The 262,360-nt window shown below is 38.9% G+C and overlaps 6 protein-coding genes and 2 long non-coding RNA genes across 15 annotated transcripts; 5 read left to right on the top strand and 3 right to left on the bottom strand.

Moving 5' to 3' along the window:
• Positions 1-24,457: 24,457 nt before the first annotated feature.
• On the top strand, positions 24,458-52,374 carry slc6a4l.S (solute carrier family 6 (neurotransmitter transporter), member 4 like S homeolog). Its single transcript, XM_018241855.2, has 13 exons — positions 24,458-24,718; positions 35,323-35,457; positions 37,036-37,255; positions 37,720-37,858; positions 38,493-38,627; positions 42,758-42,861; positions 45,032-45,159; positions 45,682-45,794; positions 46,918-47,049; positions 48,402-48,501; positions 49,368-49,468; positions 49,693-49,860; positions 52,007-52,374. Exons 1-13 carry the CDS (start codon positions 24,502-24,504, stop codon positions 52,085-52,087), a joined length of 1,773 nt encoding a protein of 590 aa, XP_018097344.1. The 5' UTR covers positions 24,458-24,501; the 3' UTR covers positions 52,088-52,374.
• Positions 52,375-60,031: 7,657 nt separating this feature from the next.
• On the top strand, positions 60,032-63,170 carry LOC108706439. The gene is made up of 2 exons (XR_001934089.2): positions 60,032-60,314; positions 62,550-63,170. It is a non-coding gene; the product is annotated as an uncharacterized LOC108706439 (long non-coding RNA).
• A 3,493-nt stretch (positions 63,171-66,663) lies between these two features.
• ankrd13a.S (ankyrin repeat domain 13A S homeolog) lies at positions 66,664-91,506 on the bottom strand. Of its 3 annotated transcripts, none has more exons than XM_018244032.2 (15): positions 91,299-91,506; positions 86,263-86,395; positions 85,895-86,019; positions 82,403-82,448; positions 81,094-81,237; positions 79,929-80,118; positions 77,813-77,879; positions 77,645-77,726; positions 77,371-77,432; positions 75,938-76,068; positions 74,556-74,713; positions 72,721-72,831; positions 71,422-71,582; positions 69,656-69,723; positions 66,664-68,282 (listed from the first exon to the last, which is right to left on the bottom strand). In XM_018244032.2, the coding sequence occupies exons 3-15, from the start codon at positions 85,982-85,984 to the stop codon at positions 68,087-68,089; spliced, it is 1,506 nt and encodes a 501-aa protein (XP_018099521.1). In that variant the 5' UTR covers positions 85,985-86,019; positions 86,263-86,395; positions 91,299-91,506; the 3' UTR covers positions 66,664-68,086. The 3 variants fall into 3 exon arrangements, with proteins under 3 accessions (XP_018099521.1, XP_018099519.1, XP_018099520.1); XM_018244030.2 differs by lacking the exon at positions 91,299-91,506 and adding an exon at positions 90,687-91,259; XM_018244031.2 differs by lacking the exon at positions 91,299-91,506 and adding an exon at positions 90,539-90,644.
• Positions 91,507-95,277: 3,771 nt separating this feature from the next.
• Positions 95,278-149,497, top strand: LOC108707080 (ARF GTPase-activating protein GIT2). 6 transcript variants are annotated; one of them, XM_041580256.1, is made up of 22 exons: positions 95,278-95,652; positions 105,809-105,910; positions 106,814-106,947; positions 108,401-108,513; positions 111,704-111,809; positions 112,394-112,480; positions 113,663-113,793; positions 114,291-114,385; positions 114,946-114,991; positions 115,636-115,641; positions 118,725-118,776; positions 120,260-120,332; positions 121,098-121,195; positions 121,926-122,037; positions 123,018-123,160; positions 124,689-124,838; positions 134,012-134,260; positions 139,101-139,190; positions 140,460-140,542; positions 142,219-142,407; positions 147,611-147,674; positions 148,754-149,497. In XM_041580256.1, exons 1-22 carry the CDS (start codon positions 95,601-95,603, stop codon positions 148,964-148,966), a joined length of 2,388 nt encoding a protein of 795 aa, XP_041436190.1. In that variant the 5' UTR covers positions 95,278-95,600; the 3' UTR covers positions 148,967-149,497. The 6 variants fall into 6 exon arrangements, with proteins under 6 accessions (XP_041436190.1, XP_041436192.1, XP_041436191.1 ...); XM_041580261.1 differs by lacking the exon at positions 105,809-105,910 and adding an exon at positions 103,410-103,540 and having other exon boundaries at positions 95,279-95,652; XM_041580258.1 differs by lacking the exon at positions 115,636-115,641 and having other exon boundaries at positions 118,728-118,776.
• LOC108707082 lies at positions 148,273-152,533 on the bottom strand. Its single transcript, XR_001934213.2, has 3 exons — positions 152,400-152,533; positions 149,562-149,649; positions 148,273-149,008 (listed from the first exon to the last, which is right to left on the bottom strand). It is a non-coding gene; the product is annotated as an uncharacterized LOC108707082 (long non-coding RNA).
• On the top strand, positions 152,340-175,129 carry gltp.S (glycolipid transfer protein S homeolog). The gene is given in 5 exon segments (NM_001094592.1): positions 152,340-152,535; positions 167,430-167,488; positions 169,997-170,130; positions 170,352-170,502; positions 173,215-175,129. Coding segments are annotated over 5 exon segments (630 nt in total). The 5' UTR covers positions 152,340-152,432; the 3' UTR covers positions 173,398-175,129.
• Positions 175,130-186,968: 11,839 nt separating this feature from the next.
• LOC108707079 (lysosomal-associated transmembrane protein 4A) lies at positions 186,969-188,485 on the bottom strand. The gene has a single exon (XM_018244028.2). It carries the CDS (start codon positions 188,352-188,354, stop codon positions 187,659-187,661), a length of 696 nt encoding a protein of 231 aa, XP_018099517.1. The 5' UTR covers positions 188,355-188,485; the 3' UTR covers positions 186,969-187,658.
• Positions 188,486-193,595: 5,110 nt separating this feature from the next.
• trpv4.S (transient receptor potential cation channel, subfamily V, member 4 S homeolog) lies at positions 193,596-241,636 on the top strand. The gene is made up of 16 exons (XM_018244027.2): positions 193,596-194,030; positions 207,948-208,333; positions 215,908-216,083; positions 219,371-219,523; positions 220,221-220,361; positions 224,951-225,249; positions 225,940-226,119; positions 226,850-227,008; positions 229,774-229,866; positions 230,202-230,275; positions 230,455-230,620; positions 233,620-233,686; positions 236,339-236,655; positions 238,130-238,257; positions 240,442-240,563; positions 241,414-241,636. The coding sequence occupies exons 2-16, from the start codon at positions 207,963-207,965 to the stop codon at positions 241,572-241,574; spliced, it is 2,607 nt and encodes an 868-aa protein (XP_018099516.1). The 5' UTR covers positions 193,596-194,030; positions 207,948-207,962; the 3' UTR covers positions 241,575-241,636.
• Positions 241,637-262,360: the final 20,724 nt, after the last annotated feature.

Raw genomic sequence — 262,360 nt, 5'->3', positions numbered from 1 at the left:
ATTTCCACGTTGGATAGAAGACCTCATTGACTTGCTCAGACGGCTCATAGTCCTGTTATTGCTTTAGCCCATTATCATCTATCTTAAGTGGAACGATCAGCTCGTTTGGTGACTTCGCGAAATGAGTGGTTCTTATAGTGTAGGGCCAGCTTTACTTTCTTTCCTTTATCATGGTTTTCTTCAAAAAAATATTAGTGAAAGGATCAGACTGGGTAAACTGATACTTTCTGCTGAGAATTTTCATTGCAGTGCAAAAAAAGGATTTACTAAATCTCACGCAATAACAATTACCATTCAATTGTAAAGAAATTTGAGTATTAAATGAATTATTTCTAGTGAGACAAAGGGCAACTTGTTCCCAGCATTTATGGTAGGCATGACTGTGATTAATAGCTTCAAAAGCATTTTAACAATGTGATATGTGTGCAGGTGCAAATCTTTTATTTCTTCCTGCAGATTACTGTAAATATTCTGACATTTAGTTCAAGAAATGTGCAGAAATAGTAATACAGGTATCCAGAATGCTAGGAACCTGGTGTTTTCCAGATAATTAAACCCTAAAAATCAATAAATGTCCAAAAAAAAAAAAAAAAAAAAAAATATATATATATATATATATATATATATATATATATATATATATATATATATATATATATATATATATATATATATATATATCTATAGGGGCAAATTTACTAAAGTACGAAGTGGCTAATGCTAGCGAAAATTCACTTTGCCGATTTAATAACGGGTGCTGGCTGGCACCCTTAAGCCAGACGAAGTAGCGCTCTGGCGGAGGGACGTAACTACGCTAATTAACTAAGTTGCGGATTTTCGTGAACGTTACCTCTTGCGCCAGACTTTACTTCGCAAAGTGCAATAGAGTAGATACAACTTGCTTAAAAAAAAGTTGACATTTTTTCTAAGTCCTAAAAAACGCTGGCGTCTTTTACTTTTTTAAGGGTGATAGGCTGAAAAAGATTGTAACTTTTTTTGGGGGGTACCCTCCTTCCCCCCTACATTCCCTAATGTATGGCACCTAAATTATACAGTGGGCACATGTACAGGGCAAAATAACAACTCTATTTTATTTTATGAAGCTTTCCCAGGCTTGTGTAGTGTAATGTATTTGCTGCTACATATAAGTCCATTGTACTTTAACTTAGCGCTGTATGCAAATTTGCGATCGCTAGTGTAACTTCGAACAGCTGATCATAACATCGCTAGCGCAACTTCGCATCTTGGTGAATTTGCGCAGCTCTGGCGAATCTACGCCTGGCGAAGTGCGGCGAAGTGCGGCGAAGTGCGGCGAAGCCAACGCTGGCGCAACTTCGAAGATGAGTAAATTTGCCCAATAGAGTTTTCAGAGCAACAATTTGAAAAAGTTGCACATTCGAATTGACCCTCAATTTTGTCGCAATGGTTTTTTTGAGAAGTTTTATAGGTAAATTAAGGGGATTCGGGTTTTGGATTTTGCCCAATGGATTGTCAATAATTAAAAAAGTATAAATATTTTTTGTTATTCTAGTAAGATATTGTAATTCAGTGGAACAATTGTTTATCACTGTATCACTGAAATTTGCAATTTCAGCAGTCTGGTTGCTAAGGTCCAACTGACCCTACCAACCATGCAGTGACTACAATTAGAGACTGGAATATGAATAGCAGAGGCCCTGAATAAAAAGATGAGTAATAAAAAATAAATTTGTAGCCTTACAGAGCATTTGTTTTTAGTTGGGGTCAGTGACCCCCATTTGAAAGCTGGAAAGAGTTAGAAGTAAAAGGCAAATAATTATAAAACAATACATAATGAAGACTAATTGAAAAATTGCTTAAACTACCCCTTTATAGTGGACCAGTCACCCAGACACAAAAAGCTGTATAATGAAAGTCCTTTTCAAATTAAATATGAAATCCAATTTCTTTTTTTTATTAAAGCATTCATAGCTGTTGTAAACTCATTTAAAAATCCCAGCTGTCAATCAAATACTGTCTGCCCCTCAGCGCCGATTCTGGGGCTGCTGCCGCCTGAGGCAGCAGCCCAGATGCCGCCCCCCTCCTCTCCCGCTCCACGCTTAAAAATTAGCGTCGGAGCGGGTTTCAGGGGGCAGTATCGCTAGTGCATTGAGCGCAATAGCGCTCTTTGCATTAGCGGAGCCGAATTTCCGGGTTAAAACCCGGAAGTTCGGCTCTTAAAGTTACAAGAGGCTGCTTTTTGCCGCCCCTTGTAACTGGACGCTCGCTGCCGCCTGAGGCAAGGGATTCACCTTGCCTCATGGCAGAAGCGGCCCTGCTGCCCCTCCTTAGGCATAGAGGCAGGGCAAACAATTACTTACACTTTCCATTCAGCACTTCCTACATGTCACTGCTTCCCACACATTCCTCTGTTCTCTTCACCGTTTAATTGTGTAACCAGGGCATGGGGACATCAGGTCCCCCATTCTGGTGCACAAACACGATTATGAGATGATGCAAGGCTTGCCTTAATAACAGTGTCTACAAAATGGCTCCTGCCTGCTTGCTATCATTATGAATTCCCAGACTGAAGGAAACAAGATTCAAATAATTTATATAGTGCCATTAAGGTTCATTTTGCTTGAATAATGTGATAAAATAGGATTTGGAATATTTTTTTGGGCCCCTTTAAGGTATTATTTTAAAGCCTATTGGAGGCTCTATTTCCTGAAACTTCCTTGTCCTTTAAGATAGAGATTGCAATACATAACAAAGCAAAGCTCTATACAATAATAACTAGTCCATGTATAAAGTGTGAATAAAAGTGCATAAGGTTGTCCATTGCTCTCAGTGGCTTAAATACTGGGGGAGGGAGGGGGGTAGGATGTCACTGCACCTGACAAAGTCATCAGAGCATAACAAAAAGTCATGCCCCCAGTAGCATAACAAAAAGTCATGCCCCCAGTAGCATAAAAATAAAGTTGTGTCCATAAGGGAATGGCACATTTTGGTGCCTTCACAAAGAAGTCCTAACTTACAGGAGGCATAAAAAGTCAGGTAAATACCCATCCATAGACATGATGGTAATCACACTGACCCTGCAAACACAGGTCAAGCAATTAGCACTCAAAATAACTCAATTTGTGTATATATTTGTGTAGTAATAGCAAAGGAAGAGAACTTAAGAGTTTATGGAGCTGTATTTAATATGGTTATGGAATTTTAGTAATGTCCCGATATACCATCTTTGTCCTGTCCATGTCCCCTTTCAGCATGCTACAATGTAAAGGTCTTCAAGCTATGAATAGCCATATACTTTTTGATCACAAGAGGGAGCATGAATCTCTATAATCATCAATGCTACTCACTGACTGACTACATTTACATCATACAGTAGAACCAGAAAAAATGGTGTAAATGGGAACCAGAAAAAATGGTGTAAAATCCAGGAAAATGTAAAATCAGGGACATGTATTATGTATAATATATAGGTGAGACCAAAAAACAACAATGTAAAATGAGGGGAAACTGAAAATCAGGGGATGTAAAATTGAGGTTCTAATGTATATTGCAGTATATATATAAAATGAATTAATGACCGGCCCTAGATTCAGATAAGTTGTAAAAATGCCAATAACTATGAAATATGCATAATTATGTAAATATGCATACATTAATTTAATATTATGCAATTTATTCGTTAAAAAAAGAAATCTACTAATCTTATTTTTTTCCATTTTAAACTGTTGAGTATAATATTTCTATATAGTAGATAAATGCCTTATTGCCACTGCTAGTTTCAGGACATATTAACACCATTTACCAGAGGATGTGGGATGGACTCAGCACAAATTTGTAGAAGTACAAGGAGCAGGTTTGGCCCCAAGTACTTTTAATAAAGAGCTCCAAGAAGCGAATGACCCGCATATTTTTGAATATATCTGTACATATGGTTTGGTTAGAAAATTAGTCTTTATTTTACTAGCACAGAAGTAGCTGAAAGTGTGGCATCCCTCCTGTCCCTCATAATATTATACAGCTTTCAGTAGACTCCTGAACAATTTTTAAATTTGCTACTATTGTTATACCATACTCTATAGCTGGCCTAGAGTTTGCTCTTTTATGGGGAGTACAAAAAACTGCTTGTCCAGTCTGCTGGAAATGGTGCTATCAATGTATATACTGTATATTTACATTATATACATTTGTGTGTGTTAAGAACTATAAATCTGTTGCATTAGATTTGCAAAATGTATTTATTTCAAATACCACTTGTATCCCCCCCCCCATTTCGGTCTACATTGGGAACTTTAGCCTCAACAGATCATTTGGAGACGACACACAATTACTTTGATATATGTACACTGTATATATCTAGAAATGTTTGACTGTGTTCATCTATATGTAGTGTGCTCTAGCTCTTCTATGCTAAGTATACATATAAATATATACGTGTGTCTCAGATTGTGTAGTACAATATTATTATTATAATTTTTATACAGTTCAGGGTTGTCACAGAAAGAATTGTACAATGCTTTTAATGGCACAGGAAGCAGCAAAGGTAATTCAGATAGAAAACAATTTAACGGTCATTTTATGTTTAGGGTGTTACCAGGCCCCATTGTTATCATTGTTTCAAATATAGTTCCTAATGCCCTTTTTAGTGTAGGAAAAATCATGAAATATGCATGAGATATTACCAGGATCAATGGGAAAAGTACTCAGAAGACCAACACACATATCAGGGAATTAGATGAGGTTCAGTAACTAGGTGACAGGTCAGTGTCACATTTCTCAGCCAATAAACACAAAACGTGCAATGAGGCAGAAAAACACACGTGAGTTCTTTGTGGCAGAACTTGTGATATTCTATTATAGTAAAATATAATTATTATTTTCCTTATACATAATATAGTATGGTTACATTCACAAGTGGTTGTAAGTGCAAGTCAGATGTGCTGTATTCCTTTTCCCTCTCCATAATTCTGATAGACGCATACCTACCATAAATCACAGTTTATCAACAATTGCTGGTTTTGCACATAGTACAGTTACACTATTGCAAATGTACTGTTTTGTATTAGTTATTATAGAAATACAGAGGCAAAAATACCATCCTCAATGTGTGTACTTTTTTTTTCATTATGTTAAAGGTTATTGTATCCATTACACTGAACCTACACATGGAATGGGGCACTAGATTTAGTAGAATTGGTCTTTTTTTGGAGACTCCACTCATGTGATTTGTGGTTGGTTCTTTTTCCTTTAAAGGGGATGTAAAGGCAAAAAAAATAAAATCCCATTTTTACAGTATCTCCAATATACTTTAATTAAAAAATGGGTACCATTATTATAAGAAACCTGACTGTATGCAGTGGGCAGTGTCGAGGCTGCTGTCTCAGGCAGGTAGGAATACGCCACCATTGTTGTTGCACCACCTTTTTGCCCCTATACATATATACATTTACCCTCTATTATATGCTACTAAAATGTAAAATTCTGTAACTCATTGGTTTTGAAGAATTTTCTATTTTAACCAGTGCTAAACTGCATGCACAAAGCGACAAAGGCTGTTCATATTGATTTATTACATATATGATAGGATAAAAAAATAATAATGTGGTATTCCACTCAATGATATTATGTAAAAAGTTCAATACACAAAAGAACTGACATCACTGATTTCTTATTTGCATAGCAATGGAGGCGTCCCACTAATGGATGTGCCAGTATTTTTTATTATTCATTATATAGCAGTAACATAGTCCACAGCCCTATACAGAAATAATACAGCATTGAGTGCTGCCCCCAGTAAAGCTTACACTCTCTCTATCACACACTGGGCCAGATTCAGTGAGAAAAAGATTTATCACATGAAAACTTGTGAACGAGATTCCATTTGAGATGTAATTCAATTCAGAAAAACTTATCTCATGGTTTACCATGAAAAATCTAGCACTGAATTTGAAGAAAAAATTTTCTCCTAGAACTGTATCTTGTCCATGAGTTTTCTCATGATAAACCATGAGATAACTTTTTCTCACTGAATCGAATCTGGCACATTATGTTCAATATTATCAGGAGGCAATTAATCTTTTCTATGGTTTTTAGAGTTCCTCCCAGGCATTTTGGCTTAATGGTTAGCACTGATGCTAGCTCTGAGTTCGTAAGTTTGTTACCAGGGCACTGTCTGCAAGGAGCTTGTATCAGTTTTGTGTAAATTTAAAGGAGAATTCAACCATAAATTAAAAAAACCCTACCTCCCCCCCCCACCTAGCTGCTACCCCGGGCTTTACTTACCCCTCAGTGCAGATTTTATCCAGCGGAGTTCAGGGCAGCCATCTTCCGGCTCTTTGGTAATCTTCGGAATGAGAGCAATGTATCGACACATGCGCAGTTGAAGCAATCTTCCGCGATAACTGTGCATGTGATGAAAGTCACGGAAATTGCAGATACGCCGATCTCATGCCGAAGATTACCGAAGAACCAGAAGATAGCTGCCCTGAACTCCGCTGGACAGAATCTGCATGGAGGGGTAAGTAAAGAGTTAGGGACATTCGCCGGGGTAGCAGCTAGGCTTGGGGGGGGAGGGGTAGTCTATGTAAAGTAGGTGTCATGGTCGGCACCCTACACCAGAACAGAAACCAAGCACCCTGGTCTCGGCTCGACTTCACTGACCGCCTTTGGCCTCGGGAGGAGCCCTCAGCTTACTCAGATGCCACCTGGACTTAACGAGAGGTGCAAGGTGTAAGTTCTGGCAGGCAATGGGGCACGACTGTTTACAAGGATACTGGAAGATAGGAAGCCACCAGGAACCGGCAGGCCGGGCCAGCACAAGCAGGTAGAATAATCAGACAGGCCAAAATCAGGATAGAGATAGCGTAGAATGGTCCATGGACAGGCAGAGGTCAGGATTGGAGATGTCAGAATAGTCACAGACTAGCAGGATCAAGATTGGAGAGTTCGGAGTTAACAGACAGGCAAAGGTCAGGATTAGAGAGATCAGCGTAGTAAATCAGGCAGGCAAGGGTCAAACACGGTAGATAAATCAGGAATCACAAATAACACCCAGGAACAAGCTAATTTGAACCTAACAACGGGCAACTTGCTGAAACCTAATTGCTGAAACCTAAATTCCCCTTAAATACATTTGAATTTGGCGCCATTGCGCGCTGACGTCACACGCCAGCGTCACTGCGCCTTTAAGAACCGAGCGCGCGGCGCGCCTTAGGGGAAACCGGCACCAGGAAGAGAGCAGGAGCTATGCAGCGGGCGTCCACGCCGAAGGAGCGGCGGTGGACCCCGCTGCCCACTAGACCACCAGGGTAAGTCCTGACAGTAGGGGTGTTGGGTTTTTTTTTACTTTAGGGTTGAATTCTCCTTTAAGACTTATGAACAACATTTTTCTTCTCTTCTCCAGAGCTCAACGTGTTCTACCCTTTACCAAAGGCTTCTATGCATATGCTCCAAACCTGGCTTCCTTGCTGGATGGTTCCATGCAGTAAAGGGCAATTTAGAATAAATAGCAAAGCTGGGTGAGTAGCAGAGAATATCTATGACAATTACATCTCCATATGAACTGTAGATCAGTGGTGTTTAGATGAATTACATAACTGTTACTTTGAACATCTCAGAAACAATAATAGAGATAAGGCTGTTAGAAACTTTGTATATCGGTAGTTAGTATTTCTACCTGAGGATGTTGACAAACCTATGTGATGTATATTTGGTTCTGTAGGAGCATAAATTTAATTGAGAATCACAGATCCATCTATCCTTCAATTTATTATGACATTGCTAATATACTGATGTCTTGTACATTCTCATGACATATATTATATTATATATCTGTAGTCTCCACAGCATGCGGTATAAGTTTCTAGTATGCTTCATTACAGTTAGATTAGAAATAGCTTGGGGCTTTCTTTGAAATACGATACAAATGACATCAATGGTGGAAAGCCGTCCAGGCCCACCACCTTGGTTTTTGTCAGATGATATAAGGTTCTTATGCTGGAATGCAGTGTTTTTTCTCTCCAAATGTAATGCTCCTCATTTAAAGGGGTGTTCACCTTTAAGGTAACTTTTATTATGTTATAGATCGGCCAATGCTAAGAAACTTTTCAATTTGTTTTCATTATTTATTTTATATAGTTTTTTGCCTTTTTCTTTGCAGCTTTCAAATGGACGTCGCTGACTCCCTTAAAGGAGAAGGAAAGCTACAGAGGCATTTTATTGCCAATAGATTAGCTGCAATAGTGCAAGCTAGAATGCTATATTTATTCTGTAGAATAAATAGTAAAAAGCTTTAGAAACTCTCTGTTTGTTTAGGATAGGAGCTGCAGTATTAACATGGTGTGACATCACTTCCTGCCTGAGTCTCTCCCTGCTCTGGGCTCAGATTACAGTAGAAAAGGGAGGGGGTGGGGAAGAGGAGCAAACTGAGCATGCTCTTGCCCAGGGCAATGAGGTTTAAGCTGAAGGCAGGAAGTCTGATACAGAAGCCCATGAGTACACAATAGAAGGAAAGAAATGCTGTGTTTCTTTTGACAGGGGACTCAGAGCAGCACTACTTTGGTGGTTTACTGGTATATTTAGATGGACCTTTCTGATAAGGCTTACTTAGTTTTAACCTTTCCTTCCAACAAATGCTCGGAAGGCTACAAATGTATTGTTATTGTTACTTTTTATTACGGATCCTTCTATTCAGGCCTCTCCAATTCATATTCCAGTCAAATCAGTGCATGGTTGTTAGGGTAATTTGGACCCTAGTGACTAGATTGGTTAATATGCAAATTGAAGAGCTGCTGAATAAAAAGCTAAATAACTCAAAAACCTTCAATAATAAAAAATTAAAACAAATTGCAAATTGTCTAACTCTCTACATCATACTAAAAGTTATCTCAAAGGTGAACAACCCCTGTAAGCCAAAAAATTATATTTTGGCTTCATCCGTCCACAAAACATTCTTCAAGTATCCGTCTGGTTTGTCCACACGAGCAAACTGTAGATGGTCAGCAATATTTTTTTTTGGGGGGGGGGGAGAGCCTTGTCATAGTCATACCCAGCATTGCTGTTCTATGTTCTGATGGTGGACTTGTGAACATCAACATTTGCCAATGTCAAAAGTCAAAGTAAACTTTATTGTCATCTCAGCAGTATACAAATACACAGTGAGACAAGACGACGAGGCTCCAGCTAGTACATCACAAAAAGGCACTTAGAATACACAATAAATATGTAAACATTTGAAATGTGCAATATATAGGCAGAAATTGGATATATACATGTGTAAACCTTTAGAATTGTGCAAATAAATTAACAGTTCACTGTTCAGGTGTGTCTAGAATGTAGTGGGAGGATAGGCAGTGAGTTGAGGAGTCTGATAGCTTGTGGAAAAAAGCTTTTGCACAGCCTGGTTGTTCGGGCTTTAATGCTGCGAAAGCGGTTGCTGGATGGGAGCAGCGTAAACAGTCCATGTGATGGGTGTGTGGAGTCCAGTGCAATGCAGGAGGCCTTTCTTGGAAGATGATTGTGGAAGATGTCCTGCAGTGATGAAAGAGCCACTCCAATGATGTTGCCAGCTCCAATCACTCACACCTGATTGTCATCCTATATCCTATCCTATATCCTCTATCCTATATATTTGCAGAATATATATAAACATAAACACAACACATAACACTGGCCAGTAAGATATACTCTAAAATCAATTTTAGCCAAGTTTTCCATAATATACTCCACTCACCCATAACAATAAGTTTAATTCTGTTACCTTTTTGGATCATACTGCTTAAACCATCTAGTTTATTTTCTGCCTCAGGTACTGTCACCCATATTGCATTCTTATATGGAAAGCCATACATTATTTATTTATATATATATATATATATATATATATATATATATATATATATATATATATATATATATATATATATATATAGATATATATATATATATATAGACACAGCAAAATGTCAGGGGGCATGGAACATCTACAATTTACTTTGCTGCCATTTATTTTATGAAAATTCATATTTCCGGTTGCAAGTTCACACAGTGTTGATATGTAACTTTTTGTAGAGATCTGGAAGATCTCTACAATATTGAAGTTTCTATTGGAACAAGCATTCCTAAGAGATCTTTGTAATAAAAAGCAGTATCTTTAGTGGAGATGTTTATTCTTCTTGGTTGCTTTATTGGTTGTCTGCCTTATTATATGCAAGCTCACAAGCTAGAGGTTAGTACTGCCATAGATTTCTTAGGATGGCTGTGGGGACCCACAAACCAGATATTTGCACTGGGTTCACTTTTTTTTAAAGACTTTTTTTTTTTAATCTTTCAAACTACAAACAATTACAAAAGGAAAAAGGAGGCGAAAATAGGAAAAGAGACTGAGGCAAGGAGACAGAGTATGGCTTAAAGATAATTAGTCATTCTGTAATTCAAGTCAGGTACCCCATATAGCATCAAACTTCTCAGGACAACCACTTGCTAAGTGTGTGAGTTTCTGACTCAAGAGGGAGTTATTCATTCGTTTTTGCCAAAATTGTAAGAAGGTTCCTAGGAATTCCCAGTGCTTTAGAATGGCTTTAGCATAATATAGCAATTGCAAATAGCCTGGTTCAGTAGCTTAAAGGGGAAGGAAACCTAGTTGGCGCAAAAACCCTCCCCCCTCCCGTGTGTTGCCCACCCTCCCTCCTCCCCCCTGGCCTACCCGTCCCGCTGGGCAAATGCCCCTAACTTGTTACTTACCCTTTTGCGCAGGTCCAGTCCAGGGAGTTCACAGACGACATCTTCTTCCACGCGATCTTCTTCCTGCTGTTAACAGTGTTTTGGCGCATGCGCAGTAGGAGCATTTCGCCGGTACGGATCTACTGCGCATGCGCCAAAAGTCACGCGCATGCGCAGTAGATCGTACCGACGAAATGATCCTACTGCGCATGCGCCGTTCAAAGCAGGAAGAAGATCGCGTGGAAGAAGATGTCGTCTGTGAACTCCCTGGACTGGACCTGCGCAGAAGGGTAAGTAACAAGTTCGGGGCATTTGCCCAGCGGGACGGGTAGGCCAGGGGGGAGGAGGGAGGGTGGGCAACAAACGGGAGGGGGGTGGGGGGTTTGCGACGACTAGGTTTCCTTCCCCTTTAAGGGTTGGGGCAGACGGGCTGATTCGGGGAGATTTAGTCGCCTGGCGACTAATCGCCTCTTCTGCGTGGCGACAATCTCCCTGAACTGCCTTCCGTCTGCCTTCCGTCTGCTTGAATGAAGAATTGCCTGCGCTAATGCACTCCTCGTGAGGCAACTTCAGAAATCAAAGCGCCGCGAGTGCATTAGCGCAAGCGATTCTTCATTCAAGCAGGCAGAAGCCAGGTGGAAGGCAGTTCGGGGAGATTGTCGCTACGCAGAAGAGGCGATTAGTCGCCAGGCGACTAAATCTCCCCGAATCTGCCAGTATGCCCCAACCCTTAAACTCGGTAAAGAACCACCTATGTATGACTTTCTTTAATCTCTACATTGATCTCTGCACACCATGAAGCCTTTTTAATGGTTGTGCACTTGCAGCCCTGATCAAGACTCTGTAATAGAGCCTTAATGTTATTTATTTTCAATGCATGTTTTTAAATAAATAATGATGTTTGTAAAGTCCTGAATTGTTCTAAAAAGTTGTGAAACTATGACTTATATATAGATTCAAATATCTGTAAATATACATTTAAGTTATCATCTTTGGTTTCAGGCTTTTTCCCCTTTTCATTATAACCAGCTCTGTCTAGCAGGACAAATCTTTAAAAAGTAAAATACTGAGAATTTCAAAGTTGGTATTCTTAAAAATGACGTCAAAGGAGCACCTTTGACTTCTAGAACTTATAGTTCTGTTAGCTATAGATAGGTTACACAAAGTAAAAGTTTCCGTAGGTCTTCCAGATTAATTAATTTAAAAAGGAGTCAAAGGGGGATAGTGAGACTGAGTTGAAAGAGGGAATATTAGGTTTCCCCTTCCTTGAAAGGAACAGATATAACAAATGTCAGCACCTCTGTCAGATTTGAGTTCCTTTTTTGTAAAGTAAAATAAAGCTATATCATGTTGTGGGATGTATTTTACAATTTTCACTCTTGTCAATCTGCCTATGTTCCTCTAGGCAAAGTACTGTTAAATGGACAGGTCATTCCCTACTGACATTGATAGTCTTATATGGACTGTCAGCTTCTATCTTTCATTGGCTGGGAAAAAACAGTCTACCTTGAGGAAGAATTGAACCACTGAACACATTTCACCATATTCATCGTGTTTAAATCCAGGTGTAGTTGCTGGTTATTTCTGTGTAATAATAAAAGAGAATTACATCAGACTAAACATACACTTAACCAAAACAAAGATGTTACTAAATCAAAAAGTTAAAGGTTTTGTTAATCTTTTGAGGATTTATCCACATCTTTAGTCTTAAAGGTCTCATGGCTATCGTGAATTTTTTCTGCGATTATATTTCCCTTTTCCTTTCTTCTTTACATATGCCTCCATAATCAACAGCCTGTAAGCATAGGGATAAACTGTCTGCCTGGCCATACCTTCAGTCCTTCTCATTTTAAGTGTGTAGAGAGACAATCAGGAACTGCTACATTTAGCAAAACAGGTAATACACCAACTAACAGACAGTGTACAAGGACAATTCCCTAGATTCACACAGAAAGATCCAAGGCCTGGGAAAACAACCTTTCAAATATACCAACAAATAAGGACTTCCATAAAGACATAAATACTCCTAACACTAACATAATCAGACAGATGATCCTCATTCCATGTATGCAAACACTATCCTCCAGCACCACTCAAGTATCAGGAAAAAACTATCAGCAAATAAATAATAAGGAATGGCCCTACAAATTCTAAAAAGGACCAGAACTAGGGGTAGGCAGAAGACATGTTTAGGGTGCAGAGGACAGGCCCCCAGGCCCATACTTCTCCAACTAAAGCTGTTTTGCCACAAAAGCTAGGAGTTTTATTCGCACCATATAAAGAGAATTATAAGATGAACAATGTTAGTAAACATTACTTTGGGAAGTTACAATGGTGATTGTAGGAGCACATACAGAATCATAGGGAAGAAGATGCATTATCTTTATTGTCTTACTGTATTAAAGCACCTGGACTAAACTTTGTGTTCCTATATCTTATAATTATACTGGTGTTACTCTCTTGCCAAAATGCTCACTTGACTCTTGTGCCTCTTTCTGGGATTTCCCCCCAAAAATATCTTACCCTATTGAGAGATATACTTTTCACTTGTTAAATAATTTGTATACATTTAGGGCCACAATTGCAATAGTTGGAAAAAGTATGCAGTCATTGAGTGTATCAAAGGTTCTTTTAAGCATGCACTTTGCATGTCGTTGCAGTGACAGTGTATCTGTCTGTATCCGTACCAGTTCATGTGCAAGTACACCTACTGACACAAGGAAACCTTGGAGCTTCTATCTAGCTTCATAAATGACCCTTACTGATTAATATATTTGTAATATTGGCTTTATATCAGAGGTGGCAGTAGCTTCCCAGATTAAATAGTTTCAAAGTTCCACAGTTCTATGATGCTTGGAGTTGCCGTAGCTGGATTGGCAATAAATAGCATTATGTTCTATGGAAGTTTTTTTATATAGCATTTATACAAACACTGGCCCATTAAGTCTGATATATAGAAATTAATACAAATAGAGGCACACAGAGTCAGCAGAGAGAGAAAGGTATTAGGGGTGGGCTGGGCCTGTCAGGGTTTGAAGTCAGCTGAGTAGCTTTATGTGCTGGGGAATCTTTACTGTATACGTGCTGCCCCTGGTGCGGTTCCTCCAGGGGCACAGAGCCCAATTGGCCTATGGCCGGCCCTGACACATTTTCATGTCAGGTCCTTTAAGGAGAGTAGCAGATTTCATAAAAACTAAGTAGTTAAAAGTGGTCAAAGGTATTCAAAAATAGATCAGATAACAATTGGAGGACTTACCTTTCCAAAAGCAACATTTCACTGGCAATTCTGAATAAAAATGCCTTTTTGCATTTACACTAGCTAAGCATCTAATTTCCAAAAGCTCATTATAATTATATTTTTACTGTCCCCCTCTACTAATAAATATGGGAGAGCTCTCAGGGAGACCTATAGATGCACATAATAATGTATTACAAGTCCTATAAAGAAAATATTTTTGTTTGTACATATTTAATATTTTTGCAACCATGTATACAGTAAGTATTTTTGCACTCAGCTTCCAGCAGAAAAAAATGCACAATTGGTGCAGATGATGACAAATAAATAATAATACGCTGGGAAAAGCACATTTTTATTTTAAATCCTGCCATATTTTATTCTATTTCACAATTAGATCTGCATTGAAAATAAGCTGAATAATATTTCTTGAGACTCTGATTAAGCATGAATTCAATGCACTTAAACTGAATAAACATTTATATGTAAATATTTCTTTTAAGGGGAAAGCTAATATGCTCGCTGTTTGATGTGAATTCCCTAATCTATAATGTTTTTTAATTAAATGCATCAATATGCCTTGCTTAGCAGCCTCAAACATCCTGTCCTGTATTTCAGTTTATCTCAGCATTTAATGTCCTCCAGAAATAAACTGGCAAATCATAAGGTAATGTAATCAAGCTGTTTATAAAACTAAGTTTCAATAATATGCATAATTTTAGGTGGCTACACAACAAGTAGAATTAAAATGGTACTTTATTTCAAATGTTTTATGTACATATCTCTTGCAAGTGACATTTTAATAATTGTAAACTCATCAAAGCAGAATGGTTTGAGCTCTTTCATAAAATTGTTAAAGGCAATGTCAATAAGGGCTCTTTCATGTGTTAGACCACAATGGGGATGTATGAGTTAACACAGCCTATGCTTTTTTTATCTGATTTTATTCACTTCTCCACAAGGAAATGGTGAATGAAGGTATAGATCTGCTTAAATAACCAAATTATCATAATACTGGCAGTATTAGAAATAAAAAAATGTAAGGGCTTATTTCCAAGCACAGTGAGCAAAGTGCTATATCAGGCAACAATTGTTATGTTTTTATCCACAATGCAGCTTTTTCCATAATTTTATTATGTGTAATTGTGGCATTAAATGCATTAAAGGAGAAGGAAAGCTACCAAAGCAAATTTTTGCCAATGGATTAGCCACAATAGTGCAAGCTATAACACTATATTTATTTTGCAGAATGCTTTACCATACCTGAGTAAACAGCTCTAGAAGCTATTTCTGTTTGTTTAGGATAGCAGCTGCCATATTAGATTGTTGTGACATCACTTCCTGCCTGAGTATCTCTCTACTCACTCATAGCTCTGGGCTCAGATTACAGCAGGGAGGGGGAGAGGGCGAGGAGCAAACTGAGCATGCTCAAGCCCAAGCCCTGTAGGTTTAAGCTGAAAACAGGAAGTCTGATACAGAAGCTCATGTATACATAATAGAAGGAAAGAAAAGCAGTGTTTCTTTTGACAGAGGACTCAGAGCAGCATTATGTTGAGGATTTACTGGTGTATTTATATAGACCATTCTGATAAAGCTTACTTAGTTGTAGCCTTTCCTTTTCCTTTAAAATGTGCAATTACATATGTGCTTTGATGTAACTTTAAAGTTGCACTGTAAATCTTTGTGGTCTTTTGTAAATCAGATTTTGTTTTATAACTGTTGAAATCAAATTGGTTGCTACTGGCAGCATCACCGGTAATTCTTCACTCCACATTTTGCACAGCGTGATAATTAGGCCCCTTAATAAATAAAACATTTTCACACGACTGTGGCCATATCTGCATGACTACAATTGTAGTAGCACTTTGTAAATATCCCCTTTTGTCAAACCATTTTGCAGCTTCCAGTTGTTTCAGAGATAATTATATTTACCCTATTATGTTTCCAAAACTCACCAAAATGGCTCTTTTATATTAAAATGTATGCAGCTGTAGACCTACTCGTCGTGTATCTCAAATCATCACTGAAAACAAATGGCATTGTGTATAAGAGCATTATTTTCCTGAATCACTGAATTTGGATGCAGCTGGTTTTATATATGGGATTTAGCTATACAAGCCACTAGGGGCTGTCAGATCCTGATCTGTCTTCCCAAGGTATATACAGTAGGTTACTATTCTACCTCCTACGCCTCCCTCGTTAATAACATGTGTAGGCAATTTACAATTTGGCCACTATATAAGCCTGCTGCTTACAACCCATGTTGCTTGATCATTGAGCTCTCTAGCCTGATCCTGCCAGTTTGCTATGGAATCGGTGCCTGCTCCCTTCCTGCCTGTTACTGTTCCTGAGTTCCTAGCCCTTGTCCAGTTCATCACCTTGCTTCATTTAGATCTCCATTACAAGCTTTGGTAGGTGATATAGATTTTTATATGGAACACATCATGCTCTACCCTCAGTATCCCTTGACTCTGCTCCAGGCCCTGACTCCCACCAGGGACTCCATATTTTTTCAAATTTAGGTAAGTTAACTTTGGGTATTGTCTGATTGATTAGGTAAATCCAGGAGTCTCTTGTGAGTGTGTTTGTAAGGTTTACAACGGGGAACCGCTGTAACCGAGGATAGCCACTCCATGGGGAGTGGATATTGTGGGAGCCCAGGGGTGTAGCCATAGGTGATTGGAGACAAAGACATGATGAAAGTAAATAGTAGATTTAATGGCAGCCAGAACACAGAAAACAAAAGGCAGGAACAGGCAAAAAAAGGCTAATCAGAATATCCACAAGGTGAGGGAAAAATTGGGGAACACCGGAACAAAAGGTACTCACTCAGAAACAAAATACAAGGTTTTCCAGGTAACAGGATACAGATAACAGGATACAGATACGATTCAGGAACAAGATTCAGGAACAAGATTCAGTAACGCAGGCAGGCTCGGACTGACAATCTGTGGGTTCTGGCAAATGCCAGAGGGGCTGCTGTATGGTTCCATAGAAAGTTACCATATAGTGGGCTGTTAGGGGGCTATTTGGGCTGTTAGGGGGCTGTTTGGGCCTCTGTGTACTTGGAATGGCAGGGCCTATTTTGCCCCGCAGGTCAGGAACAAACAAATTTCATTCAATGACTCAGCCCTGAGCAAAGCTCAGGGCGGGGTTTATAAAGGGAAGGTGATTAGGAATGGGAAACACATGAGGGTAAACGAGGTGGGTGGAAAACATACTGTGAACAGGCAGATAAACAGAAACATCAAACACAGGAGTTCAGGATCAGCCCCAAGAGCCCCCAGTGGCTCACGAGGCATATGCAACCAGTGTCCAGAACAAAACAAGAGTTCAGGCGTTCAAATCCCGGGCTGATCCTCACAGTGTTAAGCCTCATCCAATGCATTATTACACATTTTTTAGCATAAATAAGCCAGACCCGGAACTTCAATCTTGCATGGATTGTAGGTACCAAGTGGTCCACTATTCCCAATAGACACACCATGGATAAAGTACTTGCTAGTGCATCCATTATTTGCGACCAAAAGTTAGCTATTGCTGGGCATTCCCAGATCATGTGTAAGAAGCTGGCAATTTGTGTCCCACACCTGGGGCAGGCTTCATCTTTTCTCTTACCCATCTTTTTTAGCTTTTGCGGGGGTTATGTAGAGTTGGTGGAAGACCTTGTACTGAATTAATCTGTTCAATATTGCTATTACATTGTTTCATTTCACTGTGTACTGTACAAATGTATATGTATGAAGTGACAATAAACTCACTCTTGACTCTCTCTTGACTCTATTAAGCTAGTGTACATATTTCCAGTGGCCTTGTCCCATTTATCTTGAGCTCAGGAACATTTTCTTGCCATTTCACCTGTGATAAATTGAATGGAGGGGAACAGAGGTGAGCTTGGATACCAGTTTATTGGGTAGTTCGAATTTTGCTTTTATTTCTAAAGTGTTTCATAGAATGCAGTATAAACAACTACTTTCTAAACCAAGGTTTCTTAGTATTGTTAATGTTGTAGAAAACTTGGTAAAGGATGGTATACACAGAATGGTTGATGTTGTGGAACTTCAAGAACCAGAGACCACTTGAGGTGAAAAGATAAAGTTTATTTGGCACGAGCTCCGTGGATTCTGAACAAAGAGTCAGAACCCTGAATACCCTAAACACAGAAAAAACAAAGAACTGAACATATAATTAATCAGATGGTTATTTCTCAATGTCAAGGTGATAATGACCAAGCTAGCTTGAGAACAGAATCCATCAAAGTCAGGGGGCTCCTGGGGAATCTGCATACACATTATTTTATCATTTCTCATTGTCAATGGTACATTTTCTATTTATGGCTTTTAGCATGATTCTGTATGGGGTCCACTAATATTTGGTTTGTGAGCCAGCATTAAAAGTAACGTATTGGCATAAATATATGCAAGCCACTTATTATCTTAATGGGACTGCAATTGAGCGAATCCTTGATGGAGAAGGACCATGGGGTACTTGTAGCAATGCAAGTCATCAGCTGCAAGGGCAAACAGGGTTTGGAGCTGTATGTAAAGGGGGATATATTAACTAGAGGTTACTTCTTCCCCTTTACACATCACCAGTAAGGCCCCATTTAGAATATGTAGTGCAGTTTTAGCCTCCAGTGCTCAGACTGTATATTAGTAAATTAGAGTGAGTCCAAAGATGGCAACTCAGCTGGTTAAGGGTATAAAAACTCCCATTTATGAAGAAAGGCTGGCTAAGATTTTGCTTCCTATGGATAAGAGGCACTTAAAGAAATATATGATAACTGTGGATAAATACTGTATATAAGGGGAACACATAATATTACAATATGATCTTTCAGCAGACACAAGAGCATCATTTTATTATATTATCATAATATTTGAATAATGTTTTTATTCACAGTGAGAGCTACAAAGTTGTGGAACTCTCTCTCTAAAGTGGTTGTAAGGTCAGATGCATTATATTGCTTCAAGAAGGGGGTTGAATGGCTTTTTAGCAAATGTGAATGTACAGGGTTACTGACATTAGCATTTTAAGGAGATCATATTTTATAGACTGAACATATTGTACCAGCCTAAAGTTTCAGCTTCTCGATAGCAGCAATGATCCAGGAAGTCAAACTTGTCACAAGGGGTCAACATCTTGGAAAGTGTCTGTGACACTCACATGCTCAGTGGGTTCTGAGCAGCTGTTTAGAAGCTAAGCTTAGGGGTTGTCACAAATTATCAAGCAGAAAATGAAGTTGGCCTGTAATATAAGATGATGCTACAGGGCTGATTATTAAATTCTGATGTTAATTGCACTGGTTTCTGTGCTGCCATGTAGTAATTATCTGTATTAATTACTAATCATCCTTGTTTAGTGATATTTATATTATATATATATACAGCATATTGTGCGTAACTTAGCAGTAAGTGACAGCAGCACAGAGTATATGCAGTAATTCAGAGGAGAAGAAGATGGGGAGCTACTGGGGCATCTTTGGAGACAAAGATCTTTTCTACTAAAGGGCTGTGGTTGCCTTGGGCTGGTACAAAAGCCCAAAACATAATGTACAACATTTCTAGCTACTTAATCTTTAGTTCTCCTTTAACACAAAGCCGATACAGGGACTGGTCTGATTTTCTTCTTGAATTAAGGAAAACATTCCTCTCCACCCTGAGGCAAACTGAAAAGGCTTCAGATGGGGTTTATCGGGGTGAACTAGCTGTTATGCAAGTTTAATTTAGACTAAGGTTAAACTCAATGGGTGTATGAATTTTTGAACCTAAATTACTATGTTGCTATGTTACTACATTGGATAACCACTTCTGTCAGGACCATGGAGAGCAAACAGGGCTTGGTTAGAAAAAATGTCATCAGCATCTCAAGTAAGGTAACAAGTTCATGTACAAAACTGGGGACTGGAAACTGGAACGCATTTATCAACATTTAAATGCAATCAGGCAGACCAATAGTTTTCATTTATTTGAGGTGCGCCTCTTATAACTCCTATGTTCATGAGTTGTGGTTTGTGCTAGTTTTATTTTTTATATAGAATATGTAGAACAGAGAAGTGTACAACATATACAGTATTAATCTTTTTTTTTACCAAGAGTTGTTACATTGCAAAGCTGATTTAATAATTAACCATTTTATAGTGTAAACGTCCAATATCTTCAAAGCATATGCTGAATAAAAATGATTAACTAATCATATAAGTTAACAGCACTTATGCATGAATCAGTGCAGGAAGGGCACTTCCAGAGGACAGTTTTTAGATGCAAAATATTATCTTTCTATGTATTGTTATTAAAGGTATTCCCCTACTGACCCCTCTTCTTTAGTCAGTAAATAACAATGCAAGCTTCAGGCAAACTGCTTCTCTTCTCTGTTATTTTTCTATTTTTAAACATGTATTTGTCCTTTATACTGAATTATTTAGATTGCTGAAAGCAGAAAAGGGGACCATTTCTTATAAAAGATATACAGCTGTCATTAACGGATCACTTTAATTAGCAACATTTCTTTATTTTTTAGTATATGCTTGTTTTTCAAAAACATTGAACATTAAGAAAACAATAAACAATACTATTACAATCTCGTGTCTCTGCATTTGATTTACATTTTGTCATAGACTTGCTCCCTTACATAGAGGTCAACCGTACATATAAAGTAGTTGCTTGCAACTGGGGTACTTTATTCATTCACCGTGTCATTCCTAAGTTGAGTGCTAGGGCCCGACTCCAGGGGCGTAACTATAGAGGAAGCAGACCCTGCGCCTGCAGGGGGGCCCAGGAGGTATAGGGGGCCCACAAAGCCCTAATTCATATACAGTTTCATTAAATATTGGTAAAACAAGTCAACTGCTAAAAATTTTGGGGGCCTGAAAAATAATTTGCTGTGGGGCCCAGTAATATCTAGTTACGCCACTGCCCGACTCCCACCAGGGATTCCATATCTTATCAAATTTACTGGCTGTACATTTGGGGATACGGGTTAGGGTGTTGTGCAGGTGGTATAGGAATTTGGGGAGGTTTACCATCGTAATGAGATTTATTCTTCCCCACAATGTGAGGGGGAGGTTCACCCAAATTTGACGGTCTGATTCAAGCTTTGATATTGCTTCTGCTTGTTCTACTCTTTCTCTAGCTTGGCAGCAGGCTTGCTGTATTGCTCTGGACAGGACCCCCTGCATTAGCTGATAGCTAAGAAACTATACTGATCCAATGCAATGTACAGATACATCTAATTATTAAAGAGGAGCAGAGAGATATGCTCTTTTTATTCTTATTATGTACCTTTTGTAGGTCCAGCCTTTAATCAGCCTTTTGATCTGTAACCTTGTTCATTCAAACACTACACTTTTGTAGTTCAGTACCTACTTTAGGTCTGGAAACTTGTCATACTACGTTACTAGTTAATAAATCATATCTTTTGTTGGATGGAAGAAACAGTGTAAAATTGCACTCATTTTCTGGTATTGGAAACAGGGATAATTATGTGGTTGGAAACTGGGATCTACTATTGCAGAAACAAACATAACTACTACTCTCACTACTCTTCTTAAGGGTGAGGATTTTTTGAAGCAGAAATTATAAAGGTGAAGGTCAGGGTTAGAAGTTCACAACGTACTGCCTCAGATCCAGTGATGGAGTAATGAACTCATAGCTCAAGTGAAAGTGCACCTTACTTTATACATTACCAGAAAGCTTTCCTGTAGACTAATTTTTTTAAAAAAATAAAAATAAATGAAATTTTAAAATGATTTCCTTTTCTCTGTATTAATTAAACATAAACTTTATCTGGGGCTAAGTTGCAGTGTACAGGTATAGGATCCGTTATCTGGAAATCCATTATCCAAAAAGTTCTGAATTACAGAAAGGCTGTCTCCCATAGACTCCATTTTATCCAAATAATCAAAATTTTTGAATTTTTTTTTCCTTTTTCCTTTTTCTCTGTAATAATACAACAGTACCTTGTAATTGATCCAAGCTAAAATGTAATTAATCCTTATTCAAGCCAAAACCAGCCTATTGGGTTTATTTAATGTTTACATGATTTTCTACTTGACTTAAAGGAGAAACAAACCCTTTATAAAAAAAACCCTACCCTACATAGACCCCCCCTCCCTCCTCCCCACAGCCTAGCTGCCCCCCAGGTAAATGCCCCTAACTCTTTACTTACCCTTCCATACAGATTCTGTACAGCAGAGTTCACAGGCACTATAATTAGGTTAATTTTAAATGTAATATGTTGTAATTGTCTGAAATTTTAAATGTGCACCAACACCAATAAATTAAATATTCAAATTACATATGGAGGATTGTGCAACCATATCCCATGCACATATAGTACATTCAGTACAGGGACTTGCATAAGTAAGTTTGTTGACTATAAGATCTTCCCATAATTGACCTGACAGTACAAGCCATCTTCAGGGCTGAAACTGAGCACCCCACTGACTGATGCAATGTGCACACAGCATAGTCAGATAGGTGGAAACCCTTCTCTCCTCTTTCATTTGTGCCTCCTTGACATGAACAGCTCTAGGGAAAATTCCTTCAAGGATGAAGACTCAGATGATCTGTCAGTTATTCAAAGTGACACACAGAATATGCTCACAACAAGAATGCAACTTCCATGTTTGACCTGGAGCTTTAATAGTAGCACTTGGGTTTATAGGCTGAGGTCAGCAACTGTAAAAGTAACTTTATTTATTTTTATATATTTATTGTATATATATATATATATATATATATATATATATATATATATATATATATATATATATATATATATATATATATATATATATAATTCAATATTAAATCATTCAACATCCAATCTCCTCATATTTAACAATGGTTAAATTATTATGCAAGCACATTCTAACACACCAATGGACCCTTTAAGATGTTATTTACATTTAGGGCCAGATTTATCAAGGGACGAATGTCAATTCAATTCGAATGTGGACTATTCCTTAGTCGAAGTACACTAAAATTACCTCGAAATTAGAATCTAAAAATTCCTGCTGATCTGTCTGACTATTTTAGTTAGCTGGCTGACTACTGTAACTTTGTATCAACAGCCATCTGTCCTTAGACTGCATCCTCCAAACCCCACAATTCCCTGCACATGTGATTTCAATAAGGAAAGGAAAATCACAGTGCAATGCATTGTGGGTTATGTAGTTCCTGCATGATGTCTGTAAGCTGTGGAGTAGTTGTTACAATTTGTAACATCAGTGTTTAGTCCACTTCACTGCCAGGATTTCAAATGATGCAGAAAGAGAAGAACTGTTAAAGAGCTGGATTTCAGCATAGAAAATGGCTTTGAAGAAACAGGTACGGTAACTGTGATGGATATATTAGCGGTTTCTGTGTTATGTGGTCTCTTTATCAAATTTTGGTTTGGAAGCTGGAGTTCCCCTTTACATTTTGCTCCTGATTGGACTGACTCAATGACATTTGGATTCTGTAGAAGAATGTTGAAGACCTTGCTTATTCCACTTCTTCAATTACTGAGCCCTTATATCTGAGTGGCTGTTTCTTTAGTACATCATGGTAGGGGGGCGGAGGGGGCCCTGAACAGTAGTCCCGATATAGATCCCATAACTGAACTGTTCTTTCTACAGGGTGGCTTATTGTGATATTTTGCAATTGGCCCCATTTACCTTAAGACACGTTTTATGCTTTGTTGCGGGCAAATTAATATATGCAATAAAAGTTATTGTATGTGGGTAATTTGCTATGGGGTAATGCAAGTGCTAACATGCTAAAGGACCCAGCATATGGCCCTTAGATCACCATTACAGTAAGCACTTGCACAAAGTGCATACTGCACTGTGCTAAGAGGGCATTGCTCAGTGTTGCAGGGGAGTATTTTACATAGTTCCTAGCAGTGGTAAATACAGGACTTTAGTTGTACTTTTGTTTAACCTGGTGGTCCTTCCCTATGCAAGATGAATGCACAAAGAAATGGCATGTAAGGGGATGCCCAAGTCCTTCCCACATGCTGCTGCTACCATAGCTGGGTAGAATTTTGTGCTAAATATTGGATACATAAAAAAATTATGTCTGTTAAGAAAGAAGGGTATAGCTTGCATTATAGGCAAAAGCCATGTGTTACTCCTTGCGTCCTTTGTAAATAGTCTCTTTTAAGTCTGAAACAAGTCCAATAAAGCATGGATTTTTTATTATTCACACAAAATCTCAAATGTATGTGTCATTCATATGTTGTTATTTAATATTATATTTATGCCCATGGTTTTTTTTTTTCAAACAGAAATAAGCCTTTAGCTTAGAATATAACAGTTAAAAAACAGCTACATATATTATTGCTGCAATAAAAGTTATTCTGCAGTATAGAAGATGCATTGGGCCTGTGTGTCTGTCCTGCAGTCTGTCCTCCAGTACTTCTAATATCATAGCTTTATAGTCTTTTAGTGTATTTGGGGATGTGTAGGTGGAGAGTCCCTCTTGTAGTGAACCCTCCTCCTCTTTTTCTCTTGTCACCAGCATTAAGAAATCTACCATCCACATTCACTAATTCAGCTGAAATCCTGCCTGATCCACAGGAGAGGCAGCATGTCAGAGCTAAACTGCACAGCTCCTGTGGACAAGCTCCCCAAACAAGAGTCCCCTACCCCTAACAATAATGCCATGCCACTATCAATCATAACCCAGACTGACACCCGGGATAAATGGAGCAAAAAGATGGATTTTCTGCTTTCTGTCATTGGATTTGCTGTCGACTTGGGAAATGTGTGGCGCTTTCCTTATATCTGTTATCAGAATGGTGGTGGTAGGTAATTGTTAACTTTACTTGCAAAAACAATTGTTATTTTATATAGTCCGTGATTAAATCATCAAGTTAAAGGAAATATAACACTTAAAAATGTGTTCTTACAGAAAAGGGCATGCGGATACTTAAAAATAAATAGTTGTGGGCATGTAATCAATATTTTAAGTGGCTAGAGGTTGTTTAAATGTAATTATATTTCCTCTGTTGGTATTGTGTGGAGCATAGAGGTATTGCCTTTAAAATAAGAGTACAGTATAGTATATAAAATATATATTTTTTAAATCTCATGCTTTAGAGTAACTAGTTTTTCAGCTTTACTGTTTCTTTAATTTAAGGGTTTCGCAGAATGTTTATGCTCATCACATGTGAGGAGTTATGTACTTTACATCACTGCAAACATTTCCATTTCCAACAGGTCAGTCTTGTGCACTTTAGAATATGCAGCAGTAGCTTTATTCCCCAGCTGTAGAATATTCCAAATACATCTTCTCAAAGCACAAAAATAATATAACAGGCAAATGGTTAGGCTAAGAACAGACACACATTTGAGCTACAGCTGTGAAACTATAACTTGCTGCAAACCCCACCCCTCCAGCTACACACACCTACAGAGACACACATTAGCTTAGCAAGTGGCATGATAGTAACCTTTATGGCATTTATAGTTCTGCAGCAGCTGAAGTGCCAAAGGTTGTTTTTACTGAGTAGTAATAACTTGATTTTTTTGAGAAAAAAAACTCTCCAACTTTACAGGTTGTAGATTTTGAGATATATTTTAATCAGAAACTGAATCTCTTACTTCTTGGTAAAAAGATGGGAGCATCACTGATGGCAACCTACCAATTCATCGTATATTGGTCCCTGACATTGAGCAGTACGTTTCTATATCCAATATTCCACCAACACGATATGCCTGCTAATGAAACACATCGATAAAGTCAGTCATACCAAACTAAGTGACCATCAAGCAGAGGGCACCAGTGATGAGATAAGGTTTGCTACGCCAAATAGGTTTCTCATATCATATATATTAAGTATAGCTTGAAGAAAATAATGAAGAAATAGGAAACATAAAACTCTACGGTGCAAACAGACCAAAAACATTTGCTAAACAAGGCCAGTAAGTCTTGGAACAAATATAGCTGTGCATATTTATGTTAGTGAAATGAATCCAAAAGGTTAGTGGGAAAGAAAAGAGGCAGACGCAAGGAAAGAAGAGAGGCAGAATCGGGGAAAGACTAAACAGGGAAATCTGTTTGAATTAACCCTTGTTACAGTAGAGAGATTTGAAGGCTTGTTGTGTCCGCTGTGTATTTGGAGTCTTATTGCGCCAGCACTGATATTAATAAATGTATTTTACATGGTGATTCTCCCCTTCAAAACAGGTGGAGAGATGGCTTTTCAGTGTAAATGGATAGGTAGTTTTTCAGTATCCGGGAGATTTGGTTCAGTTATTGACAACAATGTTTGAAAGGAATCATCTTAAGCTAATTTATGAAGACTGTGCTTTATTGGGAACAGTATTTTTTCCATGATGAAATCTGACAGCATTGGGCAGTGTTTTTAACCTTTCTCAGGAGACCCAAATTAAGTCAATAAATCAGCATTATGGCTCAATAATAGGTTTAGAAGCAGACCTGCGCCTTTTTATAATTGCTATTTTCTATTGAAAAAAGAAACTTCAGATTATTAAATGGAATTATGGGGATCCACTCTCAACAAAATATGAACCATTTTTGGGGTCCCAACCCAGAATCTTTGGTAAAGGGGCTATGAAGCAAAACAGTTGCAGTTAATTCTGCCTGTCACACATTTAATTATGTAACATATTGTCCATATAAAGCATGCCATCTAACGATTGCCATCTCATAATATAAATATATATACACAGTATGGATACCCCTAAAAAATTCCCTACAGTACCATGTGTTATTTGCTTGACTCTTTCAATACCCTGCTAAATATAGGTTGTGTTCCTGGTATCCTGATTATTATCCAGATGTCATGTAGCAGACTGTTGTGCCATGTAAGTCACACAGTAGCTCAAAACAGGAAAATATAGAGATATAATATAAAATGAAGTGATACCTTTTATTCAGGGGCAATGTGATGAAGTCCCCCTCTTCTGATCCACATTTGAAACTTCAGTGTTGGAGCAGGTCAAAGGGGAGGGGGCCGCATCGCTAGTGCAATAAGCGCAATACCGGTCTCTGCACTAGTGGAGCTAAATTTCCAGGTTAAACCCTGAAAATTTGTCTCTTAAGGTTACAAGAGGTGGCTTTTTTACTTGTGAGCCACATTTAAATATAAAAAAGTTGGGGAGCAACACAAGCATGATCAAGTTCCTAGGGGTGGCCTATAAGGGCTGTAATTGGTTATTTGATATCACCTATATGGACTGACAGACTACAGATGGGTCTTTTTGGCAATACACATGGAATGTATGACTCCAAAACTTGCCTCCAAGTCAGAAATCCAAAAATCAGCACTTGCTTTGAGGCCACTGGGAGCATGATTAAAGGGCTTGGTGAGCAACATGTTGCTTGTGATCTACTGGTTGGGGATCACTGCCATAGACTTTCAGAGGGGCACCAGGTATGTACCTCTAATGATGCCTTCCCCTAGTTTGAACCCATGTGTCCTTAAGCTGTGGCTGCAGTTCTCTCTTAACGGAGTGTGCGCTCTTCTGCACATGCACACTCGCGCTGCCTCGGGTGTTCTGCGCATGTGCACTCGCGCTTCTTCTGCGCAAATGGTGGGGGGCGACGTGTCAGCCGGGTTGCCTAGAGTGCCCAGTCGATTTGGCCTGCCACTGCTTTCAAGCTATGGATAGTTTCCTAAAGAGCCATAAGTTAGTCAAAGAGCCTGAACAAAGATAATGTCAAACAAGCAATAAGACAGTGGTAATGCCAAGCAACCTATAAGGCAGTACAATGGGCACAGAACATCCCAACCCTGTTAGCACTGTGGAAAACCTCATCAATTTACAGTCCTTTTAATTTGTACTCTTAGGGGTTATGTAATAAAAGGCACTAAGTTTGCCCAGGAGAAGTAACCCATAGCAACCAATCAGCAGGTAGCATTTACTGGTCACCTGTTTAAAAGCAAACATCTCATTGGTTGTTATGGGTTACTGCTCCTGGGCAAACTTAGTGACTTTTATAACATATAGGGGTTTCGCTATTAGTTTGGATTATTATTATTGGCGTATTAGATTACTTACAATTGTGTTTGCATTTGTGTGATTAGTAACCCGTATTTTTTTCCTTCAATTTTCCATTGGCAAAACATTTGCTTCTAGTTTTCACTTTTCCTACTACTCTGGTTGTGAAGTTATTAATGTGACAATATTATTCTTGGCATCATTACAAAGCATACAGAAAAAGCCAATGTAAAGTATTGAGATACTGAAAAATGTAATCACAGGTAATCACTTGAATATTTAGGCAACATAGTATGTATACTACCGTAAAGCATTTACATGCAAAATCTGGGTTCTATTGATGCTATGCTACAGCATATACATGAACATTGTTGTTTCTATAGATACAGTGTTACAGCATATACATGAAACTTGTTTCAAGATTAATTCAAGCAATTCATGGTTGTCAGAAAAAATGGAGAGACAAAGCTACTCTGGGTCCGATGGTGGATCTGTCCATGGTACTGAGCAGCTGTACAACTCCTTAAAGGATTTGGAATAGTTTTTTTTTCCTGAAAACTGATTCTTAATAAATACACTAATATGTGTTTATTCTCTAGGAATTGTTACCATGATCTAAATGTACTGGATTGCTACTGCTTGTAACATGCTATTTGTAGATCTGTGTATGTGTATTGCTGGAATTTTACCAAAAGTTGTGCCTGACCTGATAACTTTCTATAGAACTGACAAGGAGTCAGAGATGTGATTTGAGATGCTGGGGTGTTATTTACAAAGTGCCCCCAATAGTCTTGATTTTAGTTGTTTTGTTAAGTAGTTGTTTTTATGGGAAATTGTATGTTGTAATTATTTTCTGACTCATGAAATCAAGAAATATGATTTTAATAAAAAGTGACTGGATTGGGTGAAGAACTGGTGCTTGAATTAATTAAACACATTATGTTTTAAATCATTTTTTACTTGTAAGAAATCTTGAATGGATAATCTCCAATATTTCACAAAATAAAAAACCTGTTTTTTTTTTCTTTACTGCTTTGCAATGTAAGAGTGGCAAACAGCACATTGCTTTGGCAGACAGGCAGGAGGCATTGGTTTTTGAACACAGGAAGGCTCTCTTAGTAATCTTGCAAGTGCAAAATATCAGTGCACTGGCCTTCCCTCTGTTCACAATTTTTACCCAAATTCCAGTAATTGTACTTGTAATATATAGTAGGTTGTAGTAGGCTTTTGTAGGCATAAGCTATGGTGTGATTCAGCTGGCACATTCAATGAAACAAAGTGAAACGGTTTATCACATTATAAAACTCATGAACATGATTCAGCTGGCACAAGTTCAATGAAACAAAGTGAAATGGTTTATCACATTATAAAACTCATGATGAACATGATTCACTTTAAACAGTAAAAACTTTTTCCAATTTCATTTTGTTTTTTTCCAACAGTTTTCACATGATAAATTGTGGGATAAGTACTGTATTTTTTAATTGAATTGCATCTCAAATTGAATCTTGTCCAGGAGCTTTCACATGATAAACCATGACACCATGATCATTGACACCAAGAGCACAGCAAATTTGATTATTGGCCTTTTTATATCACCAATGATCAGCAGATCAATTCTGGTTTGAAAATATAGAATCTAATCTGACTGATTATATTATATATTTTATGTGGGATGACTGTGGGTCTGATTATGTAATACCTATTAACTCACATAATTTCAAAAAGATTCTCCAACTACACTTTTGGGCTGACCCATTTTCACTAAACCACTTGTAAACCACTTTAAAAGAATAGATTTCTGTTATTGCTCATGTACCCTAGGGTCAAATTTGCACCAGATATATAGACAACTTAAATATGCAACTGATTAGTTGCCACTGCCATATATTATAATCTGATCTTGCTAATAAATGCTTAATTATTAATTGTACAACATGCCCTATTAATTATTTACAACACTCTCAGATACAAAGGCAAAGGCAAGAATTTGCTTGCATGTTAAAATTAATTTAAACTCAAATTTCCTAAGGATATTAACCCATTGTGAGTCATTTAATTTTAATTGGGGATAAAGAAATAACTTAAGCAAGTTGACGTAAAAATAGTCCTAACCATAGTTGAGAGACATACTGTTCATCTTTATATTATTGGAGCTGTCAAACTGGAGGCCTGTGGGCTTGATGTGACCTTCTATGGTATTTTTATTACTCACAGACTGCTCAAGAGCTTCACTGAGATGATATAATTATTTTACTATCTAATCTGGCTTCTGAACGTGTATTGCAAAAACATAGACCATTGGACAGAACTGTAACATAGTAACATAGTAAGTAAGGTTGAAAAAAGACACATGTCCATCGAGTTCAATCTTTTTTATTTTTTTTATTTTTTATTAACTACCTATCTGCTAGTTGATCCAGAGGAAGGCAAAAAAAACCCATCTGAAGCCTCTCCAATTTGCATTAGAGGGGGAAAAATTCCTTCCTGACTCCAAAATGGCAATCGGACTAGTCCCTGGATCAACTTGGACTATGAGCTATTTCCCATAACCCTGTATTCCCTTACTTTCTAAAAAGCTATCCAACCCCTTCTTCTTAAATCTATCTAATGTATCAGCCTGTACAACTGATTCAGGGAGAGAATTTCACATCCTCACAGTTCTCACTGTAAAAAACCCCTTCCGAATATTTAGGCGGAACCTCTTTTCTTCTAATCGGAATGGGTGACCTTGTGTCAGTTTGAAAGACCTACTGGTAAATAAAGCATTAGAGAGATTATTATGTGATCCCCTTATATATTTATACATAGTTATCATATTACCCCTTAAGCATCTCTTCTCCAGCGTGAACATCCTACATGTTTAAGGGACAAATAATATTCAAATTATGATGATGTCATAGTCAGATAAATGTGGAAATGTGGAAACATTGAAGGCTATATACATATTCTGTAAGGCTACAACTGGCCTATTTTCCCCCAAGGGCACCTGGAGGCCAGCGTCCTAAGCCCTAGGTCCGGGGCTTTGTGGCCTCACCTCAAATCCAGGCCTGCCTATGGGCTTCCAGTTTTAAGCCCAGTACTAAACTATACTAAACTAAAGCTTGCCAATGGATACTTAGACAATTAAATAAAAGTCTGTGGTTGGTGAATCCAAACGCCTGATGAAATTTCTCTTTAAATATCCCAGCCTGCCTCTTTCATCATTGCTTCTTTCAATTTGCATTTCTTTATCTGTGGATACACACTTTTTTTTATATACAGTTTTTTACTTGCATACACATGAACTAGATTCTACCCCAAACACCCATTCTCAGATTGTCTACATCCTAGAAGCCAAGTGTTATGTTTTGGTAGCTGAGGATGAGTAGAGTATAACAGTGCTTTATTAGCAGACTCATGCAGTTATTACACAACAGTAACTTCCAACTCTATCACTCTTAAGCAGTATTGATAGTACTATGTATACACAGTATAACTCATGTGCACAGTGACACCTGCAGGCTATTTGTATAAACACCACATATTGCCCCTTTAGTAGGAAAGCATTTGGGCAGATGTACTAAACAACAACAGTTAAACAGTATGCATCTCCATGCAGGTAGTTTTCTGATTCTCTCAGTATGCCTTATATGTTCACTTTCTTCAGGCCCATTGCAGTTGGCATCAGGGGTAGGAAAATGTCCTTCATCAAATGGAGCTTCTCCAAAGTCATTCCTAACAGGAGCAAGACGACTTGCATTTCATATGCGTCCATCAGACAGTTCAAATGTGTATGGTACTCGCTGGCGTCTCACTTCAAGTGGTGTGGTAAATTTAAATTGTCCTTGTTTCAGTATTCCTGGTTTCTTAATTCTGACTAAAGTTCCAGGCTGAAAGTGCACTTCTCTTGCACCACATTTTCTGTCCGTATAAGCCTTGCATTTGGCTTGTTGACGTTGACAATGTCAGCAGTAGACGATTTTGTAGGCACAGTATTTTGTGAAATTATATGACCCAGAAATGACAGCTGAGTTTGTCTGAAGTGGCATTTGGAAAGGTTCAGTTTCAGTCCTGCAGAATCAATGCATTTCAGAACATTTTTTAGGTACTTGTCATGAAGATCCATAGTTGCAGCGTAGACAATTAAATCATCCAAGTAGCATTCTACACCAGGTATGCCATGGAGTATAGAAGAAAACAACTCAGTGCTGAAGCCAGTCCATAAGGGTCCATAAGGTACACGCTTCAACCGAAACAAACCATCATGGGTGATAAATGCAATAAGGTTTCTGATTTCCTCATGCAGTAATACTTGATGATAAGATCCATAGTAGAAAAGAATTTTGTTCCTCTGAGTTCTGAAAATATTTCCTCTATGTGTGGCAAGGCATGATTGTCCATAACAACTGCTTTATTAGGTTCACGGAGACCAACACATAATCAAATACCTACAGTTTTCTTCTTTGTTACAACAATTGGTGAAACCCGTTCAGAGGATTCTGATTTTTCAATCACATCTTGCTCTACCAGTTTCTTTAGTTCCTGTGAGACAGTCTCCCTTATAGAGTAGGGCAATCGCCTCAATTTCTGGCATACTGGTTTTTCATCTGGTCTCAACTTAACTTTGTGTACAAAGTTCTTTGCACAACCCAGTGATGTGTTGCTTTGTGGTGAAATTTTAGACACTGGCTGTGTGGCAGGCACTGGTGCTGTAGTAATGAGACCATCAACTAATTGTAGGTTTAATGCAGCAAAGAGATCTCTTCCAAGTATAGCAGTACCCGTATTCACAATGTAATAGTCACATTTTGCAGTATTTGATTCAAATTGTACAGTCACTGGCAAGCAACCAAGCACAGGGATTGGATCCTTTAAGTAACTGACCAGTTTCAGGGCAGGTGCAACAAGCGGATCTTTTGCAAAGTATTTCAAGAAAATATCCTTTGGTAGTATAGAAACTGCTGAACCTGTATCAAGCATCAGGTTAATTGAGTGTCCTTGAGCAGAAGCAGTACCGACAGTGCATATAAACTTGTCTGGAATAAATGTACCAGCTTTATCCACATTTAATACTGTAACATTTGTAGTAGTGACTTCATGAACTTCTTTAGCAGAACAAGCGGCAGATATGGGCAAAATGTCCTACCTTTTTGCATTTGCGGCACTGTACAGCTTTTGCAGGACATGTAACATGATTTGCAGTGTGTAGTGTTGAACCACAGTGAAAGCAGTATTTTTTATTTGTCTTTTTTTTTTTGCATGTTTTTGCAGCGAATCCCTTTCCTTAGCACTGTATTTTGCCTGTGACTGTGCATTATTAGGACACAGTGTTGAATTCACAATCTGTATATTCCCAGCAGTTCCCTGACTGAGAGTTTTAGCCTCTGCCACTGCTGTTTCAATTTGGCTAGCAACTGTAATAGCCTTTGCAAGGGTTAAATCCTGCTCTAGGAGCAGTCTCTCTCTAATGCGAGGTGAGTTTGTTTTTTCCACTATTTGGTCTCTTAGTATTTCATCTGTTAGATTCCCAAACTCACAGGTAACAACCAGCTCTCTCAAAGCTGCTACAAACTGTTCTGTGGATTCGCCATTACGTTATCCACGTTGGTGGAATTTATAACTTTCATCAACCACATTTACTCTTGGCACATAAAAGTTCTTTATAGCAGTAAGAGCAGTTTCATAAGTCTCATCAGGTTATGGTAATGTATAGAATATAAGCTGTCCCTCTGCTCCCAGGCAGTGAATAAGTAAAGCACGCTTTCTAGCAGCAGAAATCTCCCCTTGGCCCTATATATATATATATATATATATATATATATATATATATATATATATATATATATATATATATATATATATATATATATATATATATATATATATATATATATATATAAATGCACAAAGTACAGAAACACTGATGCCCATCAGTTGTCACCATTAAACATTTTAAATATAAAGGCCAATGTTTTGGTCTCTCTCTCAACCTTTATCGGTTGTTATTACTAGTTATGGGCGAATTAATTTGCCAGGCATGGATTTAAGCAGTGTCGGACTGGGATGCCAGGGGCCCACCAGAAAACCTTAGGCTGAGGGCCCACTTTCCAAACTACTATACCTCCTCTCCTCACTCAACCTCTTTATTCTCCTAGTTTCTTTTCTCTACATACTATACTATAATCTTCCGCCTCTTTGTTCTTATAAAGAAATAGGGAATGACCATGTAATAGGCCAAATGGTTAGAAGCAAGAGGCCCACTGACCCCTGGGCCCACCGGGAGTTTTCCTGGTATCCCAGTAGGCCAGTCCGACACTGGATTTAAGGCAAATTTCTACTAAAAATGTGATGCGACAAAAAACAAAAAAAAAATGGTTGCGCGTCATATTTGCCGCACACAGACGCCCAGTGACTTTAATGATTTGGACTTCAATGCGTTTTGCAAATTTTTTGCAGTTTCACAATTTTTTTGTCGAAGCGAATCGGGACAGATTCACACATCACTAGTAATTACAATTAAAAGCTTTGTTTATTCTGTGGAATTACATTTTCTTTTATAATGCAAAAAACTTATCAATTATAATCCTTTATAGTAATTCCAGTAATTTCAAGGAATAAGTACAAAAAGGATAATTTGTATTTATAGTGTCATTTATAATGAAGAAAAAAGCATGGCTTGCAATGGTGTTACAAGGGTTGGAGTTTGCTGTTTTTTATTGTCACTCCAAATAAGATACACAGTGTCATATTGGCCTGTCAGGGGTTAAAAAAATCCCTTACCAATGGAGCACTCTCACTGTCCTCCTTATTTCACTCACCTTTGTTTCTCCTTTTTTACTTTGCCATTACACCAACCACCCTCTGCTTCATTGTTCTCTTTCCCTGTGTAGTATTTCATACATTTTGGGGGGAATTCACAAAAGTGGTGATAATGAAACAAAATAAAAGTGGAGATAAAAGTGCCGGATTTCCCACCAAATTCACAAATCTCTATCTCCAGTTTTGTGAATTTGTCTTTTAAACAGACAGTTTTCAGATTTTGTCTTTTGCATGACATTTTAAAGACATTTTTTCTGAATCAGGTATGGTTAAATAAGACAGCTAAAGCCACAAATGGGGCCCTAGCCTAAAGCCATGTGACATGTATCTTGGTATTTAATAGCAACTATTTCCAGCTTATTATAGCTGCAAAAAGGTTAGGAGTAGGTCATATAAGTTACTTTCTCACTGCAGATTGTCCTTAGTTACCTGTACTTGAGAAAGCAGTTGAGGAGACCAGGTAATGTATCCATTAGCCGGCTAAGAGGAAAAGGTTCCCTTCTTCATGAGATGCAATCCATACACCCATGTCTGTTGTTAACATTCTTACAAACCTCATCAATGTGCAATAAAGTAAAAATATGTGTTGTTTTTCAGACAGACACATACAGTTTGATCAGTGTTCTTTTTTGTACTCCAGGAGCATTCTTGATTCCTTATACTATCATGGCAATTTTTGGAGGGGTCCCTCTCTTCTACATGGAGTTAGCCCTTGGTCAGTTCCACAGAATGGGTGCTATCCCTATATGGAAACGTATCTGCCCGATCTTTAAAGGTAAATTTTGCTACAACTAGTTCTTTGCATAAAGTGATACTTTTGTTAAGTATTCTAATGGTCTACATTCTTTTCATCCCTTTTTGCCTTTTCAACTGTAAGTATCGATTAATTGGGTAATGAAGTCAGTGTATTTATTACAAGTGATCTGACCATATTATCTACAATCAAAACAGAGAGGCGATTTATCAATACATATCCCTGGTCCTGTTTTTTCCAAAAACAAGAATTTTTAGTATTGATGCATCAAATCCACTATTTTGGGATTTGGGTGAACTCCAGAATCCTTCATGAAAAATTTGGCCGAATACCAAACCAAATCCTAATTTGCGTTTGCTGTTGAAACGCAGAATCCTGGACTGAACCGAACCCTGGATTTGGTGCATGATTAGTTTTCAGTTACAAAATAATAATAATAATAATAATAATAATAATAATAAAATTGGTAAGCCACCGAACCACTTCATGGTAATCCCCATATTTTACCCCCTTATAATTAACCAAACTGTGTTATATTATCCTGCACAGAACTATACACTATGTGGTAGATTTATCAAGGGTTGAATTTTGAGTTAATTTAAACCCCCATAAACTCCCATGAACTTGAAATTCGACCAATTACAATTTATTATAAAAATCTAATTTTTCAAACTCTGGTGTATAGGATTGATCCGCAAATTCGAATCAAATTCGATTTGAGTTTTTAAAATTAGATTTAATGTCAAGAAGGCTGCAAACTCCAAATTGATCCCAGGACATCTTTCATAGGCTAGAACAGCAATTTGGCAGGTTTAAGGTGGCGAATAGTCGAATTCGAATTCTTAAAGGGCCAGTGTATGATAAATTTCAAAAATCAAATTCGAATTTTAAAAAAAAACTCAAATCGAATTTTAACAATGCCCTATTCGAATTTGACAGTTTGACCATAAAAAAACTCGAAAACATTCGACCCTTGATAAATCTGCCCCTACTTATATGTGGCCTCCATTTTTCTATTTAGTTTATTAAATAAACAGCAAAGTCTTACAGATAAACTACTGTAACCACAGTTTTTAATACTATAAATTGACAGTGGGATTCTATTTATAAAGAAGAGGCTTGAAAAAGTACTAAAACAAAATGATGGCAATCATGAGTGAAATGAATGAAAATGATTTGCTGTTAAAAAATACATGCTAAGAAAGGGAATGAAGTGCAAATGAGGGACTGTTATTAACTTTCCCCTTGATGCAGTTTCACCAGTGAATCTGCTCATGTAAACACAGATACATAAACACAAATCTGCAGAGACTTTAATACTTTCACCTGTATAGTTATAGTGTATGGCAAATAAACCTTATAAAGTGGGTATAATTTGCCTACTGAGTTACATTTGGGCAAATAAACTTTGAATTTGTTTGTACATGTTGCCCAACAATGGAGAAGAAATTGACATGGTGTTTTCTAGGAACAGTATTCAATTGTAAATGTGACTGTGTATATACTTCATCTGATCCTGCTAGAGCCATTTAAGGCCGAGGTTGAAGATATACGTAACTACTGTAGATAGGAATCATAGCCACTGTTCTTTATTTATAGGTATTGGATTTGCCATTTGCATAATTGCTCTGTATGTCTCATTCTACTACAATACCATCATAGCGTGGGCTTTGTTCTACTTCTATTCCTCTTTCACTGAGACCTTGCCATGGACAAATTGTGATAATCCCTGGAACACTCCCAACTGCACCAACTACTTTGGCAAATCTAACATAACATGGAGCAATTACTCAAAGTCCCCAGCTGAAGAGTTTTATACGTAAGTGCATGTAAGTGGATATAACGAAGACGTTAAGGTGATATTTTTAGACACTGGCAAGTGGGCAAATCAAGTTTACATTTTTCTGCTAATTATCGTCCAATGTCAATTTTACTAAATCATTTTCAGATATCTTATTAATGGGGTGGGTCACCAAGTTAAGTTTTAGTATGCTATAGAATTAATAATTCTAAGCAACTTTTCAACTGGCCTTATTTTTTTTTTATAATAGTCTTTTAAATAGTTATTGAATTACAGGTATGGAATCCAGAATGCTGAGGGTTTGGATCTTGCTGTAATTTGGATCTTCATGCCTTTAGTCAACCAGAAAATCATGTAAACATTAAATGAACCCAACAGACTGGTTTTGCCTCCAATAAGGATTACTTACTATATATCTTAGTTTAGACTAGTTTTATTATTACTATGACTATCCACTGTTTTATTGATAATTGTTGCTGCAGGAGAAAAGTCCTTGGAATTCATGAAGCAGATGGTTTGGATGATGTTGGAGGCCTACGCTGGCAGCTGCTTTTCTGCCTCTTTATTATATTTACCATTGTATACTTCAGTCTTTGGAAAGGAGTGAAAACCTCTGGGAAGGTAATAACAGAACAAAAGCAACCAAATAACACTAGTAGTTTTCTTTAAGTTTGACTAGAATGCAATAGCAGACACATAGGGGCACATTTACTTAGCTCGAGTGAAGGATTAGAAGGAAAAATACTTCGAATTTCAAAGTATTTTCTTGGCTACTTCGACCATCAAATTGGCTACTTCAACCTTCGCCTATGACTTCGACTTCGAATAGAACGATTCAAACTAAAAATCGTTCGACTATTCGACCATTCGATAGTCGAAGTACAGTTTCTTTAAAAAAAACTTCAACCACCAACTTCGCCACCTAAAACCTACCGAGCACCAATGTTAGCCTATGGGGAACCCTCGATATTCGACCCATAGTAATAATATTCATAAAACATAATTGTAATTTCTGTAATAAAATAAAATCATATGCCTCATGATGTTTGTCCAGCTTCTGTCCTGATTGCCAACTATTCTTTTTTTATATGCAACTGTTGTTTAAAATTAAGTTTTACAGGTGCTCAGTATACTGGTTCTGTTCCCTGTTCAGACTGACTGTTAGCTAACTGGGGATTGCTAAACCCACAATGCAGAATTGTAGACTTTGTGAATATTATAATAAGTGATCAAGTTCTTGTTTCTTTCTTTTCAGGTGGTATGGGTGACAGCAACCCTCCCGTATGTCGTACTTCTCATCCTATTGATTCGAGGAGCTACTCTTCCAGGGGCATGGAGGGGGATATTATTTTACTTGAGGCCCAAGTGGGAAAAACTTACAGATACTACAGTATGTATCCATATAAGGCCATTTGTAAAATAGCACTAATCAGCTTCTATTGACATTCTGAGAGTTTAATAATATTTAAATAGTGCTACCCTAGAATAATAAGCAGTATAATTGATAACCTATATCTTGTTGCAGACAGTAAATTGATTTTGTTTGTCTGCCAAAATCATAGTCTATAATCACAGTTTTCATTTATGTTTTTCACTCAAATATAAATACTGTAGATCATTGCACCACAAATAAATGAGTGCAGAAATGTGCAGTGCAAAATAAATGGATAAGGCAGGAATTAAAAAGAGAGCATAGAAGCGAGATGGAGCTTTAGATAGGATAATGAATTATTTAGGTAGGACATCTAACCCCAATCAACATCAATCAATATTTCTTATTTTAGTGGATATTTAACTAAACTCCAGAGAAGGTATTAATGCTAACTTTTGCTTAGCAATAATGAGCAGATTAATATTCACCAGAGAATGATTTTACATTTGCGAGCAGTACAAAACATTTGCAAAGATGCCATTTTAATCTACGCTTGAGATTTTGATTACATTCCCCTTATGTGCCCTATATAAGTACAGAAATGCAAAAATGCAACAAACATGTTCCAAACATTCAGTGCTGAAAAAGGATTGCAGGCATGCCAAATCAACTCTTATATCTGGCATCCCAGAATATTAGGTATGTTACCCACTCTCAGTAATTTGCACCCAAAATCTAATCTTACTCCAGTAGGTACAGTAGATAGATAGATTATAGATTAGATTAGATAGATAGATAGATAGATAGATAGATAGATAGATAGATAGAAGATAGATAGATAGATAGATAGATAGATAGATAGATGATAGATAGATAGATAGATAGATAGATAGATAGATAGAAGATAGATAGATAGATAGATAGATAGATAGATAGATAGATAGATAGATAGATAGATAGATAGATAGATACAGTAGATAGATAGATAGATAGATAGATAGATAGATAGATAGATAGATAGATAGATAGATAGAAGATAGATAGATAGATAGATAGATGATAGATAGATAGATAGATAGATAGATAGATAGATAGATAGATAGATAGATAGATAGATATAGTAGATAGATAGATAGATAGATAGATAGATAGATAGATAGATAGATAGATAGATAGATAGATAGATAGATAGATAGATAGATAGTGATAGATAGACAGACAGATGATAGATAGATAGATGATAGATAGATAGATAGATAGATAGATAGATAGATAGATAGATAGATAGATAGATAGATAGATAATGATAGACAGACAGACAGATAGATGATAGATAGATAGATAGATAGATAGATAGATAGATAGATAGATAGATAGATAGATAGTAGATAGATAGATAGATAGACAGACAGACAGATGATAGATAGATAGATAGATAGATAGATAGATAGATAAATGATAGAGATAGATAGATAGATAGATAGATAGACAAATTTGTGAAAGATAGATAGAAAGACAGACAGACAAAAAGTAGATAGATAGTTAGACAGATGATAGATAGACAGACAGACAAACAGATAGATAGATGACCACCAATAAAATACTTTGCCAACGCAGCTAATACAGTTAATAAAGTGATTGACAAATAAAGGGGCAACCACTGCCCCAATGAGATGCTCTGTGAGGTAGTCCAGTAAAAAGTTTACTCTCTAGTGTGTATAATTGCTTTCTAGCAGGACATTTATGCCTTTATTACAGAGGCCACTGTATTTATAGATGTTTACATGAGTTCAGTGGACTATGCTTAAGTTTATTTACACTGCACTTCATTTTACTATACATATTTGCAAGAAATGGACATTTGAGAACCCCAATAATGTTTAAGAACTGAATGGGTGGAACTGCATGTGGGATAAAGATGTGTACTTCTGTTCTTTACTTTTCACTTAAAAGGGAGCGCAGGAGCATGAAACATGTTGTGTATAAATAATGTTGTTTGCCATTGATCTATTACTGTCTTGCACCCTTCTCAAAATATTTACATTGGTCTGTAGACAACTTTCAATAGAAATGTGCTCAAAACCGAGGTAATACAGAGGTAGTTTAGACAGGAGTTTTATTTGACTTGCTCCAAATCACTGAGCCTACAATAGGAGGAACACTGACCCAGAATGACATAAGCAGAAAAAGTATTTATTAGTCATGGTTTACACAAGGAATGTTTTCTGTTAGATCTCATTTACTGTCAATTTCTGTTTCAATCATTTGTGAGTGTTAATGTACACAGACAATGTAAACAAGCTGAAATGAATATCAACAGCCAACAATATGGGATGTCAGGCCAAACTCAGTATCTGTTAAAGCTGCTAACACAATTTTTAGGTTAGCATTGTTTAGAAATACACTTTCGGCATTAGGCAAAGCAAAGGTTAAGATTTATTTGCATTCTACTTTTTAATAATATATATACCACATACTGGATATATAAACAATTCATTTTCATATGTATATACACACACACACACACCCTGAGGGGGTGCGGGCCCTGGCCCAATCGCACCCCCTGCTCCCCCGGTAGTTACGCCACTGCATTGAGCAAAATAAATAGGGATGCACTGAATCCATTATTTTGGATTCGGCTGAACCACCGAATCCTTCGAGAAAGATTTGGCTGAATACCGAACCAAATCCGAATCCTAATTTGCATATGCAAATCAGGGGCGGGAAGGAAAAACATTTTTAACTTCCTTGTTTTGTTCCTGGATTTGGTGCACCCGTAAAACAACTGTGAAACAACTGCCCATGGTGTGAACCTTATGTCTCTCTCTCTCTCTCTCTCTCTCTCTCTCTCTCTCTCTCTCTCTATATGTATATAAAAATATAGAAAGGAAGTTATCAGCACAACACGGTAATGTACAAAGGTAATGTCTCAGTTGCCTGGGTACAGATCTCAAGGGTTGTAGAACACGATTTGTCGAATGGATGCCGGACTCACAGGACTTATAAAAATATCAAAGAATTTATTGGAAGCATTGGTTAGTTTGTTGCTTCCAATAAATCCTGTGAGTGCAACATCCATCCGTATATATATATATATATATATATATATATATATTGACATTTCATCTGAAAACTATATAATAAAAACAAACAAAAACAAGCAAACAGCTGGGGCATACAGTATCTCTCTGTATGTCTCTATCATCCTCCCCACATCTGTCCTGGCAGCTGGTTTCACATCACAGACATACTCCTGCCACAGGGTCTGGGTAAATCAGAGATCTGAAGAGCATGGATGCCATTATTATTATTATCTCTGCAGAGAAAGGGACTTGCAAACAAACCCTTGGATATGGAAATGATTCATTCAATTACCCATCTAATTTTCTCTTGGTCTGTATTAATGCTGCCTCCTGTGATTTTAAAAGCATTGTTTACAATAATCTTCCTGCTTGTAATTACAGAAGAGTGATTGCTTTACAATGTGAAATTTAATCAGCCTTACACTTTCAAATTAAAATGTTAAATAACACTCAAATCAGTCCAGCTCTAAATGGCAGCTGCCAAGGTGTATACTATCCTTCACAGTGCTGTAATTAAGTATTCATTCCACCCTACAACTAATTACATATATAGCCGCTTCTTAATGGTTTCTATCAAACACAGACCCAAATTCGAGCATTTAGTTTCCAAAACTGCACACAGTATATTGATCCCTTCAAAATGCTTTATTCACCATATATAAGTTCAAATGCAGCCCATTTTCGTGTAATTTTCTGTACACCCTATAAAAGTGGTTTATAGTCACCAATAGTGGCAGGCATATTGTGCTTTAGAGGTTAAAAAGAGAATTAATGCAGGAAAAATGAAAGAACTTTTAAGCAGTAATTCAACTGACATTCTCCTCTCATGCACTAGTATACGGCTGCATCACATACAAATCACATATTTGATTAAGATGAACTATGCATTTGCTGCACCTATAACAGGATGGAAAATCAGTTTTGCGTGTTATATAAGATAAATAGAGTCAGCCCTTGCCCAGCTGAGTTTGCTGTCATAAAAAAGAATTTAATCCTGTGTTTTCTTCTAGTCTCTGCTGATAATGAGATTTAATAAATAGTAAGTAAAATACCTTTTTTTTCTAGGTCTGGGTGGATGCAGCAGCCCAGATTTTTTTCTCTCTGGGGCCTGGATTTGGAGTACTCTTAGCACTATCAAGCTATAACCCATTCCACAACAACTGTTACAGGTAGGTGCCTTCAGTTGGCCCTGTATTACAGTATTACAATCTTATTATCAGACGCTCCACTAAAACTCAGGCATTCAAACAAAAGGGGGAAAGATTTAAATATTCAAATCTTCTTATTCTCCATTTGATCTTTGAACCAGATCTGTTTCTGCGGCTGCAGACTATGGGGCAAACTCACTAAGATTCGTAGTTGCCCCAGCGTCCGCTTCGCCGCACTTCGCCAGGCATATTTTCACAAGCGCTACGCAAATTCACTAAAAACGCTCAGGGGAAGCGTAAGGTTGCGAAGTTGCACTAGCGTTAATTCACCAAGCAAAGCGAAGTTACGCTAGCGATGCTTAATTTGCATACGGCGCCAAATTGAAGTTACAATGGAGATATATGAAGCAGCACTACACCAGCCTGGGAAATCTTCAAAACACCAAATAAAATTTTTATTTTGCCCTATACATGTGCCCACTGTATAGTTAAGGTGCCATGAGTTAGGAAATGTAGGGGGGAAGGAGGGTAACCCCAAAAAAAAATTTTGATCTTTTTCAGCCTATCACCCATAAAAAAGAAAAAACGCCAGAGTTTTTTGGGACTTAGAAAAATTTTTAACTTTTTTTGAAGCAATCCCTATCTACTCTATTGCACTTCGCCTGGCCTGAGGTGGCGAAGGAAGTCTGGCGTAAAAGGTAGCGTTCAGAAAAATTCGGGCATCAGTGAATTTGCGTTGTTACGTCCGTTGCGCAAATTCGCCAGGCGTAAGGGTGCGAAGTAACACTAGCGAATTTATGCCAGCGTCCGTTAGTGAATCGGTGAATTAACGAAATTAACGAATTAACGCTAGCGTTAGGCGCTTTGTCCTTTAGTGAATTTGCCCCTATGGGTCTAAGAAGAATGTTATGGTAGGGGGAAAGGAGCAGGACGTGTTAAATGGTTAATAAATCAAAAGGACCTATGTATGCCCACAACCACAGTTGCAGTTGTGCAAAAATGGACACAGTCATTGTGCAAATTGAGACTATTCATTTTAGGTAATCGTTGTCTAAAGTCACTCCTTGAACTTCCACATAGTTAAACTATCTGTCCCGTAACCTGTATAGATTTGTGTGCAAGCTGCATATTGACATGGAACCCTGGAACTACCTCCATCTCAAAAGTGGTGGTAGCTCCAGGACTCTCACATAGAACTGTGTCAGTATTGATGCAGCATAATTGAGCCTAAAGAATAATAAGCAGCTGTTGTGGTGATGGCAAATGCCAAACATGGTGACTTGCATCTAAAATGCACTTTGCACACTGCACTTGCGCTCGCAAATGTCTGCTCAGAGTAAGTTCCCATTGTGCACAAAATATTAATTAATTGGACTATGTATGATTTGAAGCCATTTTTGGGTGGCATGCTCACTAAGGGAACATTCTGCTGGATAAAATATCCCTTAGGTTAGGGCCAGACAGGGCCAAAATCAGCCTGCTGAAATTCACAGACTGATTTCAGCCCCTGATCGCTAGTAGAATCTGTTTCTGCAGTTGCTCCTGGAAGCCTCGTGTCGGCTCGATGGCTTTCGGCTCGAAATGCAGTCTCATGTTTTTTCACTGAAACCCAGCAAGTGTGTCCACACTGGACCCGACACAAGGCTTCCTGACGTAAACACAGGCTGATTTTGGCCCCGTCTGGCCCTAGCCTTACACCACCTTTGGTTTACTATCACTGGAACATTAACCTCTTAGGAGAGGGAATTAACACTAACCTCTTAGGAGACCGGAGGAATGTGCAGAGGCACCTAAAAGTTGCCCCCTGTAATGTTCTGCCTAATTCAAGGTTATCACCTTCCACTGTCAAGCTCCGCACAAGGACTTTTGGCCAGTGGACTGGGGGAGGGGATTTTGGTTCTTCATGGGTATATTATGCTATATACTGTATATGATATTATTGCCTGACATGTTAGTTTAAGTTATGTTACTACTCTCTTAAAAGAAAAGTTTTCAATAAAAAACATGAAAAGCCCAATGGCAGCAGGGCCTCTGCAAATGTATCCTGCATGTCTGTAGTTAGACATCATGGCTGATACTGTTATTGTACACACACCTTTGTATATATAATTTAGAAAACCTATTGAGAAATCTTTGTCTTTGTTTTTTTTGATTGTATTACTGATCTATTTCTTCATTTTATGCCCTTCAGAGATGCACTTATTACCAGCGCAGTGAACTGTCTGACCAGCTTTGTGTCTGGTTTTGTGATTTTCACAGTACTGGGTTACATGGCTGAAATGAGGGGTGTCGAAGTTGAGGATGTGGCAAAAGACAAAGGTCAGTGCTGTTTTTTCTGTGCATGGGTTTTTTTTTACTTCAATACCAGTAATCAATCCCCACCAAAGGAAGACATTTATAACTTGTTGTACACAGTCCCTCCATAAAGTGTTCATTAATCTGATTTAATCAGAATTATGCTGTTGAATTACGTCTGGATCATAACTGTTCCCTTGTCAGAACTAAGATGTGTTATATCTAACTACCTTCAATTTGTGAGGAGCATAGGAGCGAATTCAGTTTTATTGACAATTGCCAATTAACATCACCCAGATGTCAAGTTTCCTCCATAACATTAGGAGGGTTACACGTTACCTGTACATTATAGACTGAACCAAAGTTACTGTTGCCCTTCAGCTGCCTTGGGGGTATATTCATTTACTTTCATGGAATTTAAACTTATCCTGAACATCTTGTATTATTTATGTCAGCATGAAATCAGAAGGAACCACACGACTCTGAGAGTAAATTTAATCAGCTAGTGATATAATGCTTAATCATGTATCTTTGTTGTTTGGATAGGTCCAAGTCTCCTCTTTATAACGTATCCAGAAGCCATTGCGAATATGATGGGATCTACATTCTTTGCCATAATATTTTTCCTGATGATGATAACCCTTGGTTTAGATAGCACGGTAAGCATGGTTGATTTTCTAAACCAGATACTGGACAAAAATGGATTCCACCCAATGGTTGGGAGATGCTGGGCTCATACCCAGGGGTGCTTCGCCAATGAGGCGAGTTGAGGCTGTCGCCTCAGGCGGCAGCGCCCCACTAGGTATCAGGGGCAGCAAAAATGCTGCTCCTGGTACTTTAAGAGCGAATTTACGGGGGGAGGGGGGGCAGCAGCAACTGCTGCTGCTTCAGGCAGCGGAGGGGCCAGGATCGCCCCTGCTCATACCTCTGCTAGTTCAGACTCTGGAAGATCTTAAATCCCGGAAACAATTTATGTACTTTCCATGTCCCCCCCCACACTCATCAGCCAAATCAACCATTCATTTTGATCAGTTTAAATGTAAATGATATCAAGGACCCTACAGGCTGCTATTGACAAATTCACCTTTTCATAGCATAGCATGTTCATAAATCATTTGTGGCTTAAAATACATAATATTGCAGGTAAAGGTGTGAGTGCAGCAGCACATACAGTATAGAGAGGCCAATTATTTTTTTTGTATTTGTTTTGTATAGAACCATTGTTTTCTCTGTTACTAGCATATTTATAAAAACTTGAATTGGAAAAACGTGTTTATTTAGTTGCAGGGAAAAAACTGTAACCCCCCCCCATGGCATTGTTCCAATTATTTACAATGAGTCTTAAAATTTTACTAAAAAAATGAAAACTCAATAAATAAAATAGCTTTAGTGTTGATATAGAAGCCAGCCAGGTTTTAGCTTTTCATTCTAATCATTTGAGTTTTTAAGATTTCGAGATTGATCTAGAAAATTTAGTCCAGAAAACGTGGATTTGGTTAAATTTGAGATCTCGAATTGCAGAAAAAAATGTAATGCAAATAAATTTGCCCTTAGCCTCTTTGTTAAACAAAATGCCCTTATGCCACAGCCATTCTCATTCGGCTTGGGAAATCACACAGTTGTGCTGTGGTCTGCATTCCCGATATGTACCTGCCGATGCATGTAGGCAAATAATATATTTCACCTTTAAATCAAATGGAAAAAGCTGCCAGAAATTTCTGACAAGCCAGACATTATATACTATATAAATACATAAATACTGACATACTGAATTATTCCCAGTTTGGAGGCCTGGAAGCCATTATCACAGCGGTTATGGATGAATACCCACATATATTGTCCAAGAGGCGAGAGTGGTTTGTCCTTGGATTGGTCATAGTCTGCTTTACTGGATCCCTCAGTACTCTGACACATGTAAGTATTCAGTATGAGTTATGTCATGAAAGAAATCCACTAATCTGCTTAATTTAATAGATTCTTCCTTAAAAGTTTTGTTCACATGGTGTGATATATCAGATGTGTCAAAGGTTCTGCCATTGGGGGAAACATACAGAGAAGTATTATGGCAGCGCTTCAACAGACCTGGAAAACAAACAAACAAAAAAAATAATTGATAGCAGCTTGATTGAAAAGAAGGACCAGGTTGATGTGACCCATGAATCAACCTTTAAAATAAATAAGTATAAGCTAAAGCTGTGACAGCTTTATTCACTTTCCTACAGAGGTGGGCCAAGTATTATTGGCACCTAAGGCAACACTACTTGAACTCGTGCCACCCCTCCAGCCTTCCCGTTTGCTCACTCACCTGTTACCTGACCAGAAATTGCACCCCCACCTCCCCAATTGGGCCCTAGGCACATCCTTCTACTGCCTACCTTTAGTTACGGCCCTGCCTTAAAGGATAAATAAGCATAACTAAAGAAGTAGACTATAAATGCTGTACATTGTTTTGGGTTTCTGTACAAGCTCAAGACACCCACAGCCTTTAGCAGTAAAGATCTGTGTCTCCAAAGATGCCCCAGTAGCTCCCCATGTTCTTTTCTGCTGATTCACTGCACATGCTCTGTGCTGTTACTGAGCTTAGGGGGCGAATCAAAATATACAGTACATATAGAATATAAATGTTAGAATATGAGGCTGATTTGTACTTAGGACAGATTATTACTACATGTCCGCTCAGAAACCAGTGCAACTAGTATCAGAATTTAATAATCAGCCCTGTAGCATCAGCTTATATTACAGGCCAACCTCATTTTCTGCTTGATAATTTGTGACAACCCCTAAGCTTAGCTTCTCAACAGCTGCTCAGAGCCCACTGAGCATGTGAGTGTCACAGACACTTTCCAAAATGGTGACCCCCGGTGACAAGTTTGAAGTCCTTGATTGTTGCTGCTATTGAGAAGCTGAAACTTTAGGCCAGTGCAATAAGTTCAGTATATAAAATATGGCATTTTTAGGGTTTAGTTCTCCTTTAAGATTTTTTGGCATTGCAGTCGCCATTGATAAAATGTGAGATAAGTTGATGGCAATAGTGAAATACAATACTCCTTCAATTTGCCATTTTTGTCAAAAATAAAACTACCATGTGAATTTCTTTTAGCTGATATATTAATAGTGAAGCACTGTTCATACATAGAAATAGTGAAAATAGCATTATTTGTATCACTGTTGATAGTACCCTTGTTGATGTACCAGCAAGCAATATGTTCTACCGTTTCTATTGTATAAACATGCTTATAATTTTTAAACCTTGTCATTTGTCACAGGGGGGTGCGTATGTTGTTAAACTTCTGGAACAATATGGCGCTGGCTGTCCTATTATTGCAGTTGTGTTTTTAGAGGCCATTGCTGTATCATGGTTTTATGGTAAGATCAACTATTAGAATTCCATTTGACATTGATTTTGAACACATTGTAAAGCTTCCAAGCCAGATTACATAACAAGAATATTTTTGCTTCAGTCAGCAAAAGAAATCAGTTACTCGGAACACTTATTTGTACAGTAACAGAAAAAGATGGTTTAGATATATAAGTGAAACTAGTGACTGACATAGACTGGGATGTGTACCAATTGCAGTAGTTTGGATAAAGCAGAGGAAGAGGTTAGAGGGCATGTGTTTCATTTATTATCTGAACAACAGAGCAGGCACATACTGTATACTCTATTGGTTTCTGCATGTTTAAGGGGTAGTGACAAAAGTGAGCAGTGGTACATAATGCTTTCCATTAAATTTTCAAGCCTCAGTACAAGTACGGAACCTGTTATGTAAAACGCTTGGGACCTGGGGGGTTTCCAGATAACGGATCTTTCCGTAATTTAGATCTTCATACCTTAAGTCTGCTAGAAAATCATGTAAACATTAAATAAACCCAATAAGCTGGATTTGCTTTCAATAAGGATTAATTACATCTTAGTTTGGATCAAGTACAAAATACTGTTTTTCTATTACAGAGAAAAAGGAAATCATTTTTTAAAAATGTGGATTATTTAATTATAATGGAGTCTATGGGAGACTGCCTTTCTGTAAACGGGTTTCTGGATAATAGATCCCATACCTGTATATACTTTTTACTGCTTTAATCCTATTGTTCTTTCTTTAAATTCATGTGACTGGTGTTTATGTACATCTGGAAAGAAAATAACAATGAAACTATATTTCACAGTGATAACTTCCTTCTATAGTTATGTATTAAAGGTCCAAATAAATGTATATGTCTATATTTTTTTATAGGTATACAAAGGTTCTCTAATGATGTGAAGTCCATGCTGGGCTTTGCTCCTGGAATATTTTGGAAGATTTGTTGGGTAGCAATCAGCCCGGCATTTTTAGCAGTATGTATTACTATTATAAATCTCTGGAGTTTCATCATACTGGGTATTTTCAATTTATATTTGCAGCAATGTGTATGATAGGTGTACATTCTACATTTACAGTAGTATGTTTTTGCAGTGGTTATTCTTCTAATTCAATGATGAAGTACAGGAGACCCTATGTAAAAATCTTGTAATGGGGGTGCCCTTGATAACATAAAAGAATGAATTTTCTTTCTTTACAGTTTATCATTGTCAGCTCTCTTATGAATCAGCCACCTCTTGCATTATTTGACTATCAATATCCAGAATGGACCACCTCTGTTGGATTTCTTATAGGAGCATCTTCTTTCATATGGATACCTGTCTACATGGTGTACAAGTTGGTATGGACCCCAGGATCCCTTAAGGAGGTGGGCCTTTCTATGCTGAATTATTATAAAATATGATGCCGAGGAGTATTATTAAAGGAGCCAGGGGAAGAAACATTGCGTCAAAAGTTGGAGTACGAGCATGGAATGCAAACCTTGATATCCACATTGTTTTGAGATACTTGCTTACCTGCTCACAAATAACCACAATTGGATATTTTTTTCATGTTGTGTAAAAGAACCATATTTATCAAGCTGTGCATTGATTTCAAGCATTGTGCACATGTGTAAAAGTCTGGTATAAAAGGCAGCCTATTGATAATGCTATGATAAAATATGGCAATTATCCTTCTCCATTATTCACCCCTCTATTTAAAGCATGACTTCTGCTGGAACTCACTTGAGTTTTTCCCATTGACTAATGGATTACAAATGCCTTGAAGAGGGTTAAAACTACAGTAAAAAGCGAAATACACACACACACACACACACACACATATATATATATATATATATAGGCAAACAAACCGCACTCCAGGACTTGTTCAGTGAAAAACAAACTTTTTTTTCCTATTTTTATTTTCCTATTTTACCTTCCTGAAGATGGCCCAAGTAATGGTGCCGAAACGTTGAAAATAAAACACAAAATTTGTTTTTCACTGAACAAGTCCTGGAGTGCGGTTTGTTTGACCAGCACCTAGGCAGTGATTTTGGGTTCAGAATGCATCAGTTTGGAATGAATTTCTATATTTCTATATATATATACTTTATCTGCCATTTATGTGGCACAGTTTTTCACACTTTTTTTCTGGTGTAAATCATTTTACACAGCATAATAAATAGGCCCCATGACGTGAAGCAACTATCAGCAGTTCCAGGTGTTTTGACTGATGTCCTTTTCCCTGAGAAGAATTTAGCAATCAGACTGCTGTTTCCTTTCACTTGAATGGAGCACAAGCTGTCGACAGCATATGTTCTGATAAGCACAAATCATTTATGAAAGTAGAATCAGTGTTTCCTAAGCAATACCTGCCTGCAGGCTGTAAAGAGGGGTTTTCCCATTAAAAACACAGTGGAGAACAGGACTTTGGATCCACATACTCCTCTCTGGCAAGATGGCTCTGACCAAAACACATGTAATTTAGGCATAAAATTGAAGTTTTATGTTATGGTCATTTATGTCCACAGTCAGTTTAAATGTAATATATTTGGGATTAAAGGTCAGAAGAAGTAAATACAGGGCCCATCCTGAATGCCAGTCAAGTTGATCTGAGGATTAATGCTTATTTGTTATCTTGCATTTTCAAAGATTGATATAAGCATGAGTACTATAAGCAAATACCCATATTGTGATGTATTTTTTAGCCGCTGTGTGTAATAATACTGGCTTAAAGGAACAGAAACACTAAAAAAAGTGTTTTAAAGGAATGACAATATAATGTTGGGATTCCCTGCACTGGTAAAATTGGTGTATTTGCTTCAGAAACTCTACTATAGTTTATAGAACAAGCTGCTGTGTAGCGATTGGGGCAGCCATTCAATTGTAATGTAATAGATACACCGCACACCCGGAATTTACTCACTCAATCTGCAGTAGTGGTGCTGGTCATCCGTCGGCCCGGCTAGGCCCCCACAGTAACAATAGCTTTATGTTCATGGATCCGCACACACAAATATTTCTGCAGTGGGAAAAGCACCCCTTCTTTTTATTTGTTTACACCACCAACAATATCATATCAAAAATATTGATATGATATTGTTGGTGGTGTAAACAAATAAAAAGGAGTGCTTTCCCCACGGCAGCCATTCAATCACAGTATACACAGTAGATAACAGATAAGTTCTGAAGAATCCCATTGTATACTACAGAGCTTATCTGTTATCTGCTGTGTATCCTGTGCCTTTTCTCCTTTTTCAGCTTTGAATGGATGCCCCCATGGCTACACAGCAGCTTGTTTATATAAACTATAGTAGAGTTTCTGAAGCAAACACACTAGTTGTACTAGTGCAGGGCAACACTATATTATATTGTGATTCCTTTAAAATACTTTCATTTTTTTGGTGTTACTGTTGCTTTAAGGACAAGTTCAAACACAAAGAGGTTCTTAACGCCAAAAATCTGATGGACATGCACCTTCCACATGTAAGGCAGTGTTATATAAATGTTAATTTTTTTTTTTCTCCATAGCGCCTGGCTGTCTGTGTCCGACCAGAGAAGACAATGAGGGATCAACAGCTAGATTCCATGTGCATGGCATCTGAACCCTAACTAAACAATTCCAACATCCATTATGAACCAGACTAACGAGAGGAGTAACAGCAAATCAGTCATTGGTGCATTTTTATGGTGTCCTCTCTCCTCATATGGGTTTTCGAAATGCAGTAACGCTGATAAACTGTTGTTGGAGTTAATCAAGTAATTATAATCCAGATATGTATTTTTATTTAAGGGGTGCTGTATTCAGGAGAACGTCTGCCACGGAGAGCTTTTTGGTTATTTTTAAAATGCATCAGGTATGCATGTCTACTGAAGTATTTGTGTATATATATATATATATATATGTGTGTGTGTGTGTGTTTGTGTTTATGTGTATATATATATATATATATATATATATATATATATATATATATATATATATATATAAATCATAGGATTACATAGGAAGTCATAGGATTATAATTTCAATCTGGATTGAATATCTTTCTGAAAAACATCATAACTGAATCATGAACTATCTAGGCTTTAACTTTCTTTGTTGCCTCGTTGTTGAAGTACTAAACAATTGTAGAGTCATTGTTCCTAGTAATCATTCCTGTGCCCTTCATGATGATTCTAGCAGACCTGCAGAGGTATCAGAAATTGCAAATGAACGAATTAGCAAATAATTGGAAAGAACTGTAAAAAAAAAAAAAAAAAGTTGTGCTCCCCTTACCTCTTTTTTTTCAGTTAGACTGGGATTCTATTATTAGTAATAACTGTAGTAACCTGAGCTTGAAACCCTAAGAGATCCGTAGGTACCCCTTGGTTCCCTAATTCCTATTTTAGGGACTATTATGATAATATTTCACATTTGTATAAATGATTATATTTGGACAAACAGTTATTTTAATTATGGAATAAGCTGAAATTGTATTTTGTTGGCTCATATTCAATGCATCCGATAATGTCAGTTTGTTTCCACAAATGTCTTCACTGACACAGGTTCTTGGTAAAGCATAAGTTCTTAAAGGAGAAGAAAAATCTATTTAACTTGCAGATGTCAAAACCTTAAGTCTCTAGAAAATCATGTAAACATTAAATAAACCCAATAGGCTGGTTTTGCTTCCAATAAAGATTAATTATATCTTAGTTTGGATCAAGTACAAGGTACTGTTTTATTATTACAGAGAAAAAGAAAATAAATTTTAAAAATGTGGAATATTCGGATAAAATGTAGTCTATGGGAGATGGCCACGCCGTAATTCGGAGCTTTCTGGATAATGGGTTTTCGGATAATGGATCCCATACCAGTACAAACAGGAACAGCAGCAGCCCATCTCAGCACAGATTGGAGGAACAACTTTTAACTAGTATGATAATGAGAATATTTCTATTGCTGTTTGATTCCAATGTTTTAAGGATGGGTAGTCATTTATTTGGCCAACATGTTTGCTTTGCAGAATTGCAAAGTTCAAAGTTTTAGTAGTTTTGGTGCACTTCTGGAGACAACCATGTGGCTTTAAAAATATACAATACCACTGAGGGTGATCAAGGGTGTTGATTTCAGGTCTTTCAGTTTGTAATAAAATCGTGATAAAACCGTTACATTTTTACATGTTTGTTTGTATAACCCTAATGTGGTTACTGTCTCTTTAAATAGCAATTAACCCATGGCAATCCAGGGCCCTGAGTCCCTTTTGCATGTGAAAAGTACTGAGAACTGGGATTTACAGCACAGTGCCTCCACCTAGGGAACACTGAGAGGAGCACACTTCAGGGGATATCCACTAGGAAAAATAAAACACACACAGTTTGCCATAAAACAAATATAAACATTATGTAAAACTGTATTTAGTAACTGTAAATGCAAATCACACAATATCACTTTACTCTTGGGAACCTGTGGGGACTATCAACCCCTGACACAGTCTTTCAATGCCACAGTCCCACACTGGGTGGATAAATGCAAAATCACTCCGGTCAGTTCAATGTCCCTTCTGATTATGACCCCAGGTAACGCTACCTGCCCCAAGGTACCTTTCCCTTTGAAAGTAGTAGCCGCTCCCATTTGGCAGGTACATGAGCAAGACCTGTCCTCACCCTGGGGAAACACACAGTAGCCAAAATATCCACAGGCAGGAGATAGAAACTGGCTCTCCCTGATGATCAACTACTTCCTCACAGCAGAGGAAATCAGATGGCTCCCCTGCCTGTAACTGCGCTGGATGATGTCACAGACAGAAAAACAGGGGAAGGATTTGTCTGATCCCCTACATTTGTTTGAATGGTTAGTGGCTACTACCCAGCCTGGATGTATGCATCAGTAAACGGATTTAGATATGTTCCATTAATTGCATATATCTTATGCTGCATGAAAATAATTATCTGCACTAGAAATGCAGCATCATACTGCAACTATCAGAGCATGCTAGACGGTGTTCAATTAAAACTTATGTTGGCTACACTGTGGACTGTTTTTTTAAGGCATCCAATCAAATGTTTGGTGGCCAAACAGTGATCCACTCAATCAGCATATGGATGAATGATTGAATGAAATTTAGATGAAACCTTTGTATATTGGTATAAATTGGAGTGACAATACTTTATTATGCACATTGCTCTTACTCATAGGGTAAAACTTTGACCCCCCTCAATGTGCCCCAAAGCCAGCTCTGACTAGGCCTGTACACTGTAGTTGTAGTTATCATCAATAATCACTGGTTTTGTTGAAACAGTGTCCAAACTTTTTTCAACGAGGGCCAGATTTGGTGAGGTGAAAATGTGTGGGGGCCGACCATTCAGCCTGACATTCTTTGAACCATAAACATCAATTAAACAAGGAATAGGTAAGCTATAGCATTAATATTTGGGCACATTAGTGAAATGATCTGCCACTTGATCTATACTGCTGCCTGTGTGCTGAAGGTGTTAGCAACAGACACTTACTGGCACATTCTGGTGCACAAACAAGATTCTGAGATGATACAAGGCTTGCCTTAATAACAGTGTCCACAGAATGGCTCTTGTCTGCTTGCTATCATTATGAATTCCCAGACTGATGGAAACAAGATTCAAATAATTTATATAGTGTAATTAAAGTTCATTTAGCTTGACTAATGTGATAAAATAGGATTTTGAATAATTTTTTTGGGTGACGGGTCCCCTTTAATTTCATGATGGAGGCTGAGGGCCGGTGTAAATTTTAAAACAGGCCACAATTGGCCCCCGGGCCTGACTTTGGACATGCTTGTGTTGAATAGAACACGTGAACACCCAGAGCCATGCCACAGAATCTGTGGAACTTTGCAATTTGCAAATATAAAATGGGTGATGAAAAATTAGAAATGTAAACTTTAAATTATTATAATGGAACAATTCACAATTTTTTCTGGAGTGCATTGTGCCTTCCAATGCAAGGAGAAGAAAGCAACAGATAGCAAAAACCTTGTCCCCTCCTTTGAAAACTGGAGTGCAGCAGAGGTACATTTTCAGCATGAGAACACATTTCTATACAGGTATGGGACCCGTTATCTGGTTATCCCATAGACTCATAACACATAATCCAAATTTTTAAAAAAGATTTCCTTTTTCGCTGTAGTAGTACAACATTGCCTTGTACTTGATTAAAGCTAAGTTATAATTAATCCTTATTGAAGGCAAAGCAAGCCTATTGGGTTTATTTAATGTTTACATGATTTTCTAGTAAGGTATGAAGATCCAAATTACGCAAAGACCCAGCTCCCAAGCATTCTGGATAGCAGGTCCCATACTGGAATCCTCTCTGTGCATCTACACCCAGCCTAATCGGATCCTTCATTGCTAAAGTGAAACTGGCTTCATATTCTTAGTGCCAGAAATAACAGAAAACATACATATATCCAAATTAAAGCAATAGATAAAATGTGTGGTTAGTACAAGCCCTATTCATTAAATTCATGTTGAAAAGGGGGTGGATACTGTCCCTTTTGGAAATGGAAAACGAGAGGAAAACAAAATGAGAAACATAAACAAGCAAGATGATTTAATGATACCCCTCTCTTTTTTTTTTAAAGGTTTTTATCATTTGTAACATTAAGACAACAATAAAATTGTACAGTACAACATTGCTTCTAGAAAACGTGGATTCAGAGCATTCAGAGCATTGAATAAACACAAACTTGCTAATAAGACCACTGCAGAGAATGCATTCAAAAGCATTGCATTGGACCCAGACATGCCAGTAAGATCACTGAAGAAAATTGATTCAAAGCATTGCCTTAACACCAAATGTTCAAGTGAGATCACTGCACAACTGGATTCACAGCAGTGCAATAACCCCAAATATAATAATGTTCATAGTTGATTTTTTTCTTAAAAAATCAAGTCATTTAACTCTTGAAATAGAAGGTTTTCTTCCATCTTTTACTTAGAAGGCCCTTAAAAGGCCCTTTAAATGACTATGCTGCATCCTGCCATCACGTTTTACACAAGATTTCAGTTTGTGAGTATAAATTGATCTGCAATAAACTATTTCAAGTGGGTTCATTCCATCGGGCAGGTCACCAAAGAATCGGTGAATCGGTTGGTCTGATCTTGTCCCTTGTCCACTGATCGCTAGACCTGTGTAATGTTGTTGGTTGCCAACCGCCTCCATAGCCTAAAGTAGTCCTTGGCAAGGGCCTAACTACAGAGAAAACAGACCCTGCGGGCCCAGGAGGTACAGGGGCCCCATTAAAAATATACAGACACCAGAAATTAAACTACTTTTTTACATCTATCATAATATTGCCTTTGAAAGCTACTTATAACTTTACCATAAAGTATTTGCACGATGCGTTTACATTACCTGTCTGATGCCCCATGTTCCTGTATGAGGAGGCTGCCATATTTGTGCAGCAGGAGTCCATTAGCATTAGAAACTCAAACTGACAGGCTGAGATGGGACAGTCATGTTGGCAAAACAGTCAGGTTTAGGAACTTCAACTAACAATTACTTACAAAAACAAACCTCTCAGCAAAAAATGATCAACATGACCTGTAGGTAACTTTTAATGTACATTCATATATTAAAAAGTAGTTTTTAAAGTGTCAGTATCACTTTAAGCCCTAATTTATGAGCAACATATATTAGTAAAACAGGGCAACCTCTGGATATGTTGGGGGGCCCTAAAATGTATTTGCTGTGGGGCCAGTAACATCTAGTTACACTATTGATTGTTTCTCCATAAGGCCCAATAATATATCTGCAAAAATGGGGTCTGTCACTCACAATGTTTTACTCACTTGGCCAGCCTAACCCTTCATAAATCGATTACATATAAATCCATGATGCACTGTTCACTCTGCCATGCTCTTCTCTGGCTGATGCCTTTCAAGTGAGAATCCAAACTAATGACAGTGACAGTAAGATGCTATCGACAGTCACTATTTATTGGACTGTTTGGGCCTCTGTGTTATTGAAATGCCAAGGCCTATTTTGAGCCCCAGTCTGGGCCTGAAGTGTTGTGAAATGCTGAGACCCCAGTGCCCTCTGTATTCTAAAATTGTTGAGGTTACTGTGTCAGAAAATGTGGGGGTTACTTGCAGCCCCAGAGAGAGAGAACTTCAGTTAGAAGGTACACTAGGGGAGGGTGATATTTTTCTTTAGTTAGGCTAATCTATGCTACACTTTCACTGCTAGTTTTATAGTCAAATCACACACAAAAGTAGAATAAACAGGGTCATTTTAGACAGTGGTCAAATTTGCACCTGGGCAGAAACCCATAGCAACCGATCTGTGATTAGCAATTTCAACACTGAATGCAAAAACCCCCCAAAACCCCACCTCTGGATGCATTTTTTTGCATCGGATTCCTGTTGGTACGAGCATCCAGTGAGCGCTGAGGGGGTGTGGACCCAGGTGTGATAGCATCCCCTGCACCCCCGGTAGTTCCGCCACTGGTTGCAATGGGTTACTGCCCCGGTGCAAATGTGCCCACTGTTTAAAAATTAGCTAGGTTCACCTTAATGCATCATTATGCATCCCAAATACAGAATAATGTAGTGCTGATGCCATGCATAATTGATTTTATGTAAAAGTGTGGCAAAAAATGTATTTCCAAATAGCACAATAAAAGCAACATATTACTTAATGTTGAACAGTAATTACATCCTGGAGATGTTGTAGTATAATAAAATGTTGCTTCTTGTAGAGTAGTGCTATAGCCAAGTTCAGTCCTAACTACACTAAGATATAAACACACACAAAAACAGATTAAGACACAGCCACACAAATTCTGATATACTTAGGCATACTCAGGCTAATTTAGGCAGGAGCATACACACAGATGCAGTCATAGTAGGGAAGGCAGTGCAAATTTACACAAATGTTTGACAGGCACACAGATACACAGGCACCGCACATACAGGGCCGGATTTACATAGTGGGTGCCCCTAGGCCCACAGCTGTTGGTTGCCCTGCCCCCCCCCCTTTATTCATGCAAATTTTCATAATCGGAACCAGAGCAATGTGGATTGGGCACGGGAAATTTACAAAATGATTGTATCTTCTGCTCATCCCCAGTGTTTTTGAACCAATTTGGGTGTGGTTGGGCAACATGCCTCCCCCTAAAATCCTGCTGCCCTAGGCCCCGGGTTAGGTGGCCTTTCCACAAATCTGGGTCTGCAGACACATGCATCCACAGTCCCAGACAAGCCCACACTGATACACTGATTCAGAAGAGATATGTGGTTGTGCAACCAGAAATACACCAGGATCTCTCACATACCCACACCTGATGCCTCAAGTTTCCCCAGGGGCAGCTTCTCTGCTCCTACCTAAAAACCTAAGGCAGAGGTGCCAAAAGGTAGCCCTTTAGCTGGTGATCAGTAGATCTCAAGACACTGTCTAAGAGACGGCTTGTCTAAATCATCCTCCTATGTCATGCTTTTCATTCAGATATTTATTATGTTAAGATTACATAACAAATAGTTATATTGTTAGTGTTAAATATAGCTATATACATTCTCTCATAAATCAATACAATATTTAAGTAATATTGTCCATGGAACACAATGCTAACTATGCTTTAATGGATGTAGATCATAATGGGACAACATCATTAAAAGCAGATCACGCATTAGTAAAGTATGTGCACTCCTGCTCTAAGGGTTCTTATAGCCAGAAATCAATAGACCAGGCTAACATTTAAACAATGGAACATAAGCCCATATATACTGTATATGTTTATAGTTAGTAAAAGAATTACCAAACATTACTTTGAAACATCACTGAATATTTTATGAAAAGGCAACTAAACTGCTTTGGCTTATGAATAATAACTTTTAGACCTGACAATTGTATAGCAAACCCCCACACACAAACCCCTGCTACAACACACACACAGTGTTGGACCCTGCTGGGTTGGACCCAAACCTTCATTATAATCTGCTCACGTGTAAACTCTAAATGTTTCCCCCCTTCTTAACTCTATACCTGCCAATTTCCAAATGAGAATGTCCCATGATGAGACGGACAATAAAAGGCTGGGCACAGAAACCTTGAATGACAGGCAGGCACCATTCCGGAACACCAAAAAATCAATCAATTAGTAGAATCCAGGAGTCCAAAAAAATTTTTTTTGTGAAATAGTACAAAAGTCTTTATTTACATCATGTATAAAAAATAAAAGTCTTACTACTAATTAATTGATTTTTTTGTGTTCCGGAATGGTGCCTGCCCAGCATTCAAGGTTTCTGTGTGTAGTTCCCCTCTGCTGAGGGTTTGGGGCATGAGCACCCAGACCCATTATAGAAAGCGGTAAGCTTTTATTTAAAATGTCTATGTTTCTCATGGTTTTCATTGTATAGTAAAAGGCTGGGGCTGTGTGTTCTTGTGAGGGAGCTGTCACAAAGGAGTCTTTATGTGCAGCAGAAGCAGCAGGGTATCAGTGACACAGAATAAAAGGCAGTAATGAGTCAGTGAGTGAATACATGGAAGGCAGGGATACAGCCGGCATAATCCAGCACAATCATACAGCCAATCAATAAGATTTTGTCCCTCACAGTGAAAGGGGTTTAACCAATAGATGCACAGAATCTGTCATCCTATCGGAAGTCTCACCTCCTCTCTGTGCTCACCAGGCTCCTGTCTTTCATCATCGGCTTGTTCCTCCTGAGAGTCCCGAATGAAGGGTGATGCTGGTCCCTAGGATGATGGTGACACCCCTGCTGATCCCACTGTCCCTGTGTGTATGGAGGGGACAGGCTCAGACTGACAGTACATCCTCAGATGAGAGCAGCAGAGCTTACACTGTGCTACTGAAACAGAATATGGGTGAGGGGGCTTTGGGTATTGTGAGTGAGGGTAACCTGGGCACATTGTATGGGGGAAGGGAGTAAGCACTGGCTATGGGCAGATTATAATGTAGGCTTGGGGAGGCTTAGCCCAACACTGAATGTAGGGTATCTACCTTAAAACAAACAATTAGGCTAAATGAGTTAACAAGAGTTAAGGAGCTGTCCCTCAGTGGGTAGGGTGTGTGAGTGTGGGGGGGTTTGCTATGCAATCACTAGGTCTAAAAGTTATTATTCATAAGCCAAAACACTTTAGTTGCCTTTCATAACATATTCAGTGATGTTTCAAAGTAACATATACAGTATATACTGAATGTGCTTATGTTCCATTGCCCAAATGATTTAGCCTGGTCTATTGGTTTCTGTCTGTCTATAACAACCCTTAGCTTCTAAGGAAGGAGCAGAGGGCCATCAGGTGTGGGTATGTGAGAGATCGTGGTGTATTTCTGGTTGCACAACCACATATCTCTTCTGAATCAGTGTGGGGCTTGTCTGAGACTCAGGGTGTGTGGATGTGTGTGTGTTTGCTGTGTGATGCCTGTATGTTGTGTATATGTGTGCCTGCCAAATATTTGTGTAAATTTGCACTGCCTGCCCTAGTATGACTGCATCTGTGTGTATGCTCCTGCCTAAATAAGCCTGAGTATGCCTAAGTATATCAGAATTTGTGTGCCTGTGTCTTAATCTGTGTTTGTGTGTTTATATCTGATTTAATGTAGTTTATATCTGATTCTGTGTAGTTAGGACTGGGGTTCTTGTAGAACCTCTAAACTTGGCTATAGCACTACTCTACAAGAAGCAAGATTTATTATACTATATGTATGGATCTGTTATACGGAAACTCGTTATCCAGAAAGCTATGAAATACGGAATGGCCGACTCCCATAGACTTCATTTTATCAAAATAATCCAATTTTTTTTAATGATTCCCTTTTTCTCTGCATTAACAAAACAGTACCTTCTACTGGATCCAAACGTAAGATATAATTAATCCTTATTGGAAGCAAAACCATTTTTACAGTAAGATCTGTTATCCGGAAAACCCCAGGTCCCGAGCATTCTGGATAACAGGTCCCATACCTGTACAACATCTCTAAGATTTCATTACTGTTCAACATAAAGAATTATGTTCCGCTGATATTATTGTACTATTTGGATATACAAAATTTACATAAAATTAATTATGCATGGCATTGGCACTACATTTATTCTGTATTCTGGGATGCGTAATGATGCATCAAGGGGACCCTGGCTAATTAATAAACAGAGGGCACATTAGCACCTGGGCAGTAACCCATGGCAACCAAAGTTTTGCATTCATTGTTGAAACTAAAGCAGGCTAATTGCTAATCACAGATCGGTTGCTATGGGTTACTGCCCAGGTGCAAATATACCCACTGTCCATAAATGATCCTTGCTTATTCTATTTTTTTTTTTTTTTGTGATTTGAGTATGAAACAAGCAGTGAAAGGTGTAACATTGATTAACCTTCCCAAGCAAAATGATCACCCTCCTCCTTAGCCAGGGTTACATGGTTGGCAGCTAGGAAGAGAAGACGAGGGTTCTTGTAGGAAAAGTGGGAGTCATATAGTATAAGTGCGGAAAAGCAATGTCCTGCATATCTTTAGGGACCACAAACCCCAGCTACAGATATAACCTGTTAGTAATATTGGCCGGGCTAAGGAGGAATATTCCCTTGTATGTGACCCCAGGGTGAGTAGAAGCATCCTGCAGGACCTCTATAGTGACACATGTGGATGTGAATGTCACCCTCACCCCTCTGTACTATGATAAAAAATCATTGGAGGATGGTGCAGCAGGTATTAAGGTCGGTGACCCAGTGGAGCCAATCAGCAGCTAGTATTTACATGCCTGCCCTTTATTAGGAAACCACTGCTTGGATGCAGTATGTTATTAACCTCCAGCACAATTAAACAAAAAAATGATGTATGAGCAAAGGTAAGGAAATGCTAGCCCTATATGACTAGTATCCTCCCTGTAGAATCCCTGTGCCCCCTCCTGGACTGCTTCAACCAAACTCCCAGACTCTTTCCCTGTATCTTTTGGCAAATGCAAAATATAGCAACACAGCGTCTGCAGTCCAATGCAGCAGCATTCAAAAAGCAGAGTGTTCAGTCAAAATATATATATATTCTTTGGAATGAGTGGATAACTGTGGAGCCAAGTACTAACTGCATATGTTTGTGTCTTACAGTTCTGCTGGGCAGCATCCTCTCCATCCTGTTTATTGCAATGATCCTGCTGGCTGTGTGTGTGTACAAACCCATCAGGCGGAGATAATAACAGTGGCACCTAGACTTGGACTAGAGCACTGGCATCAGGATACCCTTCATACAGATACAGGGCATATACTGTATCCTGTCACCTGGAATAACATGGCTTGAACTGCCATTCAACTTGCTGCTAATATCTCTTCCATAATCCTCCACTTTTTCCTTGGACATGCTGTACCTCAAAGCATCATTTCTGCATTTATTTAAGTTCTAAATCCTTGCGTTTGTATTTTTGCTTTACAATAACATACTGTATTTCATTCCATTATTGTTGATCTGTTACGATTCAAGTTTTCAGTCTGATACAGTTTATGGAGATGACCAGATGAATGTAGTGCAGCACTCAGGCCTGTGTCATATGAAGCGAGGCCCAATGTGTTTTATTGTTGTAGAAAATAACAGGTTTATTGTGGCTCTACAATAAACGAATAAAGCCGTTCCTTCCTCAGGGACATTCTCCTGTGCACTGATATAATACGCACTGGGACATCAGAGGTATACACGTGGATTCTCTCTGTATTAAATGTACATTTTGTTTTTTAGGTGTGGGTGTGTGTGTGTGTGTACTTCCTGTGCTTTACTTCCTGTGCTCCCCCAGGCAGAAGCAGCACTTAGGGCCTCGGCCAACCTAAAATGAAGAATAGGGACCTGTAATGGTAGCAATTGAGGATGCTAGGATTACATACAAGATACTCAACCATACCTCTCAACTGTCCCGTTTTCCGCGGGACAGTCCCGCTTTTGACAGCCCAACCCGCAGTCCCGTGTTTGTACTGGAAAGTCCCTACTTTCTCTGCACTGAACTGCCAGAAAAAGAAACAAAGTTTCTAACTTAATTGGCTTTTGCAGAGAGCCCAGAAAACAGGTGTAAATAAGATACTTTGTAAAAATTTTGAGATAAGCAAATAAGTGATTGTAACAATTTAGATAAGGAGGTTAAACTCACAGTTTAAGGGCAGAGACACATGCACAGATTCGGGGAGATTAGTCACCCAGCGACAAATCTCCTCTTCATTGGGGCAACTAATATCCCCGAACTGCCTCCCGTCGGCTAGAATGTAAATCGCCGGCGGGATGGCAATCGTTGTGCTTCATTTTCTAAAGTCGCCCGAAGTTGCCTCACGAGGAAACTTTGGATGACTTTGGAATACGAAGCGCTCCAAGTCCCTCCGATTTCTATTCTAGCTGGCAGGAGGCAGTTCAGGGAGATTAGTCGCTCCGAAGAAGGGGCGACTTATCACTGGGCGACGGAATCTCCCCAAATCTGAGCGTATGTCAGCCCTTAAAGGCAATCCACCTTCATTAGCAAAACTGTAATAACCTTTTTTAAACTCTTTGGTTTGGCCAAATCCTTCATGAACGGTTTAGGATTTGGACGAATCTCAAAATAGTGGATTTGGTGCATCCCTAAAATTATTATTATTAATAATAATTGCGTGTGTAGTATGATGGTTCTTTTCAAGTTGGTGCAGAAAACTGAAGCCACCAGGGCTAAATTGGCAAAGTAAAATCGTATGCATTACATAAGAGATTCCCAAGATCATAATAAAGAAGGTACAGTTAAGGGGTATTGTTGAAAAACCCCTGTATAACATACAGTTTATGAGCCCTTATTATTAGATGAAAGGGATGAATGTTGGGAATACACATTTTTTATGTTCAATTATTTGCCAAATTACTTCATGGTGTTATTCAGGAAATGTTTTTTCTGCAATTTATTTTGTAACAAAGCCTTTTTTTGTGTTATTTAAGAATAAACTTGCTAAATTCTTTGTTTCATGTGCAAAGAGGAAAGATTTCATTCTTAAAGGAGAAGGAAAGGTATTTACTTGGGGGTGCCAAAAGCCGAACTTTAACAAAGAAGTCAGTTATTTAGTTATACTGCGCATGCGCCTGTCCCGGGGAACTTGAGGAAAGAAGAAGGAAACTGATCGATTCATGATGCTCACTGGAAGAACCCCCGCACCAGTGCAGTTTTCTGCTGATAGGAGCACTGGCCCCAGGTATATACAATTACTTGGGATGCCTAACTGTTTGGATACATACCCACATTCTGACAAAACACATGAAATGTCACAGTACAGAAAATCTCCTGGTGAAAACAACTGCCAACGAGATCTTTCTCCCCCAGAGGAGGTGCAAATGAAAGGAAACATCTTGGCATCAGTTAAAAGCCTTTTCAGCATGTTCCACTTTATTCAGACATCGTGCACTCCATTTACAACATAAAGAATCCCTGTACAGAGTAATTCTAGTGCTGCCGTGGAGCAGAGCGCAACACACAAAATCTCCATACAAAGTAAATCTGGTGACAATCACTTGGCCACTGTGAAAGAAGGTACAAGGAAAACAAAAGGAGAAATCCTAAGAATTAAGGTGGAGAAATGCAATGCAATGAAATGTATACAAAGCTTTTAAATAGTATTGGACCCCCTCTGAAAATGTATCTGTACCTGGTATATGTGGGGTTCAGCTCTTAAATATCTAATTACATTCAGCTTCCCCTTTTTATTAGAGCAGTGAGCCAAGCTGAAAATAAAATATGTTTACTTTTATCTCAGATTGTATTGGAACTCATACCCAACGTAGCACCAAGCTGGAATCATCCCACCACAACAGCACAGAGACTTTGCATCAACCATGCTGGACCTGCTATGGCAGCCATAAGAAGTCCCAGGAGAAATCAAATCCAGCCACTAGATTAGTGCTACTATATAGGAGCTTGCAGGGTTCCAATGCTTTGCAGCTTGGCTTTCCAGGGTTAAAAAAGTAGATTAAAAGGATTGTTCAACTTGGGACAGCCTTCCCAAAACTTGATATCATTAATAATAGTAGAACCAGATCCAGATTGGGATTTAAAGAGGCAGAATCACAAGGATTTGGAAACAATTCCCTTCTGCGAATTGTCTAAGAGCAAGTGAGTAACTGCTGCCATGAAATGTCTCAAATCACTTCCCAATATAGGCAGTGTCTCTCACAAACATAAGCAAATATCCCCTGAAACCATGGGCCTCTATGTTTTCCAGGCTTCTGTCGGCAGATCCTGCAACATCTGAGAGATGCGACACTCTAATGTTAATGACCTTGGACACAAAAATGGTTAACGGGTGCAAAAGCACAAGACTTGGGACATGGAAGTTTTACTACACACAGGTCATGGCTGTTATGCTACAATAAACCAGTAACACAAGTGACAATGCAATTAATATTAATGCAATTGAAATCAATTTGGACTGAAGCATCTCCCAGAAATACAGGATACGTTGGAAATGTCACTATATACTTATAAGGGATTTGTGCCCATTATTTGCATTTGTTGCCACTTCCTTAAAGAGGTGTTTCACCTTTAAGTTAACTTTTTATATGATATAGAATGGCCAATTTGAAGCAACTTTTCAATAGGTCTTCATTATTTATTTTCTAAAGTTTTGGAATAATTTGCCTTCTTCTTCTGACCTTTTCCAGTTTCAAATGGGGGTCACTGACCCCATCTAAAAGCAAATGCTCCATAAAGCTAAACTTTTATTTTTTTGCTACTTTTTATCACTGATTTTATTTATTAGTACCCTCTCCTATTCCAGTGACTTATTCAAATCAATGCACGGTTGCTAGGATAATTTAAATCCTAGTAACCAGATTGCTAAAATTGCAAACTGGAGAGTTGCTGAATTAAAAGCTAAATAACTTGAAAATAATAAAAAATGAAGACCAATTGCAAATTGTCTCAGAATATCACTTGCTACATCATACTAAAAGTCAATTCAAAAGGGAACAACCCCTTTTACAAACTAGTGGGCTCAGGCCCCTTTTGTCTATAAAAATATGGATGTTACAATCACCCTCCCCTTGTGAAAAATACATGAGGGGGGCTCCGTGTTGGGAGCCACTGCTTTTAAGAAGCAAACTCACAGCTACAAAACAACGTATGTGCTACTGAATGCCATCTCTAACCATTTCTTCCAAACAAGGTTTCCAAATTGGGAAATAATTCTAAGGAGAAACGAGTTCCTAATTAAAAGCAGAATATAATTTAAATAAAAGTAATAATTTAATAGTGCTGAAAGGAAAAGCATTTAAAGGGAAAAACACCCCTATTTCAATTGTAACATACAATGTATATTCCTATAAATAATAGACTAATTTTCCTGAAAAGCAGTTAAACACACTGAGCCTGCCTTATCTATGTATATTTGTATTTATTAGGGTCAGGGCACACAGGCAGATTGGGGGGGGGGGATTATTTGCCCGGCAACAAATCAACTTTTCTTCGGGGAGACTAATCTCCCCGAACTGCCTCCCTACGAGGCTAAAACTTAGAGCGATTTGTTTTCCAAAGTTCGGGCGACTTTGGAAAATCAATTGATCCGAGTTCCATCCTGCCGGGTGACTAATCTCCCTGAATCTGCCTGTGTGCCCTGACCCTTAATGAGTGTCAATAAACTCACTCTGCTTTGGGAAAATAAAATCTCATCCTCAAGCCCAAATAAAAGCTGCCACATTATCATGAGCAAATTTGTTTGGCTTTACGGAGCACATTAAACAATGTCATAGTAGTGGGAGCACTATGATTGGGCAGGGCAAACATGTCAGACAAATTTCCCAGTCTTTGATCAGTGTGGATAGACAAATCGACCTGCGATCATTAACAGATAATAGTTGGTGTGCTTCAAAATATATAGTCAGATCCTCCCAAATAATACATAATTCATATATCTGTTCCATTTGCCCACACAGATCAATCATTGGTATGATTTGGCCCAAGCTATGTCCTGTATGAGGCCCCTTTTAGATGTCAGGAAAACCCTTGCACGACATCTACTAGATTCCCAAACAATACATGGCCAGTATGATGTCACTTTAAAGCCCCGCCCCCTTCAGGGAGCTATAGGAAAGGGAGAAACAAAAAGGATAACTACAAGACCAGCTGCTTTGATGAGACCTATAAAAGCTTTGTTCTGTATCATAAAATGGCGTCAGGTCATGGTGGGGATGAAAAAATATGGGAGCAAAACGTTCAATGCAAGAAAGGTTATACCTCGACCGTCATTTTATTTTTCCTGCAGCAGCAGTTCTTCAATAACCCTTTGACTACCAACGATATAGAATCTACACTGCAAGCATAAAAGTTACAGAGTGCTAGGTCTGTAGAGCTTACTTTTCTGGGTTCAGTTAAAAAGGGTTGGCAGGCAAAGGGTTAAAAACAGAGATCTGCGGCTGTAAATATAAGAAACTTGATGGTAGAAAAGGTCCCAGATTTGCATTTGGGAAGCAGAGAAAAAAAAGGTGTATCAAAAAAGGTCTCAGCTCTTTGGTAAGATACAGAGTCCATGGAGTGATCTTGTGTCCTGTGGAGGGACCTCTTGGGCGATGCTGCTGGTTTTTAGCAGGAGAGGGGCAAGACCCGTATCATAGGCATATTTTCAGCCGTATGGTTTTTTTAACTGTTCATTTAGAATGTCTATTTTTCCATGAGGGAAAGCTGCAAGATCTCTTCCAACTGAGCCTCTTCCTGCTGGCGTTGTCTCTCGGCCTCCTCCTGCTCCTTGGCAGAGAGCTCCATGGCAACCTGTAAGTCTTTGTCAAAACTCGGAGACTGGCTACTGAGGCTGGAATGGGCACTTTGGGAATTGGCAAGTAGGCTCTCCTGCAGGGCTCTGAACAGAGAAACGTTGGGATGAATTATACACTGAAAAAACTCTTTAAAAAAACACAATCTGTATTGCTTACAAAATTATTTCCTGGCTTATGACATTTGTTTAACATGCCATTCTTCGGCATCCATTTTTTTTTATCGTGTGGGTAAAGGCATCATACACACATAATTGCAGAGTGATTTACCCATTCACTGAATCCACAGAGGGGGGAAATAACAGTTCTGGGAGATAACTCTGCCTGCATCAGCATTACTTGAGTTGTTCTCTATGATTGCTGTCCTGCTGTCCTGGAATTCATTCATCCATCCATAAGCATGTGTGCTGGAACTACTCTACTGTTTTATTCATCCCAATAAGAAAGAAGTGGCATTTACCTAGAACCCACCAGAACAGAGTGAACAAACTTCAGTCCTTTTAACCAATTTTTAACGACTTAATGAATAATTTGCCCCATTTTCGTATTGAAACAGCAATATTAAACAATTATGCCAGCAACCAGGCAATGGTTTGAAAGCAGACTGGAACATGAACATTAGATGGCTTGAATAGGAAACCAACTACTAACAAAACAGTCAATAAGCATTAAATAACAAATCTAGCCAGCAATGATGTACTTCAGTTGTGGAGATTAGTGGCCATGACTATCAGATGGTATGATGGCATTTTTACGTTTATTGCAAGATGCTAAAAGGAATGGCAAATATCTGAAAAATAATAAAAATATAAACAAAAAGAATCCTCCACTAACGCTTACATGTCATATAAGTGGTATCTACAACTATCGATTCTAAGTTTCAGGGTTCCAAAGTGGCATATGGGGAAAGGGTATATTACCTATCAACTTGTTATAAAAAAAAAACCCCATAAGGCTTTTGATTTCAATGGATGAAAGTATTAAAATGACACCTTTACTGGAACCCCCCGGGTCCCCGTCTATGTTACAAAGGAGTACTGGATATGTTCTAACAGTTCTTGGCCACAAATACAGTAAGATATGTAGGATATGGTTAATCAATCACAGCTCTGCCCTCACAGTTTTCAATAGAGTTGCCACTTTTTTTTCTTGCTGAAAATGGGCAGGGGGTAAGCCGGAGATGTCTGGGGCGGGACTGATGATTTGGCGATTAGCAATTGTCCTGTCAGATTTCCTGATTTGGGAATCTGGACACAAACTTTTCACCCGGGCAGCCCTTTTCAAAAACAGGGCTACCCTGGTTTCCAGTCAGTTTTGTGTAGTTGCTGGCTACCAACCCAGTGTAAAGGGCTAAGTGCTACTGGCATAGCAGGAACTAAGCAGTTGATTCCTCTAAACATCTGTACATATCTGCCCTCATGAATTTACTTCCTTTACTTCCTTAACTCAAATACATTACCTTTCATACTGTGTGTCAAAGACCTGATGAGAAGAGATACTTCCATTTGAATGGCTTGGTGACATATACTATAAGGGAAGCAATGAGAAAATAAACAGACAATTAATAATTACAGCAATATCAGGTTGATATGTTTTGGTAGCCAAGGATGAATAGGGTATAACTATGCTTTATTAGCATGTTCATGCAGCCCTTTCACTTCACAGAAACGTCATCTCTAACATTTTAAGCTGTATAGAAAGTACTATGTTTACAAAGTATAACTCTTGTGCACAGTGACACCTACAGGCCATTTGTATAAACACCACACAGTTGATAAAACAAAAGAAACATATTGTGAAAATGAATATAAAGGTGTCTGCACCAACCACTAAAAAAAAAACCTACACTGATAATGTTTAAAATATCACAATAAGTTTTGAAGACCAGTGATGAGAATAGTACAACTACAGCCAATGTCCAGCTGATTGATTCTCCAGCAAAATATAGGACACCACAAATCTAGGCTAACTTATGCCCTCAGAGCAACCTACAAGATATTTTATTTTTTAAGGTCAGTAACCACCAAGATAATTGGCCTTAGTTAGCCTCGTGATTTAAGATAGAGAGTTAGCAATTTAGCTACAGACATTCCAACCAATTATCTTGGTGGTTACCTTGAGGGCATTAGTTATGGCTATTTTTATTTAAGAGAACCATAATTTAGAGTCCTGCAGTGAGTCAGTTACCCCCAAAAACCTGCGGTACCTTGCGGGTTGCAGGTAGAAGTTTCGGGAGTGGGTATAGACGTGGGTCGGCGGTTCTCTGGGTCTTCTCAATAGCTAGTTTTACTCATTTTTTTCTGATCACGCCTACTTCTAATGATGTCACTTCCAGTTTACAATGACAGCACCTGTTTCTTGATGGTCAGCAGGTCACGGATTGGGTTGCAGATAAGGTACTTGTGGGTCGGGTAGCGGGTCCTTTTTTTACTGAGCTATTTACATTATTTTCATTAATTTTTTACTGTACAATCAGTTCACGTTTCAGTTTGCAGATTTATTGCACTTTTAAAGAGGTTGTTCTCCTTTAAATTTAATTTTAATATGATGTAGGGAGTGATATTCTGAGACAAATTGTGATTGGTTTTCATTTATTATTATTTGTGGTTTTTGAGCTATTTAGCATTTTATTCAGCAGCTCTCAGTTTGCAATTTTAGCAAACTGGTTGCTTGGGTACAAATTACCCTAGCAAGCATGCACTGATTTGAATATGAGACTGGAATATGAATAGGGGAGGGTCTGATTAGAAAGAATAGTAATAAAAAGTAGCAATAACAATAAAACGTAGCCTTACAGAGCATTTGTTTTTAGATGGAGTCAGTGACCCCTTTGTAAAAGCTGAAACGTGTCAGACAACAAAGGCCAATAATTAAAAAACAATAAAAAAAAAAAACCTCGAAATAAAGACCATTTGAAAAGTTGCTTAGAACTGGCCATTCTATAACTTACTTAAAGTTCACTCAAAGGTGAACAACTCTTTTACGTCTTCAGAATCAATAAATTACATCAGTTAAATGCATTTTAATACTACTGTCACTACTACTACTACTGTTACTACTACTACTGACTTGAAGTCCTGAAATCTAGAGGTCAATAAATTGGTCAAGTAACTGGTCCACTTCAAAGATGGAAGGAATAAAGCTTTATGTATGCATGTATATTTAAGTAAACACATTAATGCATACATAAAGCGGTCTTTTGTACCCTAAAAGAAGACTCCAGACCTGATTTCCACTGCACTCCAGAAGACTCTGCTGAATAGCAAACTGCATTATCTCATCATCTTCATCTCGTATATGTAGGCTCCTCCCATTCTCCTGTACATGATACAATGGAGGGATATCGAAGACTGATTGGTCCACCTCAAACTTTGGTGAAGAAGAGGCTGTGTAAAGGTGGAAAAAAAGCAAAAATAGACATTAAAACCTGAAGTAAAGTTAAAACCGGATTTGTGTAAGATGGTGGGAGTCGGTGTATTTTATATCTATAAGGAGCACCAGCTCCTGGATTCACTAGGGAGTGCCTAACATATTTGCACCCACCAATGAATAAAGGTTTTCTTTTCTTTTGAAAGTAATTATTTTATATATATATATTTATATAAATGTATTAGAACAAAAACTGTTGCTGGGTTATGAAGTTGCCTTTTACACAGGGGTTGGTCCCACGCATCTCATCCTAAACACTATAGTAGACACTTGAATCATTTCACTGCAATGTAGAGTGTTTGCTGGTTTGACAGGAGACCATAAAGGAGAACTAAATCCCCTACTAGGGATGGGCAAATATAACCCGTTTTGCTTCGTCAAAAATTTGCCGCCAGTGAAAATTTGCAGAAATGCATTAAAGTCTATGGGCGACAAATTTTTTTTGATGCAAAACATTTTTTTCTCCCATTGAAGTCTATGGGCGTCATTTCCGTGGCAAAAAAATTTGCTCATCCCTACTCCCTTAAACAAGCAGGTATTGCCCTTCCTCCCTGTGATGTGCTTTAGTGTAAAAAAAAACCTGAAAAATTCTGACCCCTAAATGCAGAGAAGCACAGCGGAGTTCCTGGTCGTCCTATTCCGGCTCTTCATATAGTCTTTGGGTTTCAACTCGGATTTGCGCATGTGCAGTTGAAGCAAATTCCTGACTTGGCCTAACTGTGCATGCGCCAGCAGAGACTCAGACACTATACGATGAGTCGGAAGATTATGACCGGTAACTCTGCTGCGCTTCTCAGTATTTTTTAAAGGGGGTTTTTTTTTTACACTAAAGCACACTGCGGTGAAGGAGAGGGGAGTGGGGGGCTATGACTGTAAGTTTAGGCTGGCTTTTGGTGGGGGGTTTAGTTCTCCTTTAAAATCATAAGAACAAATAAAGCTGCCATGTTGGTTGTGTAGGTGAGGGTCTGTGCACTGTGTATGCTGCCCTTTTACAGACAAGCATAGAGGTATCTTTATCCCAAACTTATGGATGCTTTCTTGAGGTGCATGTTGCATGGATCAGAACATCAGTGGGGTAGAGCACTTATTAATTACCCTCATCTTGACTCCCTTTCGGAGTGGAGGCTGGACTCTCTTCTGCCCTGGAACAGGTATTCACATTTCCAAAGGTAATTCTTGCATTCAGAACATGGAATAGAGGGATTTCTGAAGAATAAAGTATGGGAGTTAGCAAATAAAAATAATTTTAGTCCAAACCAATATATTTAGGGCACCGGTTACCCTATATTTTTTTACCCGACCAAATATGCGGGCTAATAGAGCCTGCACTCCAGCTGGGGAAAACAGAAGGTTATTTTAAAAAAAAAGCTACACCTGGAGCAGTGGGGTGCTATTTTTTGGGGAAAAACAAAAAACTATTGTATCCCCCAACTACAGTGCAGGCTGATAGAGGGAAAAAAATTAAAAATAAAATTCAGTGCGACCGGTGCCTGTTAACTCTCTGTCAGAATAACATTGGAGTTAAAGAGTAGCATATTTAAGATCGGACCAAGTGTCCTAACTGTGTACAGGTGTGTCTAGTATATAGAGGAAAATGCATGATTTGTGATGCTTGTTATCCCACAGGGCAGATTTGCACCATTATTACATAAGCCTATTGGACTGAAATAGTGGGTACATGTACAATACTGGGGCTCATTTATCACCACTGGGCAAATTTGCCCATGGGCAGTTACCTATGGCAACCAATCAGTGATTAGCTTTTCAAAGCCAGCTGCAAGTAGAAAAATGAATGCAGCAATTTGATCGGTTGCCTAGTGATGATAAATGACCCCCACTACGTTTAACATGTCAATCAGCTCTATATGTAGGCATATCAATACTATTTCCCTAATAAACATTAACAAACCATCAAGTTCAGTTCAACAGACACACAGAACTGTTTGTGGCTACTGGATTCTTTAGGCGTAATTGCATTGTGCACTATGTTTTCATGGGTATTGCAGCCCATAGAGAATGTCTCAAAATAATCAGGGCGCTTACATATGGGTGATTTTTTTGATATAGAACTTACCGTATGTGCCATTTTTTTGAATGAATCTAAATGTTAGAATCAGTTAGTTGATGTGTTTAGCTATGCTCAAACCTGCATCTCAAATGTTCATCAAATGCACAAAAATACCTGTGTGAGAGTTTTTATGTGGGATAAGCACAGCCAGTTTTATTCAACTGTAGGTAAAGTTAATTTATCACAGTGACGCAAAACCAAGTTATCAAATGCAGTGTGCAGGACTCTGGCCAAACATACATAATAATCTTGTACTAATGACACAACTTGGTTAACTAAAACAAAAAAAAATTAAGCATGTTTTAAAATGTTTAGTTTTATATTCTGTACATGGAACAATGCAAGTCTTTAATACGGAACACAAATAAAACCAGGGCCTTATCTATCATATAAGCACCCATACTTAAAGGGATTCTGTCACGATATTTTATGCTGTAGTACTTAGGGCAGGTTGAGGTCCAGGACTAGGGCAGGACCAGACCAAAATACAGCCCTGAGTAATATCTATTTCATATAAATCACAGTTATCCAGAAACTGAACTGGTAGAAAGATGCAATTCAATAAAGGGATATATCCCTGTAGTTTATTAGGTCATAAAGTGGATACACAGTTTTTCAGGGGAGCAGCGCTTTGTCAGGCATTGTGTACCCTCTTTCTAACTTAACCACAGGGGTATATCCCCATACTGAACTGCAGTGCTTAATGAATAGGTACAGCCCTCCCAGCAATGAAGCACTGGGGAAAAAGTTGAAAGGTTTTGCCTCTGGGTAACTGAGTTACTGGCATTTTGTATACAGTGATTATTTTATACACTATACAGATTATAAATGTACATATTTCAGTTACATTGGCTGTCTGTACCTATTTTGACTGGAAAGCCCGGAGGGAACTGCAGAGTGATGAAGTCTCGAAGGTGAGCAAAATGAGAACTTGTTCTGGCCATGAGATCTATGATAGGTGTGACTTGTTCCACCAAGGACAGGGGAAAATCTTCACACATCCACAGTGTGGCTTTAAATCTACATAGTAGCACAAAAACACGCTTATTCGGGTTTTATTAACAAACCATTTTGCTTTCACTTTTAACATGGTATACTACATGTCCAAAGTACCCACAACAGTGTTCAAGAATTCAAATCTGTGCAAAGAATTTCAAATAAAAATAATACACAGCTTCTTACCATCATTCTTATACACATGGAAAGATCCATTGTGGCAATGTGGTTGCTGTGTCCGTTTTGAGTGATTATTTGTGATGTAAACATTTTAGAGGATCTTACTCACTGGCAGGTCCTCTAGGTGTGTCACGAGTGGTCAACTTTTTTTAAATTCAAGGAGTATACAAAATACATCACTGTATATGAACATTGTCAGTGATGCTGTGTTACATAGCAAAGAGTATGATGTAATTGGTTAAAGACACAGTGCACAGAATTTTACGTAAAAAATCATACCAGGAAAAACAAATACATCAAATAATAAAAAATAGTATTACAACCTTGCATTATTACTCGGTGTCATCCTGAACCTGATCTAAGGGAAAATATTGGGCCATGGGCCCCAAAAGTTATGGAATTTAAGTGGGAAAGTGCTCCTACAGTTTTGCATAATTTAACTTTTGGCCAAATGAAGCACCTCCTGGAGAAAAAAAAAGTTCCATATTGGGTAAGTTTTAGGTCCCGCACCACAGTGAAGATGCATATTTTTGAGTATTTCCATCCAATGTGAGGTAATCAGGCTACGACTCCACATCTCATATATATGAAAGTTCCCTTATCCAGTGTACATCTGGTGCATACATAGGAAGTATCTGGATTAAAATAATTCTATCTAACCAGAGTATAGTACACCCTGTGGAAGATACAGTATATATTTGAATCAGACATAGTCTGTGATTAGGAGACAGTAGTTCCTGCCATTCCTTGTCTAAATAAATACCCACATTGGCTTCCCATTTACACTGGATCTGTAGCCTAGCATATAGAAAGTGGTCAGCTTTACTTTTGATCTGTACTATGGGCTTAAATATATATTATCAGGAAGACACAGTGAAAGCAAACCCCATATAATGCTGTTTTTGTTCTCGCTCCTTGTACAGCTGCAAATGTGGAAAATGTACATCTTTTCTCAGTGTTTTGTAGCTCACATTGATATTTTATGACAAATCTAAATTTCAAGTTGAGAAATTTAGATGGTGTACTCTTAGCAGCATTAATATTACAGCTACCAGTTAAACTACTTACTTTTGAGTCCTTATTGCAAGCTCCTTTGGCCTTCCAATGTCCCTGTTTTTGAGATCAAAATCTGGATTAAAATATTCATCAGGAGTAATAGCAGTAGGGTTGTTCGCTGTGGCAAACTCTGTGGTGAGGTCCTTAAGAAAAACAAACAAATGTGTGCATGGTTAATCAGCTGAGACAGTAAACAATTGCCCAGTATTTATTTCAAGGCTGCAGGAAGAAGTGACCCGATCTCTTTATGTTAATCTCTGTCTGACATAACAATAGAATATTGTGTTGCATTAAATACCAGAAGTGAATGCCCTTCATATTACAACAAGCACTGCGTATCTTGACAGCGCTATATAAATAAATGATGATGATGAAATTTCTAAATTTCTATTATAAATAATTTTATAAAAAAACAAGATATTGGTCTACATTCTTTAACTGCAGCTTTTCTCTTAAAAAGTATCTTAAAAAAAAAAGTGGTGGACAACCATAATGGCCATATGCATCTCATATTTGCATGACCACTATTGATCACTATTTTTTCAGAGAAAATTGGGAATCTAGATCTATGTTATTCTGCATGCCTTCCCATTAAAGGCAGAGAATCTATTTTGGATATGCATGTTGCAAAAGTAGCACTTCAGAGTATTTGATCAAGCAGTAGGATGCCAAAATATTTTATATTAAGGGGCAGATTTATCAAAATGTGAGATTAGAACTCACCACAGAAAAACTCACTCATTTTCAATTCATTCCCAAGGGATTTTTAGATTTGAATTTATCAATGGAGTTCACCATTTCATAAATATGCTTTGAGAAATCCCATAGGAATGACTAGAAAGTGAGTGAGTTTTTCTGTGGTCGAGTTCTAATCTCATATTTTGATAAATCTGCCCCTAAATGTATGCAATTTCCTGTGTTCTAAAATCTAAAATTGTCAGTCACTTAATTATTACACATCCACCAAAAAATAAAATTGGAGGGGCTCAGCACGCAAAGAAACTGCTGCCAGGCCCTCCCTCCACCGACAGCACAAATCCCCCACTCCCAGCCCGCTCATATTGGGGTAGGTGAGAGCGGATGGGGAGGCGGGGTCTGCTTCCTCTATAGTTACACCACTAAATATGATCATGTGGCAAAGATTACGTGAGAAGCAAGACATATTGATAAATTATACCCAGGTATGGGATCTTTAATGCCAGATCATTACTCTACCTATGCCTAAAATGGCATCCGTTTGATGTGTAAAAGCTTAGATCTAGACATGTTTTGTTTCCGGTCACTCGGCTGTACAAAGAATGCAACACAGTTTTATCTGACACCTTTTTTAGGCAGCAGCGACTGAGGTACACTGACCCCACGGTGTTTAAATGCTGCAAGAAAATCTCTGGCCTTGTCTATAGAAATGGCATAGGCTATAATTTACATTTAGTAAAACAACTTACCCCCTGGGCTCCGAACTGATGCTCAACTGTCCCAAGTAAAGATTCCAAAAAGTTTCTATCACCTACAAATCACAGAAGAGATTACCATATTTTATATCCCATGCTTTCCAAACACTAATTACCTTACGAAGACGGCCCCCTGTGCCAATGCTTAAAAGCTATAATCAAAAAACCATAAGGTGGGCTACTGCTTAAATTACCGTTATTATGTTATCAGAATTGTAGATCATAGGTGTGACAGAAACACTCTTAAAAAGTCTACCTGCAATATTACCTTTGTATCGAGACTTTTCCTCTTCTGTCAGATGTTCTGTCCTTGTTTTAGTCACAACATTAACATTATTAGCATAATAAACCTTTAACAGAGAAAATAAGTAGTTAACGTAAAGCCCTATCCCATATTTTCAAGATATACGTTGTAATTGATGAACTGATGTACTACCTTGGCTTCATAGCCATTCACTGCTTCAATTTTATCTGACCTCCAGCCCCAAAATCCAGACTTTGTCCTAAAAACAAAAATCATCATTTGATTATTAATACTTGTGCTTATCAACACTCAAAATAATCTTCTTGACATTGTTGTCATTACAAGGTATTGTAGTCAGTAAATAAAATCATTTCATTACAAGTGATGGTTTAGCCTATGACCTGTCTGAGAACTTTAAGAATTTGTATCTACTAATAATTTAATAGGATCAGGTAGACGGACATATCAGTATAATAATAATTCACCCAATTAATGGAAAGTATGAGGCAGCACATAATAATAATAATGAATTATAAATTTACAATCTGCCAGTTTACCCTGCACTGATGAACTCTATTCAATATTCAAGTACAAGACCCATAGACACAAGGAAGCTCTGGAATTAACACCTGCTTACAGGAGTTGTTGCAGAGTTCCCTTAGGTTGTTGGGCCTGCACAAGCTATTGACTTGCAACTAGTAAATCACGCACGAACACCCATTATTGACAATGCATGAATTAGCATGCTGGTAACACCATGTTTCCACATGAACGAAGAAAAATGGGAATGATTTACTGAAGTAAACACTTATTTGTGGCCACACTGATAAATCAGACAATTAAATGAACACTTTCTATTATACTAAAAATCCAATGCATTGTGAGTTCAAAATAGATTGAGAGAGTCAGTGGTTTTACATATGACCAAAGGTTTTTTATTCAGTTTTAGAGGATTTTAAGAAGAATATTTGTCAATGACATCTTGCACACTCCTTGAACTATCATTATTATCTTTCGTTGTTTCTAGATGTGTTTTGCATTCACTGATCCTATTATGATAGTTTTTCACTATATAGGTATACTTTGTGAAACGTCGTTTTACATTGAAACAGAAAAACAACATGTCCTTAACAGTTCTTTGACACGGAAATAATACTGAATTAGAGTTTAAAAAAGTGCCTAGTGCCCTATACTGTAACATTTAATATAAAGATTTAATATAAAAATTCAACTGTTTATTGGAACTACAAGTTTTTTTTTAATGAATAAGCACTGCATGCAGATTTTCACCGTGCAGCCGATAGCTACACTCATTGCTACTGGCAGCTATTTAAAAACACAATTCAATTTAAGACATAGAAAATCCATATCACAACAAGAAGCATTGTGGCAACACTCACGTGAAGGACAGGAGTATAGTAAATGCACTATTTTGTTGTGCTTGCTAGAAAATAAATCTGCAGACGTCATTAAAAAGAGCCAAGCAATGGCTGACGTTTAGCTAGGAAATCAATCGCGTTTCTCTTGTCACAAGCAGCCTTCAGAACAATTTTGCATTACTAAAACATCACTTTAATTAATTTGTTATTAATTGATTTCAAGATCCACTGTGTCACTGTTTTTCTGTGCCTTGGTAGCTAGTAGGCTTGGGCGAATTTGACCCGTTTTGTTTCGCCAAAAATTCACTGTCAGCGAAATGTCGCTGACACCCATTAAAGTCTATGGGCGTCCAAATTTTTTGACGCGCGGCGACTAATTGCCTCTTCTTCTGGGCGACAACCTCCCCAAACTGCCTAAGCGTGTCTTCCCGTCCGCTATAATGAAAAGTCACCTGCGCTAAAGCACACGCAGCGCTTAGTTTTCCGAAGTTGCCCAAAGTTTCCTCGTGAGGCAACTTCGGAAAACGAAGCACCGCATGTGCTTTAGCGCTGGCAACTTTTCATTATAGCGGACGGGAAGACACGCTTAGGCAGTTCGGGGAGATTGTCACCCAGAGGAAGAGGCGATTAGTCGCCAGGCGACAATCTCCCCGAATCTGCTCGTGTGGACTGACCCTTAATCATATTTACACCTACAGCAGTCTGAGAAAAGTTAGACATCTTAAAAGTTCCATGCCTGCAATTTTTTTTACAAAAATATCTATTTATTTGCACATTGATATTTATATAAATAAAAGTGACTATTGAAATAGCTACAAAAGGACAAGCATTGTAAGTGCTATTTAGATGTCATCTGGAGACAGCCCATAAGTTTTTTTGGAGGTATTGCACATAAGTATCTTAGGAGAAGGGTTCCATTCTTGGTTTACCGTTCAAAGGCAATGGTTTTTGTATCCAACGAGGTGTTGATTATGGGAGATGTAAGCCTCTTTGTGATTTCTCTTTCTGCTGGCTGCATAGAATCTAAAGTGATGCCTTCAATCTCCTGAGAGATGTCAAAGCGTTCCTTTGTGACAGTCTTGTCATCGTGGTTTATTTCCATCAGTTCTGCCCAGTTATCTAGTGACAATGGATTAGATGTGGGAAAGTGTAATTTTCCTTACCTATTGACTAAGATTCATGCTCATGAAGAAACAAATAACCATCATTTAGTGATGAACAAAGTAAGCAATTTTATGCTTGCCTTACACGTAGAACAGCACCTCTCTTTCACACTACAAGGAAATACATTATATTTACACATAGGGGCAATCTCCCATCTCATTTTGCATTAAGAAGACAATTATGAAGGTATAGTTAGGTGTGCCCACAACATGCAGCATGATAGTGCTTGGCTCAACATAGGTATTCCTTGTTAATTAGACAATCATTTACAGGCAATATAGCAGAATAGTGTGCTTGGATTGACAGTATAAATTATACCAGCATACTTGAAGGCACATGCGCAGATGGCGGAGATTTATTACAGGTATGGGATTCGATATCCGGAAACCCGTTATCCAGAAAGCTCCTAATAATAATCAGTAATAGGAACCATTTCCCCTTTAAAAGACATGTCTAACAATAAGGTTTAACAATGACAACACAAACAGAAAAGTTTGCTTTAGGGCACATTATTGTTAAGAAACACATAACAGTTTGGCATTTTAGTGGAAAATGTAGGCCAATTTTAGCATGAATTATTTCCAGCCGCAGGGCTTATTTCTGCAGAAATAGTAATATTATATCAGTAGAGTTAAAAATCTCGATCTTCCAGGCATTGCCCAGTAGTAGTAGCATTGCCTACAAGCTGAAAAGCACTGAACCTGAACCCATCAAACACATCAGGAAATAAAAAAAATATTAAAGACAAAGTCTCTGTTGTTTCCAAATGTATCCAACGTATCACAATTCCTCATTATGAAACATAACTTTTCAAAGTTGTTCTATTTATACCCCTTCACATAAATAAGCGTGATATTTCACTTGTATAGGAATGATGTAAGATGTGAAAATTGAGCCACACCAATAAGCAGAAAACATGGCACATCTTACCTTCCTCTTTAAATATGAAGCTATGTTTCCCTCGGATCCAGTTCATATTCTCAAATCCTAAAAGAGTGGCATCAACTCGAAGTTTAGCACCACTTTTCCATATCCTGCATACATCACTTGGACATACTCTAGATAGCAGCGGGACTGCAGATTGAAAAATGAAAGAACATGAACAAAAGCACTGATACATTGTGTTAGGAACTAAGCATATACAGGTGTGGGATCTGTTATCTGGAAACCCATAGACTCCAGTAAAATAAAATTATCCAAATTTTAAAAAATGATTTCCTTTTTCTCTGTTATAATAAAAAAGTACCTTGTAATTGATTCAAATGAAGATATAATTAGTCCTTAGTGGAAGCAAAACCAGATTGTTTGGTATATTTAATGTTTACATTATTTTCTAGTAGACCTAATTACAGACACATCCATTATTCAGCAAAAAAACCCAGGTCCCAAGAATTCTGGATAACAGAGCTCATACCTATCCTGAATAAAAACATGTTAGTTGAAAATGCAGTCAGCTGCAATCAAACTGACAACAAATACTCTGTTTTAAGATTAGAATGTTTATTTGCTTGAAAGGGAAAATGTGAGCAGGAGGCCATTCAGAATTTAAAATTAGATTTTGGAGAGGAAGGTGTCCAGAAATGTTTGCCTTATACTATAGTTTAACATATCTAGAAAAGGAATAGTATGGTGTACTAGCAAGACACAAATTACCCTTAAAGGGACTGTTCACCTTTGAATTAACTTTTAGTATGATGTAGAGTTTGATATTATGAGAATTTGCAATTGGGTTTTCATTTTTCTATTATCTGTGTTTTTTGAGTTATTTATCGTTTTCTTCAGCAGCTCTCCAGTTTGCTATTTCAGCAATGTGGTTGCTAGGGTCCAAATTACCCTAACAACCAAGCACTGATTTGCATAGGAGACTGCAATATGAATTGGAGAGAGCCTGAATAGAAATATGAGTAATAAAAAGTAGCAATAAAAATATATTTGTAGCCTTACAGTAGCCTTACAGAGCATTTGATTTTTAGATGGCGGTCAGTGGCCCCCATTTGAACACTGGAAAGAGTTAGAATTATAAGGCAAATTATTAGAAAACAATAAAGAAATAGATAATGAAGACCAATTGAAAAGTTGCTTAGAATTGACAATTCTATTACATATGCTTAAAGGTGAACCATCCCTTTAACTATATTATCAATTTAGAATACACTTTCAATAATATTTTTAATAATAAATATCGGTAACACATTACAATCCCTACATTAGCATAATTTATAAACTAATTCAGACTTACCCCAGCTAGTAAATTCCCACTTCATTTCGACATAAAAATCAGATGCCTTTAAAAAATAAATAAATAAATTAAGGGTCTTCAAATAAAGATATCTTAAATAACCCTTATGGAAAGCTGAACCTCAGCTGTAAAACTGCAAAAGAGAACATATAGGCACCTGAACATTTATAAAATATATATCAGAGCTAATTTCAGCCAGTCACATATATTGTATTCATTTTAGAATAACATGTAATGCTGATCTTTATAGTTTATATCTGATAAGGTTGAATATAACCTGCACATTATTACACAAACATATCGATTGGGAGTGGAGTTCAACAAGGATAGTATAAACACCTCTAGTTTCATGTCCTACACAAAGATAATTGTAATATGCTGAATAAAAGCAATCCTCAGAGGAATTAAGCATAAAGAGACCATGGAAAATCATTTACTTCAGCAATAAAGCCCATCTGAAGATAGAAACTAATCAAAGCTCATCATGGTGAAACAAAAGTAAAAGTTGACTACGGTAAAAAGGGATCGTTACTACGTTGTATTCATAATATATGAACAAAAACCAGTGTTCCAATTCAAAGTAAAGTCCACATTTCTTCAATGTGGAATTTTAATTGCTAACCCAACATCAGTGTACGGAGGTATATTTGCATGAAATAAGAGTCAGCCAATGCTAAACAAATGCCGGGAGCAGAACCATTAGTGCAGCATCTTTAAAGGAGAATTCAACCTGTGGGGAAAAAACCCGTACCCCCCCACCAGGGTAGACCCCCCCTCCCCCCAGGCTAACTACCTGGGGAGGGGGTATGGGTTTTTTTCCCCACAGGTTGAATTCTCCTTTAAGAAAAAAAGGGAGTCGTCACCCAAGTTGAAAATAAAACACACAGGAGACAAAACTCCCCTAAAATGCCTTGCCATTCACTTACCTTGTAATCACCACAAGTAAATTACTTTAATCACAGTGATTCAGCTTAAAGACGGGGTACCAAATATTGAGCACAGGTGACAAATCTCCCCTTATGTTTTTTTTAGTTTACCTGTTAATATATAACAGTAGACCTTCCGTACTCCAAAACATTACATACCAAAATGGCAACATTTCAATCACAATTCCACAGCTCTATATGAACCCATATAGCGCCCAACTGTCCCTTTTTCGGAGGGACAGTCCCTCTTTTGACAGCTCAACCCGCAGTCCCTCATTTGTACTGGAAAGTCCCTCTTTTCTCTGCACTGAACAGCCAGAAAAAGAAACAAAGTTTCTCACTTAATTGGCTTTTAGCAGAGAGCCCAGAACAGCCACAGGTGCAAATAAGATAATTTGTAACAATTTTGAGACACAAAAAGACAGTTTAGATAAGTAGAAATATTTTCAAACTTTCATAACCTGCCAAATTTTGTAAAACAAACATGGTAATTAGGGGGTGTGGCCACAGAAAGGGGTGTGGTCCAAAAAATTGCTGCGCTACGTGCGGAAAAAATTTTTTGTCCCTCTTTTTACTTCCAAAATGTTGGGAGGTATGCCCATGTAATAGGATAAAATGTTAATGGTTTAATATAAATGTTTAAGCAATGTTTAATACATATATTTAGGTTGACCACTAGGGAGAGCTAAAGAATAACAGTTGTAAGGGAAAGTCTCCAGTGGGTGGAGAATAGTAGGTTATATAAGGGAAGGTTTCAGGAAGTGATTTTTACAGATGCGTCATGGGCAGAAACGCGAGCAGTGGGCTCTGCAGCAGTAGAGTCATCTTGTGGAAAAAGTAATGAGCCTAGGTAGTGTGAGACCTAGTGGTGTAATAGTACACTCTAGGAAGTGTTAGTTAGAGAGGTAACTAGCATGGGCAGCTATGGCCCCAACTAGGAGTGAGTGGGCATAGTGTTCCCATCGGTAATTCCACCAGCCAGGGTTTAAGAGGAAAGGCTAGATCTGGATTTGAGCCGGCCAGGACCCAGGAGGGGTGCCTGCAAGCGTGTGTGTCCCTGTCAGTGTGCAGTTACGGGCAATGTTCTGCAAAAAGCCGGGAGACTGAGCCCTGTCAATGTGCTGTTGCTTAACAATAAAGAGAACGTGATTGTACTACAACTCTCTGACTGATGTGCTTCCCTCAAAGGTTCACCAAAACAAAAAGGTTGGTAGTACTTCAAGGGTTAACAGGTAAGCCACAAAAGATATTTGCCCCTGTTACACCCATCTTGCTAATTCTGACAGTAAGACACTCAAAGTGCTCAAAGGGATTTACACAGCCTAGGCAATGAGTACAGAATTGGCTATAATGCCCATAAATCTGTAAACCCTAGGGCATGGTACGCGTAGTGATTAGTTGCCCGCTGGAAATCATCTGAAGTGCCATTACCCTAAATCAGTGTTTCCCAACCAGATGCTCGTGAGCAACAAGTTGCTCACCAACCCAGTGGCCTCAAAGCAGGCGCTTCTTTCTTGAATTCCTGGCTTGGAGGCAAGTTATGGCTGCATAAAAACCAGGTGTACTGACAAACACAGCCTCCTGTAGGGGCTTTTTGGTACCGTACACCCATGAACTTTTTGCATGCTTGTGTTTCTCCCCAACACTTTTTACATTTGAATGTGGATCATTAGTAAAAAAATGGTTAGGGATCCCTTCCCTAAATGTAACTATATGTTTCAAATTTCAACATAGATTTTCTTCTGAAAGTAAAAATGATTTCAATTATTGTGTTTTCCACCATGCAGTGTGTATTTTTGGCAACATGAAAAAAGGTTTATTGTAAAGTGCTTTACTTTATAAATTAACAGACTGATACAATCGACAACATAAAGTATTAGACACATTTTAAATGCACAAAGAAAGTGCTAGGAAAGCACAGGTATAATAGACCTATAGTCACTAGCTGTGCAATGCATGATCACTTATAGCTTGTAGGATTTTATCTGACACACGATTTCTGGGGCATTTTCCTGCCAGTTTTATCTGCACTTGCATGCCCCAAATGTTCTACCATTGCCTATGAAAAGAAATTCAAGCAGGGTCTGCTTCCTCTGTATTTACGCCTCTAATTTGTACAGATGTCTCCATTTCAATGTCATAAATAGGAAGATGCCTTAGCTTAGCCTAACTGATTTAAACAACTACATAATCAACGATCTACTTATTTTTAATTTTCCTTTATAGCCTCTGACAAAGTCAGTGGATAATGCAAAGCAGTGGGATCTTCATCTGCTGAACACACATGGCCAAATTGAAACTGATGAGCAATAGCACAAAGCCATTCTGGATGATACACACTTGAGCAACTGTAAATAAACTCATTTGGGATTGCATCTACGTGAAAACACTAGCACTGTTAGGCCTCTTCTACACTTGCACAACACAGGGCCCCATCTGCATGCATCTACATACTGGGTCTCCTATAGGCAGGAGCCACAACATAAGGCCAGCATCTCAACAGAAATGCAGGGTGCCATAGCACAGACAACTGAATATAATCACAAACACTCCAGCTTATACCCACCTCCAAAGTTTTTTTTAACAGCTCAGGGACTCCTCCAAGTGCTGTGGAAGCCTTATGGAATTCCCGATACTGTAGGACCATCTGGACCATTTCTGGATCTCCAGTGCTTACTGCCTCATGAAGAACTGCAAAAAACACAATGTGTTACCCAAATCCAAATAGCATTCCAATCACAAAATTCCAGGCTCCAACTACATGGGGGGGGCATGAAAAAGTTTGCAGCACTTTTTCTCCACAGTAGTGGAGGACTACTCACTGATTATAATGGGCTTCTGGTGTAATAAACACTGTGATCCATTTGATACATTTAACCAGCATGCCATATATGCAAAGGGAACTACTCTAATATATCTAGTATACTAGTATACCTGTCCACCCATCGCGGTTCTCTTTGGTGACATCAGCTTTGTGCCTCAAAAGAATTCTTGCAGTTTCTAAATGACCTAAAGAGACTGCCAGGTGTAATGGTGTCCGACCTCGTGGATCCAGCTGTTCTATGTCCTGTGTATAATTCCATAAAAATAAGTTTGAAAAAATGGTAAGATTTAACTTGTATATTTTTTAAAAGGAGGTACAGACACAAATACATAGTAGGTCCCTGCACTCTGATAGGAATCCTTTGATCATTTGTCAAAGCACAGAGAGAGAACGGATTCAATTCCCAAGATCCTCAGCTCGAGCAACAGGGAATGTAATTGTGATTCAGTTTGACATGCTTGCCACACATTGAAAATTAACTGAATAAATAAGAAGTGAACATAATAAAAAGTAGCAGCAGAGTAATAACCTATTTTTATTTACGTTTAAATGGTTGGAGCTTTCTTCAATTTTTAAACAATAACAGGTTACAGCGGTGTAACCAAGACACAACAGATTGTGGTTTATGAAGTAGCTTATAAAACACATGCAGACATGTTTTCAAAACTGCTTTTCCCACACTGATGAACTTATTATTTGGCATAAAATAATGTAAACAGGAAATTCAATGACCAAATATCTAACTGGGAAAACAGCTTCCAAGACAATGATTGAGAACACTGAAAATTATATTTTAGTTTGGATCAAGTACAAGGTAAGGAAATAGTTGTAAAATTTGTATTATTTGTATAAAATGGAGTCTATGGGACATTAAAGGGAAAGAGCCATCATACTAGTGATGTGTGGGTCGACAAAAAAGTCAACCCATGCCTGCCTAACCCACCAACTTTTGGCACCCCCAAGTAAAAAAAAAAAAAAAAAAAGCTTTATTTCTCCTTTAATTATATGCCTACACTCACCCCACTCCAGTGATGTTAGGTGTGAGTACAGGTATGGGATCGGTTATCCAGAATTACGTAAAGGCCATCTCCCATAGACTCCATTTTATCCAAATAAATAATATTTTTAAGAATTATTTCCTTTTTCTCTGTAATAATAAAACAGTACCTTGTAATTGATCCAAACCAAAATATAATTAATCCTTATTAAAATCAAAACCAGCCTGTTCCGTATTTCATGCTTACATGATTTTCTAATATACTTAAAGGAACAGTTCAGTGTGAAAATAAAATAGTAAATAGATAGGCTGTGCACAATAAAAAAAATTTCTACTATAGTTAATTAGGCAAAAATGTAATGTATAAAGGCTAGAATGACTGGATATTTAACATAATAGCCAGAACACTACTTCCTGCTTTTCAGTTCTATAACTCTGAGCTAGTCAGCAACTTGAAGGGGGGGGGGGAACTAGATGCATTCTAGATAACAGGTCCTATTTTCCCTGTACATAAATAAGCAATGGCTGTCAGATGGAGAATGAATCAGAGGTTACAGGCAGGGAATGAAAAAGACTAATAGCCTATAATATGATATATAGACAGATCTTTTTCCATTTAAAGGTGAATTATCTACTGAAACCCTTCTTTCCAGTGTGAACTGTGCTACAAGTTTGTTCTAGCTCTATTAACCCATGTTTGCTTTTGTTTCCACCAATGTTTACCTATAACTGAAACCTTGTAGGGATATTCAGCGCCGCCAGGTTCCTGAAAATGCCAGGAGTCACCCTGAACACACACAGTGTGCCACTGGCCTTACAGTTTAGGATCAGGGATATGCAAACCTCAGAGCTTAACCTGTTGCAAAGCTAAAAGTCCCAGTATCCTCCAACCAGCTACATGTGACATTTTCATTAATTAGAAACTCACAAGTTGTAACAGTAACAGAGACATTCAGTAGTTACTTGTATAGTCCTGTGCCAAGCATATTCCAACAGTGATATCTCGATACAATAGCAGAATAAAACTTTACAGTTTACAACACAATCGTAATGGCTGGTAGAGCTTATTTACTCCAGCAATCGATAAGAAGTTAGCAGTTGAAAAACTCTATGAATAGGAGATGGTCTGAAAAGAAAGTCAAGCACTAAAAGCATATCCAATTTAAAGGTAAACTATACCCCCAAAATGAATACTAAAGCAACAGATCGTTTATATCAAATTAAATAGCATATTAAAGAATCTTACCAAACTAGTATATATTTAAGTAAATATTGTCCTTTTACATCTCTTGCCTTGAACCAACATTTGATATTCTCTGTGCTGCCTCAGAGATCACCTGACCAGAAATACTGGAGCTCTAACTGTAACAGGAAAGAGTGGAAGCAAAAGACAGAACTCTGTATGTTAATTAGCTCATGTGACCTAACATGTATGGTTTGTTTGGTTTGTTTGTGTGCACTGTGAATCCAAGAGGGCAGTCCTTATTTTTTTTAAATGGCAATTTTCTATTTATGATTACCCAATGGCACATATTACTAAAAAAGTATATTATGAAAATTGTTTATTTCTATGAATCTGTTTTATGCAGTATATTTTTAGAGACCTACATTGTTCAGGGGGTATAGTTTTCCTTTAAGCCTCACTGTTCAGTGATTTTTGTTTACTAAGGTCAGTAACACTGACAAACAGATTTGCAGGCTAGACACCCTAATAATAAAGACTATCTGAAAAACTACGAAGAATAGGTGCACTTATATGACACTAACAGGGCCGCTCCTGCCTCGAGGCAAGATGAGAACCTTGCCTCGGGTGGCAGTGAGTGACCACTTACAAGGGGCTGCAAAAAGACCCCTCTTGTAACTTTCAGAGCCAAATTTCCGGGTTTTAATTTTGCAATGACTTTCTATTTTCTATTTGTGATCGTTTTTTTCTAATACTGAAGAGTAAAGTTTAATTTTTCACCTTGAAAAAACACCTCTATTCCTTAGGCATAGAGGCGGAGCCGCCAATTACTTTTACTTTTCATTCAGCACTTACTAGAGGTCACTGCACTCCCCACATTCCCCCTCTCTTTACTCTCTAATTGTGTAACCAGTGCATGGGGATGGACATCAATAATCCAATAATTGTGAATTCCCAGATCGACGAAAACAAGCTTCAAATAATGTATATAGTGTAATTGAAGTTCATTTTACTTGACTAATGTGATAAAATAGGATTTGGAATATTTTTTTTCGGGTGACAGGTCCCCTTTAAAGGGGCTGTTCACCTTCAAACACTTTTTTCAGTTCAGTTTGTTTCAGATAGATCACCAGGAATAAAGTTTAATTTTTCACCATATAAAGCAACTCTGGGAGGGGGGTCGCCGACTCTTTAACTGCTTCACTAAAGGCAGCTGTTTTGGCAACGTTTTGGTCCTTATTAGGATCTTTATCAAGGATCCTAATAAGGACCGAAACGTTGGGACACTAATATGTGTATCTAAATAAAAGCTAACGATTTCACAAAGGGAAGTGCTGGTCCTGGGATGATTCATTCCGAATTTGAAGTGTATATCTATATATAATACACAAAAGCCATGAATATCCTGTAAATTATATCCTTATAAACGGTGAGTTCTGATGTCATCAGTTATAAACGGTGAGTTCTGATGTCATTTCTGTCACATGACTCATTGAAATTTGTGTATTATAATAAATAAAGTACCCCCAGTTGTAAAATATGAGGATATTAGAAGTTACCTCGGAGTTCCATGACCTGTATAAAAACACTCGGCCTTCGGCCTCGTGTTTTTATATGGTCATGAAACTCCTCGGTAACTTATAATATCCCTATATTTTACAAGAGGGGGTACTTTATTCACTATATCTATCTATCTATCTATCTATATAGTACACAAAGGCCATGAATAACTTGTAAATGATATCCTTATAAAAGGTGAGTTCTGATGTCATCAGTTATAAACGGTGAGTTCTGATGTCATTTCTGTCACATGACTCACTGAAACTTGTGTATTATAATAAATAAAGTACCCCCTGTTGCAAAGTATGAGGATATTAGAAGTTACCTCGGAGTTCCATGACCTGTTTAAAAACACCCGGCCATTGGCTTCGTGTTTTATATGGTCATGAAACTCCTCGGTAACTTATAATATCCTTATATTATACAAGAGGGGGTACTTTATTCACTATATATATATTATATATACACATTCATGCAGCATAGTGTTCGCTTGACATAAAATGAGAATACACATAATAAACATAGGCCATATATTGATCTCTGTATTCCCTCACAGCTGGGAAATATAGTACAACATCGACAGCAAAATGAAAAAGGAAATAAAGATCCCTGATCTAAAAATTCCCTACGTAGAGCAACCTGTCACCTTGCAGCTATTCATGAAAGCAGCGGCGGGGCATAAACGAATAGGATGGCAGGTTGCTTATCTGTGCCTCATACAATGGAGCTGTCCCTGAGTGCGGATGCGTTCCCACGGTAAGGAAAAAGGAGTGCCCGCGGATGTATTTTTTTACCTTTCCCTGCAGCTCGCTCTCCAGTTTCCGGTAGTCATTGCTCCATACCAGAGCATGGAGAGGGAAGTCACTAGAAGGCTCCTCCGTGGAGCTCATCTTCCTACTCCGCCACCACCTCGCGGCCTTAGCCGGCTTTCTTGTATTGACTGCTCAGGCCGCCCCGACTCTCGGCACTTGGGGCTACCAACTTTTCAAAACAGGGAAGTGACTGGAAACTCCCAATCGTTAGTAACAGGGGTCGCCACAATACATTTGTCATGGCCAAATCCAGTCAGCGGCAGCAACAGTGCCGAACGCTTTAACTATGCTAAAAGCACAACTCTGTATTGGGTTTTGTCCGTGAGCGACGCGTAATCATATTCCCTAACCCGGACTGTAGTATTGCATATGAATCAGTGCTACCCTAACTAAAGCGGCAGTTGGTACATTCCATGGCTTGCAGAAACACGTACTAATACGATAGGTATTTTTTCACAGATTTAAAGGCGCGTGACTGTGAACGCCGATGTATATAAGCAATACTGTATCGTAGAGGCGAACATAGCAAAATTAACTAACGCCAGGTAAAATATTTACGATAGTAGAACTACAGTATAATGCTCTTAAACATACAGCATTGGCAACGAAAACCCCTATGATGTTTGATGGTATAGCCCATGTTTAGGCTGCACAACTGGACAGGAATGCTGGATGAAAATCCAAAACGTATACTCAATACAAATCTGTAGCAGCGGATTAGATTCTAATTCGAAACCGAAGACTTGCCGCAACATCGAAACAACAAAAATTGCGGCAAAAGAAAGCGTAGCGCCGAAAATAGTGGGCGTGGCCAAATGCGGGGACCCGGTGACGTTCCTGCGAATGCGCGTGGAGGCCCAATGAAATGACTCGGTTCTCAATGCGCATTTAGAAGGACGAATGATTTTCAAAAGAACGGAAAGACTGTATGTAAGAATATAAGAGTATGGAAGAAAACAGCAGCACACATCTAATATAGCAAGTATATGGGGCAAATTCACTAAGCACCGAAAATGCGTTAGCGACGGCTTCGCCAGGCGTAGTTTCGCCAGGGCTGCGCAAATTCGCGAAGATCTGAAGTTGTGCACAGGTTACCGAACGTTGCGAAGTTGAGCTTGCGATAATCAGTCCGAAGTTAGGCTAGTGATGCCTAATTATCATACGGCGTGCAGTTAGACGTGTATGCGTCAGCAACTACATTACACTACACAAGACCAGGGAAACGTAATAAAATTAAATAGAGTTCTTATATTGCCCTACACATGTAAAGATTAGGTGCCAAATGGAAGGGGGAAGGAGGTTACCCCCAAAAACGTCTTTGATCTTTTTCAGCCTATCACCCCGTAAAAAGTAAAAAACGCCAGCGGTTTTTTGGGACTTAGAAAAAAATTTAAACTATTTTTAGATAAACTCCTATCTACTCTATTGCACTTCACCTGGTCTGAGCTGGCAAAGCAAAGTCAGGCGCAAAAGGTAACGTTCAGTAAAATCCGCAACTTAGTGAATTAGCGTAGTTACGTCCCTTCGCCAGAACGCAACTTCGTCTGGCATAAGGGTGCGAAGTACCACTAGAGTCTGTCTACTTCGCTAACGAATTTACGCCAGGGACCGTAAATCGGCGAAAGTGGCAAAATGATGTCACACTGGCAATTTTCCCTAGCGTTAGCCACTTCGCTTCGCCCCTCTGAGCCACACGCACCAATGGATAAAATTTTTTACTTGTACAACAATTTACATATATGACAAAGAGATGCAATGTTGTACAGTTCAGTCGCATGGATTCTGTACATTCTGTATAGGAAATGTGAAGAGGAGGGTTTGGTAATATGTTACATCCTAGTTCGACCTATGAACATGTCACCCATTAGGGAAGTATTATAAACCCAGTTACTCTATATCTCATCACATTTATGCATTGTTCCATTATGCTAGTATGACAGGTGTTTCATCATTTTTACCTCTTCTATTTTATTCTGCAGTGCCTTGTCTGAATAAGCCACAATGTTTCCATTTTTTAACAGAGTAATCTGACCACCGCAGAATATGGTTCATCAGTTTCCTGGCAGCCTTTGTGTATGAATTTCCCAAGGACAAAAGTCCAGGGTTCCCTTGGTATATATTGGTATGGAGGAAGACCTTCTGTAGGAGAACCCTCAGGATCTCCCAGTAGGGGATAATGTTAGGGCGTGCCTTGCAGGGGGCAATCCTGGCCCCTTTGCTCCTCTGCCCTCCCTCGCTCACCTTTTTGGCGCCGGAGGGCCGGGATGCTAGCACAGAGAAGTGCAATTGTGCTCTCTGTGCTAGCAGAGCCAATTTTCCGGGATTAAAAAACAAAACATTGGTGTTCAGTGAAAAGTTACATGTAAAATTTGGCAGGCAGTCTTCCTCCTAGGAGACCGTAGCTTTGGCTCCCGTTCCGCTTTCTCTCAACTTCCCTGGCCCATATATGGAGAGGCCCACCGGACATTTGCTCAAACAGCCCAATGGCCAGTCCAGGCTTGAGTTGGAGGATTATTTGCACTTATTTCTATACATTCTGGTAAAGTCTGTGTGTAAAGGGCAAGTTCCCTTCACTGGTAATTTGCTATAGCTAGTGCTGTGGACTATCTACCTGAGGTGGCATGCTTAGCAATACATAGTAAGTTAGGTTGGAAAAAAAGACACGTCCATCAAGTTCAACATTTTAAGTCTATATATAACCTGCCTAACCACTAGTTGATCCAGAGGAAGGCAAGTACCCATTTGAAGCCTCTCCAATATGCCTCAGAGGGGGACAAAAAATCCTTCCCGACTCCAAGATGGCAATCTGACTAGTCCCTGGATCAACTTGTACTATGAGCTATCTCTCATGATCCTGTATTCCCTCCCTTGCTAAAAAGCCATCTAACCCCTTCTTAATGCTATCTAATGTATCAGTCTTAAAGCTATTTAATGTATCAGCACAGTAATATTGATGTCTGGAACAGAGACACCCCTTGATGATCTCATAAGCTGCACCTCTTTAGCTATTCTATGTTTACAGTGTGCCCAAATAAATTTGGTGATTATAGTTTTAGGTATATTGCAGAATTTTAGTGGGTACGAGGATAGGGAATGTTTCAAACAGATAAAACACGATAACAGATGTGGTAGTACATTCATCTTTATCAACGACATTCTCCCAAACCATGCTAGGATGTCTTGAGTACGTTTGACTAGGTCTGATTTAATTGCAGTAAGGGTGAGAAATTGCTGTTATAGAGGCCTTCATAAGTTTTGATCATATGAACTCCTAAGTACTTAGAAGATTCTATTCTACAAGTGTAATGTAAAGTCAGTTCAAGGGTTTGCGCATGTGTTATGGTAAATATAAGGGGATGGCCTCAGTTTTATGTTCACTAATGCTATAGCTTAAGAGGGTGGCAAGTTCCTGAAGGGTTTATTGTAGATCTGGAGAGATGTGAATGGATGCATGGGTGTCAGGAGGACATTCTCCACAAAGAGATACTGTATCCTATAAGTGTTTTGAAGAAATTGGACCCCTTTTATATTGGGATTGTGTCTTAAATCGATACCGTCATGTTCCTATAAAAATCATAGGAACGTGTCCGTATCAAGTCTTTGCTGCCCCCGCAATTGTTCCCCTCAAAGCCACCCCCAGTCCCGCGACTGCAGCTGTGGGCCAGTTATAAAAGGTCTTGAAACCCCACTAAAGCCCATTAATATCAGTAGTGAAATAATAAAGTTCAATTTAAAGGAGAAACAAACCCTTAATAAAAAAAAACCCCTACCCTACATAGACCCTCTACCTCCTCCCCCCCACAGCGCCGGATTTCAATGTCGGGCGCCCCTAGGCCGCGCGGTCCGACCAGGCGGCCGCGCGGTCCGAGCGCCCACCTCACCTCCGCGAAAAAACGCCGGCGCAGCTGCTGTAATTGCGTGGGGACGCACACGTCCCCATAATGCGGCTGGGCGGCATGCCGCCCCTATTTTTTTGCCGCCCTAGGCCCGGGCCTATGCGGCCTTGCCGCAAATCCGTGCTTGCCCCCCAGCCAGGGCCGGGCCATGCCGGCCAGGCGCCCTAGGTAACCTGTCCGGTCCGGCACCTGCTAGCTGTGCTCTTTGCAATTGGTTTTCATTTTTTATTATTGAAGGGTTTTAAGTTATTTGCTTTTTATTCAGCAGCTCTCCAGTTTTCATTTAAAGCAATCTGGTAACCAGGGTCCAAACTACCCTAGCAACCATGCACCGCTAGGAATAAGAAACTGGAATATGAATAGGCGAGGGGCTGAACAGAAAGCTCAGCAATAAAAAGTAGAAATAACAATACTAGTGTAGCCTTCCAGAGCATTCACTTTTTAGAAGGGGTCAGCGACGCCCATTCGAAAGCTTCAAAGAGTCAGAAGAAAAAGGCAAATAACTATAAAAATATAAAAAATAAATAATGAAAACCAACTGAAAAGTTGCTTTGAATTTGCCATTCCATAACATACTAAAAGAAACACCTTTCATTTGAAGGCGCGACCAAGACAGACGCGGGCGGAGAAAACGCGAGTTTATCAGCAGCGAGAGGGCAGGGTTTGTCTGAGGTCTGTGGGCGGGGCAAGTTCAAGACTGGAGATGCCAGGTTTAGCGGGAGCGGCCTGTGTGGGCGGGGTGTATCACAGTGTGAGCGTGCTGCGCTTGGCAGGGTTATGTGGGCGTGACCTGTCCGTATAGTCAGTCGGAGTCTTTCAGTTCGGGCTGGGTTAGCTCCTTACATCGGATTTATTTAGCGCTTCTACGGCGCTTTGTGCCCAGAAATCGGCGTCCCTTCTTTTTGTGCTCGTTATACTGCTCGCTATACTGCTTGCTCACCAATTGGCTTCGTTGTTGCGAGAGACTTTCCCAGGGGCGCTCCCCGGGGCTGCCGCTACCATGTCCAAGCGGCTGAGGAGCCCAGAGGTGTGTGCGGACTGCAGCGTGTCGGGTAAGCAGCCAGCCGGCGGGTGTCACTCTCTGTAACAACGGGGTCAAACCATTCTGTGTTTGGGAGGCGTCACGCCGGATTGGGGGATGGGGACATTGCTATATTAAGTACGCAGTTTTCCGCTTCAAGCCACTACTTCCAGCATCCTCCTTGAGATCTTTCTGTCTCACTCTCTGCACTGTAGCAGTGCTGTGAGTTCTCTCATAGAAACTCAAGGGCATGTTTACTAACATTGGAGATAAATATCTGGAGACGTTTCAGGAGATGTCCATAACAACCATTCAGATCTTTGCTTTTGTTTTCTAACTTCTAGATGGCTGTTTAAATCGAATTGCTGATTGGTTGCCATGGGCAACATCTCCAGAAATCTCTCCAGATATTTATCTCCAATGTTAGTAAACATGCCCATCTCTGTGCGTTGTCGTGTCTCTTGTGTTGTGGTTCTTTCTTGAACGGACAGATTTGGTTCCATGTATATGGGCGGCATTAGTTGGCAAGTGGCTGCTGTGCTGAAACAGTCCTTTTGGCACAGTAGTAGGTGGGGGGACATTGTTTGGGTGCCTCATACTTGCCCCTCCCGGTGAGAAGTACTATTGCAAAAATCATCATTTAATCTAAACTTCATCATGCTGAAATTAGAAACTTTCTAAATACAATCAATTAAATAATCTGTGTCGTTTTTGAAATAATCAAGTTTATCTTCACTACCCCTCTCTCTGTTTCTCTTCATTTTCTCTAATATGTCTTATGGGGGGGGGTCCCTTTCCTAGCAGATGTATTACAGCTCACTCAAATAACTGATTCCAATACAAAATCTAACAAAATAACTGCCTTTTGCACAAATCCTGCACGTAGAGAGACCTGATGTCTGGTGATTTTAATAGGGTGAGCTCTAATACAGCTTCTAGGCAAAAGGAGCCCCCCTTAAGATATATTGGATCTAACTGTCAATGATTATCTGACACCCAACTGCTGCATGAAGAGAGAATGAAGAGAAACAGATGCCGAGAGAGGTATAGTGACGATTAACTTGATTATTTCAGAAACGACGCAGAATATTTGATTGATTTTTTTTTTTTTTTTTTAGAAAGTTTCTTGTTTCAGTATGACAAAGCTTATATTAAATTTTTGTGATAATTCCCCTTTAAGGCTTCAGTTGTGCTGGTTTGTATGGGTATAAGCATCATCCTTATTTCATTTGTTTCACTATGCTAGGAGTTGTTACTGGCTTGATGTGTTGTCATTTTTATAATGCTATGGGTGTATTCTCTGTACAGTGCTGCTGAACATATTGGCATCATGCAAATAATAATAATTGAAATAAGTGGAAACTGTAAATTGTGTCATAAACGTTTAACGTTAACTAAGACACTGAACACCTACTACTTGTAGGGGGCTGTCACAGAGTGGTACATTTTAGTGTAAATGTACATTTTTTTTAAAGGAGAATTCACCCCTAACGTTAATAAACCCTACATAGACCCCTCCTTCCCCCAGCCTGTGTTACCCCGGGCAAATGGCCCATATGTTTTAGTTACCCGTCGGTGCAGATTCAGGCATCTGAGTTCAGGGGCGACATCTTCTTCTCTTCAGAATGACACCGGTGGCGCATGCGCAGTTGGTGCGCCGGTCTCGTTCGGCTGAAGATGGCACCCGTGAACTCTCATGCCTGAATCTGCATCGAGGGGTAAGTAAAACATTAGGGGCATTTGCCCGGGGTAACACTTAGGCTGGGGGGTCTATGTAGGGTAGGGTTTTTTTTAATGTTAGGGTTGAATTCTCCTTTAAGAACTAATATTCTTTATTTGACTGCACTAGTTGCTTTCAATTCAAAGCTAATGGATGGGCGATTTGTAACGTGGTCTTCCCCCCTGCCCACAATGATACAACCTTCTTTAAACAGCCTCATGTTCCATTAAACATAAAACATTTGTTTGGGTGCTGTCAGACTGAAACAGCAGATGTAGTAAGCCAGTAAGAACTTACAATTACCAAAACTGCTATAGGTTATCCATATGTAGTTTGTATACAGGGATATAGTGAAAGGGCACTTGAGTGTATGGTTAATATTCTTTGGGCTGAACTCCATGGGACGTTGGGTGGAATGCGTCGCCCACAACGAAACGGATGCGACAAGTCTGATGTGCCGAATATAATGAGAGTGATAGAAACATCGCAGGTGCAAACTACACACAACACGACTGTCTGATGAAGGCATTCACATCCGACAGTCGTGTTGTGTTCAATACATGTAGTTTGTACCTGCAACGTTTCTATCACTCTAGTTATATTTGGCGCCTATGACTTGTCTCATCCGCTTCATCACTAGAACTACAAAAATTAAAATGAATTTCAGAGCTAACTGTCAATTTTTAAGTCGCGAAACTAACTACCGGAGCTAGTCTGGCTCCTTAAAGGAGAAGGAAAGGCTTGTAGCACTTGGGGTGCCAAATGTTAGGAACCCCCAAGTAAATGTATTTACTTATCTAAAACCCCTGGGCCGGTGCGCCTATTAGCAGAAAACTGCACCGGCCTGGGGTTATACCAGTGAGCACCACGGAGCACTTCCAAAAAGACTGTGGCTTGTCTAAATGAGCTTTTGCATACAACAAGTGACTCTTCTTTCTCATCACCCTGCCATACAGATGTTCTTTGCGCAAATTGCGCTGAATTGTAGAACGATGTACAGATACATCATCTGCAGCAAGATGCTCTTGCAGGTCTTTGGAGGTGATCTTTGGGTTGTCTGTAACCATTCTCACAATCCTCCCCATATGCCGCTCTTGTATTTTTCTTGGCCTGCCAGACCTGGGTTTTACAGCAACTGTGCCTGTGGCCTTCCATTTCCTGATTACATTCTTTACAGTTGAAACTGACCATTTAAACCTCTGAGATAGCTTTTTGTAGCCTTCCCCTAAACCATGATACTGAACAATCTTTGTTTTCAGATCTTTTGAGAGTAGCTTTGAGGATCCCTCCCAAACCACACCTGGGCCCGCTGCTGCCCTCTATTTATAGGCCCGCCCCACAGTGACGTCCACCGCACGTGACCTGAACATTCTGTGGGTCCTGCGGGTATCAGGCCAGCCCCCACATCACTATTGGCGACCCCCCCTCCCAGAGTTGCTTTCGAAGGTGAAAATGCAACTTTGCACTTCAATATTAGGAAAACGGTCACAAATAGAAAATAGGAAGTAATTGGACAAAAGTATTTTTCTGCTGATGTTAAAATAGTGTTTGAAGGTGAACAACCCCTTTAACTTTCTGAATGTGTTTTTTTTATTAATCTGGGCCTAAGGCAGGAATAATTTCAGTCAAATATACCATTCATCTTTCTAGTTCTGAAACTGTTGTGGAACTCTGTACCCTCTTACTGCTATCATCCGGAATACTGAAAGTTTTAGATCATAAAAGATGACATCAATAAATTTTATCATGATACTAAATTATGGGAAAGTGTTGTCAAATTTTTTACTTCTGCTTATGGTAAGATTTAAAGCTTATTTAATAAGGTTTAATGAAATATGATTTTTTTTTTAATGCTTCTCTGCACTTTGAACTTCCCTTGTGGCTTTTTAAATATGCAGTATATCAAAATAACAGCTAATCATATGTCATCATAAGGGTAAACATTGGAACTAAAAGTACTTTAATTTTGCAATTTTATTTCGTTCGAGCATTTGAGAGAAGGAGACCAATAAAGACATGGTATAATGAACAACTCCTTATCTGTAAGTGTGAGACACAGGCTGCAGCTTGGAACTTGTTTATAGAGAGCTCATTATCTGTTTGAAGGATCTCTCCTACTGTGTCTCTTACCCCATGGAAGTTTAATTTCACTCTACTTATTTATTTATAATGATTATCCGCTCTGTGTGTACTTTTCAATATTGTAAAACGTTACAATGTTGCATATCCAAGTAGCGCATTATAAAAGTTATTCATACATAAAATACATGGCTAGGGAGGGGACGGTAGAGTACAGAATAACGATCCTTTAGTGTTTTATAATAAAAATAATTTATGTATTTTTCTTGTGGTGTAACTGCCACTTAGAATGGGAAATGTGTTCAGTGGGTCGTTATTGTTGAACAGTTATTTTCAGAACTTTACTACAAGGCCAACCATATCCAGGTCTGAACCAGATGCATTGAGAATGGAAATACCTAATCTTTGGGCTCCTATACCCCTGTACAAGTGTGGCCTGGTGGCTGGTGCAGTAACCCATAGCTGATAGTATGGGACTTGGTGTTTTCTGGATAATGGATCTTTTGGTAATCTGGATCTTCATTCCTAAAGACTACTAGGAAATCATGTAAACATTACATATACATAATAAGATGGTTTTGCTTCCAATAAGAATTATATCCCAGTTTGGAACAAGTACAAGGTACTGTTTTATTATAACAGAGAAAAATGAAATAATTTTAAAAACTTTTGATTTGGATTAAATATGGTCTATAGGCAATGGCATTTCCGTAATTTGCAGCTTTCTGTATTACAGGTTTCCAGATACGCAGGGGTGTGGAGTTGGTACATATGTTTATGGTACCTCTGACTCAGACTCATCTGTTTTTAAAGGAAGCATATCAAAGTAATCAAAATATAATGTACTGTTCTGTACTGGTAAAACTAGTGTTTGTTCAGAAAGACTATTATAGTTTATATAAATAAGATGCTGTGTATCCATGGGGACAGCCATTCAAGCTTGAAGAAAGAAAAGGCACAGGTTGCATAGCAAAACAGATAAAACACCATTGTATTGGATAGGGCTTATCTGTTACGTGCTATGTAACCTCGATGGCTGCCCTCATAGCTACAAAGTAGCTTGATTATGTAAACTATAGTAGTCTTTCTAATGTAAACATACAGCTTTTACCAGTGCATGTTAATAGTATATTATATGTTAATTACTTTACAACCCTTTCATTTTTTTGGTGTTACTGGCACCAGCTCTCTTTAGTCAGCAACTTTCCTGTTTGCAATTTCAGCAATGTGGTTGCTAGGGTTCAGATTATCCTAGCAACTATGCACTGATGCGAATAAGAGACTGCAATATGAATAGGAGAGGCCTGAATAGAAAGAAGAGTAACAACAAATGTGTAGCCTTACAGAGCATTTGTTTTTTAGATGGGGTCAGTGACCCTCATCTGAAATCTGAAAAGAGTTATAAGAAAGTAGTTTTTAAATAAATTAATAAAGAAAAGTTGCTTACAGTTAGCCATTCTATGAACCACTACATCAATGCAAAATGAACTAAAGTATTATTCAAAGAAACAGAATTTCTTCTGCCAGATCCTCCTTCATAAATCCGATTTGATTATTTTCAGTGCTTGTGTACTCCACATTAAAATAATGTATGAATGTTAGGTTGCATAATAGTTCAGCTGGACTTCACACTAGCGAAACATCTACAAACTGGGTTTTAAGCTTACTGCAGAGAATTACTTTACAATGACTATTATCTGTGAAATATTTTGTATTTTTTTAAACCCTTTTTTAATTGCAATTTAAAGCTATTCAGAGTCGGAGTCTGTGCATTATTTGGCGACTCCGGATATCCAAAATTGCCTCCGACTACACAGCCTTAAGATAACAGATGCCATACCTTTATTTGCTTTTAAAGTTGCAGCCAGTAAATACTTCATTGTGATTGCTTGCCATTTGTGATTTGTCCTGTAGCATATAACCCTCTTAAGTGTGGTAGGTGCCGGTGTTTTGTATGTATGTATATATAGGAGCCCGTTTTTTGTCACATACACAAACACCGACATCCAAGTGGCAAATGCACTGCCTGTTCAGTGCAGCTCCAAATGGTTGCGGATATATAACCTTTATCGTCCCATCTCAAGTCATACTCTCCTTGTGTAATGGCAAATATATTTCATTCCTTAGTTGCTCTTTAAAGGAACAGTTCAGTGTAAAAAGAAAAACTGGGTAAATAAATAGGCTGTGCAAAATAAAAAATGTTTTCAATATAGTTTGTTTGCCAAATATGTAATGCATAAAGGCTGGAGTGACTATATGTGTTACATAATAGCCAGAACACTACTTCCTCCTTTGCAACTCTCTTGGTTTCCACCAAGGCAGAGACTTGAGTGGTGGGGGGGGGGTTCACGTAAGTCATAACTGTTTGCTTTTGAATCTGAGCTGAATGCTAAGGATCAATTGCAAACTCACTAAACAGTTATGTCCCATTTGGCAGCCCTTAAAGTTGCTGACTAACTCAGAGTTAGAGAGCTTAAAAGGAGGAAGTTCTGTTCTGTTATGTTAGACATCCAGTCACTCCAGCTTTTATACATTACATTTTTGGCTAACTAACTATAATAGAATTTTTTTTATTTTGCACAGTCTAATTACCCAGTTTTTATTTTTACACTGAGCTGTTCCTTTAACACTTTAAGTGCCAGCAGAATTTCACATTTTGGTTACGCGAAATGCCAGCTGTTTTTGAAACATTTTGTGCTCTCTCACTTTAGGGGCATTTTCTGAGGGGAAACCTATAGTTTACCTAGGAAAACTATACATTGTTTTTTTCGGTAGAAACTGAGCTTTCTAAATCTGCCCCCACAGGACAGGGACAGGAATCACGTCACAGATGTCTTCCTGGGGCCCTTCCAGATCGTCTGCAACAGTCTCCAGCAACTTTAACAGCCGCTCCTCCGCTCCAGAACCCGGAAGTGCTGCAGAACGTAGAATCTACGTTCTGTGGCATTTCAAGTTACTTTTCTACAGAAAGTAGATTCTACCTTCTGTGGCACTTAAAGGGTTAAAGTCTGATGTCGGTGTAATAATGATGTAAACATTAAACTGCAGTACTAAAACCATAATAGATTAAGCTCAGCAAAGTGAATTTTTCCTCCATTCTCCAATTTTTGCCCAAAAATAACACATTTAAAAGTGCTAATTATCACTTAAGCAAAAGTGTATTTGTAATATAGGAGCATTCATATGACTTTCAGACATGGCAAATGCAGTAAATCGTTGGTCAATACAGGAAGAGGATTAGAGAATTAGAGAAGTAATTTTATATATTTAACTGATGTTTTGTCTTGTATTTCAGAAGGAAAGTAGGCTTCTCTCCTTTTTTGGTGCTATTTAAGTGGATTAGGGGTTTAACTTTGTAAAGACATTACTTGACTTGAAATCATTTCATTGATATTTATGTTCTTGTTAGAGTTTAAGAAAAAAATGTTTATACTGTAAAAAGCTATAAAACCACCCTGATCTTAAAAAAAAAAAAAGCAATAATAAGGAATTATGCGTCCCAGAGAAAAGGAAGAAGTCACATAATACATGGGTAGGACCCAAAAATAATCTCTCTTTGTGGTGCCTTATGTACAAACGGGAAAACACAAGAAGTGTAATACATACACAACTCTTAGGAGTCCCAGTCAATCTTTGTAGTATGAATATTAAAGGGCATGAAAGTGTTAGGGATTCTATCAGAATTCCTCAGATTAAGCTATTTTCCTATATCTGTGTAGCGAATTTATTCGCCAGGCGCAAATTCATGGCTAATAGTTGTTTTGACGCCAGCATCAAAATTGCAAATTTTTTGCCCGTTTCGCTGGAAATTCGCAAAATTCTTGGCGAAACGGGGCAAATTCGCCCATCACTGTAGCTCACTAATATCCTGCACATAATTACTGTGCATACTCAAGGGGAGTTCCAAACAGGGATCTACAAAGAAACAATATGTTTTCCTCCCTTTACTCATTGTCCCTTTGTACTGTATACTTTAAATGTTTTCACAGACACTGACTCCTGCTTCCTAGTACTGCAAGAAGGGAGGCACCAAATCCATAATTTTTGGACATGGACTAAGACTGAATCCTTTGCAATAGATCCAGCTGAAAACTGTATTGGATCAAAACCTAATTTAAATGTAAGAAAATGGCTTAATTTGTTGATGGAAAATAGTCACATTAAGGTGTTCAGTGTTTGAAAGTTGCATGACATTAAGGAGCCACTTCCTTAAAAGGGTGGTTTCCTTTAACTTTTAGTATTTAATAGAAAGGCCAGTTCCAAGCAACTATTCAATTGGTCGATTTTTTTTTTTAATCAAATTTGAACCGAGTTTTCAGGTCTGTTAGATTTCGATTGGTCGAATTTTGAATTTATGGGAGTTTAGGGGAGCTTCATAGTGTCTTGGTAAAGACAATTATCACTATTGTCTATTTTGTAGCCATGACAAGTAGCTGAAACTAGTAGCTCTGCGTGTCTTCGGCCCTTGGAACAAGGAAATTGTGACTGCTAGAATACTCAATTGTTCCCACAATACAAAGCATTGCTTATCTCAAGCTGAATCAGGATGCGGTAACCGCATAAGTGTCGGTTGGTATTTCATATTTTCATGTAAAGATGATTTCTATATAGATTTTAGTGTCAGTCTACTAATAAAAGCAATCAATATTACTGAAGTGTTATTCATTTTTCATTTTTCTTTTTGTGCTTTTAGCAGTTTTACACTATTATGGGGGATACTGACATGTTCCTATGATTTCATTTAAATTCAGTTAGTTTATGGGCGTTCGCTGGGATACTTGGCAAAAAATTCTGCTCATCACTAGTAGGTACAGTTAATAGGCACTGTGTATCATTGCTCTTAGTGACGGACAAAGAGCAGCAGACAAAGGAACTGTCCCCCCCCCTTCCAAAAACTTTTGCACCCCAGCCAGTTGCCTTCTCTTCCTTATTTCAATTCCGTGCCTGCCAGTATAAATTTTTTAGGTATTTACTGTATTTAAGTATAAACAATGGAATATATAGGGCACATTTACTAAGTTTGAGCGAAGAATTAGAATAAAAAATACTTTGAATTTTGAAGGTTTTTTTTGGCTACTTCGACCATCGAATTGGCTACTTCGACCTTTGACTACGACTTTAAATCGAACGATTCAAACTAAAAATCGTTCGATTATTCGACCATTCGATAGTCGAAGTCCTGTCTCTTTAAAAAAAACTTCGAACACCTACTTCGCCACCTAAAACCTACCGAGCACCAATGTTAGCCTATGGGGAAGGTCCCCATAGGCTTTCTAGGCAATTTGGGATCGAAGGAAAATCGTTCGATTGATGGATTAAAATCCTTAAAGGTTCAATCAAAGATTTTTCCTACTATCGTTCGAACTAACGAATTGTGGTAAATCCTTCGACCCTCGATATTCGGCGAAGTAAAATCCTTCGACTTCGAATATCGAAGGTTAATTAACCCTCGATATTCGACCGATAGTAAATGTGCCCCTATATGTGCCCTTTAAGTGATTATCTAGGCATTGTGAGTATATTTCAGCTTTACCCAACCCCCTCTTTAAGTGGTAATGATATGGAGTTTTTTATAGCTGCACATTTCAGTAAGGACTAAGGTTACAAAGACTGTAAGCATGTTGTCCTTGGTATGCCAATAGTGGCTAGCAGTATGAAATATGATAGTTTTCCAATGATTTATTGAAACCATTTGAGAGACTAATAGACCATAAAATAACCAAAAACCTTGTCACATGCCTGCAGAATTAAATACTGCTTTTATACATTTATGGAACAGCCTTTATTATTATCTCTAGATTAAAATATTACTGAAATCGGGGGACTCTTCTGGCCTGCAGCCCCTTGAGGTAAATATTTACAGGTTGGAAGTGGATTATTGACAGCTTTATGTATATAGCACATCTCCTTTAATCACTTATCTGTGATGCTTTTGGTTCCCTGGATGTCTTGGCTAGGAATTACCATGTAACATCCATAAAGAATAAAATGTACAGTACAGGACTCACCTATAATATCCCTTCACTTTTTTGTTTTATTTCTAGCCACAGACTTACTTGCTCAGTGAATTCAGCCCTTTGCAGGGAGTACCCCCCCCCCCCTCTTTATCTCCCCCCCCGCCAAAAAAAAAATTCAATAAGTCAGCCTGCACCTTAAAATAAATGGCAAAACGCTGTAATATATGAGAGTTCTGTTTTTATTCTCTTTATCACTAAGCTCCTGAACCCCTGCTTGGCTAGGTTTTTCCAACCTGTTTCATTGTTCAGTACATATTATTAGGCTCTTCCTTTTATCAGGGATGTAAGGGAATAACAATGATATCCTTTTACAAGAGGGACAGAGTTCCAGGAATGAAACCTCACAATATTATTATTATTTTGCCATGCAGCAAAGCCTGGATTGTCTGAAACCAAGCCTTTCTTCAACATAATTTGGATTAGACCGACTGACTCACCGAATCTGAAACCAAAGCTGAAAAGACATTTCAGATGTGTGTACATAAGCAAATTCTGCTGATGTTGAGTTTCGTTATTATTGTAGGGTTTTGGTGTATGCCTACTACTATTTTTACATTACTTCTCAATTTTGGTAAGGAGTACAGTCGGCTGTAGCTCCATCAGCATTGATTACATAACAAGATGGGTGTCAAGGATTTTTAGTTTGAAGGCTACTCTGACTCATCTATATAGTTTATATAGTATATTTGTACCTGGCCAATAAACAATAGCAAACACATCTATGCTTTTACTATTCCTGCATCTAGCTGAAAAAGGCAAATAATTTGTACAAGAAAATCTTTTTTTGAGTTTCCATGAGGAAAGAAAAAATAATTCAAAGTAATCCACACAATCAACATTTTTTTATTCTATTATCAGGATTTGTAAATTAACAGTTCTCTTTCTATTTTGTTATAATCTCTCTTGAAGGTGTAGGATTATAAATAGTGATGAGCGAATCTGTCCCGTTTCGCTTGGCCAAAACCTAGCGAAACTGCTAAAAAGTCAATAGATGACAAAATATTTTTTACGTGCAAAACTTTTTTTTTCTCTCTCCAAATGCATTAAAGTCAATGTATGTTTTGTCTAGATGCAATTTTACCCGCAGTTTTGCAAAAAAAAAATAAGCAGATCACTGCAAATCCGTGCCTGGCGAAAAAATTTGCTCATCACTAATTAAAATCTTTTTAATGAAAATTCAAATGGAGAATGGAGAGGCATTTTCGTACTTCTATATGTATAAACCTGCCTTATGATGATTTTTTTTTTTGACAGGAATTTATATAGTACTTCGTTATTATGTTTATTACTTTGAATTACAATTTTTCCATCTGCAATACCTTTTGTCATGTGTTAATATAGCCATTTATTAACATAAAACATTTTCCTCTCCCCAGACCCTCGCTGGGCTTCTGTTAATAGGGGTGTCTTGATATGTGATGAATGCTGCAGTGTACACAGAAGCCTTGGTCGTCACATTTCACAAGTGAGGCATCTCAAGCACACTTCATGGCCTCCTACTTTGTTACAGGTAAAATGCTATTCCTTGGTGTTTAACAATAATCTTAATCTTAGTTGTGGGTTTTCGGTTGAATGCCTTAATTTTTTTTAATCTTAGGATTTTACACTTATTATTGACCTTTGATGTTAAACTTTTTGAAACAATATATTCATGGCGCAAATAGGAAGACGATAACAGAAGATTGTCAAGTGAAAAAAAAGTGGGTTATATAAGTTACAAACTGCACCTTAGAAAATCAGTGGCAGAAAAATGTAGGGGTAGCAATATATATAAAAAAAAAAGCAATGCATATATATTGTCATGGAAGAAACCATATATCAAGGATATTTATATATAAAGACAGTTGTAGGAGCCAGATTACAGAGAGATGCCACATTCAGGAATGTTTGGCTAACAGTAGTAGTCTTCTAAGAACCTAATAAAATAAAAAGGAAAGCATTTATCAATAGCTCTTACACAAAGCCTATAACTTGTAATATTAGTACTCTCAGAAAGTTACAAAAGGTTGAATGGTTTTGGTGAAAAGGCTAGTCACATAAGAATGTTGGGTATTAATAGTGCTTACAGCATTCCAGCCGCAAAGAGGTGACTGATATCAATAGTACATCCACAGTGTTTTCCCCAAATTTTTGCACACATAGTTGAGAAGCAATTAGAGAAAACATTCATAGGAAGGTGTCTAATACTGTCCATAAACACTCATCCAAACATGTGGATCCTTGCCCAATTTGTCCACCTACATTCTGGGCCAAATAAGACTCACTGGCAGAGTCGGACTGGGCCGCGTGACATTGGGAAAAAACCTTTGTCGACTGGCATCTATTCTACCCGAATCTGACAGTGTGTCTCTGCCCTAAGGGTTTAAGCACATGGGCAGATTCGAACTGCCTGCCGCCTGCTATAATGACAAAAATCGAAGCGCCGCAAGTGCATAGGCGCTGGTGTTTTGTCATTATAGCAGGGGAAACGCAGGTCAGAGAGCTTGTCACCCCACAGAAGAGGCGATTAGTCGCCAGGCGACTAAATCTCCCCGAATCTGCCCGTGTGCTTGAACCTTAAGACAGTTCAACCAAATATTAACTGGTTAAAGAATAGTGTTTAACTATTCCATTAGAGTTCCAAATAGTTGCTGAATCTGTTTAAGATGCACTGAAACGCTTAATCTTGCTTTTGTTAACTCTCTGTCTAATCTATCTAATCCTCTGTCCGGTTGCCTGTATTTAAAGCATATCTTTATTTATTTATTTATTTTTGAGATTGTGTGAGATTAGAACTCACCACAATAAAACACACTCACTTTCTACTCACTCCTACGGGATTTTTAAAAGCATATTTATCAAAAAGCATACTTATCAAATGGTGAACTCCATTGATAAATCTGCCCCTAGGTGTAACTTTTTTTTTTTATACTGTTTTTACATTTATTTTATATTTTTGTAGAGAGAAATAATTTGTTTTTCAGATGGTACAAACATTATATAGCAATGGGGCTGACGCCATATGGGAACATTCTTTGCTGGACCCTGCATCCATAATGAGTGGAAAACGTAAAGCCAATCCCCAAGATAAAGTACAGTAAGTAACCTCCTTACCACAAAGTAAGAATCAATATGTCAGTGTCTAAGCTTAGAACATATTATAGAATCATTCACCTTCACTTTAACCTTAACTATGGCCTCTGAGTAACAAAATGCAGGGAATTTAAAAGACAGTGCTACCCTTTTAGCTTGTGGCTACCACAAGTCACAGCAACTTTAGTTCCTCCTTCTACACACAGAGCTGGTTTAAGCTAAGATCTTGTTTTTTACACATTTGCACTGATTGTTCTTACCTGTCTCATCTCACTGCCTGGATACTGTAGAACTCTGATCCATTCACTTCTAGTGAAGTTGGAAGAGTAGTAGAGAATGCATTCCACAATCACATTGTTGTTGTTGTTGTTATTATTATTATTATTATTATGCAACACATATTTAGAAAACACCAATATATTCTGCAGTGCTGTACAATAAATGGGTGTATACATTGAACATACAGATTTACATCTAAAAACAACCAATAACCGATTAAAAATAAAGAGGTCCTTGTATACAAGGGGTTGAGACATAGGGTGTCAGTTGCACTGACATGTAATGTGTAAAAAAATTAAAGTGTATTAAAGTAATGAATATATAATGTACTGATTGAGCTGCACGGATATAGCTGGTGTGTTTGCTTCAGAAACTCTACTATAGTTTATATACACAAGCTGCTGTGTAGCCTTTGTGGTAGCCAGTCAAAGCTAAAAAGGAGAAAAGGCACAGGATACACAGCAGATAACAGATAAGCTTTGTAGTATATAATGGGATGCTTCATAACTTATCTGTTATCTGCTGTGTATCCTGTGCTTGTATGGCTACACAGTAGCTTGTTTATATAAGCCATAGTTGTATTTCTGAAGCAAACACATAACTTGTACCAGTGCAGGACAGCATAACATTATAATATAAATCCTTTAAAACACTTAAATTTTTTTGGTGTTACTGTTCCTTTAACTCATCTCCTCTATTAGTGTACCACATTAGGCTCTTTTTTTTAAAGGGGTTGTTCACCTGCCAAACACTTTTTTCACTTCAGTTGTTTTCAGATAGTTTACCATAAACAGACATTTTTCATTTGCTTTCCGTCTTTTTTTATTTATTATCGTTTCCTAAAATTTAAGCTTAAAGTTATATGTTCCTGTCTCTAGAATTTCAGTCTGGCAGCTCAGCGAATCAGGAGAAATCTGAACTGTTACAATTTGCTACATTTAGTTGATACAATTAGCTGATACCTTTCTCAGCAGTATTTGTGGAATATTAGCAACTATTGTATCAATTCTAACAGCTGCCTTTAATGAATTTAGGAATTCTGCTCAGCAGGGACAAAGATAAGAAAAGCATCAACTAAATGTATTAATTTAGGACAGTTAAGGGTAAAGTCACACTGGGTGATTCGAGGAGATTGTCGCTCAGCGACTAATCGCCTCTTCTTTGTGGCGACTAATCTTCCCGAACTGCTTCCCCCTGTCTTCCGCTTGCTAGAATGAGAAATCGCCTGTGGTATGGCACTCGCGGCACTTCGTTTTCCAAAGTCACCCAAAGTTGCCTCACGAGGAAACTTCGGGCGACTTCAGAAAATGAATCGTCGCGAGTGCCATGCCACAGGCGATTTCGTATTTTAGCAGGCGGAAGACAGGGGAAGCAGTTTGGAGAGATTAGTCGCCCCAAAGAAGAGGCGATAAATCACTGGGCGACTAAATCTCCCCGAATCGCCCAGTGTGACCTTCATTTTCCGAAGTTTCCTTGTGAGGCGACTTTGGAAAACGAAGTGCCGCGAGTGCCATACCGCAGGAGATTTCTCATTCTAGCAAGTGGAAGACAGGGTGAAGCAGTTCGGGGAGATTAGTCGCCCCAAAGAAGAGGCGATTAGTCACTGGGCGACTAAATCTCCCCGAATAGCCCAGTGTGACCTTACCCTAAAGAGTCAGCGACCCCCACCCCTTGCCAGAGCTGCTTTTGAATGTTCAATATTAGAAAAATGGTCACAAATAGAAAGTGACTGGTAAAAGTCTTTATTTCTGGTGAACAATCTGAAAACATTAAAAATTATATACAGTTAGAGGCAGTGAGGTTTGGCACATTAAGCACATTTATATCAGTGAGAGCATTGGTTATTGAAACCCTATCCACAATATATACAGTGAGAGGCAGTTGCTATAGGCACCTCAATTGTAACACTATAAGTGGAGCGATTTAGTGTGAGGCAGTGAGGACTGGTACTCTAGACACATTATAGATTGTGAGAGGTAGTGGGCACTGGCATCTCAGTAATATAATATGCAGTGAGAAGTAGATTACACTGACATCCAAGTACATTAAGGGTGATGTAAATTCATAAAATAAAAGCCCATTTTCAGGTTCTCCATAAAAAAAACATTGTCAATAGATTAGTCCTGTATTTTTTTTCCATGCCTGCACAGATCTTTACACTACTGCTTTGAAAAATCAGTGCTGCACAAATTCTGGACAGCAGGAAAGCAGCATGCGGGAATGATGCTCACCAGGGTTAGAAAGCCTTGGTGAGAAACACACATAGAACAACCTGCTTTCCCACTGCCCTGAACTCCGAGCAGAATGACATTTTGGTTATTTTTGTGTTTACCTCCTCTTTAAAAGTAATTGACTTCCTCTAACACAATACTACTGGATGTGTACAGTGGTATCACGGTTAGTATGTGTAATTATATTAGCCATCCACAGCTCCTTTACTCAGATTCACAGGGATGCAAAAACTATTAGTAATTTAGTCATCTGGGTGAAACTTCCTGTTGCAGATGATAGTAACCTGCAACTGGTCAGGTAACTGCAGAATACCTACAAAGCGGTCAGTTTTTGGATAGAAAGTTCTTGCACCAACCAGGTGAACAGTCACTGGTGTAGCAGTTTTTTCCTTTACTTGGTTGATCCACATGCAAAGTTAAGTCACTTCTGGTCCATGGCAACGTCTCTTCCTGTCATGTGTGGTCCATGGGTTGGCGAGTAAACTGTTGCATGTGGGGGTTCCGTAGCTGGTCTGGATAGGGGGTGTGGCGGGTGCTGGTCGGGTTGTAGGTCAGTGGTCAGGTCTTATAGGACTGATTATATGTCCAGTTTTTTTCTTTTTTCTTCCTATTGTTACATTGAAATAATACAGTGTGTGTATTTTCTAACAAATTTTAGATTTTTTTTTTCCTGTTTCATTTCAGTCCTAACAAAGCAGAATTTATTAGAGCGAAGTATCAAATGCTGGCATTTGTTCACCGCTTACCCTGCCGCGATGACGATAGTGTTACAGCCAAAGACCTCAGTAAGGTAAACATGTTTCGTAATTGTTCAAAGATGTGGAAACTCGGTTATAGCTTAATCTTTGCAAGAAATGTCAGAACTGTACTCTCGGTCATTAATCTGTGAAGGCAAAACGTGTTATCTGTAAAAGCTTTGCATTATTTCTCAATGCTCAGCAGAGTGTAACAATGTAGAGAAGATGTTTTGTTTAGAATGTTTGTTTTATCTTGTAGATTTGTTTTTTAAGATGTATTTACTTGCAAATGTTTTATTGTACCCGCTACCCAACCTACAATAGGCCAACTAACCTTCCGACCTGGGGACACGCGAAAGGTTCCATTTTGCTCTTTGACCAAATCTCCTATGCAGTATTTATTATTCAGCCAAATTCACATTTAAGTATTTTAAGGCAGGGTGCTCCATTTTACAAAGTCCCCTTATCAGGAAAAACCCAGGTCCTAAGCATTCAGGGTAATTGACCCATACTTGCTTGTTAAGAAGACTAAAAAAAGTATTTTATTTATTTTGTTTTCTGTACTTCACAGTGTAGGTTATTAACTGTCTACTATACTGCTTGACCTCCTCATTGTCCTGTGCTTTGTTACATGCAGCAACTTCACTCAAGTGTGAGAACTGGGAACCTGGAGACCTGTCTTCGATTACTGTCCTTGGGGGCACAAGCAAATTTTTTTAATCCGGTAAGTATCATTGTCAGTAATTTGTTCTCTAAAAGAAAACATGTTTAAGTAAACTGAACATACTGCAGTGAAATGCTATATGTTATGACTGCCAGTTTTGAAAGATAGACGGATATAGAATTTTAGCTAGAACAGATATTTATAACTGTACCTACTAGCAAATAATTAATTTAAGTGGTTTATAACCTCTTAACGTGTAGGTTTATGCCTTTTGAATATCACACCATTAACACTCTGTCGAGGCCAGTGTCCCTGTACTTGTATTGTGTGACTACATGCTCATTGTCATCTGAAGAGCTTTCCATGTCTGGATCCAAGTGCTTAGCACCTTCACACTGTTGACTTATATTCAAATACATCTGGAGGACTCTTTCAATTTCTTACTCTTTTAGACTATCTTGATGATCGGTAAAACATGTAACCTTACTCGTAATCTCCTCTCTCTTTTAATAAAAACAAAAAAACCCAAACCAATATTGATATTTGACTGTCATTTCTAAACTATAATCTTTTCCTTTTTTCGCCATTGTTATAGCAGTTCACCTCTAAACTTTTGCATTTATATGGTTTTGGGACTGCTCTGTGACCTTAGGTTTCCTTTTAATTTACAGATATATATTAATACTCTCTTATCGGCCCATAAATGGAATCCCCTTTCACTCCATAGAACTCTGTTGATAGAACAAAGTTTCGGGTAAAGGTCCAGTACACAGCTGTGGGGATCGCATTATCATTTACCCAGTGACTGCATTTTTTTTCCCTTGAAGCTGAGTTTGCTTTTTAGAAACCAGCAAAACTTTATGCACAAGATACATGCAGTTTATGTTCCCGTTGAGGAAAGTGTAAGCAAACCTGCTAATTCACCTGTTTAGTTATGAGTCTCTGTAAAATAGACACCATCTTCACATTTTAGGTATTCCTGTCATATCCTTGGGCTGTTGCTTGCTGTGTTTATTCCGTAACAGTGCATATCCCTATGTAACCCTTTCAGTGCTGACCAGGAATATATTTTTCCCATGGGAAATGTGGAATCTATTGGAGTGTCAGTGCCTATATTCTGCAATATGTAAATCCATGGTCCGTCAACCAGATGGAACATATTGTTTTGGTTCTACTCACTCGTTTGTTTTTTGACTGGTATCCTTGAAGTAAATGGTGGTGGTCATTGAATTTTTTTCACAGGAAAAAGGTAGCACACCTCTTCATGTTGCAGCCAAAGCGGGACAGATCCTTCAGGCTGAGCTACTAGCAGTATATGGCGCAGATCCTGGCACACCAGATTCTTCTGGCAAAACTCCTATTGACTATGCAAGGTTGGTAGTAATTACAAATGCAAGTTTCACAATAGTCTTTCTCTATTCCATTAATCTATTCACAGACATTTACCTCAGACCTATACTGTTTATGCTGTTAAGGTCATATATAGGCATGGTTAACTACATATACACAAACAGTAAAAAAAAAAATGTAATGTCAGTACATACATACATACATTCGTGAGATGACCTGGACTCCCTTTTTAGTGAACATTTGTCATATGCCCCTAACAGTCCTGCCCCCTTGGGGACCTTTATCAAGAATCATCCCCATAAGAGGCTTGCTAGCCCATTCAGCTTCCTGTACTTGCAGTAAGTGCACGGCACATGTAATATTTGTATTGGTATAAAGTAATATTCAGAAACATCTGTTCTAGGTACCATGTATAGCCTGCATATTTTTAAGTGGAGCGGAGAAATAAAATCTGTGGCAGCATATTGGACTCCTGGGCACTTCTCAGTCTTGACTACTTAGTATTTATTTATTTTTTTAGGCAAAGTGGACACCATGAGTTAGCTGATCGGCTTGTAGAAATACAGCATGAGCTTACGGACCGATTAGCATTTTATTTATGTGGGAGGAAACCAGGTGAGTGGAACTTCCCAGGAACATGGATCCACTGTGTATGTCTGACAATGTAACTTACAGGTGAACTAAACCCATGCCACCTTCACCCCCCCTCCTCTGCTGCCTCAATTGCCTCCCCCCCAGCTCCTTCCCTGCAGCAGGTATACTTTCCAGAAAAACCCCTTTATTTCTGCAGAGTTGTGCAGTGGAGTTCAAAGGAGTCATCCTCTGTCAGTCTTCTAATCATCTTGCCGATCTTGCAGGCGCATGCGCAGTTGGAGCTGATTCAGGATATAGATTGAACTGCATGTGCCCCTCCAAGATCTGTGTCACCACTCTACAGGAGAGGATCAGAAACAGACAGATTTATACATCTACTCCTCTGCACAGATTTACGACAGATCAACAGACAAGGGGATTTCTTCAAAGTATACCTGCTGTGAGGACAGTGCAGTGGGTGGGTGGGGGCAGGGGGCAAGGGTTTAGTTCTCCTGTGTAGTGATTTCCAGTGATATAGTAAATGGCAGTTGTCTGATGGTGGTCCTACATTTTTTTAAAACAGTCTTATTTCTTTCTTTCAGATCATAAGAATGGGCAGCACTTCATTGTACCCCAGATGGCTGACAGGTAAGATTGCTATCAATGTGCTTATAACTGTTTTAGTATGAAGACGGTTCGTGTGTGTGTGTGTGTGTGTGTGTGTGTGTCTCTGTGTGTGTATTACTGAGGATACACAAAATAATAATCACACATAGTTTTTACTCAAACCAGGTAATTTTTGTGATTTTTTTTTTCCATCGTGCAGGCCTGAAAATAAAAGGTTAGTGGTTGGGTGGAGAGAAAGAAAAAACAATCTTTCTCTTAAATCCAGAGTATTAGATGTGGGCTTCCTTGGTGTGAGAAGCTGCATGGCATGGGTTGACATGAAAACTTTACATGTTGTGCTTTGCTCTTATATACAGACTCCAAACCATCTATTTTGCTCAGAATTTTTTTTTTTTTTTGGTGTGCCTTCAGATCTAATATAGGAAAACTTATCTAAGAGGATCAAAGTGCGGGAAAAAACACAAAGCATTTTAACTTGCCCCTAAAAGCAAAGACTTTGAGCTGTTGCAGGGCTCTTGTTTTAAAGTGACATTGGATATAGATAGCTGCCATCTAAATAGCATCTTTGTACTGTCATGGAAATATGGTTATCTTTTTGCATGTGAAATGCATCATCCATAATATGAATTTGTCCTTTATTCTTTTGCTGTGCAAATGGAAATAAGACGGCTGTAAGTAAACCCTTTCTAATTAATTTTTCCCATGTATGCATGATTATTAAACATGGGACTTGAATTGTAGTCACACAAACTTTGTTTAAATGGCAATTTTGTTGACTGATGCTTGAATGACTACTACAATGTTACTTGTTTACCCCTTTCCGCTATCTGAGCTCATTCCTGGTTCTGAATGATTGTAGCATAGTTCTGTTAAAGACTGGCTTTCTGCTTTATTGTTTTTGTTTCATGGATGCTAAGTGAACAATATATTTCTCTGCTACTTGTGTGGGGCTCTGGAACCATGGGGTATAGCGTCCACCACTAGATGGCAGGACACTGTGAAAAGAAGAGTTCCTTCCATTGATGCTTTACCCCTCGCCTACCTGCCTGAGGCTCCATTTTTTCAGTTTTCTCAGGGAGACCAGACCTCCTGTCATGTAGTCTGACAGTTTCTTCGGCCAGCTCCACTGGCACTAGGCGCCGATCCAGAGAACTTCTCAAGGAGTTCCCTCATTTGTGGCTTCCCCCTATGTGGGATCTGCATCTTTTGGAGCAAGCCACAAAGCCATACCCTGTCCCTCTATTAGGATCGGGTCCGTGTAGTCCTATCCTAAGAGACAAAATAAGTCCTAGGCTATTTTCCCTTCCCATCAGTAGTTACACAACATTATCCGAATGGGATCACCTGGAAAATAAATTCCAAGCACTTGTATCCCTTCTCACAGGATATTCTTGAAAATGGACATCTCCTCCATCCGATGCTCCTGTGTCTCGCCTATCTAAGCACACCGCACTACTCGTGCCAGATGCGTCATACTTTAAGGATTCAATGGACCAGAAACTAGAGGGTTCCTTAGATCCATCTTTATGGTATCATGTGAGGCCATACTGCCAGTCGTGGCCACCGCTTGGGTTAGTAGGGCCATTCAGTAGTGGTCAACAGCCCTCGTGGATGACATTCATATATGTATTACACTTTTTTATTTGTCTATTAAGCAATGTGTATAACAATGTGGATATTATATCATGTATTTATAATTTGGAAAAGCTAATAAAATATTGGTTAAAAAAAAAAAAAAAGTAAAGACATTCATTCTGATATGCCCAGCAAGGATTTAGTCAGCACTCATACCTCTTTATTGTTTTTTTTGTCTGGTGCAAGTACCACAGTTTCCACCTCCAAATAATTTCCAGAATTTCAGATCATAGACTGCGCCAATCGCAGATGTCTTTTCTTAAAACGCCTTTATTAAGACATGGGCTATGACCCAGATAATCAACAACGTTTCAGACCGTCATCGGTCTTTATCAAGCCACATTCTGGTATGCCCAGGCAAGAATTTCTAGAAAAGGCTACACAGATCAAGGAGGTCAGTGATTACATCTGTGAGGCATCCCTTGTCGCCATACAAGTAATTAGTTGCACGTTGGTCCTCTCAGTTATAGCTCAACGCACCTTATGGCTTAAACTCTGATACACAAACCTCTCTTCTAGTCTCTGACTACCATACCATTCAAGCCAAAGTACGATATGAACAGCACCACAATTCTTGTAAAAGTTAAAATGCCTTTATTGCTCAAGTGACGGGCATTACCGCAACATTTCAGGCCTCATTTGGCCCTTTTTCAAAGTTCAAAGGCATTTTAACTTTTACAAGAATTGTGGTGCTGTTCATATCGTACTTTGGCTGTATTTGCTGGTGGAAAGTGGCCACTGGAGAACCTGCACCCATATAAAGAAAGTAAGAAGATTTAACAAGGTTGTGCTGACTATTTTGACCACATACTATACCATTCAAGGACAAGCTGCACTTCAGACTTGAACTAGACAATATCATCAGTCAGGCCACAGGAGGGAAGACCACCATGCTCCCTCAGCCATGGAATTGCACGTTTGCCTGCTTTTTTTTATTCTCCCGGTCATCTAAGACTGCCATCTCAAACAGGGATTTCTTGCCACAAAATGCAGGCTCCAAACCCCGTTACAAGAATCGTTTCAAATCCAACTAGCACAACCGACGGTCCCAAACCAAGTTAGCAGACAAGTCTTTTGCATTACTACCATACAACACCAGTCGCACCACCACCTGTAGGAGTACGGCTGCATCATTCATTGGAGGCATAGTTTCAGCTCATATCAGACCGCTGGTTATGAGAAATCATCTCCTCCGGTTACCATCTGGAGTTCGAAAACATTCTTCCCCACTTCATGTCCCGCGTCCCTTGCGAACCATCCAAACATGACACATTCATCTTGCTGGTACAACATATGCTCCACAATTATGTTATCACTCCAGTCCCACGAGGAGAAAGGTTCTGGGGATTTTACTCCAATCTCTTTATAGTGCCGAAGAAGGACAAAAACCAACACTACCAGTTCCAGGCACTTACCTTCGGTCTTACCACAGCCTCCCACATCTTAATCAAGGTGAAAGCAGTGGTCGCGGCTGTACTTCGGATGCAATATAAATTACTATTTATATTGACACCATAAAGCCAAGGGCACGGGCATTTTAAAAAGCATTAACACCAGCGTAAATATGCTCAAAAAGTACCAAAACGTGCTTCAGTAAACCTACAGGGCTCTTACAAGCAGACATCGACCAATGAACTCCATGCTTTTTATTTTCTGGTTGAACCGCCAACACTCCAGTAATGTTGTATACCCATAGAATAGAATATAATCACAGCATAGCAGATACACTGTGTGACAGTATGACAGTGATATTCCCGCGAGGTGTCGTATTTGTTATGCTGTAATGCATCTTAAGCAATTACGGCCCAATACTAAATACCTGTAGAATTATACACCTGGAAGTTCATTGTAGATTGGGATTCTGGGAAGCATAAGCTTCTGAAAATTGCATTGTGTGAGGATAAAACCACCTGACATGAAAAATTGTAGTCTTAATTTTATGGGCTATTTGTGCCAGTAGTAACATTTTTAAAAATGCCCTTGGCGTAAAAGAGAGGACATACATTGAGAAGTTTTTCCTTTGCATTAGGTTTTGGTGATGTAATACATAAATAAATATTTATTTTATCTGCATAATCCGTTGTGTTGTGGTATTTCTAAATCTTTTTCTCCTCTGCAGCAGTCTCGACGTATCAGAACTAGCCAAAGCAGCTAAGAAGAAGCTTCAGTCTGTGAGTATTTAATACCCATGCATATGAGTCATGACACCTATTCACTGATAAATGACTGTCCACAGTAACATTATTAATATCTATGTGAAAAGATCACAGATTGACATAAGGGCTATGAAAGACCAGCTACTGCCAACTATGGGAAACAAGTCGTCAATTTGAGGCTTAAAGGGGGTTTTCACCTTTATTAACTTTAATTATGATGTAGACAGTGATATTGTGAGACAATTTGCAATTGGTTTTTATTTGTAGTTTTTGTTATTTAGATTCTCAAACCCAACAACAATGCACTGATTTTAATAAGAGACTTGAATATGAATAGAAGAGGAATGAATAGAAAGATCAGTAATAAAAAGTAGCAAGAAAAATACTTGTAGCTTTTCAGAGAATTTGTATTTCAAATGGGGTCAGTGAACCCCATTTAAAGTCTTGAGTCAAAAGTAAAAAAAAAAACTATAACAAATAAATAATCAGAATTGGGCATTTTATAACATACTAAACGTTGAGTTAAAGGTGAATCGGCCCTTTAAAGCAATACTGGAATATCCGCGTCAAATTTCTAACTAATGTAATGGTCCCCATAGACGCGACGATTCTTCTTTGCGAAACGACCGATTTCAGCGCAGCCCGACCGATTCGTCAAATTATCGTGCGGTTAGTGGGATTCAAACGATCGTACATCTTACGATTTTTCGTCCGATATCTGCCAGGAAATTGATCGGCCAGGTTAAAAAATCTTTGTCGGTCCTAGTACAATCTATGGATGTTTGCAGGGCCAAGCAGGCAGCTCCCCTTTGTTTTCCTGGTAAATTGGTCGTTTTAGTTGATGGACAGTTCGAACGTTCGTACGATGGTTCTCAGAAGATCTTGGTCTCACGATGTGGATTGGATCTGTTGAAAATCTGTACATCTATGGCCAGCTTTAGTCCCATCGTCAGGACTTGATATCCTGGGTCTGGTATTTAGTTTTATCAAAATTGCTGTATCTAAAGCAGCCTGAAAATGTTGATCAGACTATTATTGAAACACTTAAAGAAGCTGGGTTACTCTCTCAAAGGCATGAACTAGCAACAAACAGACTTAGGTGTTTTACAAGGAATCAGTTTTATATTTTTGGGCTGTTCAAGAATACATACATTTTAACAAAAGTAAGAGCCATAACCAGGATATGGGGACCTGGTGATGGCACATTGACATTATTTAGAAATCATATACTGATCTATCAGCATTGCTTTAACAAATGTGTAAATAGGCCCTACAAGTGAGGCTGGGTTAATTTTTTTTTTTTTTTTTAATATACTCTGCTAAATGACTGTTGGCCAACTACCATGATAATGTTGTGAAGCTGTGTAATGCATTGTCTTTTTGGACTTAAGCATATGTTAACCAGTCCATAATGTGTTGTATTGCACTAATCATGTCTTGTGAAATGGTGATGTTGCACAGTGGTTTTATTATACAATATGTATTGTTTTATTGCCAGTTAAGTAATCACTTATTTGAAGAACTTGCTATGGATGTTTATGATGAGGTTGACAGGCGGGAAACTGATGCAGGTAATTTGTTTTAACCTTATTTATGAGTTACTGACACAGAAAATGAAACCCATTTTTGCAAACGCATAATTTTGCCATAAAGTATTTGCCTGATGCTTTTACTTTACCTATCTGATCCCCCATGTTCCTCTGTGAGCAGGCTGCCATATTTGTGCTATAGTAGTACGTTAGCATTAGAAACTGTTGAGAAGGGGCAGTCATGTTGGCATACCTTTCAGGTTTAGGAACAGGTCAGGATAAGTAACAATTACTTACAAAAACAGACCTAAAACCTTAAAACGATCAACATGACCTATGGGTCATTTAATTTACATTAATATTTTAAAGTGTGCTTTCATGCCAGTATAATTTTACCCTCATGAGGAAGTTTTATATAATGCATATTTTCATTCACACAAATGGGTACATACAGAGAAGATTTCTATTAGAAGTCAGTAATTAAGTATTCTTATGGTTAACAAATTTATTCTCACACAATCCATTTACTGTCTTCATTCTTGTACTCTCTTAATATATTATTTGCAGTGATTTAGAAAATGTCATTGAACTGGAATAAATGTTTTCATTCCTTAAGTGTTCAAAATGCTGAAAATGTCATGCTGTAAAATACATTCCTTAGCCCATCAGAATCTTGCAAATAATAAATCTTTTTAGAAATATTTGCTTCTTAGCAGTGATGTTTTTTTTTTTTAAATTCTGTGATATTACCAGGTGTTTTCATGAATTAGCCTCAATTGTATTTTTTTTTTTTTTTTACTTTTGTAGTGTGGCTGGCCACTCAGAATCACAGTACCCTTGTAACAGAAACCACAGTTGTACCTTTCCTTCCAGTGAATCCAGAGTATTCCTCCACACGAAACCAGGCAAGTTAAAATGGCTATTAACGAATTTTAAATTTAATACTACAAAAACGGTTTTATTGAATTGAGTATATTATTTAAATTGTATAGCTGTACGAATTATAATACATAACTGTATTATACAATACTGTAACATCACTCCTCAAGTTATATACAGTATAAGAGCTGACACAATCTGCAGCCACCTGGATTGTTTATTAGGGGAGCATTTGCTAAGCTCTGCTAATGTTGGGGTGTCTTGACAAGAAATCCTGGCACCACATTACCATTTAATGCTGATGGCCAATATGTAGCATGAAAAGCTTGTGCTGCACTGAGTTTGTCATGATATCCTGGTGAACTTGAGATCTTTTATCCCTCTTTATGCTAATTATCCCAGTTTATCTCCATTTTTAAATGTCTGGGAACTACTATACAAAAAAAGTGTTTTGCATAATGATAGCATATTATATTAAGTACTCGGGAAGAAGAAAAAGCAAAGACAAAATTTATTAGTTGATGATGTCTGATGTACTGCTTGCATAATTACATTTGATTATAAAATATATATTTTTAAAATAAAAATACCAAAACAAAAAGGATTTCATTGAAATGTGAAAAGTGTTGGCACTGTATATTTCCTATATTGATCTAAAATGTTAATAACAGATATCAGTGTTGGTTCAACGTACCTGAAAAATAATTTTAATTTTATTTAGTAATTTGTTATTTAATCATATTTCTATTTCTCCAGGGAAGACAGAAACTAGCCCGTTTTAATGCTCATGAATTTGCTACTTTGGTGATAGATATTTTAAGTGATGCCAAGCGAAGACAACAGGGAGGATCAGTGATTGGCTCCAAAGGTACAGCAATTTAAACCTGATTCCCCTTCCCCCTGCCAACATTATGCATTTTAATATTTAGATGTCTGATTATTTTTTGTCACATTAGAGCTCTATATTTTATAAACATGTTTTAAAAGTTCGCTGACTTTGTTTGCTGTGCCTCAGCGAAGATCAATAGATCTTTTAGTTGTTGAACTGTTACAGCATAATCTATCCAAGTCCTTTCCAGGCAGGAATGAAGTCATTGTAAGTGAGCCTTTCATATAAAGCATATTTTATTTTTGTGTTTTGTCTATCACATGCTTCGGAGCAACAATTCTATGAATACCATGGAAATCTGTAAGAAAACTAACAGCAAAGCAGCAAGTGGACCAAATTTTCTCTACTTGGTATATAAGGGTAAGGCCACATTGGGCGTTTTGGGGAGATTTGTCGCCGCAAAGACGAGGTGATTAGTCGCCAGACGACCAAATCTCCCCAAAACACCCAGTGTGGCCTTACCCTAAGGGTAAGGCCACACAAGGAGCTTCAGGGAGATTTTGTCACCTTGCGACTAATTGCCTCGTCTTTTGCGCGACTATCTCCCTGAACTGCCTCAGCGTTTTTCCCCATAGGCTACAGCGCAAAGTCGCCTGCGCTAATGTACACGCGGCGATGCGTTTTCTATAGTCGCCCGAAGTTGCCTCAGGCTGCTACAGTTACAGCCTTTGTTTGGCTTTGCAGATAAGGATAAGCTTATCATACACAGGGCTTTTCTGTGATTTTGTAATTTGTTTTACTGACTTCGGTTTTGCCAACAGGGGCTCAGAAAAACCCAGAAGTAAGGCAGAAAGTTAAAAGTGAGAGTAGTTTTGTCCTCTTGTTTAATTACAAAAAAAATTGATCTTGGCAAAATCTTAGCTCAAGCTCTATCCATTGATTATTTGCAAAGTGTTCCATTCATGGTTGATGGGTTTTCTTGCATCTCCGTTTAACTCCGATATTTGCTTCTGTTCTAGAAAATGTTGAGTTAGTATTAAAAAGTATTCGCAACCAACATAGCGATGAGAGCCAAGATAATGACCAGCCAGACTACGACAGTGTTGCATCTGACGAAGACACTGATTTGGATACCATTCCAAATAAAATAAATAGGGAAAAGGTAAATATGAACTTTTTGGCAATCATCGCTTGTGAACCACATATTTCCCTTTCTACTTCTTTTTAATAGAATCTTGTGTAGCCTTTTTTTTTTTTTTTTTTTAAACCAAAGAGCCTTTCTGTTTTGTAGAGGTCAGTGTCCATACATCCATTTGCTTGGAAGCTATTGGTTATGCTAAGGTATTTATCCTTCAATGAAAAATAGTGCGTTTATATTACACAGGTACCAGAGGGGAGGCATAAAGTTCCCTCTAAAAAAAGGTGGGCCCTTTGAAACAGCTAGTAATACACAGTTAGGTCAGTCTGTTTGTCAAACTTACCAAATAAGAGAATATTTGCTTGAATTGTTCCCCCAATTGAGGGATGTGTATGTGTCTTTGCACAGCATAACATGAAAAGATGCTTTCATGATAACTTTTTCATTACCATGCTTACAAAGAAACTGAAGCAAAGAGGTGTGCATTCTTTTTTCATCTTCATCTAAAGAAAAGGGACCATATTTCAGATTGTAAAACTAGTGATGTGCGGTCTGAATCCCACTGTCAGGCTGTTTTGAGCTGGCATTTGCACAATCTTCTCAGGCGGGTTTGGTGTAGGTATGGCAGACCTAGACGTATCTGTTGCACCATTTTCTTTCAATAGCTATTTTGACTGAATCTGGTATTATTTATCAAAATGTGAAGTTACGTCTCGGCAGACTAACCCAGGCAAAGTTCACCAGCGAAAATTCATCAGTGCAGGCAATTCTGAGCGAACATTCGCTAGCGTTGCTTTCTTCCTATCGAACCCTTGTGCTTATGTCAATTAAGCAAATAGGGTGTGAACATACAGGTCATATATATATGTCTTTATTAATGATGTTGGTCACTTTTCCTTGCAGATCACCTCCAATTCTGAGGTATTTTTGGTGCATTTTTCATGTTTAAGATCTACATACAGATATTCGATGATGTGTAGGCCATACTGTTAAGGATCATTTTCTTGTTGTAGGAGCCATCCCCTTTTCAAGAGTAGCAAAAAATCTCTACAACAAAAGCAAAAGACACTGGCTACACTAGCTGGATACAAAGGTGCTTACAAGCTTTGATCTGTGCCTGAATGTACTTAGTATTTGTATAGAAAACGGATCTGCACACACACACTGGTTAATGCAGTCAGGGAGTATCCCCTTTCATTTAGCCACCAAACATTTAAATAAAAGGGGATACACCCCGACTGCATTAACCAGTGTGCGTGCGGATCCGTTTTCTATACAAATACGTTGCTAAGGGACCCGCCCGGGTCAACGGAAGAAACGCACCACCAGTTGCAGGATTGGTGAACTACAGGTGTGCGGTTGGAGAAATTACACTGTTAGCAGAAAACCCAGGTCCCAAGCATTCCAAATTCCATATGGCCAAAATACACTGTCCAGCTAAGAGCATACGATATGCAAGTTTCATTAGTTTTGTGAGCATTTTATTATTTCAAAGATTTGCCTTTTGAATCCTTTCATGCTGTCTGAGTAACCACCATTCTTTATGCACCAGAGTTTGGAAGCTGATTTATCTGATGGATCTATCACTGTGCAAGAATATTTGGAACTTAAAAATGCCTTAGTAGCTTCAGAATCAAAAATACAGCAATTAATGAAGGTTAACAATAACCTGAGTGATGAGCTTCGAGGAATGCAGAAAACGGTCAAACTTACCAAATAAGAGAATATTTGCTTGAATTGTTCCCCCAATTGAGGGATGTGTATGTGTCTTTGCACAGCATAACATGAAAAGATGCTTTCATGATAACTTTTTCATTACCATGCTTACAAAGAAACTGAAGCAAAGAGGTGTGCATTCTTTTTTCATCTTCATCTAAAGAAAAGGGACCATATTTCAGATTGTAAAACTAGTGATGTGCGGTCTGAATCCCACTGTCAGGCTGTTTTGAGCTGGCATTTGCACAATCTTCTCAGGCGGGTTTGGTGTAGGTATGGCAGACCTAGACGTATCTGTTGCACCATTTTCTTTCAATAGCTATTTTGACTGAATCTGGTATTATTTATCAAAATGTGAAGTTACGTCTCGGCAGACTAACCCAGGCAAAGTTCACCAGCGAAAATTCATCAGTGCAGGCAATTCTGAGCGAACATTCGCTAGCGTTGCTTTCTTCCTATTGAACCCTTGTGCTTATGTCAATTAAGCAAATAGGGTGTGAACATAAAGGTCATATATATATGTCTTTATTAATGATGTTGGTCACTTTTCCTTGCAGATCACCTCCAATTCTGAGGTATTTTTGGTGCATTTTTCATGTTTAAGATCTACATACAGATATTCGATGATGTGTAGGCCATACTGTTAAGGATCATTTTCTTGTTGTAGGAGCCATCCCCTTTTCAAGAGTAGCAAAAAATCTCTACAACAAAAGCAAAAGACACTGGCTACACTAGCTGGATACAAAGGTGCTTACAAGCTTTGATCTGTGCCTGAATGTACTTAGTATTTGTATAGAAAACGGATCTGCACACACACTGGTTAATGCAGTCAGGGAGTATCCCCTTTCATTTAGCCACCAAACATTTAAATAAAAGGGGATACACCCCGACTGCATTAACCAGTGTGCGTGCGGATCCGTTTTCTATACAAATACGTTGCTAAGGGACCCGCCCGGGTCAACGGAAGAAACGCACCACCAGTTGCAGGATTGGTGAACTTACAGGTGTGCGGTTGGAGAAATTACACTGTTAGCAGAAAACCCAGGTCCCAAGCATTCCAAATTCCATATGGCCAAAATACACTGTCCAGCTAAGAGCATACGATATGCAAGTTTCATTAGTTTTGTGAGCATTTTATTATTTCAAAGATTTGCCTTTTGAATCCTTTCATGCTGTCTGAGTAACCACCATTCTTTATGCAACAGAGTTTGGAAGCTGATTTATCTGATGGATCTATCACTGTGCAAGAATATTTGGAACTTAAAAATGCCTTAGTAGCTTCAGAATCAAAAATACAGCAATTAATGAAGGTTAACAATAACCTGAGTGATGAGCTTCGAGGAATGCAGAAAACGGTAAGCATGTAAAAATTATGCCCTATTTAATGCATCTGAGTAATTCATGTCATATGCAACTCGTGTGAGAAATGTTATCTGGGTGTTTTTGTAAATTATTGTAAAAAGGATAACCTTTTAATAGTGTCAGATTTTAAGTTTTCTGTGCTGTTGATCAGGACAGGATTCACAACTAATCCATGAAATGATGGAAGAATTATTTATAAGATAGTGATGTGGGAAGAATTACATACTGATCAGGCATGAGTGCTCCTCCTATTGTTTTGCTGTATCATATTCTACGTTTTACGCATACTATTACCCGTTATTGGAAAAATGCATTGTCTAGCAAAACTTGGTGCCAGCCTCAACCACACTGCTGCCAATAAAGAGATTAAATTACATTCTATATACAGTCGAGCTAGAAACGTTGTGAACCCTTTAAAAATTTCTATATTTTTATATGAACGTGACCTAAAACATCATCTGCTTTTCAAACAAGTCCTAAAAGTACATGAAGAAAACCTAGTTAAACAAATGAAACAAAAATTATTATATTTGGTCATATATTTATTGAAATAATACATTTTAGCCCATTCCTCCATACTGAACAGCTTCAGCTCTTGGATGTTGGTGGGTTTCCTCACGTGAACCGCTCACTTTAGGTCCTTTCTCATTTCACTTGGATGAAGGTCAGAACTTTGACTTGGCCATTCCAGAACATACATTTTATAATTCGTTAACCATTCTTTTGTATAAGAACTTGTGTGTTTAGGATGTTTTGCTGCATGACCCGCTATCTATAGAAATCCAGATCATGGACAGATGTCTTGATATTTTCCTCTAGAATTCTCTGGTATAGTTCAGAATTCATTGTTCCATCATTGATGGCAAGCTGTCCAGCCCCAGATGCAGCAAAATAGGCTCAAACCAGAACACTCCCACCACCATGTTTCTTATTTCATTCTTTTTATTCTCTTATGTTTCTTATACTGGAATGCAGTTTTATCTCCAAATGTAACACTCCTCGTTTATGCCAAAAAGTTCTATTTTGGTTTAATTTCCTCCATTTGTACACAATATGTCTGACTGTTAATTGACCGAGCCCAATCTCTTTAGAGATAGTCTTGTGACCTTTCCAATTTAAGGGTAGGGGCTGTCGGGCAGATTTGGGCCCCGAATCTGCCCTTAGCCTTATGGACATTGACAACTGTTTTTTAGGTCCTCCGATATCTCCTTTGTTTAAGACGTGATACACATCCACAAATGTGTTGTATGAGTGATCAGGCTTTCCTGGAGCCCTGTTGTTTAAATAAAACAGTGTCTTTCGCTTACCCCTGATTGTCTTCCCATTGACTGAAAGCACCAGACTTTGATTTCACCTTCATATTATGTGATAATCCTTACTTACTTTTGCCACAAACCATTATGTTGATATGTTGGATTTTTTTTTTCAATAAATACATGTCCAAATATAATAATTTTTGTTTTTTTTATCTAGGTTTTCTTCATTTACTTTTAGGACTTGGTTGGAAATCAGATGATGTTTTAGGTCACAGGGGGTTCACAAACTTTGAAGCACCACTGTATTTCCCATTACATTTACATCCGCATTACAATTTCTTGTCCTTGTGGGATGCCCATTAGGAAAGATAGAAAACTTTTAAGTTGTCAACAAGTGGTGCAGTGTATTGACCTTTTAAAACAGCTATGCATGATGCTCTAAAATCCCTGCGGTCTAGCTTTTGGTGCTTATTGTTGATACTTTTAATGGAAATGTTGCAAGAATTAAAGCTAAGAGCGGGTTCATGTGAAAATAATCTAAACTGTTTTCCACATATCTGTAGAAAAAAGTTAAATCAAATTCCTTGAAAATGTCTCACCAGTCATCCAACTGGAATACTGGTGAAACGTCTTCAAGGGAAAAAAAACACAGCAAGTCCAGTTGATTTGACTTATTTCTACAGATATACCATGACCTGGATGAATGAAAATCTTCACAAACAAACTGTTTTCCACATTTCCCCTGCTTTAATGTGCAGTTGCACACTTTTTTTTTTATAGTTTGTAGCCTATTACTGCCTCATGAAAAAGTTTCTCTTAAGGCCTTTACAAACAGTTATTAAGAGTGAAACCTACAAATTGCCACAACTGTACCTCAAAAAGTTCGACATTTTATATACAGTATAACCACTTGATCTGTGATGTATGTGTTTGCATTATCTTCTGTTTTGTTTGGAGCTGTTATGTGTCTCTGTGATCCATAATTTATAACGGGTATGGAACCTGTTATCCAGAATGCTCGGGACTTGGGGCTTTCCTGATAACGGATCTTTCTGTAATTTGGATCTCCATACCAAATGGTATACTAGAAGTCTACTAGAAAATCATGTAAATATTAAGTAAACCCAATAAGATGGTTCTGCTTGCAGTAAGGTTCAACTATATCTTGGTTTGGATCATGTATAAGCTACTGTTTTATTATTACAGAGAAAAAGGAAATAGTTTTGAAACATTTGGATAAAATGGAGTCTATGGAAGCCAGCCTTTTTTGTAATTTGGAGCTTTCCAGATAACTGATCCCTTACCTGTACTGTGAAAGCAAACAGTTTCAAATTAAAACAAGGAGAATTACTGGTTACAAACCACTTTATGTGTATAAAAAAAGAATTTCAACCAGAAGATTTAAAATAAAAATTGCCTACATGGACATATGAGGAGTCAATGCTAAGAGCATTCTGGCATAAGGACAGGCACTAAGGACAGGCTGGCAGGGCAGCTTTGTGGTCTCCAGTTGATAATGGTTTACCATATATCTTTGGGTAGAACATACAACTCTGTGTCTGCCTGTATGTCCTCTATCAAATACATTTCCATAGGTGATTCTAAATGGTTGCCAGTTTATCCACTGATCTCTTCTCTACTATCAAATAAATATGCTGCATGACTGATGCTTATTTCATCCACATTGTTGTTTTAAACATTATGCCCCATGCATCTTACCAACTAGCCCTATTAGTTAGCTCTCTGTTGAAGTGATAACTTGCATGTGGGCTAGCTGATTAAATCAGTGCAGTTTGGGCAGGTTGCACACACTCTGGCAAAAGGTTAGTTGATAAAGTAATTACCTAAACTGTTTATATTTTTTCCTTGATCCCAACACAATAACGCTATCACCTGCCATAGGCATCATGCTCCTATAGGTGTAAATCATATTATTGGGTGGGGGGGCCATATAGTGACATAGCTGTAAGAAAAATTGCATTATGTTATGTTCATTACTAACACTTGTTATTGGTAGCTTGATGCATGTCTGATCTTTCACAGTTGCTGGGAGAGGAAGCTAATTAAAGAAGAAAAGTCATTACTCCTGCAGTAGAATACCCACCCATGGAGGGTCTCCTGTTACTATATGAGCATGATGTTATAAAGGGGCGGGGGTTGGCAGATTATGGAACTAATACATCATGGACAATATTCAAGTGTGATCACATTCCATACGTTGCAGTCAGATAAAGCACAGCTGAAATTAACATGCATGCAAGCCTGGACAGATGCACATTGGACACAAATCATGTGGTCACGTTTTAAACTGAGATTGCAACATTATGCGATGAAGAGGAGGTCGCGTGTCTAACTATTTATATTTACTTTAACTCAGAAACTAGAGCACACTGTCCCATAACGAACTACTGAATGGTGCAAGATAAGTTCCCAAGCCGATATCACAGGGTGCATATTGTCTTTAAAGCCTTTATATTTCAAACTTACATGGCCAAATATATGGACTACAGGGACAAATCCATAATTTGGATAACTCTGCACTTGATGGGGTTATTTGTTAAATTTGTACAAGATCGGCCACCATATAGTTGAATATTTGCTCTTGACATAACTGTATTTCCCTAACATTATCCATCTCAGAGGTAGGATTTATGTTGGTATTGGATTATATTGGTTCTAAATACAACTGGACAAATACTAGAGGTCCTCTGCACTCAACCCATTATCAATATATTTAAGACAGAGACATTTTGTGCATACTGCTACTGAAAAATGCCTTACCCTTTAAACAAAACAGGGATTGTTTGTCCATATATTGCAATATATTTAAGCTGGCCAACTACGCCATATATGTATTTTGTGGTCACAGCCTCATTGCACCCCCGCCTAATGTTTTTAAAAATTAGTGGTGAGCACAGCTTTCCCTTGTTTGTTCTAAATACAACTGTACATACAGTATATAATGTATTAGCATTTGCAGGAATTTGTTAGTTAGAAATACAGCATATCTTGATATGAACGATGTACATATTTTTTGACTGATACTGCGGTAAACCTGTTGCTTTAGATATGGCTGTTCTTGCCTAATAGCAATGCTAATGTCAGAAAATATAGAATATCTCTTGTATTTTGCTTTTAGCCTTTGTCTCTGAACCTTTTGTTACACACCCATAGGTGGCATGAAATTTAGTAAAATATCTCTCCCTGTTTCCCTACTGTTACATACTTCACACATCCACTATAGTCAGAGATCCACAGAAACTCCCACCAATTTGGAATTATCACAATCCTAATGCAGATATTGGTCTGACAGACTATCTGGGGCCCCATGCATGGACCAATAAGTTGCCATCCTAGTCTTATTTGCCTGTGTATTGCCATCTAATGTTTCTGAACAATGTAGTATTGCACCAGTAGAAAGTGTTAATGTCAATCACTCAGTCTCTTACTTATATAATGTGATTTTTTTTTTTTCCAACAAAAGAACTACCCTAATTCTGCAGAAAAACAACTATGTCTTGGTGGGAAAAGACAAACAATGCACATAATTAAACACATTAGGGGCCCCTAACAACATTTTTCAAATTCTAACAAACTCCCTGAACAAACCCTACCAGGCTCACATCTCACAGGTAGTGTAGGACAGGCAAGGTATGTCAGACACAGAGCATAAGGCAGGCAGAGTATGGCACACACAGGGAGCATAGGACAGGCAGAGTATGGCACACACGGGGAGCATAGGGCAGGCAGAGTATGGCACACACAGGGAGCATAAGGGAGACAGAGTATGATGCATAGGGGAGGCAGAGTATAGCACACAGGGAGCATAGGACAGGCAAAGTATGGCACACACAGGGAGCATAGGGCAGGCAAGATTATGGCATGCACAAGGAGCATCGGGCATGCATGAGTATGACACACACGGAGAGCATAGGGAAGGCAGGGTATGGCACACACACGGACCATAGGGCAGGCAGAGTATCGCACACACAGGAAGCCTAGGGCAGGCAGAGTATAGCACACATAGGGAGCCTAGGGAAGGCAGGAGACAGGGAAACCTATCAGGACTCGAAAATGAACAGTTCATACTGTGCTACAGTTGGTGTCCCTTTGTATGAGGTGTGAACAATGTGGGCACTTTCAGTCTAGGTCTCAGGTGTAAACAGTACAGGGCTTTAGGGGTGTGAACAATGGAGTTATTAAAAGTGTGAACAATGCAGGGGGGATTACAGGTGTGAACAATACAGGGGATTATAGTCTGAATCTAAGGTGTAAACAATGCAGGGACCAGTTACTCTGTAGTGATACCTTTTGAATCTTACACAGGGTAAGCAGACACAGCAGGCAGACTTTCATGTGTGGGGCCACACAAGGACAGTTCTCAAGTAGGACAGCATTGCAGTAGTATGTCCTATTGTTAGAATTTGGGTTACAAGTATAGTATCCACTCCCTTTTTCACTGTGTTCACACAACTAGTATTGCAAGAAGTATATCTTTCCATTTTGGAGAAACCTTATAGTATTTTTTGTGTAAAAAGTTAAATTATATTTAAAAACATTAAAAGGGGTTTCATATGTAATTCAAGGTCCTGCAATCGCTGCTTTTTGTTACACATATGCTGCTCATAGGCTTTTACCATGATGCCCAAATATACCCTTTGTGTATACAGAGCTAGTACCTGGGTCCTAAAAGTATTACCGTGACAGTCCATTTTGTTTTATTCTTGAGGCTGTTATGGGTTAGTACGTTTCAGCAGACATGACCATTCGTTCAATTATTTTTAAAATTAATTTATGTAAATGCATATCTTTTATTTTAGCAATGTTTCTTATAAATAAACTATTCTTTCAAATATACATTTGGTTGCCGCATTCTTTTGAGGGTTGTTTTTTCTCTTTCTTCTCTTCACTTCCGCTTTTTGCTTTGCAGAGTACCTGTAATGTTTTGTTGGCAATTTGTCTTGTTGCTGCTTTCTTAGTGGGGAAAAAGAATATATTGTGTATTTGTGAAGGATCTGTAATGGTCATTGGAATGTCGCACCTTTTGAAGCAGTTTTATGATTTGAGCTGGAGTGAGTTTGAAATTGTCTCAGAATAAGGCTTATGTATTTGTGCCAATTGGGGCTTTTGACCTTTTTTTGGCATCCGTATTTCTACATAATTGAAGCACAACTTTTTATTTATTTTTTTAATTTTGCATATTTCTACAAATGATTTTACTGAATCAAAATGCATTTTGTTTTCAAATACTGTGGCATTTATGCATTCATTAAAGGAGCTCTAATGTTCTTCAGTTACAAAGTGTACATGTGTAGTGAGTTGTGTTAAAAAGCACAGACACCCAACAACATATGAATCAGTCTGGGGGTGTTTCATCCTTCAATGTCATCAGGTTGACAGCTATTGCCTTTATCCCTTGTCAACCTTTTTTCATCTCATGCATGGGCTTTGGCCTAATTGCTCAGAGATGGTCAGGTTTGGCCATATGTGATGTTTACGTTTCACTGTTTGCTAAATAGCACAAAAGCTGTCCCTTTTTAATTCCATTTGAATAGCTAACTGCCTTTTCATTACATTTGGAGAAGTGTTTTTAAATGAATACTTAAGCCACAGATAGTTTATATCAAATTAAGTGGCATATTAAAGAACCATACCAAATTGATATATATATATATATAAGTAAATATTGCCCTTTTACATCTCTTGCCTTCAACTATCATTTAGTGATGGTTTGTGTGCTGCCTCAGAGATCACCTGACCAGAAATACTAACACTGTAACAGGAAGCAGTGTAGGAAGCAAAAGACAGAATGTGCACTGTGATTCTTCGGGACCCAGGGGTGGCCTTTATTTTGTAAAATGGCAGTTTTCTAGTTAGGATTACCCAGTGGCACATGCTACTAAACAAGTATATTATTTTTAAAATGATTTATTTAGATTAAGCAGGGTTTTATGAGCTGTTTTATGCGATATATTTTTAGAGGCCTATATTGGTCGGGGGATATAACTTTCCTTTAAAGGAGAACCAAACCCTTTATATTAAAATCCCCTACCCTGCATAGATTCCCTGCTCCCCCCCAGGCCTTGGTAAATGGCCCTTACTCTTTACATACCCCTCGTTGCAGATTCAGCACACCAGAGTTCACAGTTCGCATGCGCCGAAAGTGACAGAAATTGCCGGAAGAGTACCCAAAGATTACTGAAGAGAAGAAGCCTGTGAACTCTGATGCGTTGAATATGCAACGAGGGGTATGTAAAGAGTCATTTACCAAGGGTAACACTAGGCTGGGGGGGAGCAGAAGGGGGAGTCTATGTAGGGTAGTGGGATAGGGGATTTTAATATAAAGGGTTTGATTCTTCTTTAAAGCCACAGCATGTCCTGCAATAAGTTTCCAACACTTATAGTGGCCTTATAAGGCTGAATAAATGAAGGTAGTGGACACCTAGCAGATTAGATTGCATATACTCATTCCTCCTCCCATTCCCCAACTACTGAACCTGTGAACAAAGTTGCCAAGTCGAATGCTCAAAATGTTTTTCAGCTGCAAACACTTCAGTGTGAGAACACCAACCTCAGGAGGCCAGCTACAACCAATCTATATAAGGTCCCACCCGGATCAGAATACACAGACCTCTCCAACCCATCTTCATTAAAGAGGCATCCTTCAGGATGGGGTAGCAGGCCCATGTCAATGTATGAGACCGGATCTGTTCAAAAACCCTATCTCCCAATAGGAGAAATCACTTATCCAGAAGAGAGTGTTAACAGACTGCAGCCATTTCCACAACACGTAAGTGTAGTGCTCCTGCCTCTCTGCATGCTTTTTCTTTTCAGTTCCAATATCTTTTAAATGTCTTGCATGCTTCTTTAAGTATGTGTAGTGATAGCTTGAAAAGCAATACAATGACGGCAAACTTTTTAATAATGGTATGCGATGAGGGAGAAAAGATGCTATACTTTTTCAACAAGCAACTAATGAAACTAAAGGTACTTGCAACCTCGGCTAAATCACTTAAGGCAAGGGTATATTCTGGGCATAAAGTTCTGCAATTGCTTAGAGGGATCATGCATGTTCCACATTCTGCTCAAAATCTTTATTACTGTACAAGTGGAAGCCCATGGTTCAGGGAGTATTTGAATAGTTTTTTTATTGATTGATTTCAAGACTGCCCAACAACTCCATGGACTTCTTGGTAAGACATTTTAATATTCTTTGGTCCTTAATAGTTTATCTGTAATGTTTATCTTAATGTTTTATCTGTAAAGGTTATTATTATATGCGCAAAAATAGTTAATTGGGGAAAGGTATTGGTACTGGCCTCCTCCACCACCAGTTATATATGTACTTGAAAAAAATTATTGCCAATACCTGAGAGTCAAAAGTGGGATGTTCCTAGATTTATTAAAGTGCTCATGACACAAGAGTTACGATCAGACGTTTGGGGACAGTGGCTTGCCCTTCTTCAAGTGATAACCCACCATAGATTCTGCCATTGCTTATATACCCATGTTATGGTGCCATCTAGTGCGCGACTCCCAAAGTGCAAGCAATGGTACAAGGTATACAATTAACATATAACAATCCTCATGATAGTAACAATTTAACTCCAGTGTAATTAAATAGTCTCAAAGAAACGCGAAAAATTCAAAAAAGATCAAAAAAGTTCATCAAAATTAAGTTCAAATAGGTCCATCCAGATTGTTTTGAACAAAGAGGACTATAACACACGTCATTTCATTAACACATATGTAATTTCGTAAATGCATTACACTTGAATAATACTTACTAACTGCGGAGAAGGAATGATTCTACCTTTATACTTTCAATCAAATATTTTTCACTCGTATTCTCCTGCACTGTAAAACACGGAAGGAAAATATTAGGCAGTAGTTAATCAAAAACAGGTATAATTAATTGCTTTATTGAGGCCTCTAGGTATCAAAGTATTCAATTTCCACATCCAATATGTTTCCCTTTGAAGAAGTTTCTGGTCTACGTTGCCTGATTTAGTCCTAACTTCCTCTAGTACCATCCGCCGTAACTGTGAAATTGAATGGTTACATTCAGCCCAATGTCAGCTAATGGATGTGGGTTTAGTTTTTACATTTCGTATGGCACGCCTATGCTCATTCAATCTTACCCTGATCATCCTATTGGTTTTGCCTACGTAAGCGAGCCCGCATGGACACTTTAATAGGTATATCACATTGGTGGACAAACACGTGAAATATCCTTTGATTTTAATCTGTGTCCCAAATGTGGGATGTGATATATTAGCCCCTTTGATAATGCCATTGCAGTTTTGGCAGGATAAGCAGGGGAAGGTGCCTATTACTGGTTTACCTATAAATCTTTGTGTTTGCCGTGGCTGACTTGGACATATCACTGTGCACCAACTGATCCCCTAAATTCTTACCACGGCTATAGGCAAATAAGGGGTACTCAGTAAAAATCCTATAAGTTCTCGGGTCATTCATCACAATCGGCCAATATTTCCTAATTACCTTGCGTACTTCCTTTGAATGGCAATCATATGTAGTTACAAAGGGAATTGTACTAGTAGTGGTTTCCTTTTTCTTACTCTTCAATAACACACAGGGCCGCCATCAGGGGGGGACAAGGGGCCCGGGGCTGCAGCCGTGCCTCTGCTTGCGGAGTCCCGAATAGGCAGAATGTGGAAGTGCTGAACATACGAAGTCCTAAGCGGCGGAAATTTTGTTGTATGGGCCCCGTGATTTCTAATGGCGGCCCTGCTGACACATGTAGGAATTCAACATGTGAAGTGTATGTAGTACAAATTTGATTGTTGGATGGACCTTGTTTATATATTCAATACATTGAATCAGTTTTATGTGAGGGCCTCGCCATACAAAGAATCCACAAAACGACAATACCAATATATATATATATATATATATATATATATATATATATATATATATATATATATATATTGTGAAAATATGTTGTTTTGTTATTATTATTGCACTTCTATAAAGCGCCAACATATTCCACAGCACTGCAAAATAAATGGGTGTATACATTAAATATACACATTTACATACAAAAATGGCAAATATCTAATTCAAGATGTAAAGGGGGCTCTGCCTAAAAAGAGCTTACAATCTAAAAGATTAATTCTCATCACAACATGTTGGAACAGATAATTGTAAAATATAATATGCAGATAATTGGGCAGAGGTCCACTGAATAGGTTTCAAGTTTTTTTTATATATATATATATATATATATATATATATATATATATATATATATATATATATATATATATATATATATATATAAAATTAGGTGCATTACATTATTTGGCTTTTTGTTTTGCAGCTTTCAGTGAAGGTATTAATCCTTCTGGACAATTTTAGTCCTTTCTTTAACAAATAAAAAAACAAACATACAAAAAGTATTGTAGAAGTGATACCTATATTAGCTAACAATAAAGCTTTCGGAGCACCAAGGAGGCCCCTTCTTCAGGCAAAATACAAATGAAAGCTAGAAAGGCACAGCATATAGTCTGTTAGATCAGTGAAGGCATAGTAGCCTTCGTCAGATGCATAAATGAATGACAACAGCAAACAAACATTTAAACCCTTCAGCCCACCAACAAGTTTTACCCACTCCATGGTGTTGCCGAGTAGGGATGTAGCGAACTGCCGATTTGGTGTTAGCGAACGCCGTTCGCGAACACCGGCAAAAAATGCAAACGTTCGCGAACTTCGAACACCCGCTAAAATCGTTCGATTCGAACGATCGAAGGATTTTAATCGTTCGATCGAACGATTTTCATTCGAATCGAACGATCGAAGCATTCAATCGAATGCTTTTCATTCGATCGAATGCTTTTCATTCGATCGAATGCTTTTCATTCGATCGAATGCTTTTCATTCGATCGAATGCTTTTCATTCGATCGAATGCTTTTCATTCGATCGAATGCTTTTCATTCGATCGAATGCTTTTCATTCGATCGAATGCTTACAATCGTTCGAACGAATGGAAATCGTTCGATTTTTAGCGGTCGAAGGAATTCGAATGGTCGAACGCTTTGTATTCGAATCGAACGCGAACTCAAAATGCGAACGTCGCGCGACGTTCGCGAACATTCGGCGGACGCGAACGGTCGAAGTTCGCGCGAACAAGTTCGCCGGCGAACAGTTCGCTACATCCCTATTGCCGAGTACATTATGAGAACAAAGAAGTACTGCCATCTAGCGGCCTACTCCCTAACAGCACCTTCAAGTAACAGGTAGTCCCATATAGTACATATTATATAAGTAATATCTCTGTATACAAATGGGAGCTATCTCCTACCTGAAGTTGTAACGAAGGTTCTATGCTTGAGGGGGGCCCAGAAACATCGTCTTTACATCCATCACTCATATATCTGCTTTCACCAGTTTATCTGCCAGGTTTCTGACCCTTTTATAGGAAGAAAGTGGTGGTAATATACAGAACGTTTCTCCAATGTTTTACTTAATTGACTTACAAAAGGGATCCTTTCAAAGTTTTTCTGGTCTCTGTGTAACTCACCAGTTATGAGAGGAGGTCCAGGTACACCGCCCTGAACCTTCAGCTTAGGGGAGCAGACTTTTTTCCTTCAGCTTAGGGATCTTTACAAAAGGGATCCTTTGTTCTACTTGCGTTTTACCTGCAAGTAGATTCTTCTTTTTTTATTCAAGCACCTCTTCACTTACATTGTACAGGGCTTTAATATCATTATACCTTTTCCACCACCTTATTTATGACATTCTGACGAAGGTTCAAGGTGAACCGAAACGCGTAGATGTGGGGGATTTTGTGAATATCTGAATAAAGACACTTGAATTTATCCGTGAGTGCTCCTAAATACTTCTCCTTATTATACCGTATATACAGCCTGATGACGGTCCCTAGTGGACCAACACTCGTCGATGTCTGAGTTTGTTATAATGCAGTAAAGCATTATTTTTGCCACGATTATTACTTCTTCATTAGCACCAGGCTTGTGCTATGAAGGAGAGGTAGGTGCCAGTATTGAGCTATACACACACACACACACACACACACACACACACACACACACACACACACACACACACACACACACACACACACACACACACACACACACACACACACACACACACACACACACACACACACACACACACACACACACACACACACACACACACACACACACACACACACACACACACACACACACACACACACACACACACACACACACACACACACACACACACACACACACTTTGCAAAAGAGGCATGCTGGCTACCAAAATAAATAACTTACTGGGGTTTACATTGGGTAACATTATGAATAAAATACTTAATCCTAGGCTTTCCTTGTACTCTAACCATAGGACCTTGCACAGATGGTTTCCCTTGGTTCTGGAGCTGGCCTACCGAAGCCTTGCTGATCTGGCAAACCTAATCTAGTGCTAATCAACGAGAACTTCAAATCTAGTAAACCTGAGTAAAAAGTAATATTGTTTTTCAACTGACCAGTTTCTTCATTTGGTTGCAGTTACCCAGTCCATCAACATTTTGAGTTGTCATTATTTCATTATTTTGGGGTATCTCGAGTGTTTTTCTTTTTTTCCCCCTCAGATTGGGAGGAGTGCTTTTGTGACCTCCTCTTCATCCCTGCCTTCCTTCCCCTCCACGCTTTCCTGGTCAAGAGATGAAAGCACACGAAGGGTTAAGTAGCTTTCAATTTAGATTCACCCTGTGGAGGCCTTGGATTTCTCCACAGGGGCATCCTAGCTTTTTTCTTTTTGCCTTTTCTGCTAACAGCCCTATTATCTCTGCATGAAGCAGCAATGCCCATCATAACATCATCTACCTCTACCCATTTGCACTTCACATCCTTGTAATGCTTCCAGCACGATGATCACTGTAACCAAAGTCACTTCTCTTTATTGGATAACTTGCATTTTAAGCCAGAGTTGATACATGCTGCTGGTTACTCTTTTGTGAGAGGGTTAAATTGCACTTCAGTTCCACAGGCTGAAGAAGGTCAAGAGGTATGGTTGAAAGGTGAGCACAGGTTTTTTCTTTTTAACTGGTATAACTAAGACTAGGAGCATAATTATAAACATCGAAGACCGACATCACCAGTGATGTTGCCCATGGCAACCAATCAGATTTTTGTTTTGTAACGTTTAGGTGACAGTTGAAATCTAATTGCTGATTGGTTGCTATGAGCAACATAGCTGATGATGTTTTTCTCAGATGTTGATAAATATGTCCCAAAGGCTTAAATCTAAACAAAGGTACTGAATTACTGTATATTCTAATCTGGGTAGAGCTGAAATGTATTTGCACTCGGTTGCATTGTCCAGTATAAAAATAAAAACTGGGTAAATAGGCTGTGCAAAATAAAAAATGTTTTCAATATAGTTAGCCAAAAATGTAATGTATAAAGACTGGAGTGACTGGATGTGTAACATAATAGCCAGACAAATTAGTGTGAGCGGACGCACACCCACAACACCCTCCTGTAAAGTCGCCTGGTGCTTGGTACATAATAGCCAGAACACTACTCCCTGCTCTTGGTTTCCATTGATTGGTTACCAGGCAGTAACAAATCTCCAAATCATCACATCAGCCTTTATACATTACATGTTTGGCTAATTTACCATATTAAAAAAAAAATTATTTCATAATCAGTTTACCCAATTTTAATTTTTACACTGAACTGTTCCTTTAAGCAAAGAAGCATACGTTACAACATTTAGCAACTAATTATACTTACACTAACTCAGTCCAAAAGAACAGCGTATTTTAAAAAGTCATGCCAATAAAATATTCAAAGCCAAGGTTTATTTGGCATATCACACTAGACTAGAATATGGCCAGATGAGCCATATATATATTTTTTTTTCTTTGTGCTGCAACAAATTTTTATCTAACCAAACAAGGTTACAAAATAATATTTATGCAAGAAAAATTCTTTCCTCATTCTAGGGATCAAAAGTAGAAAAACAGAACAGCAAGCCAGAGAGTGATTATGATAATCCCATCCATGACTCTGAACATGATGATACAAGGTATGTCTATGTTCTACTTTTACTTTACTTTCTCACATCCGCACTCTCATGTACCAATAGTGTACGGTAATTTAACGTAGTTTTAACTATTTAGAATTGTAATCAGCCCAAAATATTCCCCCATAGAAGGCAAAAAATACTAGATTCAATATAAATAGAGCGGGCTTGCCCGCTGAATAAACAGACATGGTGGTATAGCAAAAAGTATTTTTAACTAATTTTAAGCATTCACAGAAAGAATAAATTTTGTCATATAAACACAATAAGGCAAAACTGTCCAAAAAGTTTACAGTGCATAAATACATTAAGTCAAATAAAGAAAGGAAGCGGATACGATTGCCACAGAATGAGAATTAACCTGACGTTTCAGCTGTTAGCCAATGGGAATTCTCAGCTAACAGCCGAAACGTCGGGGTAATTCAATCTTAAAGGGATTCTGTCACAGGGAAACATGCTTTTTTACTGAATGCACTAGTCAATAGTGCTCCTCCAGCAGAATCCTCCTGCATTGAAACTGTTTTTTAAAAGAGCAAACAGATTTTTTTTTTTATATTTTTAATTTTGAAATTTGTTGTGGGGCTAGACACGGTCTTAGTTTCCTCAAGCATGTGACTTGTGCTCTGATTCAGTTATGCTGCACTGTTCCCCCCCCCCTATCAACAGAACAATGGGAAGGTAACCAGTTAACTGCTCCCTGACACTTGCATTGCTCTCATTCCCCACCTGTGTTACATATGAGAACAGCAAATCCAAGTCTGGCTATTCGCTAACCCAAGTTGTGACTTCTTCAGTTACATTAAGTAGGAGAAACAATAGCCTATCTGAAAGTAGTTCTTTCTGGCTCTTTTTGAAAGGCACAATAACCTGATATGGCTGCCTATACACCATTATTACAACTACAAAAATATTTAAAAATAAAATATTTATTGGTTCAAGAATAATATTTTAAATAGTAGAATGAATTACATTACACTGTGTTATTTGAATTAGAATTAATTACAGTACACTGTGTTATTTAGTAATACAAACTACACCATAAAGATCATGATAGAATCTCTTTAAAGGACAAGGAACGGCAAAAAAATAAAATCCCATTTTTACTTTCTTTAATGAAAAAGAAACCTATCTCCAATATACTTTAATTAAAAAATGTCTACCATTTTTATAAGAAACCTGACTGTATGTAGTGAATTCTCCCTTCACTTACTGCTGTGGATAGGAATTGTCAGATGGTCCCTAACTGCTGAGCAGGGAAACAATCATAATTATGAACAGCTGGGGGAGCCCCCGCCTTACTTACCAGCCATGCAGAACTCAAGCAGCTTTGTTTATGACGATCCCTAAGCAGCCCAGACCACACTGAGCATGTGCAGGGTCAGGCAAAGATGTTTAACAAAGTTACAAGACGACAGCCCCCTGTGGCCAACTTTGAAAGCATAAATCATTTGTTTGATTAGGCTTGTGGTGCAGTAAGTTCATGTTTATATTTAGTATTCAAAATACAGCATTTCTAGCCTTATTCTATTTTAGACTTTCCTTGTCCTTTAAGGTCAACTACTCGTTAAAATGCAAACCTGAAATGTGTCATTTTTGTTGGTGTTTCTGGTTGCTTTGTAGAAAGCCAGTTTTTATTGTCTCCCTTAAAATTGCCATTTTATCCTCTTTGTTTTACTCAGTGCAAGCAGAAAAGGAAGACCGAAAAGTATGGCATGGCAAGCAGAGGATTCTATCCCTGAAATAGCAGACCTTAATGTGGATGTAAGTGCCATTCTACCAAGCACTGAGGACGTGATCAGGAAAACGGAACAGATCACTAAAAACATCCAAGAACTCCTAAGAGCCGCTCAAGAGAACAAGCATGACAGGTAATGAAGATGGTGCCTGAGCATATCCATGAACTTTTGGGTTTTATTTGAATCACTTGTTTGTTAAATCATGATTGCCCTTTTATTAAATGAGTTTAACAATCTTAATAAAATCAAGTGCTTGTGGCTTCTATTTCCCAGTTTACTTTTGGAGTGTTTTAGGTATGAACAATATATTTGTGTTCCGAACAACAACTCTAATTACTGCTTCACTCTGAGCAACCTTACCTGTAGTCACGGTGGCATTTCTATAAAAAAGAATTCACAGCAGTTATGTAGTTATTTGAGACCTTTATCATTTGCTTATGGCTGGCCCTCGGGGTATCATAATGGGTTACAGGAGAAGACTAGGCTTGAGTTGCCATAGTGGTATTGATTGAATTGGCTACATTGTTTGAGGAGTCATTGTTGAGAGTGCACAAGGCACATCATGCTGATATCCTCTGCACTTTGTACATGGCTTTCCCTGCTGTACAGCTGGCACAATGCTTAGGTGAGTTATAGATTTATATTACCCAGTGCCAGTAATCTATTTTATTTGGTTTTATATAGCTAACCCCCTTGCTGCCTAAGAGGCTTCAAGAAATAAAACAATGAAAGCATTTTAGTGGGTCAAACCGGTCTGGCAACTTCATATTTTTTCAGGGCCCAGTGTTTTATTTGTGATGCCTGTATAAGGGTATACCTATAGACTTATGGCCTATGCACATTTTTTATTTCTTTGTTTTGCTTTTTCTTACATTTACTTTTTTGTTTCCCTTTGTCATGTCCACGGTCTATCAGGCCCTTTGAGCGGGGAACTGTGCGTAGGCTGAGGCATAGCCTTGACTGTTTTAGCACTCTGGTTCCTTGGTCTGAGAATGCTCCCCTCCAGCCTCTGACCCTCCAGCAGCCTCACTCTTCCTCCTGGTACTCTGCCCTCTGTCCCTGTTTCCCAGGCAAAGTGACCTCTCTTTCTTTGCCTTATTTCTCTCTCTCCTTATCCTTGCTAATAGCTGTCATGGCCAGTGCTGGAAGGAACCTAATTGTAAACCATGCACAGATCAAAGCTGTTGCGATACTGCATTGTGGCAGAAACATAGCTTAGCTGAATGTCTGCACTTCTGGGATATCTACGAAGTAGCATCTGCAGTTTAATTGGGGCAAGAGCATTCATTTTAAAATGTTAGACATGCACAGTATCTCACTTAAAACATTTATTTGTGCAAAATCACCAATAACCATATAAATCACACTGAATCATTGAAAATACTTTTCTCCATATCACAACACCAGGCAGTGTCGTCGCCCCCCCCGTCTGCCTACCTCATGTCAGCCACTCCCTCCTGACATGTTTCGTGCTATTGGGGCTTTATCAGATTTTACATGATACATGGCAGTGGACGCATGCACAGTGCTCACTATAAGATAGCATATACCCCAAATATAAATTGATTTAGTTGATTATAAAACAAGCAGGTGGACAGTATTTCCTTCTACCACTGGTCATGTTGAATCCAAGAAAAATGCATGTACAAAGTGTGTTACATAACCAGCATCTACCTATGCCATTAACCCAGTCTGTGATCTATAGACCCTGTAACTGGATACGATTAGCGCCAGAATACATGTTACACAGTGAATTATAGAGATTTTAAAATATACCAAGGAGTTCTATGTATGTCATGGGACTTCCATTGTAATATTCTTTATATATTTCAGGAAAGGTGCATTATCTCATATAGTGCAAATCAAACAAACCGCTTACTGATAACTGTTAATTAGTAGTTTGTGCATGTTTCTAAGTTGTGCTTTCAGCCTGATGCTGTTTAAAATCACCTTTTCTCAAAATCAAATTTTTTTTGCTGTGAAAAGTAACTTAGCCCCTGTATGAAAAGCAATGAATGCTGTTGCCAACTTTTCCACCACCTTGGCTGCATCACTTACACAAATGTCACAGCCAAGATCAGTATCACAGACCAATCTTAGCATTAAATAGTTACTTCCCTCCAGCTGTGCAGCTTTATAGTCCTTGGGTAGTGGGCAATATACAGATCATTTGTGACTCTGCCTGCATGTTCTGCTAGCCCTCAGACCAGCAGCCTTTGACCTCAGCCATTTTGTAGTCAGTCACTTGGCTTTCACATCACAGTTGGAATGCTGATAACCAACTGTAAAAGTATGGAATGTATTTACTGTTGAAATGCTGACAAAGTTCAAAAAGCCACAGGAATTCACCTTAAGACCGGTACTCCCAAATGATCCTGACAAACAGTATGACCTAATAATTACCTATTAATATGACGTTTGTCCTCCCTTTGCTGCTATAACAGCCTCTACTGTTATGGGAAGGATTTCCACTACCTATTGGAGCATTGTTGGTGGGATTTGCTTTCATTCAGCCACAAAAGCATTAGTGAGGTTGGGCACTGATGTTTGGAATCAGGTCTGACTTGCAGTTGGTGTTTCCATTCATCCCACAGAAGTTCAGTTGTGCTGAAGTCAGTCAAGTTCCTAGACTTCCATCTAGGGATGCACCAAATCCACTATTTGGGATTCGGTCGAATCCTTCATGAACGATTCAGCCGAATACCGAAGGAATCATAATTTGCATATGCAAATTAGGGTCAGGAAAAGAAAAAGTGGAAAAAATTCTTCTTTTGTGAAGGTCATGTGATTTCCCTACCCACCCCTAATTTACATATGCACAGTAGGATTCGGTTTGGCCAGGCACAAGGATTTGGCCTAATCTGAATCCTGTTGAAAAAATGCCAAATCCCGACCCAAATCCTGGATTCAGTGCATCCTTCTCTACAAACCTTTCTGTATGGACCTTGCTTTTATTGTTTTAGAACAGGAAAGGGACTTCCCAGAACTGTTTGCACAAAGTAGGAAATGTTATATAAGCATGCAGGCATCTAAATCAAGAGTGTTTTATGTACAAGTAGCTGTCCCCCAAAAGGGTATTGTCAATAACTTCTCATGTTTGCACATTTCACTTTACATAAGTACCTCTAACATTGCTTTGAGTGTAGGAATATTATTACACTGTATCTTTGTCCTATGTACTGTATGCCTACACAAGATTACCCCCACTAAACCAAGGATCAGTTATTCCCGGTATTCCAACTTTTTTTCAGGATACTCTGAACTTGTACACTGGGCTGCATTTTTTTTTTTTTTTTTAAACAGCAAGGGCATGTTTACTAACATTGGAGATAAATATCTGGAGAGATTTCTAGAGATGTTGCTCATGGTAACCAATCAGCAATTAGATTTAAACAGCCATCTATAAGTTAGAAAACAAAAGCAAAGATCTGATTGGTTGTTATGGACAACATCTCCGGAAATGTCTCCAGATATTTAGCTCCAATGTTAGTAAACATGCCCTCAAGTACGTAATTGGGCTTTTTCAGTTTCAAGGTAGGGTCGGATCACTAACGCTTGTGTCCATGCTTTTAGATTCAGGTTGTGCATTCTTTATTTTTTGTGGTATTTTGCAGTGCTGTTCTGTCAGCTGTACAGAAAGTCTCTGGTGCTCTAATTCCTACAGAACTTCAACTCACAGCACCGCTGACAAGGGGGATATCTGAGAGTTGTAGTTCAGCATCAGCTGGAGCACCAGAAGTTGCCTATTCCTTCTTAAAACATTTAATTGAATAAGTCTGTGTGCCTAACTTTAGGTGTGTGCAGTGTTTGCTTTATAACCCCAGTATTCAGCATATTTTCTATATTTGGTGTGTCTGTTGCAATGTATAAGTATGACCTATTGTATATTAATGATATTATAAGGCATCCCTCCTGTGCTCTATGCATAAGCTCCTATTGAAGTGACATTGGTTTATCCTTGCAATTCATCAGTGAGCTTCAGAAGGAAGACCAGCACACTGCATTTTAATTTGACCTGAGCCATCCGCCTGACAGTCTCAGTCCTATTCATATGTGTGCTGCTGCATGTCAATCAGGTTCTCCAAATAATATGCAACACATCATTCTGTCTGGGCTGATCACACAGTGTGCATAAGGCCTAAAGATTAAATACACTATAAAATATACTTGTTAAACATGCTTGATGCAGAAATGGTTTCTAGAGCATTACTTTTCTTTGGGCTTTATGAGCCATGTTTATGTCTTTGATTGTTACACAAAAGTCAATCAAATCTTTGGTCTAATTGAATAGATCCATTTGTTGGCTTGGTCCACTGAGCTACTGGAATGCTTGTCCAGCTTTAGGTCTAAATGTATGGAATGTGATCTAAACAAACACACATAAGAGATTTGCCTGTACAGTATATCCATTGCTGAAGTACAAGACACACCCCTGCAAGTGTCATGTTAGTGGACATGTGCATTTGTTACATGACCGTCAACAAGCTCAAGCAGTGACATGGAAATAAGCAGCAGATTTCAAGGCAAATGCCAGGGAGTCTTCTGGACAATTATTCAAAATTTCTGTTTGGAAGCTTTTAAAAGATAAACAAATCTTTTTCATTCCAAGATATTAAAGGATACATGTACTGTTAATAAGAATGAATTTTGTTACAACAGCACCACCTGCTGGTCATTTTCGAACCAGTCTGACCACCAAGTAGACAAGGAAGTTGTCAGGAGAGAGAAAGAGACTGCTCTGAGGTTCTTCTGGTTAGGAAGCACATTTGAAACCTTTCTCAAATCTTTCCTAAGCAGAAGAACATCAGTGCAGTCTCTTTCTCTGTCCTGGCAACTTCCTTGTCTACTTGGTGGTCACAATGGTCAGAAACTGACCAGTAGGTGGTGCTGTTGTAACATAATTAATTTATATTAATAATGCATGTATCCTTTAATATCTTGGAATAAATAATGAATGTACACCCTCAGGCAGAATTTCCTGGGATTGACGCGACGATCGTTCAATAGCCACACCATAGCCCCACTCCTGACATCACAGTCCCGTCCCCGCGACGTCATGGCCCCGCCCTGCTACACCACTTCCCTGCCCCCGCTTTGTCACGGCCCTGCCTTACCCCAGCTGTGAGTTCTGCCTGTCCAGGGAGACTTTATGAGTAGACATGTACAAGATGCTGTCACCAAAAGCACTCATGCTGTCATTTCCATAACATAGTAGAGCTTGTTTATATGGAGAAGTCATCCCAGCTGGAATCTGTACAGTTTCTAGGTAGATAGGGTTAGAAGAGAAAATGTGTCTATGCCCTTTCCTTGATTATTTCATGTTTTCTTCCCACAGCTACATACCATGCTCAGAAAGAATACATGTTGCAGTGATAGAAATGGCTGCCCTTTTCCCAAAGGTAAGACTTACCCAACACCAGAGGCCCCAGTGTTATACAAAGAGATTAACCCTTATATTAATGAAAGGCACTACGTTTGCCCATGAGCAGTAACCCATAGCAACTGATAAAATGCATGCTTTTAAACAGGTGACCAGTGAAAGCTACCTGCACAAGTTACACAAGTGAGTGCATGCTGTGTTGCATGAGATTCAGCCCTCCTGGGCAACCAAGTGCATAACAAATGACTAAGGGACCTTATGCAGTGGCCAAGACTGAATGGCGCATGAGTGAGTGTCAGCCAAGATGCTTTCTATACAAACCTCTGGCTGGAGCTTCCTGATGATGTATCATGTGTCCGGCCCATCCAACACAATATGCCCTGCTGCTTATGGCCATGTTTGTAGCACACACAGTAGGTCGTTCCTTTTACTTTGTAGAGCTACTGACCAAGCTGTTGTGACTCTGAGTTGCTCCTAGTGTGCCCCCCCCCATTACTCCAAGCTGTCCCATCTGCTCTGTGTTGCCACATTCATATTAGGTGGCCAGGGCATAGTTTACAATTTCCTTCCAGCTTTTGTGCAGTAAATGACATATACCACTAGCACTGTACCAGAACTACAGGTAGTGATGGGGTTTCCTTTTATTAATTTTTGTTTTTTTAGGGGTAGGGGAGTACATACATTGGTTCACACATAGTGTTAACACTTGGTGTTTCCATTATGCCTTTGAATAAAAATATTATATTAATATTTTAATATAATATATTATAAAAATAATATAAAAATAATATTAAATATTATATTAATATAAATAATTGTCAGAACATGGAATAACAAAGATCAATCCCGTATAACACCATATATGCAACCAATTCACTGTGCCTTAGCATTTGGTTGGCTGGCATAGGCCTTAGAGATCTGGGAGTTCAAGTGAATTAATGCCTAGCCATGGGTCCCATATCTTTTCGAATTTTCCAGGGCAGCGTCAAGTAGGTAAGCTTGATAGATGGGAGGGCTTTGTTGACCCATGGAGTCACTGTGGAGGGCTAGTTCCAATTGGGGTTTCCTTTTTTGCTAATGGGATAAATCTTCCCTCAGAAGCCCAAGTCTGATATGGTGAGGACTTCACTTCGACTCCTGACATCCAGTGCTCATCGGCTGCAGTCAGAATGCAAGAAGACCCTCCCTATGGAATCCAGTCAGACGGCCGATATCCAGCTGGTAACGCAGCAAGTGATCCAGTGCGCTTATGACATTGCCAAGGCTGCAAAACAACTGGTCACCATAACGACCAAAGAAAACACCAACTGAGTGTCCAGAGACTCTTTATTTTACTAACGCCCCGGGTTCAATCTGAAGAAAGAAAACAATATTTGTTTTTTAATTTGTACTTCTATTTTTCTTTTTTTATTAAATGTAAAGTGACAGGTTCATCTTAAAAAGAAAATCAGTATTTTTTTTTGCATGTTGGTTCTAATGGTGACTAATTAATTTATACCGCTTTATTTGTAAACTTGTTTTTCTATCGAGGAACGAAATGCTGGCAGTTGGAAAGTATTATGCCCAATCAGCATTTAGTAAATACTTTCTCCTTCTTTATCTTGTATAACATTGTTTTAATACAGTGTACAAATCCCATGGCTGTACTTAAAATAGTGTCATTTGTATTCCTTCATTTGGAACTATTTTTCTATCCCTCTCTTTCTCACTCAGCATTACTGAAGGCAACTGCCATGTTAAGGTTACAACTAGAATGTTATTACCAATAGAGTCATCACATTCTCGTCACAGTGTATGTATAACCCACATGCTTTCAAATGGTTAATAAAAATATTTATTTTACTGCTGTTTTTACTACGTTACTAGCATTTTTACCTTCTTTATTGATTTAAGCTCAACTACTTACTTTAACATTTTCTTGCAATTTGCACCAGCCCCCCAGCACGGTGCAGCAGCCTATATTCATGAGGAATATGCTGTGGAATCGGCTATGTCTGTGTAAAAAAGAAAAATACACTTATAACTACAGTGCCCTCCAGAATGTTTGAGACAAAGATATCTTTTCTATGATTTACCCCTTTGCTCATCAGTGTAAATGTTTTATTAAACAACTCATTAAAAGTTCACATTTCAGACTTTAATTTAAAGTTATTTGCATACATTTCAGTTTCACCATGTAGAAATGACAACATGTTTTATACATATTCCCCCTTATTTCAGGGCACCATAATGTCTGGGTCAATTGGATTCACAATGTTTGTGATTACTCAGGCGTGTTTAGGGTTGTCACCTGTCCGGTTTTGATCCGGTATTTTGAAGGGCTGCCAGGGTCAAAACTGCCTTCCAAAATAGGAAAACTGTCAGGATTCCCAATTATTGACACTGTGATTGGCCAATCGCTGATCGCCGTGTCACGACCCTGCCCGGTCTCCTAATGCAGCCCTAGGTGTGTTACAAAGTTTTGTTTTTTTTATGCCTAACTGCTGGTTGATCCAGAGGAAGTCAAAAACCCCATCTGAAGCCTCTCCAATTTGCCTCAGATGGGGAAAAATTCCTTCCTGACTCCAAAATGGCAATCGGACTTTCCCTGGATCAACTTGTACTATGAGCTATCTTCCATAACCCTGTATTCCCTCACTTGCTTAAAAGCTATCCAACCCCTTCTTAAAGCTATCTAATGTATCAGCCTGTACAACTGATTCAGGTAGAGAATTCCACATCTTCACAGCTCTCACTGTAAAAAAAAAAACCCTTCCGAATATTTAGGTGGAACCTCTTTTCTTCTGATCGGAATGGGTAAACTTGTGTCAGCTGGAAAGACCTACTGGTAAATAAAGCATTAGAGAGATTATTATATGATCCCCTTATATATTTATACATAGTTCTCATATCACCCCTTAAGCGCCTCTTCTCCAGCGTGAACATCCCCAATTTGGCCAGTCTTTCCTCATAGCTAAGATTTTCAATACCTTTCACCAGCTTAGTTGCCCTTTTCTGTACCCTCTCTAATACAATAATGTCCTGTTTGAGTGCTGGAGACCAAAACTGTACGGCATATTCTAGATGGGGCCTTACAAGTGCTCTATACAGTGGAAGAATGACCCCTTCCTCTCCTGACTCTATGCCCCTAAGTGTTGCATTGGGATAAGATACCTAGGCTTGTTTCTGCCATTTGGAGTCTGTACTGCAGTTTGCCATTGCTCAACAAGAGGAGACAAGAGCTCCATTATAGGAGGGAGAAGTGCGAAGAAGAGTTTGGGTGTTGTCTTTTGGGTTTGGGTTGTGTCCATATATACTGTAATTATATATACATATTATTATTATTATTATTAACATGTATTTATATAGCGCCAACATATTGCGTAGCACTGTAAAGTAAATGTGATTATACAACTACATCACATGAATTACATATATAGAATATATGGAGTAACAAACATCACAATCAATACAGGTACAAAAAGGTGAGGAAGGCCCTATGCATAGGCATACAGTCTAAAGGGAAGGGAGTAATACACAAGGTGTGGGAATATATATAGGCACAACAGAGGCTCGCACTCACAGGTCTTATGAAAAGATAAAGGTGTTTATTTATTTGACAAAACACAACTAACGTTTCGGCTAGCTCCCCAGCCTTTGAGCACTTTGAGAAAGGCTAGGGAGCTAGACGAAACGTTAGTTGTTTTTTGCCAAATAAACACCTTTATCTTTTCAAAAGACCTGTGAGTGGGAGCCTCTGTCGTGCCTATATATTTTTAGCATGTATACACCAAATATCTTCAAACTGGCACACTTTGTAAAAAAACTTTGTCTTTTAATTATTACATAGTATCAAGTTCCAACTTTTCAGTCCTTTTTAGGACTTTTCAGCCTTTAAAATGTTTGACCTTGATACTATGTAAAAAAAAAAGACGAAGTTTGTACTTTGATATTTATTTTATATATAATGTGTGTATATAATATATGTATATATATATATATGTATATATATATATATATATATATATTATATATATATATATATATATATATATATATATTTTTTTTTTTTTTTTTTAAATAGGGGTTTCTAATGGATATAGAAAGCATTTCAGTTTATCTGCACCTTCACATAACCTGGCCAATTCACCTCTACCTTGTGCACTCATGCAAAATATTAAGGAGAGCAGTACACACAAGAATACACAGCGCCCAGATGTATTTGAAAGACATAAGACAGCACTTGTTGTAATATGTTGTAATAAGAATAGAATGGGAAAAACTACAAATTGGGAAGGGATGAGTGGCCAGCTCACCGGGAATCAAACCTCACTTGGAAATTCAAGTTAAACATGTTGAGAAGCTGCATGTACACAGCGCGTGTCACACAGGGGAAAGTTACTCTAAATATTTAATAACCCTTAACTACTTCGGCCATCTAACAGCGTGTATTATTCATCAGCAGGCGGGACACACGCCGAGCTACAACGCTAATACTAACAGCTCATTGGCTGAGCGCTTGGCTTCCTTTGTTCTGATTGGCGTGTCAGATATTATTTGCCCGAAGAGTGACGTTTCTAATCGGTATTGTTTTACAGCTGGTAGGTTAACTTTTTTTTATGATTGGTTGCGGCGCCTATGGAAGTCCCTCCCCCCTCATCCAGCTGAAGGATAGTGTGGCACAGTGGGACATTTACAGTTCCGCCTTAGTTGGAGTTCAGAATAGATAGAAGGTGTGTTCGGGCTGCTGCTCGCCGAAACTTACCGGTGTGTGGGGGACCTGTAACCGGAGCGCACCATGTCTCTGCTTCTTCAGCACCAGTTCAAGCCACTTCCTGCTGATAAACAAATCGACACCTGCAGCTTCCTGGATTCTGTTTCCCATCTGCCCGCTTTCTTTGGTGAGTACATCTGATGGACCAGTCAAGGACTTGCTACAACTTGCCGCGTTTTAGCAGCCACTTACAGTCTCCCACGTTGTGCTGGGGGTTGTGCTGGGGGTTGTGCTGGGGGTTGTGCTGGGAGTTGTGCTGGGAGTTGTGCTGGAGGGCTACAGGATAACAAGCAGTGCAACCATGTCTGTCCTACTTATGTTACAGTCGCAACTTCTCGGGTGTTGGTTAAAAACTAAAATCACTGCGATTATAAGCGACTGCAACGCATTCCTATGAGACTTACTGAACAAGATGAAAGGACAAGCAAACTGGTATTTATTGGGTTGGGTGCCTGCTGATTCATTTTAACCCCAGGGAGGTTCATCTTCTATTTTGTGAAAAAAAAAAAACAGCTCAGGGTACTTTTCTGCTGAGCACCACACTGCCCTAGATAGTCCCTTGATTACCTGGGATAGTTCACATGCACAGCAGTGTAACACTGGGAATCACACTGGATATCCGCGAATGTGCAGTAGAGTATCATCGAAACATCTACACTCTGGACGATTTGTCGCCAACGTTTTAAAAAAGTAAATCGTGGCGACAAGACGATCGTCTTTTTTGAACAGACGATTCACAGCGACTATTGGCACAGAGCGATTTGTATCCCATTACTCTGTGCGGTACGTGCTCCACCCAAACCGGAAACGGTTTTTGCTTCCCGCTGTAACCTGGCGTCTTTACGTTCTTGCGTCATTGCGTTCGCATTGTAATTTGAATACAATTGCTGCTACTTATCTGTATGTGTGTGCGTGTCTAGGAGATTTCAGTGCTTTTCTAAGTACATGCTATTTCTGATAAATCGCTCGGAAAAGGGTCTCAGTGCGTTTTGGAGCTACAGGCGATTCACAAACGCGCTGTGGGCACAGGAGCTGGCGTCTTTCATTTGTTTTTGTTCAGAGACAAAACGAGCGATATGTCGCCGCGATTTGCTTTTTAAAAACGTTGGCGACAAATCGCCCAGTGTGTCCTTACCCTTAGGCAGCCATCAATTATCTGTACAGCATGACTAGAGATAGCAGCTTGACTGTCTGTAAAAGTACCCTGGCCTGTTATTATTCTTTAATAGAAGAGTAAGTAAAAAGTAAGCAGTTGTAATTACAATATGTGCCAAGGGCTAACAAACTGCTCCTCCCCCCCAAGTGAATACAACTTTTCTATAGAAAATAAGCATGATTATGAATACCTGTAAAGTTGTGTACCTTTCCATAGAGATGATAGCTTAACAAAGAATTAGTGTAGACATGCTACACTTGATGCTTTGGACATCTGCACCAGCCTTAGGTCCCCACAACCATTTAGGCTATGGGCACACAGGCTGTTGTCAGCAGCTGATCAGAAACTCTTATCTGCCTGCATCATTTTTGCAGGCTGAGAGAAGCAGAGCTGCTTAGTGTCCCTGCTCCATTGATTTAAATCTGGTCAGCCTGTGTGTGGTCACACACAGGCTGAGGTCAGCCCAATTATGCAGGCTGAAAACAGCCGATGACAAAAGCCTGTGTGTCTATAGCTTAGGGGTGAAGACACGCAGAGCTACTAGTAGCAGCTACTTGTCATGGCTACAAAATAGACAATAGTGATTATTGGCTTTGCGAAGACACTACATGTGTTTTAGCAGAGGCAATTGTAAGTATTGCTTTTGGCATTTTGTAGCCACAAGTAGCTGCTACTAGAAGCTCTGTGTGTCTTTACCCTTAGCGGTGCCCTGGGAGAATGGAGATATTCACAATTGATGACCCACCTTCAATTTTTCTGGTTCACAGCAAATGTTCCATGTTGCTATCAGTTACCTGAGATAAGTTATGTGAGTTTGTATGTAAATATGTAATATATAAACTATGTAATATGTGTACACACAATTTACATTAACATAGAAGCCAGGCCTGGACTAGCAAATTGTGCATTCTGCTAAATGCCAGAACCCAGGCAAGACTTTTTCTTGGACTGTGGTGGGAGTTGTTTGAGTGTCTGTATATTTCGATTTCCAGGGCCTATTTTGACTCCCACTCCTACACAAGGCTGATTAGTAAATGTATGGACCCCCCTCCCTCCCCCCCCCCAGCCTAGCTGCCCCCAGGACAAATGCCCCAAACTCTTTACTTACCCCTCTATGCAGATTCTGTCTAGCGGAGTTCACGGGCGCCATCTTCAGCTGCTTCGGTAATCTTTGGAATGAGACCGGCACTTCGTAAATTTTCGTGAGTTTCGGTGCATGCGCAGTTGTCGCAATACAGAAAATTGCTCCAACTGCATATGTGCCGATTCGCTGGTCTTATTCCGAAGATTACCGAAGAGAAGAAGGTGGCTGCCGTGAACTTTTTTCTATTAAGGGGTTGTTTCTCCTTTAAGCAAAACTTTAAGGTGGACCACAAATGATAATAAACTGGCCCATGGGGCAAATTGTTGGATACTGTTCAATTTGTCAACATGGTACATGTATGGCCTTATAGTCCTAAACTGAATTTAGAAGCCCCTTGTAACCTCTTCAGATTGCTTTGCGGTAATCGTGTGCTGATTGTAAGACTCATTTGCTGTGGTACTGTAACTGCTTTCTTGTGGTCCCAGTCATAAAATTATGGTCGAGCGATAAGGACTAGTTAGTTCGTTTTGTCTCATTTGTCAAAAATACGTAAAGATTTAAGCCATTCATTAAAATGGCTTTCATAGTTGTCTTTGGCATCTCTCTATTTTTTTCATTTTTGTGGTTCCTGAATTATGTAACATTTTGTTCAGCAGCAGTTTGAAATTTTAGCAGCTGTTAGGTTGCTAGCATACCATCTACCCTAGCAACCAGGCAGTTGTTCAAAGGGAAGACTGAAATACAAATATGGGGGGCCTGAATAGAAATATCAATAATAAAAGGTAATAATATTGAAACCTCTCAGAGCAGTAGTTTTTTTGGATGGTAGGGTCAGTGTCCCCCAGAATAATGTCGTCCTTCTGCGCTTTCCTTGCTCTCACGCTCTGAAATAATAATTGTCACCTGTATGGCCCTATACTGAGGGCAGGAGTTCCACTTTAATATGTAGCAGTGTTGGTTAGTCACACAAGGAAGGCATATACGTTTAAAGTAGTACTTAAACCATAACAAAATCCACTTACACCTGTTAGTGCCACAAGCTGCTGCACATTTCCTCTCCACCCAATCATTCTCTCTCTCTCTCTCCACCCACTGTTTGCTGGTCACTTGCAGAGTCCATTACTCCTTCCCCACAGATTCTAGACCTCTTAACTCACAATTGCACTCCCCAAACTGTACCTGAGACATCTGCTTCTGCTGCTCATACGTCTGGTCCTGCTATGTTGGTCCCATTTGATTTGCTTTCCACTTACATTATTAAAAATCATCGAGGTTTACCTTGCAAAAGGTGTTTTATTAATCAAAAAAAGTAATTACCACCTGTGCAGGGGAACACAGTGCTTCCTATTCATGTCAGCAAGAAGTAATACACGGTAGGCAGCAGGCATTTTAATTGTTTCTAGTTTGCAGGAACCGGCTGTAGCTATATATCTGATTTATCTTCCCACAGAGTAACCATGATGATCCTGCCTCTTGTTTTTGCTGCTCTAAGATTCAATGTGCATTTCATTTGCAGCATTGGGACACTGACTCGTTGTTCTCTTGCTGTGAATAGGATCTGTGTAATATGTGCTCTGGCTCTGCAGTTGAACCCTTGTACTCCCTCGCCAATCCTAATAAACAAATTGCAAAAATGCTCTGTGGATAAATAGTGTATTGTAGAAGATGTGATATAGTTTTCCAATCATGAAACAAAACAAGCATATATTAGGTTGTCGGGTTCTATGACTTCCCAGGTTTTAGTATGTAGAGGAATCCTTACTTAGTAGAGTGGAAACTACTGTGAACTTGGAAACTACCTGTATGGCTAAAGGTTTAAGGCAGCAAATAATAATTTAGGGTTTCAGATCCTGTTTATGTTCCATGTGGTACAGAAAATGTAAACCCCCCCCCCCGATAAATATCTTACTCCCAAACTTATATTGTATAACCTTGCAGTGTCTTCTGAACACTGAAGCATGGAAACCCCAAAACACTTTATTCTGAACAATTACATTTTATCTGTTTAATTGTGACTAGCTGAAATCACCTTTATTTAAATAAGGTTGTCAAATAGCAGATTGGGCAATAGAACAAATGGTACCAAACACCAGCGAAGGGGAATATAAATAGATTATGTATATTTTAGTTTCCTGGAAGCTGGGCAGAGGAGTATCTGGTGCAAGAAAATTGATTGGCTGGCCCATCTTAATACTGGATAGGCACCGCTCTTCTAAAAAATGCACCAGCCTGTGGTTCTCTTCTTCTCAGTACTGTTCGTTCATACCCTTTACAGCATCATCTGTACTTGCACATTAAAGTACAGAAATTGGCAATGTATTTCTGTAATTAACCTGTGCTTACCCAGGGTGGCACTGAGGATGCTGGGACACTGGAGTATGGCAGGTGCTGAGAAGTAAAGCACTCCCAGGCTAGAGCATATATGAAGAAGAGGGAGGATGTCTAGAGTGTATAAAGTAACTAGAATTACTAGGGGTGCCTAACAACTAGGCACCCCCCAGACATTCTACCTTTCCTTGGCTTTAAAGGCACTGTTCCAGATTATGGGAAAACTCTGCATTTGGAAAACCTCCAGGCCCCAAGCATTCGGAGTATAAGATTTTATATGAACCTGTTCCACTTTTTAGACTGCTTATAAAAATGGTGCATAGTGTGAGAGATATACAGATATGAGATCCCTCATAATTCGCATCTCCATCCATTAAGCCTACTAAAAATCATTTAAACATTAAAGGAAAACGATACCCCCAAAATGAACTTAAGCAAAAGATAGTTTGTATCATATCAAGTTGCATATTAAAGAATCTTCCCAAACTGGAATATATTTTAGTAAATCTTGCCCTTTTACAATTTCCTCTTGAGCCCCCATTTTATGATATTCTCTGTGCTCCCTCGGAGATAAGCTGACCAGAAATACTGCAGCTCTAAATGTAACAGGAAGAGGTTGTGGAAGTCAGAACCTTATCCGTTAATTGGCTCATGTGACCTGCTGACATGTATGGTTTGTTTGTGTGCTCCTCAGGGGTGGGCCAAGCAGATTGGGCAGCCTAGGCAACCAGGCCAGCCACTTGGTCCCCTCTGTGCACAGACAGGGTACAAGCAGAATAGAGGCGAGAGAGCGGTAGGCAGAGGGCCCTTAAATAGCGCCCCCTCATCGCTGTGCCCGTGACGGGTGCCTTTTCTGCCTACCCCTAGTTCTGGCCCTGGTGCACCGTGAATCATAAGATCCCAGGGGATGGCCCTTATTTATTAAAATGGCAGTTTTATCTACAGTATAACTACCAATTGCACGTACTTCTAAAAAAGTATATCATTATGAAAATTGTTTATTTACATGAAGCAGGGATTTATATATCGGCTGTTTTAAAAAAATATATTTTTTATAGCGACCTACATTGTTCAGGGGTATAGTTTTCCTTTAATCAAATCCAATAGGACTGTTTTGTCTCTAATAAGGATTAATTATATCTTAGTTGGGATCAAGTGCAAAATACTGTTGTTTATAGTATAATTTAATCCTCATTTAAATACTCTGACAACTTGTTCTGTGTTTGGAGGAATATGGTTTCCAAGGCTTGCAGAGGATGTTCTTAAATTCAGTGGCATCAATATTGCACAAGGTACAAATAAGAAAAGCCGTCACTTTAAGGGTGATTAGCTTTCTTCAAAATATTCAGTTACACAGATAAGCCACTGACCCTTTGAAACTGTACCTGCTGAACTTGACTTTGAACTGAGAACAGATTCGGCAGTTTGCATGACTGTGTGTCAAAAGGCTTTAGTTATTCCTGAAAATGACAAGTAATGGGTAAAATTATAATTCTGAACGTAGCAGGTCTCTATTAAATATATCCCATAAAACAGCTGCTATTTAAAACACTGTTTCATATAAGCATAGTCTTTTAATGAATAACTTTCTCTTGTGTACCTCTGGATAATTCCATTCTGAAACCCTGCTATTTTAAGCACCAACATCACCAAATTGTGGTTCAAGGGAAAATATGTATTAGGTCAGTGTTTACTGATGTTTATGACAATTTTGTGTATTAGGTTATAAATTATCATTTAGAATGCATCATTTTAATGCAGACTTGTTTTTCAATCAAGGTGTTTGAATTTAGAAAATTCTAGTCACTTTTGTGCTGCATGGGGAGTGTATTTTCTGGTGCTTCGGTAACTATAGCTACATTTTTTTCTTCTGAACAAACCTGTTCTTCTTTGTTTTATGATTTAAATACTGAACTATATTTATGACGGAGCATGCTATGAGTTACCACCAGGTCAGTAACCCAGCGGCATGGCGCATAAATCACCTGCTAGGGTGGTATTACAAATGTACCGGCAATGTAATTGCATGTAAATCACCCATTGCCTCTGTTTCCTAAATTCCCCACTCCTTGCTCCAACCTGCCAACCCATGGACAACAATGTGCAAATTTCCCACACCCGAAACACAGATTCTTCGCCCCCCTAAATGCCACTCATGGAACTCCTTATCCTGCCCCTGTGACATCACCACCAACCTCCCTCAACACTGGCCGGTATGAAATACTTTCAAAGTAGATTTATTAAGAAGTTATACATGACATGCTTTGGGCCCCTTAAAGAAGAACTAAAGCCTAACTAAAGAAGTAGCTAGAAATGTTGTACATTATATTTTGGGTTTCTGTCCCAGTCCAAGGCAACCACAGCCCTTTAGCAGGGAAGATCTGTGTCTCCAAAGATGCCCCAGTAGCTCCCCATCTTCTTTTCTGCTGATTCACTGCACATGCTCTGTGCTGCTGAAACTTACTGAGGGACCCACTCACAATATACAGCACATATAAAATATAAATGTCACAGTATAAGGCTGGTTAGTATTTAATACAGATTATTACTAAATGGCAGCACAGAAACCAGTGCAATTAGCATCAGAATTTAATAATCAGTCCTGTAGCATCAGCTTATATTACAGGTCAACCTCATTTTCTGATTTATAATATGTGATGACCCCTAAACTTAAGGTGGCCATACACGGATAGATCCGCTCGTTTGGGGATGTCGCCAAACGAGCGGATCTCCCTCCGATATGCCCACCTTGAGGTGGGCAATATCGGGCTGATCCGATCGTGGGCCCTAGGGCCCAACGATCGGATCCTAGCGTTCGCCAAACGGGCGGTCGGATCGCGGGACCGCATCAACGAACAGATGCGGCCGCGATCCGACGGGATTTTTAACCCCTTCCGATCGAGATCTGGCCGACTTTCGGCCAGATCTCGATCGGGGAAGCCCGTCGGGGGCCCCCATACACGGGCCAATAAGCTGCCGACTTGGTCTGTCGGCAGCTTTTATCGGCCCGTGTATGGCCACCTTTAGTTTCTCAACAGCTGCTCAGAATCCACTGAGCATGTGAGTGTCACAGACACTTTCTAGGGTGGTGACCCCCTGTGATAAGTTTGGATCATTGCTGCTATTGAAAAGCTGAACCTTTAGGCTGGTGCAATATGTTCATTATATAAAATATGGCATTTTTACCCATATTCATTTTTACGGTTTGGTTCTCCTTTAAGTACCATTGATGAAGGGATATTTTATATGTCTTTAACGCTGACCCTAACTGAGGAGTCTGACTGCTTCTCTATGGAGTCAGGCTTCAGGCTTCATCAGTAGGGTTTGAGTCTGCCACAGGCTATGTACTAAATGCCTATCTGTTTAGAGAACTGTTTTTAGCTTTTACACTGTTTGGGCATCAGGAGGCCTTTATACATAAATACCAGAAGGGCTGCTGTAAGATGCCAAAGTCACTATTTAGTGAGCTGGTGGGGAGCTGATTGGGCCTCTCTGTACTAGGAATGCTAGAGCCTATTTTCACTCCCTGTAATGGTAAAAATTATGTGATTGCTTCAGAAAACTTCCTTTATTAAAGGGGTTGTTCACCTTCAATCACTTTTTCCAGTTCAGTTGTTTTCAGATTGTTCACCAGAAATTAAGACTTTTTGCAATTCCTTTTTATTTTATTTTTGTGATAGTTTTTCTAATACTAAAGTGTAAAGTTTAATTTTTCACCTTCTAAAGCAGGTCGCGGACTCTTTGGGTAAGGCCAGACAAGGAGATTCGGGGAGATTTTGTCGCCTGGCATCAGCGCGTGTGCAATAGCGCAGGCGATTTTGCGCTGTAGCCTATAGTGAAAAAACGCTGAGGCAGTTCGGGGAGATAGTCGCGCAAAAGACGTGGCGATAAGTCGCCAGGCAACAAAATCTCCCCGAATCTCCTCGTCTGGCCTTACCCTTTAACTGTTCTAAATGGATACATTTAGTTGATACATTTATCTTTTTTTTTTTTTTTTCCCTGCTGAGTAGAATCCCTTAGTTTTATTAAAGGCAGCTGTTAGAATTGATACAATAGTTGCGAATATTCCACAAAAACTGCTGAGAAATGTATCAACTCAATGTATCCAATGTGGCAGTTCAGAATCTGCTCCTGGATCACTGAGCTGCCAGACTGAAACCCCAGAGACACAAACATTAAACTTTAAACTTCAATTTTGGAAAAACAATAAAAAATGGAAAGTAATTGATAAAGTCTTTATTTCGATCTTTCCGTTTATGGCCAACTTTATTTGTATCAAAAGCGGGCACGGAACCTTATTGTTGTTGTAGCTTGTGTGACCGCATCAGGTGCCATTACTATATAAATCACAAGTTTTATTGGCCATTTCTGGATTTGATAGTTGTGGTTACAATGTTATAGATCTCTGTAGTTCGGTAGTTGCCTACCAGGTTCAATTATTCAAAAACCTACTTCTTTGTAGAGATTTGTCACTTTATACGTCTCTGACCTTTAATTAGCTATTGGCTGTTTTCTTTCTTTCTTTTTATTTAAAGACTAGAGTGCCCTGTAACAAACAAGGAATAATAGGTTTAACTGAAATATTCATTGGCTGCTTCAGGATGTTTCTCTCTTTAATGAAGAGAACAATAGTCTGTGTAACTCTCTATCTGCAACTGAAAGCATGATGAACAATACAATAGTACTAGAATACACAGAGCTGCATTGGTCTAACCTTGTCGGCCTGCAACATCCCATTATGACTTGCTGAACAACTTCAATAGATTTATGTGCAACCTTAACTGCTAACTCACTACCTACTCTTTGATATAACTTTTAGTATGATGTAGAGAGTGATCTTCTGAGACAATTTGCATTTGGTTTTCATTTTTTATTATTGAAGGTTTTGGAGTTATTTAGCTTCTTATTCAGCAGCTCTTCAATTTGCATCTTAAGCAATGTGGTAACTAGGATCTAAATTACCCTAGCAACCATGCATTGATTTGAATAAGGGACTGGAATATGAATAGGAGAGGGTGTGAATAGAAGGATCAGTAATAAAAAGTATCAATAGGTAGAAAATAAGTTTAGCAAAATGCTAAACTGACTGACAGACAAACCAGTATGCACTGCTTCTCTTACCCATATATACTTACTATCTGCTCTCTATCTGCAAGTAGATTGTTAGCTTACTGGGTAAAGATGATTTAAAGGAACAGTAACACCAAAAATTGCAGTAATGACAATATAATGTACAGTTGCCTGCCTAAAAGTTGTGTGTTTGCTGCAGAAAGACTACTATATTTTATATAAAGCAGCTGCAATGTTGCCATGGGGGCAACCATTCTAGCAAAGGATACACTGTAGATAATAGATAAGCGCTGTGGGATTCTTTAGAACACATCTGTTATCTGCTGTGTATTCTGTCTGTGTCTTTTCTCCTTTTTCAGCTTTGAATGGTGCCCCCATGGCTACAAAGCAATTAGAGGTTCTGAAGCAAACACACTATTATACTAGTGCATATATAACAGTACATTATATTTGTATTACTTTAAAACATTTACATTGTTTGGTTTAACTGTTCCCATTAGTTGGTTTGCCATCTGGGCATTTTTTGTATATATTACTTGAAGAAGATAACAAATATAGGACTGGTATGTTTTTTGGGGGAAAGAAAACTGACATTTCAACCGACAAGTAGGACCCAAATAGTATTTAAATAAGTACAAATGTATTTCAAAGAGAGGTTTTTTTTTGGGAGTCATTCAATCACATGCTCACAATGTTTTATTCCTACAAGCTTTAGGGCAGGGGCACACTGGCAGATTTGGGGAGATTTAGTTGCCTGGCGAATAATCGCCTCTTCTGCGGGACAACAATCTCCCCGAACGGCCCAAAGTTTCCTCGTGAGACGACTTTGGAAATCAAAGTGCCGCGAGTGCATTGGCACTGTCGTTTTCTCATCATAGCAGGGGGAAGGCAGTTCGGGGAGATTGTACCCCAGAAGAGGTGATTAGTCTCTAGGCGACTAAATCTCCCGAATCTACTTGTATGCCCTTTGCCCTTATGGTAGCCATATCCGTCCAAGTAGGCATGTCTGTTATCTGTCACTGGATAAGTTTTATAGATGTACTTGTGTTAAAGGTTAACTGACGACACAAAGCAATTACATACTCATCACTCATCTCTTAGGTGCATATTACCATCACACAATGAGCACACCCGATATTCAATACTCCTCTCCTCCTTGCTCTGGAGGTACCTGATCAGGTAACTAGCTTTTGTTGCAGATGCCAGAAAAGAAATAATCTAATTTGATACAGAAGGCAACTCCATTTTGACCTGAACTGGCAGAAATTGGGAATCGAGTGATATTTTATTCATGGTGTGAATGCCATAGAGTACACTTTCAGTCTGGGCACAGCTGGTATTTTTCCACTGCTGTTGGATGTCAAAGAATGAAGTCTCCGGTGTCAGTCCTTAGACCAAAGGTGTAAAAAGTAGTCAAGTGTTAGAAACTATTGGGTAATGGAAGAAGGGAGCTACTTAGCAAGCCTCCTATACTTGTTCTAAACTTCTACTGAAACAATATTACTGAGATTGAATGGTCAGGGTCACGTCCAATGTTCCCTCTAATTCCTTCTTGGCTATTTGCACAAAAAAAACTGTTTTATGCACGTTTTAAATGTATGCATTTTTTTTATAAAAAAAACTGTGTGTGTGTGTGCAGGTGTGTTTTGACAAAATAAAAATTGTTGTGTTTGCTGGCCTCAAAATTTGTGTATGAGCGCACAGTCCAGAGGGAACATTGGTTATGTCGACTACAGATCAGACTTTGGCAGTATGCAAATTCACCATAGTAAAAGGAAAAAATTGAAGACTCATGCAAGTTACATAGTTACATCGAGTTGAAAAAAGACAGTCTATCAAGTTCAACCCCTCCAAATGAAACCCAGCATCCATACACACACTCCTCCATACCCTCACATAAATTATATATACCCATACCTATACTAACTATAGAGTTTAGTATCACAATAGCCTTTGATATTATGTCTGTCCAAGAAATCATCCAAGCCATTCTTAAAGGCATTAACAAAATCCGCCATCACAACATCACCCGGCAGTGCATTCCACAACCTCACTGTCCTCACTGGAAAGAAACACCTTCGTTGCTTCAAATGAAAGTTCTTTTCTTCTAGTCTATAGGGGTGGCCTCTGGTACTGTGATCCACTTTATGGGTAAAAAGGTCCCCTGCTATTTATCTATAATGTCCTCTAATGTACTTGTTAAGTGTAATCATTTCCCCTCGCAAGCGCCTTTTTTCCAGAGAAAACAACCCCAACCTTGACAGTCTACCCTCATAATTTAAGTCTTCCATCCTTCTTACCAGTTTGGTTGCACATTTCTGCACTCTCTCCAGCTCATTTATATCCTTCTTATGGACTGGATTGCATACTCCAGGTGAGACCTTACCAGGGACAAATTGGATTGCCCAGTAGGTAATCACATGTAGCAAGCTACTAATTAGAGCATTGTAACTGTCCGCTACCGCAGTTGCTATGGTTATGTGCACAGGAATAGGTTGTAAATCCTTCTGTTGATGTCCGGCTGCAACCAAATGTGGACGTTAGCATGCACCCTCAGATGATGTCTATAACATTTCCTAGCAAATGTTGCAGGTGGCACGCATTCATTTGGGTGCACCATTGCAGCAGTGAAAGGAGGACTTCACAGGGCTTTGAGAAGGTTTGTTTCTAAAGAACAGGTTAACGTAACCATCTTTGGCCCTGCAGACTGATAGGAGCCTTATTACTTTTGCCGTCATACCTTGTTTAGTAAAGCACCATCATCATATTCTTTTTGTAAAAGGAATGTCGAAGTATTAAGTGCAAAGTATAAAATTGATGTAAAAATTATAGTAATTAAGGTTCTAAAGTGCAAAGTATAAAATCAATGTAAAAATGATAGTAATTAAGGTTCTTAAGTCTATACATGGTCCATACAAATTTTGTGTGTTGGCTACACATGCAACTGACTTGCATCTAGTGAATCACAACATTCTTTTTCTACATATTCACATAGCAGCCAGCTTGCTGCAGAACACCACATTGATATTTGTCTATTTCATTGCTTGCCTTGACTGTAATATTTTTAGTTATATAAAAACAAGTTGTCATATAGTAATAGTGTTATTCTATAGCTGGAGGCTGCCATACCCTATATACTATAATATACAAAGAGATTATATATTTGATGTACACAATTAGAGAAGTAGTGGGTTATTTAGCCAGTTGGCCGCATGCTGGAAGGCCAGATTATAAAACAATGAAATAGCATATTACAAGTAATAGGACTACACATAGTAGGCTGATTCACCAATGCTACATTTAAGGATCAGATAATATTAAAATAACAAAGGATAACTCATCCAGGCAAAGCACTAGGCTTGAAATGATAATTGAACAATTATACCCACGTCATGGCTGCCACAACGCGTTGGTAATTAACGTCCAAGGACGACATGCCTTAAAAAAAAATAAAACAATTATAATGTTCTAGAATGAGTCACACTTCACTATAATTATTTTTATTGATTTTCTTTAAAGAGTAAGTGTATAAGGGAAGCAATGACACACTTGGTGGTTGTGACGCATGTGTAATCGTTTGGCATTGGTGTAAACATCCAGCAGAAAAACTGCAGATAGAGCAAGGATTTATGTGTGGCGTTTCAAATCCTTGCAGCCCAACAGGGTGCTTTTTTTAGGAAGTGTCCCTGGATCCCTCGCTCCACTCATATTTATTAGTATTCAGTTTAATTTACGTTGCAACCCTATACCTTTTCAACCGAATACCCTCATTCACCTGCTGCAGAAGTGATTGGCAATTAGTTTCTTTGTTCACAGATTGATGCATAGAAACCAGTGCCATCTGCATTATGCATTAGAGCTCATTAGTGATCATTACATGGGAGCGTTTTAAAACAGACAAAAGGAAATGAGCTGGTAGAGGTTTCTCGTGTTTAAATGGATACTGTCATGGGAAAACATGTTTCTTTCAAAATGCATCAGTTAATAATACTGATCCAGCAGAATTCTGCACTGAAATCAGTTTCTCAAAAGAGCAAACAGATTTTTTTACAATTCATTTTGAAATCTGACATGGGGCTAGACATATTGTCTGTTTTCCAGCTGCCTCCAGTCATGTGACTTGTGCTCTGATAAACTTCAGTCAGTCTTCACTGCTGTACTGCAAGTTGGAGTGATATCACCCCCCCAGCAGCCTAATAACAGAACAATGGGAAGGTAACCAGATAGCAGCTCCCTAACACAAGATAACGGCTGCCTGGTAGATCTAAGAACAGCACTCAATAGTAAAATCCAAGTCCCACTGTGACACATTCAGTTACATTGAGTAGGAGAAACAACAGCCTGCCTGAAAACAGTTAGTGCTGGCTCTTTCTGAAAGTACATAACCAGCCAAAATGATCTGAGATGGCTGCCTACACACCAATATTATAAATAAAAAAAAAAATACACTTGCTGGTTCAGAAATGTATTTTTATATTATAGAATGAATTATGTGCAGTCTAAACAGTATAATTTAGCCCTTTAACTTTGAGTCCAGAGTTATAAAAGATAGGAGTAGTAGAGGAATATAGGAAAAGTAGATTGAATGTTAGAGCATAGAGCACCAACTTTCAGACTTCCAAAGAAAGCCCTTCTCACTAGTGATGAGCAAAAATTTTCACCATGTTTTGGCGTGAAAAAAACACCCATGGGTCCAATTGGTGAAAAAAAAATTGCCCATAGACTTCAAATTGGCAATTTTTTCACGAAACAGGTCAGATTTGCCCATTACTACTTCTCACCCATACTTGATTTAAAAAGGCAGAGCTGCACTTTGGTGTTGGCAGCCTCTATGTCTGGACATATTGCTTTTTGACCCTGGTGCATATTGCTCATTAGGAGCATGCACAGTAGGAGCCAAGACCAAGATTGGCCTCCAGTTCAACTGCTCTTGTTTAACGATCAAGGGACTGGAAGTAACATGATCAGATATGGGGGCTGCAGAAAGACCACGCGCACACTCAGGCCCTTCGTAGGATAACGATGGTGCCCAATGATGCAATAAACACACCAGGGGTAGGACCCCGGTTTAACTTGCTCCGTGTGCCAGGCCTTTTTCTCTTACAGATATGGGGGCTGCCAACCCAGCTGCACAGTTCTGCCTTTTCAGATCAGGTATTTTGGAAGACAACCTTTCAACTTTACTTTTCCTCTGAACATGGAGAGCAAGCTTACAAAGGTAGAAGACAGCACCAGGACAAACTACTGAGTGAAGGTGCTGCGGGACCCTTACTGAAAAAGCATTGAAGTATCTTTAGTCTGAGAGTATAACTTCACAGGTTTTGGTGTTACTGGGAAACTGGAAAATGAAATTGCCCAAAATAAAAACACTGTTTTGTTTCAGACTGCCTTGGCTCTGCAATATTTTCTCCAATCAAGGCGGATATTACAGGAAATATAACGGTAATGTAACAAAAAAGTAATTCTTTCACTTCATTAAATTAATATACTTAGACTATAAGCTCTACGGGGCAGGGACCTCCTTCCCACTATGGGGCAAATTCACTAACCTCCGAAAATTCGCCATCGATGGCTTCGCTCACATCACAACACTTTGCCAGCTGTAGATTCACCAGGACAATGCTAATTGAGTAAATTCTGATGTTGCATCCAGGGTGACGAATGCTGGCAAAGTAGCGCTAGCATTACTGCAGCAAGCAAAGCGAAGTTTCACTAGCGTTGCCTAATTTGCATATGGCAGGAAGTTGAATGGACGTATATGTTGCAGCAAATACATTACACTACACAAGCCCAGGAAACCTTAATAAAATAAAATAGAGTTGTTATATTGCCCTACACATGAGCCCAGTGTATAGTTTATGTGCCATGTGTTAGGAGATGTAAGGGGGAAGCCGGGTACCCCAGAAAAAAAATTACGATCTTTTGCAGCCTATCACCCTGAAAAATTAAGTCGCCAGCAATTTTTTGGACTTAGAAAAATTTTCAACTTTTTTGAGGAAGTCCTATCTACTCTATTGCACCTTGCCAGGTCTGAGGTGGCGAAGGCAAGTCTGACGCAAGAGTTAACGTTCAGTGAAATCCACATCTTAGTGAATTTGCATAGTTACGTCCATTCGCCAGAGTGCAACTTCGCCAGGTGTAAGGTAGCTAATTTACCGCTAGAGTCTATATCCTTCGGTAGCGAAGTTACGCCAGCGACCATTAGTAAAGTGGCGAAGTAATGAAATGATGTCACACTGGTGAATTTTCGCTAGCGTTGGTCACTTCGCCCTTTAGTAAACTTGCCCCTATGTCTCTTACTACATAGCACTCTTTGTCCTGATTTCTGTGTATATTTATTATGTTTAGCTTGCTTGGTGCAGCATCACATATTTGTATCACAGTCCTTGGAATAGGCCGAAACGTTGGTCCTATTTAGTTAACGTTTCGGTTCCTCACTTGAGCCGTCTTCTTTCTAGTCCTGAAGACGGCTCAACTGAGGAACCGAAACGTTGAATAAATATTTTTTCACTTTTTTTCAAGACCTGATTGGTGCGGTCTTCTCATTGTAATATACAGACTAGATAGGTGAATTATTTAATAATGTCCTAAATCCTAATAAGAAAGGGTTAAAAACATTTTTAAAGTGTTATTTTGCAAACTGTGTGTTGAAGTTGCAGCTTCTGAACATGCCACGAAAAAGAACAATTGGGAGCAGCTTCCATTGGATGGAGCGAGAAAACAAATTAATGGTGTGCAGGGTTAAGTGAAATACTAATAAACCAACAAAGAAGAAAAAGAATGACCCATTTAGCTGCAAACCCCCCCCCCCCCCCATTGTATTTGTCCGAGGTTCCTACCAAATCAAAATTTATTTAAAATGTAACTTTTAATAATAAATGGTAAAAAAAAAAATAAAAAGTATGTCCAGAAATTAACAAAAAAGGGTTAAAAGAGAAATTAGGAGGGAAAGCTATACGGACACTGAGGTCACTAGCTTATAGAGCAATTTTTATAGAGGATGGGAATGCACTGACTGTGAGTAGTCACTTAATGCCCTTTAACCCTCTATAATCCTTCTATAAGATAGTGACCTCAGAGTCTGTATAGCTTTCCCTCCTTATTTCTCTTTTAACCCTTTTTTGTTCATTTCTGGACATTGCTTTTACTATTTATTATTAAAAGTTAAGTTGTAAATAAATTTTGATTCGGTGGGAACCTCTGACAAATACAATGGGGGGGGGGTGCAGCTAAATGGGTCATTCTTTTTAAACTTCTGAACATGCCTAAACTAACATGTGTAACGATACTTGATCATGTGTGCTTGCTTTTCTTCCACTAATGAGCTAATTTGCCTTAAAGGAATTGTTCAGTATAAAAATAAAAACTGAGTAAATAGGCTGTGCAAAATAAAAAATGTTTCTAATATAATTAGCCAAAAATGTAATGTACAAAGGATGGAGTGACTGGATGTCTAATATAAAAGCCAGAACTGCAGCTCTCTTGGTTTCCATTGATTAGTTACCAGGCAGTAACCAATCAGTGATTTGAGGGGAGGGGGGCACATGGGTCATAACTGTTGCTTTTGAATCTGAGCTGAATGCTGAGGATCAATTGGAAACTCACTGAACAGAAATGTACCATGTGGCCCTCCTTCAAGTCACTGATTAACTCCGAGTTAGAGAGCTCAAAAGCAGGAAGTAGTGTTCTGTTCTATTAGACATCCAGTCACTCCAGCCTTTATACATTACATTTTTGCCTAACTAACTATATTGAAAAATTTTTTTATTTTGCACAGCCTATTTACCCAGTTTTTATTTTTACACTGAACTGTTCTTTTAAATATAAGCTGTGTGCCAGTTGTATATTGTTCTAAGAGAAAGAGTGTGAGCGTTATGAGTCTACTTCTGCCAATCTGTTAAGAAAACCTTTTGTTTCTTTATGCATAACTTGCATTTTCTTTAATGTCAGAAAATCCGTTCAGTCTATGAATCGAACCCTACCAAGTTCAAGACCCTGCAGATGATTCTGGAAGGAGAGAAGGAATTGCATGGACCCCAGTGGCCAAAAGTTGGAGCAACATTAGCGTTGATGTGGTTAAAAAGGTAAGGTACAACAAAGTCTCCTTTTCTTGGGAAATGTGGATTAAAACACCAGTGTGAATGAGCCCAAAAGTTCACCAGTCCCTCTTAAAAAAAATAATTCACACCTTTTAAAAGTTTTCTTCATTTGCTAAATCTCTATACTGTATGTATATTAAATTATAGTCCTCATTCTCTGTTTTATTTTACCTTGGTACAAGCATAGTTTTATTCCATTGTTGCAGGGGCCTAAAGTTCATTCAGGTTATGCTACAAAGTATTGCTGATGGAGAAAGGGATGATCAGAACCCGAATCTTATCAAGGTGAACATAACCAAGGCCTATGAGATAGCGCTCCAAAAATACCATGGCTGGCTTGTGCAGAAGCTTTTCCAGGTGAGCTTACAAAACTGATGGTGTTTTAAGAGATTAAACATCCTAACGTATTGTTTGATAAGGTTGTGCAGTGGTCAGAAAAGCAATCTCCTTGTTAAAGGCAGGGTTTGCCTTAAAGGACCAGTAACATCAAAAAATTTTTTTAAAAAAATCGTTAGTACACATCAAAAAAAAAAACACCACCACAAATTATAATTTAAAAACACAAAGCCTTTATTAAGTAATAACTTACAGAAACTGCACTTCCTGTCCTGTACAGAAACGGTGAAAGGACGACCATCGATGCTGCTGGGCTCGATTTCTCCCTGGCTACTCTACTGACAGCTTGTGAAGGAGCAAGATGGATGCCTCATGCCTGCGATGCGACGTAGTGACTGCTCGGGCCCCCTCCTCCTCCTGCACTATAGATGAGAAGCGCCCACCTGGACACTGGAGGAAGCGGTGGTAGTGGAGGCGGTGGAGGGAGCTGTAAATCAATGTTGGCAGCGGCAGACGCTTCTCATCATCAGTCACTGGCCAGGCCCCCTCCTCCTCCACCGCTCCCTGCCCTGGTCGCTCCTGCTCCGTTCCCTGCACATGAGTGATTGTTTCGATAGCGTTTGTATCTGCCTGCATTCCATTTAGCTAACAGACCTACGTGTGCCTTGTAGCTGGATGTGATACAGCTTTCCTTTTCCCGCTCCGCTGCACCTCCTCTGCTCCTGCGCCCAGTGCTAATCCAGCGCACAATACAGCTACAAGGCACAAGTAGGTCTGTTAGCTAAACGGAATGCAGGCAGATAATCATTCATGTGCAGGGAACGGAGCAGGAGCGACCAGGGCAGGGAGCGGTGGAGGAGGAGGGGGCCTGGCCAGTGACTGATGATGAGAAGCAGCTGCCGCTGCCAACATTGATTTACAGCTCCCTCCACCGCCTCCACTACCACCGCTTCCTCCAGTGTCCAGGTGGGCGCTTCTCATCTATAGTGCAGGAGGAGGAGGGGGCCCGAGTAGTCACTGCATCGCATCGCAGGCATGAGGCATCCATCTTGCTCCTTCACAAGCTGTCAGTAGAGTAGCCAGGGAGGAGAAATTGAGCCCAGCAGCATCGATGGTCGCCCTTTCGCCGTTTCTGTACAGGACAGGAAGTGCAGTTTCTGTAAGTTATTACTTAATAAAGGCTTTGTGTTTTTAAATTTTATAATTTGTGGTGGTGGTTTTTTTTTTTTTTTTTTTTTTTTTTTTTTTTGATGTGTACTAACGATTTTTTTTTTTTAATTTTTTTGATGTTACTGGTCCTTTAAAGTCAATTATAGAATGGTTAATTCTAAGCAACTTTTTAATTGGCTGTCCTATTTTTGTTTATTATAGTTTTTGAATTTTTGACATTCTTCTTCTGAATCTTTCCAGCTTTCAAATGAGGGTCACTGACCCCATCTAAAAACAAATGCCCTGTAAGGCTACTATTTATTACACATCAGGTCCTCTCCTATTCTTATCCTATTCCAGTCCATTATTCAAATCGGCAGCAAGAACAGAGGGCTTGACTTGGACAGAAAAACTTTTTTTTTTGTACTGTACCAGGTGCTTACTGTTCCTCCCCAACTGCTTAGAGGTAGACAAACGTGTTGTATTGAAAAGACCATTCAAGTGCATGGTTGCTAAGGTCAATTTAGACCCTAGCAACTAGATTGCTAAAAACTGGAGAGCTGCTGAATAAAGTAACTCAAAAACCACAAATAAGACCATTTGCAATTGGTTTTCTTTTTGTATTAGCATATCACACTTTTAAAAGGTGAACAACCCCTTTAATATGAAGACTTAAATTTTGCTTGCAGTGGGAAATGATTTCTTTAGTAGTCATGTACCTGTATGTAGTGCCTTTTCTACTGAATAGCTGCAGGATAATATACGCCTAGCAAGAGGACCCAGGTTTATATTGATACAGGTATGGGATCCGTTATCTGGAAACTCTGAGTTAGTCAGCAACTTGAAGGGGGGGCCACATGCCTGGTAACCAATCGGTGGAAGCCAAGAGAGTTGAAAAGCAGGAAGTAGTGTTCTGGCTATTATGTTACACATCCAGTCACTCCAGTCTTTATACATTACATTTTTGGCAATCTATCTATATTGAAAACATTTTTTATTTTGCACAGCCTATCTATTTACCCAGTTTTTATTTTTATACTGAACAATTCCTTTATGCTGGCCATGCACATATTAATAAAATTTCATACAATTATTGGTATGTATATGGAGGCCCACAAGCCTAACTGATATTGATATAATGTTTTGTTCCTGAATTAAGCAGGTTGGAAATTTTCAAACACCAGTTGGAAGGAACAATAGAAAGATGGCCATATCACTTGTGTGGCCCCTTGTACTCTGTCTGTCTGTTTGGCCCATGGGCTGATTGGTGTAAAGGGCCTTTTAAAATTATTCATTACATTACACCATTAGTGTCAGAATTAAACACCTTGATTACTAGGGCCTGTTTTCTTGCCACATGTTTCACTCTGGCCACTTACAATTTGTAATTTTGTAAAAACATATTCTGGCCAAATATCTGCTGGTTTAGTATATTATGCTGATTATTCTATACAGGTACTACATGGATAAACATTTATTTATAATAAACATTTCATGGACATGGTACTTACTGTGAAGAGAAACCTTTGAATATTCGTTTTTGTTTTACAAAGGCTGTTTCCCCCCCCCATTAAATTATTTCAGACTGCACTGTTTGCGGCTCCATACAAAGATGTCTTCCTTAAGGCCCTCTCCAAAGGACAGACGGTGAAGGAAGAGGAATGCATAGAGAAGATCCGACAGTTCCTGGTGAATTACACTACAACCATAGAAGCAATCTATATAATGTATAACAAGATGAATGCAGAGCTGGATTACAAAGCTTAGTTAACCCTACCAAAGACTGTTTGTGGACACAGCTCAGGAGATTGCTTTTCAACGGAATGTTTTCATTGGATGGGTGCAAGCTGCAGAACCAAAGTAAACTAATGACCGTTATTTTTTCAGCAGGGGAAAGTTAGGTGCAGGTTTCATTTGGTGAACTTGGGCCAATAGGTGGTTCACATGTCAAGATTTAGGCATCTGTCTCTTCTAGGCATTTAAGAAAAGAACCTAGCAGGTACCTTTTATTAATTGGGGGGGGGCACTGATTATACAAATGTGAAGTATTACACCAGGAAGGAATTTTAATTTAAATGTTGCAAGGGATCCAATGAAAGTTCCTGACCCCCTTCGTACAACAGCACATCATGTCTACAATACAAGCAGCTATACAAATCACTGTCATTAGATCACTTTGGTACTTTAAGTTTACACCTTTTTTCTGTTCTTGGATCACCAAAGTCGCTCTGCTGATTAATAATAATAATGGGACTAAATACAAACATATTATTTCATTTCTAACTTGTATAGATTGGCACTTTAATGAATTTGCAATATTTGCATCCACAGATCTTTGCACGCCGTCTCTTGGCTGCAAGGGGTGGTATTAAAGCTACTTTTCTATTCATTATTATGAAAATTACAGGGTATTGTCAATACATATATGGTTTGACATTTATATTCAAACACTGTGTGGTCTCTTGTCTAACTAATGCTTTCACCAACAGACAGTTACTGAAAGGCAAACTATAGCTAAAATGCAACAAAAGAAGATGCAGCAAAAGTGTACATATATGCGTACAGTGTATGGTATCCATCCATTCAGCCTACAGCCTTAAAAAAGCATATATCTTGCAGAAATAGAATGTAAAACAGGAGACTGCTTTAGCATAATGTTTTATTTATTTTTCTTTTGAATATTAGCAGGTGCACAGTAGGTAATGGATGGGGAATGTTCCACAGGGCAATTGTGGGCACTTTAAGTGTTACAAAAACCTTGCACCAAAATGCCCCAAACCACACCCATTGTCATTGCTTTTAAAATAAATCTTGTGAAATGTTTGCACCATCTTTGCAAGTGGCACATATGATGTGCTGTATCATGTTTGTGCCTTTTGTAATTCTGGTTTAGATTTTAGTGAGGTTTCCTGACTCTTCTTGGGTTTAGCCAGGTTGTGGGGTTCTGGCTTTCACAATATTTGTGGGCAGTGGACTTTGTTCTGAAAATATATATAAACTACAACCCCCATTTTATGTTTTTCAGGGGACCAGGAAAAAATTTTGTAAAATTTAAAAAAAAGTTAAAGTAACTTTTTCTTCAATTATTGAAAGTATATAAGCACAGGAGTCAGTTTTACTTTGAGATACAATATTTACTGTGTTAATAAGAAGGGTTAAGCAATGCAGCGTTAATGTTACACATTGGGGTGCATGTGCAAGGCCTCATACCTAAGTCACATACCTAAACTAAAGCAATAAGTGATTGGTGCAGGGCTGTATAAGGAGCAGACTAATTGGAATTGACCATTTACAGGCAGAACCATGGCAATATATATATCTGGTTAGTATTTTAAACCTCTTTATTTCACAAATAACATTAATAGAGGGAAAAAAAGCAGTTTTTGGGAACATCAGGACAAAATTTTGATGGAAAATCTGGGAAAACGTTACTTAAAATCAGGGAAATGCACCCATTGAAATGCATTATAAATTGGTGGGACCACAAATAAAAAAAAAATGTAAAATACAGGAAAACTTAAAGTCAGGGGACTTAAAATTGAGGTTTTACTGTACATGCCAAACTCCACTTGGAGAGCCAGGTAAGGAGGGTAAATGTCACCGAGGGATGCATTTCATTTAAGGCCGGGAAAGGTACATACAAACCTAAGACAAAGCAATACAGCAAAAAGAAAAAAAAAAGGGGATGTTTAATTCAACAAATCTTTATTTATTTTTACATTTATTATAGACTTCATCTGTATTTTTATGACTGAATTTTAGCATTGTGCTAATCCCTGCATTTTTAACCCTGAATTTTAGGATTGTGCTACTCCCTGCATTTTTAACCTCAATTCTAAATAAAATAAAAAGAATTGATAATTTGCCTGGTCAATAATATATCATTACCAATATGTGTTATGGAAGAGTTAAGAGATAGCAAAGTGCCTTTTAAGGAGAGTTGTCGGGGCTGCAAATTAGGACTGAAAGGACTCAAGTTATTACACATATGATGCTTAAATGGATTTTACATGCACCACAGGTATAGGTGGCCATACATGCTACAATTCTGATCTTCCCAACAACCATTGGTGCTACAAAAGATCTTTTGTCCACTTTCCTAATGTTAAAGGAGAACCAAATCCTTAATTATAAAAACCCCTACCCTACATAGACCCCCCCTCCCTGCTCCCACCCAGCCTAGCTGTTACCTTCGGTAAAACTCTTTGCTTACCTCTATTTGCAGATTCAGCACAGCGGAGCTCACAGGCGCCACGTTCCGGCTCTTCTGTAATCTTCGGGCTTTCTTCCGGCGCTTTGGCAATTTGTCAATTTCGGCGTATGCGCAGTTGTCAGTCAAAAACTTGAAGACTACTCCAACTGTGCATGCGCCGATACGGCACTTACTTCCCAAAGAAGACTGAAGAGAAGGAGATGGCGCCCGTGAGCTTCGCTGAATCTGCAAAGAGAGGTAAGTATAGAGTTAGGGGCATTTACCAAAGGTAACCGCTAGGATGGGGGGGAGCAGGGAGAGGGTTCTATGTAGGGTATGGTTTTTTTAAATGAAGGGTTTGGTTCTCCTTTAAGAGCTGAATCATCCAATATGCAAGTAAAACGAAAAGAGCTAAAGAATTCTATCTGATCATTCAGCATTAACAGTACAATGTTCGGGAACCTTCAAAGGTGTCCGATAACAATTTTCATTCCTGCCTGATGAGAGATGACGAGATGACTGATATCCCAGGCTTTTTACTGATATTGGTCTCCTTGTCTCTCGCCCAACACACGAAACAACTATTGTATGAAAGATCTTTCGTACGAAAATATCTGTGAATCTATGGCCACTTAAATGAAGTGCTGTGAGTACAATAGGGTATTTGATAAAAATATGGTTACTGTTTTCTGCTGAAACCTATGATGACTGATTTTGTATAATTTATACCAGACCAGATTCTGAAATGTGTTTTAATGATTTGTCCATTGAATGGGAGTGGCTGCTTTGGCTTCTCTGAAAGCTGAAAAATGCTGGTCCATAGCCCTACAGATTAGGATTGTTTATTAAAAATAGTCGGTTACAGACTCGCCCAAACTCCCCTTGCAATGTGCTTCGGAGGGATTAATGAGGACCGGGGGTGCCCATGATCATTCAGGACATAAGGCATAAAGGACCAGTAACATAAAAAAAAAAATAAATTTAAAAAAAATTTGTTAGTATACCATGGAAAAAAAACACCAAGACAAATAAAAATTTAAAATCACACAGCCTTCATTAAGAAATAATTTACCGAAACTCTGCTTGTGCTCCTCTTCAGAAAAGGCGACACGACGACTATCCATCGTGCTGTTTTTTTTACTTGGTATACTAACATTTTTTTCATGTTACTGGTCCTTTAATTGTGGCAAAGTAAAGGTATTGAATTTAAATAAATATGAACAACCCCTTTATGGTTACAATATAAATTTAATTTTAGTATGACGTAGATAGTGATATTCTGAGACAAATTGCAATTGTTTTTACTTTTTTTATTATTTTTGGTTTTTGCGTTATTTAGTAGCCCTCTAGTCTGCAATTTCCGCAACCTGGTTGCTAGGGTATAAATCTGCCTAGCAACAATGCATTGATTTGAATAAGAGACTGGAATATGAATAGAAGAAGGGCTGGAATAGAAACATGAGCTGATAAAAAGTAGCAATAACAATACAGTTGTAGCCTTACAGAGTATGTCCTTTTAGATGGAATCAGTGACCCCTTTTTGAAAAGTTGGAAAGAGTATGAAGGAAAATAAAATAAAACAAATTGTAAAAAAGGGGGGGTAATAAAGACCAATTGAAAAGTTGTAGGAGCCCACTTTCTTTGTGCAAACATGAAAAAAATTGCAGTTTTTAACAATAAAAAATATTGCTGTTTTTTTCCAGGCAAAGTTGCTACACACAGTTGTACTGATAACCAGAGCCACCTGTGCCAGTGTTGCTCAGCCTGAAAATGCTGGTACGGGTATGGAACCTGTTACCCAGAATGCTGGGGACCTTTTCCAGATAATTAATTAATTCCATTAATTGGATTTTCGTACCTTAAGTCTACTAAAAATGTAAACATTAAATACACCCAATAGGTGATTTTTGCCTACAGTTTAAACTATAACCAAGAAAATGGGGAAAAAAATGACTCGGACTTGGATTATTTTCTGTATAACCGGTTTCTTGATAACGTATCCCAAACCTGTAAAGGCACTTTCAGAAATCAGACCTGTTGTTAGCCGAAAAATCAAAGATGCTTCCTTCTGAAAGTCAATTAATTCCACATAAACTGCTACACAAAATAGGAAAGCCAACACTGTAATTATGTGCCCATACTGTAGTTTGTTTTGAAATAAAATGTATTTTACTCTGCTTTTTTGCCCTTACGTTGACTACTGTGACTGGTCTTCTACACTATCCAACCAATTGTCCCACAGGCCAAACTTACAGATCCCCTCCAAGAGACCACCCTCCTGTATAGCAACCTTCCATTGGCCCAAATGATTGGAGCTGCATGAAAGTACTTGTGGCTCCTCAGTTCAAGGCCAGGTGTTAAGGACAACCTTGTTGGCCAAAATACATGACCAAATGTGGGCATATATGGCAAGCTTAATGGAGAAGGAGTAGCATTTTATAATTGGCCCCCCTGGGCCGGTGCTCCGATCAGCAGAACCTCACCGGCCCGGGGTTTTTCTAGTGAGCACCACGGAGAGATCCTCTTCCTGCTTCATTGGTTTTCAAATTCCCTGGGGCAGATGCATATGCAGTAAAACAAAATAGTTGGCTTTTTCATTAAAGTCCAGCTTTCCGCTCTACTGCACATGCGCAACTGCAAGACGACCCGAAGAAGCAGGAAGAGGATCTCTCCATGGTGGTCACTAGAAGAACCCCAGGCCGGTGTGGTTTTCTGCCGATAGGAGCACCGGCCCGGGGGGGGGGGGTCAGGCAAGTAAAAGTAGTCACTTGGGGTGCCTAACTTTTGTAAAATGCTATTCCTTCTCCTTTAAAGGTGGCTGAAAGCCAAAAAAATGAATCAATGTGAATTTACTCAGTGCTTCTCTGAGCTTTTCTAAATTTGTTTTCTATTTTTAGTGGTTTCTGGGATATTAGAAGCTTAAGATTTGCTAATAGCAGGCTTTGATCCTTTCTATGCACTACCTGTATAGCCACTTAAACCTAGGGTTTTAGAAAGCCAATGAGCCAAAAGCCTGGTATTAGAAGTACGGATGCACCGAATCCAGGATTTGGTTCAGGATTCGGCCTTTTTCAGCAGGATTGAATCCTTCTGCCCTGCCAAACCGAATCCTAAATTGCATATGCAAATATGGGGTGGGGAGGGAAATCTCGTGACTTTCAGTTACAAAACAAGGAAGTAAAAAAATGTTTTCCCACCCCTAATTTGCATATGCAAATTAGGATTCGGTTCCGTATTCGGCTGAATCTTTCGCTAAGGATTCGGGGGTTCAGCCGAATCCAAAATAGTGGATTCGGTGCATCCTGAATTAGAAGTTTCAATCTACCAATATCTAAAATCAACTAACATAAAAAAAAAAAAATAGCTGAGTAAATGCATACATTTATTAGGTTTGGTTTTAGATCCCCTTTAACTTTTTCCTGCTGCCAATACCGTAACTCAACCATCCATGTTTTTTGGCAGTTGGACTTTCCATCACTCGTGCCTAAATCAGCTGTAAATGTTGCTGCTGATTCACAAAACCAGTCCTATTACAGAAGGAAAAAAGATGAGTTTGAGGAAGTTGCAAAACTATATGATAAAATGTTTTTTTTGTTTTAATCATAACGACAGCTGCCCTTCGGGAATCCCCAAGTGTTTCAAGATGTCCTTTCATTTCAGATTGTTCTCTGTACCAGTAAGCCTATAACCTTGTCCTTGATGGTAACTAAGCTAGCAGAAATCCATATTGCTGACAAAACAATCCTACTGGGAATTTCAAATATATGAGAGCTATTTATTTGGAATGAAAACCAGCAGATCATTTCACCATTTTCTGATTTTGTGCGTGTCCACCTCATAGGAAATAACTTGGCTTCAATCGGTAACATGAAGGGGCAGATTTATCAAGGGTCGAATTGAGAATTCAAAAGTCTGATTTTTTTTATGGACAAAACTGTCAAATTTGATTCGAGTTTTTTAAAAACTTGTGAATTTTGATATTTATCTTACTCTGTCCCTTTAAGAATTCTAATTTGACTATGTGCCACTTAAAACCTGAATTGCTGTTTGAGTCAATGGGAGAGGTCTAGGGATCGAGTTGTTTTTCAGAGAAAAAATGAATTGAGTTTTTTAAATTCGAATCAAATTCGATTCGAGTTTCCAGGTTGATTTGATTCATCCGAGTTTTAAAAATCAGCTTTTCTTACAAATTTCGATGGGTTGATTTTCGAGTTTATGGGAGTTTTTAAAAACTCAGATGAATTCAAAATTTGACCTTTGATAAATGTGCGTAAAAGACAAATCTCTGTCCATTCATTGGCTCATGTAAGCTAACCTGGATGTGTGGCTATGACATGTGCAAGAATAGTGCCTCACATGTGCCAGAGCTTACAATTGTAACAGTTCAATATGGAATTATACAATGAATCACACCAGTAGATACGTATATTTTACATGAAGGCTTTATAAATGTTTAATACAACCTGTGAATATGTATTAATATAGAGACAGATGATACTCAGGAGGAGTATAGTTTTCCTTTAAAATATACTGCATCCTTAAACATGATCCTCCACATTACAAGACTTATCCTTATGTGCAAACATGAAGTCTCAAACATTTTACAATACCTGTACTTACAAAGTATTTCAAGTGACTGGGGAGCAGAGACCTACAGAACTGTCAAAGCTATCAATTAGGCCAGTGGTAACATTTTGAATTAAAAACAGAGTGTGATCATTGAGGGTTGTGAGATTCTTTTAATGTTGCACTTTCTTCAGAATACCGAGACACAAGTTTGAAATATGGTACAATCAGGTTTGGTTTGACAGTGAATGAACAATCATATTTAACACTGCTGTGCAACCAATAAAAATATATAATTACAGATATATCAGCCCATAACTTATAGTAAGCCAATTGTGTGATCTGTTAAATGGTGGGGGTTCACCTTTAAGCGTTAAGGTGGCCATAGACGTAGAGATTTGCTTGTTTGGTGATGTCTCCAGATGAGCGGCTCTCTCCCCAATATGCCCGCATTGAATTGGGTGATAGGCTGATCTGATCGTGGGTCCTAGGACCCAACACTCGGATCATAATGCATCCAATACGGGTGGCCGGATTGCAAGACTGCATAGACGCACAGATGCGGCTGCGATCCAACGTGATTTTTTTGAACTGCCGATCGAGGTCGGCCAAATATCGATCGTGAAAGCACGTCGGATGGCCCCACTTAAGGGCCAATAAACTGCAGACTCTGCAGTCTGTCGGCAGCTTTTATCAGCCCCTGTATGGGGGCCTTTAATGTTTACTACGTTCTAGAACAGTGATCCCCAACCAGTAGCTTGTGAGTAACATGTTGCTCCCCAACCCCCTGGATGTTGCTCCCAGTGGCCTCAAAGCAGGTGATTATTTTTGAATTCCAGGTTTGGAAGCAAGTTTTGGTTTCATAAAAAACAGGTGCACTGCCAAACAGAGTCTCAATGTAGGTTGGCAATCCACCTAGGGACTACCAAATGGCCAATCACAGCCTTTATTTGGCACCCCAAGAACATTTTTCATGCTAGTGTTGCTCCCCAACTCCTTTTACTTCTGAATGTTGCTCAGGGGTTCAAAAGGTTGGGGGTCCATGTTCTAGAATGTCCTATTCTTAGCAACGTTCCATCTGTACAGTGTAATTATTTGCCCCTTTTTGGCCTCTTTCCAGACCATCAAGTGGGGGGAGGGGTCACTTATCCCAGAAGTCAAAAAAATATTGCTGTGTGAGGATACAATTGTGTTACGGATTGTTCTGTTCAGGCTCTTTCCAATTCATTTTCCAGCATCTAGTTGTTTACCTTGTTAATTTAGACCCTGTTTAAAAAAAAAAAAAACTCTTTTCTAATTGTCTTAGAATATCACAGTCTACACCATAGTAAATGTTAATAATGCAAAGGTGAACTGAATTCACATTGGGTTGTGCAACTACTCTACCCACTTGTAAAAATACATAAAATGTGCTACGTTAGGAATGTTGACTGCTGCTTTTACCTTATTAAAACATCTTCCATTGCTAACTAACAATTATTTGAAATCACTAGTAGGGATGCACTGAATCCACTATTTTGGATTCAGCCGAATCCTTCGCGAAAGATTTGGCCGAATACCAAACCAAATCCGCATATGCAAATTAGGAGTGGGAAAACATTTTTTTGCTTCCTTGTTTTGTGACAAAGTCATGTGATTTCCCTCCCAGACCCTAATTTGCATATGCAAAGTAGGATTCGGATTCTGTTTGGCCGGGCAGAAAGATTCGGCCCATTCCTGCCCGAATCCCGAACCTAATCCTGGATTCAATGCATCCCTAATCAGGAATGTGATAAATCACTGCATGCGCCATAACCCTATAGGTTAAACACTGCAAAAGGCAGTTCATATCAAAATTAGCTTTAATACCACTACTCTTATAAACCATTGCGCAACTTATCTGTATCTTTATTGCCCCTAGATTATTTAACAGGGCAGGACAATGAAAACCAGTGATTCATATGGATGTGAGATCAGAGGACGAAGAGGGCAAGACCTTCTCAATGCTGCAACACAACCTGGCGCATTTCAGTTAGGGAGAGAGAATAGAATGACAATCCCAAAAATCTAAAAGGACAGTAGCAAAGTTGCCCAAAGAATATCTGCAAAATATTAAGTGAGAAGTGCTTTAGTTTAATTTCAAGCACAATACTGTGTTATAAGGGTGGTACCCTAGAAGCAACATTCTGCTTCAGCTACAATATCCAGCCGCAACATCCTGGAAGTGCTTTGTCACAGTAGATGAGCAACTGATGAAAGTGCATATCATATAAGAGTTTCCTATTAGATGTCACCATGGCACTGTCGCGGGTGACTAATCTCCTGAAAAGGGTTTCCCAGTGGCAATAATGTAAATTGCAGATGAGAAAACATATGCGTTGCTTCATTTCCCAAAGTTGCCTCACGAGGAAACAATGAGGACAAATCTCCTCTTCTGCCATCAGCCTAAGTAGCACTGGAATTGTTCCCAGTAAGAGTGCGAAAAACCACCACCCACTTGCCCAAGCCTGGGGTAAATAATGCTAGCAGTGCATTTAAAGGAGAAGGAAAGCTACTATGAATGCTATATTTATTCTGCAGAATGCTTTACCATACCTGAGTATAAAGCTCTAGAAGGTCTCTCGATTTGTTGGATAGCAGCTGCCATATTACATTGGTGTGACATCACTTCCTGCCTGAGTCTCTCCCTGCTCACTTATAGCTCTGGGTTCAGATTACAGCAGGGAGGGGAGAAAGGAAGGGAGAGGAGCAAACTGAGCATGCCGTGCCCTGGAGGTTTAAGCTTAAAGAAGGAAGTCTGATCGAGAAGCCCACGTGTACACAATAGAAAAAAAAAAGAATGCAGTGTTTCTTTTGACAGAGGACTCAGAGCAGCATTACTTTGAGGGTTTACTGGTATATTTAGGTAGACCTTTCTGATAAAGCTTCCTTAGTTTTAACCTTTCCTTCTCCTTTAAAGGAGAAGGAAAGTTTATTTAAATTGGCAAAAGTTAGGCACCCCCAAGTGGATGTATTTACTTACCTGACACCCCAGGCCGGTGCTCTTTATCAGCAGAAAGCTGCACCAAGCAAAAAAAGACTTTCCTTCAAAAGGTTAAAACCAGTTTATTTCTCTATTTATAATTAATAAAGTTCAATCTTTTAAAATCAACTCACAGATATTGTGCAAACTAGTAAGCCGGTCACATAACTGGTTTATTCAGCCCAATACTTAAAACATTCTTCACTCTAAAACAATCCAAAGAAGAAAAGGTAATGTCATTCCAGTCTACTAAGCAAAAGAAAAATGCAGGCCATGCCCTAGATATATTTAGCATTACATTGCATAGTTTTTAAACAAAACAAGAAATTATTCCAAAACAAGCTCGACTTGTAAGACTGGTTACTACTAGATTGTCCACTTGAATTCTGGTATAAGGGATACCTTGTCCCTTAAAGGAACAGTAACAGCAAAAACTTAGTGATTTAAAGTAATGAAAATATCACGTAATGTTGCTCTGCACTGGTAAAACTGATGTGTTTGCTTCAGAAACACTACATAGTTCATATAAACAAGCTGCTGTGTAGCAATGGCGGACATTGAAAAAAGGCTACATGGCACAGGTTAAATAGTGGATAACAGATAACACCATTATGATTTACAGATCTTATCTGCTGTGTAACCTGGGCCTTTTCTCCTTTGAATGTCTGCCCCCATTGCTACACAGCAGCTTATTTATATAAAAAAAAGTAGTGTTTCTGAAGCAAACGCACCAATTTTACTAGTGCAGGGCAACACTGCATTATATTTGTATTACTTTAAAACAATTTCATTTTTTGATGTTACTGGTCCTTTAAAGGAAAACAAGAGTGAAAATAAAGTTAAGTGATTACATTAATGTTCAAAAAAAATACAATTAAATACTGCAATTTAAAAGGCCTGTCGAAAGGGCCATGGTTATTGGGATATAGCCCCCAGTTCCAAGGGCACAAAACAAAGATATCCTAAAAACTCAAGGTGGCCATACATGGGCCGATAAAAGCTGCCGACAGACTGTGTCGGCAGCTTATTGGCCCGTGTATGGGGGCCCCCGACGGGCTTCCCCGATCGAGATCTGGCCGAAAGCCGGCCAGATCTCGATCGGATGGGTTCAAAAATCCCGTCGGATCGCGGCCGCATCTGTTCGTTGATGCGGTCCCGCGATCCGACCGGCCGTTTGCCGAATGCTAGGATCCGATCGTTGGGCCCTAGGGCCCACGATCGGATCTGCCCGATATTGCCCACCTCAAGGTGGGCATATCGGAGGGAGATCCGCTCGTTTGGCGATGTCGCCCATCCGATCGAGATCTGGCCGGCTTTCGGCCAGATCTCGATCGGGGAAGCCCGTCGGGGGCCCCCATACACGGGCCAATCTATCCATGTATGGCCACCTTCAGTAATAAAAAGATAAAAAGCTAGTTGGTCTGTATGCCTATTCTTTTAACCTAAACTAGCTTTTTAGTATATATCCAGATATCGGTTCGGAATTCGGTCTTTTTCAGCAAGATTCGGATTTGGCCAAATCCATCAGCGCAGCCGAAACCAAATTTGCATATGCAAATTAGGGGTGGGAAGGGAAATCATGTGAGTAAAAAAATGTTTTCCCCTTCCCACCCCTAATTTGCATAAGCAAATTCAGATTCGGTATTCAGAATCTTTCATGAAGGATTCGGGGGTTCGCCAAATACAAAATAGTGGATTTGGTGCATCCCTTATACACACACACACATATATCTTGTTTATAAGCAGCGCACACAAGATTAAAAAAAATGTTTTAAAAGCGTTCAGTCTCCTTCTAAGACCTTTATCAAGACTTTTGATTGGTGCAACTTGTTCCATTACTACCCATGAATCCCCAGTCTAGGGTTAACATCTCACCCCCTTTAAAAAAAGAAAAAAAAAAAAAAGGACACTTATTGAATACAAGCACTGCAAGTAGAATACGTGGCTCAAGCATTTGTGTGCAGTAAAGCATCCAACCTGTGTATTCAAGAAGTGTCCTCCTTTAAAGGTGTGAGATGGTAACCCTACGTTCCCAGACCAACATACTGCAGTATTTTTTTATGACAATCGTCTGTGTAAGGGGCAATAATCTTTCAATGAAAAGTAACTCCAACAAGTATAATACATCTTTACATCTGCTACAGTATCCAAAATGCCCGCATGAAACACTTTGTAAAGTGCAATTGCAAATTGATTTGACAAATTGGTGACTACAATTTTCAGTTTTACATAGGAACACTTTTACAGATGTTCCTGGCATTATCCTTTGTGTTTAAATACCTTTTTATAAAAATTCCCATTGCATGCTGGATTCTGGCAGCCTTTTACCTGGCTAAATTTATAACCGCAGGATTCAAGGTGGCTACAGCACGAATGCATCTTAGCCTATTGTCCAAACTGCCACTGTCCTGCAGTTTAACACTGTTGTGGGCATACTTAAATGTGTGTATCTGAGATCTGGCCCACAGCTTGCCAAAGGACTATCCAATCACAGGCCACCTTTTAAACAGACTACAGCAGCAAAGGCCTTCAGCTGTGTGTTGCAGTTGACAGAACCACCAGTTACCAGCTTAAAAGTGACCAGCTTAAACTGCAAGGCTGGAGAAATATTTAAAGGAACAGTAACAGCAAATAGTGAAAGGGATTTGAAGTAATGGAGATATAATGCGCTGCTGCCCTGCACTTGTAAAACTGGTGTGTTTGCATCAGAAAGTCTAATATAGTTTATATAAACAAGCTGCTGTGTAGCCATGGGCAGCAATTCAAGCACAGGACACACAGTAGATAAGTTCTGAAGAATCCCATTGTATACTACAGAGTGTATCTTATCAGCTGTGTATCCTGTGCCTTTTCTCCTTTTTCAGCTTTGAATGGCTGCCCCCATGGCTACAATGCAGCTTGTTTATATAAACTATAGTAGTTTCTAAAGTAAGCACACCAGTTTTGCCAATGCAGGGCAACAGTACATTATATTTTCTTTACTTTAATATCTTTTCATTGCTGGTGTTACTGTTTCTTTAAGAGATCTTGTGACTTGGCATCCCTTAAACAAGCACAGCAAGGACAACGTGTTCATTCACTATTTGCTTTTTCATGGAAGTTTAAACAGGAACACTATTTTCCAATGACATCACTGCACTGCAAATCTGGTTATGGTGAGAAGGGCTGAAAGGAGTCAAAAATTATTGCTAGCAAAGGGCTTTTTGGCTCCTTTCAGCCCTATTCTCACCATAACCAGATTTGGTTCCCCATTTTGCTACTCTCAGTCCTACCTCTCAGAAGCCGTGTTCCAATCTCTTGCACTGATGAGATCTATGATCGTAACAGACTGCAAGTTTGGATATATGGCTCTGAACCATTAGGCTGTATCTGTGCTATAAACCAGCCATTCTGGATGCATAGTTGGCCAAAGTGACATAAGAGTGATTTGCATGTCTCCGCCCTTAATGCCTTATGGGAGAATCAAAACTCTCATTTTTGGTATCTAGGCAGTGCTGTGTGTATGGCATGAGACAAGTAAATACCTTCTGATTCCAGAAGGCATCACTTTCCACCAATAGAGAAACCCTCACGTGTGACTTTAGCAATAACTTGTATCTTGATAAGTCTGCCTTGAGGTTGATAAACATTTGATACGAACAGGGATGATATGAAATGCAATTTACAATACTTGCAACTACGGTTGCCACATGGTTGTTATTTTACTGGTGTGGCCAGTAAAAATGATGGTTGATCCCAATGTTATCGATAGGGAAAAAAGATAAATATATAGGAAGGCCGGTATTTTTTTCCAGAAAAGGTGGCAACCCTCATGGTCTCCTTTGTTGCATAGTCCCTGTCATTATCTCAGTCTGTAGTTCAGCAGGAGCCAACTGGCCACAAAATAGACGTCACCAGCATAGACAGCCATGTGTAGGGGAAAAAAAGTTGACATAAGGAATGCTTGATGGTCTGAAATGAGTTAAGGGATAGTCCAAAATAAATCAGATTGTGGCGTAGAGATGTCCATGCTGTTTGTTTATTCCTGATAATCTCAGTACATGTGTCCACTTGCTGGGAGGGGTATCTCTTGTATGATGAGTGTGGTTAGACTGGACTTTCAACTACGGCTGGCCAAGAGGGACACAGGCCTGGCATTCCTGCCAAAGGCTGAAGGGCATTTGTATTAGATGAAGGTTTTGTATACAGCAAAGACTGGAAGTCATGAAATCATGCAGTCTCAACTGAAGCCGTGAATACTAGATCTCTCCCTAATGAAAGATGAGCCTTTTACTCGGCCTCCTTGCCTTGTGGCTGTGCTGGGAGAGGGTCCTGGCTGTAGGGAGGTGGGGGGCTATCCTTGACTGGCATTTTTATCGCCTCCTCATAGGTGGGCAGAAGTAGAGGGTTCTTCTCACACTCCGGTACCACGATCACGGCCAAACCATCTTCTTCGTGTTGTGTGGGGGCCGAGCGTGTGAGCAGGAAGCGGTAGTAGGTGAGAACACAGCGGATCAGATACAACTTGAGCAGCAGCATCAGTAAGGAGAGGAAGACTACAAGGACGAGATCCTCCACTACAGTCGGCTTTTCCTGCTCCTCGATGCCAGACAGGTAAGGCCTGGTGCTGATCAGTCTCAGCTCGGAAGGGAAGCGCATGAACAGGCCGCAGAAGAGAAGCAGAGACCCCAGGAAGTCAATAATCTGGAAGGCCAGGAACGGGAGTAAGAGGCCGGGGCGTGTGCGTAGTACCCCATACAGCAGACAAAGACTGAGGAGAAGTAGTAGCAGCCCAAGGGAGTAAATCACCGCCACGGACCCTGGCGAACTCCACGGCCCCGGACACTCCCCGCTGCATTTAACCACGGCCACCGTCTGCCAAACCAAGGCCTGCAGGCTGACAAACACATAATACACGGCCACCCCCAACACCACCGAGCGGACATTGAAATAGCCGCAGCACCGAGGCGGCTCCTGGGTCACCATCGTTTCGACGTTCCGTACTCCTGCTCTGCTTCACGGCCTATACTCTGAAGCGGAAGTGCGTCTACGGATAAAAATAAAGTTTTCTGCTCCGCCTTATTTGTGGACGTGCCTTCTGGCTCTGACCTGGCGAAACTGTTTGTGACGCATGCGCTGTTGCTCTGCAATAAAGGGCTTTGATTAACCGTAAAAAAAAAGTTATTCACTTCTCTACACTTCTACTACAGAATATATATATATATATTGATCTTACCCTAAAGGCGAGCATGGGCCCAATGTCAAAAGCATCGTCATAGGCTGCCATTTTGTCTACAGTCCCTTTATTATTCTTCCTTATTTGGATACAGTGGCTTCATGTAGGGGAAGCAAAAGGCAACCCAGTCTTCTACTGTCCTAGCTAAAGGCTGACAAAACGCCAGCGCCAATGCACTCACGGTGCTTTCATTTCCGAAGTCACCCGAAGTTTCCTTGTGAGGCAACTAAGGAAATTGAAGTGCCGCAAGTGCATTGGTGCTGGCGTTTTGTCATTATAGTAGGGGGAAGGCAGTTCAGGGATATTGTTGCCCCACAGAAGAGGCGATTAGTCGCCAGCCGACTAAATCTCCCCGAATCTGCCCGTGTGCTTGAACCCTTATATAGTTTAAATTGAATTTGCTGCTTCTCATGATATGGATGTAGATTCTTAAACTATTTGTGAACAGACAAGGGATAAATACAATAAAATGCAAATAAGTAAGTTTACTTTCTAGATGAAGTGGTAAGAGTTGAGACAAGAGACCCCTGCCCCGTATAATTTACAGTTTGTTTGTGCTTTCTGAATGAGTCTGCAAAGATTAAAGTGATATTTGTGCACAGACAAAGGCTAAATACAACAATAAAATACAAGAGAATACATTAACTTTTAAGATTAAGTGGTAAGAGCTGATACAAGATGAAGGAGGCTCCTACCCCATAGAATTTACAGTCTATTTGTTTGTTTTCTGAGTGAGTCCGCACCAAAAAGGCTCCTCCTCAGGATAAACTTTTTGACACACAAACTATGCAGCCACTTTTGTAACGTGATTTGTGCTGACTCATACAGTAAGAAAAAACAAATAGACTGAAATCTCTATGGGGCAGGGGGTTCCTTCCTCTTGTGTCAACTCTTGCTACTTAATCTTGAAAGCTAATGTATTTATTTGTATTTCATTGTTGTGATATTTGTGTGCACAGACAAGGGGTAAATACAACAATAAAATACAAAAAAGTACATTAACTTTCAAGATTAATAAGTGGTAAGAGTTGATACAAGAGGAAGGATCCCCTAACCCAGTGGTCCCCAACCTTTTTTACCTGTGAGCCACATTCAAATGTAAAAAGAGTTGGGGAGCAACACAAACATGAAAAAGTCCCTTGGGGTGCCAAATAAGGGCTGTGATTGGCTATTTGGTAGCCCCTATGTTGACAGGCAGCCAACAAGGGGCTCTACTTGGCACTATACTTAGTTTTTATGCAATTAAAACTTGCTTTCAAGCTTGAAATTCAAAAATAAGCTCCTGCTTTGAGGTACCCTGAGAGCAACATCCAAGGGGTTGGAGAGCTACATGTTGCTCGCGAGCTACTGGTTGGGGACCACTGCCCTAACCCATAGAGATTTCAGTCTATTTGTTTTTGATTTCTGTGCGAGTCAGCACAAATCACATGTTACAAAAGTGACTGCATAGTTTCACCACGTGTCACAAAGTTTATTCTGAGGAGGAGCCTTTTAGAGACCTTTATCTTGTTTTGTTAAATTATGCCTCAAGGAGGAGAGAAACAGTGCTATTTCAGCCATGAGCAAACCAACTAGTCCAGATAGCGTGCTGTTGTTTTAAATTAATCTGGGCAGATCTGTAGTTTTTCCAGAAAAGTAAAGTATATAGAAAATATATTTACTTAGTAACGTATAAGAGGTGCTCGTTAGAAAAATAGGTGTTTTCTGCATAAATAAAAACATCTAATCAGTGGTAAAATGCAAGAGGAAGTGGTTTGTGAACCATTGGAATTCATGTTGTGGGGGGTTCCCTTGGTACAGGCAGTGTTGCTCTCTCCGCTTACTACACAGTAATGTACACACACACAGTCACATGCATGCACCTGATTTCTCAGTCTCACACACACACACAAAAAACAAGCAGTCTCTTTTTCTCATACTGAATCATAGCTGTATGCAGGGGTGCTGCGCCAATGAGGCGAGTTAAGAAACTCGCCTCAGGCAAAAATGCTGCTCCTGGTACTTTAAGAGCTGAATTTCCGGTTTTCAAACCGGAAATTTGGCTCTTCTAGCGCAGGGAGTGCAATTATGCTCTCAGTGCTAGCATCCTGGCCCTCTTTACCGTCCTCCTGGACCCCCTCCGGCGGGGATGAGTGTTCACCCTCCCCCATGTCGAAGCCTATGCTAATTTATACCTTTACATACTATGTATGAGATTATGTTTACCACTTATTGATCATTTTTGTTAGGCAATTAGGTTTTTAAGTGAACCTATACACCTTTCTGACCTCACATTGCAATTAGCCAAGTCTGTTCATTAGCCAAAATCCATCTAATTTAATAATTGTATTAACAACAGTATTTCTATCTGAAAAATGGAAATGTATTCAATAATAAACTGCCTTTGAGCATGTAGTTACTTTTTACAGGATGTTGGTAATTATGTTGATTCTTGCCCAGTTTGTCAACGCTCTAAAACTTCCAGGTCATTACCTCATGGGCTGCTACAGTCACTTCCTATTTCTGAAAGGCCATGGACCCATATGTCCATGGATTTCATTGTGGAGTTACCTCCCTCTAAAGGGAATACTGTCACTTGGGTGGTAGTGGATCGTTTTAGTAAAATGTCTCATTTCCTTCCCCTTCCCACCCTCTCCTCTGCCAAGTCTCTTGCTGAATTCTTCCCCCCCCCCTCTCTCTCTCTCTATATATTTAAGTTTCATGGGGCACCATTGAACATTGTTTCAGATATGACAGTTCCAATTGTGTCTAGGTTTTGGAGGGCTCTTTTCTCTCTTAAGGATAATAATTTGTGTATCTCCTCTGCATACCATCCACAGAGGAATGGCCAGACAGAAAGAAGAAATCAATCTTGGGAACAATATCTCAGATGTTATGTCTCCAATAATTATCCACTCTGGGCAGATTTTGATCCATGAGTTTTCATTCAGTAATGCCACTCATTCATCCACAGAAGAATCTCTGTTTTTTTACTGTTTTTGCCTGTCATCCTAGAGGCTTTTCATTTTCTGGTCTTTCCTCAGATGTTCCTGCTGTCAACTCGTTGGTTGATCACTTTTCTAAGATTTGGCAAGGGGCATTATCTTCAGCAGTAGCCGCCCCAAAAGAGAGCCTATAAAAAGCATTGTAAAATGTCACCTTGGTGATAAGGTCTGGTTATCCTCTAAGAACAATCCTTTAAAAGTCCCTTCTGCCAAGTTCGTTCCTAAAGTCTTTGGTCCCTTTCCTGTATCCAAGGTCATTAATCCCACTACGGGAACTGCCTCCGGAACTCAAAATTTCTAATTCTTTTCGTGTTTCTTTATTGAAGCCTGCCAGACTTGTTTGTCAGAATTCTCCTCCTCTTCCCATCTCTGTTGAAGGCAGTGGTAGAACTACCGGGGAAGCAGGGGGTGCGAGCGGGCCAGGTTTTGACCCAGCCAGAACTCTCTTTCTCCCTGGTCCTCTTGCTTTAAGACCTGGTGGCATCTGAGTAGCAGAGGGCTTTTCCCAAGGTAAAAGGCGTCTGTTATAGGTGGAAGCCTGAGCCGAGGGACCTTGGGATTTGTTCTGGGTTTGGGATACCATTCATAACAGTAGCACAGTGAAAAGGAGATTCTCTAACAATGTAAAGCAGTGATCCCCAACCAGTTTCTCGCGAGCAACACGTTGTTCACCAACTACTTGGATGTTGCTCCCAGCGTCCTCAAAGCAGGTGCTTATTTTTGAATTCTTGCCTTGGACATAGTTTTGGTTTCATAAAAAACAACCAAAAGCCAACCACAGCCCTTATTTGGCATCCCCTGGAAGTATTTGCATGCCTGTTTTGCTCTCCAACTCTACTTACATTTGAATGTGGCTCATATATAAAAAAGCTTGGGGATCCCTGATGTAGAGTAATTAAAATGCTGTTACAGAACTAAAACTAAAAAAAAACCTATATCACAATGTAATTTCAGTTTCTTTGACCCCAGTGCATTGCAGCAAAATTTTGCAGATTTGTGTATTTTTTTGCAAAACAAAACACCACCACCACAAATTCATCACTAAGTGGTGGTGTTGAAGACAAGGGACAGAATAGCAAATGAAACAGTGAAGCATGTGAAATGGAATAGTAGTATAGGATAGTTTAATATGTGTGTGTGTGACACCTAGTGGGCAATACTAAATGTTGCAACATCAACAGGGGATCTGGAGGGAAATACATTTAAAAACATTCCTTATAAGGGATGATAGGTATAAGCTATGTATAAGTCTGCCTTGTTAATGATTTATGTTTTAGCTTGATTTCCTAGTGTTGCCATCTTGTCTGGTACCCAGACTTTCCTTACCCCATCATTACTGTCAGTGAGTGAACAACTAGCAAGCAGATTGATAATGAGTTGACATTTTAATTGTCTTATGTTTTTATGTAATTACCATCACATTTGGGTCCATTCCTGGACTGCTATTTAAGATAATGACTATTTGCTTCCAGAGAAAGTATAAACTTAAAGGAGAACTAAACCCTAGGCATGTGCCTCTTCTGCCTACCCCTAGTCAGGGGCGATTCAGGGGCTTCTGCGATGCTGCCCCCCTCTCCCCTGTGCTTACCTTTTTTGAGCAGTAGCGGGTTAAGGGGGGTCTGCACCGCTAGTGCAGAGAGCTCAATTGCGCTCTCTGCACTAGAAATGACAAATTTCTGATTAAATGACTGGAAAATCGGTTCTTAGGGGTATATTTCAAAAAGTCAGAGTTAGAGATCGCCACGAGGAAACTTCGGGCGACTTTGGAAATTGAAGCACCGCGACTGCATTGGCACAGGCGTTTTCTCATTATAGCAGGCGGAAGGAAGTTCGGGGATATTGTTGCCCTGCAGAAGAGGCAACTAAATCTCCCCGAATCTGCCCCTGCCCTTAAGGTTACCAGGAGCGCCTTTTTGCCTGCCCCTAGTTCAGGCCCTGGTGGTGGCAGCACCTGAATATTGGAAAGGACTGGCACTTGACAGGACTGTAGATGCAAGTTGTGTGCAGGTGTTTTGGAGGGTCTGTAGGTGGGGCTGTTGAGCAGTGGATGAGTGAATGAGGGTGGAGGCATTTGTGCTGGGCAGGTGGAGCTATATCCACAGACTGTCTAAGATTCTCTTATAGTGAATGGGTGTTCAGTTATAACATGCACAGTTATGAGGTTGTACTGAAACGCCCTTGTGGAGTGAATACAAAAGAACCTTTCTGCATGTGCCTGCTCTTACATGACTACATTTTCCTTAATAGCTGCCTCACACACAACTTTTTGGGCTGCTCCACGTACTGCCATATACTGTAGCATCAACTGAGACGTCGCGCTGTGATCCACTGCTCAGATCTGCCTCATACACTGCCTGTTATTGCTCTCACTCAGCTGCCTGTTACTGGATCTAAGAGCCGGAGTGCATCTGTGCCCTGCGCCGCCAGAGTTTAGAGCATCAGGTAAGGCTTTTAGTATCCATTAACAGCACGTGGAAAGGATTCGAGCTGTTCATATAATAGATTTACCTACAATTTGCATTATTAGCAAGGGATGGGATGAAAATAAAATCCAAGGCACAGGTCCACAAACCATAATAAGGCCAGCAGCATAGAGGACTATACTGTATAAGCAACATGTTCTCTGTTTTATTTGAGTTGTTAATAACCCCCACCCCCTTCACTTGTCATTAGAAAGTACAGTTTATAGGGGCACATATTTTTTCTCTGTATGTTTCTAATTAGCAGGACTTGTGGAGCTGCCATATTGTTTTCCATAGACAGAAGTAGAGGCTCAGGATATAACTTGCTCTGGGGACATAGGGACACCTTGATCTTGTCTTGTGCTTCTGTTAAATGATGTTACACAGTAGTAAATGCTGCCTCATACAGTTCAGGTAACTTTGTAAGACAGAAATAGATGTGCTCCAATCTAATTTGGTATAGGGTACCCGAGTCAGACGTATATAGCTGCATTCTGATCTATTGGTGTGTATTTTGTAATCAACATGACCATGTACAGTACTTGCATCAGGCGCATAGAGTATTTATTGACTAAAACTCTGAATGCAGGGATTAGGGTGTCAATGATGCGGATTAATTTCAGACCACTTGGGATTGATCCACATTCGCAAGATCGCAATTTGCAAGGTTTCCTTCTATTCATAACATGAGAAAAGGGGCACTTGCCGGATTCAAAATGACCAAACAATCCAGGCAGCAATGCAAGTGCTACTTAGCGGCCATGCCATGATCTTACATTATATTAGTCCAGAGGTGTCATATATTATTTAATATTTGTGCTCAGGAGTAACAGCTACTGGTTACTCCACCTAGCAAAACAAAACCACCCAGGCTGGAAAGGGTCACTTGCTGTCTTCTACAACAAGATGACGCACAACTCTCAGCAGCCCTTGAGTGGCCAAAGGCAGGTTGTGTTATCACACCACCAATGGAACACCATGCTTGTCTGGTGAGGGAAGTGTATAACTTGTGGTATTTAAACAAGTCCTAAAAGAACTTCCTATCTCCAAGAAGGCAGCTTACTTCTCCATCAACTACCAGCTGTGGCAAAGAAATGTTGCTCCATCGGAGGAATGAATTGCAAATTGCATAATTTTTGCTCACTACAGTACACAATTCCTCTTTTGCCTCTTATCCATTTCAGTATTGGAAACCACCTAGACAGTTTCCAGACCTTGCAGAGCGAGCTACTGCTGCTGGCGTACATCTCATGAATTCACATAACTCTTTGATGCTGAATATATGTTGTGTGACTTCTATATTGTACTTGTAATAACTAAGAATTATGGAACATGGGACATATTGTGTGTTAATGTTGGATAAGCACCCAAAGGAGAACGTGCCTTTATCTCCACTGCTGTTTTTCAAGTAGCAGAGATGCATGCCACACTGTCCCTGACACTTTTCCTTGACATCAATAAAAGCTGCCTGACACTGCTAATAATAAGGTGGGTGGGATTTTTGTGCACTGAAGCACACGGAAGTGACCACAGATAAAACACAACATGCCTTACAAATAAGTAATACACAGTAATCCAAGTGCAAACTACATGGAAAATTTTCCATCTGATGCGACACAACTGTAGGATGCAAACACGGCATGCTGCATCTTCACTTGAGATAAAGTCTGATGGTGCCTGCCTTTGTTTATGCAATCCAATGTGGTGGAACACGTCCTGAAAGTCATGTGTGTAATGGCCCTTCGACCACAAAAGAGATTATTACACGATATGTAAGAATAACACCAACATTATGCATTAAAGTAGAAGGAAAGCTATGGAAGCATTTTCTTGACAACAGATTAGCTGAAATATTGCAAGGTAGAATGCTATATGTATTCTGTAGAATGCTTTACCATACCTGAGAAAAAAAGGTCTAGAAGCTCTCTGTTTGTTTAGGATAGCAGCTGCAGTATTAGCTTGGTGTGACATCACTTTGTGCCTGAGTCTCTCCCTGCTCACTTATAGCTCTGGGCTCAGATTATAGCAGAGAAGGGGGGGGGGTGGAAGAGGAGCAAACTGAGCATGCTCACGCCCGGGGGAAGGAGGTTTAAGCTGAAGGCAGGAAGTCTGATACAGAAGCCCATGTGTACACAACAGAGGAAAGGAAATGCAGTGTTTCTTTTGACAGGGGACTCAGAGCAGCATTACTTTGAGGGTTTACTGGTATATTTAGGTGGACCTTTCTGATAAGGCTTACATAGTAACTTTTCCTTCTCCTTTAATGAGGCAAATAATATGCTAATTGCCTTTCATCATAAACCTGCATTTTTGTGAATGCATTTTTCATTACGGGAAACGCAAGTATGAATGAGGGTTGGCAGATATCCCATTAGGACCTATACAAACAAGCATATGTGTGTTGCATGCATAAAACAGCTAACCTGTATTTTTTTTGTAAGTGCATACATTGTGTATTTCCCTATTCTGATACATGCACGACAAGCCATAACAATGAAGCAAAAGATGGAAACAACGGAAACTTTAGATGTGCTGAAACCTGCATCTTAAATACAAATGCCCATGTGTAAGGTCCCTGAAAACCAGATTTATATAAAATCCACATTAGGTAGATTTGTTTGTGGTTGGATTTAAATGAATGAGTTGTAACCTTATGTGTGTATTTAAGGCTTTTGTAACAGTCTGTGTTTTTTTCCTACTGTCTTAAAAATGCCGGCAGAGAAAAAGCACATTGTGTTCCAATGGGGCATTTTTAAAATAGTGGATAAAATGTATGGTGTGACATGAACCAATTGTATTAAAAAAAAAAAAAAAGCAACAATGAACCGCAACTAATGAGCTCATGCATAAAACCAGGCTGAATATAATGGAATCCATTAGGTGGCACGCTTGGTTATGCTCAAAGTGGCATTTTAAATATGCTTTAAATGCATACAAAAATGCCGTTATTAATGACCCATGAAAATCGGGCTTGCTATTGTTCAAAACTTTTTCAAGTCTGTGCTAGGTATATTTCATAACTATTTAATTGCTTATTTGGTAACATTGGATTGATAATCTACTTAATTGCATTTAAACCAGTGCAGCCTGCAGCAGGTTTCTAGTAACTGATTAGCAAATATTATGAGGATTTTATATGAAAAGTTATCTACCAACACAACTATGCATAAATGGTAACCAGGGAGAAATGGGTTGTCTGGTGAGTCTTTCTTATATACTGTAGGGTGGTTTGGTTGGTCTCTTTTTGGGGAGGCTAAGCCTTTCTAAACCTTCATTATTCTCTGTCTGTAATGGTAACATCCCCAGCATCCCCCATATGATAACATCATTGTGTAGGAGTATATCCAGCTCCAAATTATACATATTTTCTAAATCTTCTCCATAAAAAGCATAATGTTGGCATTTGTGATTATCTGTCCTTTGAATTCTTTAACTGACCTGCCATAAATCTATTGAGAAACTAATAACCATTTGGTTAAGATAGCCATTGTTTGGATGTTGAATTTATGTAACCCTCATAAATCAGTGTTCCAATGCAATCCTTGCCTGTTGGGATTTTCAGACCTGCACGAAAAGATAACTGGCAAGTATCCTTCTGAGCAGCCCATCAGAGGACACCATACATGGGCTAGTAAGGTGCAACAGTCTGGAGGTCCTAGTAGTAAATTTTATTGGTCCATATATGGCCAGCTTTACAGAAAAATAAAGTTTATTAAACTTTTTGTAATTGTGGAGGTTATGGGAAAAAGCTGGAGTAAAGTAAAATAAATGGAATAAACAATCATGAGCTAATGGCAGCCAATCTGTCAGTACACCTCCAACATATCACCATAAACTGCTGCCTTTGAGAAGGCTTGGCACCTGGCTGATACTGTACTGGCCCTGTTGGTAAAATAGGCACATAAGGGCAATATTAATTATATGCCACATTTTCTAAAAAGGGTGGCAACTTACAAAGATCACACATCTACCATGGGAACTGGCTTGAAACCCTTCAAGTAGGGCAATGTTTTTTTACAAAAACACACAAAATTGAAAAGAAGTACAACATTTCTGCTACAAGGCTAACCTGCAGCATGTTTTGAATTATATTATAATTCATGTACAGGTATGGACCTGCTCGGGAACTGGGGTTTTCCAGATAACTGATCTTTCCTTAATTTGAATCTTCATACCTTAAAGGAGAAGGAAAGTAGTTTACCACTTGGGGTTGCCAAATGTTAGGCACCCCCAAATGAATGTATTTACTTACCTGAAACCTCGGGCCAGTGCTCCTATCAGCAGGCCCGGGTTATTCCAGCAAGCACCACGGAGCGCTTCTCTTCCGGCTTCTTCTTTCTTTCAATTTCCCGGGGCAGACGCATGCACAGTATAAGAAAAAGCTGACTTTTTAGTTAAAGTTCTGCTTTTCACTCTAATGCGCATGCGCAGCCTCGAAAAGAAAGAAGAAGCCAGAAGATGAGCCCTCTGTGGTGCTTGCTGGAATAACCCCGGGCCGGTACAGTTTTCTGCTGATAGAAGCACCGACCTGGGGTTTCAGGTAAGTAAATACATTCACTTAGGGGTGCCTCTCCTCTTTCATGTAAGTCATGGCATTTATTGGGTAACAGTACTTCTAGCTGACTAAAGCTGAAATATATGCGGTACAAGGACTGAGTCGTAGCCTGAAAGCCAGTTACAGTAAGAATTGCAACCTGTTCCTGTTGATATTCTCTTACAGAGGGCCAGTTGGGGCGAGATATGGTAATAAATAAGTATCTGCTGCTCTTGAAGAAGGGTTAGTAGGGAAGTAGGGTTAAATAGTTACAACTGCAATGTTTTCATGTATTTATCATTTTATTATGAGCTCAGGGTTACCTAAACAAAATGTTTGACTTTAAAAGGACCAAAAAAAGAAGTCTTGAAAGTATATTGGGGTAAATTTATCAAAGAGTGAAGTTCCGCCACTAGAGTGAAATCCCGCAGCTCTCAATTCATTTCTATGGGATTTTGAAAGGCTTATTTATCAATGGGTGAAAGTGAAAGTGAAAGTTCACCCTTTGATAAATACGCCTATAAAAATCCCATAGAAATGAATGGAGAGTGGCGGAATTTCACTCTAGTGGCGGAACTTCACTATTAACTTCACTCTTTGATAAATATACCCCATAGTCTTATGAGTAGTTTGCCAGGTTGTGCAGAAATCTGTGCAACTTTGTATTGGGTTTCATAAACATAAATGCAGAATGTGAGGGATCCATAATCATCCCTTAAACCTATATAAAATGGACCATTCCTTTAATGAAGGGGATGTCCATCCAAAAATTTTTTTTGCGTAATGACTGAAAATGTAATGCTAAACAAGTTTCCAATACACATTAATAAAAAATGTCAGTGTTATTTCTAAATACCGTTAAAAGATCTTACAACTAGAACTGTGTTACTCAATGTTTGGGTCTGTATGTTGCAACCTCTAATGGTTATGGATAGGATAGAAAAGATGATATTTATACAGTTATAGGATCTATTATCCAAAATGCTTGAGAGGGTTTTCTGGATAAGGGATCTTTCTGTGGTATAAAAACCAGTGACCCAAGTAAACCTAACAAGGTTGTTTTGCTGGGAATATAAATTCATGCAGCTGAGTTACCATCAAGTACAAGGTACTGTTCTGTTATTACAGAGAAAAAGGAAACATTAAAAAAAATGGAATTATTTGCTTAAAATTGACTTTATGGCCTTCCTGTAATTCGGAGCTTTCTGGATGATAGGTTTCAGAAAAGGGATCCCATTCCTGTAATTTATAAAAGGATGTTAATCCTTCTGCATGTCAGATTCAGTATAAATGAGGAAAAGTCGTCCTGTAGAAAAAACAAAACTTTTCCAAAGTGATAATCTTGCTCCCACTTGACAGGAAACTGACACATTTATTTTTCAGGTCGAGCTCCAGCAGTTTAGAGAAATGGGTGAAGTTGACTGTTAGAGACAGGGCAGAAGAGACACTGCTAAAATCTAGCTGATAAGGAGGCCTTAACTGAAACAATGCGAAACAGATGAGAACCTGTAGGGTCACTTTCTGATTGTGTTTTGTTCAATGTTCCTGTTATTATTCTATTGGAACATTTTCATAGATATTATAAAAATATTTCAAAGTGTTCAAGTGTGTTGCATAGGTAAATCGGTAATAACCAATATAGACAAGATGTTCCCATTATTCTGAGACCATGTTTAAATATACTGCATTTAGACTGTTAGCCCTACGATTTAGACTGTAAGCCCTACGGGGAAGGGGCCTCCATCGTTTTGTCTCCTTGACACTGAGCACTTAATCTGTATTGTAATTATAAAGTGCTTTATATGTATATAAGCATAATGAATTGTTTCATTCCACTGGTAAAAATTGTATTTGCTTCAGAAACACTAGTTGCGCAATGACAAACTGTGCCTGCCTTTTATTAGATAATACCTTGCCATAGGAGATAGAGGATCGATGCTGCTAAAACACTTAGATTTCAAAATTTCCCGTAATTGTGATTACACAATGAATAGCAGAGATGATTCTCAGTACAGGTATAGGACCTGTTATCTTGAATCCAAGGGAAATGTTTGTATAACTTGGATTTCCATACTTTGTTACAAATCCATTATAACAATAAGCCAAATGGAATTGTTTTGCAATCAAAAATGAATTGTATTTTAGTTGGGAACATTCACGAGATACTGTTTTATTACAGAGAAAAAGGAAATCATTTAAAAAAAATGTAATTATTTGAAATGGAGTCTATGGGAGATGGCCTTCCCATAATTCAAAGCTTTCTGGATAATGGGTTTCCAGATACTGCATCTCGTACCTGTATCTCCTATGGCGAGTTGTTTTGTAGCTATGATAAAATTCCCCATGTCATTGACCTTGATGTGTTCCACAGCTGATGGGACTATAGGTTCCACTGTATGTGCCTGAAATGGCCCTAGATTCACAAATGAGCGAATCTGACCAGCTTTACATAGAAAGATTAACGGTGTCAAATGGCATTTAAGGTTCTCTACAGGATTATCGTATGAAAAGCCATATAAAATACTTTTATTTTAATGAATTTTTACTTTTGAATGTACTGGTCCTTTAAGTTGGTTTTACCATGCAAGAAGAAAATCAGTAGTATAAGTTACAGTTTTTATAACTGGCAGGCATTAAAAGTGTGACAATCCTGTTGGCACTTGTTTATCCTTAATGTACTGTGTCTTGCACATATGTATGCAGCCTTTAGTGAACTGAATCTTGTATTTTGAATTTAATTTATACATAACATGTCATTTGGCCCCTAACCTCAGGTTACTTAAAACAACCCAGGGCACATGCTGTGAAAACATCAGAAAAGAGGGAGAGTTACTGATGACCAGGTTCTGCGGTATAGATCTTCACCCTTAAAGGATTGGGAGAACTTTGGTCTGGCACAAAAGCATAATGTAAGCAAGTGTAGCCTATGTCTTTGAGGCTTAGTTTTCCTTTAACTGTGCCAAATGAGCACACTGAGTCAGTTCACAAAAACTGCTGCCTTGTATGACTCTCATTTTTCCAAAGGTAGAATTTTATTCCACTGTCATTAGTAATGAACACACTTCATGAATGAGCCCAAGGAAGACTGCATTTAGAAGCATATACTGTGGTGTAGAATGACACATTCCATAATAAACTATTCTGGGGATGCCTGCAGTGCTCCTGCCACAATATAACTTTTCTGCCAAGTCTGTAAAACCTAGTCATGGCACAAAGAGACGGTTTAATATTAAAAAGCAATATTGTGCACCAAATGTTAAGTTATTGGGCCTTAAGGTCCTGTAAGAAAAGATTTGTCGTCCAGCCAATTATTTTCCTGTTTTGAACACCGGCTCACGTTTTGAACTGCAGGCAGATACCAGCCAGTTATTTGTTCAGGCTTCCATGTCATCCTTTTCTCATATGGGCACCTATTCAATGTTTAACAATAGCAGTAGGTCACAGTCTGTCTGTAGAACTGAGCATTTTGTCTGATTTGCTCTTGTGGATGGTGCGTCAGCAGATGCTGAAGTGAGAAGAGCCACAGCTCCACTTGAATTTTGCTTCCTCATTTTTAGACTCACCTGTAGAAAGCTCTGAAATACAGCATTGCTATTTCCCAAATAGTCCTATTTAAACAAGCAATTCCTCATTTTTAAAGATTTACTTTTTTTTTATAATAGACACTACCTTGTACTTGAGGTTAGCTTTTTTCAAAGTAACTTTTGGGCATGCTCCAAATGATTGAACAATCCCATATTTGCAGAACCCCAGGAAATAGATCCCATAATTGTTCTTTAATTAGTTGTAGGTGTACTGATTCCCATTGCTTGCTCTGCAATGTACTTCAGCCGTATCAGTCTATAACATATTCTTTGCCTGATATTTTTCAGCCATTTGAATTTGGCAATTGACATTGATTTGAATAGGAATCACTTGTACTTATTTTGTGATGGTTATGTGACTTCTCACAGGGGGAAAAGAAATATAGTCATATATGTCATTAAGGCTCTAGATAATTTGTAATTTAGAAGTTATTTATACCTGCATTCAAGAAATCCTTTATGCTTAAGACAATCGTCATCCATGGTATTTTTTGGATAAGTTCTGACAATAGGCTGGAATTGCTGCCAGTGCAAGGTAATATAAACTGCATGTTTGCTCTGTTGTATTGGTGACCTTTTCATGAGAGATGTGGCCATCCATGATTTTTTAAATGGTGGCAAATGCAATACAGGTATAGGATCAATTATCCATGATAAAATGGACTTTCTGGAGAATATCATTCCTGTATTTCGAATCTTTTTGAATACTGAAGCCTTCAATCAGAAAAGTTGCAGGGATAAAAAGCCAATTGAGATTGCTCCTCCCATATATAAATGCATGTTATTGTAACTTTCCAGTTGTTTTTAATCTGTTGCAGTAGATTAACTTTGGGACTTTACCATTTTATATCTGGTGAAGTCTTTGGGTAAATGTCCTGTTCTAAACTAGGGCCTATCAGTGACTGTTCTTAAAGGAGAACTAAACCCCCCATGCGGATAAGTCCCCACTGGGCCCCCTCCCTGCCTCCCCTCCTGCACAGTCTTAACCCTGAATTCTGTCCCCTCTAGAAATATTGACAGCACTTGCAGAGTGAGCGCAACGGAGCTCACGGCCGCCATATTCTTCTCTTCTGTAATTTTGGTGTCTTCTTCCTCCCCTTCGGCAATTTCCGTCTCTTTCAACGCAAGCACAGTTGTCGCAAACCGGAAAATTGCATCAACTGTGCATGCGCTATAACGCCACTCACTTCACAAAAATTACCGAAGAGAATAAGATGTCGTCCGTGAGCTCCGCTGTGCTTCATCTGCATGTGCGGTAGCTATTTCTAGAGGGGGCAGAATTCAGGGGTAAGACTGTGCAGGGAGGAGGTGGGCCAGTGGGGAGTTTAGTTCTCCTATAAGGTGTTGCAGGCAGCTGATTGTACTGATTGTCACAGGGAACAAGTTCAATTTACCTTTATTTTTACTCTCTGCAACTAGCTCAAAATACATTATATACTTATACACATTGTTTAGAAAGCACATGATTCTTTGTTGTTTTAGTGCACTTTGTTAAATCTGTGAAACTAATGCTCACTTTTGTGCATTAACATACATGATATCATGAACACAATCTGTGACGAGCTCTCTGCAATATTATTACAGTTTTTCTTCTTCGTCTCTTGTTAGTAGATGGCATTGCATTACTGAACTTCCTGAGAGTGCCATGTAATTATAGTGGACAGCATTGTATATACTGAGTCTGTGATTTAGTTACCAGGGTTTAACTATTGAGTTGCATGATAAATAATAGAAATGGATAGTATTTGGGATGCTCCGTCTTCCTTTTTTGAAACATAACACTGCTTTTCATGGCCACTGAATGCTTTTTTCCGTCATCACCAGTTGCCACATGTTGTTCTTTTGGCTGTTGTCTTAATGGTTTAAATTACTTACGTAATTCGGTAATTAGGTCTGTGGGGTTTGGTAATACTGTGACCACACAGAATGTAATGTTGTTCACCTACACTAGCCTTCCATTTAATAGATGTTTTCAGGATCAATTGAGGGTGTCCAGTAAATAAAGATTTTTTACCAATATTTCAAATGCAAGTTATATACTACACTGCACTGCCAGATCTATTGAACCTTGGCAAGGCCAATCTCAACCTTCACCTATAGGTGGTCATAAATGGGCAGATTTAAGCTGCCAATTTGGGGAAGTTTAGCATTCCAACAAGCCTCCCTGGTCAATATCTGGCCAAAAATCGTCCAGATCTCGTTCGGGCAAGCTTGATTTTTTGGTCTGATCAAGAACCATGTTGGCTGATTGATGTCGTCCTCGCTCAGACTTTAGTATCCTCTTCATTGTTATGCAATCGTATAGCCCTAAGATGGGCCTGTCGGGGGAAAAATGTGTTAATTTGGTGACCTCGCTGTATGGAGATCACCAAAGAAGTTTTTTTGCATTTAAGTAGAGAGAGATGGGTATATATGGCAGCATTGGCAGAACCAGAAGTGTATAGTAGCATAGAAGTTCTGTTAGTAATGACAAATATCACTTAGTGCTACACGTTGTAGCCTAAAGGTGTCAAGGGCTAAATGACTTCCCAAATTGATATAGGGTCAGGGGTTGTTATATATTAGAAGCACTGAAATAACATTAGACAAATTCTTAGGCTTCAGATTCCTTTCTGATACTTCTGCACAGGACTCCATACTCTTGACAGCTCAGAGCAACAAATGATTGGATCAGTCAGATTTGTCTCACTATTAGGCAGCCAAATTGGCAAAAAGCCACCTGTGGCGCCCCTTGCTAAACAAGCGGATCTATCAGTAAATGAACATCTTTAGGCCTAACAATGACATTGAGGATTCGAACGATCGGATCTTTGCATCTATAGCTTAAGACTTACATCACCTCTTACATCATTCTTTTGATCTCACAAGTGTGACATAATTTGGTGGATACATCAACTACAATCATTGGCTATGTACAGACTTTACAAAGATTTTGATTTATATGTCTTTTTATGGTATTCTGTTTCCTGTTCTTTTTATATATTATATCTTAGATACCTGAAATCCATATACATATTAATGATGGCACTAGTTGTGATGTCATATCCTGCATTGCCCATTTAAAAGCTAGGGTTTTGTAGCATTATGTTAAATTCGACTTCTGTCTGCTACTTTTTCATACAACACAATCACATTTCTGGCAGGCAGAAATCAAGCAAGGTCAAGTAACAGGCAGGAGGTCAGAACTAGGGAAAGCCACAGCAGTAGGAATCGGGCAACAGGGTAACAGGAGCAAGGGAAATGGGCAATGGACACGGAACAAGGCAGGGAACACAGGAACTGTGGATCAGGGATCACAGAAGTCAGAGGCTAGATCGGGCTTAGGAGCTCAGATGATCAAGCACCATGTGCTGCACGTAGCTGGCTTATAAAGGCCCTAAATTGTTTAATCACCAACACATGATGTTAACCAGGTAGGCATTTTGTTCAGGGAGCAATATCTGATACATAGCAGTACCAGCCAGTCACAACTCTAAAAGCCCCAGTGGCTCAGAAGGAAAGCACACAGTCCAGCTACCTAGCAGGCCAGGGTTTGAATCCCAAAGAGTCCTGACATACAGTATATATGTGCTTGTGTTCCATTGGCCAAATGTTATCCTGGTCTATTTGATTTCTGGCTGTATACAACAAACCCTTAGGTTCTTAGGAAGGAGCAGAGAAACTGCCCCTGGGGAAACTTGGGGCATCAGGTGTGGATATGTGAGAGATCATGGTGTATTTCTGCATGCTCAACCACATATCTCTTCTGAATCAGTGTGGGGCCTGACTGTGGATGTGTGTGCATGGCAGAGTCTGTGTGGTGCCCAAGGATGTGTTTCTGTGTGCCTGCCAAAAATGTATGTAAATTTGCAATGCCTGCCCTACTATGACTGCATCTGTGTGTATGCTCCTGCCTAAATTAGCCTGAGTATGCCTAAGTATATCAGAATTTGTGTGCCTGTGTCTTAATCTGTGTTTGTGTGTGTTTATACCCTGATTTACTGTAGTTAGGTTGGCTATAGCACTACTCTACAAGAAGCAACATTCATTTTATTATACTACATCATCTCCAGGATTTCATTACTTTTTAACATTAAGTAATATGTTCAGTTGATTTTATTGTGCTATTTTTTGTTACACTTTTACATAAAATGAATTATGTATGGCATTGACACCCAGGCCTGCCCCCCCTCTGGGCCCACTGGATGCTCGCACCAAGCAAAATTGCATCCAGAGTGGGGGTGGGGGAGGTTGCATTCAGTGTTGAACCTGAAGCTGGCTAAAAATTGCTAATCACAGATTGGTCGCTATGGGTTACTGTCCAGGTGCAAATTTGCCCACTGTCCAAAAATGACCCTTGTTTATTCTACTTTTTTGTGGGATTTGAAAACTAGCAGTGGTAAGTGTAGCATAATAGACTAGCCTATCCGAATGAAAATATCACCCACCACCTATGACAGTATAAATGTACAATGCATACAGTGGGACTTATTTGACAAATGTGTGAGAAGGAAAAAGCCAGGAAGGGTTTGACTTTTGTAAACACATGTCTGGAGCTCCATAGTGCTCTTGAAGTCACACAAATGCTAATGAGCTGACCTTTATGGTCTTGTAAACATGCTGGGGAGTAGAGGTACAGTACATTAATTGTCCTTTGGAATAATGTCAATGCTGTTACCAGTTGGGGCTTCATTTGGCTTTCCACAAATTATAGTTATGGGATGTGTCAAAAGAAAAAAGGCCTTTGCCTCAAACATACGTGTGTGTCTTATTCAAAGAAGGGCGCTATTGGAAAGAGAACTCTTCATTTTAAATTGCTGTTGCCATTCATGTTCATATAGCTGTTCATAAAGGTCATATGGGTGAATAACAACTTGCTGCTGAGAAAATACTGGCTGCATTGGTCCCTGGAAAGTGCCTCTGATGACACTTACCCATATTTCTGCAGCCATAGAAAACTTTGCTTAGAACTTATGCTGCCTCAGAGCTCTATTTGGAAAGATTCATAGGTATACACCCAACGGGATACATAATACACTCATTATTTCCTTTATACACATATTATATATCACCGCAGACCTCTTTATAATATGTAGTAGCAATCCCATATGTATAATGTTGGATAATAGCAATTATTCTTTCTGTGGTTTTATGTGGGTGTATTTCTTGGTACTCATATGGCTTTCTTTTATTCCTTGCTGGTACAAAAGATCTGTAGTGGGTTTGCAAAATGAAAGAAGTCTCACAGGATCGGTAATTCCCTGTCTGAAATATGAGAGTTTCCATTTGTGCCACTCAAGTCTTGAGAGTGTTTAATAGGTTTGAGCGGAAGAATTGAGAGAGAAGTTCAATGATATATATGGATTTGCTTGCCCTGCAAAAAGTATGGGAACAAAACCTTTTAATGTGCCAGAAAACTTCACTATTAACCTTGTGCAGTAGCCAAATGGTATTAAAGGAATTCTAGTAAAACGTCCCTTTAAGGTGTCCAACTTCTTCTAAAGTTATATCGTTGAACCATGCAGTAACCATGCAGTGATTTGAATAAGAGATTGGAATATGAATAGGAAATGGCCTGAATAAGTAGCAGTAAGTAAGTGTGTAGCCTTACAGGACATTCGTTTTTAGATGGGTCAGTGACCCCATCTGAAATCTGGAAAGAATTATGATGTCTTAAACATTACATACTAATGCAAATGGATTGTATAGATTTTTTTTTCATTAAATACATACTAGCTGTGGTGTTGACTATGAATAATTGCACATATAACATTTGTAATATTTTCTTTATCTTTCAAAGTACCAGGTGTAAAATATGGCGGATCCCTTACACCACCTCAAACCTAATGCCTCTGTTGACATTGATGATTACCAAGGGGATGATGGCTCCGCACATAATGACAGTTTTCCGCTATCATCTCTTGCAAACCTGTTCGAAAATGAGGAAGGTTCAGCTCCCAATGAAGGGGCCCGAAGTCCCCATGTTCCAGATAATAAGCAGAACCTTAGAATAAGGTTTCAAGGACAATTCAGAAAAGGTATATCCAACCCCAGGGACCTTCTGGAATCCACCATTTATGAATCTTCTGCACCTAAAAAAGCCCCCATGGACTCATTGTTTGGTTATGAAACCTATCACCATCACCCTACAGAAAACAGGCGGAGGCGGAAGAAAATACTTTTAGAGTAAGTTATGGCTTTTAACATTTTTTTTAAATTCAAGATTAACTCTAATACAACTATTTTTTCTTCCTAAGTTATCATTATTATAATATCATTATAGACTGCTTTAAAATGCTAAGACTCTATAATTGTTAGAGACTGAGCTAGTTTAAACTTTGAAGCTTGAAGACATTAAATAAGTGATGAATAAAATTAAATATTTTAAAGTGAATTTAAAGCCTGTGATAAACCTATCCTTTTCAACAGCTAATTGTTTCCTTATAATTTTTTGCTGCAGTCTTTAGAACCTTTACCCCCTGTGTAATCCACATCTGTTTTTCCTCTCCTCTCTTGAAGTTCCGTTAGTAAACAGATGCCAGAACCAGCTAGACCCACTTGAGTCAATCTGAGCAAGTCTGATTGCACTGGAATCCAAGATGCAGAGTTGAAGTTATTTCATGGAGCTGGTTTACCTCTCTCTTTGTACAGCAGACCTAACATGAAATATACTAATTGTTGTAGTTACACAACCAAGTAAGCCAACTATGGCAGCACTAAGTAATGTGACTTATGATAAAGCCCATAAGTAGGACTTGTGTTAACCATGGCGTAACTACCGGGGGAGCAGAGGGTGCAATTGGGCCAGGGTCCGTATCCCCTCAGGGCCCCCCGGCAGCTTGCGCACCACTGGATTCCGCCCAGAAAACAGCGTACAGAGGGGGACCCCAGCTGCACGTCCCACGCCAGGGCCCGCCCCCCTCTAGTTACGTTACTGTGTGTTAAAATATATTTAACTACATGCATTGCATTTTACAATACATGATTTCTTCTAGGTATGATAGCATAATGTGTAAACATCTTGGGTGCCTTATTAAAGTCTCGGAACCCTCTTTGTTCTATACCTTTCTGGCAAAGTTGAGTTTTACATTAACTGTCTCAACTATAATTATTGACTGTTGTACAGACTCAGGGGAAAAAAATAATCCATTTGTAGTTTCTGATTTCAGGGTCAGCACTTTTAAGCCTTTTACTGCGGAGTGCTTTGTTGCACAAATCACTGCAGGCTACTCTGAAATCCAGCTAATAAGTAAACATTCCTGGCTTCAAAGCCATTTAAAGCAGCTTGCTGATGGTTCCTTCCATTTTTGCAAAACCATCTAATGTACCAAGAACATAATTAATTAATTAACCTTTACAGAAGGGAGGACCCTAAATCATACTGCATTTCTAGTTATCTTCATTTGTTGACACAAATGTCCTTTCATATACAGAGGTTTGTTCCATTTAGTTCCCATTAATATGCAGTAATATAAGACTATATAACTTATTGAGTACACAAAAAAAATCTTACATCAGTTTATGCATGAGTGGGACTTCAGTGGTATATTCTCACTTAAAATAACTTTTCAGTGTAAAAATAAAAGTGGGTAAAAAAATAGACTGTACAAAATAAAACATGTTTTCAATATAGTTAGAATGGATGTCTAATAGAATAACCAGAACAAACTTTCTCCTTTGCATAGATCGAACCTGTTAGACAGAAACATGAAAGGGGCTACATGGAACATTTTACATGGATCATGTTTAGTCAGTTTGTTTTTTATCCTGGCCACACAGATGGATCCTCTTCTAGTTTGACTGACTAACAGGTTTGAGAGCTGCAAAGGAGTAAGTTGGGTTCTGGCTATTGTTCTGGCTAATTACATTAGACCTATGTTCACTCCAGTCTTTATGTGGCTGGTCAAGAGGGTGAAGTCAAGGGTGATGTTACTGCCTCATGTAAAACTCTGTCATATATCAGGTTCATAGTCCCAGATGCAGAGGCAATGCAAATCCATGACACATTTCAGGAATGCATTCTGTTTCTTCCTGCACATACCTCATTTATCCTCCTACAGATTTAAGGGGAATTTATAAACATTTCATAATGCAAAGCAAAAGACCATGTCTGTTTATAGATAAAGAACTGTAACTCTATATACAGTGTGTGTGTGTGTATATATATATATATATATATATATATATATATATATATATATATATATATATATATATATATATATATATAGTCCACGAGGTAGTCAGCACTACAGAAAAGTAGTTTAAGATGCCTGGGTGCAGTATCAATAATATCAATACATATTCAGCAAGGAAGATCCGCACTCTCAGTTCTTAAGTAAAAATGTAAAAAGTTTTATTGTTACATACGAGACTGACGTTTCGGCCTCCTCCTTTGAGAAAGGCCTCGGAGGTGGCCGAAACGTCAGTCTCTTATGTGACAATAAAACTTTTTACATTTTTACTTAAGAACTGAGAGTGCGGATCTTCCTTGCTGAATATGTATTGATATTATTGATACTGCACCCAGGCATCTTAAACTACTTTTCTGTAGTGCTGACTACCTCGTGGACTATATATATATATATATATATATATATATATATATATATATATATATATATATATATATATATATATATATATATATATATACATTCACATAGATACCCAAGCTCACAGAAAAATTAAACATGTAAAGTCCCACAAACAATAATCTGCTTAGATTGATAAAGAATTAAATATAGCCATCCGATCAAGTGAAATTGTAACAGTTTGCAGTCTAGTTCACTATATTTAAGAGACAATTATGTAGGAAAGTGAAATGTATCCTGCTAAGAACAGCCATCTTCTTATTTCTGTATACATTTGCATACTAAAATGTAGCTCACACTGAAGAGCTTTTGTTTTTGCTCAGTCCTCTATCAATGATTCTTAACATTTAGTCAGCCCCCTAGCCCATGACACACACATACATTTATGTAACACTGATAGGGTTGCCACCTTTTTTAAAATGTTTTACCGGCTGCTGGGGGGCGGGGACACAAAGGGGCAGGCTGTGATGTCAAAAGGGGTGGGACATGACGTCAAAAGGGGTGGGGCCGCGCCACGGACGCTAGAAGTAAAAGAAAAGGTAAGTTCCAGGGGATTGGGGGCAGGCCGAGGGCTCCTTTTAATCGTATTACAAATTTACCGGCAGCTACATTGCCGGTAAATTTGTAATACCGGCCCTGGCCTTGGCAGGTATTTTACCGGCTAGGCCGGTAAAATACCGGCTGGGTGGCAACCCTAAACACTGTTGAGCTATTAGCAATGTGTGTGAAGTATGTGTACTTGAAACCCATGCAAACCTGACATATGCTGCCACACACATATATACTTTTCGCGCAGTCTTCTCAAGTGTGCTGTGTGGTTCATTTAAGCCAGGGGTGTCCAAACTTTTGGCTTCTCTGGGCCACATTGGAAAAAGAAAAATCGTCTGGGGCCACACATGAAATACACAAACACTTTTAATTTGTAAAATTAAAGAAAATACACATAAAATAACTACAATACCAGGCATTAACAGACATTATTATATTATTATTATTACTAACTGGGTAATGGACAGAGTCCCCCCTACTCCATAGGTCACCACATTGTTACAATCTGGCATAGTAAACCTGTTCCTAACAAGATGATAGACTGAGGTGGTTAATGTGTCTGGACTTAGAGAGCACAGAGTGTTATTTCACTCTCGTTTTCTCTGTATTTTCATACATTTATTTCTTAATTTCTTTCTTTTTTCCCCCTTCTCTTCCTTTTCTCTTCCGCATTCATATCTATCCTGGGCTGCAGGTTGGACACCCCTGATTTAAGCCTTTCCATACTCAAATTTGTACTTTATTCTTTCTTCACCCTTTTTTCAGTTGTAGTCTTCTCTCCCCATATTTTATTTTCTTCTCCTGCCCTTTTTTTACTTTTCCATTTTATCATTCATTTTCTTTGAACTTCCATTTACTTAATTTTATTTTTTCTCTTTCTTCACATCTACTATTCATTCCCCATTCTGTGAAACCCTTCTTTCCCCATTTGTTTGCTTTAATATTCTGTCTTCTATTTCTTTGCTCACCATGGAGTGGGGGATCAGATTAGAAAGTGTGAAAGATTTGTACAGTTTTGTCCCCTTCCATTGAAGCTCTCTGCAGTGACAAAACACTACGTAACATCCTGTGTGCCATTAATGGAAGAGGGCTACAGCAGTCATAATGCCTTTGTACATAGTAGTTCACCTTTATATTAAATACTATTGTATTAACAGTTATTATAGTTAATTTTTTAAACTATTTAAATGTTTTTTGTGCAGTTAGGGTCATATTGGGGGTAACTATTTTTTTTAAAAAAAAATACAGGGAGGAAGCTCCCGGTGCAAGTGGCCATGTCGTGCATAGCACTTGCGCATAATATGCTTCTGACAACACACATGCGCATAATAAGCAAGTCGCAGCATTTGCTCATTTTTTGTATGCATGTGCCTGGGCATGTTGTCGAATCATTTTTGTCCAATAAATACATGTACATGTACAACACCAAATATAATCATTTTTATCTAGGTTTTCTTCATCTACTTGTTTGAATTCAGATGATGTGTTCAGTCACATTCATATAAAAATATAGAAAATTTGAAAGGGTACATACATTTTCAAGCACAACTGTCCATACACTGTTGAAATAAAATAAACCTTAGACATATAAGAAATGATGAATAAATATGTTGAGGAAATAGACCGGTCAATTATTTGAACAGTTATTCTGCCAAATAAAACTCTGCCCATAAAAAAAATGTTGGAAGGAAAAGCAACACAATGAATCTCCATTGGTATACCATTTAAATAACATCAGCACGGGAAATAGTTTTTCCCTCCATTTTCTGGTCCTTACATGATTCATCAAAGCAACAAAACCTTTCATCAAAGTTTCTTTGGTGGCCTAAAATATTGAGGTCAGTTTAGGTTATGTTACACTATGCTGTAGAAGTAATAGATAGGTGTTAAATCCTTGTATTAACTAGGCAATCCTTCAGCCCTCCTTTTATGGCCGATGCACATTAATATTAATCTCCTTGTGGAGCTGTACCTAGTAAAGCAGGTTCTTATGCTAGACATGTTTATACTGTGCAAACTGGGAACTTTTTTGGGCCATTTTTCTTCTGCTTGTTTTAATTTTTTCATGTACTGCCTCCATCTGCTGTCCTATCTCCTGTCACATCAGGTCAAAACTCCTTGGTAATTAGGCTGCATCTATTTCTAGTATATTATTATTGCAATGTAAGCTTACCAGATCATTAAAAATATAAACAAATTGCACTGAGAAGGTCTTTGTCTGTAATATAATCTGATGCTACATAGCTGATTATTACATTCTGATACATTCTGATGCAATATTACATTCTGATGCTCATGAGAATGAGAGTCGGAGCTCAGGTAAAGGACTGCAGCACAGACCATGTGCAGTGAATCAGCAGAAAAGATCACAAAGTACTGTTGCTATGGATATAATTTACTGGATCTTCATGTCTCTTGTGTATTACTGTATATGTATTTTTTACCCCCTATTGTAAAATATAGGGATACAATAAGTCACCTTGGAGTTCCATGACCGTACGTGAATGCCAAATGCTTTTATACAGGTCATGGAACTTATCCTCATGTTTTAAAACTTACTAAGCACTGCTTACAACTGATGACATCTCTAAGAGCTCTTTATATAGTGAATAAAGTACCCCCTCTTGTAAATTATAAGGATATTATAAGTTACTGAGGAGTTTCATGACCATATAAAAACACGAGGCCGAAGGCCGAGTGTTTTTATACAGGTCATGGAACTCCGAGTACTTTATTCTGGGGGTACTTTATTCCGTATTCTCAGATATAGAAGAGGGGGTACTTTATTCCGAATTCTCAGATATAGAATGGTCCTCAATAATAGAAAAAACTTTTCAAACGGCGACCAGTACCAAATTGCAGGATCATAACCATAAAATCTTATCTCAGTGGTATAGAGTTCCCTCAAAGCTGGCCAAGATATATCCCAAACTTCCGGATACCTGTTGGAGTTGCAAACAAACAACAGGGACACTGACACACATCATGTGGGATTGCCCGAAGATACGACCATACTGGTCAGAAATTATACAATTGTTGCCTAAATTCATGGACATGGCCATCACTGAGTCAGCAGCTTTCTTTTTGCTTCATCACAATCCCATGCTCATGACGCAATATAAGCGTTTGATTGTATCTACCTTGATTATGTGGCGAAAGCATTAATACCTAGATATTGGAGAACGGAACAGGTTCCATCGGTCAAGGAATTGATTACACAGATGCAGGAAATATTCCAGTTCGAAAGCTACAAAGTCCCGAGACATAATCACACACAAGAGGCAAAGTTCAGGCAAAAATGGACTCTCTTTACTGAATCTCAGGAATATGCAGCCTTGATGATATAGATAGGTAATACTATGGCAAAGGCAGAGGTCTTGGTCTCCTCTGCCTGTGTATGACAAAATACTCTCCTGCGTATCCAGCGGTCCTCCTCCTCCTGTCGTATCAGATTTTATGTATAAGGTGTTTATGCTAGATGTAAGGCATGTAATCATACACTATGTCAAGATGGTGAAAAGGCATTTCTTTTGCTCCTTTTTGTTGTTTTAGTTTTATTTTATATTTTCTTTCTTTTTTTTTTTTTTTGTTTTTTTATGTGTGCTGTGTAATTGCAATGCATAACAATAAGGTGGCACTGTTAGAGGCCACAACAAGGATATTTCTCAGTTGGAGTCGAAACAAGTGCCTTTTGATGTTTACTATGATATGTTGCAATAATGTTTGGTGATATGCATATTGAAAAATAAAAGTAAGTGAATTAAAAAAAAAAAATAGACCCTGGCATTCCAAGTACAACAAGGCCCAAACAGCCTCAAGGTGGCCATACACGGGCCGATAAAAGCTGCCGACAGACCGAGTCGGCAGCTTATTGGCCCGTGTATGGGGGCCCCCGACGGGCTTCCCCGATCGAGATCTGGCCGAAAGTCGGCCAGATCTCGATCGGATGGGGTTAAAAATCCCGTCGGATCGCGGCTGCATCTGTTCGTTGATGCGGTCCCGCGATCCGACCGCCCGTTTGCGAAACGCTAGGATCCGATCGTTGGGCCCTAGGGCCCACGATCGGATCAGCCCGATATTGCCCACCTCAAGGTGGGCATATCGGAGGGAGATCCGCTCGTTTGGCGATATCGCCAAACGAGCGGATCTATCCATGTATGGCCACCTTCAGCCCAATAAATAGTGACTTTCTATGGCATCTTACAGCAACCCCTCTGGCTTTTGCCAGAACCCACAGCTACTAGACAGGGCCTGCTTCTGATTGGCTCCCACTGTGTGGAAAAGACTGTTCAGCTGGAGACCAATTGGAAGGCAATATTAGAGACAATTCAAATATTTGAAAGTAACTTATTTCTAGGGATTCTGCTAGAATCCATTAACTTAGTAGGATAATTTTACATCCCCTTTAATAGCATTTTTACTATCATGGATGGGTTAGCAACAAGCTTTGTCATCATTTGAAATGGCCATATTTTGTAATCTAGTCACCTGCATGGCTCTAGGCCTACCCATCGTATGTTGGTTAGTAAGCAGCTAATAACTGTTTTGAAGGGTTGGACTGGTTCACAATTTTTATTACAATCTTTAATTACTTTTTAACAAATTTTTGTGTTCTAGAAAAGAGAATTTGAAATCACAGGCTTCAAGTCCTGATCCTCCGCCTCCAGTCATAAAATTGTTTAATAGGCACATCCTTTTTGACATTGTTTCACGAGGCTGCACAGCAGAACTGGAGGGATTCCTACCTTTCTTGTTGGCTCAGAAGAAGCGCCTGACAGATGAAGAATTTCGAGGTTAGGTGCAGTATTGGCAAGTTCGGTGTTCTGCTTTGTTCACTCATTTCTCAACCACTCTACAGTATTTAATCTGGAAAAATGTTACAATTCTAAAAAGGATCATATCAAGGTGGGAATCTAACCTCTTTTGTAACCCCAATGCTGCCAGAGGCTAACAAACCTTCCCCATGTAATGGATTGCTACAATCACACCACCATCTAAATATATAATTACATTTCCATGAAGGAGTAACCACATCCCATACAATCAGAAGAGCATAAAAAGAAGTCACAACCCATTTCCAGAAATCTCCGAATTATGGGAAGGCCATCTCCCATAGACTCCATTTTAATCAAATAATTCAGATTTTTAAAAACTGATTTCCCTTTTCTCTGTAATAACGATACAGTATCTTGTGTCCAAACTAAGATATAATTAATCCTTATTAGAGGCAAAACAATCTTATTTTGGTTATTTAATGTTTACGGAAAGATCACTTATCTGCCCTGGTCCTGAGCATTCTGGATAATAGGTCCCATAACTGTACTGTCTTCCTTACTGCTGTATAGCACACCTTTTTACAACACATTCACTGCATACAATTTTACTGAATCTGCTGGTTCCCCTTCCTGTTACAGATACAGTTTACGCTTTTGTGTCGGTGCAAGAATTCTAAAGGAAAACTATACCCCCAAAATGAATACTTAAGCAACAGATAGTTTATATCAAATTGAATAACATATTAAAGAATCTTACCAAACTGGAATATATATTTACATAAATTTTGCCCTTTTACATCTCTTGCCTTGAACCACCATTTCGTGACTCTATCTGTGCTGCCTCAGAGATCACCTGACCAGAAATACTACAACACTAAGGGGCCGATTCATCAAGCTCGAGTGAAGGATTCGAATTAAAAAACTTTGAATTTTGAGTGTTTTTTTGTGCTCCTCGACTATCATATTGGCGTAAATTCGCCTGAGTAGAATGATTCGAATAGATCGAGCGCAAAAACGCTGCGAATATTCACCCATTCGATAATCAAAGTACTGTCTCTTTTAAAAATACTTCGACTGCCTACTTCGGCACCTAAAACCTACTGAATTGCTTTAAAAGCCTATGGGAAAGTCCCATAGACTTGTTTTCCAAGTTTTTGATCGAATAAAAAGGCCTTCTTCGATCAAACTAAAATCTTTCGAGCAAATATTCGATCGGGTGCCTTTTCGCCTGGCGAATATTCGCCAATTTCGACTATTCGCCAGCGAGTAAATTCGCCCGAATTGCCTATTCGATTCTATTCCCCAGTCGAATTTCGAGGGATTTAACCCCTCGAAATTCGACCATTGATGAATTTGCCCCTAACTGTAACAGGTGGTTTGTATGTGTGCACAGTGAATCTTACGATCTCAGGGGGCGGCCCTTATTTTTTAAAATGGCAATTTTCTATTTATGATTACCCAATGGCACATAATAATAAAAAAGTATATTATTATGATAATGGTTCATTTACATGAAGCAGGGTTTTACACATGAGCTGTTTTACTCAGTATCTTTTAATAGAGACCTACATTGTTTGGGGGGTATAGTTTTCCTTTAACTAGTGAAAAAAATGTATACATCCCCGCCTCCTCTGTTTCATCTAAATAGGACCCTCTCACCCACTAGTTGGCATAAGGAATGTGTGACTTATTAAAACAAACTCATTTGCAATGCTTTTATTAATAGTTTTCATGTCCTGATATGTGCTGCTATAAGGGATACAATTCAGCATGCTGGATGAAATGAATGTTGCTTGGCCTTGCCATATTGCTGTGTGCTGTGTGCATGGCAAGAACATACCAGGAATTTTAAAAGCTCCTGTCCTTCGGTGAAAATTGTGATAATTAACACACATTGAATAGTTGGCAGCAGTTTCTTATTATAGTTTAGGAAGTGTGCTGCTTAGGGCATGTACGGACAGGCAGTGAACCGGCAGTATTTTTTTTTATTAAAAAAGCATTTTTCTGGAAGTTCAACAGCTCATAGCAGTATTTAGAAGTTGGTCAAACTACCAAACATACCCTTTAAATAGGCATACAAGCAGTATTTCGTCGGGACTGCGTAGAGTTCAATAGAAACCGTCACATAATGTTTTTGATATGTAGAGGTTTTTTTTTCTAGTATCCTTAGTACTGCTAGTTATAGCATCGGCCATATGGGAGAATGGTAACTCGGTCAAACTGATATATAACATGATGGGGCCGATTCACTAACTTCGAGTGAAGGATTCGAAGGTAAAAAACTTCGAATTTCGAAGTTTTTTTTGGGCTACTTCGACCATCGAATGGGCTACTTCGACCTTCGACTACGACTTCGAATCGTAGGATTCGAAGTAAAAATCGTTCGACTATTCGACCATTCGATAGTCGAAGTACTGTCTCTTTAAAAAAAAACTTCGACCCCCTAGTTCGCCATCTAAAAGCTACCGAAGTCAATGTTAGCCTATGGGGAAGGTCCCCATAGGCTTGGCTAACTTTTTTTGATCGAAGGATATTCCTTCGATCGTTGGATTAAAATCCTTTGAATATAAGGAATTTATAGTTCGATCGAAGGAATTATCCTTCCATCGTTCGATCGAACTATCTGCGCTAAATCCTTCGACTTCGATATTCGAAGTCGAAGGATTTTAATTCCTAGTCGAATATCGAGGGTTAATTAACCCTCGATATTCGACCCATAGTGAATTGGCCCCCGATATGTTAACTATATAGTAACATGGACATCATTTTTTCATTTTTTTAATTCATGGCAACTAATCAGCATCTAATCGCCTGCGGTTAGGATATTGAATGGAAATATCTGATTAGCTGCAGTGAGTTAGGGGTATGGGCCTGATTATCAGTTCTGACGTTATTCAAGCAATATTGAACCATAGAAGCTAATTGGATGACTCACAATTACTCAGAAAGCCCAGTTGGTATTAAATGCATCACTACTAGATACTGCATTAGCAAGCCACTGTTATGCCAACTGTGTTTTAGGATCTCATCTTGCATCCAGAGGTTTGTCCACATAAAGGCCACATGTTACTTGCTGGGGCTCACTATCTGAGACAGGTTTTCATTATAGGCAGTAGTGTTGCCCAAACCTCCAATAAACATTTCACCACATGTCCAAATACTTCTTCATCTGTCCAGACACACTTCTCTAATTTATTGTAAATAGTTCCTCTGTTTGTCCAGTCATGAGATTTCTTATCTGTATGTGTTTTTTCATCATTAATTTATGTATATCTGTCTAAGATTCCTGCCTTTTAACATTATAGAAGCGTCTACAGGGAAGACTTGTTTGCCCAAAGCTCTTATGAACCTGAACGACGGCAAAAATGACACCATCCCCATGTTAATTGACATTGCTGAAAAAACTGGCAATCTGCGGGAATTTATTAACTCACCCTTCAGAGATGTTTACTATAGAGGTGGGTACCTGTCCAGAAAAGTGATATGTTAATGCAGTTTACATTAAGTCATATTAACCACTAGCAACAATATTTCCCCTACCAGGGATCAAGAAATGCTAATTCAGTGCACTTCCAAGAACAACAGGGTAGAAATACATGGATCTAAGGTTGGGTACATATATGCTATTTTCTTCATTTTAACTTCCAGCCAGAAGGGTAAATTATTGACACATTTAGCTACACATACTAGTAGCATATTAGACTACTGCTATCCCTGATCTAATTGTTTGGTTGTCTTCTGAATGATTAGATGAGTCAGGTGGCCAGTTAATTGATTTGTCTGGTGATCATATACATGAATTAATATCATTTGCTAAAAATGAATTAACTAGAATGTCCTATGGAAATCTGTACAATTCTAATTACTTTTCAGATTGCTTGGACTCCTAGACACCAGCAGACATTGACTGCTTTGCTCATGCATTGGCTAAAATTTGTGTGGAAGCTGCCATATTATGTACAGTACCAGGCATATATTATTCTTAAACTGCAATGGCACAGTGCACCCAATTAGCTTGAATGCCATGGAAAGCAATAGAATTCTTACCTTTATTGTACAATATTTCTCCAGTTAAGCATGATGGGGAAAGTGTATGTTTCAAATGCATTTTTTTAAATGGACTGTTGGTGTGTATATTTTGTTATATTGTTTCAGGCCAAACAGCTCTTCACATAGCCATTGAGAGGCGCTGTAAACATTATGTTGAGTTGCTGGTGGAGAAAGGGGCTGATGTTCATGCTCAAGCCAGAGGGCGTTTCTTTCAACCAAAGGATGAAGGTGGATACTTTTACTTTGGTAAGCCAGTTCCTTATTCCATCTGGAAATCTTCTTACTTGCTAACAATATCTTAGTTATGGCTTAATTCTCTCCCAGAAACTTTTTGTTGCAAAGTAATCATTCCTTCCTAAAAATCGCTGGAATTTTCCCGTTGTTTGTGCTGCCAGTGCAGCACAACACGACATTATAGTTTTATTACTTTAAAATACAAATTTTTGGTGTTACTGTTCCTTTAACAAATAAGCTCTGTTGTCTTGCATTTTATTTGCATATAATTCCAGGGACTCTTAGGGGCAGATTCACTAAGCTCGGGTGAATGAATAGAGGGAAATAGAGTTTTTTGTGCTCCTCGACTATCAAATTGGAGTAAATTCGCCTGAGTAGAATTATTCGAATAGATTGAGCGAAAAAACGCTGCGACTATTCGCCCATTCGATAGTCGAAGTACTGTTCTTTTAAAAATCATTCAACTGCCTACTTCGCCAGATTAAACCTACCGAATTGCTTTAAAAGCCTATGGGAAAGTCCCATAGGCTTTTTTCTAAGTTTTTTATCGAATAAAAAGGCATTCAATCGATCATTCGATCGAGTGAAAATCCTTCGAACGAATATTCGATCGCTCGACTAATCGCCGGGCGAATATTCGCCCATTCGACTATTCGCCAGCGCGTAAATTCGCCCGAATTCCCTATTGATTCTATTCTCCAGTCGAACTTCGAGGGATTTAACCCCTCGAAATTCGACCCTTGATACATCTGCCCCTTGATGTATCCAAAGGATCATAGTAAGTTCTCCCAAGTCACTACTTTTATGTTTACTGGTACCTGTGTTTTGCCTGTGAACTGCGAGTCCGTACACGAAAAAAAAATCTTTTGCATGCAGAAGGTAACTTCCTGGGTGTAGTTTAGCTCAACGTTTGTTAGGTAGAGTTAAGAGATCGAAAACATAAAATAAGGTTTGAAATGAATGTGACTACTACAGCTAGTGTAGTATTGTCTGTATTAAGTTAGTATTAAGTTAGTGGTCATTTACAAACTCCTAAGCATGCTGCCTTCTTCTATTGCAGAATAGTTGCAGGCCTTTGTGCTTGGTTTTTGGAACACAGAGAGCTACAGCTAGCCCTTTCAGTGAGCGTTGTCTGCATGCTGCAGTGTTCCATCCAAGAGCATGTAGACTCTATGGAGACGGTAAGGAACTGTCTTGTCTGTTCCTCCTGTGAAGTGTGCGACTTGCGCCAAATTGCGCCAAGAATCAAACAGAGTGCAACATTTCCTAGTATGCATGGGCTTGTTAGATGAGCTCTAGCACTCACTGCCTAGGAAAAGTAAATGACCCCTTATAAAACAAATGGGCTCAAGCATAAGAAACTTGATTGCTAGACTGGTTGTCTTAGGTTGTAAGCTCTGAGTAGCCTTTTTTCCTCCTCAAGTTGCAATCCACGATCCTGTATATTTTGTGTGTCTTGTATAAAAGTATTTGCAGCTATGCTTATAGAATTGATAACCATTACTCATTCACTAGGTCCCAGCACCTGTGCTTCCATTGGCATTTTACACTTTTCTAGTGAGAAAAGTTTGGAGCATCTGATCTATTCAAAAGGTTAAACACTATTAAAGATGGTTTCTTCCTCCTCTGCTATATCACTGCATGCCGCTGTTCTTGTCATTATTCTGTCCTGTTTTTTGGTTACTGAGTGTTCCTTCCAGGCACAGTGCTGTTTTGTAGCGTCTTCTATTCAGGAAGTGAGTGCACATTATATAAATACCACTCTTGCCAGTTTGTCTCCCAGAGGAGGGAGTTCCCTAGAAGTGAATAATCAGGACATATGTATTGAGCAATGAAAGCCACAGGCAAGGACACAGAGGCCTGTTATAAGGAAAACCAATGGGCCTTTCATTCATTAAAACTGGAAAAATACACATTTCAAATGACCTCACCTGATGGCTTAATGACTCCATTGCAAGGTGTGTGGACAAAGTTTGTTTAAAGTTATTTGTAAATGTAATTAAAAGTCAGACACTACTACTGTATCAATAATAGTGGCATAGGCCTTTGGCACATTTACTTAGGATCGAATATCGAGGGTTAATTAACCCTCTATATTCGACCATCAAAGTTAAATCCTTCGACTTCGAATGTCGAAGTAGAAGGATTTAGCGCTATTCGTTCGATCGAACGATCAAAGGAATAATCTTTCATTCGATTTTCCTTTGATCAGCAATTGGGTAGAAAGCCTAACGGGACCTTCCCCTAAGGCTTACATTGATGCTCGGTAGGTTTTAGGTGGTGAAGTAGGTGGTCGAAGTTTTTTTTAAAGAGACAGTACTTCGACTATCGAATGGTCGAATAGGCAAACGATTTTTAGTTTGAATCGTTCGATTCGAAGTCGTAGTCAAAGTTCGAAAAAAACGTTCGAAATTCGAAGTATTTTTTATTCTATTCCTTCACTCGAGCTAAGTAAATGTGCCCCTTAAAAAAAACCATAAAACATCCGTAAATGATATATATTGGAAATTTGTTTAGAATTATCTTTGCCATGTCATTTTTATCATTTAAAATAAGCTGAGATAGGTAGGTGTTAGAAACCTCTGTCTAGGAACCACATTGAATATACAACAGGAGCACAACTTGTTGCAACATATTAGCATCAATATACAACCCTAGTAATTAAACCCCTGATCATGAAATCATGTCTCCAAAGTGCATGCACAGACTGGGATGTCCTTACAGACAGGATTTGCCCTGTAAACTAAATTACTATATGTACGGATATAAATACTTTGTAAAAACTGAGCAGCTGCCACCCAATCAGAAGGGCCCATCAATGGGCCTGCCTGACTGACATGTGGGTAAAATCGTCCATATATGATTTGGGCAGGTTTGAAAATCTTGTCTGACAAGGACCAGGTTGGTGCATTGATGCAGACCTCCACAGGCCTCAGTGTAGGATAACCTGATATGGCTCTGCATGTGGGTAGCAAAATTGGGCCCAAATGTGCTTGGTTGGCAGTCTCACAAATAGCTCTCAGGTAGACAACAAACTATAACATGGCTGTGAGGTGCGGAGTGTAATATGTACTGTTTATTTAAGGCTAAATATATACTCTGTGTCTTCCCTTACCTAGAGGTGCACAGCTGTGTAGGAAATAAAGTTGGTTTTATTCTCTGTAGTGCTGCCAAGTTCTGCATATATAAGAAATTCCCTTGTTGTTTCTTCCAGGGACATTCAAGTTGAGGCCAAGTTATAGGCAACACCCATGAAATAGAGTAGTACATAAATCCAATTCTTTACTCTCTGCAAATATTATGCAAACATACAGCTTTAATGAGTCCTTTCTGATAGCAGTTTAAACACCTGTGTGCCATCCCCAGGGCATGTGGGACCATGGGGAGATATCCTGGTTACAGGCAGAGGAAATATGCATGTGTATACAGTATGTGTGCAGGCAAATAAAATTTTGTGTATATACAATCTCGTACACTAATAATCCTTGGTGTCAAAATTCACTTTGCACTTTTTATACTAAAGAAATAAATATTATTGGTACATAGAAGTGATTTCAATCCTAATGTACATACACCTTTGATATTGTGTGCTTTGTAGCACATCAGATTACCATCATTAACTCTCCTGACACCTAATGAGGCACAAAGGCTTAATTCTGAGCTCACATGTAGCTTTAGAAACATCCAAGATCTCTAGAGAGCTGGGGATTTTATTATTATAGGCCATACAAGCTTTAGATGCACATTTCTAGCAACAACATCTTCCCTCATCTTAAAACTATAATTATGTTTAACTCTGGTATCTACATATACTCTTACCTTCTTTTTGGGTATCTTGGAGCCATAGTGCAAATGCATTATTCATGGATTTGGAAATGTCATGGCACTGTTTCCTGATTGTGTAAACCCATAATATTATATATATGTTTCAATAATGTCAGATTTCTCTCTTTAAGGGCAGTGGCAGGTGTTTGTGATCCTGCCAGAGAAGGATATCAATCAAAATGCCACTTTCAGTTTAATTTGAGCAGGAAACATGATGCCTATGATACATGTAGTTTTTTAATTGCATATCACAGGAGAACATTGAATATTTTTAAAGATGCAAGCACTATTTTGTTTTAAGGAGAGAGATTAGCATTCAGTAGAATTGAAAGTGACTGCCAATGGTTAAGAGTGATCAGGCTGCTGTAATCAGGCATTATGGCCCTTCGGATATTTTGCAATAATGATATATACTGCCATGGTCTAATTTACTGTGCCCCTGTTAAGAGTTAACTCATTCATTACACAAAAGTAAAGGGGCTTACAGAAACATGTTTTTTCTGGTGGATTATAGGGTCATATAAAGGCATAGATGTAGTCTGGATACAAGGAGGTCAGTTTGCATTTTTAAATTTTGTGATGTGTAAATCTACTAGTGACTCACTCCTGGGTCTGTTCCTTTGGATTTCAACAGAAAGTGTGCCAAAATGCCATATATGATAAAACTCTAAATGTCCTATATTGTCTTCAGTTGTGTTAGGAAGTGTTAAACACAATTCTCTTCTCTCTCTCTATACTTGTACTAAGATAACAGATTTTTGTGTTTGCTACACTAGGTGAGCTTCCTCTTTCCCTTGCGGCTTGCACCAACCAGCCTGATATTGTTCACTATTTGACGGAGAACGTTCATAAGAAGGCAGACATACGCCGTCAGGATTTACGTGGTAATACAGTTTTGCATGCCTTGGTCGCTATTGCAGACAACACACGGGAAAACACCAAATTTGTCACCAAGATGTATGATCTTTTGGTCATTAAGTGTGCTAAGTTGTATCCTGACTCTAGCTTGGAGGCAATCTTCAACAATGACAGCATGTCGCCTCTCATGATGGCAGGAAAACTGGGAAAAATAGGGGTAAGTACTATTGTATCCCAGTGGCCTCAATGCAGGGGCTTATTTTTAAATTCATGGCTTGAAGGCAAGCTTTAGTTGCATTAAAAACAATGTTTACTGCCAAACAGATCCTGTTGCAGCTCTGTGGGCCAGACCCGAGGAGTTGTACTGCCTGCTCATAAGATGTCTTTAGAAGTGTGATGATATAACAGCAATTAATAGTAGTTTAGGAACATATGCTGGATAAGATGTTGGTGGTTTTGACAGTCTTAATCTCTGTCCTTTAATAGAACTAACACTGTTCCAAGTAATTGCAGCTTACTGCCCTCTGGTTGTTATATTGAGTATTACTTGGGAGATGCATAAAGCCCTAAGAATATTAAGTTGTCAACTCTTTGTTCTATTTTAAGGCTGTATTCACACATTAGCAGTGCTCCTTCCATTCTTGAATATGTTGTGTTCTACTTTTTATGCATCTTTATGGGGCAAACAAGGGTTTCGACTTTTGACTTTGTAATATCCTCTGCATAGGGTTGTCACCTTTTCTAGAAAAAAATACCGGCCTTCCCATATATTTATCTTTTTTCCCTATTAACAACATTGGCATCAACCATCATTTTTACTGGCCAGGCCGGTAATATACCGGCCAGGTAGCAACCCTACCTCTGCATTACATCTGAATGAGAACTAACATTTTTCCCTCTATGTTAGATATTCCAGCATATCATTCGTCTTGAAATAAAAGAGGAAGAGGCTCGGCACCTCTCACGAAAGTTCCGAGACTGGGTATACGGCCCTGTTTATTCTTCTCTTTATGACTTGTCTATGTTGGATACCTGTGGGGAAGAGGTTTCTGTACTGGAAATCCTGGTTTACAACAGTAAAGTTGAGGTCAGAGCCCTTACTTAATACTTATACAGAAAAATAGATATTCTCATATTTTTAATCAAAATTCATGCCGTTTTATCATAATTCATACAATTTTAAAATTGAATTTCAAGAAATCTTTATCATTAAAGTAATAATACTGAATGCATTCATTGCCGTTTTACAATTAAGTAGGTAGGGTGCTGTGCTGTAGGTCACTGGGGCTTAAACAGCATAATCTTTAAAATAACCTGTTTAACATCTTCATTGGTTATTCATTTCTTGCGTTAGGTTTTTATTTTCTAAAAGGATATTTTTCTAATTGAGTAATGAAAATTATTCAAATATATATATATATACAATTAGTCACTTCAAGTGTATTTGCTGTTGCCCGCAAACCATACGCAACAGCTTTGCTATTGGTATAAAATATTTTGACACTGAAATTCAATTGTGTTACTGTTTTATATATTTTTGGCCAATTCTCTTTTAACCTATTAACCTTCATTGATGAATTGGGTATTTGTTATTAAGCTTTTATGGGATTATGAAATATCTCAAAATCTTTTTCAGTTATTTATCGAAACAATAGTGACTTACAGGAGCCATAGGCAATAAGTTTACATGCTGTGCACACACAGATTTATAGGAATTACCTTCTTAGAGCTGATATGAGCTCAATCATGGCAAGCAAAATAAAACCCAATGAAAGGTTGTTTCATGGCTTTGTCTTTACTCACTCTTGTTTTTATAGAACCGCCATGAGATGCTGGCAGTGGAGCCCATAAATGAACTTTTAAGAGACAAGTGGCGGAAGTTTGGTGCTGTTTCTTTTTACATCAGTGTTATTTCTTACCTCATTGCCATGATCATCTTCACGTTAATTGCATATTATCGGCCCATGGAAGGCACAGTAAGTTCTGGTTTTAAAGTATGGTTCAGAGCAGAAATAATGCAGAGATAACTGGGTAATTAAAATAACGTATTACTACTCCAGACAAGGAGAGTACTTTTGTAGTTATTTACACACTGTTCATACAACAATCAAAAAAGTTTTAATAGGAGCAGGGTCCTTGGTTGGGTTTCATGCATTTTCCTTGGTAGTGGAAGATAGATGACATAAAATCTATTTACTGTATATTTTACAATAGGCCATACATTATTCCATCTTTAATATACATTTGGTCTTTTTCCCCTGTCAAAATGCTTTTCATTAAACACTAGAAACTTGTGGCCACATGCCCAGCAGTCTCCTGATAAACAGGTACAATTGTGTTCAGAATAACAGCAGTGTGTTTAAAAAGTGAATTAAGCACAAAATCCTTATAATAGCTTATATTTCAATACACACAGATGCAGTGTATCAAATTTGTGTTATTTCTTTACAGAATGTGAAGAAAAGGCAATATTCATCTGTTCCAAACAAAAAAAAGTGTCTGCATTCTTCTTTACAAACTTAAACATTCACTGTTTAAACTTTATAAATCTGCATTCTTCTTTACAAACTTAAACATTCACTGTATAAACTTTATAAATCAGAAACAGCATTTCTGATGTCTCTCCACAAGTCTGGGGATTGGGCTGGCCACTCCCATGACACAATCTTGTTGGTCTGGAACCAAGATGTTGCTCGTTACTGGTGTGTTTGGGGTCGTTGTATCATTGAAACTCCCATTTCAAGGGCATTTCCTCTTTGGCATAAGATAACATGACCTCTTCCAGTATTTTGATGTATTGAAACTGATCCATGATCCCTGGTATGCGATACACCATAGCATGAGAAACATCTCCAGATCATGACGCTTGCGCCACCATGCTTCACTGTCTTCACAATGTTCTGTCGTCTATTCAGCACAAGTCTTTTGACTTTGTGGGGGCTTCTTGCCGATAGCTTCACATAGGCACATGGCTTCACATGGCTTCACATAGATATCTTCTAATTGTTACAGTACTCACAGGTAACTTTAGTCCTTCTTTGATCTTCCTGGAGCTGATCATTGGCTAAGTCTTTGCCATTTTGCCATCTTTCAGATTTTAGTTGCCATTTTAAATCATTTAGACCATTTTAGCAGAGCAGCCTATCATTTTCTGCACTTCTTTATATGTTTTCCCCTCTCCAATCAACATTTTAATCAAAGTACTCTGTTCTTCTGAACAATGTTTGGAACAACCCATTTTTAGGGATGTAGCGAACGTTGGAAAAAATGTTCGCGAACATGTTCGCGAACGTCCGGACAAAAATGCGAACGGTTCGCGAACGTTGCGAACCCCATAGACTTCAATGGGAAGGCGAATTTTAAAAGCTAGAAAAGACATTTCTGGCCAGAAAAATGATTTTAAAGTTGTTTAAAGGGTGCAACGACCTGGACAGTGGCATGCCAGAGGGGGATCAAGGGTAAATATGTTTCTAAAAAATCCATTGTTGACACAGCGCTGCGTTTTGTGCTGTAAAGGGCAGAAATCACACTACGTCACTCAGGTGGTGTTTCTGGAGACGGTATTATTATTGATATTTAGACAGAATGTGAAAAAGCTCACACAGCTAGGTGGCAGTGGTTTGAAGAACACACTGTGCAAATAATGCCTGCAAGGTCAACGTATACACTACAGCAGTGGATACGGAATATATTATTGCTGCTTGGAAAACGTCACTCAGGTGGTGTTTCTGGAGACGGTATTATTATTGATATTTAGACAGAATGTGAAAAAGCTCACACAGCTAGGTGGCAGTGGTTTGAAGAACAGATGCAGATGAGAGATCAGCAGCGGGACAGACAGCTGCCCACAGCAGCTACATACAGAGCACTGCAGTAGAAGGTAGATTACTAGCCAGCAAAGCTACCTAACCTAAAATGTCCCTCAAATCCCTGCAGAGTTCTGTCCCTACAATACAGAGCAGTATCAAGTAGATTACTAGCCAGCAAAGTTACTATCAACTGTCCCTCAAATCACTAACAGCTCTCTCCCTACACTAGCTCTTCCAAGCACACACAGGCAGAATGAAAAAACGCTGCAGGGCTTCAGTTTATATATGGAAGGGGAGTGGTCCAGGGGGTGTGGGGGTGGTCCAGGAGGGAGAGCTGCCTGATTGGCTGCCATGTATCTGCTGGTCTGGGGGAGAAATGGCAAAAAAAAGCGCCAGCTAAGGCGAACCCAAATTGGCGAACGTTGCGTTACGTTCGCGAACATTCGGCGGACGCGAACGGTCGATGTTCGCGCGAACAAGTTCGCCGGCGAACAGTCCGCGACATCCCTACCCATTTTACTCAGGTTTTCAGAGAGAAATACACTATAACCAGCATGCACAACATTTGCTGCCTTCCTTCCTTAAATAAGGACCAAAATTGACGTCTGTTTTTTCACAGAATGAATTACCTCACTAATTGAATTCCACACTGCTATTATTTGTAACAAGCCTCAATGATTCAATTACAGATTTAGCAGAATGTCATGACTGTTGGGTCTGTTTGTTTTGTGATTGATCAGGTTAGTGATATCGGACTGCTGTTATTCTGAACACTGTATATCCCGTATGCGATATTCCTATAGGGACAGTTTACCTTAACAGTTTAGCTTGAGTTGGTCCTTGCTGAGTATCTTAGTCTGCTGCTTGGCCCTGGGCTGAAGCAACTTTCTGACAAAATGTATTTGTAAAGTAGTAATTTCTTATTCTTACAGCCCCCTTACCCTTACAGAACATCAATGGATTACATGCGACTTGCAGGAGAGATCATTACTCTGCTGACTGGGGTAGTCTTCTTCATTACTAATGTAAGTTTAGGCAAATGTTCAGTGATCATCTGTTTTTTGCATACATTAAACTCTACATTATACATTCTGTACCCTGTTTTTCTGCTCAAATATGGAATGTCTGACTGTCTCTGAGAGATAGCGGATGCTCCTGTGACTGGGAAGGACTTGAAACCTCCAGAACATTCTTATCCAACTGAATCTTTCATTTTTTGAGAGCGATATAGCTCTGATTGCATTTCCAACCCATCTGGTTACATTTATGTTGTACCACCATGTCAGATCAACAAACTAATATTTTTCCCATAGTTTGTTCAAAGCCATATTTCATTTGAGTATTCTGATTATTTATCTAGATTAAAGACCTTTTTATGAAGAAGTGCCCTGGAGTAAATTCTCTATTTATTGATGGATCTTTTCAGCTGCTTTAGTAAGTAACTAGCACTTTGTCATAAAAAGAATGTGATGGCTCTGCTTAGTAGTCAGATAACATAGTAAACTGTCTGCCATGATAAAAAACAAACATCTTACCTCCAGCCCAATAATCATGCCCCTGCTGGAATGTCATTTTTTTAGCATTTTAAACTTTTATGTTTATTATGTTCCCAGCTTCATCTACTCTGTGCTGGTCATTATCACAGCGGTGCTATATTTCGTTGGTATCGAATCTTACCTGGCTGTTATGGTGTTTGCCTTGGTCTTGGGATGGATGAATGCTCTATACTTTACGAGAGGCTTGAAGCTCACTGGGACATACAGCATTATGCTTCAGAAGGTCAGAAGCCTCTTCCCTGGTAAAAGTAAAAACATAGAGATACTTTAACTATTGCAGTAATTACATGCCTTGAAGTGGACCCGTCACCCTGATATAAAAATCTGTATACTAAAAGTCCTTTTTAAATTAAATATGAAAGCCAATTTCTTTTTTTTTTTATTAAAGCATTCATAGCTGTTGTAAACTCATTTAAAAATATCAGCTGTCAATCAAATATTGCCTACCCCGCCTCTATGCCTAGGCATAGAGGTGGGGCAAACAATTACTTTCACTTTCCATTCAGCACTTCCTAGATGTCACTGCTTTCTCCACATTCCCCCAGCTCTCTTAACGATTAAATTGTGTAACCAGGGCATGGGGATGGACATTGGGTCCCTGTCCCCTGGTGCACAAACAAGATTCTGAGGTGATACAAGACTTGCCTTAATAACAGTGTCCACAAAATGGCTCCTTCCTGGTTAATATAATTATGAGTTCCCAGACTGATGGAAACAATATTCAAATAATTTATACAGTGTAATTAAAGTTCATTTTGCTTGACTAACATGATAAAATAGGATTTGGAATAATTTTGTTTGGGTGACGAGTCCCCTTTAACTGTGCTTTTCAGATGTTCTTCAGTTGGACGTGCATGAGCCTAGCCAATATTATTGTCATCATGTATTTATGAAGTGCCATTATATTCAGCAGTGCTTTACAATAAATGGGTTTATACACTGAACATACCGAATGGCTCTGCTCAAATTTAAAAAGAAGAGCTTACAATCTAAATGAAGAGCTACATGTAGTATGTGATTTTAGTGAATGGAAAAATTTTACATTTTGAACATTCAATATAACCTTGTTGTAATCCCTAAGCAATGGCAGAACTACTGGAGGTGCAGTCGCACCAGAGCCACACCCCACCACAGCCTCAGACGCGCGCTAGACGGGACGGGGCCCGGCTGCACATCTTGTACCCATTTTTTTCAAATGGTGTGTTAGCAACCCAAATGTGATGTAATTTGCTTAAATAGAAACAGTTGTTGGGAATAAGCCACATGTGCCAGGAGCCTTAAGGTCAGGGCCGGCCTTAGGCCTATTGGACCAATTGGGCCCAATAGGGCCCCGCACCTCTGGGGGCCCCGCAACACAGGGCAGCACAGATAATATTTCCCTCAGCACATGATGCTGCCTGGCCTGCCCCCAACTTTGAGAGTCCAGCCCACCCCCAACTCTGATAAGCCAGCCTATCCCCAAACTCCATAGGTCTAGCCTGCCCCCAACTCTCATAGGCCCAGCTTTCCTCCAACCTTGATAGGCCCTGCCTGCCCCCAATCCAACCAAGCCTGCTCCCAAGCTGAATTGGCCCAGCCTGCCCCAAACTAATTGGCCCAGTCCACTCTCCTATTTCCTCCCTCTCTCTCTTACACTGTGTGCCCCTATTATGTGCCCCTATTTCATCCCTCTCACTCTCTTACCTTGTCTGCCCCTTTCCTTTCTATTTTGTGCCTGTATGCCCTTATTTTCCTAAATACTTGGTGTGTCAGTAGCCAGCAACACTTTGTCTAGGGGCCCCGCCAACATGGTCCCAATTGGGCCCCACATTTGATAGGATCAGCCCTGCTTAAGGTGGCCATAAACAGGAAGATTTAAGGTGACGATTCGAGTCCTTTAGATTTGGCAACTTATCTGCTCCCCTCTGATGGGCCCACCTGACCGATATCTGGCCAAGATCAGCAGGTTTGATTATCCCATCAGATCGAGGACACACCAGCTAGTCCTCACCCGTATTTTCACTGTTGTAATCCGATTGTTTGGCCCTAAGGCCAATGATCGAATTCAGTCCAATATTTTTTTAGTGTATGGTTTGCTTTAAGTTGAAACCAAGCAGTAAGACTATGGATCCACGGGATCACTTGGATCTTGTTGGCAAGTTGAAAGAATTTTAGTATAGTAATCAGCAGGGAGAATTTGTGTGTATATTTTTAATTGCAAATGCCAATTTCATTGATTTTGCCAATTTCATTGATTTTGAATTCACAGCAACAATGTGAGTATTACAAATGCCCAGTAAGTGGCAGCAAAGTTCCATTATTTGTTTTGTGTCTGGAACATGAATCCATATGACATTAAGTTGAATAGTTTTCTTTTCTTTTTATGTCACTGTTCTGTGCAGATTATGCTGGCACTTTATAAATGCGCTGTTAATAATATAATAATGTTTAAGTGGTCCTAATATGATACAAGGGTACAGGATATTTGGGTGGTCCTGCAAATATTCGGCTTCTTCAACTTTCATTTCAGTTCTGCTACAGCCAGGGTCACCAGAGCAGCATAGGCAGTAGAGCTGCCCCCCATCAGAGCAGCAGCCCTGTTGTTATCAGGTTTATTTGTTATCATGATTTTTAGAATCATTTGCCTTTCAGTAATTCTTCCCATTTGAAAATGTATACCCCGTCTTCAAGACAGTAATCAATTACCTGACCCTGCCTTTGACAGAGTAACTGGAGAGAAAATGTATATTTTTCCCGGAATGCTCTGTTATGCAGAGCAAGTTTCAGGAAATGTGAACACTCTCATTAGGGAAGGGTACAAATCTTTCCATAATCAGTACTTCAGTACAGGTGTATGGAGTGTGTACAATTGCCCACTCTTTGAAAATAGAATGGTCTCTCTTCTGGAAGGGCTTTGTGAGCAACAGGTGAGATTCATGGTCTGCAGCAAATATTTGTTGAATTTCACTTAATTCCACAATATTTTTGTTTTGAATCGTCCATTTTGCATACCCTGTCCCATGTACTGTCAGTGGGCAGCACAGCCCATGTTTGTGTTTAGAGTAGACTGCATTTATTACTGTTCCCTTATGTGCCAAGCCCCACTGAAACATTTCACAGCTGCAAATAATGCTATTATGCTGGTATGTTCTGTTTCACAGCAGTCTGTATGCTTTTTGTACTTAATGGCAGCTGACAGAAGAACATATGATCCTATCTGACACAGTCTGTTGTACATTTCAGATCATATTTAAAGATTTGTTTCGATTTCTGCTGGTGTACCTGCTCTTTATGATTGGATATGCATCAGGTAAGTGCAGCTCTGGAAGGTAATCTCACAAAACAGGCTTTATGGGTACTTGGTGAACCCCTGTAGTGAAACTGCTTTCAGAATAAATAGTATTTTTCATATGGTACCCCAATGCTAAATACATGGATTGTTGCAAGCAATATTCCCTGTAACTGTCAAAATTAGCAGTAAATGTACAGTACCTCTGTAGTAAGAAAAACATATTCTACTATTGGTTTGCACACTTAAGATATAACTCTGGTTAAAAATTCCAATAAGCCAGCAACCCACGGCAGCTAGTCAATGGTTAGCTTTATTCAGCCAGAGCCAAAGTCGCATGCAAATGAGGTGGGACGTCTTACACTCTGCCTCGTCAGTTACAGTTACTGCCCCTAAGATAGGGATAACTATCTTAAAAACTGAAGTAGTTGTTGTGTCAAGTTATTTAATTAAAATTTCAGTTAATGTAGTCTAGTTTACTTTGTACATATTTGCTTTTTCTGCAACCAATATTTTCAAATGGTGGGTTAGCACCCCACTGTAATGCCTGTCAGTGCTTAAATGAAACAGCTTTTGGGCATAAGGTGGCCATACACTGGAAGATTTGGGTCCTTTAGATTTGCCAACTTATCTGCTTCTCTCCAATGGGCCCATCTGTCCGATATCTGGCCAAAAATCGGCCAGATGATGATCGGCAGGTTTGATTATCCCACGGATTGAGGATCGTACCAGCTGTTGTAATGGTTGTTTGACACATTGAGTCAAATATCGCTCACCTTAGGTGGGCATATCGGGGGGCAAGATCTGCTCATTTGTCAAATCAGGAGTATATATACCTATGTTGTAAGAAAAACATATTCTGCCATTGGTTTGTTAACTAGATATAACTCTGGTGTAACTCTGGCTACAGCTGTAGAAACATGAAAAATGTGATTGGTTGTCATTGGTTACTGCCCAGGTGCAGTGTTGGTAAATGAGGGCCAAACAACTAAACTATGGAGCTTACTTATTTAATATGGCCCAGCGTGCTTGTGTCTCCCATAGCTTAGAGCAGGAGTGCTCATACTTTACTAATGTGAGGTCTACTTTTAGTGATGTTGTCCCATTATGATCTACATTCATAAAAGCATTGTTAGCATTCTATTATATTGAAAATATTACTTAAATATTGATCTATAACTTTGATATAAATGTGTCAGGACTTACCCTGGTGGTCTAGTGGGCAGCGGGGTCCACCGCCACTCCTTCGGCGTGGACACCCGCTGCGCAGCTCCTCCTTCATTCCTGGTGCCGGTTTCCTCTAAGGCGCGCGCGCCACGCACGCTCGTTTCTTAAAGGCGCAGTTACGCTGGTGTGTAACGTCAGCGCGCAATGGCGCCTAATTCAAACAGTATTTAAGGGGAATTTGTTAGGTTCAATTAGCTTGTTCCTGGGTGTTATCACTTTTGATTCCTGTTTTGATCTACTGTGTTTGACCCTTGCTTGCCTGCTTACTACTCTGACCTCTCCAATCCTGACCTTGCCTGTCTGAAACTACTCTGACCTCTCCAATCCTGACCTTGCCTGCCTGAAACTACGTTGTTCTCTCCTATCCTGAAACCTTGCTTGTTCTCCGACTATTCTACAATCTCTATCCTGATTCTGGCCTGTCCGACTATTCTATCTGCTTGTGCTGGCCCGGCCTGCCAGTTCCTGGTGGCTTCCTATCTTCCAGCATCCTTGTAAACAGTTGTGCCCCATTGCCTGCCAGAACTTACACCTTTCACCTCTCGTTAAGTCCAGGTGGCATCTGAGTAAGCTGAGGGCTCCTCCCGAGGCCAAAGGCGGTCACTTAACTGGTGAAGTACGAGCTGAGACCAGGGTGCTTGGCATCTGTTCTGGTGTTGGGTGCTGACCGTGACAAAATGTTTTATGAGAAAATGAATATTTAACAAACAACTATTTCTTATGTAACCTTATCATAATAAATATCTGAATGAAAAGCATGACAGAGTCTTGAGATCTACTGATCACCAGCTAAAGGTCTACTGGTAGATCCCGATCTATCTTTTGGACATCCCTGGCTTAGAGATATGTTTGTCGGATGGCTGGGTGTGTATGGTGGTGAGGGGCAGCAAAAGAATGTCCTTGGAATAGTCCTGTTGTCTTTAAATAAAAGGCAAATCCCAGGCTTTAAATGGTAGTAACTGGGATGTTTAAATAACAAAGCAGTAGCAATTTGAGATTGCAAATTAAAGAGAAGTTCCGCTGTGTGGTTCATTTCAGCAACTGTGTATAGGAAATTGAAAATTAGAGGCTGATCCTTTTCTGTTCTACTGTTTTGAGGTTTCAGCTTGAAAACCATTGTTGCCATGGGGCTATTTATCAACTAACTGTTAAAAGACTGCCCTTTTCTGAAAAAATGGAACAGCCCATGGGGTGAATGTTGCCTTATGTTAAACTGACAAGGCAACCAAAATAAGATTGGGTTCTGTTGATCTGATTTATATAATTATTATAAATGTTCTGAATCCCTGATTTCTGTATTTGACCAAATAAAATATCCTCTATAATAGATTTTCCAAACAAGTGCCCAGGTTTATATTCATTGTGGCCAAATCCAGCAAAAAGTTATTTTGAAATGACCCATGTTGCGTACAGTACATACACTGCAGCATTTCTTTTTCCTCTCAGCTTTGGTGTCCTTGCTGACTCCCTGCACCGACCTGGAGATCTGCCTTGAAGCAAATCACAATTGTACTGTTCCAGAATATCCATCCTGCCGGGACAGCAGCACATTCAGCAAATTCCTGCTAGACCTCTTTAAACTGACCATTGGGATGGGAGACCTAGAGATGATCAACAGTGCCAAGTACCCTGCTGTCTTCATCATTCTGTTGGTGACATACATCATCCTTACCTTTGTTCTCCTCCTTAACATGTTAATCGCTTTAATGGGGGAGACTGTTAGTCAGGTGTCCAAAGAAAGCAAGCAGATTTGGAAACTGCAGGTAAATGCTTGTAGAAGACTGATATACAGGGGATTATTTATCAAAGTCTGAATGCCAAAAATTTGAAAAATTCTAGTTTTTTTTTGACCATGAAAAAAACCTATAACCTTTCTGGATTTATTAAAGTTAAAGGGGTTGTTCAACTTCCAAACACTTTTTTCAATTCCGTTGTTTTTAGATTGTTCCCCAGAAATAAAGACTTTTTTCAATTACTTTCCATTATTTATTTTATTTTTTTAAGTTTTTTCCAGAATCTACGTTTAAAGGTGAATGTTCCTGTCTCTGGTGTTTGAGTCTGGCAGCTCAGTAATTCAGGCGCAGACTCTGAACTGTTACAATTTTGCAACATTGAGTTGATACAATTTTCAGCAGCATCTCTGGAGTATTAGCAACTATTGTATCAATTCTAACAGCTGCCTGTAATGAAACCCAGAGATTCTGCTCAGCAGGGACAAAGATAAAACTAAATGTATCCATTTAGAACAGTTTACAGCAGGGATCCCCAACCTTTTGAACCTGTGAGCAACATTCAGATGTAAAAGGAGTTGGGGAGCAACACAAGCATGAAAAATGTTCTTGGGGTGCCAAATAAGTGCTGTGATTGGCCATTTAGTAGCCCCTATGTGGATTGTCAACCTACATTGAGGCTTTGTTTAGCAGTGCACCTGGTTTTTATACAACCAAATGCTGCCTCGAAGCCTGGAATTCAATAATATGACCTGCTTTGAGGCCACTGGGAGCAACATCCAAGGGGTCGGAGAGCAACATGTTGCTCACGAGCTATTGGTTGGGGATCACTGGTTTACAGGATCGGCGACCCCCCCCCCTAGAGCTGCTTCAGAAGGAGAGAAATGGCACTTTACACTTCAATATTAGAAAAACCATCACACATAGAAAAGTCATTGGAAAAAGTCGTTATTTCTGATGATCTATCTGAAACCAACTAGTTGTTTGAAGGTGAACAACCCCTTTAAATGCTGCAAAAAGTCAGAATCTGAAAATCCGGCATCTCCGACCTACCGAGGTTGTATATGTCAGTGGGAGAGGTCCCTATCCTATTTAGAATTTTTTGTGGTCTGTGCTGGAATTAGCCAGAAAATTCAACTATTTCAGACTTTTCAGGCAAAAATTCGAAAACTTTGGGCTTTTTGGGCAGAAGGCCAAAAAAATCGATCGATTCGGGAAAAAACTAGGAAAAAATTCAATTTGTATTTTCGCTCCATTTTTTCATATTTGTCCCCGATCTGGGATTTTTTATTAATAAATAAGGTCCAATCATGGATTCTAGTTTGGTCAGTTTTTTTAGATTAAAATAATCAGAAAAATCGGATTTTGATAAATAAGGCCCATAATATATTTTACACACACACAATATAATTTTGCACAAACACCCTTCCCTACACTTCCATATATACGTTTGAACTCCTCTTTAGCATTAGTATCCTAATCCCTTTTTTGTTGTTGTCTGTATTAGTGGGCTACCACAATCCTAGATATAGAGAGGTCATTTCCAGTCTGTATGAGGAAAGCTTTCCGTTCAGGAGAAATGGTCACAGTTGGAAAGAATTTGGATGGCACCCCAGATCGGCGCTGGTGTTTTAGGTAATGAACACAAGTGATACCTGACAATTCTAATATGCTAAAATGTGTTTATTCAAGCACATCTTTAAAATATTACCATTTATTTCCACTGACAAAAATGATTTTGTTTTTTTTTAAATATTTTTTGGGGCCCCATTTTTTTTAACTTGTAAGGGGGGCCCTGGCGCCAATGTTTTTTAAAAAAAATATTTTATGGGGCCCCAATTAAAAAAAAATTAAAGGAAGGAATGTAAACAACATTATACCGTTTCTTCTTACTTGTATAATGAATATTCTACCCTGTGTTATAAAATATAAGGAAGTCCCAAAGGAGTTACAGGACTATATAAAGACACAAAACCACTGACCAAGTGCTTAGATATTATCAGAGGGTACTTTTTAAAATTCTGCATGTTTTTAAGTCATCTTTTATATAATAATATATTTATATATATTATTAAAATTAATTATATGTTAATAATTATATGTATTTCATGTTGCTTGTAGAACATTTGCTAAATGATATTAAAGTGCTCAAAAACGTGTCCAGGCTTTAAGGTCCAATACATTTTTAGATTCCCTGGCAAAGCAAAGAGCATTTTAATATAATATAAAAAAAATGGGACTTCCAAAAAGGGTTCGCAAAAAGAAACGGCATGAGTAGAGGGTTCAGCTTGCAAGATCTTAGTTTTTTAGGGCTGATACAGTTAAACATTGGGGATTGTAAGCTCTATTGAGCAGGGCCCCTTTTGTCTTTTGTATCAATTATCAGTTGCATTCTTGTATCAATTCTTTAGTGACATTTCTACTGGTTACTGCAGAACTTTTAAGTGTTTTGATGTGTCAGGTAACATGTACAGCAAAGGGTTATCCTTATCAACTTCCTTAAAGCTTCATTCATGATGATTAGAGAGGCAGGGGTCAGCGATCTGTCCTAGGCAAGATTTATTAGAAAATAAACCTAATTTGCATATTAATGAAGTCTAAAGCTATACCACAAGGCACAGCATGAATTAACAGATGGTATTCAAATCTCCTAGTAAATGAAAGACAAGCAGTGACTGGCAATTATAACCGCATTTAATGGAATATATGTTATTGATTCATAATTAGACCTCATTAGAACCTTGTCTGTTATGTACTAATTCTGTGCTGGGATGAAAAGCTTGACTTGTTTCAACAGGCAGTTAAGTAATAGCTTGCTTAGTATGAGACGCAAGATGTTGATACTTATGAATTGCATTTTATTCAAGAACACGACTCCCAGTAGGGAATGCGGCTGATATAGGTCATGGTGATGCAACTGCTTATATCTACAAACATAAAGTCCGCTACACACTTTTGTTCTAGTGACCTTTTAAAGCACACAGTGCTCATGTGAACGTACAAATTGATTGGATATGACTAAATGGTATGACAATTGTTCTGTGCAGGTCTCGTAAAAGATCACATTAAAGTATGGGAATGCTAGCAGTCAGTATAAATTGGCCATTCATATGCGTACCCACATTGTGTGGCATCTGTCCAGTTGGCCTGTGGAGTGATCAGTTGTATATTTGCAGCACCTTTCAGTAGAGTAACAAAACTGATGGTTTTTGGATTTTCTGCAGTGGTCTAGAGTTTAACCCTGTTCCCAGAGCAAAGGAACAGCTATTTTCCTGTCAGAAATTCTTTGAAATGATTTGAAGTCAGGGCCGCTCCTGAGAGCCTTGCTTTAGACAGCAGTGAGCGGCCAGTTACAAGCGGCGGTTAAAAACCGCCTCCTGTAATTTTAAGAGCCAAATTTCTGTTTTTTAAACCAGAAAATCGACTCTGCTAGTGCAGAGAGCGCTATAGGGCTCAGTGCTTTAGTGATGCAGCCCATTTTGACCGCTCCAACGCTAAACTTTTAAGCCCACGGATTGCCCCTGTTTCCACAGGAAAGTGGAATGTTGTTATGGTTATAGTAAATCAGTAGTGGGTGAACTGACTGACAAAAACCCCCCAAAACTTTTGTCAAGGCTTAAATAAAAAAGATTGATGAAAATTATGGAAAATGATTGGCAACTGTAGTGGAGAATGTTTTTTGGGCTCCATTTCTCCCTTGTAACTGTTTGCACCCCACAGTGAAGGCATAAAGCAATTTTGCATCTGACATTACCAGCAAATCATGGTATTTTAAACAAGATCATTAGCCCATGATTTTCTGATTTCTCTTTATTTTAGGGTAGATGAGGTGAATTGGTCCCACTGGAATCAGAATCTTGGTATCATTAACGAGGATCCTGGCAGAAATGACAATTATCAGTATTACGGTTTCTCTCAGACTGTGGGCCGCTTAAGGAGAGGTAAATGATCCCATGGGCACTGCTGTATCTAAAGATAGCATGGGGTTATTGTGATAAACATTGGATCAGGGCTAAACCAGTTGCAAGCAATCAACACGTGGCTATAATAAATCTAGTGCAGGAACAGTAATGAAAGTAGGGTGGTTGCTATGGGGTAGTGCACAGCTACAAATGTGATCTTAAAGGTGAACAAAAGCTTAACTAAAGAAGTAAGCTGAAAGTGTTGTATATTATGTTTTGGGCTTGAACAGAAGTGTACAAATAGAATTTCACAATAATAATTGTAATTAATACAGATAATTACTACATGTCAGTACAGAAACCAGTGCAACTAGCATCAGAATTTAATAATCAGCCCTGTAGCATCATCTTATATTACAGGCCAACCTCATTTTCTGCTTGTAAATTTGTGACTACCCCTAAGCTTAGCTTCTCAACAGCTGCTCAGAGCCCACTGATCATGTGAGTGTCACAGACACTTTACAAGATGGTGACCCCCTGTGACAAGTTTGAAGTCCTGGATCATTTGCGGCTATTGAGAAGCTGAAAATTGAGGCTGGTGAAAAAAGTTCAGTATGTAGAATATGGCATTTTAACCATATTCATTTTTAGGGTTTAGTTCTCCTCCGGGAACTAATGTCATAGAGGAAAGTGAGGACATCAGATAATCCACGTAAAACCCATGGCTTTGTATTAAAATCTAGCAGGGAACAGTGATTTCTGTAATCCGTTCTAAGTGACCCCTCTAAAATGATATTTTGTTGTTGTTTTACTACCTGACCTTTTAACAAGCAGAAATACACTTGCACTGCACAGCTTTTACATCATATGCTGTTTTTTCTTCCTATAGATCGATGGTCTGTGGTGGTCCCTCGGGTGGTGGAGCTTAACAAAGCCCCCCAACATTCAGAAGATGTTGTGGTGCCTCTCGGACATATGCCACAAGTCCAGTCTTATAACCAAAGACAGGAAAATGCTCAGAACTGGAAACAAGATGAAAACCACATCTAAATTAACGTGTCACCACGTATAGCACTTAGCCATAAACTCCCTCTTTGGAGGTCCAACACTAACTGTTCTGCTGTAGCATTTCCTGGGGCCTTGCACTATTGCATGGACACCTACATTTATACATAACTAGTCGGATTACAGAAGAAGTTCCTGACCAGCATGGCAGACTGAAATTGTTTTTTTTTTTAACTGAAGTTGTGCGTGTGTATGTGTGTATGCACGTGTGTGTATGTGTGTATGCACGTGTGTGTATGTGTGTATGCACGTGTGTGTATGTGTGTATGCACGTGTGTGTATGTGTGTATGCACGTGTGTGTATGTGTGTATGCACGTGTGTGTATGTGTGTATGCACGTGTGTGTGTGAGAGAGAAGACATATGAATAGAAATTAGTCTGGCTAGTTCTAATGACTGATTTCTGCAATGGGAGGAAATATGAATGTGCAATGGTTATTTTTAATGACAAAAGTTATTTTAAATGTATATATATTTTGAGTCTACTCAATGCCATTTTTATTATCAGTGTTATTTCATGAGGAGGAACCTGACCAAAATAAAAACAGTACAACTTTTCTTTTTCCTTTTCTTATGTTCGTTTAAGCTTGTAATGTTTACTTAAGTTTTGCCATTTGTATACACAGGTAAGCAATACGTAAATGTATTAACAGCTCCCACAATCCATTGCATTCATCTTATTCTTTTATCTCCATTACAGTACCAGGCGCATTCTCTTAAGCCTAGGCAAAAACACTAGAGGAGGTCTATGTAAGTAGATTAAGAAAGCGCTCTGGGAAGGAAACATGTTACTATACAATTGCTATGGAAGTTCAACTCCCATCATCTTCGGATGATCTAGGATTTTGGGAGTATTGTATATCTACTCGATATTCACAGCCTCTGTGGTAGGCTGTTTTTTTTTTTATTATATACAAGTTATAAAACATTACTGATGTTAAATAAAGATTTACAGGTGTATATAAATGTACAATATGTAAGGGATTTTGTCATTATTTTTATGGTGTCGTTTTTTTACTAAATTACACAGTGTATGTACATTTTTGCAGTGCAGGTGTCTGGGAGTTATCCTGTTAGGGTAGAACTACATGGACGATTTAGGTCCGATCAGACGCCACGCGATGAAACGCTGTCATCAAGTTGGATGCGCCGGAAATAAGGTAAGAAATAGAAATGTCGGATGAAGTCATCCGACACAACAGTCGTGTCATGTCGGATGCACGCAGTGACTACATCCCACATTCCTACAACCTTATCTTCGTTGCTTGGCGTCGGATCGAACCTAAATCGACCATGTAGTTCTACCCTTACCTACACATTTTTCTGTTGTTAGGCTGCTGGGGGGGGTGATAACACTCCAACTTGCATCAGTAATAAGAGCAAGTCACATGGCAGAGGGCACCCGGAAGACTAAGAACACATCAAATTCAAAATAAAATAGGAAAAAATGTGTTTGCTTTTTTGAAAAATAGATTTTTGCTGATGCATTTGTAAAATCAAAACATGTTTTCTTATGACAGGATCCCTTTAATGTTGTTATAGCAACTTTATTCCATTCACAATAGTTTGTATATGTGATATGCTTTGAAGGACTCCTAATGGCCATGGCTCATTTGTATGATAAGAGAGCCACACGTTTCACATCCAGCAGGGTCTACGAAAACACACTGGCATAGGCAGAGGGTGATTTTTGTGCTAAGTAAGGCAACTTAACCCACTCCTTGCCAGCATGCTTTGATTTTACTTCTCTGCTTCTGTCATAGAAGAAAGCGCAATTTTTTCGGCTGTCCCATGTACTCTACATTTATTCTTTGGCTCTCTTACTAGTTTCTCATCTGCAGGTGCCACTACTGTATTCCTCATTTTTAATTTGTCTCTCTCTTTTTATACTGCTTTCCACCATCACCTATACATTCTATTTTTTTACCCCCTTTTCTTTTGTTTCATTTACCCAATTCATCTTCTCTTCTGTCACTTCACAGATCTCTTTGAGATTTTTTTTTTTTTTTATTAACAATTTTCAGGTTTTTAACAACATTTCTTTTCAGAATAGGAGAAGAAGAAGAAGAAGAAGAAGAAGAAGGGAGAGGAGGGAGCAGGAAGGAGAGGGAGTACCTGAAGGGAGTGCTGGCATCCAAGGTTTCACTAGATAAAAGAACCGTAGATAGGAATATATTGTTCAAACTCTAGGTCTCTGTATCTCCTCGTCTGTGACTGAGCAGTAGGTACTGGTATTTTAGGATTATTAGGTGGACTATAGGACTGTTCGTTCATATAACTGTATACGTTGCACTTCCGTTTTTATTACCTTTGTTGTTGGAAGTGAAGTCCTCTTCCAGTTTTGTGCTTGTAGACTTCTGCTGGCCAATAGTATTTGGCTGGTTAGTCTTTTTGAGTTATTGTCCATTTGTTGTATGAAGTGGCCTAATAAGGCCATTTCGGGCCAAAATACATGGGATACTCCCGTGATTTCCTCTATAAGCTGATTGACTTTATTCCAATATGTCTGTACAATGGGACATGCCCACCACGTGTGTATCAGGGTACCAACTTCTCATTGACATCTCCAGCAGATGTTTGATACACTGGGAAAGTCTTTATGTATTCTCTCTCATATACCATTGGTACATTGAGATTTTTTATAAGTAAACTTGCATTTTGGTCCCCCCCCTCCATATTTCTGTGCTCTGACATCATTTTCCCCTAACTTGATATACATGCTCTACTATATTTTTACTGGTTTCCAGGCTGGCGGGGAAAGGGGCAGAAGGGAATTAAAGCAAAGGAATAAAGAAAAAAGGGTACTTAGGTGCTGGCCCCGACACACATAACCCAGGAACAGTTAATCATGGCAGCAGACACAGACTAAACTTTAGCTTTTTTGTCTCCTCAAAGTGCAAGTTCCAGTCCTGCCACTAGGGGATTGGCTAGGCTGCAGGAAGCTTCACATTTCTTCCACCAGCCTAGCCAATCCTCTTGAGGCTGTACCGGGACATCTTGAGGAGGGCAGGGGAAAAGGAAGCAAAGCTCTTTTGTTTTGTTTTTTTCTTCTCTTGAATTTTTATTATGAGCCAGGTTTGGGAAGGCTTAAAGGGATACTGTCATGGGAAAAAATTTTTTTTTCCAAAATGAATCAGTTAATAGTGCTGCTCCAGCAGAATTCTGCACTGAAATCCATTTCTCAAAAGAGCAAACAGATTTTTTTATATTCAATTTTGAAATCTGACATGGGGCTAGACATTTTGTCAATTACCCAGCTGCCCCATGTCATGTGACTTGTGCCTGCACTTCAGGAGAGAAATGCTTTCTGGCAAGCTGCTGTTTTTCCTTCTCAATGTAACTGAATGTGTCTCAGTGAGACATGGGTTTTTACTATTGAGTGTAGTTCTTAGATCTCCGAGGCAGCTGTTATCTTGTGTTAGGGAGCTGCTATCTGGTTACCTTCCTATTGTTCTTTTGTTTGGTTGCTGGAGGGAAAAAGGGAGGGGGGTGATATCACTCCAACTTGCAGTACAGCAGTAAAGAGTGATTGAAGTTTATCAGAGCACAAGTCACATGACTTGGGGCAGCTGGGAAATTGACAAAATGTCAAGCCCCATGTCAGATTTCAAAATTGAATATAAAAAAAATCTGTTTGCTCTTTTGAGAAATGGATTTCAATGCAGAATTCTGCTGGAGCAGCACTATTAACTGGTTCATTTTGAAAAAAAGTTTTTTCCCATGACAGTATCCCTTTAAGGTGGCTTAAGCCAGGTTTGGGAAGGCTTATCCGTGTCTTTTGATAATATCGGTTAGCTCCTCTTCCAACCATACACGTTCCAAATATCGTACAACATTTTTTCATAAATATTATTGGTGCGTCTATGGCCACCTTTAGCTTTCCCTAGTCTAAGTGAGAATCCGCCCATGTGCACTGGACAAGGGCTACATCAATGTGCCAATACAGTCCTCGACCAACTGCATTTTCAAACCTCCTGGATAGATTTCAATCAAGCAGGACCTACTGAAGGCCCCATAGAGATGGGCCGATAAGCTGTCGAGTCAGAAGTTGTAATCAGCCCATATATGGCAATCTTAACGTTCTTACTATTATTACAGATATCACCCATAACTGCATATATGTATCTGTGAAAAAATATCCTGGGGTGTATTTCTCCTTTTAATATATCTTTTTAAATTATATTCAAATTAATCCAGGTCATTATGACACATAAACCCACCAACAGGCACCGGCGGCCTTCAAATACCAGGATGTAAACACTCAAATTGTCTGTCTTGTTGCAGTATGGAAAGTGTAAGGACTGTGTTTAATTGAATTCTTACTATATAAGGATGTAATTTGTATTTTGTTTCATTGCTGTATTTATACAGTTCTGCCCGACAGGCAGCTTTAGTTCCTCAACCAGACAGGACTTATTTAATTAAAACTGTAAGCTGTTTCTATCTGATATTAATATTTAATAGATCATTTTTTCTACATTTAGCAGGGTGGCATTAGACAGCGTCTAGCGGCGTGTGCCTAATCGGGGCTTTTGCATAGAATAGTATCCTAGGAATCTGCTGAGCCCCTACACTTTGTTTTAATTTATTATCCTTAAATGTGGAGAGCTCTCTTAAAAGGTTACTGGTGCCCTTGTAAGTGTCTTTATTCATTCTGTATGCAACCCAAGCTCTTCAGTATTGATACAAAAATGAATTGTAAGGTAAAGCAATGCATCAAGTGCTGGTATATTCGTTATACCCTTTAAAAACTAATATAAAAGTCCCACATTTTTTTCCAGAAAATTGGAATTTTAGTGCTGTGAGAGAAACCATTTTAGCTGATTCCCAGGAAAAATGAGTCCAGCCCTAACCATTACAATAACAGAATACGTCAGGTACAGACTCCACGTCATTGGTATCTAATCTTTGTATTTCAGCAACACCTTTCGGAGCCAAACACCAGAACCCCATTAAATGGGGTATTTTATTCACCATATAAACGATATTTAGTGATATTATCGGTTATAATGGGAGCTTAGTGATGCCACATGACTCACTGAAACTTGTGTATTATAATAATTAATATACACCTGTTGTAAAATATGAGGATATTGATGGTCACATTGGACTTCCACAACCAGGCTTTGTGCCTTTATATGGTCACTGAATGCCTCCAGGACATAATATATTTATATTTTACAATAGTCCGTACATTATTCCAACTTTAATCCATGGTTTGGTAATTTTCCCCTTATAAACGGTGAATACCAGTGCCCCACAAGACTATGGCAGTATTATACAGTTTTTCATTACCCACTAGAAACTTGTAGCCACATGCCCAGCACTCTTCTAATGAACACAAGAAGACCGGTATATTCCTAGTGCAGGTCTCGGCTCTGAAACAAACTATTTGTGTAACCAGTACCTGCATCACCCTCTTTTGCCAGGTTTTTTTTTGTCTCAAACTCAAAACATGCAATAATCACCCCGGTGCAGGTAGAGAGGTGAGGCAAAGTAATTTAAGTATTGATGTACTGTCAGAGGGCCAATGAAAGAACAGTTAATTTAAGCAGATATTGGATGGAATTGAAGATCTGCTGGGACATTAATATTATATATAAGTATAGGTAATTCTGCAAAGGGAGTCTTATTTAACTGCATTGTGTTTATTCATAGGAGCAAATGAGCCTACATCAGAATATAAATAGTGCAAATAGGACAATCATCAAGTGATGTCATTTTTGACTTCTAATGAGTGGTGCTTATTAATGTACCACTAGGAGTGTCTCCTGTAAGCAGCTATTGCTACCAAACAATTACTTTGTAGAGTAGGTAGAACAATAATATCTTCAGTAGTGCAATTGCAATTTTCTGCTTTGGTCTATGAATGTGATTTCCTTGTCTGATCAATCATAACTGCTGCCACTCATATGTATAAACACTAACTGGTAACCCCCAAGCAACCCCAAGGCTTCCCATGTGGCTGATAAACTTCTCTGAATAAATAAATAACAATAATTTTAATAGAAAACAGTCCCTGACATTTACCATATTGAATACTTAGCCCACTGCATGGAAATAAAATGCAGCACTGCCATCTGCCAATATAAAACGGAAGCCTTATAAAAATATAAGGTGGACTGAAATCTACCTAAAAATAGGGTTTATATTTTTTTTTTCAAGTATCCTTTTTAAAAGGCTACATTTGGTGGTTAATTAGCCTCCGGCTTTTGTGTCACTTGGTATATCCTCAATCTGATCCTGAATAAGGTTTACAGCAGCACTTAAGATTGCTCATGTGTGGTTCTGACATCTCTTTACCCAAGGATTTATATCTTTCCATCCTGCCCAAAGGTTTTGCAACTCAGCCATTCAGACGTACATGCAGAAGGGACAAAGTGGTTCTGCACTAGAGTAAGTAAACCTGGTGCCAACTGGAACTGCATCTCCAATACAGGACCTGGAATACTTAATCATTCACATAACAGGGACACAATGGGGCACAATTGTACACATTCACTAGGGGCAGTGTTCTCAGAAGCAAGTCAGTAGTGGTGCTCTCTCATCAAAACCTCATAGCAAATAAAAAAATAAGGTCTGGGGTTTAACTGAAACCCCAGAAGCCTACAGTGGCCTGCTTGGAAGCCTACAGTGGGTAATCCTGTTGTAGCCAGGAATTTAAATTACCTGCTGTTTTGCCACCATGGTGCTTTGCAGTGATCAAAACAGCCTTATTACATGTTGCTGCTTCTCACATAAAAGCAAGGAAACAATCATGTTTCAAAGCAATGCTTTTCTGCCATGGCTTGTGTCCTCAAACAGGACTGGACAGTGACATATCTAAACTCCTAGAGGTCCAGGTGCAAAATTTGCACTGGGTGGGCCGTCCTCACCCTCCATCTATACCTAAGCCCACAGTCACATCCCAGCCCAAATGGCAGTTCCATTACTGGGATCAGATATAATGAACAAAGTAATCTGGTAGCGTTTACCCTTTAAAAGTTCTTTAGGTATCTTATTACCCTGCTTCCATCCAAAGCATCAATCTAGTTTCAACAAGTGTGGGTAAAGAATACCATTGGGCATACACTTGAAAAAGAGCTTTTAGGCTCTTTTGTTAGTCGTGTGTTAGTGAATAAAGGCACCTTTGCATCAAATATACTGTACCTTTTTCTTTTACATCAACTCTGCTTGAATCTCAAATGGAGACTGCACTGGTGTTGGTGGCTGCCATCTTTAGCTGTGTCACTTCTGCTCTTGGTGATTGGGGAGCAGCATATGGACACTAAAAGATGGCCCATGTGGTCATAGACTAGTGTGTATGCCCTTGATAATGGTTTACTTCCCCTTTAAGTAGGACTTGTCTTATAAGTTGAGATCCTGAGTCTTAAAGAGATACTGACACCAGAAATTAATTTTTTTTACATCTATCATAATATTGCCTTTGAAAGCTACTTATAACTTTGCTATAAAGTATTTGCACTATGCTTTTACATTATCTATAGGTAACTATAGGCAACTTTTAATATATATTCATGTTTTAAAAAGTAGTTTATAGTGTCATTATCACTTTAATGTGCTGCTGAGGGTCCCAACTTCAAAATCTTCAGCCCTGGTAGTAAGCCTTTTCCAGGGGCAATCCTGGACCCTCCATCGCCTGAGGCAGCACCAGTTGCTGCTGCCCCCCCTCCGCTGGAAATTCGCCCTTAAAGTACCAGGAGTAGCATTTTTGCCGCCCCTGGTACCCAGTGGGGTGCTGCCGCCTGAGGCGACAGCCTCAACTCGCCTTATTGGTGAAGCAACCCCTGGCCTTTTCCTACTGAGAATGTTTGAGAGCCCATCTATATGTGTGACACTTTAGAAAATATAAATCCATCTGAAATATAAGACTTAATCCAAGAAAGGCTTTTATTTAAAGTGATACTGACACAAAAAATATATTTTCAAAATATTAATCTACATTAAAAGTTACATATAGCTCATATTGATAATTTTTCGCTGATAGTTCTAATTGTTACTTGAAGTTCCTAAACCTGACTGTTTTGCCAACCTGACTGTCAGTTACAGTTTCTGATGCTAAGGTAATACAGCTGCACAAATATGGCAGCCCTCTCATACAGGAACATGGGCAGGAGTATTTCAGGGCTCCTTTCTGATGCCGCCCACTCCCCCCTCATGGGTAAGGGGGGCAGCATAGCAGAGAGTGGAAATTCCAATTTAAAAATCAGAATTTTCGGCTCTTAAAGCAGAATCAAACCCTTTTTATGAAAAGTCTCTACCCCCTATCCTACATAGACCCCCTCCCTGCTCCCCCCAGCCTAGGTGTTACCCTGGGTAAATGCCCCTAAGTCTTTACTTACCCCTCGTTGCAGATTCAGGGCATCAGAGTGCACCATCTTATTCTCTTCGTAATCTTTGGGAAAAGAGAGAGGGGGTCTATGTAGGCTAGGGAGTAGGGGATTTTAATAAAAAGGGTTTATTTCTCCTTTAAAGTTACCAGGAGCAGCTTTTTTTGCCACCCCTGGTAACTTGCAGGCAGCTACCACGTGAGACGAGTCTCTCAAGTCACCTCCTAGCAGCAGCGCCCCTGAATATGGGGCTAAGATAGGTAATGTGAAAGCATCAGACAAATACATTTCTGGCAATATTATAAATAGTATGCAAAGACAATGTTACGATAGATACAAAAAAAAATTATTTTCTAGTGTCAGTATCTATTTAATATAACAGGCAGGAAGTGATAGAACTAACTAGAAATATGTGTTACTAATTTAATTCTAATTGCAGAACTGTCTGCTGTTGTCAAGAATGTCCAGGAGACGGTGCTAAAGCACAGCGGTTTGAAGCAAATGACATTCCAATCTTTTCCTGCTTAAGACCTTTAAAATAAGCTTGCTAATCTTGTCTGCCCCCACTGTGATTATTATTATAGTTTCTTAATAAAGCCCCAGCATTTTTGGCAGACTTGTAAAAGAAAAAGTGGAACACTAAGAACAAAGGGAGCTATTTTGCGAGAGCCGTTTCATTGTTATATAATGTTACTACTTACACTAAAGTGCTGTATAATTTTATCCTTGCATATTTAATCACTTTCCTGTAGAGCTTACAATCTAACTATGCCTTAGATGCAGGGCCATAAAGTTACAAGGAATTGGTGTATGGCTATAAAAAAAAAAGCATTTAAAGCCCTTAAAAGCATTTGCAAGCACTTGGAAGCGTGTTTTTATTTAAAATACGGTTGCTTATGTTTTGTAGGGCTTACTGACACTGCTTATTTAATATAGTATATTCATAGACTTTTCATGTCTGCAGTTAAAAGAAACTACAACAAAAACAGGACTTCTGCTTCAAATTAAATAAAAATAGAAATCACTGATATGTAACCCAGCCTCAGCCTGCACTTACTGTATGCCAGAGGCAATTTCTCAGGCTATTGTTGAACTGCCAGTCCCATCAACTTCAAGTGTGTCAAATAATTCAGAGGGCCATGCCTACTATCTCACTAAGTTGCATTATATTAGCATTACTGACCAATCAAAAATCATCACTCAGAGGCAGTGCTGCTGACATTGAGTAGCTACAAAACAATATTTTTTTTTAATTTTAATATGTTGGTATACTGTATTTCAACTATTGGACTAATCTATATTCACATCCATATGAATAATTTTATGGAGCCAGCCTATATTATTGTTTCTAAATCTAGCCATAAAAAGAATAATAATGTGTTGAGATTACATTGAGATGTAAAGAATAAAACCAGAATCCCACTTTCTCGGGAGGTAGTACATCTCAATTCCCACAGAGAAAGATGGCAAATAGTAGAGTAGGCTGCAGGTACTGTATAATATTAGTATTGCTGTCTTTGTGCTCTGGATGGCCTGTTAGCAGTGTCAATCATTTTAGTATAATAATAGAGGAAACACAATAAGTATATGCGTTATCTGGGTAATATCATGAGCTCCTAATACTTACAGTTTCTCAAGGGAAAGGAAATTGTGCTTTTTTTAAATTTTTTTTTAAATAAAAGGTGGAAATTGAAATATATGTTAATGCGTAGCCCTATGTTACAGTGCCGGCTTTTCTGTAGGAATAATTATACCCAGTTGATATGTATTTCACTATAATAGGCTGTTTGAGTGTGCACACGTTATAGTTCAGTCAGCACTCACCAGCATCCAATTTCAGTAATTATCGGTGCTCGTGTTCCGTGGTCCACTTTCCATCTCAGTTGTGAATACCCTGTGTATAACACAGCACAGCTTCAAGGAATATTTAAATAAAAAGCCTTTGTAGTAACATTGGCTTCTGATTGGGTACATGCAACGTTTCCCGCCAAACCTTGGCCCTTTAGATAAATATTCCTTGAAGCTGTGCTGTGTCATATACACTGGATATTCACAATTGAGTGTGCACACGTGCCATATTGCTTGAAAACTACTGTATAGAGAAGCTCTAATTACTTATGATCTGAACTCATTTTGTCTATTGACAAATGAGCATTGCAAGAAATATGGAATCTTCCACTTGTATGGGGAAAAATTCAAGTATGCAGAAGAATGTCCCATGCTCTTATATTTTACAACCCAGATAGTGAATTGTGCTTACATTGTCATCCAGCAGCTGCCTGCAGGCCCGGATTTGTGGGAAGGCCACCTAGGCCCGGGCCTAGGGCGGCAGGATTTTAAGGGGGCGGCATGCTGCCCAACCACACCCACATTGGTTCAAAAACACTGGGGATGCACAGGAGATACAATCTCCATGAAAATTTGCACGAATAAAGGGGAGGGGACAGGGGCGACAAATGGCAGTGGGCCTAGGGGCGTCCGCTATGTAAATCCGGCCCTGGCTGCCTGTAGAGTTTAGTGACCGTTCTTCACAGTACCTGGAAGGCAGCAATTGTCACATATGTGTGCAGAAGAACTGCAGTCCCAACCTGCAAGCGGTTAATACTTTGCACTTTTGCCTGTTCCGCTTGTATTGTACAGAGCATGGTCTGTGTGCCAGAATCCAGGATATGTCTGAGAGCAAGTTTTTCACATATTCTGTGTGTTTCCTAGTAAAATATTATGAAATAAAATAAACACTTCCCGCTGAGAAACACTGGCCAGAGCAGAGCTGCTAACCTTGACAAGCAGTCATCATGCACATTTGAAAAGTTCTGAGAAAATCAGGGGGAGTAGGAGAAGGAGGGAGCACCCATTAGCAGAACAGCCTATGCTTTCAAGGTCCAGAGCACTGCATGGCAACCTATGTTCTGATGGGAGCTTTATGTGCTGTGAATGTGTAAAGCTTTCTGTGTCACTGTAATTTTATCCCAGTGGGGTGTTCATTTAGCCTCTGGACTTTGTATAGCCATGATGCTAAATTTGGCAATTGCTTTAGCTTGATGCCAGAGGGTCTTGGAAATAAAACCTCACGGATTAAAAACGTAATGGCTGCTTAGGGCAGGTGAGGTGCTTGCATTACTGTTGTTCAGTCTGTACATGTCGCCTCACTAAAATGGGATCTGTATTTATTGTGTTCTCAAAAATATACAATTTGACCCAGAGGAAGAACACTAGAGACGGAGGACTCAGAATTTTTTGTGGTGGCCAAGGTATAGGAGATATACAGTAAACCCCAATTTTACACTTTTTTTTTCAGTTCCACCAATAAACAAAGAGTAATGCCATAATCTCCATCATACAGTTTCCTGGATTTTACACCATTTTTTTCTGGTCCCCTGAAAAACTTAATGTGGGGGTTCTGCTGTAGAATAAATACTCAGGGGATGGCAGGTATTAAAGCCGACCTTCTCTGCCACCAGTATACTGTATGTATCCAAATACAAAGTAAAGACAATAATACCTGTAAAGTTGAAGTGGGGTGTTCCCTGGTTTTATTATGGTGCTGAGAACACAGAGTAGGATCAGATTTGCGATTAAGCATGGGAACACCCCTCTGCAACTTTATAGGTATTATTGTCTCTACTTTGTATTCCCAGTATAGGAGAGCCTGGTTGAGGGCCTCAGTATATGCAAACAGATCTTAGTGCTTAATCCACTTCAATCTGCACTCCAAATGAATATGTTACTGTATATTGTAATTGTGCATTCATTTTTTTGTATTAGATTTTGAGAGTCAGGCCAGTCCAAATTCTAAATTAGAGAGAATTGCAGGGATACAGGCTAAATAGTGAGGCAAAACTGTGTAGTGCAATGGAATACTATGAGTAACCTGTCTATGTAGAGTAGTCTATAAGGAGAACATTTGTCTGGTAATGTTATAATTTGCACTGGTTTGTTTTAGGATAGAACTACACGGATGTTTTCGGCACGATCCGACACGCTGCAACAAAACACCTGCATCAAATCGCGTGCAACGGAAATAAGGTACTGTAAGTGAATTTATTGTTGATCCAACGCGACACGACTGTTGGATGCAGACGCATCGTGTAGCGTCTGCATCCGACAGTCGTGCCTCGTCGGATCAACGCTGCATCACCATCCGACTTTCCGTCACATGCGATTTGACACCAGCGTTTTTTTGTAGCGCTTCGGATTGTGCCGAAAACATCCATGTAGTTCTACCCTTAGACTCAAGTGCCTCCATCAAGTCCATTATTTATTGGTAAAAATGGCGAATGAGCGCAGTAAGATATGGTCCAACATTGTGGATAACACTATGACCAACAATTCAAGCTCATGGGAAATAGTAAAACCTAAAAGTATTCCGGCATGACGTTTTTGATGTTCTCTCCAAAACCAGTGAGATGTATTTAATGAGATTTAGAAATGGAAGACACAATTGCATTTTCACTTCATCAAAGTTCAAAGTTCTGGGATAACCCGGGATTAACTTTGTGATGTGTAGTTATTTATGCCAGTGATGGACACTATTTAATGTATTAGCTGTTGCAAAACCAAAGAGCTTAGAGCTTCTTTTTCATTATTGTAAATAGGCGTTCCTTTTAATGCAGAACCAGTATAGGAGGGGGTTCCGCTGTGCACAGATAAAGATCAGTCTCTGCGGTGCCCATCAGAGTTAAATGACAGTGCTGTTTAGGAAGGTTCCACATGCATGAATGTTCTTCTTTGAGTGGCCTCCTGCATAGTGAATAAATCCACAGTCCACTTGCACCTCAGTAATCCTCAAATCAACATGGGAACTAGAAGGGAAGACCTTACTTAGAATCAGCTTATTTTTATGGACAGGAGGACTGTAAACAGCAAACCATCAATAAACCTAGCATCACCCCATTTTCCCTCACCTTAGCTGCATGAGTAGTAAATAAAGGATACATTAAAATCACTGTAGGGTACATAATTACACTAAAGACAACTGTTCATCAAGTTCAACCCCTCCTAAGGAATCCCCAGTGTCCATTCACAAATAAATATAAATAAAATATAAATAATATAAACACAAAACTAACTGGAGTCCTTGACATTACTGCTGTCCTGGACATTGTGCTAAGGGACTCTACCAGCACAAATTCATCCGGGCATTCCAAAGCTTCACCTCCACAAATAGTATGTTCAAGGCCAATATTACTATTCCTAATTTGAATGTATGTAGAAAAGAACCACAGGTACATGGAAAAATGGGAGTCTGACTTCAGCTTGACTTAAAGGGATACTGTCATGGGAATTTGCTACCCCGCTTTGTCCTCTCTTGGGATCACCTGTAATGTATCTGTGTTGAAGTTATATTCCATTGTCTCCAGAGAGCTCATAATGCATCTGCATCAGCAATGTCCCATTGATGCTCTTCCTCTGTAGATGGAGGGTTATAAAATGCTGGAAGTACAATTCCTTGTTTTGATGAAACTGATATACTGCTTTAAGTAAGAAGGCCTGTTTATGATGTAGCATGACTTTATCCTAAAGAAAACTCGGTTAGGGCTTTCAACACAGACAGCATGAATTTCACAGTCTCTTCTGGCTGAAGTTACTGACATAGACATGTCAAGTGTTTCATCCGGGCTGACTCCACAGCCTCAAAAGAATTTGAAGGATCCCAAGGGGTAATTTAGGTTTGGCTTGTGGTTTTATGTGTTTAACTACATGAAAAATTCATGTTACTTATGAAATGCAAGCCCATTTTATATTAGTTAAAGCAGTGTAAGAAGACACTTGCCCTTTTATTCATATCTGCACCTGAGTAAAGTAACTCTATCTCTGTTGCTTATGTATGGGCAGTGAAAGGGTTACCTGTTTTATCACAAAATTCAGAAGCCTTCTTCGAGATATGATATTAGGCAGAAGTTATGGCTTTATGTTCTTGCATAGAACCCACTTTTGTACTTTTCGCCATCTCAACCCCCCAGGTGATGAAATTCTGCATGCTCATTGCCAAGTAATTGACAGTGTGCTGATATTGTATTGTCAGATCACACAACAGTTTATCCAGGAACACTTAGGGGCAGATCTACTAAGCTCGAGGGAATAATTAGAATTGAAAAAAATTCTAATTTCAAAGTATTTTTTTGGGTACTTCGACCATCGAATTGGTCAAATTCGAACGATGTGAAGTAAAAAACGTTCGACTATTCGACCATTCAATGATCGAAGTACTGTCTCTTTAAAAAATACTTAGACTTCATACTTCGCCACTTTAAACCTACCGAGGTTCAATGTTAGCCTATGGGGACCTTCCCCAGCACTTTTCTACGTTTTTTGTGGTCGAATAAAAAACCTTCGATCGATCGCTTAAAATCGTTTGAACAATTTGTATTTGATTGTTCGATCAAAGTATTTGCGGTAAATCCTTCGAATTCGATATTCGAAGGATTTTAGTTCGAGGGTCGAATTCAAGGGTTTTTTAACCCTTGAAATTCGTCCCTTGATAAATTTGCCCCTTACTGAGCCAACACTTTGTGTCCCCTCAGACTACACTTTGAGAGTTGTTGCAACACCCTTATTCTGACAATTGAAGAAAAAGGGCATCCCAACCCCAGCTGTTGGCATCTGTGATGTCTAATATTTAATTTGGAGCAGACTACACTTTAATACATTGTAAATAGCACATCTACAGTTTCCTATTAGGCTCTGACATGGTATATTGTTTCTTGTGGGCCTAGCTTCTTTGCTTTATATTAAGATATCTATGCTTTATGCTAAGATAGGAATCAAACTTTTCTCAAGTTTTTTATGTTTTTTTGCAATAGCCAAATAAAGATATGTCTCTCCTCAGTCTATTCTGACCTGCTTATGGCATCCTAAAACACTATATTAATTTCCACCAAAGTGTTAATACAATTGTATACAAAGGTAAATTATTTTCCTGCTTCCCCAGCCTTTGCAGCCACTATCTTACCTTGCCTGACATCAATTCATATTGTCTGTGCTGCAAGTAGGGGTATGTGCAAAGAAGCCACATTTTGCAGAATCTCTTTAAGTATCATGTGATTATGGTGTTTATGAGCGTGAGAAGACAATGCTCTACAAAATCCCCTACAAATACTTCTAGCACTTACAATTCACTTGTATAGGCCTTTTGGAGTATTCCTTCAGACATTTTTGTAGAGCACTCTCTGTTCATAAACCTATAAAGTATTCATTTTATCATTATTTTCCCTTGACTAGACAGTACAGTACATGGATACATGTATTCTGTGCTTGGAACATCTCAGATAGCGATGCACTCAATGCATAAATACCAAATTCTTTGCAAAAAATGAATTCAGCTAATTATTCGGCAGAATAAACAGCTGAATCCAAACCTAGTGCCTTAAAATCAAATGATTTAAAAAAAATAATCAGAAAAATAATTTGTGACAGTACAGGCATGTGATTTTAAGGGATCAGTTGCAGTTTGGATGAAGACTAAGGATTTGGAGGAATCAAAATCCTGCAAACATCTCTGGGATTCAGCCAAATCCCAAAATGAATCTTGGATTTGGTGCATCCTTGTCTAAAAAATAGATAGATAGATAGATAGATAGATAGATAGATAGATAGATGATAGATAGATAGATAGATAGATGCTGTAGTTATATAGACATAGATATATTGCTTTACCAAGGCATTCTATTTCATCAGGAAAACAATGCAGTCTGTTTATGAGTACTAGAGGTATGATTCTGCTTAGTTTTAAGGACAATACAATAAATCAGAAAATGCAAACAATGTGGATGCTTCCACTTATATGTATAAATTCAAGCATGTGCAGAACTAGTTTTCTGAGCCTATAATAAGCTAGGTAGTCTTTTCTAACTCAAGAGAAAATAAATGGAAGAGCAAAATAACAATAGGCTCACCTTCCCTATAATAACCCTTTTCTATCTAGAGACTTTACATTTACATTTCCGTGTACCACATGCCTCATCTTATTTGATTTATGCGTGCAACAAATGTCAGCTGCGAAGAACATATAGCTTCAAGATGCAGCAGCCAACCAATGACACAGGGGGATCCTAAAAAAAGAAAAGGATTAAAAACTTGTTTTGCTTGAAATTAAAGTACAGAGTCTGTGGGCTATGTGAGGTTATCTATGCTTGATTTTATGTCTCTGTCGCTACCCAGTTTCTGAGATAATGTGAAACAATTGTTGCAGACTCGTCCATTAACGGTAACTGCACCTCCTGTGGTTGAACACACTTCAGGCAGGTAAAGGTGAGAGAGGCCGAGATAAAAAGCTTTGCCTGGGGATTCTGTGATTGCTCAGTTTGAAACATTTCCCTGTGGGGGAGAATGAAGAGGAGGGTGGGGGCACGATCTGGTCTTTAGTGATGATGCCTGTCTGTAACTCTATCATTGCCAGTGGCATTAGAGGAGACCAATCATTTTCTTTGCACATCACTCTGCACCTGCCAGAGATTCATTGTTATGTAGGTTTTTGTTTCTAGTCTGAATGAAGGATCGAGCTTGATCAATTTTCTTAGATAATCATTATTTATCTAAGTATCTTAGTTACATTGACTAATGGTATGCAAAGGGTGTTGTGCAGAGGTGGCTTCTAGCACAAGTAATGGGTAAAAAAATAAATTCCTAGACATGAATATACCAGTCCATTTTCTGCTTATCATCCTTTAATGTAAAGTGAAACAAGGTCTTACAATGTTCAGATGGGATCATTACTTCTCTGATAACCTAGAGCAGGGATCCCCAACCTTTAGAACCTGTGAGCAACATTCAGAAGTAAAAGGAGTTGGGGAGCAACACTAGCATGAAAAATGTTCCTGGGTGCCAAATAAGGGCTGTGATTGACCATTTGGTAGCCCCTTTGTATATTTTCAACCAACATTAAGGCTCTGTTTGGCAGCACACCTGGTTTTTATGCAACTAAAACTTGCCTCCAAGCCAGGAATTCAAAAATAAGCTCCTGCTTTGAGGCCACTGGGAGCAACATCCAAGGGGTTTCAGAGCAACATGTTGCTCGTGAGCTACTGGTTGGGGATCACTGACCTAGAGGTTAGTGCCAGGGTGTTGGGGACACAGCAAGCCCAATGATCTTCCTGCAAAGGTAAAGCCTTCCTCAAGGGGGTCCCAGGACACATTATATGCCTTGACCGTTTTTAAAATATTTTTTTAGATCCTGCCAGTCTGTCCTCTTCACTCTGTATCAGAAGAACAAGGGTCTCTACTGGGGGTTAAAGAAAGAATGGATTACAGTGTTATCCATGATATCAGATATATATATAAAGTTTTTAGGAGCTACTGGCCCTTTAAATTCAGTGTATTTCTGCCTATTATACTCCCATAACTCTTAGTACTCCCTGTGGCCTTTTATGGTTCCAGCTGAAATTGTATGGATACTTTGCAAAGATAAAAGGTACAAGCACACTGAGCCCAGGGTTGTGTATAGGCAGGCTGAAAATACAAGGATCCACAGGCTTTATGGATGGGTGGTTTCTTTCTGTTCTCCAACATGCAGCTGAAATGTCTCTGCTGCAGGTGTGGTTTTAAGCTCCCGAGTGGAGCATGCCATTTGTTATAATGTGGGAAACAATAAACCACAAAGCGATGGAAAATATTTATTTTCTTCTTTTTGAGCAGCTCTTGCCTTTCTAATAAAATACACACACACACACACAAAGAAACATCAGCTTTCACATTGCTGGATGTTGTCTAAGAGACGTTGTTTTTCTGGCTAATAAAGCATCCTAAAGTGTCAGGGAAATGAAATGCCTTTATTGACTCTACTATGGAAGATAAGGAGTTAAAATGGTCCAAAGTACTTCTTCCTGCAGAGTAAAAACACGATTTTACTCATGATTTATAAGCCAATTTTCACCCAAGCTGCACAACAAGGTTGGAACATCTTTCTGGGTCAATGTGTCACTGGCAAGTGGGTTATTGCTGTAATAATGTAGCCAGGGAAAAAAGCAACACTGAGAATGGAGAAAGAAAAAGAAATATGGGTGATAATGCTTGTGTGTGTATTAGCAGCACACACACAGACACATTTATTACAATCTGCAGATTTTCTAAACAATTATTTTTTGTTTATTAAACAGAATCAACATTTAAGCCCTGTTTCCAGACGAAGGCATGTACAAAGGACATTGATTGTTTTAAAAACAAAAAATGTAAAGTGCACGTGCAAATTAGAGCCCATGCAAAAGACTTGCACCTAGAAGTACTGGCATGGTTCTTCACCAGTCCAAAGCACAATTAGCAATGGTAATAGATACAAATGTTTGTTTGTTTTTGCTCCTGACGAAGATCCCTGTGGGGGATTGAAACGTTGAGGCTTAATAATAAAACATTTTTTTGTTTTTTCACTAAAACCCTGTGAGTGCCGCAATCCTTTTTCACTGCTTATTTCCCATGCTGGCACCCAGGTATTAATTTTGTCTACGGAGTGCACCATTCCTTTGGTTATATATATATATATATATATATATATATATATATATATATATATATATATATATATATATATATATATGTTATAAGGAGGATCAGCACACACTGTCTTGTTAGTGAAGAATATTTTCTTTCATTGTGAACAAAATTACATCTTAATCCGACATTTCGGTCCCACCTGGGGACCTTTCCCCAGGAGGGACCGAAACGTCGGTTTGAGATGTAATTTTGTTCACAATAAAAGAAAATATTCTTCACTAACAAGACAGTGTGTGCTGATCCTCCTTATACCATAGATACACTATTTGATCGTGCACCGCTGGAATTACCTGTTTTGAGTGCTGGTACTGTGGGACAATATATATATATATATATATATATATATATATATAATATATAATACAACACAAAATGAATGTATTTTAATGTTCAGTGCTATGTATACAAATAGTGTTTTTTAAATACAAATAGACAGATGTACATATATAAAACTTCTGAAGAAAATAGGAACAGGATGACCACTGAAGCACTGCTCTGTGATAGGTGCCCCTGGTCACGAAGTAGAGATTGTAAGAAAATAAATTGAAACAGATTATAAAAACATCACGGTCACTTAAGTACTATGATGGCTCTGAAGCAATTACCGAATGCAATGCTCTGCGGTGAGCTATTCAGCCAGTCTGCACATCTTAACAAGTCACATAACCCCCAAAGGGCAGTTCATACGCAGCAGACACATGGGACTATTGGAAAGAATTTACAGCACTATAAAGTTGGAGATTGCTTAAGCAGCAATAGCCAAGGGGATATATTAAAGTATTAGGTGTGACGTTCCTAATTTGTATATGGGGAAGAAACACAAGAACTGAGGCAAAGAGTATCTCAGCACATTCTTCAGATCAAAAATCCAGCAGGTGATTTAAGACATAATAAAAGCATAAGCAATGAGGCTAGTCAGTTTTATAGGGCACATGGTGGTTCTCTAACAAGTTGCACCGTGTGGAGCATTGAGGAAATGAGCCTGGGGCTGACAAGAAGATCTCTGGAGACCAGGTTACTATAGAAAGAAGCCAGATGGATTTATACTCTTAAAACAAGCCAATAGGTCTGAATGGTGACTATTTCTTAGGATAGAGTACGTGAGCTCTGTCTGCTAAGGTAATATGTGATAAAAATGGAATTTCTCTTAACTGGTTTATGCACCTTTAAAATACATAGGGGCAAATTCACTAAAGGGAGAATCTTTGCCATGCCCCTCGAATTAGTTTGAAAAAAAATCCTCTCAAATCTTTAATAGTTAGGACTTTTGAAGGCAATTCTGCTTTAAAAAAAGAAAAGTCGCCAGCGTTTTTTTACAGTTTACTGCATTTCCGGCATACAGGATATGATGTCACTGAAATAAGACTGAGGAAGACGTAGCTTCGTTTTATCAGTTCACCTGGTCTGAGGTGGTGAAGTAAACTCTGTTGCTTGGCGATAGGGTGCAAACGAACACTAGCAACAGTCTGGTTTGCTAGCGAATTGTCCTCTACGCCTGTTAATGAATTGGCGATGTCCCTGCAGATGAGATTTCTGGCGAATTGTCACTAGCGACGGCCAGTTCACCCTTTAGTAAATCTGTCCCATAAAGGCTAAGTTGTACACTGCCCATTTCCTTTCTTATTAAAACTATCTACTAAAACATTTTCAGAAGCTTGTTGTTGGTTGTGTTAAATAGATAATAAAAAGAAAGATTGTGTGCTAACTACTGGGCCTCTACTAGCTTTACCTCAACTAACTACTAGGCCTCCTAATAACTAGGCATCCTAAGGTTGTATGTACAGTACTGCATATTATAATATAACACTGAGTGAGGCACCAATTACCGACCCTTCAGAATGTACATATAAAACCATATGTCTGACCCACTGATTCAAAGAAACCTTTGTCATACACAATCATAGAAGACTCTGCCTATGAGTCTAATGTATCTGAGCACAACATTATAAACACAATC

The sequence above is a fragment of the Xenopus laevis genome, chromosome 1S (genome assembly GCF_017654675.1).
Source record: "Xenopus laevis strain J_2021 chromosome 1S, Xenopus_laevis_v10.1, whole genome shotgun sequence".
In the NCBI taxonomy this organism is placed as follows: Eukaryota; Metazoa; Chordata; class Amphibia; order Anura; family Pipidae; genus Xenopus; species Xenopus laevis.
The sequence above is the reverse complement of the archived record's forward strand: the minus strand, read 5'-3'. Positions and strand labels throughout refer to the sequence as shown.

Bases quoted from the DNA above. Each gene is read 5' to 3' on its own strand.
- slc6a4l.S (XM_018241855.2), top strand. From the start codon at position 24,502: ATGTCAGAGCTAAACTGCACAGCTCCTGTGGACAAGCTCCCCAAACAA. The intron at 38,628-42,757 runs GTATGTATCCAT...TTTTTTTTCTAG, and splicing joins AAAAACTTACAGATACTACA to GTCTGGGTGGATGCAGCAGC. The intron at 45,795-46,917 runs GTAAGCATGGTT...AATTATTCCCAG, and splicing joins CCCTTGGTTTAGATAGCACG to TTTGGAGGCCTGGAAGCCAT.
- ankrd13a.S (XM_018244030.2), bottom strand. From the start codon at position 90,782: ATGAGCTCCACGGAGGAGCCTTCTAGTGACTTCCCTCTCCATGCTCTG. The intron at 82,449-85,894 runs GTGGGTATAAGC...TATTTTTTAAAG, and splicing joins TGTTAAAAAAAACTTTGGAG to GCATCTGATTTTTATGTCGA. The intron at 74,714-75,937 runs GTAAGTAGTTTA...GCTACTATGTAG, and splicing joins CTTGCAATAAGGACTCAAAA to ATTTAAAGCCACACTGTGGA.
- LOC108707080 (XM_041580256.1), top strand. From the start codon at position 95,601: ATGTCCAAGCGGCTGAGGAGCCCAGAGGTGTGTGCGGACTGCAGCGTG. The intron at 95,653-105,808 runs GTAAGCAGCCAG...TTTGCCATGCAG, and splicing joins TGCGGACTGCAGCGTGTCGG to CAAAGCCTGGATTGTCTGAA. The intron at 118,777-120,259 runs GTGAGTATTTAA...TTTTATTGCCAG, and splicing joins CTAAGAAGAAGCTTCAGTCT to TTAAGTAATCACTTATTTGA.
- LOC108707079 (XM_018244028.2), bottom strand. From the start codon at position 188,354: ATGGTGACCCAGGAGCCGCCTCGGTGCTGCGGCTATTTCAATGTCCGC.
- trpv4.S (XM_018244027.2), top strand. From the start codon at position 207,963: ATGGCGGATCCCTTACACCACCTCAAACCTAATGCCTCTGTTGACATT. The intron at 220,362-224,950 runs GTAAGCCAGTTC...TTGCTACACTAG, and splicing joins AGGTGGATACTTTTACTTTG to GTGAGCTTCCTCTTTCCCTT. The intron at 226,120-226,849 runs GTCAGAGCCCTT...TTGTTTTTATAG, and splicing joins TTTACAACAGTAAAGTTGAG to AACCGCCATGAGATGCTGGC.